Genomic DNA, 288,358 nt, shown 5'->3' on the forward strand with positions numbered 1-288,358 from the left:
CAATTTGTGATCTTTTTTTAAACTAGATGTTCACAGGTATGTTAACAAATCGAGTTGTCTTTTTAATTCTTTTTTTATATCATCAGTTCATTAAATTGTAAAGCAAATTTTATAGAACTGAATAATGAACTCTAAATAGTACGTTGCAGACTTTTAATTCGTAAACTCTTGTAAACTCAGCGTGTAAGGGTACTGCACTCTTCCGTTTACCAATAACATTTCTGCATGAGACGTTATCCTAGTTCAGCCACGTCGCGCATGACCTCGTGGGCGTTTGTGGCATACATAGTCACGTCTGTTAATAAACAATCCGAATGCTATCGATCCCATTCGACGGGTGATAGCTGGCTACTCGTGTCACGCGTTCGGTGTAAACTGGGCCGTAGTTTGAAAACTATTTAGACTATCACAGCGGTCACTGCTGGCGTTGCTTAAACAGGAAACGGCTGCTGTCGGCGACGACGACGACGACGAGCAGCTTTTCCTGCCCGGCTGCACTCAACATGTATCTAGCCTCAAGCTAACTTCCACAGCGGCACGTTCGACAGTGTCGCAAATATTTGGCCCGAGCTGGACAAGGCCAGACTTCCAGACGACTACGTCCTATACCAAAGACTTTTCGCCCCCAGCCCCCTCACGTTTGATTTGGATTTTGGGCGGTGTTATTTTTTTAGTCCTAGATTCTTAGACTCCACATTCAAAAGTTGTTTATCTGTCGGGAATAGGAGCTCGAATTACATGATGTCACGATTTGGTTTGGGAGTACTTTGATGGGAAATTCATACTCAGTTGCATCTTAAATAGGAAAGAAACAAATCAGGCAGGTACCTGTACGGTTTAAATAATTGAATCAACGCAAAAAAAAAATCGTAACTGGTTGCCGACTAGCTGGCAACGCTGTTCCGCGCTCTGTGTCCTCAAAATGATAAAGTGCAGTTGTCGCGCGCGAGCGTGGAGAGGAAGTACTGTGTGTTGTAGCCGAGAATCTTTTGTTTACAGTCGGGATGTCGAGTACAGATTCAAGCTAAGAGGAAGATGTGATTATTATTATTATACACGAATAAGAAAATGAAGAAAATTCTGGATTCATCCATACATCCTAAGAAATATAAACTGCAGTTGTATGTAGCAGGCACGGAGCTGTAAAACAGACAGAACCGAAATTCATAGCTTTTTATAGAACGACTAAACACCGCTACAGTGATATGCCGCAGCTGATTTGTTCCTCCATAACACAAAGCTACTTTTATTTTGAAAACCCAAATACCACATCTTGAGATTTATATACACGGAAATACAGCGGTGGTGGTTTCTTCTCGTTAAATCATTTGAATGTGAACATCACTCTATTTAGACTTACCAGAAGTTTGTGGCTTTTCACTGTTCGCTTCCGCTTGACAATGTAATCTTGCGGAACAATAAAGGCTGCTAGCCACACAAAAGAATGCTATTGGTATGATTTATGGTTTTTTTATATTTCCTTCCATTGATGTACTGGTAATTTTATTTTAAACGATAGATTTACAGTAGACTACACCTGTAATATGAAATTCTTTTCATACTTCACTGTCTCTGGTAAACCTCTCCTCAGTAGCCAGGGAGCTTGTAGTTGTATGAAATGAGATGGTTTTTTTTTTTACTTCCCATACAAAGCTAATGTTCACAACCCACTTATTCATATTCAAATTAAACCAATACAGAGCTCAGAGCTGTGTTTGGGAACACGGCGCAACTCAGATCGTTTGGCAACGTGGGCATCGAGTTGCTGACAACTGGTTGCAATGCGTTGCAAGCGATTGATGGTGAGACTGCAGTAGCGCCGTGTGAGGAGCCTTCTTTATCCACATAGGAAATGATTCGCTACCGACGCTTTACCAACTCACGTCAGCAACATATTGCATTTGAGTCGTCCCATGTGCACAGTATGTTACTACTAATTGCACGGTTAAAATTTGCATTTTCACTCGAAAATATTTTTCAAATCCTCTAGTTTTGACAGCACTTATTCTTTTCGTTCAACAAGTTTTTTTTTCATTAGAGTTGGGTACACTACTTAAAAAATAAAAAAAAGTAAGAAAACTAACTTGAGTAATCATGACAAGCAAAGAATGACAACTCATATATGAATCAACACTCGCTCTCCAAGTGAACGCAACAATGACACGTTATCGAAAGTTCTGCTGGCTTGTCTTCCATGTTTTCAAATTACATGTAATTCATTTTTCTATGTGTGTGTTACAACACCTATGCAAAACATAAGTGGCGATCAAGCCCCCTTTCTGCTTGGCGTGCTGAGTGACTATAGATACATTCAATATGTCCTGTGTCAGTGAATTCCTAAGAGATGAAACTGCTGAGGTCATTGGTCTCAAGATGTCTTGGACAAAATTTCTAGTTGGTGTGATGAATGACAGCTTACTCTAAACATTGACCTATAAAACATAAGTTAACCATCCAATGGTCACACCATTGTATTTTGTACACCACCTGGATTATTTTAAATGCCCATTGCTTGCAGTCAGCTTCTACAAATATTGGCGCCAGAATTTCCTCACGACAATCCTCTTCTTGGCGCCTGCCCCACACCATCCCTTTGCTGTGGCTACTATTCAGTCCACAAAAATTTAGTCAGTATGTGCCTACACTTGTACGGAATATAACTCGTGACGTCTCTTGTTCTGTTTTCAGTCACATTTATTCTTCACCACGCTGTTTTTTACATAACTTAAGTACAATGTCTTTTGTTTTTTTTATTTTTAATGTTTTCAGTGTAAATATGATTGATGCAATTCTAAGACACACTAATTCATAAATCGAAAAATTATGTCCAATGTATGCATGGCCCTGAAATTGTGGATGGACTATTGGCCTCTGTCAATATCTGTATTCAAATTGGCTTGAAAAATGGGGTTTGGTACATGTGGAAGAGTTATGGGGAAAGCATGGGGCAGGAATAATACTTAACAGAGAGGCCATGAGTTATCGTAGATTTCTACTAATTTTGAGGTGGCATAGATTTCATGACAGCACAATCCATCAGGAAAGAAAGTAGTTTGGTAAATCTGTTGCCATGAGGTGTACATTTGAATTTTGTTTAAAACATGAGAAAATCTTACAGCATCAATGAACATGTTACTGTTTTTGAAATATTGCATCCATTTCATCGACTCTGTTCAGGGATTCAATGTATGCCATCTGAACCTGCCAAATATGGCATCAAAATGTATGCAATGGCAGATTCACATTTATTTTATTGTGGAAATTGAGGTTTATGTCAGTAAACATCCACTAGGCCCATACTCTGTTTCAAACTAGACAGAAGTTGTAAAGCACCTTCTCAAGGACATAGTCACTACAAACAGAAATTTGACTACCAATAATTGGTATACCTCTATACCCCTAGCCACATACTTGTATCAAAAAATATTACACCTTTAGGAATTGTGCGAGGAAAGAAAAGGACTCCAGAATTTTTGCCCAATAAGACAAGAGCTGTAGGTTCTTCAATATTTGGTTACCAAAAAGATCAGACCCTTATGTTATACATAAAAAAGTTATTTTGAAGTAAGCAGTTAGCTATGGTGGAGACAAAGATCTGAAAGCAGAAAGCCAGACATAATTCTGAATTAGAATAGGTCCAGAGGTGGAGTGAGCATGCTCAACAAGTCATGTGCTATATACAGTGTATCCAGAATAACAAGATGGTCTCTCTCTCTCTCTTTCTCTCTCCCTTTTAATAAATATAGCTGGAATGAATATCTAGGAAATGTATGTGGTGCTGAAAGGAAATGAAAGGCCCATTTGATGCAGAAATTTGCCTCCCAGTAGATCTTGAAGTGTTTCTCAGGCTCCAATATCCACATCCCTCAACTTCAGCATCATTGAATCCTCAAGAAAACAATATGCATGGGACATAGATACCCTCTGTGGGAGTTCAAAAAAGAGCACTGCAACAATGATGTGTATTTTGTGTGGACACTGCGTGTACAATTCTATTCAAAAAATTGTTTGCAATAATTGTCAATAACAACAATTTGTATTGTAAATAATTACATTCAGATGTAATACAAAGAACAATAAATGTTTATTGTTTTAAAATCTTTAAAGCAACATCACAAAAGAATTTAATACAATGTTGACCCAAAAACAAATTCTATTTTGAACACACGATGGTTAAAATATGTCATTCAATATATTTAATCTAAATTAAGTCCAGAGTAGTACCTCCAAATTTTTTATGTGAAAACCCTTCAAGCTCTTTAAATAAAACAACTGTTATTAGGGTTCTACGTCTTTATTCGTCATGTCTACATATTTACAGCCCTCTATCACTAGAAGCCTGCGAATTGTAACATGTAATGTACCAGTTGTAATATAACTGTGTCAGTGCATTAGAAAAGCGTATTGTAATCAAGTTTCAAATTCGAAGAGTTTGTCCACACATGGAGCACCATCTCTGTGAGTATGACAATGCCAGACCATAGACCATATATGCGTACTGCAACATCTGCAACAATACAAAGCCTTGGGTTCACTGTCACTGATTAGCCTCTATACTAAACACACACACACACACACACACACACACACACACACACACACACACACAGAGAGAGAGAGAGAGAGAGAGAGAGAGAGAGAGAGAGAGAGAGAGAGAAATTGCCATCTGTACTTTGGTAGTCATTGTTGCTGCCACAATTGCATCATGGTCCCTGATACCAATTTCGACATGGTCCTCCTCAAAGAGTCAGGTCTCTTTGTTGCCATTAGATCCAATACATTTCCATAGAACACATTTTGTAATGTTTCATAGGATTTCTTGGCACACTTACAAAACTACAATTTTCCCAGTTGATTGTTGGTTGTTTCGGGGTGAGGGCACCAAACAGTGAGGTAATCGGTCCCATCGGATTAGGGAAGGAAGTTGGCTGTGCCCTTTCAAAGGAACCATCCCGGCATTTGCCTGAAGCAATTTAGGGAAATCACAGAAAACCTAATTCGGGATGGCTGGAGGCAGGTCTGAACAGTTTTCCTCCCGAATGCGAGCCAGCTTATAGTTGGATGACCAAAGTTACCAGAAATGATTACAATATGATTGGGGAACTAACATATAAGTGAAGTGAGCTTTTCTCTAAAGTTTTCATTATGTCAGGAGATGACTCTGGTATATGATAGAAGGATCCACTTACCATTTTAAGCCCTTCCCTGATACCAAGTCTTGTCCAAACAATCCCTCTGGGTGTGGATTATATAGGTAATACTTACTATATAAATTTTGATTATACAGGCAATATTTACAATACAAATTTCAATGCCTCCATGAACTACATACGTTGCCAAAATGGGATGGTTAGAAAGCTTAAACGATACAGAAAGTAATACCTTAGCGCAACCACAATGCATGTGTATCTATGGAGAAGCCAGAAGGACGTGTGGTTTCGGAAGAGGAGCAGCAGTCTTTTTAGTAACTGCGCAAGTAACTATATGGATAATTGACTGACCTGGCTTTCTAACATCAGCCAGATGGCCTTGTTGTGCTGGATACCTCAAACAGCAGAAAGCGAGGGCAAACTACAGCCAGAATGTGCATAAACTACTACAAACAGCACAGTGAACACATTATCATAGTCATAGATGCCTTAATAGGTTCCACAACGAAACATTGTCTCGAAATTTGGTAGAAAATCTGAAGAAATTCTGGTCGTATGTAAAGTACACAAGCGGCAAGATGCAGTCAATACCTTCGCTGCACAGTGCCGATGGTATTGTTACCGACGACTGTGTCGCTAAAGCGGAGTTATTGAATGCAGTTTTCCGAAATTCCTTCACCAGGGAAGACGAATGGAATATTCCAGAATTTGAAACACGAACAGCTGCTAGCATGAGTTTCTTAGAAGTAGATACCTTAGGGGTTGCGAAGCAACTCAAATCGCTTGATACAGGCAAGTCTTCAGGTCCAGATTGTATACCGATTAGGTTCCTTTCAGATTACGCTGATACAATAGCTCCCTACTTAACAATCATATACAACCGCTCGCTCACCGATAGATCTGTACCTACAGATTGGAAAACTGCGCAGGTCGCACCAATCTTTAAGAAGGGTAGTAGGAGTAATCCATCGAACTACAGACCTATATCATTGACGTCCGTTTGCAGTAGGGTTTTGGAGCATATACTGTATTCAAACATTATGAATCACCTCGAAGGGAACGGTCTATTGATACACAATCAGCATGGTTTCAGAAAACATCGTTCTTGTGCAACGCAGCTAGCTCTTTATTCGCACAAAGTAATGGCCGCTATCGACAGGGGATCTCCGGTTGATTCCGTATTTCTGGATTTCCAGAAAGCTTTTGACACCATTCCTCACAAGCGACTTCTAATCAAGCTCCGGGCCTATGGGGTATCATCTCAGTTGTGCGACTGGATTCGTGATTTCCTGTCAGGAAGGTCGCAGTTCGTAGTAATAGACGGCAAATCATCGAGTAAAACTGAAGTGATATCAGGTGTTCCCCAGGGAAGCGTCCTGGGACCTCTGCTGTTCCTGATCTATATAAATGACCTGGGTGACAATCTGAGCAGTTCTCTTAGGTTGTTCGCAGATGATGCTGTAATTTACCATCTAGTAAGGTCATCCGAAGACCAGTATCAGTTGCAAATCGATTCAGAAAAGATTACTGTATGGTGTGGCAGGTGGCAGTTGACGCTAAATAAAGAAAAGTGTGAGGTGATCCACATGAGTTCCAAAAGAAATCCGGTGGAATTCGATTACTCAATAAATAGTACAATTCTCAAGGCTGTCAATTCAACTAAGTACCTGGGTGTTAAAATTACGAACAACTTCAGTTGCAAAGACCACATAGGTAATATTGTGGGGAAGGCGAGCCAAAGGTTGCGTTTCATTGGCAGGACACTTAGAAGATGCAACAAGTCCACTAAAGAGACAGCTTACACTACACTCGTTCGTCCTCTGTTAGAATATTGCTGCGCGGTGTGGGATCCTTACCATGTGGGATTGACGGAGGACACCGAAAGGGTGCAAAAAAGGGCAGCTCGTTTTGTATTATCACGTAATAGGGGAGAGAGTGTGGCAGATATGATACGCGAGTTGGGATGGATGTCATTAAAGCAAAGACGTTTTTCGTTGCGGCGAGATCTATTTACGAAATTTCAGTCAGCAACTTTATCTTCCGAATGCGAAAATATTTTGTTGAGCCCAACCTACATAGGTAGGAATGATCATCAAAATAAAATAATAGAAATCAGAGCTCGAACAGAAAGGTTTAGGTGTTCGTTTTTCCTGCGCGCTGTTCGGGAGTGGAATGGTAGAGAGATAGTATGATTGTGGTTCGCTGAACCCTCTGCCAAGCACTTAAATGTGAATTGCAGAGTAATCATGTAGATGTAGATGTAGAAGATAGACATGAAGCCAACCCCCACAACAATAGTACAAGTTCATATGCCAATTAGCTCTACAATTAGAGACTGAAAGAATGTGTCTGCATCTACATCTATACCCTGCAAAACCACTGTGAGGAACATGGCAGAGGGTATGCACCATTGTACCAGTTAGGGTTTCGTCCCTTTCCATTCATGTACTGAGCAAGGGAAGAATTTGTTTGAATGTCTCTGCAAGTGCAGCAATTATTCTAATCTTATCCTAATGATTCCTATGTGAGCAATATACATAGGGAACTGAAGTATATTCTTAAACCAAAGCCTCCAGATGCCAGACACTGAGATCTGTAACACACGTTTTATGGCGATAGAGTATCAATCAAAATTCTGATTTACTTCGTACTTTGTGCTGTCGTGCAGCAGAATGGGCATAAACGTTAATTAAAAGTAGCACCAAAACTACCAGAGCTCCATAAAGGCATATCTATGAATGTATAATACGAATGGCAAGCATGGGTGAGTTGGTACAGTATTAGATCATATGAATGGCTATGGTTCAAATCCCAGAATAACAGTTTTTTTTAATACTGTTTACACGTGAAACTGTTACACGGGGAACATTTTCCTGACATGAATAAAGACTTTTCGGAGTTTGTAGATATGTTCTTTTCGCAGTCTGCTTTTATTTCATTTTTTGAAAGTTGTAAATCTAGTGAGTACATCTGTATAGATAGTTGTGGTGTTCTCTCAGACATGGGCAACAGAACAGACACTATTCGCGATCAAGCAGCTAGTACATTTGTAGTTTCACAGAATAAACATAAACAATGGGACAACAGAATCAAGAAACAACTGCATCACACATGCGGAGGTATTAGTAGTAGTAGTAGTAGTAGTAGTAGTAGTAAATAATAATAATAATAACTGACTGCAGATGGCAATGCCACGTACATGAGATATGCTTGTTGTGGCTAAAATCTTGTGTTGAGTACACATACTGCTGTTGTGCGAAATGAATCGATGGAACGTTATTGACATTCTCGTCAAACTGTTACATAGCAACTCTTGTGTATGTACAATGAAAATAACTGATGATGAGAAAAAGTGTGCTGCATTCCTGATGGACATAACTGATCAATGGAATGTATCAAACATCACAGAAGGGGAAACTTTAGACACCGATGAGCACAGGTCAAGCAGAATTGTTTGTTTGTGAACAAGTGAATGACTAAAAGTCGACGACTTTGACATCATCACCAGAAGGGTCCTCAAGCGATGTACTCTATAGATCTACTACATCCAAAGAAACAAAGTGAAAGCAGACTGCCCTGAAAAGTCTTTTTCCATGGCAGGAAAATGTTCTCCCATGAAACAGTTTCAAAAAACTGTCATGCCTGGGTTTAGAACTCAGGACCCTTCGGTTAGTGATTTAATACTCCACCAACTCACCCACAGATGCCATTTCTATTATTCCCTCACATGCCTTTACTGAGCTCTGGTAGATGTGGTGCTACTTTTAACTGATATTTACACCCATTCTGCCATAGTAAGAACTAAATCGGAGGTTTGGTTGTTACTCTATCAATGTACAACGTTTGGCACAGATCTGACTGTCTGACATCTGGAGGTTCGGGTGTTAGAGTCATCATTTAAAGCCAATTTTTGAAACTCCTTTAATAGACTTTCTCAGAATAGTTTATGTCTATCTTCAAGAGTCTTCCAATTCACTTCCTTCAGTATCTCTGTGACACTCTCCCACGGATTAAACACTATCAATAAGCTAAAATCTACCACCTGCTTTACCCACGACTGCGCCTATGTGATCATTCCTTTTCATATCCCTACAAAATGTTACACCCAGGTCTTTGTATGAGTTGACCAATTCCAGCAGTGACTCATTGATATTACAGTCCTAGGATACTGCTATTTTTTGTTTTGTGAAGTGCACAATTTTACATTTCTGAACATTTAAAGCAAGCCGACAGTCTTTGCACCACTTTGAGATCTTAACAAGATCTGACAGAATATTGATGTAGCTTCTTTCAGACAGTACTTCATCATAGATAACTGCATCATCTGCAAAAAGTCTGAGGTTACTATTAATATTGCCTGCAAGGTAATTAATGAACAACATGGACAGCAAGGGTCTCAACACACTTCTCTGTGGCACACCTAAAGTTAATTCTACATCTGTCAATGATTCCCCATGTGAGATAACATGTTTCTTCCTCCCTACCAAGAAGTCCTCAATCCAGTCAACAAATATCACTTAATATTATTTATGATCATACTTTTGACAGTAAGCGTAGGTGTGGCACTGAATCAGATGATGATTTCGGAATCCATGCTGGTTAGCATTGAGGAAGTCATTCTGTTCAAGATACCTTCCTATGTTTGAGCTCAGAAAATGTTCTAAGATTCTACAACAAATCGATTTCAAGGGTATTGGATGGTAGTTTTGTGGATCACATCTACTACCTTTCTTGTCAACATGTGTGACCAAGAACTGAACACGGTTTTTTTTAAAGGGATCTACGATAGATTATTGTTAGAAGAAGGCTAACTCGGCTGTTAGTGCAGAATCCGACAGGAATTCCATTAGGCCCTGGAGCTTTGTTCAATAATAACGATTTCTCAACACCAGTGGCACTAATACTTTCAAGTGTTTTATATTCCAGTGTTGGATCACAATATGAATTCTTTAGACGATGACTGGTTTCAGTCCGCGATGACCATTCTCAGATCTTTTTTACACCATGTCCTAAAGTGATAAGGCCATAATGGCATCGTCAAAACATATAAATGTAATCAGCATAGCATCGTCATATAGACGATGCTGATTATCCAGAATGAGATTTTCACTCTGCAGCAGAGTGTGCACTGATATGAAACTTCCTGGCAGATTAAAACAGTGTGCAGGACCGAGACTCGAAATCGGGACCTTTGCCTTTCGCGGGCAAGTGCTCTACCAACTGAGCTACCCAAGCACGACTCAGGAGAGCTTCTGTAAAGTTTGGAAGGTAGCAGGTGAGGTACTGGTGGAAGTAAAGCTGTGAGGACAGGGCGTGAGTCGTGCTTGGGTAGCTCAGTTGGTAGAGCACGACAAAGGTCCCGAGTTCGAGTCTCGATGCTGATTATATTTATATGTTTTGATGATGCCATTATCGCCTTATCACTTTAGGACATGCTGTAAAGAAGATCTGAGGATGGTCATTACGGACTGAAACCGGTCATCATCTAAAGAATTCATATTGTGACCAAAGACGGGAATAAAAAACATTTGACAACAGTGGATCACTGTTTGTATACGCGACCATGTCGCAGTTGGTGGCACTAATACTTACTTCATTCATCTTTTCCATGGTATGAGGATTAAATTGGAGCAATTTTCCTACTCCTGGGTGTGCCATGTGTCAAAACCTTCCGCAAAGTTTTGGTATTGTTTGACACTGTACCTCTCTGATGGAATTGCTGGTTGTGTAGAATCTCTTTATTAGGAAGGCTTGTGGTGCAAATGTCGTCCACGAGACAGCATGGCTTGGGCAGCAAACGAGTCTTGAGTTAGCAGTGGCATGAGAAAAACTGGTGTGCATGAAACTTATGATAAGGGGTTTCACTGCAATTTGTTGTGTATTTTAAGTGCTTTTGCTACAAAGGCTACCCTTTAAAGCAAAGAAAAAAGGTGGTAGGGCAATATGTCTTTTAATAACTATTATGTAAGAATTGTTTGTTAATAAATTTGTTTTAAAGGATGTTTGAATTAATGTTAGACAAGCACCTTACCACTCCATAGCTCCTACCACACTAATGGTAGTGGAGTGCAATAAGAAGGTGGTAGGATTTTGAGCCTGTCATGTGGTAGGACTTGTCTCCATTTTAAGTGCTTGGCACCAGTTGTGATTGCCTTAATATAGTCATTCTTACATTGCAGGTTACATTCCGAAGTACTGTGGAAGCTAGAAACGTGGTAGGGATATCACATTTAACAAAAATTCACCTTGAATCTGAGCTAACGATTTGTCAAGAAAAAGGTGATGGTAGTGTAACGGAATTAATGCAACAGCTGCGCGGAGTGCTGGGACGCTGCCTTGTTGTCAACGCAGAAATTGTGGGTCAAGCGAGTGGCGTCTGTGTGTGTTGTAAAGTATTTTGCTAACATAGCAACAAACAGGGGGAGGGAAGGCATGGGTTGATAGAGTGGGAAATGGTATTTGGAAGGGGGGGTGGGGGGTGTATAGTAAACTACCCACTCCATTTTCTGACCTGTTTGCAACTGCATTAGAGTTTGCAGTAGATAAAAATGAACAACTTGAGGGAAGATTTGCAAGCGCCTGACGTAGTAGAGTTACAGATGATGATTCCTTGCACTGTAGGGAAACATAAAAGAATGATTATTGAAGTCATTAATGAAAATTTATCTTTAAGTAATTTCAGGAGAAACATTTTGTACACACTTACTATGTTCGTGCCACTGCAAACTCAAGACTCCTTCACTGACCAACCCACATAGCCTCGCGGACTACATTCGCACCACAAGCCTCTCTGGTAGAAAGATTCTGCACAACCACCAGAGAGGCACGAAGTCGAACAATACCGAAACTTTGCAGGTTTCGACACACGGCGCTTTGGCTTTTCCTTCGTAAGAAAACATTTGAAAACAGAGTTAAGCATTTCAGTTTCTGTCTCATTCACAACTTTGCTGCCATTAACAGCTTTTACATACGACCAGAATTGCTTTCAGTTTTGTGCAATATCATTTGACAATATTCTGCTTTGGTAGTCAAGGTATCACACATTGCTCTCTTGACAGCCAAATGCTTTTCATTCAGCAACTATCTATTGTCCTGCACTTTGTTTTACACCTATTATGCAGTAATCTCTGTTTCTTTACAAGTTTTCTTACAGTGACTGTATAACTTGGAGGTTCCTTCCCATTATGAACTGTTCTACTGGATACATATTGATCCAGCACAAGGTCAACTATTCTTTTAAACATGAGCCATAGTTCCTCTACATGCTCCTGCCCTGTGCTGAAAGTATCAAGTTCCTCACTAAGGTATGACTGACTTTTTATTTAGTTTACAGAACATGTATATCTTTCTGCTTGTTTTACTTGTCCTTTGTACTTTGGTTATCTTTGTTGCCACAACAACATCATGGTCATTGATACCAGTTTTGATGTGGACAGCCTCAATGAAGCCAGGTCTATTTGTTGCCATTAGATCCAATATATTTCCATAACGAGTGGGGTTGATAACTATCTGTTCCACATAGCTTTCAGAGACAGCATTTAGTAATGTTTCACAGGATGTCTTATCATGGCCACCACCAACAAAAAAGGAATTTTCCTGATTAATTGTTGGATGTTTAAAATCTCCACCAACGATCACCGTTAAAATGTGAACTTATGTACAAAAGAACTGAGGTTCTCTCTAAAGTTTTCAGTTACATCAAGAGATGAGTCTGGTGGACGATAGAAGGACCTAATCATCAATTTATGGCCAGGATCTGACTTTCTTGTCTGCTGTGACATACACTACCTCCATTCCCCATTTGCCTACCCTTTCGATATACACTTAAATTTTCCCCAAAAATCTCATGGTTATCCATTCAAGGTTTCAACAAACTTTCTGTACCTAGCATTATGCAAGTTTCACTGCTTTTCATGAGCACTTCACACTCTGGCTCTTTGTTGGGAATGTTTCGCCAATTAACCATTAGGTTTTTAATATTTCCACCTGTGTGAGACATTTCTTTCAGCATTACACTGATACTTCAAGGTTTCCTACAGCTATCGCTATCTGGATTAGGTGGAGAGTTGCCTAATCTAAAAAAAACCTTGTGTGCACCCCTCATAGTCAGCTACCTGAATTGCAGCCTCTGTTGTGTAGTGTACAATTTACCCATTTAGGGGGACCCTACAGTTCTCAAACCTATAGCCAAGGTCCAGGAAGCCGCAACCTGCCTCGTCATAGCACATAAAGAGTCTCTCCTTCAGTCCTTCCATTTGATTAAGAATCAAACGTTCCGGAGACAATGCTGCAAATTATGGGCTTTGTTGAAACTCCACACACAAGGCTGGTCTTCCCAACCTTCCCTGCCAGTCACTGGAATGACCCAAGTATGATCTCGTATCTCAGACGACAGGCATGATTTATTCCAATATGTGTCACAATCTGCAGTTTCTTCCACCCTGTTCCCTCAATGGCTATGGCTGCCAGAACAGCCTCTTCAACATGATGAATGACACCCCATGCATACACACTGAGTGCACCTGGTCTCCTTTCCTGCCCCTTGCTGCCATTTCCCTAAGGGGTACTGTCATTCATCCTATGTTTGAACTGTCGATGATTAGTAAGACCCCTGCCTTTCTGCGTTTGCCTCCTCTTGACACTGGACAAAACAGGTTACCTTGAAACAGGTGAAGTGAGTCTCATGAGCTCAGTTTCAGTTAAAGACAGCACCTAAAACTTGTTGGTAAGAGGGCCAGTACAAAACCCCGAGTTCTCCTTGGTCCCCATCCATCCTCTACCCTGTACAGGACGCCTAGCTCTACCACTGACACACCACTTGTAGTCAAGTGGATGAGTAAGGACAGATCCTGTACTTTCTGCAGAGGACACAGGATGTACAGGAGAGGGTACTTCGGGTACACCTCAGGGACCGGTATCATAGGTACATGACTCTTGAAAGCTCTTCCAGTACACTGATTCACAGCAGCTGCCAATCATTTGACACTAGTCAGTGCAATTTCCAGCAGCTTGCAAACTTAACCAACTCATCCCGTGTCTGAGAATGTATGATGAGATAAGGGAAATTATTCAGAGTGTTACAGGACATGATAATTTAATAGTGATTGGTGACTGGAATTAGGTAGTAAGAAAAGCGAAAGTAGCAGGCGAACATGGACTGGAATGTGGAAATGAAAGAGGAACCTTCCTGGTAGAATTTTGCACAGAGCGTAAGTTATTTTTCACTTGATTTAAGAATCATGAGAGAAGGTTGTAAATATGGAGAAACTAAACCAGAACACACTGGAATGTTTCAGAATGATTAGATAACAGTAAGACTGAGATTTTGGGACCAGATCTGAAACTGTACGGCATTGCCAGGGGCAGATGTAGACTCTGACGATAATTATTGGTTATGAATTGTAGATTAAAATTTACAGCATTGCAGAACGGTAGGAAATTACGGAGATGAATTTCAGAGGGAGCGTTAGACAACCACTGATTGCAGCAGGAGAAAGGAATACAGTAGAAGACAGATGGGCAGCTTTGAGATATGAAATAATGAAGGAAGCAGAGGATCAAAGCGGTAAAAACCAAGACCTAGCAGAAACCCTTCTATATCAAAAAAGATATATAATTTAATTGCTGAGAAGAGAAAATATAAAAAGCAGCACATGAAACAGGTGAAAGGGAATACAGATGTCTAACAAAATAAAGTTGACAGGAAGTTCATGGCTATGTAGGAATGGCTAGAGAACAAATGCGAGGCTGTTGAAGCATGTATAACCAGAAGAAAGACAGATACTGCCTGTAGCAAAATTATAGAGAACTTGGGACAAAACAGAAACAGCTGTAGGAATACGTATTATAGAAAGGGAAGAGGATGAAAATGAGATGGGAGATAAGGGTCAGAGTGTACATACAGACAAGCGAGGGGGGGTGGGGGGGGGGGGGGAGAATAATAATAAAAATAATAAACCCCGTGGAGGCCCGGGAAAAGAATAGGCCTCCGGTATGTTCTGCCAGTCATAAAAGGCGATGAAAAGAACAAACCACTAATAGGGCTAACCCCCCTTTTAGTGTGATTAGTTGGTTCAGGACAGAACTAATGAAGCCTCGGACAAACGCTGTCATGGTAGGGGACCACACTTGAACCCTATGCCCGTCCACAATGGTAACGACACTGCTAGCCACATGAAAAATGATTTAAATCCAAATAGAGGTGTTTTGCAGGATATGCTTCCTGCAACCATTCTAGAAGGAAAACAAAGACAGAGGATGAGATGGTCAGATGAAGTTAACCGACACCTCATGTTCTGTTATTACCAAGCAACAAACTTAGGAACCAACACAACTGGATACAGATCACAAGTATACACAACATTTATTACCAGATACCCAGAATTAAAATTTTTAACAGAACAACGACTAGCTAATCAGATCCATGTAATAATCAAAAATAACAGGATACCCCAGTCAGAATTAGAAAACATCAAACAACAAGTACAACAAATACTGGAACAAAATAATGTGTAATCAGAAGAAGAAGAAGAAGAAGAAAATACAGTAATGGACTCAAACATCCCAGAGCAAACAAACAAAGAACAAAACACATCAATTAAACAATCAGAGGAAAACGAATCTTAAGACAGCCACCAGAACAAGCACAAATAGAACACAAAGTGACACACAATTTAGATATAGAAGAAAAATTTCAGCTGGCATATATACACTCCTGGAAATGGAAAAAAGAACACATTGACACCGGTGTGTCAGACCCACCATACTTGCTCCGGACACTGCGAGAGGGCTGTACAAGCAATGATCACACGCACGGCACAGCGGACACACCAGGAACCGCGGTGTTGGCCGTCGAATGGCGCTAGCTGCGCAGCATTTGTGCACCGCCGCCGTCAGTGTCAGCCAGTTTGCCGTGGCATACGGAGCTCCATCGCAGTCTTTAACACTGGTAGCATGCCGCGACAGCGTGGACGTGAACCGTATGTGCAGTTGACGGACTTTGAGAGAGGGCGTATAGTGGGCATGCGGGAGGCCGGGTGGACGTACCGCCGAATTGCTCAACACGTGGGGCGTGAGGTCTCCACAGTACATCGATGTTGTCGCCAGTGGTCGGCGGAAGGTGCACGTGCCCGTCGACCTGGGACCGGGCCGCAGCGACGCACGGATGCACGCCAAGACTGTAGGATCCTACGCAGTGCCGTAGGGGACCGCACCGCCACTTCCCAGCAAATTAGGGACACTGTTGCTCCTGGGGTATCGGCGAGGACCATTCGCAACCGTCTCCATGAAGCTGGGCTACGGTCCCGCACACCGTTAGGCCGTCTTCCGCTCACGCCCCAACATCGTGCAGCCCGCCTCCAGTGGTGTCGCGACAGGCGTGAATGGAGGGACGAATGGAGACGTGTCGTCTTCAGCGATGAGAGTCGCTTCTGCCTTGGTGCCAATGATGGTCGTATGCGTGTTTGGCGCCATGCAGGTGAGCGCCACAATCAGGACTGCATACGACCGAGGCACACAGGGCCAACACCCGGCATCATGGTGTGGGGAGCGATCTCCTACACTGGCCGTACACCACTGGTGATCGTCGAGGGGACACTGAATAGTGCACGGTACATCCAAACCGTCATCGAACCCATCGTTCTACCATTCCTAGACCGGCAAGGGAACTTGCTGTTCCAACAAGACAATGCACGTCCGCATGTATCCCGTGCCTCCCAACGTGCTCTAGAAGGTGTACGTCAACTACCCTGGCCAACAAGATCTCCGGATCTGTCCCCCATTGAGCATGTTTGGGACTGGATGAAGCGTCGTCTCACGCGGTCTGCACGTCCAGCACGAACGCTGGTCCAACTGAGGCGCCAGGTGGAAATGGCATGGCAAGCCGTTCCACAGGACTACATCCAGCATCTCTACGATCGTCTCCATGGGAGAATAGCAGCCTGCATTGCTGCGAAAGGTGGATATACACTGTACTAGTGCCGACATTGTGCATGCTCTGTTGCCTGTGTCTATGTGCCTGTGGTTCTGTCAGTGTGATCATGTGATGTATCTGACCCCAGGAATGTGTCAATAAAGTTTCCCCTTCCTGGGACAATGAATTCACGGTGTTCTTATTTCAATTTCCAGGAGTGTAGAATACAAAGACACAAATACAGACATTAGACCATTCTTACATAGACCTCCAAATAACCCACAAGTCGAAACAACAATAACAACTATCAACACAATCATACACAACAAAATAAATGAAAATACAACTAGGGAAGAGTTGCAACTACTGGTTTATATAGGAGCACTCACTACACTAAATATACACACTAGGCAGAGATCAGAACCAACCAACACACAGAAGAAGCCCACAAAACCAGCATGGCAACACAGGCTACAGATCAGAATAGAGAAACTGAGAAAAGACATCAGACAGCTAACACAATTTATAAGAAATGAAATATCAGACAAAAAATGAAAAGGTTAGGTAAAATCTCACAACAAGAAGCGATAGAGCAATTAGATGAAAAGAATCAGAAATTACAAGCATTGGCCAAACGACTTAGAAGATACAAAAAAAGTGAAAATAGAAGGAAACAAAACCAAACATTCAACACAAACCAAAAGAAATTTTACCAGACAATAGATAACACACACACATTAAAATAGACAATCCACCAAACATAACAGACATGGAACACTTTTGGAGCAACATATGGTCAAACCCGGTACAACATAACAGACATGCACGGTGGATACAAGCAGAAACAGACACATACAAGATGATACCACAAATGCCTAAAGTGATAATTTTGCAACATGAAGTCACCCGAGCAATTAATTCTACACACAATTGGAAAGCCCCTGGAAATGATAAAATAGCAAATTTCTGGCTACAGAAGTTCACCTCAACACATTCACATCTAACTAAACTATTTAACAAAGATGATGTGACTTACCATACGATAGCGCTGGCAGGTCGATAGACAGTGTGCCTATCGACCTGCCAGCGGTTTCGTATGGTAAGTCACATCATCTTTGTTTTTAGATATATTTTTCCTGCGTGGAATGTTTCCCTCTATTATAAACTATTTAACAGTTACATTGCAGACCCATACACAGTCCCCGATACACTTACAGAAGGAATAGCTTATCTGAAACCTAAAGATCAAGCAGACACAGCAAACCCAGCAAAATATCACTCCATAACATGCCTACCAACAATATACAAAATATTAACTTCAGTCATTACACAGAAATTAATGACACATACAATACAGAACAAAATTATAAATGAAGAACAAAAAGCCTGCTGCAAAGGAGCACGAGGAAGTAAAGAGCAACTGGTAATAGATGCAGAGGTGACATATCGAGCTAAAACTAAACAAAAGTCACTACACTATGCATACATTGATTATCAAAAAGCTTTTGATAGTGTACCCCACTCATGGTTACTACAAATATTGGAAATATACAAAGTAGATCCTAAATTGATAGTTCCTAAACATAGTAATGAAACAATGGAAAACCCCACTTAATATCCAAACAAATTCAAATAATATCACATCACAGCCAATACAGATTAAGCGTGGAATATACCAAGGAGACTCATTAAGTCCTTTGTGGTTCTGCCTTGCTCTGAACCCACTATCCAACACGCTAAATAATACAAATTATGGATATAATATTACTGGAACATACCAACACAAAATCACACATTTGCTATACATGGATGATCTAAAACTACTGGCAGCAACAAACCAACAACTCAACCAATTACTAAAGATAACAGAAGTATTCAGCAACGATATAAATATGGCTTTCGGAACAGACAAATGTAAAAAAAAATAGCATAGTCAAGGGAAAACACACTAAACAAGAAGATTACTTACTGGATAACCACAGCGACTGCATAGAAGCGATGGAAAAGACAGATGCCTATAAATATCTAGGATACAGACAAAAAATAGGAATAGATGATACAAATATTAAAGAAGAACTAAAAGAAAAATATAGACAAAGACTAACAAAAATACTGAAAACAGAATTGACAGCAAGAAACAAGACAAGAGCTATAAATACTTATGCTATACCAATATTGACCGTTTCATACGGAATAGTGAAATGGAGTAACACAGAACTAGAAGCACTCAATACACTTACACGATCACAATGCCACAAATATAGAATACATCACATACATTCAGCAACAGAAAGATTCACATTAAGCAGAAAGGAAGGGGATTTATCGACATAAAAAACCTACATTATGGACAGGTATACAATTTAAGAAAATTCTTTATAGAATGAGCAGAAACTAGCAAAATACACAAAGCAACCACTCATATAAATACATCGGCTACACCACTGCAATTTCATAACCACTTCTACAACCCTTTAGATCACATAACATCAACAGATACGAAGAAAGTAAATTGGAAAAAGAAAACACTGCATGGCAAGCACCCGTATCATCAAACACAACCACACATCGATCAAGACGCATCCAACACATGGCTAAGAAAAGGCAAGATATACAGTGAGACGGAAGGATTCATGATTGCAATACAGAATCAAACAATAAACACCAGATATTACAGCAAGCATATTATTAAAGATCCCAATACCACAACAGATAAATGCAGACTTTGCAAACAACAAATAGAAACAGTAGATCACATCACAAGCGAATGTACACTACTAGCAAATACAGAATACACCATAAGACATGACAATGTAGCAAAAATAATACATCAACAACTTGCCATACAACATAAACTAATAAAACAACACGTTCCCACATACAAGTATGCACCACAAAATGTACTGGAGAATGATGAATACAAATTATACTGGAACAGAACCATTATAACAGATAAAACAGCACCACATAACAAACCTGACATCATACTCACCAATAAAATGAAGAAATTAACACAACTAATCGAAACATCCATACCCAATACAGCAAATATACAGAAGAAAACAGGTAAAAAAAAATTGAAAAATACACCCAACTGGCTGAGGAAGTCAAGGAGATGTGGCATCAGGATAAAGTTGACATTATACCAATTATACTATCAACTGCAGGAGTCATACCACGCAATATTCACCAGTACATCAACGCAATACAGCTACATCCGAACTTATATATACAACTACAGAAATCTCTAATTATTGATACATGTTCAATTACCCGAAAGTTCCTAAATGCAATGTAACATATACCGTACAGTTAAAAGGAAGTCACACTTGATCAAGGTCCATGTCACTTTCCATTTTTAACCAGACATGATGTCTGAGAAAGGAAAGAAATAATAATAATAATAATAATAATAATAATAATAATAATCCCCAAATTTGATGGTTAAAAATACACTTTTTCATGTGAAGTGACAATATACTTTCCTTCAGAACTGTAAAACTTATTAATCTTTTGAGTGGTTACGGTTTTATACACCGGCATAGAACTTCCCAGCACATTAGAAAATAAAACCCAGGAGAGAGGAAACAGCATGTGTTCAAAGATCTTTGATGTGCAGCATGCTAGTTTCTGGTGCATTGAAATTGAGATTGCCATGCACTTTTGTAAGCCAGTCATAGGTCATGTCACGTTATCTCGCCAGCTGATGGTGGTGGATGTTCAGAGCACATGCCACATGATGTTATCACAGCCAATAGCGACATCACTGTTAAATAGTGTAAACACACAAATAGGAAAAGTTAATGCTTTAAATCAATATACATTGTGTAGCTACAAGAAAAGAAAAGCTTTTGCTTGTAATATTGGTCTCTAGAATTAATAAGCTGCAAAAGAAACTAAGCTTTCACGTATAATATTGGCCTTTTTTTGCAGGTATTACACTTAAAGATACAACACAACTGTGCCTATAAAATTTTAAATAATGACAGAAACGTCTGCTCTGGGCAAGAAATTCTACTAAATGGCTCATCCTCAAATTGTTGATTTTTTAAATCAGAATCGAATGCTTCATGATTTAAGAAATTCATTGCACGTTCTCGCACTTATCATAAGTCATCTTGTGTAAAAGAAAATTTATGTTGAAAGTAATGCTTTTCAAACCACCATTCACAAGATTTTTCCTGTGGCTGTGTGTGAAATACGTTTGTTTCAGCAGTTCCCAGAGAGTGCCAGAAAACAGTGTTATTACGAATGTGCAACTAGATGATGTAGGAAGCCCATATGTCTGTATGTGTAAAACATTAAGAGACCTTACATTATGTCATAAAAGAAAGAAGACATCCAAGAGCATCAGAATTTCGTAAACCATACTAAAATGCATAATTTGGCCTAAAGTGCACATTTGTATGTCTATATTCACAATGAAGTGGGCCTCAACCTGATATTAAGCTCCTCATTGTAGTTTTTGGCATCTAAATTTTCTTGGAGTACCAGTACTGTATTATTTCATGTTTGGTGCTTTATTATGGCATAATACCATACGTACCAGAAGATGAAAACATGCAACTTGAAATTTAGCAAACTGTTGAAACTAGTCAATAGTGTGGAATGAAACACTTCATTTCAAATCAACTGACTGCCTCAGCAGAAATGATTAATAAAAGCCACATTTCTTTAGCAAACCAACAAAAGAAACTTCATTGTTGTGCAAGGCAATTATTGCTCAGTTGTTAAAAAGGTGGAAATAAAATAACATCTGAAACTAATAATACATTTTAGTCCTCTGTAATTATGTAAATGAATTTTAATTAACTGGGTAGCTCCTGGCCAAAGAAATCCATTTCATTTTCATTTGATGTGAGAGCTGTCAATGAAGAGGAAACGGCAAAATCACTAAATGTAAACACAGGTCACATGGAGACTACCACCCTCCTCATTACTACTCAGACTGGACAGCTTGGACACAACAGAAAAAAATTACAGGTGGCATCTGGCTACTTGCTGCTACTGCCGAAACAGTTCATGAAGCCAGAAGTGGGAGAAGGTACTGCTCATATGCGATTCAACTGCACATGCGTTTGAGTTTGCTGGCAACTGCTGAAACGAGTCCAATGAAATAGTTGTGACATTACACTCACCGGAAACTGTTTGTTATTACTAAGCATTGCATAGTCTTCATCCTAAAGCTTCTGACACATTTTGCTGTTGGCAGATGCTTGTGTTGTATATGGTACATTTCCAATGCAACCTGAGTTCTACGTTCATTTTTTTTCTCTTGTTTATGTTTATTGCTGCAGTATCATTCTGCAATGGCGGTATATAGTAATATTCTTTTTCAGCGTATTGGTTCTTACCAATGACAATTCCAAAAATTTAACTGAAAGCTAAAACAATGACAGATTCCTGGAATTCTAAGAAAATCCTGGGTTTTCCTGATTTTCTCCAGGATGAAAAAATTCCCGGGTTTCCCAGGGTGTATACATTCTGCGAGTCGAAACAAGGCCACTGGAGTAGACAACATTCTGTCAGAAGTACTGATAGCCTTGGGAAAGCTAGCCATGACAAACTATTCCATCTGGTGTGCAAGGTTTATGTGACAAGCGAAATACCATAAGATTTCAAGAAAAGTGTACTAATACAAATCCAAAGAGAGCTGGTGCCGACAGGCGTGAGTTTTTAACTATCAGTTAATAGTGACACCAATTATTTAGAGAAGAATGGAAAAAAGTGTACAAGAGAATCTTGGGGAAGATCAGTTTGGTTCCTGGAAAATGTAGTAACACACAGAGTAGTACTGACTGTATAACTTATCCTAAAAGATAGAACAGAGAGAGGCAAACCTACGTTTATAGTGTTTGTAAACTTATAAAGGCTTGTGGCAATGTTAACTGGAATACTCTCTTTAAAATTCTGAAGGTAGCAGGGATAAAATACAAGGAGCAAAAGGTTATTCACAACTTATACAGAAACCAGGTTGTAGTCACAAGAGTCAAAGGGTGTGAAAAGGAAGCAGTAATTGAGAAGAGAGTAAGATAGGGTTGTAGCCCATTCCCAATGTTTTTCAATATGTACTCTGAGCAAGCAGTAAAGGAAACAAAATAAGAATTTAGAGTGGGAATTAAAGTTCATGCAGAAGAACTAAAAAAATCAAAACAGGGGTAGTGGAATATAGCCAAATTAAATCAGGTGATGCTGAGGGAATTAGTTTAAGAAACAAGACATAAAAAATAGTAGATGAGTTTTGTTATTTGGGCAGCAAAGTAACTGATGATGGCAGAAGTAGAGAGGATATAAAATGTGTGCTAGCATTTCTGAAACAGAACACCATGGAAAACACAGGACGGAATATGAAAATATTATGAAAAGGATAAACACATGCAAATGAAACACACATACAGGGACCACAGTCTCTGTGGCTCCTGAGACGTGGCCTCAGCAGGTGGAGACTGTGCTTGTGTGTGTGTGTGTGTGTGTGTGTGTGTGTGTGTTGTCTACTTCCGATGAAGGCCTAGTTGGCTGAAAGCTTCCTTTCCGACAATCTTCTTGTTGTGCCTATCCGTGACTCAGCATCTCCACTATATTGTGAGTATCAACTACCCTTACAGTTACATGTCTGCAGTCTTCGTAAATACTGAAATATTGACATATTTTTGAAAACTAGGAATTTGTTAACACCTAATATAAATTTAAGTGTTAGGAAATCTTTTCTAAATGCATTTTTCTTGAGTATGGCCTTCTAAAAAAGTGAAATGTGGACAATAAGCAGTGCAGACAGGAAGAGAATAGAAGCTTTTGAAATGTAGTGCTACAGAAGAATGCTGGACATTAGCTGGGTAGATCATGTAACTATTAATGAGGTAATGAATAGAATTGAAGAGAAAAGAAATTTGTGGTGCAACTTGACTTGATTAGTCCATAGGATACATTACATTCTGTGACGCCAAAGAATCATGAACTTAGTATTGGAAGGAAGTACGGAGGGTAAAAATTGTAGAGGGAGACCAATATATGAATACAGAAAGCAGGTTCCAATGGATGTAGGCTACAGTAGTTATTTGGAGATGAAAAGGCTTGCATAGGATAGACTCATGCTCCTCTAGCCACTTGCTATGGTGCTGAAATTTCAGTATTTACGAAGACTGCAGACATGTAACTGTAAACAAACCAAAATTAATTATGTAATAATTATTAACTAAAACTTTATGGCTATCCTTCATACAATGTGGCTCAATTAAATTTGCCAATGAGGAATTGAAACTTGTTTAAGGAAGTGCAGGACCTTTTGTTGTGAAACAGAGAAGTCTATCAACAACTTACTCCCCTCCACACCCACCCCTACCTCCCTCTCAGCCAGTCCATCCTGAACGGAGGTGGCCCTCAATGTCTACTGATCTGTATTGTAGACAGGTGCTGACTCTTTATGCCTTATTTACCTTCTTCGACATCTACATCCAAATTTACATTATAACTCTACTAGTCACAATTAAGTGCCTGGTAGAGGGTTCATCGAACCTCCTTCAATCTATTTCTCTACCATTCCACCCTCGAACAGCACACAGGAAAAAACAAATACTTAAAACTTTCTGGCATTTGGAGGAGGAAGTTGGTGACTGAAATTTCACAAGAAAATACTGCAGAAACAAAAAATGCCTTTGTTTTAATGACTGGCCCCCCTAATTCACAAATTATATCCGTGGCACTCTCTCCCCTATCTCACAATAATATAAAACAAGCTGCCTTTCTTTGAACTTTTCTGCTGTCCTCTGCCAGTGGACCCTGCACCATGCAGCAGTACTCCAAAAGAGGACAAGCATAGTGTAGGCAGTCTATTTAGTAGACCTGTTGCATTTTCTAAGTTTTCTGCCAATAAATCACAGTATTTTGTTCATTTACCCCACAACATTACCTAAGTGAAAGTTCCAATTTAATTTATTCATAATTGTAATAACTATGTGTTTATTTGAATGTATAGCCTTTAGATTTGTGTGATTTATCGTGTAATTAAAATTTAGTAGAGTCCTTTAGTACTTATGCGGATGACTTTATACTTTTCATTACATAAGAGTCAATTGCCACTTTTCACATCATATAGATATTGTGTCTAACTCATCTTGCAGTTGGTTTTCAGCATCTGACAACTTTACTATATGGTAAATGACAGCGTCGTCTTCCAACAATCTAAGAGGGCTGCTCAGATTGTTTCTAAATTGTTTATGTACACCAGGCACAGCAGAGGGCCTATAAGATTTAATTGGGGAATGCCAGATATTATTTCTGTTTTACTCGATGACTTTCCATCAATTACCACAAATCTTTCACACAGGAAATCTCATCACTCAACTGAGATGATACTCGTAGGCACATAATTTGAGCAAAAATTGCGTGCTAGGAGCGGTGTCAAAAGCCTTCTGGAGATCTGAAAATATGGAATCAGTTTGACAACCCTGTCAATAATACCCATTACTTCATGAGAATAATGAGCTAGTGGTGTTTCACAAGAATGGTATTTTCTGAATCTGTGCCAGCTGTTTGTCAACAAGTTGTTTTCTTTGAGGTAATTCATAATGTCTGAACACAGTATTCGCTCCATAATCCTACTGCATCTCAACATTAGTAATGTGTGTCTGTAATTCGGTAGTTTACTCCTATTTCCTTTCTTGAGTACTTGTGTGACCTGTGCAACTTTCTACTATTTAGATATGGATCTTTCAATGACTGAGCGATTGTATATGAGTGCTGAGCATGGAGCTATTGTATCAGAATACTCTGAGAGGAACCTAACTGGTCTGATCTGGACAAGAGGCTTTGCCTTTATCAAGTGATTTAAGCTGCTTCGCTACACTGAGGACAGCAATGTCTAAATTATTCATGTTGGCAGTTGTTCTTGATTCAAATTCTGCAATATTTAATTCATCTTCTTTGGTGAAGAAATTTTGGGAAACCATGTTCAGTAACTCTGCTTTAGTGGCACTGTGATCAGTAACATTTCAATTGCTGTCATGCAGTTAAGGTACTGATTGCCTCTTGCCACTGGTGTACTTTGCATACGACCAGAATCCCTTTAAGTTTTCTGCCAGATTTCGAGACTTCTTCTTCTCAATTGCCCAGTTGATTTTTAATTGGTGCTCTAAATGAACTTTAAATAATTTTAGAGATCACCACTAAAGTAGATTTCACTCTTATGCATATTTATCCAACTCAGTTGTGATCAGCTTTTCAATATTAAACATCTTACTCGTAATAACACAGGTTAATAAGTTATGAAGACTATTATGAGTGAGTCTAAATTCCATGAACAAATAGCAGTAATACATTTAACATTTATTTATTGTCTTTTTTTGCATATAGTCACCAACTGGCGACTTTTGCAAATGTCATAGCATTTTTATACAATTTTTGTACGAACAGTACGAATTTGCAATTCATATTTACAAGAAGTCGCTTAAGGGTGACACTCTTGGCAATATATGGTACAGTACTTCATAATGAAACATACAGTTGTTACATAGTATAGGTATCTGAATTTACAGCATGTTGTTGCAAAAATAATATATATTACAATCACCTCAGAATAGTACATCAATAGATAGAAAAGTTAGGCCTACATTTAAGGATAGCTACATTTTAATATCAGTATTCATTCAGTGAGTACAAACATTTGAGTGTTAAGAATGATTTTAATTCCCTTTTGAATACTTTACCTCTGTGGCATCTTATAGCATTTGGCAGTTTGTTAAAACATATCTGGCCATTTATCCAAGGACTATGATCGGTTGTCTTTAGTTTAGTTCCGTTTCTGAAAAAGAAATCTTTTTGTCTTGTGTTATGGGTATGCACATCAGAGCACTTAGCTTCATTATTTTTACGGTCCACAAAGAATGTTATTAATTTGTACAGATACAAGGAGTATACTGTTAGATATTTATGTTGTACAAAGGTTTCCCTAAATCAATCTCTGTATCCTAGTCGACGCATGGACCTGATTGCTCTTTTCTGCAGTGTTAGGATTCTGTTCATGTGTCTATCAGTAGCACATCCCCATACCTCTATTCCACAATTAATATATGTAAATATTGTCCCATAATAAGCAGTTTTTAATGTTTGTTCAGAGACTAATTGTGATAGTTTGCTAATTAAGTGCAGTGAACTGCTGATTTTATTGCATACAACATTGATATGTTCTACCTATCTAAGATTTTCATCTAGGTATATCCCCAAAAATTTACATTTGCCAGTGTCTACTTTTTTGATGCCACTTATACTATCAAAACAGGTTTGGCATGAATTACCACATTTAAATGGTAATAACTGGGATTTGCTAATATTGACTTTTAGACCTTGATCATGGAAGTAAGTAGTTATTTGACTTAAGCCATCAGTTGCGGCCAATGTCAAGTCATGAGTTTATTTGCAAAAGAACAAAAGTGAGGTATCATCTGCATAACTTACTAGTTGGGAGTACAGAGGTGCCTCTAAATCATTAATGTAGACCAGGAAAAGAAAAGGGCCCAATACAGAGCTCTGAGGTACACCTTGTTTCACTGTTTCATAGCTGGATTGGAAATGTTTGATCTGACCATTAATTTCATAACTCAGCTTTGTACACTGCTTACGATTGGTTAGATAAGTGATCAGTAGTTGTATGGATGTGGCATTTATACTGGAAGTTTCCAGTTTACTTAGTAGTAGCTCATGGTTCACTGAGCCAAATGCTTTAGTAAGGTCTAGAAATATCCCTGCTGTCTGCATTCCCTCATCCAGGGCATCATACACCCTGTGGAGAAATTTGGTAATTGCCATAATGGTACTGTGGTGCTTTCTCAAGCCATGCTGTGTTTCTGCTAGTAAATTATTCTTTGTGAAATAATCAACAAGTTGTGTCAACAAAACAAGTTCAAATATTTAACTGAAAATTGGTATTAGTGATATGGGCCTGAAGTTTGATAGCTCTTCTTTCGATCCTTTTTTATGCAAAGGTTTAACTGTACTTCTCTTCAATATATTTCGAAATGTGTGCTCCCTGACACTACTGTTGATCATATGGGTAATTATTCCAACTAATTACTTATTGCATTTTTTAATTATAATACTACTCAGTCCATCCCAATTAATAATTGTTCAATACATATTACTGTATATTTTATATTATCAATAAATTCAACATACAAATAGGAGAGAATGATGTAAACAAACTCTGATGTCTTGCAAGAAAAATAACAAATAACAGATGAAGCAAGGAGGACATAAAGAGCAGATTAGCACAGGCAAAGAGGATTTTTTTTTTTTTTTGCTTTTTTTTTTTTTTTTTTTTTTTTTTTGCCAAAAGAAGTCTACTAACAAATACTGGTCTTAATCTGAGGAAGAAATTTCTAAGAATGTACATTTTGAGGGAATCATTGTATGAAAGTGAGTCATGAACTGAAGTAAAATCAGAAAAGAATTGAAGCATTCAATATGTGTTGCTATAAAAGAAAGTTGAAAATTTGGTGGACACAAAATAAGAAACAAAAAGGTTCTCCACAGAGTTGACAAGTAACATCTGGAAAATATTGACAAGAAGGGGGAGGGGGGGGGGGGGGAATAATAGGACATGTGCTAAATACATTAGGGAGTAACTTCCATAGTATTTGGGGAAGATGCAGGGCATTAAAGCTGTACAAGAAGACAGAGGTTTGAATATACAGTATCCAAGAAACTGAGGACATCAAGTACAAGTGCTAATCTGGGGTAAAAAGGTTACCACAAAGGAGGAACTTATGGTTGGATACATAAAATCAGTTAGAAAACTGATGATTTAAAAAAAAACTGAGAGGATGTTAATTACTACATTTCACCTGCTGCTCTAAACAGTACCAGACATGTTCTATCAGATTAAGATCAGATGACCTTGATGGCCAGTTTATATGAAAAGGGTGCTTGAATACTCATAAAAAATTATGTATGCATGCGACCCTGATGTCACCATGGATAATGGAGTATCCACAGCAAAATCATGGAGACGTAGGTGAAAGTTCATATAACCTGAACGAATGGACCCAAGTACAATAAAGACCATCACAGAACCATGTCCAACCTTAAATACACCTGCCCTATACGGTGAGCTAGAAGACTGAGCCATTGGTGAACTTTATTTGCATCATTTGCAATGAAGTGATATCTTGACTCATCAAACCATACTACATAACCCCAGCAGTTACTGTCCAGTTTCTGTGTTATTTGTCTCACTGAAGACGTGCTGCTTTATTTGCCATTTTGAACTATGGCCTCTTACAAAGTACAAGATTCTATACACCCACTGTATCCATTTCCCTCTGGAATGTTTCCTCAGAAACTCTTTGAGATGGACCTACAGTCATTGACAACATATTGCCAGGAACATAGATTATCAAAGTATTTATTGCATGATAATTACAAGAGATACTGAAGACAAAAACTACTCACTACTACTAAGAAAGAAAACACGGTTGCTTCCAACAGGTTAAAATATTGTTGGCAGTTAGATGTCGGCTACACTCTGCACATACAATCTCAACATGCATTTATTTATTTACACGTCTAGTTCCATAGGGCCAAATCAAGAAGGAAATCTCCAAGGTCATGGAATGTGTCAGTACATGAAATTACAACATAAAAGTAGTAACAGATAAAATAAAATGTTTATGAACCCAAAAAAAGTCAAGCCCTAAGTTTAAGTAAACGCAATCAACAATATAACATGGGAATCAGCTTAATTTTTCAAGAAACTCCTTGACAAAATAGATGGAGTGACCCATGAGGAAAAACTTCAGTTTCAATTTGAAAATGAGTGGATTACTGTTAAGATTTTTCAGTTCTTGTGGTAGCTTATTGAAAATGGATGCAGCAGTATACTGCATACCTTTTTGCATTAGAGTTAATGAAGTGTGATCCACAAGCAGATTGGATTTCTACCTAGTATTAACTGAGTGAAAGCTGCTAATTCTTGGGAATAAGCTGATATTGTTAACAAGAAACAACAGTAAAGAATATACAGGGTGTTACAAAAAGGTACGGCCAAACTTTCAGGAAACATTCCTCACACACAAAGAAAGAAAATACGTTATGTGGACATGTGTCCGGAAACACTTACTTTCCATGTTACAGCTCATTTTATTACTTCTCTTCAAATCACATTAATCATGGAATGGAAACACACAGCAACAGAAAGTACCAGTGTGACTTCAAACACTTTGTTACAGGAAATGTTCAAAATGTCCTCCATTAGTGAGGATACATGCATCCACCCTCCGTCGCACGGAATCCCTCCTGATGCGCTGATGCAGCCCTGGAGAATGGCGTATTGTATCACAGCCGTCCACAATACGAGCACGAAGAGTCTCTACATTTGGTACCGGGGTTGCGTCGACAAGAGCTTTCAAATGCCCCCATAAATGAAAATCAAGAGGGTCGAGGTCAGGAGAGTGTGGAAAGTCAAGAGGGTTGAGGTCAGGAGAGCGTGGAAAGTCAAGAGGGTTGAGGTCAGGAGAGCGTGGAGGCCATGGAATTGGTCCGCCTCTACCAATCCATCGGTCACCGAATCTGTTGTTGAGAAGCGTACAAACACTTCGACTGAAATGCGCAGGAGCTCCATCGTGCATGAACCACACGTTGTGTCGTACTTGTAAAGGCACAAGTTCTAGCAGCACAGGTAGAGTATCCCGTATGAAATCATGATAGCGTGCTCCATTGAGTGTAGGTGGAAGAACATGGGGCCCAATCAAGACATCACCAACAATGCCTGCCCAAACGTTCACAGAAAATCTCTGTTGATGACGTGATTGTACAATAGCATGCAGATTCTTGTTAGCCCACACATGTTGATTGTGAAAATTTACAATTTGATCACGTTGGAATGAAGCCTCATCTGTAAAGAGAACATTTGCACTGAAATGAGGATTGACACATTGTTGGATGAACCATTCGCAGAAGTGTACCCGTGGAGGCCAATCAGCTGCTGATAGTGCCTGAATACGCTGTACATGGTACGGAAACAACTGGTTCTCCCGTAGCACTCTCCACACAGTGACGTGGTCAACGTTACCTTGTACAGCAGCAACTTCTCTGACGCTGACATTAGCGTTATCATCAACTGCACAAAGAATTGCCTCGTCCATTGCAGGTGTCCTCGTCGTTCTAGGTCTTCCCCAGTCGCGAGTCATAGGATGGAATGTTCCGTGCTCCCTAAGACGCCGATCAATTGCTTCGAACGTCTTCCTGTCGGGGCACCTTCGTTCTGGAAATCTGTCTCGATACAAACGTACCACGCCACGGCTATTGCCCCGTGCTAATCCATACATCAAATGGGCATCTGCCAACTCCGCATTTGTAAACATTGCACTGACTGAAAAACCACATTCGTGATGAACACTAACCTGTTGATGCTACGTACTGATGTGCTTGATGCTAGTACTGTAGAGCAATGAGTCGCATGTCAACACAGGCACAGAAGTCAACATTACCTTCCTTCAATTGGGCCAACTGGCTGTGAATCGAGGAAGTACAGTACATACTGACAAAACTAAAATGAGCTCTAACATGGAAATTAAGCGTTTCCGGACACATGTCCACATAACATCTGTTCTTTATTTGTGTGTGAGGAATGTTTCCTGAAAGTTTGTCCGTACCTTTGTAGTGGCCAATGCCAGAATGCCCAAACTAATGAACAGGAGTTGACAAGAGGTTCATGAACTTACACCACTTATAGCCCGAACTGCCCATTTCTGAACCAAAAATATCCTTTGAGAGTTGGAAGAGTTACCCCATATTACACAGTTTTTTTAACCTTACTTAGAAATGATACACCGCTATACACACGACTTAAAGGAGATTGCTCAGAGAGATCTGTATTATTTTGTGAAAACTTTGAGGGATATTTGTAGCATTTTTGTTGTGATTAGAAATGTGATCCCAACATTTATCTGACCTTCATGGTGTAATACAGTGGAAATCTGATTTTTGAATAAAATAAATGAGACAACAGATATCCATACTGAGACTGTAAAATGAGTGTGATGAGACATCAGTATAATGAAAGGAATATCCTCCTTGTACTGCAACATCAAAAGTGGAGCACCCACAATGCTTAATGAAATATTTATAAAAGGCTTTGGAGGGCATATAACAAGGCTTTGGAGTGCATAAAATATGGAGAAAGGTTAGGATTTAATGTTCCATTGACACTCAGGTCATTAGAGATGAAACACAGTTTTCATCTCTTTTCAAAGAAACCTATAATTTGTGATTTGGCTACCAGGGATGTGAACAGCCATCCTCCTAAAGGTGTGCTTGGTACTGCACCCTCCTGCTCAGTCCAAGTGCATGCAATATAAAAACAAATAATGTGATGAAACTTTTCTTATTTATCAAACTTTTATGAGCTGAATTACACAATCTTATAATACTGGCACATCCCCAATTATGAACCTCTTAATTTGTTCATAAAATTACTTAAAGAGTAAATGAAACATGAAAGTACCTCATAAAACATGATTATGCGGATTTTACAACAATATGGAAGCAAGAAAAATTACACAAAAAAGTCTGACACAAAGATATTTAATTTTTTTAGGTAACTGAGAGTGATTGTTATGGAAATCTCATAGGCACACAGATTTTTGGAATTGAGATGAGAGTAATTCCGACTGAGGTAACAGATAACCTGCTATTGATTATATGCATGGTTATTAAACATCTATATATTGCCTGGGCAGGACACAGTAAGGCCACTGACCAACAGCTAGGTTATATATTACAACAAAAAGTGGGCTTTTCTTCAAGTATAGTTACATAAGCATTAAATACAAAATTTTTAATTGTGTGTTTTTTAAAGTATTTTAGGGTGGACTGTTTCCATTGTCATTTCACTCAAATTGTTTTTAACTGAACCACTTTCATCATCAAAATCATTTTCACTCTCAGTTTTGCTTAGACAGTCCTCTAACAACCCTCTAAAAGCTCTATAATCTCTTCCTCAGAAATTATTATGCATGAAGAACTAGCCATATTAACCTACTAACTTGTACATTATAATTACAATCTTTCTCTCAACACAACTTCTGCAGTTCAACACATAGTTAATACAGGATTCCCTAGACAATAGTACTGTGCAGCATTGATGCCAAGCACAGTCAGTTTTGAAAATGGAGTACGTGGGGACAACGAAAAATCATATTGAATGAGACTTAGCATTAGAGTGGAAAGCAAAATTCACAATGTCGAGTACCACTCTCCATTGGAGTGGAAAGCATTAATATTATCTGCCAGGTCATTAACATACGACAAGAAAACCAACAGCCCTGCATACTACCTTCAGAACACATGAAGTTTCTTCTATGTCTGTTGATGACTCTCGGTCCAAGATAACATGCTGCATACTGCATAACAAGATCTCCTCAAACCAATCACAAATTTTGCTTGACACCCCCTAAAATCATACTTTTGTTAATAATCACTGATATGGAAATGAGTCAAGAAATAGTGCATCTACCTGATGGTCTTGATTCATAAGAGGGAAGTACAAGATGACTGATGTTTTTGGAATCCACATTTGTTGGCATGGAGGTAGTAACTGTGTTAGAGACACCTCATTGTTTGAGCTCACAGTATGTTCTAAAAGTCTACAACAGGTGTATAGTCAATGGGTTTGGCTATTACATTTTTGTGGATCACTTCTGCTACACTTCTTGTGGACCGATAATCCCCTTGTTGCTGGGCACAGTTTCTTGTTTGAGTGATACACAGAACATTATGATTAAAAGAGAACTAACTCAGTTGCTAATTCTTAGTCTGAAAGGAATTCACTTTCAGTGACAGCAGATGGTTCTCAATGCCAGTGACACAAACATCTGTTATCATTCATTTTTATATTGGTGTGAGAATTACTGTTTGTACACGAACATTTGAAAACAGAGTTCAGCATTTCTGTTTCTGCTTTTCTTCCCTCAGTTTCAGTTTCTGTGTATTATGTGAGTATGTGGACATTAACATCGGTGCCTCTGACAGCCTCAGATGACCAGAGTATTGCATGGTTTTCAGTCAGGTTCTGCTAAAGTAGTCATCAAAATTATATTATTTGTCATTAAAAATATATCACTTTTTCAAACCAACAGCTCAATTCATGGAATCAATACTAGAAATAAGAATAATCTTCACAAGGATTTAAAGTCACTTAGTCTTGTACAAAAAGGTGTGCATTATTCAGGAACACACATTTTCAATAACTTGCCAGCAGCCATAAAAAGCTTAACAACCAATGAAATTCAGTTTAAGAGAAGCCTAAAGGATTTATTGGTGGCCAACTCCTTCTACTCCATTGATGAATTTCTGAGGAAAACCAACTGATTTGTATATAAGTACAACATAACTTCTGCACAATTTCAGTGCAGTAATGTGTTCACTGAAAATTTGTGTGTGTGTGTGTGTGTGTGTGTGTGTGTGTGTGTGTGTGTGAGTATAATCTAACTTCTGCACCATTTCAGTGCAGTAATGTGTTCATTGTAAATAAGTATTACAGTAGTTGTATTACATGTTTCTTACCTTATAAATAAATATAAAACTTTTTTATTTTAAATTCAGTGCAATAGTATTTGTAAAATGACTCTTAGTGTTCATTAAAAAATGACTCTTAGTGTTCATTAAAAAATGACGATCATTCCACTTGGGACCTGTGGAATGGTACATTAGCTTATTTGTTTTAGTTTAAATATTTGTCATGTATTGTTGTTTTTCTGACATGTTCCACATCCTGGAGGACCTCCTCACTACGGATCAATTGGAATGAAAGTAAATCTAATCTAAAAAAAAAGCCTCATGTACTGTCATTTTTGTAGGAAAATGTCTTTCCTTTAGTCTACACCCTATTCTGTGTTTTACACCACTGTTTCTTTAGAAGTTTCTCTACAGAAAACATATAAAATGGAGGGCTCCTCCCTTAAGGAAGTGTTCTGCTAGGTCCACATCTATCCAGTGCTTGGTCAAATATTTACGCTTGTGCTACATTTCCTCTACATGCCCCTGTGCAGAACAATACATTTCAAGCCTCTTTGAAATAGAACATTATTTCCTTGTTATCTAGTTTAATAAACACATAAATCTTCCTATAGATTTTAGTTGCCCTTTGTACTACTGGGTCTCTATTCATCCAGTCAAAAATGACTGACCATCCTGGCATACTATGTGTTGATCGGATGAAAGGATCACTGGTAGGGACATCAAATGCTTATTCCTAGGAATATTCAGTGTTAATTGCTATTGATCTCCACACTGATGTTTATAGTGCACAGTGAGGCAGCTCAACAAGCATAGTAGGCTTGTTGATCTGTAATAACTGCAACAAAGATGGCAAGACCCTGTAGCCCTCCAAGTAATTCATGTCAGTTGGTTGCTTTGCTGTCTCAAAAACCTCCCAGATTTTTCTCATAACAATAAGTGGCTGCCTGGGCTGTTTAAATGCAGTTGACCTTTGATTTAGATCTTGTCCCTTGCCCCCACAGCTTTCTTTGTGGTACCCACACTTTATCCACTTGCCCTGAAAATGGTTCGTAGCTTGCAAAGTTTGGCTGCGAGGATGGCAATATGTCTGACTTGATGTGCTCTCGTGGTTAGTGTATAACTCCCAGGGTTGTTTTGCTTTTCGATCATGATGGGATTTGGCATTAAAATATGTGTCTGTGTTTGTTGGCTTCCTGAAAACACCACGTCCAAGTTTCCCGTCACATGTCCAATAGACTGCAGTAAAGGTAACGAACTGAACTTTTCAATTTGCACTGTAAAGTGCATTTTGGGATGCTGTTGGGTTAAATGCTGATCGAAACTGAGATACCTTGGTAGTGTGGTCACTCTTGAGTTCTCATTCTTGATCTATATCTGATATGCACCTTCTCAAACGGAATTGTTGTCATAAAATTTATATTCTTGTATCTGCTCCCATTAGGCTTGTCTTATGTACACAATGATAATTGTCTTCTCCAGATTTATCAATGGTAAAATCTACTTCAAAGAGAGAATCCCTATAAGTTTATCTGTGTTACATATTATCTTATGTGCAACTACTGTGTAGCTTTCTATTTCAGAATGACTATAGGAAGCTCTCAGCAGGAACAAATGGAAAAAAGGCACACAATATTTAGCTGCTGTAACACATATTACTCTTTAGCATGTATCTGTACATCAGCTTCTGCTGTAATTGGGGACCTGTTTACTTAGCATCAGTAGCTCATAACACTGAAGGTGGAAAATTGTTCTACAACATCTGCTTGGCACCCACTGCATACCTAGTTTTCCCTTCCCAGATGTTCAAATTTCTATCTTGTCCAATATTCCTATGTCCATGAAACAGTTAGAATTTACTTGTTTAATATACTGTGAAGTTTTGATTTTTCACATCCATTCTTCTTTCTGTTCGGAGACAGAAGACAAATTAGGGAAACTAACGAAGTCTTTTCCTCTGTTATGTATTCCTTTCCAAGTCTTCCATGTATTAAGAACCATGTATGCTAAAGATGAGGCTCTATGATATCTTAGAAACAGAGTAAAACATAGATATTGACTCAGAATGTTATCTGACTCTCAGACATCATAACGTACTTAAGGAAATGTTAATCTTAGATTGTCTTTTGAGATTTAGGTTTCATAAAATTATATTAATAAGGCACTGAACCAACACCAATTAGGTTTTCATGTATGTGTTAATAAACGTGCAAGTTATAGTGTAACTGAATAATGAGAACACAAATTGACGAAAACTTTAAAAAAAGCAGATTTTGTACTGCCAATCACTGGCACAATATTGGACATTTAAGATCTAATCGCTTGTCTGACATACTCTCATGGTATAAAATTGTGTCATTTTTGGACTATGACGTATTGCAAGCAGTACAAAAGTAATATGTTGATCACCTTTGTCAACTGATGAACTGATGGCTTCACTTCAACCAGGGATTGGGCACGATATTGCCTGAAACAATTGAAATCAAATTTAATTTCATAAATACATCATAATTTATCTCTCGTAGATCAACATAAAGAAAATTGCACTGATTATTGTTGTTGTTGTTATCAATCAGAAGACTGGTTTGATGGAATGTATTCTGGTTTCTGCACAAGTTGTAGATAATCTTTTATGTCAGCCTTTAAAAAAAAAAAATCCCGGATAACTTCACAATTCCAAACAGTGTATTCCAGTCAATATTCATTAAAACTTTTTCTAAATCTAAAATACTGTAATGTGGCTTTCTTCAACCTATTATTTAAAATAAATCATATGATCAGTAGAGTGTCTCATCTTCTTATATACCTCTAAAATCTAAACTTATCTTATCCAGGATGGCTTCTACAAGCTATGCTATCTTTTTGTAGATAATTCCTGTTATCATTTTCCAACTATGACTCAGTAAAATGATGGTTTAGTAATACACTAGTTGGTACCTGTCTGTCTTGGTGTTAATATTATCATATTCTGCTTGAAGTCTGAGGGTATTTTACCAGTATAGCACATATTTTAAGGTAATATGAAATATGTCAAAATACTACAAGCAGTGTCAATATCAAGGGAAGTGAATAAATGAGGCTAACTTAATAAACAGTTCAGAAGAATCTCATAAATGTAAATCTCAGCTTTTTCAACATAAAACCTTGTCCATAAGAGTTATTTCAATAGCTCACAACTGAGAAAAGAGGCGATCTTTTGTACTGTCTGTGGATAGTATTAAGACTATTACACACGGGGAGGATGTGTGGGGAGAACACTATATCATGGAATATAGGACCACAGTTATGCTCGACTGAATATGAGATGGAAAATATGCAGTCCAAAGACTGCATTAAGTACATACATAAATCTGTAAGAAATAGGCAAGTACAAATTCTTTGGCATAAAGGATTTTCATGTTTCATAAATATGGTAATGGATCCTTGCAACAATAATTTGTAACTACACTTCACGGCTGCAGCTATGAATGCGTGTAATTTGCAACAGCATGGCACAGAGCTAGTTATTGCAGACTAAATATTTTCAATATTAAACTGATCATAACTCAAATATTAAATAAAAATCCCTAACTGTCTCACAATTGAACTTTTCTTTTCCTCTCTTTGTGTCAGCAGCTTTTGCACCTTTTTTTTTTTTTTTCTGCTGCTGTTTAACAGAAAGTCAGATACGATGCAACATGCAATTTGTGTAGTGCTGGAATGGAAACAGGGAAGGAGCGGGATGGGTGAGGACAGTGAATAACAAGGTTGAGGCCAGGGGGTTTTTGGGAACATAGGATTTATTACAGGGAAAGTTCCCATCTGTGCAGTTCAGAAGAGCTGATTGTGGGAAGGATCCATCTGACACAGGATGTGAAGCAGTTATTGAAATGAAGGATATCATGCTTGGCAGCATGTTCAGCAACAGGATGGGCCACTTGTTTCTTCGCTACAGTTTGTTGGTGACCATTCATGTGGACAGACAGTTTGTTGGTTGTCACGCCTACATAGAATGCAGCACACTGGTTGCAGCTAAGCTTGTACACCACATAACTGGTTTCACAGGTGGCCCTGCCTTTCATGGGATAGGTGATATTAGTGATCAGACTGGAGTAGGTGGCAGTGGGAGGATTTATGGGACAGGTTTTCCATCTGGGTCTATTACAGGGGTATGAGCCATGAGGTAAGGGATTGGGAGCAGGGGCTATGTAAGGATGGATGAGTATATTGCTGTGGGAGGGGTGGAAAGGATCGTGGGCAGGACATTTCTCATTTCGGGGCACGACGAGAGAGATAATCTAAACTCTGGCAGAGAATGTAATTCAGTTGTTCTTTTTTGAGTCCTGGGTGGTACTGAATTATGAGGGGAATGTTCCTCTGTAACCAGATGGTGGAACATGGGGAGGTGGTGGGAGACTGGAAAGATAAGGCATGGGAGATTTGTTTTTGTACAAGGTCAAGAGGATAATTACAGTCAGTGAAGGCTTCAGTGAGACTCTTGGTATATTTTGAGGGGGACTGCTCATCACTGCAGATGTGATGACCATAGGTGGCTTGACTGTAAGGAAGGGATTTCTTGGTATGGAATGGGTGGCAGCTGTCAACGTGGAGGTATTGCTGGTGGTTAGCAAGTTTGATATGGACGGAGGTACTGATGTAGCCATCTTCAAGGTAGAGACCAACATCTAGGAAGGTGGCTTGCAAGGATGAGTAGGACCAGGTGAAGCAAATGGGGGAGAAATTATTGAGGTTCTGGAGGAATGTGGATAGGAGTCCTCAATTTCAATCCAGATAGCAAAGATGTCATCATTGAATATAAACCAGGTGAGGGGTTTGGGATTCTGGGTTTTTAGGAAGGATTCCTCTAGATGGCCCATGAATAGGTTGGCATAGGATGGTGCCATGTGGGTGCCAATAGCTGTACCCTGGATCTGATTGTAAGTTATGCCTTCAAAGGAGAAGTAATTGTGGGTGAAGATATAGTCGGTCATGGTCCCAAATTACTGGAATCTGTAACACACATTGAAACTTTTGCCCTGCTGGAACTTGAGCAACATGCACAACACCACATCAAAAAGCTCTCCATCCTGCTCCCATCTTGGAGTATCACTGTCCACCACCCCCAAAACAACTTCCAAACCTCCCCCTTCCCCCTCATGGCTGACAAACCCTGTCTTGCAGGCCTACTACAATTACCCCACCCTCCAAAACTCCCTCTTCACCATCACACAGAATCCAGTACCTAAACAGACCCACAACGCAGTAATGAACCTTTCCTCTAGAAGTCTTAGCCCCACAGAAATATCAGTCCTTTCCAAAGGCCTCATCTTTTGCCCCACTCCCAAATTCAATCATGCAGGGCTTGTTGAAGACCTTCTCTCCTTCCCCAGGTCTCTACTGTGGAAACACTGTTTTGCCACCCAATCAGACTCAATGAAAGACCAATATTGAGCCTTGCCTAACTCAGTTCACTCTTCCATCCAACCGTGATCCATCCCCTTTGCCACCTGTTAACTTTCCAGAATTTCTTAACCTCAAACCTTGCTTCACCATCATTCCCCAAATCCCTCAACATGCAGACCAACCTTACATTAACAGTAATAAGTGCAGTCCACCATCTAAAACTGATCCTGAACTTATTATCCTACATGTGGACAAAGGCTCCACCACTGTTGTTCGGACCCACAAGGAATACCTGGCAGAAGGACAAGCCAGCCGTCAGATACTTCCACCTACAAACATTGCCACAGTGACCCCATTCCAGTAATCCAGCATGATCTCCAGTCACTACTCAAATCCTTAGGCTCATCCCAGAACCTCACCCCGGAGCCCATCTCTCTACTCATTCCTACCACTCCCCACACTTGTACCTTCTACATACTTCCTAAAGTCCATAAACCTGACCACCCAGGACACCCCATTGTGGCTGGATATGGTGGCACCACTGATAGAATCTCTGCTCTCGTAGACCAACACCTTCAACCTATTACCTGGAACCTACCCTCCTATATAAAATATACCAACCATTTCCTCCACCGACTCTCCACAGTTCCTGTCCCTTTACCACACGGTGCCCTGCTCCTCAGTATTGATGCCACCTCCCTGTACACTAACATTCCTAATGCCCATGGCCTCTGTGCTATTGAACACTACCTTTCCCAATGCCTGGAAGATTCCAAATCAACAACCTCCTTCCTAGTCACAATGACCAACTATGTCCTCACCCACAATTACTTTCCTTTAAAGGTATTACTTACAAACTTGCCCCCCTTCTTGCAGCGGAGTACCATAGGTCTCTAGAAGAGCGTAGCGCTCCAAAGGATTGGAAAAGGGCACAGGTCATCCCCGTTTTCAAGAAGGGACGTCGAACAGATATGCAGAACTACAGACCTATATCTCTAACGTCGATCAGTTGTAGAATTTTGGAACACGTATTATGTTCGAGTATAATGACTTTTCTGGAGTCTAGAAATCTACTCTGTAGGAATCAGCATGGGTTTAGAAAAAGACGGTCGTGTGAAACCCAGCTCGCGCTATTCGTCCACGAGACTCAGAGGGCCATAGACATGGGTTCACAGGTAGATGCCGTGTTCTTGACTTCTGCAAGGCGTTCGATACAGTTCCCCACAGTCGTTTAATGAACAAAGTAAGAGCATATGGACTATCAGACCAATTGTGTGATTGGATTGAAGAGTTCCTAGATAACAGAACGCAGCATGTCATTCTGAATGGAGAGAAGTCTTCCGAAGTAAGAGTGACTTCAGGTGTGCCGCAGGGGAGTGTTGTACGACCATTGCTATTCACAATATACATAAATGACCTAGTGGATGACATCGGAAGTTCACTGAGGCTTTTTGCGGATGATGCTGTGATATATCGAGAAGTTGTAACATTGGAAAATTGTACTGAAATGCAGGAGGATCTGCAGTGAATTGACGCATGGTGCAGGGAATGGCAATTGAATCTCAATGTAGACAAATGTAAGGTGCTGCGAATACATAGAAAGAAAGATCCCTTATCATTTAGCTACAATATAGCAGGTCAGCAACTGGAAGCAGTTAATTCCATAAATTATCTGGGAGTATGCATTAGGAGTGATTTAAAATGGAATGATCATATAAAGTTGATCGTTGGTAAAGCAGATGCCAGACTGAGATTCATTGGAAGAATCCTAAGGAAATGCAATCTGAAAACAAAGGAAGTAGGCTACAGTGCGCTTGTTCGCCCACTGCTTGAATACTGCTCAGCAGTGTGGGATCCGTACCAGATACGGTTGATAGAAGAGATAGAGAAGATCCAATGGAGAGCAGCGCACTTCGTTACAGGATCATTTAGTAATCGCGAAAGTGTTACGGAGATGATAGATAAACTCCAGTGGAAGACTCTGCAGGAGAGATGCTCAGTAGCTTGGTACGGGCTTTTGTTGAAGTTTCGAGAATATACCTTCACCAAAGAGTCAAGCAGTATATTGCTCCCTCCTACGTATATCTCGCGAAGAGACCATGAGGATAAAATCAGAGACATTAGAGCCCACACAGAAGCATACCAACAATCCTTCTTTCCACGAACAATACGAGACTGGAATAGAGGGGAGAACCGATAGAGGTACTCAAGGTACCCTTCGCCACACACCGTCAGGTGGCTTGCGGAGTATGGATGTAGATGTAGATCCAGGGTACTGGCACCCACATGGCACCATCCTATAGCAATCTATTCATGTGCCATCTAGAGGAATCCTTCCTAAAAACCCAGAATCCTAAACCCCTCACCTGGTTTATATTTAATGATGACATCTTTGCTATCTGGATTGAAGTTGAGGACTCCTATCCACATTCCTCCAGAACATCAATAATTTCTCCCCCATTTGCTTCACCTGGTCCTACTCATCCCTGCAAGCCACCTTCCTAGATGTTGGTCTCTACCTTGAAGATGGCTACATCAGTACCTCCGTCCATATCAAACTTGCTAACCACCAGCAATACCTCCACTTTAACAGCTGCCACCCATTCCATACCAAGAAATCCCTTCCTTACAGTCAAGCCACCTATGGTCATCACATCTGCAGTGATGAGCAGTCCCTCTCAAAATATACCAAGGGTCTCACTGAAGCCTTCACTGACTGTAATTATCCTCTTGACCTTGTACAAAAACAAATCTCCCATGCCTTATCTTTCCAGTCTCCCACCACCTCCCCATGTCCCACCATCTGACTACAGAGGAGCATTCCCCTCGTAATTCAGTACCACCCAGGACTCGAACAACTGAACTACATTCTCTGCCAGGGTTTCGATTACCTCTCGTTGTGCCCCGAAATGAGAAATGTCCTGCCCATGATCCTTCCTACCCCTCCCACAGCAATATACTCGTCCATCCTTACATAACCCCTGATCCCAATCCCTTACTTCATGGCTCATACCCCTGTAATAGACCTAGATGGAAGACCTGTCCCATACATCCTCCAACCCATACCTACTCCAGTCCGGTCACTAACATCACCTATCCCACCAAAGGCAGGGCTAACTGTGAAACCAGTCATGTAGTCTACAAGCTAAGCTGCAACCAATGTGCTGCATTGTATGTAGGCATGACAACCAACAAGCGATAAACTGTGGCCGAGAAACAAGTGGAACATCCTGTTGCTGAACATGCTGCCAAACATGATATTCTTCATTTCAATGACTGCTTTACAGCCTGTGCCATATGGATCCCTCCCACCAACACCAGCTTTTCTGAATTGCGGAGGTGGGAACTTTCCCTGCAATATATCCTACGTTCTCGTAACCCCTGTAACCCTCCTGGCCTCAACCTTCATTGGTCACTGTCCTCATCCACCCAGCCCCTCCCTGCTCCCATTCCAGCACTACACAGCCATCATTCCACCACCACACCCAGTCTTTTTATTTATTTCTCTCCCTTCCTACTACTCCCCCCCCCCCCCCCCGCCCACCCTTCCCCTGCCCTCCGTTTAACCTGCTGCACTTCACTGTCCACCATCGCCACAATACAGTCCCTCCCCCTCCCCGTCCCAGCCTCCTCCTTACCTCCACCCAGTCACTGGTGCTGCTGCTTACAGTGTGGTTTCAGTTGCCTGAGACTACAGTCGTGTGTGTTTCAGCAGCATGTGCAAATGGAATAAGGTAGTAGCTTATTGGTGAGGCATTGGCATCTTCGAGCCCTTTAATGCCACACTGAGGGCACACATTGTGCCTCTCTCTATGCTCAACAGCCCCACCGTGCAATTGTACCTGGAGTGGGTAGAGGGCAACAAGAGTAAGGAAACAGAACAACAAGCCATTTAGTTATAAGAGAGACTCTATGTGACTGACAAAATACTTATAAGAGGTTTTGTAATAACTTTATTTTTAATGTGCAAGAAACCTTGATATGTAGTTGGTATTACTTCTACTGAATTACAAGCCCTGTTTCCCTTCTTATGAGTACAGCACTTGGGGAGGTAACTTCAGAGGCCCTGCATATACAGAAAGAACTCACAGCTTTTTACTTTCATGCCACATAATAGCCATCCACACATCTCTTAAGTCAAACTGCTGCCTGATAAGTACACATCTGAATAAAATAATCTAACAAAAGAAGTAAAAATAAAGCTAAATATTGTCACTGTAATTAAGTTGGTGAAAGAGTACGTATTGTACTGTAAAGAATTCTGTAGTACTCTGTATGCGACTGAAGACACAGGGTGTATTTGGATCAAAGGTATAGGACAATTTCTAATCACTGTGGAATGAGGTGCAAATTTGAACCATGGATGAGACGAACTAGATTAATAAAGAAAAAACAGAGATTTCTTTATAGTCATAAATGAGAAATTATGGAATAACATTGTAAAAGATAGAAAGTTAATACTTTAGTACCCTGGCTGAACATTTCAGTCTCTGAGAGCATGCTACAAGCAATAAACATTCCTGATTCTGAAGGTGTACCTATACCACTGGTGGCACCAAAGTCATCGACAATGTGCAGGAACTCTAACCTGGCAAATCACTTCATTGCTACTTTCAATGCGGCACCAATGTCTGTGTCGATAAACAGTTCACATGTTTACTGATGACTTGAACTTTGATTGAATGCTTACTGAAATTGTAACTGCTGTGCAAGTGATGGCCTCTACAGATGTTAGTCACTGTACATGCGCGCAATATTTCTTGTCATATATGTTTGAAATTTAATTATGTTCAGCTGAGAAAGCCAGAAAAGTGGTAATCAGTCAATAAGCAAATTCATTTGCAATCATGCACTCTGAATTGTTGAATTTCAAGTATAAGAAAAATACCAACACTGAGAGGAGCAGCAACATAAAAAAATAAGCCAAACAACATTGGTACCGCACAGACCAACAGGATGAATATCATCAACAGAAGTAGAAATCTGATGAACTAGCAAAGCAGCAAATGGAATTAGCCCATTTACAGCTTAACTCAGTACTGTATTTACTCGAATCTAAGCCGCACTTTTTTTCTGGATTTTGTAATCCAAAAAACCGCCTGTGGCTTAGAATCGAGTGCAAAGTAAGCGGAAGTTCTGAAAATGTTGGTAGGTACCGCCACAACTAACTTCTGCCGTCGAATATATGTAGCGCTACACAGGCATGCTTTGCAGCCACAAAGATAAATACTGGTGCCAAACCCTCTGCGTCTGTAAATAAAATTTAAAAAAAAAAAGGGTGGAAGACGAGCTTTTTTCTCTACCTTGAGTTTCGACCACTGCATTTTCATACATTATCTAACGAAGTAAATACAAATTCCGTATTGTCCATCTTCGAATGTAGCAGCATTTCAATGTACTACGAAAATCCGACTGGCAAGACTGTTTGGGATGTTTGTCAATATGGCCAACTCTACATTCTGAATTTTTTCCTACCGGTGAGAAGAGATGGTCCCTTATAGGAACTTTTATGAATTGTGAATCACATGCAGTATTCTCTTCACCATAAGACTAATACGAATGTAAACATTTTGCCATGTTTTCTTTCGTGTTTGCTACTAACTCATTTAACTCCTGTCTGCCTAATAAACTAAGAAACTAGAGTGAGACAACAGCAAATGCAGAAGAATATACATATCATGTCATGTTTATATTCATATTATTCTTATGCCTAATAGTGATACAGTCAGAAATGAAGCACGGCAATTGACTAGATTTTTAAATCTAAGATGACTCTAATTTCAGTGAAGAATATAATGTACTAAAGAGGAGTCTTCAAAGATTTTCAAACGGAGAAAAATTTTCGCTAAACTCTCGTTCAGAACACCTTCTATCATACGCTGTCTATTATTTGGTTCTTGTTGATCATAATCAAAGAAAGCAGCAGTGTAAATAACAACAAATAGCAGCCTCATGCCGCAAGCGGCGACAGGTCGTAAACACTCATTATCAGAATGCGACATACAATGCACGACACAGTACAGTAATGCATTTTCAGCTTAGAGTGACGTAAACACCTATAACAAAGAGAACGGCACTTATCAGATCAAAGCAAAATAAGCAATCAATTCAAACCAGACAAAATACACGAAAAAGGAAGGATACCCGTATAAATACAGACGGAGCACCTGACGCACAGCAATGGCTACCTGGTAAAGCTTAACTGCTAAGCTTACAACTCGAACCAAAGTAGTGTAGCTGTATCATCATTCATTCGACCTAAATTGTGTCTCATATTACAATTGACCAACTTTGTTTCGATTTGGAGGTGCGGCCTAAAACTTCTCTCTCCCCTTGAATTTCGAGTCTCAAATTTCAGGTGTGGCTTAGATTCGGGAAATTTTTTTTCCTTCACTTCGAGTCTCATTTTTCAGGTGCGGCTTAGAATCGAGTGCGGCTTAGATTCGAGTAAATACGGTACTCTCAGGCAATGGCATCACAACAATGGAAGGAGGCCAGCCTAACCCTGCTGGTGTGCTGGTGCTCTCATTCTCTAGCGCAAGGAGGATAGGAGCTTGCAGTTATTTGTTACACCAGCACATTATGGTATTCCACCCTTATTATATTAGTTGCACCCTGAATTCATTCAACTCCTTTGGAAGATCCTGTAGGCTTGCTAGTCTCCAAAATATGTAGCCTGCTGGGGTGTTATGTGGTGTCACCAAGCCTCCAGTTTCACAACCATCAGAAATTAAATGGGGACCTGAATTTAATTTGGGCAACTGACTTACAAGAGCCTGAATTGTTTAACTGTGATTTCACTTACTCACATATTCAGTGTGTTGTTATCTTTATTCCTCAAATTATTTATATTCTACCAAGCACTTTCATAGTATATTTACGTCACCAGTCTAGGAAGACAATTATTTTTTACCTAAATGATTTATAGTATACTGGATAATGAGATCTGGGCTTGAGTAATTCAACAGTAGGTTCATAGCAGAAGTCACTACAGCAGACAGTTATTATTTTGAAATCGTATAAAATAAAAATTCATTCAACGAGTACTAGCCATTTGGCTCCTGCAGAAATACATCAAAAACTCTACTAGTTAACCAAATTCCCAATAATTCATACTGCACGCAGTTCCCACATTACATATTCCGTATCTTATTCTTTGTCTAAACTGAACAAGTATGCAAATGTTAAGTACTGTGCACTATGTTATTTTCAATTATGTATTTCACATATTTTTTCTCAATAATGTACTGCACTGTAATTTTGCAACAATAGACTGATTGTATGCTCTCTGCCCACATGTCACTTCCAGAGCCCAGAGCATAAGACACAAGGGCAGGGGGAAGAGAGAGGTTGGTCAACACATCACAAACAGCATGTGATACGCAACAGTCTCTGTTGGTTTGTGAACAGTAAATTTTTTTTTTTTTTTTTTGCCCCCCCCCCCCCCCCATTCCACTCTGTCATTTGTAAAATGCCGCTGAAACAGAAATGTCCTAATGCTCTGGCACTAAAACAAAAGGAGCAAATGCTACATATGGTCGACACTGAAGAGAAGACTAAAATACAGGTTGCAGAACATTTTCTGTTCCCGAAGTCTAGTTTCTTGTCAATAATAAGTTCAACCCCCCATGAACCATGGACCTTGCCATTGGTGGGGAGGCTTGCATGCCTCAGCGATACAGATGGCCGTACCGTAGGTGCAACCACAACGGAGGGGTATCTGTTGATAGGCCAGACAAATGTGTGGTTCCTGAAGGCAGGCAGCTGCCTTTTCAGTAGTTGCAGGGGCAACAGTCTGGATGATTGACTGATCTGGCCTTGTAACACTAACCAAAACGGCCTTGCTGTGCTGGTACTGCGAACGGCTGAAAGCAAGGGGAAACTACAACCGTAATTTTTCCCGAGGGCATGCAGCTTTGCTGTATGGGTAAATGATAATGGTGTCCTCTTGGGTAAAATATTTCAGAGGTAAAATAGTCCCCCATTCGGATCTCCGGGCGGGGACAACTCAAGAGGACGTCATTATCAGGAAAAAGAAAACTGGCGTTTGACGAGGGCCAGTAGAAATCCTTGGGTGACAGAAGAAATATTGAATTTAATTGATGAAAGGAGAAAATATAAAAATGCAGTAAATGAATCAGGCAAAAAGGAATACAAACGTCTCAAAAATGAGATTGACAGGAAGTGCAAAATGGCTAAGCAGGGATGGCTAGAGGACAAATGTAAGGATGTAGAGGCTTATCTCACGAGGGGTCAGATAGATACTGCCTACAGGAAAATTAGAGAGACCTTTGGAGAAAAGATAACCACTTGTATGAATATCAAGAGCTCAGAGGGAAATCTAGTTGTAAGCAAAGAAGGGAAAGCAGGAAGGTGGAAGGAGTATTAGGAGGGTCTATACAAGGGCGATGTACTTGAGGACAATATTATGGAAATGGAAGAGGATGTAGATGAAGATGAAATGGGAGATAGGATACTGCATGAAGAGTTTGACAGAGCACTAAAAGACCTGAGTCGAAACAAGGCCCCGGGAGTAGACAACGGCCTTGGGAGATCCAGTCCTGACAAAACTCTACCATCTGGTGAGCAAGATGTATGAGACAGGCGAAATACCAATCCCAAAGAAAGCAGGTGTTGACAAATGTGAAAATTACCGAACTATCAGTTTCATAAGTCACAGCTGCAAAAAACTAACACGAATTCTTTACAGATAAATGGAGAAAATGGTAGATGCCGACCTCAGGGAAGATCAGTTTGAATCCCGTAGAAATATTGGAACACGTGAGGCAATACTGACCTTACGACTTATCTTAGAAGAAAGATTAATGAAAGGCAAACCTACGTTTCTAGCATTTGTAGATTTAGAGAAAGCTTTTGACAAAGTTGACTGGAATACTCTCTTTCAAATTCTGAATGTGGCGGGGGTAAAATACGGGGAGCGAAAGCTATTTACAATTTGTACAGAAACCAGATGGCAGTTATAAGAGTCGAGGGGCATGAAAGGGAAGCGGTGGTTGGGAAGGGATTGAGACAGGGTTGCAGCCTCTCCCCGATGTTATTCAGTCTGTATATTGAGCAAGCAGTAAAGGAAACAAAAGAAAAATTCGGAGTAGGTATTAAAATCCATGGAGAAGAAATAAAACCTTTGAGGTTCGCCGATGACAATGTAATGTAATGACAAAGGACTTGGAAGAGCAGCTGAACGAAATGGACAGTGTTTTGAAAGGAGGGTATAAGATGAACTACAACAAAAGTAAAACGAGGATAATGGAATGTAGTCGAATTAAGTCGGGTGATGCTGAGGGAATTACATTAGGAAATGAGACACTTAAAGTAGTAAAGGAGTTTTGCTATTTGGGGAGCAAAATAACTGATGATGGTCAAAGTAGAGAAGATATAAAATGTAAATGGGCAATGGCAAGGAAAGCGTTAATGAAGAAGAGAAATTTGTTGACATAGAGTATAGATTTAAGTGTCAGGAAGTCGTTTCTGAAAGTATTTGTATGGAGTGTAGCCGTGTATGGAAGTGAAACATGGACGATAAATAGATTGGACAAGAAGAGAATAGAAGCTTTCAAAATGTGGTGCTACAGAAGAATGCTGAAGATTAGATGGGTAGATCACGTAATTAATGAGGAGGTATTGAATAGAATTGGGGAGAAGAGGAGTTTGTGGCACAACTTGACAAAAAGAAGGGACCAGTTAGTAGGACATGTTCTGAGGCATCAAGGGATCACAAATTTAGCATTGGAGGGCAGCGTGGAGGGTAAAAATCGTAGAGGGAGACCAAGAGATGAATACACTAAGCAGATTCAGAAGGATGTAGGTTGCAGTAAGTTCTGGGCGATGAAGAAGCTTGCACTGGATAGGGTAGCATGGAGAGCTGCATCAAACCAGTCTCAGGTCTGAAGACGACGACGACAACAACAACAACAACAACAACAAGTTCAAGGCAAAAAATACAGGCAAATCAGGTAAGCTGTTCATTTGGCAGCAATAGCAAGCATGTAAGGACAGTCAAACATGAATTAGTGAGAATTTGCTGTTTTCGTAGTCCCAACACATCTGATCACAGCAAATTCCTTGTTTCAGTGCCATGGTTCAAGAAAAGGCTCATAAAATCACCCAGAAAAGGGGAACTTTTAGGTTTGTGCGTTCTGAGAACTGGATATGGCGCTTTCAGAAGTGACATAAAATCAGGGCTGTCAATTCTGTAGGGAGTAGTATAGAGCAAATGAGGAAAATGCCAATGAATGGGCATGAGAATTTCAATCCAATTATCTCATTTTTATCACCCAAGAGATATGTTTAATGCAAATGAAGCTGTTGTTTTCTACAATTTGTTGACTAAAAAACCACTACTTGTTAATGGTGAAAAATGTCATAAGGGGAAACGCAGTTAGGAGAGACTGACAGTGGTCTTGTGTTGTAATGCAAATAGTTATCAGAAGCTTAAGCCATTAGAGATTGGAAAATAGAAAAATCTGCATTCTTTTAAAAATGTCAATCCATCGAACCTGCCTTGCCACTACAAGAATAACTTGGATGAGCAAATCTGTCTTGCATAGCTGGCTCTTGAAGGTTCAACACAAATACATGTGAGGAAGAGAAATATTTGCTAACTTTTGATTACTGCTTGGCCCATCAGTTTGATGACGTGGAACTTCCGAATATAGAAATTGTCTTCTTCCCAGCTAACACAGCTAGCAACCTACAACCGCTGAATCAAGGAATAGTCGCTTCACTGAAGTGCATTTACAGACACTGACTTGTTAAGACTGCCATTGGTGCAACTGAACTACAAGAAACAGTTCCAAATTGGAATTTACTGCAAGTTATCCACAACATATCTGCTGCTTGGAATGAAGTTACAATAGACATCATAAGTAACTGTTTTAAGAAGGCCTGGACAGCTACTGAAACTGCTACTAAAACTGAAGAGGAAACCAATGATCCAACATCTGAACTTACTCATAATGGGGACACAGCTTTGGATTCTGATGCTGCTCTTCTACAGTCTTACACCGAGTTGGCACCCTCTTCTACTGTCAGTATTGGAGAATGGATGCAGGCAGATGACAACATCTGTAGTGCTGAAGAACCTGTTGTCAGTTCTGCTGCTCATGCAGAAGAGAATGATAATGCTATGCTGTCACCTTCTGAGGAGGAACATGAAGATACGACACTGCCACCCCCACACAGAAGAGGCAGCTGCATTTGCTGTTTTGGAGAGATCTGCTGCCACCTCTGATGTCTCCATGGTATTGCAGACTGCTCTGGATATGGTATCTTCAGAAAGTACCGTAATATTAGAACCAACAGCCTGAAAACAACTACTGCTTTTTTAAAAATAAAAGTATAGAAGCTGAATGTGTAATGGATAATAACGGCTGCAAACTAAAACATGTGTTCTGATTAAAACTTAAGCATGTTAAAGAACAGTACAATAAAGTGTTCCTTAAGATTATAGTCTGTTATATTATATACACACTAATTCAATGGTTACAATACTGTCTGAGTAAATTAGTGTGACATTCGGCAGTGGCTGATGGGAGTGACTTAAAGGCATTTCCAATTTTTGATCACTGCCATCAGCCACTGTGACAAGTATCAACTTTGTTTGCACAGACAGTATTGTTTCGTAATATATAAGTAACTGTTGTGAATACACACTGAAGTGTAACTGTTGTGAATACACAGTGAAGTTATTTCTATTTGTTATCAGAGATCATGCAAATAGAACCCCTCATTCCTTGATACCTATAGCAAGAGAAAAAGTGAACTTGACAGTCGAATATTTCTACAAAAAATCTGTTAATTCAGACTCCACCAATGCAATGTAAGTTCTTGAAAAACCGCTTCATTCAGTGGTCACCAACCTCTTTCCATCTGTAGAGTGTATTGTCTAGCTAGGATGGCAGTATGCTGAAGTGAGGTTGAATGTCTCATGAAGATGTTCTTGGCTTTACTGGATAATGTGCCCAAATGCGCAGAGTTTACACATTCCTCAGATACCCAGTCCTTAATGCATGATGGACGTTATTCGATGCAATTTTGTAAAGTGCACAGTCCTAGAACGTGTGTTCTGGAGTGCCCATACTAGTGCAAGTACAACTATCATTCATCTGTCTTTTATAAAGATACATAGCATAACGGTGCTGATTGGTTAGGTATATCAATCCATTTGATGGGTTAACAGATTTCATTTTTAGTCTCTCCCTGGTGTTAGGGAGAAATTCATGTGTTGTTCCGCCTATTCTAAGGTATTCATTTTGCCACAGTCGTAATACATAATTTTGTATTAACTTTTTTGTATTGGCCTTAGTTCCAAGTATCCCTCGTACTTCCATTTGGCTGCCTTTCTTTAAACAATAAAGTGCTCCCTTTTTCCTGATTTCCAAATCCAATAAGCGTAGGTCTACAACTATTAACAATGCCTCATTTGGGGTAATACAGTAGTACTATTTGTGATGGTTATAATTTTTGTTCATTATATTTGTACCCTCCCTGCATGCCTACTCTACATGACGAGCAAAATTAACAAGATTTATCTAGGAATACCCTAGATACCTCGTTATTGCACTACTTCTTATTGTTACATTATTAAATTTTATTTTATTTTAGTATTTCTTGTTAGATTCCATTTCAGCAGGAGGAACATAGTTTTGTCAGGCGCTAGTGACAATTTGATACTCCAACATAATCCTTCAATTTAAATAGAGTGCTGCATTACATTTGTTTTCAATTTTTCTTCTCAAGTCACTGATTACAGTAAAAAACATATCTGCAAATGCTACGAGTCCACTAATGTTACAACTGTTGTGTAACTTCTGTAGCATGCTCTATTTAATATCTACATCACCCAATGATGGACTTCCCAGACACTGAAACAACTTTGTCAGTTCTTCCCAGTTATGCTTCTTGTTCTTGTATTTAGGCATTATGCACAGGCTTTCACTTTCAGTGACTGAATAGTGGTCGATATTGTGACCACTTGATGTCATTCCACTCCCAACCCTGCAGGTTTCATAAGGCGCACCGCTGCAACATACATTTTTATGTTGCTCTGACCCTCCTTTCATGGGTTGACAGACCGCAAGGCATATTCAATACCTGTAAGGTTGAGTTCCATAATGGCTTCTTCTACTTGTCTTCCATGGTCATCAGTCGGCGACTATGCCACAACACTAACCTCGCATTTGCATCAATGGCTTACACAAGAGGCTTAATTTGTCGTATGTGACTAATATCCGTAATCCTTAGCAGATACTCACTGAACTCGTCACTAAATCGAAAATATATGAAAACCAGAATTATAATGACTCTGCTTGCTGGTTAACATTTCCATACACATTGTGTGTTCCAACCACTAGTGCAATTTTTTTGTCACTGTAATGGCCTTGTTAAATACTGTTCTGTCCTTGGGTGACAAACTGGGCAGTTATTGGCATACTGCAGACCTTTCCCACCCTAATACACATTTCTTGGAAGCACAATACATCTAACTTTAACTCTTCTGACAATGTTATGAAAAATATATATTGCTACTTGCCATATAGCGAAGAGGCTGAGTCACAGTTTGGCACAATGAAACGACTGTCAAATAAGTAAGCCTTCAGCCAAAAAGGCCTTCATTGGAATCAGACTACATATGCGTATTCACTCACATAAATGCAACTCTCACGAACATGACCACAGTCTCTAGCAGCCTCTTATAATACATTAGCACTTCTTATGGCACTAAGTTGTCCTGTTTCTATCTTCATTAGGGATGACTGGCATATATAAAAGGTAGTAGTAGTTTTATCCAATTTTAAAAACGTCCGATCACCAGTACTGGAATTTTGCCACTTGAATGTAAGTACTGGTCAGTCATTTCGGCTCCTTCTAATTCGACAATTTTCTCAAGTGAATTCTGTTTGATGCAAAATATGCCCTTTCTGTGTCATCAAAAATGTCAAAACAAGATCCATCATATTTGACACTATCAATATGGCATTTTCTAACGTTCTCATTTTCAAGGCTTGCAACAAGTGTCAGTCACAACAAACAATGGTCGATAACAAACAGCAAAAGCTTTTGAAGATTTTTGCATATGCAATAAAATCATCACAACTTCGTTCTTCCCAAATCCAATGAGCAAACAAAATGCATATAGTAAACTTTTGAAAAACACACGATAAAAATATTTACAGATAAGAAAAATGGCACTCTGACTCATACTGTTTCTCAGTGAATACTGTATGTATAATGACCTCAAGGGTGATGAGATTTTGTTAGTCTTACCTTTCCTTCTTTCTTTCTCAGCATGTATTTAACTATATCATTTATGGAGAAGAGCTTTGGAGAAATAATCCAGTGTTATCAGCATCATCATCACACACACGCACACAAACACACACACACACACACACAAACACACACACACTTCCACCACATACAGCTGGCCAGACGTATCCACAGCAGAGGCCACTGTCCACATTACAATCACCACATCAAATGCCCACTATGGGTACCGTTAACCAAAGAACACGAACATTTGGTGTTATTGCTACCAATGGAGGAGCCACAATGGTTGATGTACCAACGTTGCTTGACACTATTATCCTTCACCAGAAACAGGTTCCACCTCATCACTACATGGTTGCCAACATTGAAAACCAACTAACTAGCAACTGCAACAGTCTATGTGCCACAGGACAGAACAGACAATAATTTGTTGTCATTATATTGCTGCACATCATCCCAGGGAATCTTGACACCATAATTACATTGAACAATAAGAGTAAGACTGCTCTATATCACAAAAGATCTTTAGGTAAGGATGAAGAATTAACTGAGAAATAATGCTATACGAAAAAAGAGTCTAAGTGACACAGTTACACGTGAAAGTTAGGCAGCACTTAAGACAAAACAAATAACAGGAAAGAATTACAGTTAAAACACATGGACAAAACCAGAATATCCAGAAGGTTGGTTAATTGTATAAAATGAAAAATTCAACTGAGAAAATCATTAAAATTACAAAAAATCGGATAGGCTTCTTTTAGGGGAAAAAAATAAGGAAGGAAGATTATAGTTTAACATCCCATCGAATGCACTGACAGAGACAGAGCACAAGCTTGGATTACAAAAGGATGGTGCAGGAAAGAGGCCATGCCCATTTCACAGGGCCCATCCCAGTATCTGCACAGAGAAATTTAGGGAAATCATGGAAAACTTAAATCTGGATGGCCAAAAAGGTATTTTAACTGATATCCTCATGAACACAAGTCCAGTGTTCTAACCAGTACACCACCTCACTCAATTTATCTTCAGGAGGCACAATTCCTAGTGTTGCAAATGGAAAGTTTATAATTATATGTTTCTTCTTTAGATAACACATAGCTATGAAAACTAGGAGTATTCCTAGCAAGTGTAGTGTCTCCTGTGAATGTGGTAGCATCTACATAGGTCAAACTATTCACACGGTTGCTGAGTATTGCGCAGAGTATTCACAATATATCAAACAAAGGGAACTATAATGCTAGGATTCTGTTATCAAAGAAGCATCCAAGATTAGAACAAACAGCAACAAAAATTCAACTGAGAAAATCACTAAAATTACAAAAAGTCGGATAGGCTTCTTTTAGGGGAAAAAAATAAGGAAGGAAGATTATAGTTTATAGTTTAGGGCATATGGATGGGCGACGGATACTGAACAAAAGCATGATGCTTGTAGGAGATATGTAGATGGAAATTAACATTAATCATTCAAGTGGCATTGCAATAGGTGGGTACCACATTGTACTATCAGCTTTTCTAGCCAATTTAACTATCTCATTAATTACTGTCACAATCAGTGTACTTAGAACAAAATATTTAGTGAACAAATATTTAAACACATAGAAAAAGAAAAATGAAGTGTGATAAAATACTCACAGCACCACAGCTGGGACACTCCCCACTAATTCTATTGAAGCTACGGTGGCTGGTGGGAAGTGACATCAGCAACTATAAAGAAAGTGGCTATTAGTTTTTCTCATGCTTGAATTACGACAATACTGTTGTAGTTTTTGGGTATTCTAGGACATTGCCATAGCTTATGGAAACGAAGGAATTTTCTTCAATATTGTTACACTACATGGTTTAACAGGGTGTATTCGCCCTGGGACAACTGTGAAATCCAGGAAAAGCACAGGAACTTTTTTCATTTTGGAGAAAACTGGGAAAAACCCGGAAATTTTTTACAATTCCAGAATTTTTTTTTATTGCTTTAGTGTTGAGTTAAATATGTAATTTTAACTGGTTAGAACTGATACTCTAAAATGAATTTTTCTTCAGGCCACTGCTGCAGAGTAATACTGCACCAATAAAATGTAAATCAGAAAAAAAACACCAAATTAAAATAAAGTTGCAAAGATAATGCGGCATTTACAACAACAAAACACAGTGCACACACAAGTGTCCGTGATCATTCCACACTATTAGCTAGTTTCAATTGTTTGCTGAATTTCAAGTGCACTGTTTCATGTTCTGGCATGTATGGCATTATGCTATAATAAAGAGCTGAACATGAGATAATACAGTAATGACATTCCCAGAAAACTTGCTTCCCGAAAAATCACAAAGAAAAGCTTTAGCAGAATTTTTCATATACAATGTTTTTGGATCATGACACGTTTCAATACCCTTCTGGTGCCTCCTGTAGGTTTGATGTTATTTCTTTTTGCAGTGCTGTGTGGATGTAAACTTGATTGGAAATGCTACATAAGAGTATTGCTGTGAACGACTTAAAAAAAAAAATAAAATAAAAAAAAAATAAAAATAAAAATGAAAATAAAAAATTAAAAAAAAAAAATCTGAAGTCACCACGTAGCAAAGTATTTGCTTACTTTCAGTTGAAGAGTCCAGTTTTGAAACAGACATTGTGCCAATGACTGCTATGTAATTTTGCATTCCTTAGCTGGAGATGATATGGTAAAACAATTGCACTACGTACACTAGCTCCGTATGTCCCCTCCGATCAACTTGCCATACTGCGAACATGGCCACATGATGCTCCACTAAAAACGAAATTCCGAACAAAAATGCAACATAGGGTGTATGAGCAGAGCAAACACCAAGCAAGGGCTTCCTACATCATCATAGCTGTGCATGTACAGTAATGCCTGTCTTCTGGCACTATCTGGCAACTGCTCAAACAAACCTATTCCTAGCATGTCGCAGGGTAATATTGCGAATGGTGTTTTGAGATACGTTACTTTCAACATAAATTACCTTTTATGCAAGGTGAATTATGTTATGTGTGAGTATGTTTGATGAATTTCTTGCATCACAGAGTGTTTGACTTTCGTTCAAAATTTAACAAATTGAGGGACAGCAACTTTGAAAAATTTTGGGCTCAGAAGACCAGACTTTTATATCATCACTTAAAATTTTACTGGCGCATTTGTGTTTGACAGTCCTTACAGTGCAACATGAGGGGAAAAAAAACAATATTATATGTGAAAGCTTAGCTCTTCTTGTAGCTATACGAGGTGCATTCAAGTTCTAAGGCCTCCGATTTTTTTTCTAATTAACTACTCACCCGAAATCGATGAAACTGGCGTTACTTCTCGACGTAATCGCCCTGCAGACGTACACATTTTTCACAAAGCTGACGCCATGATTCCATGGCAGCGGCGAAGGCTTCTTTAGGAGTCTGTTTTGACCACTGGAAAATCGCTGAGACAATAGCAGCACGGCTGGTGAATGTGCAGCCACGGAGAGTGTCTTTCATTGTTGGAAAAAGCCAAAAGTCACTAGGAGCCAGGTCAGGTGAGTAGGGAGCATGAGGAATCATTTCAAAGTTATTATCACCAAGAAACTGTTGCGTAACGTTAGCTTGATGTGCAGGTGCGTTGTCTTGGTGAAACAGCACACACGCAGCCCTTCCCGGACGTTTTTGTTGCAGTGCAGGAAGGAATTTGTTCTTCAAAACATTTTCGTAGGATGCACCTGTTACCGTAGTGCCCTTTGGAACGCAATGGGTAAGGATTACGCCCTCGCTGTCCCAGAACATGGACACCATCATTTTTTCAGCACTGGCGGTTACCCGAAATTTTTTTGGTGGCGGTGAATCTGTGTGCTTCCATTGAGCTGACTGGCGCTTTGTTTCTGGATTGAAAAATGGCATCCATGTCTCGTCCATTGTCACAACCGACGAAAAGAAAGTCCCATTCATGCTGTCGTTGCGCATCAATATTGCTTGGCAACATGCCTCACGGGCAGCCATGTGGTCGCCCGTCAGCATTCGTGGCACCCACCTGGATGACACTTTTAGCATTTTCAGGTCGTCATGCAGGATTGTGTGCACAGAACCCACAGAAATGCCAACTCTGGAGGCAATCTGTTCAACAGTCATTCGGCGATCCCCCAAAACAATTCTCTCCACTTTCTCGATCATGTCGTCAGACCGGCTTGTGTGAGCCCGAGGTTGTTTCGGTTTGTTGTCACACGATGTTCTGCCTTCATTAAACTGTCACATGCACGAACGCACTTTCGACACATCCATAACTCCATCACCACATGTCTCCTTCAACTGTCGATGAATTTCAATTGGTTTCACACCACGCAAATTCAGAAAACGAATGATTGCACGCTGTTCAAGTAAGGGAAACGTTGCCATTTTAAGTATTTAAAACAGTTCACATTCTCGCCGCTGGCGGTAAAATTCCATCTGCTGTATGGTGCTGCCATCTCTGGGACGTATTGACAATGAACGCGGCCTCATTTTAAAACAATGCGCATGCTTCTATCTCTTTCCAGTCCGGAGAAAAAAAATCGGAGGCCTTAGAACTTGAATGCACCTCGTGCTGTATGTACATTAATTTAAGCTATGAACTTTTTCTATTTGTGTGTTCATGCTCTTACTTAACAGTGATGTTGTTATTGGCAGACTAGCTCACAGATGCTGTTATTGGCTGCCTACATCACATGTCCTACACTCTGAATATCCACTGTCATTTGCTGGTGAGATAACATGATGTGAGCTATGACTGGGTGACAAAAGCGCATCACACTCTTGATTTCAGTGCTTCAGAAACTAACATCTGTGGTTGATGGAATTTGTATTTAATACAAAAATACGCAGTGTGCATGTTGCCGCTCATCGAAGATTTTTCCAAAATGCATTATTGTGTTTTTGCTGGGTTATGTTTCCTGAAGTTTGGGGAGTTCTACACCATTGCATAAAACCTTTTACCATTCAAAGAATTGATAAGTTTTACAATCTTGAGCAAACGTATACCATCACTTAACATGGAGAAAATGTATTTTTCTCAAGGAAAATGCGTATTTTCCCCCAGGAAAAAATGTAGTTTTGGCTGGGAAATCTGGAAAAATCAGGGATTTTTTTTTCTTGTCCACATATACATTCTGTTTAAACTTGTTCTTATATACGAAACAAAATTCCGTAAGGATCAAAAAAGAATTTTATTTTATTTTTTATTACAGAAAATATAACTTACTGATTTCTTTGTCTCTAAATTTAGGTAATTCCTGTGGCAAAAGTAACAAAAACTAAATGGTTTGGATATAATACATAGTTTTTCCAGCTCTGAACTCCTTCATCAAGAAGTTACAAATTTTATACTAATTTTTAGTTTCTTGTTGGTACACTGTATTTATTGGATGTGAAACATTTTTGAAAGTTTTGTGTTTTTTCAAGCTTTGAAGCTTGCCTATTTGTGTAACACCACTAGCTAACTTTAACAAAAACATAATGTACTATTCCTTCTGTTGACCTTTTTTAGTCAGCTTGGCAATGGTAGTTGTAACTAGCAAAAACACTACAGTATTACCCAACTTCTACATTCCTGGAATTAACGTTTCCCCACCAACTTCGACACTTTTATCGTTCCCATCAAATTTTGTGTCAACATATTTATAATTTTCTCATGTTTACACTTTATGAAAAAATGTTCTTGGGGAAAAAACAACCACTAGCCATCAAGTAGTGTTTACAAAAGTTATATGGTTAAGTTTCTTGTCACCAGGGTGCTCTACTTAGTAGGATAGGAGTAACTAGGTTCATATGTCCAAATGTATCATGACCAGTCACACCATTTCCATACTGTTTCTACAGTGCATGCACAGTTGTGTGATTTTTGTAATAGTCGTCACACGTCTGTCGAACCATATTTAGTGTCTGTTATTATAAGTTATCTGTCTTGAGATGACCACAATGTAATTAATGTAAATTTTAGTTACACTGCAGTCAGCTCAAGACAGATAACCTATAATGACAGATATTAACAGCTGCTGCAGAAGATGGCCACACAACTATACATATTCAATGTGTTTCGTCTTTTGGCCACTTGAAGCAGTGGTTGACACCTTCATTCTGTTTGCACTGATCAAATGTTTTTGGTTTAAACACAGCGCGAATTACGCATATTCTCGCACTGAGTAAAACATGTTTCAAGGATTTATTCTCGTTGTTAAGAGCAATATTTACATACGTATTTTTGGTGATAGATTACGTTTATGTGGTTTTCTACGTAACTGAGGAAACATAGTACCGAATAACCTCAAAAAGGCAGTTACAGTTCAAGAGACGCAGAGCAACAAATCAACAAATATGCAAACACCACACACAATACTTAGGTAAATATTTGCACTTGATATCAAGAAAAAATTCTTGAAACACACTGTGCTAAGCATGAAATAATAGTAACTGATGCAGTGCCTCATTATTTAAATATCGAATGACAGTGCAGGCATTCCAAAAACATCGATAATGATGTATGAAATTGAGTCCAACATTTCTGCTTCCCAATTATCAGTTCCCATTCATATCAGTGGTTTTTAGTAGATAGCAAACCATTTTTAGCTAATAAAAAGTCCCTAACATGAACATTTTGATGCCTATTATGTACACATACACGAAGTGCGAAAATGCAAGGGGGTATCCAATACATAACTTTAACAGCTTAAAACGTTATTTCCAAAATTTTACTTTTTCCCACATTTTACACCATTTTTTGAAGTCGCTTGAAAAGTGTAAAAGCAGGGTTTCACTGTAATTTTGCTTTCTGATTCAAATAGAAGCATACTGTAGATAATTAAAGAAGAGCAATAATAGTAATGATCCCATGATCAGGCCTTACAAAACATCAACTGCAGTTTTTCCCCATGGAGAAGTCAGGTTAGAGACAGAGTAAAATAGTTTTAACAGATACGTGTGAATCAATGTTTCTGGTATTATCTGTCAATTATGTCCTATGCTTTCTCATAGTCTTGTGGCACTAATATGAGTGCGCAGTTATTAACTTGGACTAAAAAAAAAAAAACATTTTGTCTATGGATATTACGAGTCTACACAGTATCACTTTGTATTTTTATGCAACAGACACACACCTGATAAAGACAGTCCATGTGAAATATGCTGCCACATCTTTCAGATGGACAAGCCTCTGATGGCAAGCTACCCTCCAAGCGAACTGAAAAGCAAACAAAACATTCTCCTGGTCGTATCAAAAGGTTTGCCTCATCCTCACCAGTACCTTCTGGTTTCTCAGGAAAGCTTTCGAAACCCAAAACTGATTTAAGGTTGTCTGGAAGGCTGCTCTCAGAATCCCATTCCTGGAAATGAGGATAAACAACATGAGAAATTGAAATGAAATATTTTTGTACTAGGAGAACACAAGAGTTAAAACTATCTGCACATTACAAGTAAAACAATAAAAACAGTCTCAAAATTCTGAACATTTACCTCAAATCTGTAAATGAGTCTCTCACGGAACTCTGACACAGTTTTTTCTGGCCCTAGAAATTTGATATCAGGACGAGAACAAGGATCCCATGGATTCACCTGCAGTTGCAAAGAGACATTTTCACCTATAAATGAGAGATTGGTTAGTTAGGAAGTTACCTTATACTTGTATCACAGAGACCAGATTTATAAAATATCATGACATTAATAATTTTGGATGAAAACATTATGAATTTTATCTACGAGTGCTGGACAGCCTAAGTCTTAGTCTTGCTCACACACAGTTTTCATCTTTGATGTTGCAATGGTTGGCTGGATATCAACAAAGAATCTACATTTATGAAAATTAAAGTGGTTCATTTACCGTATTTACTTGAATCTAAACAGCACTTTTTTTCCGGATTTTGTAACCCAAAAAACCGCCTGTGGCTTAGAATCAAGTGCAAAATAAGTGGAAGCTCTGAAAAATGTTGGTAGGTGCCGCCACAACCAACTTCTGCCGACGAAAGCGTTGGTACGTTGATGGAACACATATACAGACACAAGCAGACATGTAAAGGCATAGAGTTTGGGCAGAGATGTCAGTCGAGGCGGAAGTACAGAGGCAAAGATGTTGAGTGACAAGTGATGTACGTGGGGCGGCAACTTGAAATTAGCGGAGGTTGAGGCCAGGTGGGTAACGGGAAGAGAGGATATATTGAAGGGCAAGTTCCCATCTCCAGAGTTCTGATAGGTTGGTGTCAGTGGGAAGAATCCAGATAACCGTGACAGTGTAACTCTGTGCCAAGATGTGCTGGCCGTGCTCCAAGGCATGTTTTGCCACAGGGAAATCCTCATTACCAACAAACACGGTGTGCCTGTGACCATTCATGCGATCAAAGGCAGAGCCACGTGTGAATGCAACCACGTGATTTACCAACTGACATGCCTACACTGTGAAGCCTTCTATGTGACCCCAAAAGTGCCCCACTTGTGACAGGATACTTTCCGGGACTGGATCAGACTCTGAATGTGGCTCTCCAGCAGGGATACGACTTCCTCAAATCCCACCCTGAAATGAGATCCATCCTTCATTAAATCCTCCCCACCCCACCAAGAGTGTCTTTCCGCCGTCCACCTAACCTGCGTAACATCTTGGTTCATCCCTATGAAATCCCCAAACCACCTTCCCTACCCTCTGGCTCCTACCCCTGTAACTGCCCCCAGTGTAAAACCTGTCCCATGCACCCTCCCACCACCACCTAATCCAGTCCTGTAACCTGGAAGGTGTACAGGATCAAAGGCAGAGCCACGTGTGAAAGCACCCACGTGATTTACCAACTGCCCTGCCTACACTGTGAAGCCTTCTATTTGGGAATGACCAGCAACAAACCGTCCATTCACATGAATGGACACAGGCACACAGTGTTTGTTGGTAATGAGGACCACCCTGTGGCTAAATATGCCTTGGTGCACGGCCAGCACATCTTGGCACAGTGTTACACCGTCCGGGTTATCTGGATACTTCCCACTGACACCAACTTATCAGAACTCCGGAGATGGGAACTTGCCCTTCAATATATCCTCTCTTCCCGTTACCTACCATGCCTCAACCTCTGCTAATTTCAAGTTGCTGCCCCTTGTATATCACTTGTCACTCAACAACTCTTTGCCTCTGTACTTCCGCCTCGACTGACATCTCTGCCCAAACTCTTTGCCTTTACATATGTCTGCTTGTGTCTGTATATGTGTGGGCGGATATGTGTGTGTGTGTGTGTGCGAGTGTATACCTGTCCCTTTTTCCCCCTAAGGTAAGTCTTTCCGCGCTCCCAGGATTGGAATGACTCCTTACCCTCTCCCTTAAAACCCACATCCTTTCGTCTTTCCCTCTCCTTTCCTCTTTCCTGATGAAGCAACCGTGGGTTGCGAAAGCTTGATATTTGTGTGTGTTTTTATTGTGCCTATCTAGCAGTGCTTTCCCATTTGGTAAGTCACAGCATCTTTTTTAATATATTTTTCCCATGTGGAATGTTTCTTTCTATTATATTCATATCATTAACTTGAACCCAACTATTACGTTTTTTATTGTCACTGTTGCATTTAGAAATCTTTTCTGTCATCTTACTTTCTCTTTTTCTTTGTGCAAGTAGTTTCACTTTGTATTCACCTTCCCTTTTCTCCATAATCCACCATACAATTTATCCAGCCTGTATATACTCAATAATACATAATTTACTTCCAAACCATAACAAAAATTTTTTTAACCCTTTCAACACTACCACTGCTATAAAATCCACCGTTCCCAGTTTATATACAATTCTTGTGTAACCTTTCACCTATTAAACAACCATTTCAGATAGTTCTAACAACTTTCGTTTTATTTCCATTCCCGTTTTTCCCACATAACCGATCATTTTTTAGCAGCTTCCCACAGGCTTTAACGTTATTACTTCTTCATCAGACAATTGTTAGCCTCATTTTCATAATCTGCCACCACATAATCAGTCCTTTTAATACATTTACACACAGTTTTTTCGATATTTTCCCGTATTTCTCCACCCTTTAACGTGTTTTGGAGGCAACACAACTACCTAACATTTGTACACATCGTTGTTTACCAACCCAAGTTCACAAAGGATCAACATAGCTCTGCTTAAACCAACACTTTTTCGACTTTTTTCACACCAGAACTCCAGTTAATTTCTACTTCACCTTTATCTCTCCCCATATGTTTTTATTGTCACTTAATCTTCATGTTACACTTTCCACCTTCTAATACCATGTCACCCTTACAACATCCCCACAATGACCCCATTAAGTTTTATTTACATTCCCTCCGCAAACATGCCTTCGCCCTAGTCAGATTACGCTCCAATATTTTATTCACTCAGGCTTGTCTGACATTTGGCATTACCCCCAAAGGCCTCACACTTAAAGTTCCCATCTCTGGCTGTAACCCTTCTTTCCATCAGTCCCTATACGAGTTCCAAACTGAACAATCCATAGCCCTCACCCGCCTATTCCTTCACCTACACATCAACTCAGCCAATGAACACACCCATCAACTCCTATCCCTAGTCAAAGTCCTCAATCTTTCCTCTCCCACATCCACACCGGCTGTTCAGAGCATCCTCCTACAGGCCAACCGCAAATTAGAACAGCATGCCACCCTCCACCTCAAAAAACTATCCAATCTCCTGGTTTCCCACCTCCGGAAAGGCAACTCACTCACCCTCCACAACCTTTCCAACAAACCTCAACCTCCTCTCATTGCTCACAGACCCAGTCTCTTCCATCTGCTCAATCTCCCACTTCCAGCTTCACTCCGCCCAAAACCTCTAAATTCTAGTCAACACAATCAGGAACCACAACACCCCAATTCAGTAGTTAACCTTCCCTCCAAACCTCTCTCCCAATCCGAAACCTCTGTCTTATCCAAAGGCCTCACCTTCAGCCCCACTCCCAGATTCAACCAAACAGCCCTCGTGAAAGATTTATTGTCCTACACTCATAGTCTCTGCTGGAAATATCACTTTGCCACGAAGAAAAATAATCCTAATCCTACTCCCAATGATCCAACTCCCCAAGACACTATCCAAATTGAACCCTGCCTGGAACAGTTCACTCCTCCATCACAGCGGGACCCACCTCGTCTTCCTCAAAATCACCCCCTCCAAACCTTCCAGGAATTTCTCACTTCCAGCCTTGCCTCTCAATCTTTCTTAAAAAACCTTAATCCTACTCCCAACATCACCACAGCTGAAGCCCAGGCTATCTGTGATCTGAAAGCTGACCGATCCATCGTCATTCTTTCGGCTGACAAGGGTTCCACGACCGTGGTACTTGATTGTCGGGAGTATGTGGCTGAGGGACTGCGTCAGCTTTCAGACAACACTACATACAAAGTTTGCCAAGGTAATCCCATTCCTGATGTCCAGGCGGAGCTTCAAGGAATCCTCAGAACCTTAGGCCCCCTACAAAACATTTCACCTGACTCCATCAACCTCCTGACCCCACCGACACCCCGCACCCCCTACCTTCTACCTACTTCCTAAAATTCACAAACCCAAACATCCCGGACGCACCATCATAGCTGGTTACCAAGCCCCCACAGAATGTATCTCTGCCTACGTAGATCAACACCTTCAACCCATTACATGCAGTCTCCCATCCTTCATCAAAGACACCAGCCACTTTCTCGAACGCCTGGAATCCTTACCCAATTATGTTACCCCCGGAAATCATCCTTGTAACCATTGATGCCACTTCCCTATACACAAATATCCCGCACGTCCAGGGCCTCGCTGCGATGGAGCACTTCCTTTAACGCCGATCACCTGCCACCCTACCTAAAACCTCTTTCCTCATTACCTTAGCCAGCTTCATCCTGACCCACAACTTCTTCACTTTTGAAGGTCAGACATACCAACAATTAAAGGGAACAGCTGTGGGTACCAGGATGGCCCCCTCGTATGCCAACCTATTTATGGGTTGCTTAGAGGAAGCCTTCTTGGTTACCCAGGCCTGCCAACCCAAAGTTTGGTACAGATTTATTGATGACATCTTCATGATCTGGACTCACAGTGAAGAAGTAGTCCAGAATTTCCTCTCCAACCTCAACTCCTTTGGTTCCATCAGATTCACCTGGTCCTACTCTAAATCCCATGCCACATTCCTTGACGTTGACCTCCATCTGTCCAATGGCCAGCTTCACACATCCGTTCACATCAAACCCACCAACAAGCAATAGTACCTCCATTATGACAGCTGCCACCCATTCCATATCAAACGGTGACTTCCCTACAGCTTAGGTCTTCATGGCAAATGAATCTGCTCCAATCCCAAATCCCTGAACCATTACACCAACAACCTGAAAACAGCTTTCGCATCCCGCAACTACCCTCCCGACCTGGTACAGAAGCAAATAACCAGAGCCACTTCCTCAAACCCAGAACCTCCCAAAGAAGAACCCCAAAAGTGCCCCACTTGTGACAGGATACTTTCCAGGACTGGATCAGACTCTGAATGTGGCTTTCCAGCAGGGATACAAGTTCCTCAAATCCTGCCCTGAAATGACATCCATCCTTCACGAAATCCTCCCCACTCCACCAAGAGTGTCTTTCCGCCGTCCACCTAACCTTCGTAACCTCTTGGTTCATCCCTATGAAATCCCCAAACCACCTTCCCTACCCTCTGGCTCCTACCCCTGTAACCGCCCCTGGTGTAAAACCTGTCCCATGCACCCTCCCACCACCACCTACTCCAGTCCTGTAATCCGGAAGATGTACACGATCAAAGGCAGAGCCACGTGTGAAAGCACCTACGTGATTTACCAACTCACCTGCCTACACTGTGAAGCCTTCTATGTGGGAGTGACCAGCAACAAACTGTCCATTCGCATGAACGGACACAGGCACACGGTGTTTGTTGGTAATGAGGATCACCCTGTGGCTAAACATGCCTTGGTGCATGGCCAGCACATCTTGGCACAGTGTTACACCGTCCAGGTTATCTGGATACTTCCCACTGACAACCAACTTATCAGAACTCCGGAGATGGGAACTTGCCCTTCAATATGTCCTCTCTTCCCGTTACCCACCAGGCCCCAACCTCCGCTAATTTCAAGTTGCCGCCCCTCGTACATCACTTGTCACTCAACAACATCTTTGCCTCTGTACTTCTGCCTCGACTGACATTTCTGCCCAAACTCTTCGCCTTTACACATGTCTGCTTGTGTCTGTATATATGCGGATGGATATGTGTGTGTGTGCGTGCGAGTGTATAACTGTCCCTTTTCCCCCATAAGGTAAGTCTTTCTGCTCCCGGGATTGGATTGACTCCTTACCCTCTCCCTTAAAACCCACATCCTTTCGTGTTTCCCTCTCCTTACCTCTTTCCTGATGAAGCAACCTTGGGTTGCGAAAGCTATATAAAGGTGGTAGAAGACGAGCTCTTTTCTCTGCCCCGAGTTTCAACCACTGCATTTTCATATATTATCCAACGAAGTAAATAGAAATTCCATATCTTCAAATGTAGCAGCCTTTCAAATATTCGTAGCAACAAAAATAAATTTCTTTACACAAAAATACCAACAATGCCCAAGGCTTCAGGATTGTTGCACAAGTTGCTACGCTGGGGCTCATTAAGATTTCACGTAGTGGCACCTATTGCTTTGTGGAATTTTGTGAAGTGCTTGTTGGTGTTCGTGAACCATAATGTAGCGCTTTCATTATAGTGCCAAATTCAAGAGGGGAGTTATTTCTTTTGCGGAACAATGTTCTAATTGTGCTGCAGGTCTGCGATACGGGATTGATGAGAGAAACGTCAGGCGATGACGACTGCTGAATGTTCAAGCAGAGGGAAAGCATTTAGTGGGCCAAAGTGTGGCCGATATCATGCACTATAAATGATTTTAAATGAATTTGTTAAGGAACAGCGTCAGAAATTCCTGCCTGTGAATGCCGAAATTTTAAAAATTAAGGCACATGAAATTGCTAGAGAGCAAAAAATCTTAAGGAAACCCGGAACCTAAAAATGATGAACTTTTGGGTTTTCAGTTTATTGTGAAATAAAATACTACAGATCTTCCTCTTTAAAATGACATATTAATCTTACCTGTAGCTCAACTCCAAGTATTGAAAATACAATTTTCAATAATGTGCTGTAGAGGGCATGTCGCGACATTGAATTTCCGTGGATACATGTTCATTGAAAACATCGTTTTTCAAAACTTCCAGTCTTTCCAAAGACTTTATATTATGTTTGCAACACGATTTGATAGGCAATTGTTTTGTCTGCGTATTGTAGTCTTTGGATACTGTTGTTTACATTGAGCATTTGATGCTTATTGCACGATTTGTGTTGTATTTCTGTTGTGTAACTGTAACTTATCAAATATGCCTCCATTTAGTAACAGAGTTTACAAGAGGAAGAAGCCTCCTCTGAGGTGCACTAGTGGAACTGTGACAATTTTTCTGACCTTGGGAAATGATTCTGAAAATAGTGAGGTTATTCATGAAGTGAAATCTACTCCTGTCTCTAGCACAAGCAAGAAGTTGCATGGATCAACTGAAAAATACTGCAGTTTACTGGAGAAGTGTAGTGAGGATAATGTGAATGAAATAATTAACATTTCATTGCTCTCAAAGGTGATTCAGAGTTCAGTACTGTGTAAGGAATGTTGCAAATTGAGTATGTCAGTAAATGTCAAGCGACATATAGGACTTGCAGCAGAAATCTGTCTCCATTGTACTAGTTGTCATTACAGTGTTTCATTTTGGAACTCAGAATATGTCGAAATAGGCCAAGGTGAAACTGATAGTACTATGGTGCAAATATTAGATGTGTTTATCCTCTAAGGTCAATCGGTAAGGGATACTCTGCTGGTCAAATGTTTTGTGGTGTAATGAATCTACCACCACCACCAACGAAATTCTCAAAATATAACTCTGTTGTTGGATCCTGTGTTGAAGATATTGCACAAGAATCCATGAAAGAAGCTGTGGAGGAGGCTGTGGCGGTGAATGAAGAAATTCCAGATGTTCAGAATCCTCGGGACCTTATTGTCGGACTAGATGGTACGTGGCAGAAGTGTGGGCACACTTCACATAATGGGGTAATAACGGCAACAAGTGCTGATACTACAGAAGTTATAGATGTTGTAATTAAATCCAAGCACTGTAGGTGTCCTAAAAGAGTGAAGGATGAGCATGCAGAAAACTGTCAAAGGAATTACAGTGGGTCTAGTGGGTCCATGGAAGTTTCCGGTGTGAAAGACATTTTCAGTCGCTCTCTTCTGTGTTACAAGGTCAGATACCTACAGTTCCTGGGGGATGGTGATTCGAAGTTTTTTGCTGCTGTATCTTAACTGAAACCTTATGGAAATGATGTTACCATTACTAAACAGGAGTGTATAGGTCATGTTCAGAAACGTATGGGAACAAGGCTGCGTCGACTGAAGACCACAATGAAAGGCCAAGTACTCAGTGATGGAAAATCTTTGGGTGGAGCTAAAAGATTGACAGATGAGGTAATCAACAGATTGCAGAGAGATTATGGACTGGCAATAAGACAAAATACTCACAGTGTTGATGCAATGGAAAAGGCTGTAATGGCACTTTACTACCACACCTTATCGACTGACGAGGAACCACTACATGGAACTACGCCCACAGGGACCCAATTGCTGGTGCAAGTACAATCATAATCACAGTCTACCAGAAACTGTCATGAAGGCTATAAAACCAATTTTCAGAGATCTTTCTGCAACTCAACTTGTGAAGAAATGTCTCCATGGACGTACACAAAATCAAAATGAGAGTGTGAATAATGTATTGTATTTACTCAAATCTAAGCCGCACTTTTTTTCTGGTTTTTGTAATCCAAAAAACCGCCTGCGGCTTAGAATCGAGTGCAAAATAAGCGGAAGTTCTGAAAAATGTTGGTAGGTGCCGCCATAACTAAATACTGGCGCCAAAACCACTGCGTCAGTAAATAAATTTAAAAAAAAAAAAAAGTGGAAAACGAGCTTTTTTCTCCGCCCAGAGTTTCGACCACTGCATTTTCATACATTATCCAACGAAGTTAATACAAATTCCGTATTGTTCATCTTCGAATGTAGCAGCATTTCAATGGACTACGAAAATCCGACTGGCAAGACTGTTTGGGATCTATGGCAATATGGCCAACTCTACATTCTGAATTTTTTCCTACCTGTGAGAAGAGATGGTCCCTTATAGGAACTTTTATGAATTGTGAATCACATGCAGTAGTCTGTTCACCATAAGACTAATACGAATATAAACATTTTGCCATGTATTCTTTCGTGTTTCCTGCTAACTCATTTAAATCCTGTCTGCCTAATAAACTACGAAACTAGAGTGAGACAACAGCAAATGCGGAAGAATAATACATATCATGTCATGTTCATATTTGTATTATTCTTATGCCTAATAGTGATACAGTCAGAAATGAAGTACTGCAATTGACTAGATTTTTAAATCTACGATGACTAATTCCTGTGCAGAATGTAATGTACTAAAGAGGCATCTGCAAAGAGTTTCAAACGGAGAAAAATTTTCACTAAACTCTCATTCAAAGCATCTGTCATACGCAGTCTATTATTTGGTTCTTGCTGATCATTATCAAAGAAAGCAGCAGCGTAAGTAACAACAAATAGCAGTCTCTTGCTATTGTTTTATTAATGAGACGATTCCTTTTTTTCTTTTTTTTTTAAATTGTAAGCATCGGTAGTGTGCACAAAAGCAAGCCATGCCGCGAGCGGCGACAGGCCGCAAACACTCATTATCAGAATGCTACAAATCACGCATGACACAGTACAATAATGCATTTTCAGCTTAGAGTGACGTAAACACCTATAAGAAAGAGAATGACACTTATCAGATCAAAGAAAAATAAGCAATCAATTCAAACCAGACGAAGCACGTGAAAAAGGATGGGTACCCGTATAAACACGGGTGGAACGCCTGACGCATAGCAATGGCTACCTGGTAAAGCTTAACTGCTAAGCTTACGACTCGAACCAAACTATTGTAGCTGTATCGTCATTCATTCAACATAAATTGTGTCTCATATTACAATGGACCACGTTGTTTCGATTTGGAGGTGCGGCCTAAAGCTTTTCTCTCCCCTTGAATTTCGAGTCTCAAATTTCAGGTGCGGCTTAGATTTGGAAAAAATTTTTTTCCTTGATTTCAAGTCTCATTTTTCAGGTGCGGCTTAGATTCGAGTAAATACGGTAATTTGGAGCAGAATCCCAAAAAATGTGTTTGTGGAAATTCATTCTCTTCATTTTGGAGTATATGATGCCATTGCTACGTACAACAAAGGTAACATTATAAAGTGCAATGTGCTGCAGAAGTTGGATGTGATGCCCGGAAAGTACATGGTGAGTGCAATGATGTCAATAGACAATGAAAGGGAATGGTATGCTGAAAGGAAAGAAAAGGAGTGTGAGAGGCAAGCCAGACAAAGAATGAAAGGTGTGAAAAGAAGGCTAGATGGGGGGATGTCTAGTGACAGTGAAAACCCCTCTTATGGTGCTGGACTCCACTAAAATTTTAGCGAAACTTTGAAACTCGTTTTCCAGAAGTTCACTTTTTTTGCCATATAAGGAACATTTTCTGCTAAACTATTAGAGATAAAGACAAAATTTTCAAGGAATGTAAACAGTGCCAATATACACCTTGTATCATAGCCTTTTTGTGATACATAATTGATAACAGATTTTATTTCAAAGATACTATGCCAAAAAATGTGTTAATTATTTTCAGTAACAAAATAATTAATATCTTCCCAAAAAACACCAATAAATTAAAATCCATATGGTACATGGTATTAAATATAAGTAATATTATACTGTGAAAGTGTCATCATTCTGGTGTTAATTGTTCATAAGAAAATGTTCCTTACATTTAACATTGGAGGTATAGGACGTTCAGAGTCCCCTTAAATTTTAAGGCTAGTCACAGCTGGATTGATCTGTTTATGAAGGGCTGGCGTTTTTTCACTTCGGAGGCAAACTTAGTTGCACAGAAGCTGCCGAAAAATAATGAAGAAAAACTAGTGTAATTTCAGCGTTTCTTAATTAGACGGCGCACAGAAAAGCAATACCTTCTTGGTCAGATAGGAAATGCTGACCAAACTCCCATATATTTTGACATGCCGTCAAATTATACGGTCGACAACAAAGGAAAGAAAGACATAAGTGTTCTTACATCAGGGGGTGAAAAACAGCAGATGTCCGTCATGCTTGCTCACACAGCAGATGGACATGTGTTACCCCCATTCATAGTTTTCAAGCAAAAGACTTCACCGAAAATGGAAGTGTTTCCAAAAACTGTAATTGTACAAGCAAACGAAGCTGGGTGGTTTTCGGAGGACATGGTGCTGGAATGGATTAGGTATGTGTGGAATAATCGTCCTGGTGCAATGCTTGGTTTACGCAGTCTGTTGGTATTACATGTGTACGCAGGCCATAAAACACCTGCAGTAAAACGAAAGAGGAAATCAAAATGGACTTTGCAATAATTCCACGCAGGATGACGTCAATTCTGCAACTACTTGATGTCTGTTTGAATAAACCATTTAAGGACAACCTTAAACGCATGTACACAGACTGGCTTTCGAAAAGCGACAGACAACTGACACCAGCAGGACGTGTAAAACATGCAAGTTTGTCGCAAGTGTGGCAATGGATTTATGATACATGGAAGTGTGTTCCAAATCAGACTGTGCAACAAGCATTTAAAAAATGTTCGATATACAATGCACTAGATGGTACGGAGGACGATGCTCTGTATGAAGAAATGAGAAACAAAGAATCAAGTGATAGTGATTCAGTATCATGACTGATATTTTAAACATTTCGTATAAGATGTATTACAAACCTTATAAAATTTTGTTTTAAATTTCAGTGTTTAATTTCTAAGTTATTTACATTGTTATTTTATAAGTGTTGCTACTCTGCACTGCACAGGATAGTAAAGCGTAGAGAGCTGCATCAAACCAGTCTACGGACTGAAGACAACAACAACACACTCTTCACCATAAGAATAATACGAATGTAAACATTATGCCATGTATTCTTTCGGCTTGCCGCTATCTCATTTAAATCCTGACTGCCTAATAACTACGAAACTAGAGTGAGACAACAGCAAATGTGGAAGAATATACATACCATGTCATGTTTATAATCGTATTATTCTTATGGTGAATAGTGATACAGTCAAAAATGAAGCACGGCAACTGACTAGATTTTTAAATCTAAGATGACTAATTTCAGTGCAGAATGTAATGCACTAAAGAGGTGTCTGCAAAGATTTTCAAACAGAGAAAATTTTCCACTAAACTCTCGCTCAGAACATTTTCTATCATAGGCAGTCTATTATTTGGTTCTTGTTCATCATTATCAAAGAAAGCGGCAGTGTAAGTAACAACAAATAACAGTCTCTTGCCATTGTTTTGCTAATGATACAATTCCTCTCTTTTTTTTAATTTTTAAACAGTGGTAGCGCGCAAAAAGCAAGCCATGCCGCGAGTGGCGACAGGTCGTAAACACTCATTATCGGAATGCGACAAACAATGCATGACACAATACAATAATGCATTTTCAGCTTAGAGTGACATAAACACCTATAACAAAGAGAACGGCACTTATCAGATCAAAGCAAAATGAGCAATCGATTCAAACCAGACGAAGCACTTAAAAAAGGACGGGTACCCGTATAAATATGGACGGAGCGCCTGACACATAGCAATGGCTACCTGGTAAAGCATAACTGCTAAGTTTGTGACTCGAACCAAACTATTGTAGCTGTATCTTCATCCATTCGACCTAATTGTGTCTCATGTTACAATGGATCAACTTTATTTCGATTTGGAAGTGTGGTCTAAAACTTTTCTCTCCCCTTGAATTTCGAGTCTCAAATTTCAGGTGCGGTTTAGATTCGGGAAAACTTTTTTCCCTTGATTTTGAGTCTCATTTTTCAGGTGTGGCTTGGATTCGAGTATACGGTACTTTGTACAGTGGCACCAAGCTTTCCTCTCTCTTCCTCTTTCTTGCGTGGGAAAATTAAAGGTTGGATACTGTTTAGAGAGACCTCGTATATTGAGCTTGAGCTACCTTAAATTTTCTAACTTACTTTTTAAGAGATAATAGCATTAAAAATATGGTTCTAGTCACATAATCATAATTGGTATCAAAGCACAACAAGAGTGGTGGGAAAACCTACTCCAGACCACAATCAACTTATCAGGATGTTGATGTTTCAATGTGAAGGGCTTCTTTCAACAGCACAAATAATATTTAACTTTGACAGGAACTACCTGTTACTGATCTGTCATTATAATAATAATAATAATAATAATAATAATAATAATAATAATAATAATTTCCTGTGACTCAATGGCCTGGTACAAGTCTTTTCATTGGAAATCAATTCGGTGACATACATGTCAGAATCCAATATCAATATAGTTGTCTAAACAAAAATTTGTTTCTGCTGAAGTGCCTGTTAGGAGTATTAACACTTTAAAAGATTTGATACTGACTCAAGGCAGAGCCCTTCATGTGTGAGCAAGTGTAATATAACTGGGGTGAGATAAATGTCCCACAAGTAGTTTGCCAATCTGTATTGTGCTTAGCTGTACCCAGTAGCATGTGTAGCTTTTGAAACGGTATGGATGCAGTAAGCATTGTCCCTCCTGAGCAAGCTCTAATCTGGGTAATGTTGAGTGCTTAACACTTACAAGGCTATTACAAATGACTGAAGCGATTTCATAAATTCACTGTAGCTCCATTCATTGACATATGGTCACGACACACTACAGATACGTAGAAAAACTCATAAAGTTTTGTTCGGCTGAAGCCGCACTTCAGGTTTCTGCCGCCAGAGCGCTCTAGAGCGCAGTGAGACAAAATGGCGACAGGAGCCGAGAAAGCATATGTCGTGCTTGAAATGCACTCACATCAGTCAGTCATAACAGTGCAACGACACTTCAGGACGAAGTTCAACAAAGATCCACCAACTGCTAACTCCATTCGGCGATGGTATGCGCAGTTTAAAGCTTCTGGATGCCTCTGTAAGGGGAAATCAATGGGTCAGCCTGCAGTGGGCGAAGAAACGGTTGAACGCGTGCGGGCCAGTTTAGCACGTAGCCCACGGAAGTCGACGAATAAAGCAAGCAGGGAGCTAAACGTACCACAGGATGGTGCTCCACCGCACTTTCATCATGATGTTCGGCATTTCTTAAACAGGAGATTAGAAAACCGATGGATCGGTCGTGGTGGAGATCATGATCAGCAATTCGTGTCATGGCCTCCACGCTCTCCTGACTTAACCCCATGCAATTTCTTTCTGTGGGGTTATGTGAAAGATTCAGTGTTTAAACCTCCTCTACCAAGAAACATGCCAGAACTGCGAGCTCGCATCAACGATGCTTTCGAACTCATTGATGGGGACATGCTGTGCCGAGTGTGGGAGGAACTTGACTATCGGCTTGATGTCTGCTGAATCACTAAAGGGGCACATACTGAACATTTGTGAATGCCTAAAAAAACTTTTTGAGTTTTTGTATGTGTGTGCAAAGCATTGTGAAAATATCTCAAATAATAAAGTTATTGTAGAGCTGTGAAATCGCTTCAATCATTTGTAATAACCCTGTATACAAGCAGTAAATGTCCTTTTCATTAATCTGATTGCTTTCCAAAACCTTTCTCTAACCTCTAGATTCTGTTTTGTTTTGTCTGTGGAACAACTAGTGGCTTTATTCTGATTTGTCCACTTTTTATCCACATGTCCATATTTTTGATTAATGGCAAATATGTACTCTTATTCTGTCCTAACTTGTTCATAAATGTGTATCAAAAAGGCCATGAAGCATTTGTACATGCCAATACATAGTGTTTATTTTGTTGAATGACATTTCTTAAAAATTGAGCACTGGAACAAAAAGTTGTTATCAGAATATTCTGTTGTTAATTTAAAAAGTCTCTCTATTCATGACATCTATACCAGTCAATGAATTCACTACACCCATAGTTTTCTGGGATGGGATTATGAATATTGTAGTATATATTCTTCATCAATGAAATAAGTATGATGAATGTCCAGCTGACATGAGACAAAGTGTCCCTTTCCTCATCATGGACAAAGTGAAAGGACTCTCTCTCTCTCTCTCTCTCTCTTTCTCTTTCTTTCTTATTTTCTGCCCTTCATATCCTTCTCTTCCACTGCAGATAATCTCATTCCAGTGTATGACAAATCACAGTAATTCAGAGTATAGATGCAGATGAAATCAGATTCCTGCAGAAGTAACAAAAGAAATCTGGGGGACGGGACGGGGGGAGGTAGAAAGGAAGAAGGCGACAGCTGCAGAGTTCATTTCGCTCCATGATGTTGAAAGAGGTATCTTGCCTCTTTCCTGCTGGACTTTCAACTATGTGAACATATTAATGTACATAAACGAAACATTACCAATGATGATCCTCCGAGCAGTATCACGTAGGTTTGGTTCTTCAGGATCTATGACCCAACAAGAAGAATCAACCTCTTGCATGACTGTCCAGAACCTTTGCAAGGAAGCCACTTGTTGACAAAATACTCTGTACATTGATCCCACAGATGGACCCTGCAACAAGTGCAAAAAAAACTTCCAGCAAAGTTAGTTGTTAGTCAGTCAGTTTGCTGCTTGTTCCATGGATGCATTCCTGATAAACATGATGTTGTGGAATAACAAAGACAGAAAAACACACACACACACACACAGTGTTTCAAAGTATTTGCATCAAACATCTAGGGCTGATAGATCACATTATGGGGAAGAACATTTCTTCGAGACAAAATGTTCCCTGACACTGCCCAACAGTGCTAGACACCCTTTTGTACTGGTTTTGCTCCTGTGAGCTCACAAGGTATTGGCAATCTAAAGTGTGTGTATGCTTTGAGTGTTGCCTATAGTTCAGTCAACTGTTCCATATGAGAGTGGGTAGGCACAGCAAAATTGAAGTACGTGATTCACTTCAAAGATCTCTTTCCCTGCTTTGAGACACTTATTCTTAAGGTTTTCTTGCTGAAAATTACTCCATCACTTTACTGGAGTACATAGTATGCAGCACAACTGATTAATAGACTCTGCTAGTTCAGTGAAATATCAACATCATAAAGCTGGTGAATACTAAAGGAAGCACAGCATCTCTGGGAAGTGTAAGTGAACTTTTTGTCTCTAATGAAAATTGTTCTTCATGATGTGGTCTATCACCACAAGGCGTTTGATGCAAAAACTTTGAAACATGTTGTGTGTGTGTGTGTGTGTGTGTGTGTGTGTGTGTGTGATGAAAAATATATATATATATATAATGGAAGGAAACATTCCACGTGGGAAAAATTATATATAAAAACAAAGATGAGGTGACTTACCGAACAAAAGCGCTGGCAGGTCGATAGACACACAAACAAACACAAACATACACACAAAATTCAAGCTTTCGCAACAAACTGTTGCCTCATCAGGAAAGAGGGAAGGAGAGGGGAAGACGAAAGGAAGTGGGTTTTAAGGGAGAGGTGCTTGTGTCTGTATGTGTGGATGGATATGTGCGTGTGTGCGAGTGTATACCTGTCCTTTTTTCCCCCTAAGGTAAGTCTTTCCGCTCCCGGGATTGGAATGACTCCTTACCCTCTCCCTTAAAACCCACTTCCTTTCGTCTTCCACCCTCTCCCTTAAAACCCACTTCCTTTCGTCTTCCCCTCTCCTTCCCTCTTTCCTGATGAGGCAACAGTTTGTTGCGAAAGCTTGAATTTTGTGTGTATGTTTGTGTTTGTTTGTGTGTCTATCGACCTGCCAGCGCTTTTGTTCGGTAAGTCACCTCATCTTTGTTTTTATATATAATTTTTCCCACGTGGAATGTATATATATATACACACACACATACTACCCATTTACAGTTTTTTTTCAGTAATAATGGCTAATTATTTCTATCCAAGATTTTCTCAGTGGCATAGGAGTTTTTATGGAGAAACCTCCTTAACCTACATTTGAGAACGCTACTTCTAATATGACAGACATTTTATTTCCACTAGTGGATTGTTAAAGATTTTGTAGCTGCATATCTCACCCCTTTCTGTGTCAAAGTTAGATCCATTCAACAATAATGCAGATAATTTTTCCTTCTAGCGTTGCACCTGTGAATACCTCTGTCAGTCACAAACTTAGATGGATTATTGACGACAAATTTCATAAATGAATAAATGTACTGCGAGGCAGTGATTAACATTCACAGCTGCTTATAGAGATGCCAAAAAGTAATACACGAGTGAACCCCACACATACTTCTAATTATTTTCTTTTTTGCAATGGAAACTTTTAGACTCGGTGAGAAGTTACCCCACAATACTATCCCACAAGGCATCAGTAAATGAAAACATGCAAACTATGTGACTGTCTTCTATATCCCCAAAGTTGACATTTATTCTTAAAGCAAAAACAGGCAAACCTGAACATTTTACAAGTATACTCTATGGTTTGTCCAGTTAAGTTTTTATCAATATGCACACTTAAGAACTTATAATTTTCTGCCCCGTTAATCATTTTTTGTTGATTTACAAGGTTAATAGGAGGTGGGATATTTTTCACTGTACAACAATGGGTAAGCTACTTTTCTTTTTCTTTCTTTTAACATTTAATGCTAGCCATTAGTGCAAAATCAGTCAGTAACTTTCACAAAAACATTACTTACTATTTTATCTTTTGATGTTTCTTTGGTCAGTTTAACAACAATGCTTGTACAGTCTGCATAAAACAGAACTAATTGTGCATCCTGAGTCAAATGAAATTAATATGAAGCAATAACAGTAGCGGCCCAATGATCAAACTTTGTGAGACTCCCTTGTAATTTCTCCCCTTCTGATTATGTGGCGTCCCTCTCTGTGGGGGAATGCCCATTGTAATTTCTCCCCTTGCAGATGATGTGGCATCCCTCTTTCTATTGCTCTAACAGCCTAAGGTAACTTTCTTCAGTCTGTTTCTTGAATAAGAACTAAACAAGGTATCTGCTGAACTGTGTATCCTGTAAAAACTTCATTTCTCTAATAGAATATTACAACTGACACATTCAAATGCCTTCAATAAGTTCAGAAATTCCCAGATGGTGATCTTTTACCACTTAATGATTTTATCATGTGCTTAGTAAATGCATAAATAGCTGTCTCGGTAGCCTTTGAAATTCCAAACTACAGTTGGATAAGTATCGGATTACTACACAGGTGGATGACACTGGACAGTAGTTACTGACTTCTGTGGAGACACCCTTTTTATAGAGCAGCCTAGCAATGGTGTATTTTTAATCTGCCGTGGAAGCATTACATAAGTGACTAAGAACATTACATATTGTAGACCCACAACCTTTTAGTGTCTTGTTGGAAATATTATCCACCACATATGAGCTTTCACCTTTTGAGAGTCATGATGATCTACCTTATTTCAAATGGGGGTGTGAGATTAATTTTTATTTTACTATATATCCTCTAAATTGCTTTTATGCTGTTTTGCTTTCTCTTCTGAATTACAGTATTTGCACCAATTTTGTTGTCTACTTTTTAAAAGTAATTATTAAAAATACCTACTATATATGAACTATCTTTCACAATGCTCTTGTTCTCTTTAATAGAAATACTATAATCTACCATCCTCCTCCCCCCCACCCCCCCTGTCTTTTTCATAAGCTGATCTGTCAACTTTAGACAAGGTGTGGACACTCATGGATTTTTTACATCTTTCCTTAATACGTTACAGTACAGTTCATTATAGAAAAGTATTTCTCGATCATTACTTGTTCTGGCTATTTTATACAAGTTCTTTTATCTGATACCTGCAGTGATCCAAGGTTTTTTAATGACTTCCTACTATTACATTTAATTATATTTTTAGGAATAATACTTTCAAAAGTGAAGAAAAGTTCATTAAGAAATACATTAAATTTACAGTTAGCATTAGACTCATTGTAAAGTACAACCCAGAAATGTTTTTCAAGCCTTCTTTAAAATCTTCAGAAGTTTTGCCATTAATCAATCACATTGTTTTCTTAAAAGTGTTTCTAAACCATACTTGGAGCTTAGATACATAATGTGGCTAACTGTGCATCATGATCTGACAATCTATTTACCTCAGGACAGGCATGCATCTTTTTCACTTCTGCTTGTTGTATGAGTACATTATCTTGAGCAACTCTGGTGGAGAAATCTATGAATGATATTAAATTATAGTGGCAAACAGCACCTCTAGATCACTTTCTCTGCCAGGTTTCTTCACAAATTAACATTATACCTGTGGTGCAGTTGCCCACTACAGCAGACAGTCATTAATGTCACTTCTTTGGCATTCTTAATCAATTCTGAGGCTGTAAATGCACACCGTCCACTCCAGTGGATATTCTCCGCTGGTGCTGTGCCATGTGTGCATTTGCAGCCTCAGGGGACTGATTAAAAATGCTAATGAAGCAACATTAACAGTTGTCCACAGCAGCAGACAACTGCATCACATGGTTAAAATGACCACAAATTAATAACGCCTTCCTTTTGTCTGACAGGCAGCACAATAATTGCCTGTTGGCTCCTGTCTCAGGTTCTTCAGTTGACATTTGTTTGATGATTTTTGTGACATTTCTCCAGCCTGAAATGGCTGGAATTGTCAAAGCTTCACCCTGCATTGCTGGTGGTAGACTGAAGTGAAGCCCGTAGCTGCAGATTATATGTACCTGGCACGTCAATGTCCAAGGGCTTTTTTGTGGTCATTCCCAGTGCAGTTCTCCTCTTCCTACCTTCGATGGTCGTTCACTGCAGCACGGGAATACAGGATCCGTTCACCTTGAGGCTTTCTTCTTTCTTGGTGAAGCTATTCTCATATTTGTGTATTTCTATAGCTTCTCTAAACAGGTGGGTGTGACAGCTCTTCTCTATAGACAAAATTACCATTTCAGTGTATTTTACAATGTGGTCAGCCTCACACAGTGCTTATTCTGCCACTACTGATTTCTCCATGTGCTCCAACCTTCAATGCTGCTTATGCTCTATGATAATGGATTCCCATGCTGCAGTGAACAACCGCTGCAGGTAGCAAGAGGAGAACTGCACCGAACATGGCCACGAAAAAGCCCTTGGGCATTGGTGCACCAGGTGCATTAGTGGCCACAAGCTCACTTCAGTCCACCAGCAGCAATGGTGGTTGAAGTTTTGACAATGCCAGCCACTCATGCTGGTGAAACATCGAAAATTCATCAAACAAACATCGGCCGAAGAACCTGAGACACAACGTTTTGACAAACTGACCGCTAAGTGACCATGAAAGCGTTAACAATTTTGTAACACAATAATCCATCACAATATGCCATGAAAACTTCCAAGTTACCCAGTGGAGACATTGAGAAATGTACTGCTTGTGACTGGTACTACATTCACAAGCAGTATATTTCTCAATTTTAACCTGCAAACATATGATGTATATTTTGATCCATACAGACTTTACTTATTTCTACATTTTTGTGTTTATATTCCTTTTTTATGGATGTGACAACTCCTTCTTTATCCATACTAGATCTACACAAATATGCAGCTAATTTAGAACCACTTGCTTTAAAATTTCATACCTCTGTGGCTATATGGCATTCAGACAGAAAAATGACATGAATTTCTTTCCACCACGAAGATGGAGAAACAAATTAACAACTCCTTTATTTTTTACCTCCATAGTATTCTGATGACACCACTTAATTTAATTTTTCACTCTGTTGTTATAAGATGAACTGGGACCCTCTATTAGTATAATTTCCTCTAATACTGTCTGTCTGAATTTGACTTAAGTGTCTTGCCTGATGCCATTATCCTCAGGGATTTGCCTTTGTGTGCTGATGGACTCCCCCCCCCCCCCCCTTTTTTTTTTTGCTGATAGATTTGTTAACTTATCTTTATCCTTCCTATTCAGGAGTAGGCTTTGAGACGTATACACCACCTTCCAATAGTACCTACTGGAACAGCACCAATACAAGATTTTGTATTCATCTGAAGGAACCCCTTAGCTCCATAATTACTCTCTTTAACAACAGAGTTAATTCAGGGTGGCTCATGATGCCAGGGAACCTCCCCAAAACCCACATTTGTGCGCTCAGTACCTGCCCCCTATTTTGTTCAGATCACCCCTAATGCTATACTTTTCATTTTTAGCCAGGCCTTTTCCAGCTCTCACATCTGATCTTCGTTGTTAAAATTATTACACATTTGTTCTATGTTTTCTGTTACCCCTCCAATGACTGCTACCTATCAGCAGAATTCTCCTTTTTTGCTTTTTTGTTTTTCATCTGATTTAGCTGTAAATTTCCTATTGTTCTTCTGCGCCCTACATACATTCCTCGGCATCTGTATGAGGCTCTTCCTTCCCTAATTCTGGTAGCAAGTGAAATCTATTGCTTAACCGAATTTTAAAATTTCTAACCATTTCCCCTGCTCATCCTGTGCTTGCCAGCTTCTCCCAGCACCGTTTTTCTTTTACCCCCTCCTCCAACTGTCGTAGTTCAGCTTTTGCATTTTCTGACTCTGTCTCATTTTCTGGCCTTTCTGGCACAATCTACAATTCTATGGAAGAGCTTCACTGAGCATCTCATTCTCTTCATCACCGTAATCACCCCTGTGAAATCATAACCCACAATTTAAGCAAAACACTCCATGTTTAACTAATCTGCAGTAACATCCACACTTATCACATATGGCTGATCAATTTTATAAAGCTTCAACATTAGATATAATGAAAGAAAAACAAGGCTGTAATGATATACAAATGTACGTTGCTCTTTTCAAAAGAGTCTCATGCATTTGTCAGACAGTTAAGACAGTAGCTGTTAACATCCAGAATAAGAAATATTTTTCTATCTCTCTTACTTAAAGTCTACTCACACCAAACACTTGAAATTGCTATTGCCTCAGCTTATGAAATATTAGAAAATTTCAATTGATAATGCATATTTAGGCACAACAACTTTCTGTAACTTAAATTTAGAACCCCACTTACATGAACACAATAGTCAAACTTCAACAACAAAATATACTGACCAGATAGATACCCATCTTAGAAGAAAAGTACTAAATCACAAATCATAAACAAGGACTGTATTATGATGCTGAGAAATAAATTATGGGAATAACACTGACAAGAGATTTATAAAGCAGACAGTGTAGAAGGAAAATTTACTTAAAACATGACTGCTTCACAACCTGTGCAATCTAAATCCTGCCCCCAACACCATCTTCTCTGAATTATGTAGATGGGAATTGTCCTCATAACACATTCTTCACACCCTTTATACTCCTGGCCTCAGTCTCATCTTGAACCCTGCCCCATACCAGTCTAGACTCCTAGCCCAGAACCTAACTTCACTCATCCTGCTTCCAAAGTGTCTTCTTCACAGTCCCTCCCGCCTCTGTTCTGTCTTTTCCTCCCAGTCCACATTGTCATACACTCCACTTAACTCCCCATGACTGCAAACAGAATGAGCTCACCTGTGCCAATGCCACAACCTATCCTGTTCCCCTCTTGTGTCTGCCTTCCGCATTCCTATATAGCACACTTGCTGTCTCTCCCTCCCAGTTGTCAGCCACTTTTCTCCAACTCTCACCCAAACTCCATTCATCTACTCTCATCGCCACCTGGCACAGTCCCTCACTCCACTCAAACTGCAGAGCAGGAGTGCTGGCACAATTTAGTCATACAGTACACTGTAGCCACAGAGATTTTGTGTGTGTGTGTGTGTGTGTGTGTGTGTGTGTGTGTGTGTGTGTTATGGGCCTTCTGATGACTCAGCATCTAGGCTATACAGTAATTTGTTACCTTCAACCCTTAAATTATATAACCCAAATGAATTTGACATACAACATCGGATGTAGTGTGTGCCATTGTCTATTTCTAGTATCAGAGGGTCACTTTCGATTGTTGCCATAGGGATCCTCTGATTTATGTTGTGGAAGGGGTGGGGAGAGAGAAAAGAAAAGGAGATGCTCCATCAGGACTTCATTTGTGAGGTTCTATGTGACTTTCTCAGTACAGAATCCTTAAAAAGACAGACTCAGAGGCAGTGAACAACTTATGTTCAGAAAAATGAATCAGAATCCTACTGTAGGCCATGTCCTTAAAAATTTTATAAAACACTGGAAAGAATGAAATGTGCGCATGATTAGAGGTGATTTGCTTACCTCCATTTTTATAAGTAGACATACCTACTACATATTTAAGTCTGTTGTGAAATAAGTATAGAGTCAATGGTCAATTACCAAAGATAACTAATTGTAACAGCACAACTTATAGATACAGAAGATTTTACAGCATGCTGCCTATTGGATTTGTGGATGGCCAGTGGTCAAAATCGGGCAGCTGTGAACAGGTAACAGTCACTGTGTCTGGGAATAAAATTATTAAAAGGATCAATGTGTTTTGGTGACACAATGACTTTTGTAATCTCTTTATGTACCGTGAAATTAAAACTATTGTATAGGTCGGTTATAAAGCTTCTGCTGGGATAACATAATGCATCTATATTTTGATGTATATTAGCAGGTGCAATATTTGCTGCAATTGTAAGAAGTAATTATTGAATTTAGTACCAATGATTTAAATGGGTCATCACGTCTGCCACAGCTATTGCCTTTGATATCAATTTCACCTTTCTAGCTGTTTTCATCTGACTGTTGTAAAATAATGGCCCAGACTATTTTTGCTTCATTTTTTTTTCTTTTTCTTTGTGTGTGTGTGTGTGCAGTAGATGTATATTGGCTTTTTGGTAATATTTTGAGTACTTTGTAATATTGCTGGAAAAGGAGTGTCGATACCTTATTATGGCCTCTTTCCTGATTCAGCTAGAACTTTCTCTCTTCCTGGCACAAGGTACTTTAATCCCTAAGGTTACCCATCCTTTGTCCTTACTTCTGTTTAATTTTAATCCTCATTTTCTCTAGAGAAAAATAGAGCTCAAAATTCTGTAGGAACATATTTAAGAAAGAGCTAAATTTTTCATGCACACTGTCTTCTAAGATCTCTTCCCAGTGTTCTGTCTAAACATTTAGACTGAGTCACTGTTTCTGAATACAATTTGTGTCTTTCATGAACCAATCCAAACAAGTGTGTTTTATTTTTAATATATGATCATCATTGTTGCATAAACCATCTATTGTTGACTTTGGTTTTAATCACCAAACATAGTAAGCCTAAAAACAAGCTGTCAATATTTTGCACTATGACTCACAATCCTTTTAAGTTTGTTTTTTTTTTTTTTTTTTTTTTTCAGTGGGAAATACGTCAACATCTGGTGTCTTTGATAATTACTACTTGGCATAGAATTAACTTTGAAGACCCACAAATAATGAGTTTCCAGACATATCTAAGTGGCTCACTATCATCCCAAATGTTTCGTGGGAATGTAACATGTTTTCTGCTGACAGCCTGTAAACTATCAGTATAACAAGCTGGTGTGATTCAAAATCCATTTTTGTGGCACAGTATTCAAGAAATTGTTGAATAAAATTTTCTCCAAGATGCTTGGCCTTGGTCTTAACACCAATTACTGCATATAATGCTGCCTTCCTCTTTTTTTACTTTTCCTTTTTTCTGATCTATAACAATGTGTCTATTGCTTGTATCTACCTAAATGTACATGTTCGATTCCATTGACTTCCAAATAATGATATGATAAGCATAATATATCTACTGATTCTCCATTTTCCACTTTCTTTTTCTGTGTTGATTCTAAAATTGAACTATTTTTGTTTATAAGGCTTCTTATGTTTCAATGGAAAGCGCAAAATGAGTGTACTTTTAGATACATAGTCCTACACAATCACTTTAGATCCAAAATTAACTCTGTACTATTTTGTTAATCCAGTTACCTTAGCACGAACAACAGCCAGGGCCTGCTGAGGTAGATCTGCAGAAACTCGGGGACTTGGTTCTCCAATTCCTGACAACGATAGATAATGTTTCCTCCCAGCAGAATCAATTTTCTGGAGAACAACCTGCTGTTGTGCTACAGACAAATGTGATATGTAAGCTGGGTTCACTGATGCCAGTTCTTCCATGATGTTAATGTATGTTCTTGTAGTTACATTGGCTGTACCTTGGCTGTCACTCATCTGTTCAGCCTGTAGGGAGAAAAAAAAGAAACATGGAAGATTTTCCTCTTACAAGCTGTGGTATCTACCATACGCATGCACTGAAGGCCTACACTGGAGACAAATTACAGACAAAATACTGAAAAAGAGCAGGATAGCATCAAGTACTGCAGCTATCCACAGATGATGAAGATGATTTAGAGGGACTTAACTACAAGACTAGTAGTCCCTCTGTCCACTTGTAGTCTGTGGAAAACAGTATAAATAAGTTGTTGGATTGCTGATGTTACTAACCTTCTCGTTTTGATTAATATCTGCCATGTTTAACTCCACACAACCATCCAGGTAATACATATAAGAGGAATACACAATGGTAAGAAAAGTGTTCCTGAATGAGAGAAATTTGTTATCACTGAATATAGATTTAAGTGTCAGGAAGTCTCTTCTGAAGGTTTTTGTCCGTGGTATAGCCATGTATGGAAGTGAATCATGGACGATAAACAGTTTAGACAAGAAGAGAACAGAGTCTTTTGACAAATGCTGCTGCAGAACAGCGCTGAAGATTAGATGTGTAGATTAGAGATGGGCAAACTCGTTCATCCTTGGGAACTAGTTCACTGCTGATCGTTCTTTTTTGTGAACCGTTCATATTTACTCGTTCACCGTTCATTTGTGCTTGGTATATGGATTGTTCTTATGAAAAACTGAAAACTAGTAGTGTAGGTGATTGAAGGTGGAGGGTGCCAAGAGAATTCTTACACTCTTTTAGAAGTAATTTCTGTGATACTGAAGAACCTCTTGCTTAGCCAACCGTAGCTTTGTGTGGCTGATCGCAGAGAAATAATATAGGGTGGCACACGGAACACCGGCTGCGAGTACAGACTGCTCGGCAATTACGGACAATGTGTTGCCGTTATGAGCAGATACAACAAACAGACAACAGGTAGTGAAGAAATAACAAGCTAATACAAGAAACAATTGCGAAACAATCGATGACGATGTGTAGAGAGCTGGAGAAGAGAACATGAAAATCTCACGCAACACGTAGTCTTGTAAACTTGTTGGAGGCTGTTTCCCAACTTAATAGACCACAACTGTCTTGTATAAAATTCTTTGTTTCGACATCCACTACATAGCTATGCTACGTTGTAAACAATAATCGTTTACACCCTATGTATACTTCACGATGTCTCTGAGTTCATAGGCGAAGTAGAGACTTTATGGAAGCATAAAATAAAATGTGGTTTTCTCATACTTGCGTCACATGCTTAGTAAAAATTAGTTTTTATGTTGCGTTATTAAAGTTAATGCAGCAATAATAGTAATAATAATAATAATAATAATAATAATAATAATTAAGTTCGCAGTAATAAAGTTTTTGGTTTGAAAGCTCCTTCCGAACAAATGTTTTTGAGATAATAAGTAAATACGATTTTATGGCAATCTATGTCTTTTCAAATGGAGAGGCACCGCTTTTCCTACTGAGCCAAAATGACCCACAACCCACTTCTTTTTTTCAAAGAAACCAAACTAGCAGGTAACGCAAATTGGAAACAACCAAACTTAAAAATAATTAGAGCCTTCCTAAATGTAATGTTTTGTATATGAAAGATACACGAAAATCGTTTTATATGACTTTTCTTACACTAAAAATTAAGCAAATCATTGAAAGTTAGCTGCTAAATCAAGTCGATGAAACCAAAAAATATATGAATAACAAAAAAAACTTGCCTTGTTATACGTATGTCTTCTGCTGTTCATCGATATAATGAAGTGAGCTGATATGCCCTTTCGTTACCTGAAAAGACGTACCTATTACATACAACATAATTTTTATGTAATTTACGTAACTATAAAATACTTTTTGACTACCGGTCGTGGACGCTGAATAGCCAGAACCAGGTGCAAGAGCAGTTTGAAATACATGTAAAATGAGCGAGCGCAGTGAATGAAACGAACGACTGGATACTGAACTAACTAGGAGCAGTCGGCAGGAGACAGGTGGTCATGCGAAGAACGCCGAGTGCGGCCGAGACCGAGACTGAGATGAGCACGCGACCGAGGCTGGAACGAGAACTGCCGAAGAGACCGCCGCAACCGAAGTGAACTAGTGAACTATGAACTGATCTTTCCTCGTTCCCAGGAACTATAAGTAGACCGCCGCGACTGAAGTGAACTATGAACCGATCGTTCCTCGTTCCCGGGAACTATAAGTAGACCGCCGCGACTGAAGTGAACTATGAACCGTTCGTTCTTTGGAATTCGTTCCTCGGTCCTTTCGTTCATTATGGTGAACCGTTCCTTTGCACCCGTTCGTTCCCGAACTACCCATCTCTAGTGTAGATTGCATAACTAGTCGTGAGGTACTGAGTAAAACTGAGGAGAAAGGAAATTTGTGCACAACTTGACAAAAGAAGAGATCAGTTGATAGTACGCATTGAGAGGCATCAAGGTACATCAATTTAGAATTGGAGGGAAGAATGGAAGTTAAAAATCTTAGAGGGAAACCAAGAAATGAATACAACAAGCAGATTCAGAAGGATGTTGGTTGCAGCAGTTATTGGGGGATGATGAAGATCGTACAGGATAGAGTAGCATGGATAGTTGCATCAAACAAGTCTTCAGATTGCAACAACATGCATCAGACAGTATGTTAAAAGGGTGGAAACAATATGTTGAAGGGACAGAATTAGATTGTAGATTCAAGGAATAAAAGACAGTAATAGACATTGATTTGGGGTCGCACTGAAGTTGAAGGCCTATCAGAGTTAGGGTAGCAGCAAATAATACCACTTTCATGCACGCTCCTTAAGCTGGTGCAATGTAAAGGCTTCAGAATTTACTTTAATATTTACTCTCTACTGAAAACTCTAAAATGGGGTCAGCAGTTGTTGCATCATAAACTAGCAATTAAGGAAAAGGTACACCCAATTTCAGTTTCTTGCTGTGTATGTTCACTTTGCTTCACACTTTAGGAAGCAAGCTTGTAGTTTAATATTTATTTAATTCATTAGACTCATAGTACCCACATATTTAGTGTGGGATAGGGGTCAGAAGTGGATATCGTGGATATCTGATTATCATCCCCACATTCAACCAAAATGATTTAAGGACACTACAGAAAGCCTAAAGAAGGTCAACAGGCCAGATGTTTGAAATCTACTGTTGGTACAGTGCTCTAACCGATGTACCATCTTGCTCGATTCTTCCAAAAGCACAGTAAAAATGGTATAATCACAGTCATTTACTTCTGCAACATCCATCTTTTTTGTCAAAGTGCAGCCACTATTACCTAATTACATAATGAGATGGGTGTTAACTAAAATGGGGATAAGAGTGTTGAATTTTCAGCTGGCATTACAAATACTCATCAGAAATGTAGAAGTAAAATAGGGCCACATAACCATTAAATACTTAACTCAAGCTATTAATAAAAGTGTCATGATACACAACTGAAAACAAATTGAACTTGGGATGACGTCATGGTGACCACATATTCTGCAATCAAAGTGAGAAGCTCCTTATTTCAAAGGCAAGAAAGTTTTATTTGAACCCATAAATGAGACATTGAGAACATCATCTTTAGGTTACACAGAATCTTTGTAGAGATAGTCCTTTTCTCTGAACCATTTGAAATATAACATTTCAGTAGATTTGTTTCATTGAAGAATCTGCTATCACTTATATGTCCTTGGCAACAAACTACTTTACAAATTAAAATACACTGAAATTAACTAACTGTGGAAATACTCTAAATACAGGCAAACTGAAAAATGGCCAAAGCTCAAGGCAATTAAAACAACTAGATTATGAAACAAAGCACACTACTCCAGTCTTCTTTGATGAAGCATGGAAAGAATACACTGAAGAAAAGTATTGAAATAATATTTAACACTTTGAACTAAGTACAACAAAAGACAAATGAGATTCGAAAGTATTTTTTACCTTCCAACTATTTCCGTATGCAAGATGGTGTATAGCATTTAATTTCTTCGAACGATCCAAAAAGCATAATTATAAACTATTGCTTGTAGACAGAAAAGGCTTTTCGCTTACCGTCAATGTACATAGTGCTTCCAAAAATTCATGAAGTGTATGGCAGGTTTCTTGAATCTGTAAAGAAACATTTTAATAAGTCAGAGAAAAAATTAAAACAAGTGGGTTGTGCAGTAAAAAAAATCACACAAACATATTGAATCATGTGGTAAATTCATTCTGTGATATGTATTTGCTAGAAATGCATCAACCAGTCTCAAAAAGGTTTCAACAATTTAAGACCAGTCACGAAAAGTGGGACCTAATCATAGCAATTCTGCTACACAAGCACAGGAAGCTAGGGTGAATAAGTCGCCCAGTTATCAAAAAATGTACTCTTCTTTCTCTTGTGCTTGTGGAAATTAGAGGGGAAGAGAAAAAACTAATAAATTAGAGTATGACTCGTGCGTCCTACACAATTCACAACAACCTTGCCTCAGATACCCTTTTATGTTTATCTTAGCTCATTATAATTTTTTGATGCAAAAGTTATGACCTGTATGGGTAAGTTACATGAAAAACTGTCACAAAAGCAAAATAGAGGGAAAGAAGTACGTGTCGAATGTGAATTTTAAAATTTTCCCTTCAAGTTGAATGTTCAGACAAATTTCAGGCTTCCAGCTGGTCCTTGTTTAATACATCCCATGGTATTTCAAGTGGGTACCTACCAGTCATCTTCAGTTGAGCCATCAAAGACTTGCTCTGTTCCGTGATTTTGAAATTTGTAAAAAGTGATAGCACTCAGCAAATCAAGTTGACAGATGTACCACACTTACCAGCACCCTCACTGGTGGAACCACTGATCTCAGATGCCCTCTTCATTATAACTCGCTGTGGCCATTGGCGCACTCTGTTGTCTTCAATTAGAACAAATCGTGGAAATGACAGGGTTCCAACTGTACAACTGGTAGCCACTGTCAAGGTTTACTGGCTTTTCTACCAGGTGTATTTTCACAGATTCTGTAATAATGGAGTCCCAGAAAGATGTTGCTATGGGCAGAATCATAGTTTCATCATACTCCACTGAATATCCTATGGAAATGCAGTGTTCAGCAATAGCAAACTTCCCTGGTTGCAAAAGGCAAGTAAATATTGACGTTAAGTGCAGTGTTCATTCACAGTGCATGTGGCCTGTCCTATATATGCCATACACACTGACAAGTATTTTGTAGATTCCAGCTTTTCTCAATAACATCAACCTTCACTGATCCCAAAAGATCTGCAGGCTAGATGGTGGATGGAAAATCACTGTCAGCTGAAATTTACCAAGGATTCTTGCTATTTTAAATGGAATGTTGCCTACAAAAGATAGAAGAACTAAAGATTTTGGCAGTAAGTTCTTCTCTTTATCCATTTCCTGATTATTGGTTTTAAATGACAGTGCCCTGTTAATCTGCCAGGTGGAGTACCCATTTGTTTTTCTGAATACTTTCTTTATGTGGGTGAGCTATTTAGGCACACTATCTACATCTGAGAGAGTATGAGCTCTGTGTATGAGTGCTTTAAGCACACTCATAGATTGTAACAGGTTATGATAACTTGATATTTGCAAAGACAACTCAGTAAGAGTGGACTTATGAAAGCTGAATTTGCCAGAGAGCTATCATTCTTTCGAATAACCAAGACATCCAAGAAAGGCAACAACCACCCTTATTTATTTACGTAGTGAGTCTAACGTTGTTATGAATGGAGTTAAGGTGGTGAAGAAATTCCATCAATTTATCTTTTCCGTGAGTACACACTATGAAAGTAGTCTACATACCCCCAAATTCACTTGGTTTAAGAGCAGCTGATTCAAGAGCTCTCTGCTTGAAATCCTCCATAAAAAGATTGGAGATTGCGACGGACAGAGGGCTATCAGTTTGAAATATTCTCGGTTGAAAATAAAATAGGTTGAGGACAGAGTATGCCGAAGTGATGTCCACCTGAAACTTTTTGCCAGTTAGTGTCAAAGAATCTGTGAGAGTTACATTTTTAAAAAGTGATACCACATCAATGCTAGGTAAAATTGCTTAGGTGGAGAGCCCCCAGTCGATAAAGCCAGATGAGTTACGGATGTGATGTGGGTATTTGCCTACCAATAGTCTCAGCAAAGAAGCATGATGTTTGCTAAATCATATGTAGCACCTGCAATGTTGCTCACTATTGGACACAAAAGAACACTTTCCTATGAATTTTTGGAAGGTCATACAGTCGTGGTGGTACACAACCATCTAGTCATAACCTGTTGAGGTAAGGAGGAGGAATTCAGTAGTGCAGAAGTTTTACATTGCACATTGCCTGTACGATTGTAATCAATCCTCCTATAGGTATAATCACTTAGCAGACCATACATCTTATCATCATGCACACTACAAGGTAACAAAATAGTCGCATTACCTTTGTCAGTCTGTAGTACCAGTACATCAGGGTCCTCTGGTAGATACTGTAGTGCAGCTCTTTCCATGGAGGTTAAGTTACTACACTGAGGAGAAGCTTTCAAAAGAGTGTGGTACGGCTTACATAGGACAGACCAGATACAATGAGAAAGATACAGATACAATGCCTTTTGCAACCAAGCAAGTCCGCAACTGCTGATCACTGTATTTCCACTGGACATTCAATGGTGTACAATAAAATTACAATGCTGACCACAGCAACATTTTTTTGGGACTCCATTATTAAAGAATCTACGGAGATACATCTAGCACTTAAGCTAATGAATCACGATAGCAGCTACCAGTTGGACAGCACGTGAAACCCCATCATCTCCAAGATTTGTTCTAACTGAAAATGACAGAGTGTGCCAATGGCTGCAGCGAATGGTAATCCAGAGGACAGCTGAGTTTCGTGGGCCACCAGTGAGGGTGCTGCCACTGGGAAGTCAACTTGATTTGTCAGCTTGATTTGATACATGCAGAATACTCGCAGCACGCTGTATATTGAGGAATGGAGCAAGTCTTTGTCAGTCTTTGATGGCTCACTTGAAGATAACTGATACGGACCCAGTTGAAATATTGTGGCAAGTATAAAATGATGACCTGCTGCAAGCCTGAAATTTGTCTGAACAGAGGTAGGTGTCAGTTAACCTCACTAATTTTATAGGCCATTTGGAATTTGGAAAAAGACAGGATACAACAGGTGATTTTGTGTCACATCTGGAAAGCAACTGGAAAACAACAAAATAAAAATGTTTTATGCCAGACGCGGGAACCAATGCAGTTGTGAAGAGGAACATCAAAATTACAGCTCTGTTAGCTCTTGAAAGCTGTTTGTAGTTGACACAATGCTAAAACAAATAAAATGTGTGCAGAAACAGGACCCCATAGGAAACTTGGAAACAACAGTCAGCGTGTTTTTCTTAATGAGTTATATCCATTCATTGCATTTTTCGATGCCTATGGGTTTTTTTTGTGGCAAGGGTATAGAAACAATAGCGTGTGGTCTAAAAGACTGAGACCAGAGTTATTTTGCAGTAAAATGGCAAGAGAGATATTTTGAGACATTATGAAACTTCGGCACTTTGATATTGGGGAACAAACATCAATAAGACTCCAAGTAGACAAGTTTGCTTTGGTCTCAGACATTTGAAACTGTTTAATTGAAAAGTGTTCCGTTCTGTCCAGTCTAGGGCAAAACATCACAACTGTAATAAAGGGGTTGTAAGTCCGATATCTTTAGCATCAAATTTTGCTTAGTGGGTAATGTCGTCACCAAATATCTTTTGAACAGACTTCCATACCTGGGAACTGGGTAAGGGTGAATATCGACCAGGGAATTAAACACTTCTGAACATATTGTTATAAAGTCTGTGGCACCATTTCAAAGAAGCAGAAGTAATGTGACAATAGATAATTGTCACATTTTTCCACCTATCCAACACATTAGAGACTAATATGTACAAGCTTAGGAGGTCTACTGAAATAATCAAGAAGAGAGATACCAGTATCAAAGATGTGGTATCGATAGCTACGATGCCACGGAGTAGGTGCAAGTTCTTAGGTTGGCACTACGACACGAACAACGATGACAGCGCACTCTAGCTGGCGCTGTGCAGCTCTACAAGCGCCGCTCCAGATTCTGCTCTTTTGATCCCGAGTAGACGACCAAGCAACATTGTTTCTATTTCATAGTGGGCGAGCCACCACAGATTTTGCCTTTGTAACTTGATGTACAGCTTCGCATCTACGTGCTCATCTCAGCCAAAGTTAAGTACAACTGATGTATTCCAGTTATTGTGTGGTAATATAGTAAAGCCACTTTTAATTGCAGTACCACGTGTACTACCTCACCTGCTCCTCCTAGCTTCCTACATTCGGCCTACCCTTCAGTTTTCAGGGGCAGACCCACACACTGCCTTCCAGGCGGGATACACAAAAAAAAAAAAAAAACAAAGAATGTAAAAAATATGACTATTTGAAACTATAGTAATGAAGCATGGAGACACAATACCTCTGTTTATTTAGTCAAGAACAAATAAGACTGTTCTTGTTCTTAATATGCTTCACTCAAAAGTAGAAATAGGGAATGATCGCAAACTTCCTGCAGCATCTGTATAATTTTATAATACACCAAAATATTATGCAGCTGTACTGGCCAAGAGAGCTAAAAAAATGTAAAGGGTGTTCAACAAATAATGATAATTATATAATTTTGCATATTGTATTAGCCCAATTCATGCATTTTCTCATGGTTGTGTATGTAAACATGTCTGAAAAGTACGTGTACAGTGATATTAGTATGTTAGCAGTTGTCCAAGATGTTACATATGTTTTGTTAGTATCAGCGGTTTTTTATTTTGTATAAAAATGGAATCAGACTATTTTACTGTCACCAACCTACATAAGAAGAAATGATCATATAATAAAATAAGAGATATCAAAGCTCATACAGAAGATGTAAGTGTTCAAGTGTTCATTTTTCCCACATGGTGTTACAGAATGAACCAACAGAGAAATAGTCTGAAGGTGTTTAGAAGAAACCTCTAACAGGCACATTGCCAAGTAGTGATGTAGATAGATTGTATTAAACATTGCTATAAGAATAAAAATGATGCAGTAAAGGTTTAGAAATGTTAAATATTGTTTTTGGTGAGTCTGCTGTGAGAAAAACAAGGAAGTCGCTGATGATGTTGACACGGCAATTGGCTCATGCCATAAAATTGTTTCTGATGTTTTGGTATGAAACATGAGACAGCAAAATTTTTTTCCAGATCTGTTGAATTCTGAATAAAAACAGTGGCAAATGCAAGTTGGTCATGAGTTGCCAAATTAAGTCAACAATGCAGCAGAACTAATGAAATATGACATAATAGGTGGTGCAACATTGTTGTCCGGAGATGATGCTGAAGCTAACTTTCAATTGTTAAAGTGGAAGTATTTTGTGAAGTGTATCTCATGTAGACAGAGGGAAAACAGTGACCAAGTTTCAATAAGTTAATTGACAGCAAAAATACATCTGGTTTGACAGCAACAACAAAAAGCACAAAATACAGCTTTTCACTTGGTACTGGTACAGAGTCCTTAAAAAGAGCTGCTATCTTAACGTCGCTTGACTGTTTCTAGTACATAGCAACACCACTATGAGCTTTGTAAAAAAAATACACTTGCAGTAAAAATACCCAAGTTCCGAGAATGTTGTCCTGGTGGAATGTGTTAGATCAAACACAGGCACAGAAAAGTCTGTCCTTAGTACAGTTTAAAGTCCACAAGGGAAACAATGATGAAAGCTTGAATAACAGAGTTGGTTCCTATGATGGGCTTTGAGAGTGTCGTGAGATGATGAGGTGAGTAGCACTCACCCAGAGGCCACAAGAGGCTCTCGAAGCTGGAAGAACTGGCTCATGTAGTCCATGCACCAGCCTTTATAGCTGTTTGTGGTGGAATACGCACGATACTGTTCTCTTGTCACATGTTGTGCAAACACAAATAGGTCCCTCGGAAGTGGTAGTGGTAAGTTCCCATGGGATCAAACTGCTGAGGTTTGTCCCTAGGCTTACACACTACTTAATCTAACTTAACGTAACATACACTAAGGACAACACACACACACCCATGGCCCAGGGAGGACTCGAACCTCTGGTCAGGGGAACTGGGCGAACCATGGCAAGGCGCCTTAGACTGTGCAGCTACCCCACGCACAGCCCCTCAGAAGTGGTGGCCTCTGTCAGGGCTGGTACCACTGCCTTGTGTCCGGTCATGATCATGACAGTGACATGGAGAACTTGTGACGCTGAGGCGTGATGCAGAGGCATGCAGGGACCATGTACGCAGCCACCCCCTTTTCCGTAGGTACCCAGTATAGCACTCAGTATCACAAAGACCAAAAAAATGACAAATACTCGCTGTGTTCTTCATATTTAATGGTATAGGGCACCACAAATCCTTACCTGAAGGTTGAACTTGACCTGGTGTGAACCACAGATTTGCAGATTTATATTTCCTTGTGACCAGATGCAGTAGCCTGTTTTTGCCGAGCACAGCTCTTTTAAGTCTGTTTGTGGGCAACCATTAAGCACGAACTCCATTTCCATGAGCTTGGGGTGATTGAAGCACTTAAAACAAGCCCTCGGTCCATGCCCTTGGTAGTAATCAAGAAGTCCAATGGCTCCCTCTGACTATGTAGCAATTTTGAACCAGTAATCAGTGTCCAGGCACAAGTAGAAACCTATTCTATACCGCACCCATAGAAACTCATCGTAAACATTGTAGATGGAAAATATTTTTCTAAGTTGACGCATATTTGCAAAACACTGCAGTTATCAACACTCCCTATGATTTACACAGATACAAGTGCTTGCCTTTAGGGGTCTCTTTCACTCCTGCAGTCTTCCAGAGAGGCCTGGAACAGCTAATCATGTTCACACCTACTTGAACTTAATTGTCATGGGCACTACCCTTCAGGTAAACCTGCAGAATCTTTGCACACTATTTACTACAATAAAATATGCAAAACGAGAATGCCACTTCCTGAAATGCCAGCTTTTCCAGAAGCAAGTAGAATACCTCCGGCACTTGCTAAACAAAGAAGGAATCAAGCCCTCTGAGCACAACATAACAGCTACCAACTCTGTTTCACCCATGAGACATTATTATTATTATTATTATTATTGTTGTTGTTGTTATTCGAAGTTCCTCCAGAAGTGACCCATGTCATGCAATCACTGGAAGGAAGGTGTTCGCTAGTGGTGGACAGCCACTTGTGAGAATGCCTCCACACAATTAAAAGAAGTTGAAGCTCACACAAAAGAAGTAGTAGAATACCTCAAGCAGATATAAAAGGAGGCATTAGCAACAGTATTTGCAATTAAAATGTTCTATGTGTACCAATTCAGGAGCAAGTTCACTTTATATTATGGACCACAAACCCAAAAAATCAAGAAATCCAAGATCTACTCCTCTATCTACCACTATTTGTCAGTCAACGATGTCCTCCTAACAGAACCTGAAGCAGATACAAACTGCATTGTCAACCCAGCCATAGGTTTTACAACCGCTTCATCGCAGGCACTGTGGAACGATGTGAGTAAAAGCCTAAGTGTGACGGTATACTTACTACTCCAGCTTAAACAGGGATGTGGAACCCATGGTACATAGCTGTTAAGTGTGAGCCCTGCTTCAGGCATATCCACTCCAATCTTTCACACCCCTGGCACCCCCTCCGCCAACATCAGTGCTCCATTCCTTTGGTCTTTGTGGCTGTACTTCTGGGCTCTGTGTGGCTGATAGTCATGGATGCCTACTTTAAATATCCACAGACAGTAAGCATGGTGTGCATCACAACAGACGCCACAATATAAGCCCTAGTCACTCACATAGCAATGGATTTCAAACAATTCTGCACATCATAAAATGTCATGTATTCAGTTACCTTACCATACCACAGCACCATCACCAAACAATGGCAGATTGCTGCCAACTCTGTCCACCAAGTCATTTATGTATATAGAAAACAACAGTGATACTATCACACTTCCCTGGGACACTCCTTACAATACTCTTGTCTCTGATGAACACCTGGCATTGAGGACAACATACTGGGTTCTATTACTTAAGAAGCCCTCAAGCCAGTCACAAATCTGTGAACTTATTCTATATGCTCGTAACTTCATTAACAAACTGCCATGGGCACCATGCAAATGCTTTCCAGAAATCTAGATATGAAATCTGCCTATTGCCCTTCATCCATAATTCGCAGAAATCATGTGGGGAAAAGGGCAAGCCGACTTTTGTATGAGTGATGAATTCTAAAACTACGCCGATTCGTGGATATAAGCTTCTCAGTCTCAAGAAAATTTATTATATTCGAACAGAAAATATGTTCTTCAGCAGCAAACCAAAGTTAGGGATATTGGTCTGTAGTTTTGTTGGTCCATTCTTTTACCCTCCTTATATACAGGGGTCACATGTGCTGTTTTTCAGTCACTTGGGACTTTGTGCTGGGTTAGAGACACACTATAAATGCAAGATAGGTGGGTGGCCAATGCCATGGAGTATTCTTTGTAAAACTGAATTGGGATTCCATCCAGACCTGTGACTTACTTGCTTCAAATCTTTTGATTGTTTTTATATATGAGGTTTGCTCATTACTATGTCTTCCATACAGGAGTCTGTCTGTGCAATTATCCTGCATGAATGATTTCTTGAATGCAAAATTTAAAAATTTGGCTTTCCTTTTGCTCTCTTCAACTGCCACAGCAGACTGGTCAACAAGGGACTGAATGGAAGCCTTAGACCACTTAGCAATTTTGGTTGGTTGGTTTGTGGGATTAAAGGGACCAGACTGCTATGGTCATCGGTCCCTTTTTCCAAATACTAATAACACCCACAGAGAATAAAAACGATTAACAGAATAGATCACAGACGACACAGAACAAGAGAAACTTAGACAAAGACCAGACAAAACGAACTAAAATCACACAGAGTGTGACGGTGGTTGGCCGACCATAGAAAGAAAAAAGGAAAAGCCAACCACTTAGAAATACATTAAAAAATCAGTTTAAAATCGTAGGCCAAAGGCCAGAATCAACACAAAACAATAAAATAAAACAGAAACACTCAGATTAAATGATAAAAACCCCCTGCCCGAATAAAACGTAAAATTAAGTCAGCCATAGCAGAGTCATCTGTTAAAAGGGCAGGGAGCGTGTCAGGCAGTGCGAACGACTACCTGAGCACAGCTAAAACTGGACAGTCAATAAAATGTGGACCACTGTCAAAACGGAGCCGCAGCGACATAAAGGTGGGTCCTCACGTCACAATAGGTGGCCGTGTGTCATCCATGTGTGCCCAATGCGCAGCCGGCAGAGGACAACAGACTCCTTGCGAGAGACCTGCAAGGAGGAGGTCCACACACCGGTAGCCTCCTTGATGGCCCGAAGTTTGTTTCGTGAAGGTAGGGCGCGCCATTCAGTGTCCCAAAGGTCCAGAATTTTGCTGCGTAGGAACACCCGCAAATCTGTCTCCGGGAGGCCAATGTCCAGAGATGGTGTACTGGTCGCCTCTTTCGCCAGGCGGTCAACATTCTCATTGCCGGGTATCCCAACATGGCCTGGGGTCCACACGAAGACCACAGACTGGCCGCAACGTGCAAGAGTATGCAGGGACTCATGGATAGCCATCACCAGACGACAACGAGGAAAACACTGGTCGAGAGCTCATAAACCGCTCAGGGAATTGCTACAGTTAACAAAGGACTCACCTGAGCAGGAGCGGATATACTCTAGGGATCGAAAGATGGTGACCAGATCAGCAGTGTAAACGCTGCAGCCAGCCGGAAAGGAACGTTGTTCGGAATGTTCCCCTAGAGTTAGCGCATAACCGACACGACCAGCAGCCATCGAACCGTCAGTGTAAACAATGCCAGAGCCAAGATACTTTGCGAGGTTTGAAAGAAAGCAGCGGCGGAAGGCCTCTGGAGGGACTGAGTCCTTCGGGTCCCGTGCCACGTCGAGCCGAAGGCAAGGGCGAGGAACACACCATGGGGGTGTACGCAAAGTGGTCCGAAAAGGAGGTGGAACAGTGAAAACCTTAAGCCCGGAGAGAAGCTCTTTGACGCGGACCGCGATCGTACAACCTGACCGGGGCCGACGTTCTGGCAGATGGACGACCGATTGCGGGAACAGGAGACGGTAGTGCGGATGCCCAGGCGTGCTAAAAACATGGGCAGCATAAGCGGCCAGCACACGTTGGTGCCGTAACCGCAGTGGAGGGACACCTGCCTCCACTAGTATGTTGTCCACATGGCTGGTACGGAAGGCACCAGTGGCAAGGGGTATCCCACTGTGGAGGATTGGGTCCAGCACCTGTAACGCAGATGGGGATGCTGAGCCATAAGCCAGCCTCCCATAATCCAGATGGGACTGGATTTACGCCTGGTAGAGCCGTAACAGGGTAGATCGGTCGGCGCCCCAGCGGGTGTGGCTCAAGCATCTCAGAGCATTTAGATGCCGCCAACACGCCTGTTTAAGCTGCCGAATATGAGGCAGCCAAGTCAGCCGGGCATCGAAAACTACACCCAAAAACCTGTGGGTCTCCACCACAGCAAGGAGTTCGTCGGCAAGATAAAGCCGCGGCTCAGGATGGACTGTTTGGTGCCGGCAGAAATGCATAATGCGGGTCTTGGCAGACGAAAACTGAAAACCATGCACTACAGCCCAAGACTGCGCCTTGCGGATAGCGCCCTGTAGCTGACGTTCAACAGCTGCAATGCCAGTAGAGCTGTAGTACAGGCAGAAGTCGTCAGCATACAGGGAAGCGAAGACAGAATTTCCCACCGCTGCAGCGAGCCCGTTTATGGCGATTAAAAACAGACACTGAGGACAGATCCCTGTGGTACCCCGTTCTCATGGACTTGGAAGGAACTATGAGGGGCCGCGACTTGCACGCGGAAGGTACGATACGACAGAAAATTGCGGATAAAGATCGGCAGAGGGCCCCGAAGACCCCATCCATGAAGGGTAGAAAGTATGTGATGACGCCATGTCGTATCGTACGCCTTCCGCGTGTCGAAAAAGACAGCGACCAGGTGCTGACGGCGGGCAAAGGCAGTACGGATGGCCGACTCCAGACTCACCAGATTGTCGGTGGCGGAGCGGCCTTTACAGAACCCACCCTGAGACGGAGCCAGAAGACCCTGAGACTCCAGTACCCAATTCAAGCGCCGGCTCACCATCCGTTCTAGAAGCTTGCAAAGAACGTTGGTGAGGCTAATGGGGCGGTAACTGTCCACCTCCAAAGGGCTCTTTCCCAGTTTCAAAACGGGAATGACAATGCTTTCCCGCCATTGTGACGGAAACTCACCCTCGACCCAGAGACGGTTGTAAAGGGCGAGGAGGCGTCGCTTGCAGTCCACACTTAGCAATTTTACATAGGACCAGAATTGTCTTGAGTTCTCTGCCAGATCTTTTGCTAGGGTATGACAGTGGTAGTTGTATGCTTCACGTATATATCTTTTCACAAATGCACAAATCTGTATTAATCTTCACTTGTCATCATTTGTGCATTCTCTTTTGAACTGAGAGTGCAACAGCCTCTGCTTCCTCAGCATCTTATGAATTTTGTTATTAAACCACAGTGGGTATTTTTTACACTTTATAGACTTACTAGGCACATAACTCTCCAGACCACGATTTACAATCTGCTTGAACTGTGCCCGTAATCCCTCTATGTCCATCTTACTGGAACTAAGTGATGTCAGTTCACTCTCACAGTGAGATGCTAACAACTGCTTATCTGCTCTATCTAGCAGAAACTCTCTCCTAGCCTTCAAGACTGATTTATTAACTTTTGTAATCATAGTTGCTATAATGACATTATGATTGCTAGCCCCATTTCTATACTGATAGTGTCAATAAGATCCAGCCTATTTGTAGCTATAAGGTGTAAGATACTTCCAATGCATGTGGGCTGCCAAGCTAGCTGCTCAAGACAGTTTTCAGAAAACATGTTCAAAAGTATTTTGCAGAACTGTCTGTCTGTACCCCATGCAATGAACCCATAGACATCCCAGTCTATACTTGGTAGGTTAAAGTCGCTTCCAACTAGTGTCGCATGATCTGGATATTGACACATTACTGACCGTAGACTTTCTTTGAATGACTCTTAGAACTGTCACAGAAGAATCGGGTAGCTGGTAAAAACACCTAACAATTAACTTGATTTCACCTACAGCTGTTAAACATAACCAGGTAATTTCACTGTCACACTTCACTTCAACCTCAATAGAGATATTTTTGTCAACTGTAATGAACACTCTCCCTCCTATGGTCTCCAATCTGTCCTTCCGATAGAAGTTCCACAACTCACGAAATATCTCAGAGCTTCCCACTTCAAGTTTCAGCCAGCTCTTGGTCCCAAGAATAATTTGAGTGCGAGGGCTTTCCTCGAGCGTGGTAAATTCAGGAAATTTGTTCCAAATACTTCGATAGTTTACTGCTAAAATTTTGACAGTTGAAGTGTCTTTACTCTGAACGTGGTCTGACTTCCCTTGCTGCCTATCATTTGGCAAGTGTTCATCAGAGTACCTCAAACTACCGCTTAGCCTAAAATATCCTCATGTGCACTCCACAAATACTCTGATACCTGAGTAGCTGTTTCCTTTGTGTAGTGCACCCCTGCCCTATCAAGGGGACTCCTACAAACCCCCACCTGATAACACAGGTTAAGAAATCTGCAGCCAAGACCATCACAGAGTAAACAAAGCCTTTGGTTGAGACTCTCCACTCAGCTCCAAGCCAACGGACTCTGGTCAACTCTGGCAACAATACTACAAATTGCGAGTTCTGCTTGTACCCCACTTGTAAGACCAGAGTCTTCACCATCTCCTCCAGCCGTCTCTATGAACTGAGGATGGCCTCAGAACCCATGCGACAGGCATCGTTGATGCCGATGTGAGAGACAACTTGCAGACGACTGCACCCTGCATGCTCAATAGTCGCAATCAGGGCCGCCTCCACGTCTCGAATGAGCCCCCCTGGCAGATGTACTGAGTGCTCATTAGCTTTCTTTCCAGTCCTGAATGCTATCTGCCTAAGGAACTTCACAACACACCTAACACTGGAGCTCCCGAGAACTAAAAAACCCCTCCCACATTTACAAATGTCTGCTTGTGTCTGTGTATGTGCGGATGGATATGAGTGTGTGTGCTATTGTATACCTGTCCTTTTTTCCCCCTAAGGTAAGTCTTTCCGCTCCCGGGATTGGAATGACTCCTTACCCTCTCCCTTAAAACCCACATCCTTTCGTCTTTCCCTCTCCTTCCCTCTTTCCTGATGAGGCAACAGTTTGTTGCGAAAGCTTGAATTTTGTGTGTATGTTTGTGTATGTTTGTGTGTCTATCGACGTGCCAGCGCTTTCGTTTGGTAAGTCACATCATCTTTGTTTTTAGGTATATTTAGCCTAATGATATCACACACATCCATGCCCGAGGCAGCATTCGAACCTGCGACCATAGCAGCAGCGTGGTTCCAGACTGAAGCGCCTACAACCACTCGGCCACAGTGGCCGGCTCAAAACTTGTACAATATGGAAAATATTTTAATTAGATTCCATTTTGAGCAAATTTTACTTTATTGGACTGTTAACAGAGTCCGGAATTGGAAGTGTTAGTGGCTCCATCTTGGGCTGCCTATGTTTATTATGTCATATCTCTTAGAGTCCCCACAAACAGCCAATCACATTTGTACTACCCATACAGAGAATATGCTTCACTATCACTCATTCTTACAATTACTACTGCAAATGTTTCCTTAGAGAGAGAGAGAGAGAGAGAGAGAGAGAGAGAGAGAGAGAGATATGGAGGTGGGGCCTTGTTCATTGCACAAGCCTCATAGTGTTTGTTGCAGAGTGGAGCTAAATTGTTTTCTCATAAGAACAAAAACTAATGATACTCTACAATATTGGGAATCTACTGGTAATCTGATTGACAAGCAATAATAACAATTCATTTTTATACCTGTGTTATTGCGTTCTCCTTTCCGCGCAGAAGGGCACTTATATCCCATGAACATTCCAGATGCATATCTTTCAGTGCTGGATAATGTGGGACATTGAGTGATATTCTGAATTCAGCACCCTGTAATGAAAGAACACAGTCTACCATTTAAAAGATGCACTTCAGATGTTTCCTGCTTTCAAACACACACACACACACACACACACACACACACACACACACACACACACACACAAAACCCTAAGCACAATTAAGAAAGTTTTTTGCTAGCAGAATGAACATCAAAAGTGCTAGACTAGTGTGGCTACTCGAACGAGTACATAAATTAAATGCTAAAGCTTTTTCTTTGTTCATTCAACACATGTTTTACTTCAAGACAAATTTGACTGTCACACATTATATAATTCACTTGGAGTGATTATTTCTTGTGGATTCTTATGGGTCAGTTTTATTTTGTGTTGGTAATTGAAATGCCTGTCCTGTCAGATGGGCAGTAGCCGGTGGTGGCTATCTGGAAAGATGTGTGTTTTGCACCCTATAGATTGTAACTCATCAATACACTTGAACCAGGAAAGAGGTTCAGACAGTGACTTTCAGATGCTGCATTGATAACAGGAATAAACAACATACCAACTGCAAGGATCAACTGACTTCTTAATTTATATCCCTATATGCTGCACGTCATCTACCACAATGTAGCGTTTATAGTTGTTGATACGACATGAAGCTCATCAGTTTTGATTCTTGCCTTCTGCAATTATTTATGAGTTAATGTTTCTGATTTCTGTACAGTTCTGGAACTAACTTACTTATTTTTTTTATTTTACACATCTAGTTCCACAGGACCAAATTGAGAAGCAAATCTGCAAGGTCACAGCATGTGTCTGTACATGAAATTACACCGTAAAAGTAATAACAGACAAAACAGAATGTTTATGAACCCAAAAAAGGACAAGCCATAAGTTTATGTAATTGCAGTCAACAATATAACACAGGAATCAGCTTAACTTTTCACGGAACTTCTCGGCAGAATAGAAGGAGTGACCCATGAGGACACTCTTCAGTTTCAATCTGAAAGCACATGGATTACTGACAAGATTTTTGAATTCTTGTGGCAGCTTACTGAAAATGGATGCAACAATATGCTGCACACATTTTTGTTATTGGTAAGAGATGGAACTGATCCCCCATGGTACACAAAACAGGTCCGAACACTGTTGTAGAGGCAACGGAAAAAGCATGTGAAGTTCAGAAGAACGCGAAATCCCGAAGATTGGCTAAAATTTACAGACGCGTGAAATTGGCACGGACTTCAATTCGAGATGCCCTTAATAGGTTCCACAACGAAACATTGTCTCAAAATTTGGTAGAAAATCTGAAGAAATTCTGGTCGTATGTAAAGTACACAAGCAGCAAGACGCAGTTAATACCTTCGCTGCGCAGTGCCGATGGTACTGTTACCAACGACTGTGAGGCTAAAGCGGAGTTATTGAACGCAGTTTTCCGAAATTCCTTCACCAGGGAAGATGAATGGAATATTCCAGAATTTGAAACACGAACAGCTGCTAGCATGAGTTTCTTAGAAGTAGATACCTTAGGGGTTGCGAAACCATGGGTTTGTAAGAGTCGTTACTGGAACTAAAGTGTAGTTGCCTCCTTAGCAGTAGCTCCGTGGAATGCTGGATCTTGTCTGACTGCACCGTAAGCTTCGGTGTAATCTTCTGCTATTCTAACTAGGTGTCTCAGTTCTGCATGGAAACCTGTATTCTTCATTACGCCAGTAACTGGGCACTTTACAGTCTGCTTCTGATCTCCCGTAGAATTGTGGATTTAAGGGCATTACTTAGAATTTAATAATTCGGCAATATTCTGTCATTATACTTTAAAGACTAGTATGCAAGCAGTGGTATTTAACCTTTCAACGTACCACAATTTGGCCACTTGCACAGTGTTAATTTCTCACTTCACAATGGAACAAGCATATATCACATGCATAATGAATCATGTTCATAATGAGTTATAAGCACATATCACATGCGTAATGAATCATGTTCACAATGAGTTACAAGCATATATCACATGCATAACAAATCATGTTCATAATGAGTTACACCAACTCCTAGATACTGCCTCAAAAATTAACTACTGCCAATTGGCTATATGAAATTCAGTTCATTTTGCTAAGAACCCATTATTAAACTTCCTTTTTGAGTTATGTTCTGTTTGATAGATGTATTCAGTACAAAAAGTTGTCACTGGAGTGCAACCTCACCACTATGCAGTGTTATGCCTAGTTACAGACTATGCACTTTCAGAGAAATCACATAGATCTAAATAACTTGTGCATGTTAAGCTATGTACCAATTTGAGAAGGTACTTTGTTGATGGAGCACTGTTACCTTTTGTTCTGAAGTTTCAAAGATCTCAGACAGAGCATTTCCTGCTCAAAATAGGACATTTACAAGTACCGTCAACTGATCTCAGGAAACAAGGACAATGTTCCCACGTTGTGGCAGTCTTTCTGTACTTGTCACATGCTGCTAAACCCTTACATGCGCTGCCCATGTTATATGACTAAAATGCTGGTCCATTTGATAGGCAACAGTAGAACGACATAAAAGACCACACAGCAAGGCAAATGAAAACTGCCATGATTAATTCCATTATAACTGTTGCATTAAGTGTCAAAAGAAATGTTGGCTTTTTTATAAAATGACCATGAACTTTTCTCAATATATTCATGACATCTTTACTAACAGCCTTCCATTCTTGCTAAGTTCTTTAGTCTTTACATCCCTGGTGTCAATAGTAACACTGTCATTTGCTTCAATTGGTTTGAGAAATACCCACTAGAATTTTGAATTAAAAAGTAGGGTCACCAGCCAGGAAATAATGGTCTCTATTATTTTTGTCTTCCCACTTTTCTAAGCACTCTTCTCACTCCATAAAAGATTTTTGCACACGAAAAGGCAAAGCTTCCACATTAAAAACACTGTTCTCATTAAAAAATGTGTGTTTTGTCTTCAATATTATGCACTGCTTTAAGCATATTATCAACATGGGGCATACATCTTAAGATTGTTTGCTGAGTGTCAGTACCACCTAATGGTTGAACAGTTTTTTATATAATCAGTAGGTGCCATATTGGAAATACAAAACACTACAAAAATAGACAGACTCAGACAACACCCCAAATGTGCATACATTTATACGCTCCTCCAGAGGTAGCACAGTGAAACTGAACTCCGCACCCTAAGTGAGTGATGGAAGTGGGGCTTAAAACAGGGTACAAATTAGCCAGACTACTCATCCTGTGTTTGATAATGAGAGCACTTAGTGACTTCCAACACATCATAATGTCAAATCTTTTCTAAACTTTTTCTCACTTGCATGCTTAATGTCAAATATTTAACACATTTGCTAATTTCTAAAGTAATCAGACGTCTACGGCTGCTTCAAACATTTGAGTTTGGTTCTTAAAGACTGCCATAAGATTTAACAGCAAGGAAGTTATTGCACTGCATAACTAATTTTCCATACAATAATGACTTACACCAATTTTAAACAGCCATTTCCTGATGCACGTATGCAAACCACATACCCTTGCCCAGTTGACATACCTACAAGGAGCTGATACCCACATCATACTAGCGCATCACATAAAATTTGTCTTGCCAAACAACAAAAATATTTATTAAGATATGCTAAAATACCTACTAACCATACCCCATCACCATACTATTGAACAGATATAAATCTGTCGTGATACTTCCCTGCCTCAAGTTTCGCAATTAGACACTCTTCTGATATCAAAATATATGCATAATCTTTCAACATAGTGCACAAAAATGTCAGAACCCCATTTGCAAAATCTTTCATGACATTGTCTGTTGCATAGGCAACAGCGACAATACTCAAATAATTTGGCATTTAAACATCACTCACTCACTGACTGAAGGAGAAGAAATGCTTACATAGGACACCAATTTACGGCTGCTGATGAAGCTGCCAAGTCAACATACACAATTTCTGTGTCCATCGCTATCCCACTCCTGCTCTCAACCACCTTCCTCAAGGTTCACATTCCAGTAATAGACATAGATGCTAGACTTGTCCCATACATCCTCCCACTACCACTTATTCCAGTCCTGTCATAAGCATCTCCTACCTCATCAAAGACAGCGCCACCTGTGAAAGCAGGCAGCCATGGTGTATACTGCAACTTGGCTGAAATCACTGTGGAAATCACTGTGCGGCATTTTATGTGGACATGGCCACTAACAAGCTGTCTCTCTGGATGAATGGACACTGCCAAACTGTGGTCAAGAAACAGAGGGATCACACAGTAGCTGAAAACGCTGCCCAACATTATGTGCTTCACTTTAACGACTGCTTTACAGCTTGCGCTATCATGATTCTTCTCACCAAAACATACAACACATCCTTCGACCCCTCCCCCCGCTCCCCTTCCAAGTCTTTGCCAGTCACTGTTCCCATATGCATCCATCCCCTTCCTTGCTTTTAATCCAATCTTACTCACACCTTCTGTCACCCCAGTACACATTCTCTCCTCTCATTTACCCACGTCCTCCCAGGCCCACTCCAGTTTTTCTCGCACTTTGTGCCCCTAGTGAACCTGCGTAGTCCTTTCCAATCCCCTGCTTCTGTCCTCATCCACTTCGACCCCCACCCCTCCCAGTACAGCTTTCTGATGCTGCACCTACAAAGCAGCCCACCATCCTGCCCTTAATACGTCCATGAACACTCCCACAGACAGCACTATAGCATCTTCTCCATCAGCACCCCAGCTGTGACTGCTGCTCACTGCAACCAGGCCATAGCATCTGCAGATGACAGGATTGTGCCTGTGCGAATGTGTGTTTTCTGTATCTGAAGGAGAACTATATCAAATAGCTTACTCTATTTTAAACATCCGTGTCTGCTGCTCAACACCACTGCATTGTACCAGTTCATCCCATTTTATATTATTGTTATTGTCTTTCATATTTTTCATTGTTTCATTATTATTTTGATTTCCCTTGGCAGCAGGCCAAGAAGGCTAACCATTAGCTGATTGAATGTAGTAGCTTTATTCACCCATGTATCAGTTTTACAAGGATATTGGACATATTGCAGTATTAAAGTTGAACAAAAATCTAATTCATATATGAGGTACGAGAATAAAGTAATGAGACTGACGTGGAAAAAAATGTTGCTTACCATTTTAGTCAAGTTTAGTGTTGTCTCCTTCAAAGTAGTTCCCTTATGACTGCAAACACTTGTTCCAGCGCTTCTACCATTGAAGGTAACATTTCTGGAACTCATTTTCTGTAATATTCTCCAAGACTCTCGTCACAGATTTTTGGACATCTTGTGTTGTTTGAAAATGGTCTCCCTTGACCACCGTTTTGACTCTTGGAAATAGAAAAAAGTCGCACAGAGTGATATCTGGTGAATAAGGTGGCTGTGGTAGTACTGAAATTTGTTTTGAGGTTAAAAATTGCTGTACTGACAGAGCAATATGGGATGGTGCATTATCATGATGCAGAATCAAAATCTTTCTCATACCAGGATCTTCAGTTATTATTAGACGAACCGTTTCTCAATTGAGCTTCAGTTCTTCTGCAATCATTTTCACGGATAATCTTCGATCAGATCGTACAAGTTCATGCACCCTGGCCACATTGACACCCGTCCGTGAGGTTGATGGTTGTCCACTGCAGTCTTCATCTACAACATTCGTTCTGTCTTCACTAAACATTTTATGCCAACGAAAAACTTGAGCTTTTGACATAACATCTTCTCCAAAAGCCTTTTGAAGCTTACTGTAAGTTGTCGTCGCGTTTTCACACAATTTAACGCAAAAAGAAATGGCATACCATTGTGCAATATTATGCGGTTCCATTTCCGTGACAAGAGACACAAACACATGTTAACTTGTTACAGCACAACTCACGGCTGAGCAGTTGCATCAATGTGCCACTTTGACTAGAAGCAGCTTATAGACCAAGGTCAAAGATATTTTGCCTACGCAAGCCTGCAGGGTTGGCACATCTTGCAAAGAAAATCAGTGTCATTACTTTACTGTCACACCTTGTATATAAGCAGTTACGCAAGTACTGATGATCTAGTTTGACAACGTAATCAGCCATGACCTCACAGTAGGAACTATTCTGACATTTGTCAGATATAATTCATGGAAACCAAAGAAAACCCAAATTAGAATGGCTAAATGGAGATTAGAGCCTCTATTCTACCAAATGCAATACCAGTTTATTTACAACAGTGTGTGGTGGAACTGGATAGTAAGTGACAGGAAGCCAGCAGTTCACTACCCTTGGCAGGGTAGCAGTGGAGTGGCGTGTAGTTGTCTGGTTGCAGCACAATTTATCATGGAAACATCATTGATAAAACATCCCAGCGATGCTTGGTGATGGTAATGCCTCTCCCCAGCGAGCGTGCTGTAGAGCGGTGTGTGCAGAGGTAAGTAAGTGGCCTGCAGTATCTGGCAACTTGCAGTATCACATCGCCAGAGAAAAAAATGATGTCGGCAACTCAGCGTGTGCACTGAAGCAAGGAGCACGCTGCAGTCTGGACTGCGGGTGCAATGACTGGACTCAGTTTCACAACTCGGGCCAGGACATGCCAGAATGCATGGAACCCCACCATGGACCCCGTATGAGAAGAAAGCTCCCAGAAGTAATGCCTGTGCTTGCAAGCTGAGGCGGACAGCAACAGTATGTCCGCACAAGTGAGGATGGTTGATTGATTGCTTGGTCCTGGTCTTGAGCAGTAGCCCTCCAGTGTAGGAAGCTGGCAGTGAGTGGAAGTAGGTTCAGGGGTGCCCCACTGACAGGAAGACGACCACAACACTGGACTCAGATCCAACAACAAGCCTGCAACTCTGAAGCTATAGATGGCCAAATCTCATTGTGCCAGCTTGTAGATTCATGTCAACTTGTATACCTGCTTAGACATCCCTTCTAAGTTGCAGCTGTCAGACAGCATCCATTGGTATAAAAATGAGGGGTATTTATATGGGCTTGGTGCATACCTGTTTTGCCGAGGTACTGATTACCATCATGTACGTCCCAACACAGCCCATGGCTTGGACATGAAGAAATTACTTTTTGATATTGCTGTGGCTCTGCTTTTCTGCATCCTCAGTGATATACAGGGTGTCCCATTTGTCTTGACCACCCTAAATAAATGTTTGTCCAATGCAAATTACTAAATGGTTAAAGCAAATGTTCTTTAAGGCCGGTATTACACTATCAAATTTCTTTGTCAAATATCTTTGTCCAAAATCTTTGTCAAAGATATTTGATGGTGTAATAGGAACTTTGTCAAATGTCGTCCAATATTTGATCAAATCTAGGGCCTCGCTGTAGATTTGATCAAAGAAATCGCTTGTCTTCTGTTCACTGCAATGTGACATGTTACCACATGGAGCGCTAGCATCGCTGCAGCGTTCTGTCGTCTGTAGTGTTTTTATAAACATTGCCGGTAAATACAACTGGTGTGTGCCGACAACTACAAAATTAATAGAGATGTATGAAGCTGATGAGGCGCTTTACAACGTGAGGCGCCCTGAATACAAAAATAAAATAAGAAGATTGGAGACGAGACCTGACCTGACCTGACCTAACATAACATAACCCTCTCCTGTAGCAAGGAATCAGAGTGTTACAATGAGCCTGTCTTCTGAAGATGTAGCAGTTCTTAAGTGAATATTGTGCTTTGTGATATGAGGATACACTTCACTGAGCGCATACAGGAATGTATGCTCACCCATTCTTAAGTAATTTTTTTAAGCTGAAATAACAATACTAATAGTATGAATAAATACAATACATCATTTGTTTCTATTAAAAATTTCGTCAATGGAGTAGGAGTTGGCCACTAGTAAATCTTTCAGGCTGCTTTTAAACTGATCTTTATTTGTAACTAAATTTTTAATGTTTTCTGGCAAATTATTGAAGATGAGTGTTTCTGAGTAGTGGACCTCTTTTTGAACTAAAGTAAGTGCTTTTAAGTCCTTGTGTAGATCATTTTTGTTCCTGGTATTGTATATATGAACTGAGTTGTTTGTTGGATAAAGAGATATATTATTTATGACAAATTTCATTAAGGAGTAAATATACTGAGAGGCAGCGGTTAGTATACCCAGTTCTTTGAAGATGTTTCTACAGGACGTTCGTGAATTTACTCCACAAATAGTACGTATTACACGCTTTTGGACTCTGAAAACTTTTGTTTGACTTGAAGATTTACCCCAAAATATTATCCCATATGACATTATGGAATGAAAGTATGCAAGCTTTTTCATTTTTATGTTGCCTATGTCTGCTAACACTCGAATTGCAAATACATATTTGTTAAGGCGTTTCTGCAGTTCTGGGATGTGCTCCTCCCAACTGAATTTATTATCAAGTTGTAATCCCAGGACTTTTAAGACTGTTAACCTCGTATGTATGGTTCCATTTTTCCCCCCACTTCTTATCAACATGCGCACACAATGCAATTGAGGTACGTACAACTGCTGCGGTTAATAACAAGTTGTTGCCAGCCATCTTTAACTTTGACGAAAAATTTGATGACAGTGTAATACCCCTTCTAGCGCTACGTCAAAGATCTTTGTCAAATATATTTGACGGAATATTTTATCACATCTTTGATCAAATCTTTAACAAAGAAATTTGATATTGTAATACCAGCCTTAGCCATAAGGGGGACATCAATCAGCATGATTGCCTTCGTTGTAGCTTTGTTTTTCACAAAAATATGAACAGCGATATGACTTTTTTAAATGGTACCCTGTATTTTTTTTTTTTTTTTTCCAGTAATTCATTTCCTCTCCGAAAGACTTATTCAGAAATGTATCACAGTGCACCATTCACTGAAAAGCAATGTCATTAATTACATAACACTACATTGACTTTGAGCCTGGGATCACAAACTCTTCCACTTGCTGGAGCTGTCAGAAAACAAATGAAAACCAAGTAAAAACATAATACAACATTGATGTTGACTCTCCTGTACCATTGCCCAGGAGTAGAACATCCAAAGGTGCTCAAAGCGGTGACCCTGGACACCAATACACTGAAGCACTCATCGAATGAAAGAATAATTGGCTGCTTCCAGTATAGCCTGCTGAAGAGAATTACAAGCAAGCACGATATGTTCCTGCATCTTCTCTGGAGTTGTTGGAATATTGCAATAGACAACGTCTTTAATGCATACCCAAAGATAAAAGTCCAGAGGATTTAAATCATGAGACCTGGCAGGTGAAGTAACTGTTCCTCCTTACCAATCCATCTGGCAGGATGCCTTTGGTTCAGAACACGACATGCACGAAAGGCATTATGTGCTGGACATGCATCGTGTTGATACCATATAAGCATCCTGTTTCTTAGCCGCACTTCATCCAGAAGAGGAGGAAGAATTCGTGTGAGGAAGTTGGCATATGCTGTGCCATCTCGGCTACCACAGATGAAATAAGGGCCAATAATTGTAGTGCCAAGTATCCCACACCAGATGTTAACTCCCCGATGACGCTGATGTTCCATTGTTGTCGTTGGACCAATAATGCATGTTCCTTGTATTTACCTGTCCTGTGAATGAGAAGGAACATTCATTGGTAAATTCAACATTGGGTAAGAAGTTCTGGTTGGCAAGGATTTGCTGCTGTGCCCACTGATAGAACTGTACATGATTCTGGAAATCATTTCCATGCAATTCTTGATGTAGGTGTAAGTATGGAAACGATGTCATGTAAGAATACGATGTAGGCTACACTGGTTTCAGCAATGCCAATCTCATGTTCAAGCTGTCGTGTGCTCGCATGTGGATTCATAGCAACATAAGTGTGAACAGTAACTTTGGCAGCTTTGTCTGTGTGAGTGCTATGACAACTGCGGATTGCAGGGTCGTTGTGGGTTGAAACTTCCCGTTTCCTGAATTATCACAACAAGACGAGAAAACAACTGTTGGAAGGGTAGGTTCTTGTCAGGATACTGTTCTCTGTACAGTTCAGCTGCCTGCATAGCATTTTGCCTACTTTCAACAACAGCAATAACAGAAACATTATGTCGATGCACTTTGTAGGAAGACCAGCCTTTCCTGTATGCCTACTCTACACAGTAGCAATTAAAAGGACTAAACTACTGTACTAAATGTACCTGTACATAAGAAAACAGTATTGCGATTACTGTTCTGCTAATTTACATTCCCCATAGATGAGTAGCATTTCTACCTTCTCTTCGTTGGTGTACATTCTACTCACACAACTCTTCATCTGATGATGGTTGAAGGAATGACAGGTGTGCATTCTACTTATGTTTACATTTGTCCTCTGTCAACGTCAGCACGTGGATGTGTTCCATTACCCTGAGTACCTGCACTAAGCACGGGAGCGTCAACGTCAATGGTGTGTTATGTAATTAATAATGTTGTGTTTCAGTGAATGGTACACTCTGATACATTTTTGAATACATCTTTCGGAGAGGAATGAAAAATACAGTGTGCAATTTAAAAAAGTCATTCTGCTGTTCGTATCTTTGTAAAAAAACAAAGCTACAGAGAAGACAAACATGCTGATTGATGTCCCCCTGATGGCTAAAGAACATTTGCTTTAAACATTTTGTAATTTGCATCTGGACAAACAGTTATTTAGAGTGGCCAAAATAAATGGGACACCCTGTATAGCAGCTCTAGTCTCTCAGCTGGCCCATAAATGTAGTTATTACCCAGTGTTGTTGTCAGTTCTTGTTGTATTGGCAGGTGCCCATGATGTAACAGCATCCGGTCAGCCCCACTCTCACGTGCTTGCCCAGCCTCTTGCATTGGCTGCGGCAGTGTCACTACTTTATTCAGCCACGTCAAAAGATAGTGTATATAATTGTTTTGTTGACTACAGTTACTTAGTGGACACGCCTTCCCACTGAATTCGCAAGCTAGAGCTACACTGTTCACTCACGTGAAGTGCCAATAACTGTGCACACAATCAGCTGACAACAAGAGCAGGACAGTGATATTTACTTTACATTTTGGATACTGCAACTTCCCATTTGCGTACTTGAAAATTTGAATAATATACCTCCAGTGGTATTGGTTCAAGCGTGAAGTCAGTTGGTTTTTCTTTGGTTAAAACTGTAGCATATTTAAGAACTAATGATTCAAAGTGTTGATTACATGTTCTGATACCTGTCATTGGTAATTTTCTGTTATAAGAGAATCACCCAGCTTCTTTATGAAACCGTCCAATTTAGTGCTCAATAAGTGTCTCACTCAGTCGTTCTAGAGTAGAAATTACGTTTGTAAACGAAGCCATAAATGTATTTTGTCATTACAACTTTAAGCAAGATAAATGGAGGTAAACACATTCAGACGCCAGTCTGAATGATCATTCAGACGCCAGTCTGAATGATCATTCAGACGCCAGTCTGAATGATCATGTTCACATTTCACGTCAAAACAATCATTCAGTGCGTATTTATATATTTTTAGTGACATATATAAACAAAGGATGAACATGACATTTCATGCTGTATATTATTTAGCCAGAAAAAATGTATAATAAGAAGTACCGCTACATAAATTTACTCCCAAGAGACTTTGATGCTTTCTTCACTTACCTTAACACATATAAACCCATCGTAAAACGTAAATTCTCTATTGTGGGGTACCAGCAGCGGAAAGTTTTTGAGAATTAATAGTTGATCATCCATTACACGTATTTTTTACCCACAATGTTCCTGCTGCTTGTCGATGGAAACTGAATTTTTGCCTTGTACTACTTAGAGGAATAGCTATTTTCTTCTTTGGATATCACAGATCATGCTACCCAGAATGTAAATATATTTTAAATTACACGCACCGTACAACAAATGCCACTCGCGACTTGCTTAGTTGTTGAAGCACTCGCTAGGTGGAAGGCAATCGTATGTCACGTGACTTTATCCTTCTGTCGTAGGAGCAGAAAAGTTCATCCATTTTGGATTCGAACATGGCGTCGTCTGATATAATAACAGAGGTAGAAATACATCCTGATATACAGGAAGTGGAAATAGAAACAATTCCTGTGGAAATACCGTGTGAAACTGTAGAAACTACAATAGAAAGTGTTGATGGACAGCCTATGATAGCGTTGCAGCCGCTCCCTGAACCTGGACGTGAGGAAGTGATACTTCAAACACAAGAAGAAATTGTAGGCAGTGGCGATCCATTATCTGTTTACGACCAGATTCCTGTTCCTTCGGAAGGTGATATATACGTCGAGTCTAGTCCAGGACCGTCAAGAAGAGGGTCTCGAAAGGGAAAAAGAGGCGTGAAGTTACGAGGAAATGAACACATCATTGGTGAAATATCGGAGACAAAGTCCCGCAAGTGGGAACAAAAACAAGTTCAAATTAAGACATTGGAAGGAGAATTTTCCGTGACAATGTGGGCTTCGGGCACCGACGACGGTAAGTTACAGCTGTAGACTGCGCTTGGTATTGTAAGAGAAGTTCCTTTCATTGTATCGTAATAATATTGCACTTTGTTCAAATTTGGAAGAATTGATGATGCTAACGTCATCATCTTAGCTCGTGGAGTGGCGATCGATACTGAAGTTCCAGCTGTTGTGTCTGTATAAGATCCTAATGAAATGGTGATTTCTGTCAGAAATGTAAACAATCTTTATTTTGTTTGTTTTGATACTTTGCCGGCCATGAATGAAGTAAGGGCGCAGCCATATTTTACAAATGGCTTCTTTTGTGGTATGGCGGATGGTAGCCATTTTCGTGAACAGTAGCTGTATCGTGCTTATAGGCACACTGGGTGATATTGTCATGTCAATATCTACTATTAAAATTATATTCTGCGAACAACGAGAAACGTTGATAGTTTTGTAAACATCTCCAAGACATTTTCAACGTTGTTGAAAGCCCAGAGATCGTAAAATTTGAAATTGATTTTGGCGCTAGTGTCACTAGAAAAAGTTCGTTATTACCGTACGTTATTGAATACCTACAATTTTTAATCGTGTTCATCGTTTGAACAATTGCCGTTGCATAGTTTAGAATTATTATACCAACAGTTTCTGTTTTCATCCAGCTTACTGAACTGAGAGTAATTCGAAGCTCGCCTGCCATAAGCTTAAGCCTTTGTAATATTTTGACAGTAGAGTGCGGTGGTGTTAGAAAGCTGATATAAAATCGTGTCTTTGCTATTAGATCACAGATTGTAGAAATTTATTTATTTTTTTTTTGAGAAAAGAATATTGTCCAAAATTTTTTACCTACTTATAATTGGTACGAACTACAGTTTCATCAGTTGTAGTTGGATCGGCGAGAGAACATCTCGATTCTTGACCAAATGTAGTAGTTTCTTATGCCGGCACTATTCTCGAATTGGAATGTAGCAGCTGATATAATGAACAACCTCCCTATACACCCACAACTCTTGTGTTGGAGTTGCAGACTGTGATTACGAGAGGCTGCGTGTGACCAGGCTTTGAATTTTCATTTCGGATGATGTATCAGATAACGAATTAATAAAGAATTTGTAGGTACGATAGCGCAAGCTTATGTATAATAGCGGAATATGTAACCACGCATTGTTATGAACTTGACAGCCAATTATTTTTGTATTGCAGAAAAGTTAAGGATTCAAAGGAGGCGACGGTTTTCATACTACTCATGTATATTTACCTCAAGACAAGAAAAATGTAAGTTTAGGTTAGCCGGGCGTGACTTTCAGACAAAAAAATGTTGTTTTTGCCATAGACTGACTACTATTGTTTCTTTTAATACTTTCTTTGTATGATATCCTCGCATTACTAATTATGCGGTTTATTTATAAGGCAGTTATGAATACCAATTTTGGTAAGCGCAACAAATTGTATAGTGCTGAAACACTAATTGCGGTAGTATATTAATTGGACGATTTCGAAACTATGAGCATTAAAAGATTAACTTTCAAAACAGGCACAGTATTTTTCAGTCACTATTGTTCCTAAACTTTAAAAATCTCGTTCTCATAATTATTAACGTTACTGTAATATTGTTTAACCTATTGAATGAAAACTTTATTAACAAAAAGTCAGGGGTTGGAAATACTTTTAGTAATCATTTTTTAAAATTTCGTGGAGGAAATAGTATCCAGATCTTCATTAGGAAAGGCAAAGCTATACGTGGAAGAGGCAATTCCAATGCACTTTGATGATATTGATGTTTTGCCCACTTCCCCTTCTGAAGTTAGGAAAAATAATAAACATACTCAGAAGCAAAGCGTCGCATGAAACTGATTGCATTTGCATCAAAGAACTGTAAGCTTGTTTCCAACAGATAAGTAGCATTCTCAGCCACATATGTAACAGTTCACCAAAACAGGGCATTTTTCTCTAGATTGAAATACACTATTGTTAAACCATTGCATAAGAAGGGAAATAGGTCTGGTGCCAACAACTACCACCCAATCTCACTTCTGACAGCTTTGTCCAAAATTATTGAAAAAGTAGTGTATTAAAGAGTAGCTTCACAAATTTCTGAAAATAAAGTGCTAAAAAAATGTCAATTTGGTTTCCAGAGAGGCTTTTCAAGATCAAATATTAAATGTTCTGAATAACTGAACATTACCAATTGGGGTTTTCTGTGATCCCTCAACATCTCTTGATTGTGTGAGTTGTGGAATTCTTCTAACTAAGCTTAAGTATTGTGGCAAGAGTGAGACAGTGCACAAATGATTTAATTTGTATTTAACTGGAAGAGTACTGGAAATTGAAATAAACAGTTCAGAAAACGTGCAAAAATAAGCAGATTCCTTAGACTGGGGAGTTGCCAAGAATGAGATCCCACAAGATTCAGTCTTGGCTCTCTTATTGTAATTAATGTGTATTAATGACTTGCCACTCCATATTCATGAAGATACAAAGCTAGTAGTTCTTTTTGCTGATGGCACAGGTGTAGTAATCACACTCAGCAAACAAGAATTAGCTGAGGTAATGTCCTTAAGAAATTATTAAGTGGTTTTCAGCAACTGTACTCTCATTAAATTCTGATAAAACACCATATATACAGTTCAGTCTAGTAAATGGCACAACACAATTACTAAATATGGAGTTTGAACAGAAGTCTGTAGCTAAGGCAGAATATTCCAAATTTTTGAGTGTCTGCGTTGATGAGACATTGAATTGGAAGAAACACATTTGTGACCTACTAAAATGTTTTGAGTTGAGCTACTTGTGCTATTAGGTTTACTGCAAATTTTGGTAATAAACATATAAGTAAATTAGCTTACTGTGCCTATTTTCATTCACTGCTTTCATATTGCATCATATTTAGGGGTAATTCATCACCACAGAAAAAAATATTCTTTGCACTTTAGTGTGTAATCAGAATTACAGTTAGAGACCAGCCAAGATCATCTTGCAGACATTTATTTAAGGGAAAAAATATATATGCCGCCATAGAAAACTGTGGTCAAGAGTCTTGACAGATAGCCAACCAACATTTAAAAACAAATTAAAAGAATTTATAAATGGCAATTTCTTTTACTCATCAGAAGCATTTTTAAATATGTATTAGTAATATATCATAGCTAACACTTGGTTCAAGAATCATAAAAGAAGGTTGTATACATGGAAGAATCCTGGAGATACTAAAAGGTATCAGATAGATTATATAATGGTAAGACAGAGATTTAGGAACCAGGTCTTCAATTGTAAGACATTTACAGGGGCAGATGTGGACTCTGACCACAATCTATTGGTTATGAACTGTAGATTAAAACTGAAGACACTACAAAAAGGTGCTAATTTAAGGAGATGGGACCTGGATAAACTGACTAAACCAGAGGTTGTAGAGTGTTTCAGGGAGAGCATAAGGGAACAATTGACAGGAATGGGGGAAAGAAATACAGTAGAAGAAGAATGGGTAGATCTGAGGGATGAAGTAGTGAAGGCAGCAGACGATCAAGTAGGTAAAAAGACGAGGGCTAATAGAAATCCTTGGGTAACAGAAGAAATATTGAATTTAATTGATGAAAGGAGACAATATAAAAATGCAGTAAATGAAGCAGGCAAAAAGGAATACAAACGTCTCAAAAATGAGATCGACAGGAAGTGCAAAATGGCTAAGCAGGGATGGCTAGAAGGGTAAAATAGATACTGCCTACAGGAAAATTAAAGGGACCTTTGGAGAGAAGAGAACCACTTGTACGAATATCAAGAGCTCAGATGGAAACCCAGTTGTAAGCAAAGAAGGGAAGGCAGAAAGGTGGAAGGAGTATATAGAGGATTTATACAAGGGCAATGTACTTGAGGACAATATTATGGAAATGGGAGAGGGTGTAGATGAAGACGAAATGGGAGATAAGATACTGCGTGAAGAGTTTGACAGAGCACTGAAAGACCTGAGTCGAAACAAGGCCCCGGGAGTAGACAACATTCCAGTAGAACTACTGACAGCCTTGGGAGAGCCAGTCATGACAAAACTCTACCATCTGGTGAGCAAGATGTATGAGACAGGCGAAATACCCTCAGACTTAAAGAAGAATATAATAATTCCAATCCCAAAGAAAGCAGGTGTTGACAGATGTGAAAATTACCGAACTATCAGTTTAATAAGTCACAGCTGCAAAGTACTAACGCGAATTCTTTACAGACGAATTGAAAAACTGGTAGAAGCGGACCTCGGGGAAGATCAGTTTGGATTCCGTAGAAATGTTGGAACACGTGAGGCAATACTAACCTTACGACTTATCTTAGAAGAAAGATTAAGAAAAGGCAAACCTACGTTTCTAGCATTTGTAGACTTAGAGAAAGCTTTTGACAATGTTGACTGGAATACTCTCTTTCAAATTCTCAAGGTGACAGGGGTAAAATACAGGGAGCGAAAGGCTATTTACAATTTGTACAGAAACCAGACTGGAGGGGCATGAAAGGGAAGCAGTGGTTGGGAAGGGAGTGAGACAAGGTTGTAGCCTCTCCCCGATGTTATTCAATCTGTATATTGAGCAAGCAGTAAAGGAAACAAAAGAAAAATTCGGAGTAGGTATTAAAATTCGTGGAGAAGAAATAAAAACTTTGAGGTTCGCCGATGACATTGTAATTCTGTCAGAGACAGCAAAGGACTTGGAAGAGCAGCTGAACGGAATGGACAGTGTCTTGAAAGGAGGATATAAGATGAACATCAACAAAAGCAAAACGAGGATAATGGAATGTAGTCAAATTAAATCGGGTGATGCTGAGGGAATTAGATTAGGAAATGAGACACTTAAAGTAGTAAAAGAGTTTTGCTATTTAGGGAGTAAGATAACTGATGATGGTCGAAGTAGAGAGGATATAAAATGTAGACTGGCAATGGGAAGGAAACCGTTTCTGAAGAAGAGAAATTTGTTAATATTGAGTATAGATTTAAGTGTCAGGAAGTCGTTTCTGAAAGTATTTGTATGGAGTGTAGCCGTGTATGGAAGTGAAACATGGACGATAAATAGTTTGGACAAGAAGAGAATAGAAGTTTTCGAAATGTGGTGCTACAGAAGAATGCTGAAGATTAGATGGGTAGATCACGTAATTAATGAGGAGGTATTGAATAGAATTGGGGAGAAGAGGAGTTTGTGGCACAACTTGACCGGAAGAAGGGACCGGTTGGTAGGACATGTTTTGAGGCATCAAGGGATCACAAATTTAACATTGGAGGGTAAAAATCGTAGAGGGAGACAAAGAGATGAATACACTAAGTAGATTCAGAAGGATGTAGGTTGCAGTAAGTACTGGGAGATGAAGAAGCTTGCACAGGGTTGAGTAGCATGGAGAGCTGCACCAAACCAGTCTCAGGACTGAAGCCAAAACCACATTAGTAATATTAAGACTAGAAACAAACAAACTTGAATTATATCATGAAGAAACCTTAGTTAGACCGACATGTTCTACATGGGCATGAAGTGCCGTATCTATGATTTATAAAACAATTTTTAATCTGATCTATTCGCCAATGGCTTTAACATGATAGGTTTCAATCAATCGTCTTGATTGGACTGAAAAGAAATGAGAATTTCGAAATAACACAATAGGAAAGTAATTGGATTCCGAATACATGTAACTCTATGAGAAATGGGATTAGAATAGAAAAGTTGACAAAAATTCGGATCCTATTGCTGCAATTTACTACATTTTACATTCATTGTGACAATTGCAACTTCTTTTCTAGTCCATAATGGCTCCAAGAACCAGGCATGCATATTTTTTTGAAAATGTCAGCACAGTTCATATTCAGTGGAGAATCATGACACAAAGGGCAGCTGCAGTTCCATATATGTGCTCAGAGGAAACCCTTTTGGAGTAAGGGGGTTTCTCTCCTTTTCATCTTTTTCATTTCCCTGGAAGGAATATCTGCTTCCTTTTGATAGAGTGTAACTCCTGCTGATAGTTTCTATAACTGGTTGTGATGTTGCATTTTACAGAAGTTGTTGCGATGTTAGGGTTTGTTCCTGAAGTTGTTGCGATGTTAGGGTTTGTTCCATTCACTGTCTTGTAACTCAAAAATTAGACAAGGTAACCCCTTACCAGCAGATGATTGATGTATGGGTCATAGATTCACATTACACACAAGAAAGTGCTTCATAAGAAGTGACAACTCAAATGCTGATGCAATTTTCTGTTCTGTTGTATGGGTGTATGCCCCAGTCATCATCTATGCGTGAGTTGTTCTCACCCTCCTCTGTTTCCTCCCTCCCTTCCCCCCCCCCCCCCCCCCCCCCCCAAAATCCTGGAATTTCCACTGTCCTTAAATAACCTAGTATGGCCACTGACGTGTTTGAAACTACCCAAAATTGTTCTTGAATAGAGGTGAAACTACCCAAAATTGTTCTTGAATAGAGGAAGATAGCCAGTTGTTATCTTTCTAGATAAAGTGATCATCAACCTGAAGGTTTGTTTGGAGACCACAGTGTTTTACTTGGCATGATCCTATTAGAAGAGGTATGCTGGTGCTATCCTCCAACCTTTGAAATGACTTAATACAGCTGATTAACTTCTCATGGTTGGAGTTCGCAATCATGTATAATTTTTTAAAGAACTTAGTATTCACCATTGACTGACTGTAGAAATTATTCATTTCATAGTTGTAATTTTGGCCTTTTGGCCATTTTCAAGTGGTACTTCAAAAACTTTTTCTGCATCATCAAAGTGAGCTAATATACTCAATGGTGAATAAGATGTCCTTAAAGAAAAAAAGACTTAATGCAGTTACAGGGGGTAGTACAATTAAACATAGATTCCAAACCAAAATTAAGCTCGGAGTTTTTCACATTAATCCTTTTGTGACTGAATTAATCAAAATTTCGCATATTACTGTAAAAATTGGTCTCCTGCTTTGGGCTGAGTAATGATTGAGGCCATGTTTCTAAATTTAGATTGTTTACAGTTTTATAATTATTTTAAGTGGAACACACATGTTCCACTGGTCTTGGAAGAGGAAAAAATACTTCCCTAAATTTCTTCCTCGTCGTGCCCAGCAGGACACACATGTCCCAGTTAAAATAATTATGTCAAATTTATTCACAACTGAACATTTACATTAAATTTTTCAAAAAATAGTTGAATTCATAGTGATAGTTGAAGTGGCTTCATATGAAATTAGTCCTTATCTCTTACTGCCATGTGCTGCGTTATCTACATCACCTCCTTGTGTTCCTTGCTGGTCTCTCTCTCTCTCTCTCTCTCCCCCCCCCCCCCCCCCCCCCTTTCCCTCGCCCAACTGTGCATAAGCACACATCATCGTTCATACAAAAGGGTGTGCATCTGCAGTAAAAGGGTAAGATAATAAACCAGTTACTGTTTTGTCGACTGCCCAACACTCAAAAGATACAATTCATCACAAGAAAAATTAAAGATTCTAAACCCCAGCCATATCATGACCTGCATCCATAGCAGAGCACACAGCTTTCTGGGAGCTGTAGACCAGTTCAGCCAGGAGAGAGATAGATGTGCTATTGGCAGTAGGTCACTCAAATGGTGGCATCATCTTTTTTTCTTTTCTTTTGGGCATTGTAGTAAACAGTTTCGTCATGCAGAACTGTAACAATGGAGGAAAATGTGACCAGCGTTTTTAACCTTGATCCTCTAAAGCAGCTTTCATCTGGGAGGAATATAAAGAGAAGGCAAGCATTAATCACAAAAAACAAATGAGGAGTTTGTGGAGTCTCCTGCTCCATATAAAACGAAGAGAGTAAACTAATATTACAGCACTGAATAAAATACAAAAAAAAATCACAACACCAAAAAATAATTATTGTAGGGTAATGAAATTTCTGGACTACATTTGTGTAGGTAACATATTTAAGTGATTAATATAGTGGGATGACTGGCTAATGTATGCATGAGATAAGCCATTACAGTGGTGAAGTGCTGGTACACCAATAACCGTGCAACCACCAGAATGTTGAATGGAAACATGCATGCACTGTGTTGTACAGGTGCAGGCATCAATTTGTGGGATGAAGTTTCTTGCCTGTAGCATTTTGCTGCCAGTACAGGGATGGTTAATGTTGTTTGTGGATGCCACTGGAATTGTTGTCCACCATGTCCCATGTACTCAATTGGATACTGATTGATGATAAAGCGGTCAAGGCAACATGTCGACACTCTGTAGAGCATGTTGGGTTACAACAGCGGTATGTGGGCGTTATCTCATTGAAAATCACCTGGAATTCTGTCCATAAATGGCAGCACTACAGATCGAGTCACCCGATTGATGCCTGGGTGCGTGGGATAACCATAAGAGGGCTCCTGCTGTTGTACGAAGTCGCACGCCGTACCGTAATGCCAGGTGTAGTTCCAGTATGTCTAGATTATGAACAGGTTTGTTGTGGGCCCTTGCCAGGTGTAGTTCCAGTATGTCTAGATTATGGATAGGTTTGTTGCGGGCCCTTAACTAGCCTCCTCCTAACCAACACACGGCTGTCACTGGCACTGAGGCAGAATCAGCTTTCATCAGACCTTCACCATGTTCTCCAATGAGCTCTCAGTTGATACCACTGAAGTCACAAATGAGAGTGGTTTGAGGTCAGTGGAATCCACACTGCAGGGCTTCTGGCTTGGAGCAGCCCTGGAAGTAATTTGTAATAGTTCATTGTCTCACTGTGGTGCCAACTGCTGCTCAGATTGCTGCTGCAGGTGCAGTACAATGCGACAGTCACCATACACCAAGCACAATCGTCTTCCCTCTCGGTAGTGACACTTGGCTGTCTGGAACCCAGGCTTTTTGCCACCATACTTTCCTGTTACCACCGCTGCCAGCAATCATGTACAGTGGCTGTATTGCTGCCAAGTCTTACTGTAACATCGGAGAAGGAACACCCAGCTTCCTGTAGCCTTATTACAGGACCTCATTCAAACTCTGTGAGGTGTTGATAATGGCATCTTTCTTGCCGTAAAGGCATTTTGACTAACATCAACTCAGCACGTCCACTCTCAAAGATAACTAATCCTCCTTTCCATTACAGTGTATATGTAAAGCAAATCTGATTTGCATTCTCATAGTGGTGCTACTGGTGCTACTCTTATGCGACTGGTGCAAAATTTGAATAGACATAATATTTCAGATGTAGAAACCTGCCTACAAACTTTCCTTTATGTCGCCCAACTCCTTGATGTTCAGATTTTTGTTTCCATCGGTGTATATACATGTAAAAAAATTTAGACACAAACATGAACAAAAGGCACAAATAGAAATTCTCTACACACACTGGCCATAAGACAGAATCATTAAACAGATTTAAAACTGTTTTATCAATAAATATGTACACAAATTAGTATATTTCTAGCAAACAATGTAAAAAAGACAAAGATCTTTACTGAGCTTATCACAGGCACGGAGAAAAAGTTACATAAAACCACCAAGACACACAGTTAAAACAATTAAATGATGAAAATAAATTTGTATGTGGGATATGTATGCTCCCCTGGTCATGGAAGGGTTAAAATATTGCCAGATATGAAAGAAATGCAAAGTTAAAGATAAAGCTCCAGTGCCGACTGTGATCGAACCTGATACCCTTCAGTCCGAGTTTGGCACTTTACAACTAAGCCAGTGTGCTTTCTAGCTAAGACTTGTTTGGGCTCCTGAATTCGCAGATGTGATTAGTTCAGCTAGCAATGAATGTGTAGGAGATACTTTTCATTAAAAAATTAATTCAAAGCAAATAATCCTCTTGTAAACTTTGGTACTGCTCGCACACTGCCCTTTGGATATATTCAACAAGTTTATAGTGTCACTTTTTATTGAAGACAGATTAACATCATCAGCAGGAAATTGCTTCAGTTTTCTGTTATCGCACCCAGATGCTGACAAAAAGAGAGGAAGGGAAGACAGACTGTTTTATAGGTACCTTAAAGTTTTAGACATTTGGCTGTAACATCCTCCCATTTGGTATAATTCATTCCAACACATTACACTAACATCATTAGAGAAATAGCGGGTGGTTATAATCAAACTTTCCCTATTTAACACATTGTGACACACAAACTAATTACGATATGAGTATCAGATGTGGTTCCAATAATGTCCAGAGTACGGGGAGCATGATTTCCATATGTCACAGCACCACCGTCCAGTTCCAGCTATGGCCACCAGGTACCGTGATTCATAGTCTCTCACACCTGACTAGTCGTAGTGCACTTGTCGATGTGTCAACATGAGTTTGGACAAAAGGAGCAGTCCATTATACGTGAGGTTCTATTATCAAAACAACAGTAATGCTGCAGAGAATATTGACAGCTGAAATGATTATGGAAGGGTCTTCTTTCTCCATCTGCTGTGCAGAGCATGATGAAGCAGCTCGAATCAACTGGAGAAATGGACGTCGCTCTGGGAAGACCGGTTGCACCATAGGTGGTTGATGAAATCGCCGTTGCTTTGGCAGACAGTGCTATGCACAATTCCCAATCGTCAGGCAGTGTGTGTACTGTGCCATGACACTCGAATATTCTGTAATCCACTGTACAGAAGGTGCTTCTAACCATTCTCAAAGGTAACCGTACAGCAGCTTGCACCACAGGATGCACGACGACATGTTGACATTGCTCTCCACTTTCTCGCAAGTAATAAAGTTGATGAGGGCTGGCCATGGACCATCCTATGGACAGACGAAGCTCATTTTTCCCTGACAGGTGAGGTGAACACACAGAATTGCCAAGTGTGAGGATCTTCATCGCCGCTACTGTGCATGAAGTTCCTCTGCATGGTGAACATATCACTGTATGGTGTGGCTTCATAGCTACACTCATCATTTGCCCATTCTTGTTTGAAGAGGTTGGCGGTTAAGAACCAAAGAAGTGCAGTGTGACTGGCCAGCATTACTGTGATATGCTTCGCCAGCATCTCATACCCACTATCCAGGAGAAACGCATTGAACTCGTTTACATGCAAGATGGGGCCCCATCGCACATTGTCTGTGAAATTCACCTGGCTTTCCAAAACACATTTGGAGATGATCAAATTATAAGCCAATCGTTTCCAAATACTTGGCCAACATGGTCACCTGATCTCACTCCCTGTGATTTTTGGTTCTGGGGCTACCTGCAAGATGGGGTTTACCGGGGCAGCATTCATACAGGTGCTCATCTGAAGTGTAGCATATCAAGAGAGGTAGGCAGCGTACCTACAGGCATGCTTTCTTTTGCTGCACATTCAGACTCATCTGGACACTGGGTACCATATTGAGCCCCTTTTGTAGCAAGTAACGGTACCAGTATGTAATGGTATGATGCATTCATTGTAGCAGCACATTAAAAGTGTTTCAGTTGAACTGATTTTGCATTATCTGTGCTCTGTGAACCACTGTAGAATGCACGGGAGGGGGTACATCCCATGTTACCAGTTAAGAGGGCTTTTTCAGATTCCATTCACGTATGGAGCGTTAAAAGAAAGACACATACGGAGTGCGGAAAGAATGATCATTTAGATGCGCCTTTGCATACTGTAATTAATCTAATCTTGTCCTCATAATCCCTATGGGGTGTTATGTAGGGGATTGTAGTATATTCCTAGAGTCATCATTTAAAGCTGATTCTTGAAAATGTGTTAAGACTTTCTCGGTATAGTTTTGTCTATCTCAGATGTCTTTCAGTTATTACAATATCTGTGTCACACTCCTCAATGGGTCAAACAAATCTGTGGTAATTCATACTGCTCATGTCTGTATGCATTCAATATCTCCTGCCAGTGCTATTTGGTACAGGTCCCACACACATGAGCAATATTCTAGGATGGGTCACATAAGTGACTTTTAAACAGTCTTCTTTGTAGAATGATTGCATTTCAGTAGTATTCTATCAATAAACCGAAGACTGTTACTAGCTTTACCCATCAGTCAGCCTATGTGCTACAACCAAGTATTTGTATGTGTTTACCGATTCGAACTGTGACTCACTGATATTATATTCATAGGATACTATGCCAGTGTTTTATCACCTCAGCTGTGTGAAATCGTCACATATCTACTATTGTTTTAAATATGGTGTAAGGGCAAGTAAAACTGCCACTACCAGTTAATAGGATGTTTCAAAGAAAATCTTTGAAGCATCATACTCAGAACATATTAAGAACCTGGAATTGTTACACTAATCACTTTCACTGACCTCTCCTTGTGACGTAACCATATACAACTTCCATGTGATCTTCCTAAGGATAAATAACAGCCAGATTCTGATTATGCAGCCGAGAAACTTCCAACCAGCAACATCTACCAAGTAATAAGGCAAATCTTAGCATTACTTTCATACTGTAATGACAAAAGAATTTTTTAATGATTTTTGGGTATTGTGTCACAACATTGTGAACTCCTAAAACAACCAAATTGCTATGTTTTGGCCAATTTGCTGTGGCCGTCTTCAGGGTAGTTTACTTCAGTGAACTGGTCCACCGGATTCAGGACTGCCTACGCTTGCTCCACTTGGGGGGCGTCTCGGTGGCGTTCCTCTGGATCCCAGGACACGTTGGTATCTGTGGAAATGAGGCAGCCGATATAGCGGCCAAGGCTGCAGTCTCTCTTCTTCGGCCAGCTATTTGGACGATTCCCTTCCCCGGAGTGTTTTATGTCGTCGTGTGGTTCTTTTATGGCACGCACATTGGTCGACACTTCCCCATAATAAATTGTGGGACGTGAAAGCTCTTTCCTGTGCTTGGACCTCTTCCTCCCGAACGCATCGTCGGGAGGAGGTAATTTTAACTAGACTCCCGATAGGGCACTGTCTTTTTAGCCATCGACATCTTTTAAGCGGCGATCCTCCCCCACTCTGTCCCCACTGCTCTCAGCTGTGGACGGTAAGACACCTTTTACTTGAGTGCCCCTATTTTACTCCGTTACGCGCCCGTCTACAGCTGTCGCCTGATATATCGTCCATTTTAGCAGATGACACACGCTCAGCCGATCGCGTTCTCGAGTTTATTAGTGCCAGTGAGATGACGTCAGTCATTTGAAGCTCTTTTTGGGGACAACCAACCCCTTTCTGTAGTGGTTTTTTAAGCTTTCCTTCTGCTTTTAGTTTCTCCAATTTTTTTAGTTTTGTTCCCATTGCTGCTGGTTTCCATTTTCGTCTTTTACCATTTCCTAAGTCACAGACCGGGCACTAATGACCATAGCGGTTTTGAGCCAAAATGACACCAGCCTTGGAAGCCTATGAACTTATAAAGAAATGATATTCCAAATCTTAATCTAGCTAGCATTTTTGTCACCCTACCAGTAATAAATATTAATATCCAAATACACAAATTTGGCAATACTTCCTATTGCATTTACGCAATTGAACTTAGAGGCACAGTTGTCAGGGATACTCATTGGACCGTAGCTGAAACAGTAGTTAAACTCGAATTACCATAAATTAGTAAATTGATGAGGCAGGTACATTAACATAAAGAATAGTATAATATTCACAGTAGAATAGCATTGATGGTACAAATGAAGGGAAACATGTTTGGTGTCAATAAAGAAAAAAAAATGATGCATTTACAAGTATACAGTTTTCTTTACCTCACAAAATGGTGTGTGGAGGGGAATTAACATAGTTTTCTTTGCCTCATGAAATGTGTGTGTGGAGTTGGGGAATTAACAATTATGAGATCACTTCTGAAAAAAGTAGATGAAATGAATGTGAAAAAATAAAAAAACTTTTCTCCCTATTGTTAATTAACGATATGTTTCTGCAGGTTCAGCTAAGTTGTTGTTGTCCATTTTATGCACAGTATTTTGACAGCTGAGCCAGCTGTATTCTTTCAGTGCTATTGTTGTCACACTGCTTTTTATAGTTCAGTCTGGTTGGTATTGAGGCAGGAAGTACACACAACAGTGTAACTCAGTGCACCTGAAGATGATGGCTGGGTCTATTGTCAAAATATTGTGCATAAAATGCAAACTACTACTCTGGTGAACACCTAGAAACATGCCATTAATCAATCACGCCATTAATCAGTCATACTGTTCTTAATTCTGTTTTTCACCTTTCCCTGTAATGTTCTGCATGTAATGCTGTCAGTCAAGTAAAAGCCCCTGCCAGTACTATTAATTCTACCCTGTTCAGTGGAAGATAAGTGGCTGGGTCAAATTGCTGAAGGGCAAAGACAATTTGTGGTAACTCGTATACCAAGAGTGCCATCTCTTCAAATAAAAATTTGAATTATGCCTGCTTTAATTGTGTTTTACAGGTGCCTGTTATCAATTACTCAAGAAGCAATTTGTATTGACACACTCCTCTTTGCCAACTTTATACACTGCAAATGTGTTTTGCACAGGAAGTTTGTCTGATAATTACTCCAACTATGTACATTGTTTATATGCCTGGACTAATAACCATCTTACAGTATGGTATGGTAGACAAAACTTTATTTCTACTCACTGGAGAAAGACTGTTCACAGTATGTTGTAGGTGATGTGACAATGTAATCGACTTTGCCCGACCTGCTTGCTGGCCCCAGTCATTGGATGTTTACCTCGCTTTTGTTATCTTACTCTGATATTTGCTATGATCTTAGCTTTTTACCCCCTTTACTCGCTCTGACTGGCCCATTGGTTTACATAGATGATGTTTGTTATACACTACTGGCCATTAAAATTGCTGCACTACGAAGTTGACATGCTACAGGCGCGAATTTTAACCGTCAGGAAGAAGATGCTGTGGTATTCAAATGATAAGCTTTTCAGAGCATTCACACAAGGTTGGCACCGGTGGCGACACCTACAATGTGCTGACATGAGGAAAGTTTCCAACCGATTTCTCGTACACAAACAGCAGTTGACTGGCGTTGGCTGGTGAAACGTTGTTGTGATGCCTCGTATAACGAGGAGAAATGCATACCATCACGTTTCCGACTTTGATAAAAGTCGTATTGTAGCCTATGGCAATTGCGGTTTATCGTATCGCGATATTGCTGCTCGCGTTGATCGAGATCCAGTGACTGTTAGCAGAATATGGAATCAGGTGGGTAATACGGAACGCCGTGCTGAACCCAATGGCCTCGTATCACTAGCAGTCAAGATGACAGGCATCTTATCCGCGAGGCTGTAACAAATCTTGCAGCCACGTCTCGATCCCTGAGTCAACAGAGGGGGACGTTTGCAAGACAACAACCATCTGCACGAACAGTTCGGAGACCAGGCTGCGGTTACCCTTGACGCTGCATCACAGACAGGAGCACCTATGATGGTGTACTCAACGACGAACCTGGGCGTACGAATGGCAAAATGTCATTTTTTCGGAAGAATCCAGGTTCTGTTTACAGCATCATGATGGTCGCATCCGTGTTTGGCGACATTGCAGTGAACGCACATTGGAAGCGTGTATTCATCATTGCCATACTGATGTATCGCCCGGCACAATGGTATGGGGTGACATTGGTTACACGTCTCGGTCACCTCTTGTTCGCGTTGACGGCACTTTGAACAGTGGACGTTACATTTCAGATGTGTTACGACCTGTGGCTCTACCCTTCATTCGATCCCTGAGAAACCCTACATTTCAGCAGGATAATGAATGACTGCATGTTGCAGGTCCTGTACAGGCCTTTCTTGATACAGAAAATGTTCGGCTGCTGCCCTGACCAGCACATTTTCCAGATCTCTCACCAATTGAAAACGTCTGGTCAATGGTGGCCGGGCAACTGGCCCATCACAATACGCCAGTCATTACTCGTGATGAACTGTGGTATCGTGTTGAAGCTGCATGGGAAGCCACACGGTACATTTGGTGACACAGGCTTTTCACTTTAATCATCTGCTCAGACTCTCTGTGCCCTTCAAAGCCTCTGTGCACTGTACACTGCCCATCCGTTAATGCAATGGGTCCAGGAAAGCTGTCAGTTGCTCACTCTTGAGGGAGTCACTGTGCTGCTTATTGGAAATGAGGCTGCTGATGCTGCTGCCAAGGCTGCAGTCCTCATATCTCAGCCCACTAGTTCATATATTCCCTCCAATGATCTCCATGTTGCTGTCTGTCAGGAGGTGGTGTCGCTTTGGCATCGCTATTGGTCCTCCATTCATGGGGAATTAGCTCCAGATTATGAAGCCTCTCTCTCAGCAGCTTGGACGAGCTCCTCTCGGCCCTCTTGCCATGAAGAGATCATTTTAGCTAGATTGCATGTTGGACACTGTCATTTTAGCCATCGCCATTCGCTAAGTGGTTCTCCTCCACCACTTCATGCTCATTGCCCTTAACCTCTGACAGTTCATTTCCTGGCGGAAAGCCCTTTTTTTAACCATCTAAGTTCCAATTTATGTTTATCGTCTGAGTTACTGGTCGTTTTAGCGATGCCCAGGTGTATCAAGGCCGTCATTACGGCCACAGGTGGTGGTTGTTCTGGGTACTGATTTCCCAGGATCTATGCTCCCAAATTGTGTGAAAATGTAATCACATGTCAGTTCTAGTATAATATATTTGTCCAATGAATACCCGTTTATCATTTGCATTTCTTCTTGGTGTAGCAATTTTAATGGCCAGTAGTGTATTTTGATTTATTCGTATCTCAGGTCTGCTTATGGTTGGGTGTTTGGGGTTTGCATACCATTGCAGATGAGTCATGAGAGTCCTCTATCTGCATCTGACCTATGTGCTGCCCTGATTTTGCACTTCTTTTAAATATTTCCAATAATTTCTTTGATATCTTAGCATTATCAGTGTTATATACACTTTATGTTCTACTATTTTTTTCATGCAACTTGGTAACACACTTAGGCAGCTTTTACTTCTCAGCAGAACTGTTCTGTATAGACTTGTTTCGTGAATGAGGGAGCGATATCACCCTAGTTTCGTCCCTCAATTCACTATACAACAAATGAACCAATTATGTGCCATGATAGGTGGTTGCTTAATTTTGGAAGAATTGTGTATTGCCTGGTATTTAATGGTAAATGAAAACTTTTAAGGGACTATTGATCTTACAGATAGTCAGGATTAGTCTCAGTGTTAAAGAACTAGCATTGGTACTATTTGCTTTTATGAAGAGCCAAAGACATATTCTTAATTGATGCTCTTGACATTGTATGGAAAGTTCTACACAATACTTACTCGCAAAAGAACTAATTTGTAAATATTCCTTCCACAGATCCTAGGTGAAATGGTCTTTATGTCTGTGGAATATGTCAAAAATTTAAACTTATGTTCATTTACAAATTGATACAATGATAATTTGCACAGATTGCATTATTGTGCTGAAGGTATTGCTGTAGAATCTTTGGGCACAAATGTTAATAGATAAAAACATTATTTTCCTCCGTAATCGGGATCACTAATGTATGCCTGTGTGGTGGTGCCTGACTGTGAAGTTAACTAGTTTGAATCCTGCTGGTAGTTGAAATTTTCACTGTCAGTATTTTTGCCAAGATGTTCCAGATCACGAGTCTTTGTGCTGATGTTTTGGATCAAATTCCAAATCTCTTCACGGTGTGCCATGAAGTGAGGGAATGTGACATGGTTGATGGTGATCTGTGCATCGGATAGTGATGTTAAAGGTGGCGGCCCCATTTAGAGAGGCATAGGCTATGTGCCGGCACTTGCTTTAACTGTTTTTCCTACTCTCATCACTATTCTACTACAGTACACACTACACACAACATTACACTCATCTACACTGTACTTGTATATATAAGACAACTCTCACATATCCATGTGAAAAGTGGTCACTGTGCACAGAGGATGAACACCATTTGCTGAATATACCTTGTCGGGTATCCTAGCCATCAGTTCCATACGACATTCACATTTTTTTGACATTGACATTTATTTCTTCCAGAAAATATGCATGATTGAAAAAAAATATTAATGAGGTAATACTGTGATCTTGAGCTTTTTTTAATTCCAATAAATCATAAAATTGATTCACATATCATCTACAGTGGTGAGCATTAGCAATTTTTGTTAAAATATTTTTCAGAAACTTTTTTGTTCAGATTGCATCTGTTGTACACTTCCTTGCAATTCATGTATTCTATAATATAAATATTACATTTGTACATAAGTTTATAGTGTTTTTGTTTTGCATGGTGGTATTCCAGGTGCTATCGGTTTATTTATCGATTGTCATTTTTTGTTTGTAGTTCACTACTATTATTTGAGTTTACATTTTGTGATTTGGAGATAGTGAGTGGAGCTATGGACACTAGTAGATGGAGTGCCAAGTGGAGAGTTGGCAACATTTCCAACATTCTTCTGTTTGAATTCAATAGAGGGATAATGACAGCGGCGGCTGCCAGAATCATTTACACTGTGTATGGGGATTATGCCATTGGACTGGCAAGAAAATGGTTTTCTCATTTTAAGGAGGATCATTTTAGCTTCACTGGCACTCCACATTCAGGATGACCTTCAGGGTTTGATGGTGGTCATTTAAATGCATTAATCGACAACGATCCATGTCATTAGAGTCGAGAATTGGCCAATGTGCTGAACTGTGGTCATTCTACCATAGTGTGACATTTTTGTGCAAAAATCAGATGCATGGGTACCTTATGCTTGAAGCCAGAATTTAAAAAAAAGAAATCAGTGGGTGGCTGTATGTGCATCTCTTCTTGCTCGTCATCAATTGTCTCTTGAACAACACCAATGATCCCTATCCTGTATCATTAGTGGTGATGAGAAATAGTGTCTCTATGCCAACATAAGGGGGAAAAAAGAATGTTTGAGCCCAAAGTAGCAACTTTCCTTACAAAGGCCTGCACGCTTCCACAAAAGATAATGTTACGCATCTGGTGGAATAGCGGTGGTGTAGACGCAATCCATGACCAATGACAGAAAAACACTATTTGCACTATATACAGGGGTTGGAATGGGAAGTCATTTGCACCCATCTTATTCACCTGAACATTTATGCTCAGATTTTCACCTTTTCCGCTGTATCAAACAACCCTCAAGGAACTACCTTTCTGGTGGAAAATGTGCTCCAGACATGGCTCAACAAGTTCTTCGTCTCAAAACCATGTGAGTTTTATAGTCGTGGAATTGAGAAGTTACTCTAGCATTGGCAGACTTTTATAAATAATGAAGTAGAATATATTACTGATGACTAAAGTCTCTTTTATGTATATCTCTTATGTTTATTAAACTTGTGCAGAAATGCTACAAACTTAGGTGCCAGCCCAATAATATTTAAGTTTGTCATTGTATAAGTTATGGCAGAATATTGGTAGGAAATGGAATGCCAACAACAGCTATCTGCCATGAGAAAAAGCAAGCGATAAAATAGAAATTGATATGCAAAAAACCTTAGAAGCCTGTAATCAGTTAATATAAGATTGATGAGAACAAGTTGATATCAGATTAGTCCTACTGATTAGAGATATTCTCAATTGGACATCATTTGACTTAACTATTCAAAATTTTTTAGTTTGGATTCAGTGTTAACCTTTTGGTCTCTCCCTAACTACTGTTAAACTTGACTCCCTGATTGGTGGCAGGCAGACAGAAACATCCATTAAGTGTGTCCTATAAATCCACTGTAATGTTGAAACTAAAATGTAATTTGATACACCTTTTTTATATGGAGAGGAACAACGTGAAGAAAAACAATTGATTTTTGTTTAATACGTTTGCTTGAACGTGGGAGTACCTGTTATACTATGAAGCATCCCAATAATTAAGTAATACAGTGAAAAGTTGTCATCCTGCTGATCATCTTTCTGAGATCTCACAAAATTTCCATTCACATTTACATGAATATATCTGGGATAATTTTGGGCATATCTGAAAATATGCCAAAATGAAATCTTGTAGAGAAAAACATGCTGTTTTGCAGGTGTGTTATATGAACTGGACTAGAGATTCTGTGGTATAAGACATCAGCATTGCCTAAATGTTAAGGAAAAACTTTATAGAGCAAACTTTATCTTATTATGTCAAAAGTTACCCACTGCTGTAAACTAAATTTCACAAATCACATTAAGAAACCAACAGAGAACAAAGGCACAGCTTTCTATAAATTTAACTTCCATAAATAATTCCACCTGAACTATGAAAGTTTTTCGTTGCAGTAAAACTTTTGGACGAATTTGAATGCCCCTGGTAAAGTGAATGCTATATCAAAACTTTTGTAATGTTTACAGTGCTCACATTGGAGCACTAGATCGCTTATCCTTAGAGTGTACTTTAGATTTCACAATTTTTAATTTCTGTCTTCGATGTGTATGAATTTTGATGGTTTCTTCTTGTTGTTCTTTCAAGCCATCAAATGATTTAAATTGCCAAGTTAAAGCATGATATTCACTGGGGTCTCATTAGAACAAATTTGTAAATCATTTTCAGGAATCGAATATAATAAATCTGTGGACTCTGTAGTTTTCACGCATCTGATAATAAATAACTTTCTCTCATCTTACACCTGTGTGTTGTACCACTAACAATTTTTTCACATTGTCTAGAAGCTCAATAGCTCTGCTTGAAATATTTGTGATACCGGTGCATACTGTGAAACTAATCAAGAGGAAAAACATCTTCAGTGTATTCTTTGTGTGGTATGCTGTTGCACCAAATTGACAATGATTAGAATTAATGTATGGCTGGGTAATAGACCCGATAGTGTCCACTTGTCGTCAGTATGACTGGAGTTGAACCAAAAATGTGTTACAGGCGGCACAGCAAATACCCCTTTTATTGCATACTTCACTGTTATTCGTATGGTCTTCAGTCTGAATAGTTTGCTGCAGCTCTCTGTGATAGTCCACCCCATGGAAGTCTCATTATTTGTGCATGAATACTGTAAACTACACCCATCCGTACATGCTTACAACAGTGAAGCATAGGTCTCCATCTACAAGCCACCTGCCCCCCCCCCCCTCCCTCCCCCAACACAAACAAAATCTAATCTTAAGCATTCTCTCCTAACACCATATTTCAAAAGCTTCTCTTTTTCTGTACTGTTTATCATCCACATTTCACTTCCATATACCGGGTGATCAAAAAGTCAGTATAAATTTGAAAACTTAATAAACCACGGAATAATGTAGATAGAGAGGTAAAAATTGACACACATGTTTGGAATGACATGGGGTTTTATTAGAACCAAAAAAAAACAGAGTTCACAAAATGTCTGACACATGGCACTGGACAGCGAAATGTCAGTGACTGCGCATGACAATTGTGTATAAAAGGAGCTGTAATGAGAGAGAGAATCAGATGCGCCAGCAGTCGCAGCATGTTGTCATTACCTGAAAAGGATCATTTAGTGAAGCTGTATTATCAGAATGAGGAATGTGCTAGTTCAGTGTTATGATACTATCACCATAGGAAGGGGATTCGAATGGGTAAAGGTCCGTTGACAAATGCAGCTGTGGCGAGACTGATTTCGAAGTTCAAAGCCACAGGTTGTTCGGACGATAGACCCCGTAGTGACCAACCGAGCACAAGGCGTAATGCTGCTGAGACAGTTCAGGAAGAAATGGAGACTGTAGCGGGTTCGTCTATGCACGGGGAAGTCAGTGCTCGTGCAGTCGCACGTCGCACCGGCATTCCATACGCTACTGTTTGGTTGGCACTTAGGCGTACCCTCCGATGCTATCCATATAAAATCTGGTTGGCACTTAGGCGTACCCTCCGATGCTATCCGTATAAAATCTATCGGCATCATGAACTGTTACCTGGCGATTTAGTGAAGCGGAGGGCATTTGCGGTGTGGGCGCTCCAAAAGATGGCGGAAGATAACGATTGGTTGAGTAACATGTTGTGGAACAACGAAGCTCAATTCACGCTCCAAGGGTCTGTCAATGCCCACAACTGCAGAATTTGGGCTACCGAAAATCCTAGAACTGTCATGGAAACGCCATTGCACGACGAGAAAGTGACGGTATGGGTTGGATTTACCACATCTACCGTTATCGGGCTTTTTTTTTCCTTCGAGGAAATGCGTGATTCTTTCTGTAACTGCTACCGTGACAGGTGAGAGGTACGCCGATACGTTACAGAATCGCATCATCTCCAGCCTGGCTGATAAACACCCGTTGGAATGTACGATGTTTATGCAGGATGGCGCTCCACCCCATATTGCTAGACACACGCAAGATCTCTTGCGCACATAGTTTGGTGATGATCGTGTGCTCAGCCGCCACTTTCGTCATGCTGGGCTTCCCAGGTCCCCAGACCTCAGTCCGTGCGATTATTGGCTTTGGGGTTACCTGACGTCGCAAGTGTATCATGATTGACTGACATCTCTAGGGATGCTGAAAGACAACATCCGACGCCAATGCCTCACCATAACTCCGGACATGCTTTACAGTGCTGTTCACAACATTATTCCTCGACTACAGCTATTGTTGAGGAATTAGGTGGACATATTGATCATTTCCTGTAAAGAATATCATCTTTGCTTTGTCTTGTGCTAATTAATATGCTATGCTAATTATTGCTATTCCGATCAGATGATCTGTCGGACATTTTTTGAACTTTTGTATTTTTTTGGTTCTAATAAAACCCCATGCCATTCCAAGCATGTGTGTCAATGTGTACCTCTCTATCTACATTATTCCGTGATTTATTCAGTTTTCAAATTTATACTGGTTTTTTGGTCACCCGGTATATATTTCTGTTTGTCATAAATGGTTTTCTTGGTGTTGCCAGTCTGCATTTTATATCCTCTTTACTTGACCCGCTGAGAGGTATTTCACTGTCCAAGCAGCTGAACTTATCTACTGCTTTTGATATCTTATTTTCTTGAATGAAACAATAAGTTTACTGTTACAAGTCACTGTTTATATCCACACATTGTTTTGAAGCTTTAAACCTCCATCAAGTGGAAGTAAAAGCCTCATAGTGGTTGCAGACACCATTTTTGTTTACAAAATATGACAGTTTATGTAGGATGTGTTACAATGGAGAAAGGCGCCTGTGACCAGTGGGGAGACTGTGCTACAAGTTACCCCAAAATTGTAACATAACACACGTCATACTAACACTTGTAAATCCATCTGATGGAGGTTTAAACCATAGATTAGATACAATATCATAGATTAGATATAAAGAAACGGTGACTGGGAACGTAAACTTTTTTTAAAATTCAATATCAATAACAAAGTAAAGCCTCACCTAAAATGTTTGCATTTAATCTTATTTTCTAATCTAATTACCCCAGGCAGCACCTGATTTAATTCAACTACACCCCATTACCTTTGTTTTACTTTTGCTGTTTCATTAAGTCTTCCCACATTGACAGAACAGGAATGCCAGTTACAAATCTCCAATTTGTTACGTTATTGTGAAGTTTCAATTATTTTTCGAATTTCTCCTTCATGTCCTCCGGTGTTTCCTCTGTGTACAAATTGAAAAGCAAGGGGAATATACTGAAACTCACTCCGCCCCACACCATTCTCAGTAACCACCTCCCATTCATATCCACCAGTTTTTATAATTGCTGTCTGGTTTCTGTACAAATTGAAAACAGTGTTGTCTCCTCTTGTCGTCACAACAGATTGGTCCCTCTCATTCTTGAGCTGTGACTTTGTTGTTTTTCCTTTTTAACTTTCTCCACCCTATCCTCCTTCATCCCCAAGGAAGGAACTAATAGTTCCAAAAGCTAGGATAGTTCTTGTGCTTTCACATGTGTCTGTCGGTGGCACTATCGTTGGCACTAAGAATTTTTCGGTGTCTTTAAATAATTTGTATTCGTATTTGTATTTTGAAACTGTGACTTTTGAAACTGATTGTTATGTAATACTACTACCTGTAAGCACTTACCTTCTTTAGTATTGAGATTATTGTAGTCTTCCTCAAATCTGAGGATATTTTGCCTGTTATCCATTGAAGATTTCTACTTAGACTTCTGTTATAGTGGGAAGGCGGTATTATTTGTCTGGTCACCCAGTCATATTTGGACCCAGAGGAATGAACTCGCAGATCAGTTCATTGAGGTGCTTACAAAAAGGAAGCTCTGGAAATAACGATACCAGGATCTAACTTGTGGACAACATCGCATCACCAACTCGTAGTCTCATTGAACAGAGAACGTTGTATCATAACAACCAGCAAGTTATGGATTGTGTAAGAGATTCTGTATGTGTTGTGGTCTTCTCTTTCATCTTCTCTCTGTTGTGAAACCACAGTCCTCTGCTGCCTCCATATTGGTCACACCAATCTGATCCATGAAACTGTCTTATGGCAAGCTGTACCACCCAATTTTAGTACTCTCCTAATGTCACTCATATCATTTTTCAGTGTCCCACCGTCACTTCTATGCCGCGAACTTTGCAGCTTACAGAGTACCCCACCGCCCCCCCAGCCCCAACCCCAAATCTTAATTGGGAAAGTCCAAATGCTGAATCGGGTTTTCAGTTTTATCCATCAGAGTTGATTGTATACTTCAACTGAAGCCATCGTTACGGTCCTGCCAGCTGTCCCTACCTTCTCCATTTTATCTCTAAAAGCTACCCATCACTCTTGTATTCTATTTCTTTCTCCTGTTTCAATCAATTGTTGCCTAATGCTCACTATGTAACACTCATCAACCTCTGGTTACTTTAGTTTAGCCAGGCCCCATCTCCTCAATTTCTTATCTTTCTACAATTTCTTAATTATTTTATCTGCAGTTCATAACCAATAAATTATGATCATAGTTTCATGGAAATGTATTACAGTTTAAAATGTGATTTCTAAAACTTTGTCTTACCGTTACATGAACTCCTTTACATTGTGGGGACGTAAATTGCTGATGTCTGCCTAAGCTGTTGCGTTAGTTTGAAACTATACAGGGTGTTACAAAAAGGTACGGCCAAACTTTCAGGAAACATTCCTCACACACAAAGAAAGAAAATATGTTATGTGGACATGTGTCTGGAAACGCTTACTTTCCATGTTAGAGCTCATTTTATGACTTCTCTTCCAATCACATTAATCATGGAATGGAAACACACAGCAACAGAACGTACCAGTGTGACTTCAAACACTTTGTTACTGGAATTGTTCAAAATGTCCTCCATTAGCGAGGGTACATGCATCCACCCTCCGTCACGTGGAATCCCTGATGCAGCCCTGGAGAATGGCGTATTGTACCACAGCTATCCACAATACGAGCACGAAGAGTCTCTACATTTGGTGCCGGGGTTGCATAGACAAGAGCTTTCAAATGCCCCCATAAATGAAAGTCAAGAGGGTTGAGGTCAGGAGAGTGTGGAGGCCATGGAATTGGTCCGCCTCTACCAATCCATCGGTCACCGAATCTGTTGTTGAGAAGCGTACGAACACTTCGACTGAAATGTGCAGGAGCTCCATCGTGCATGAACCACATGTTGTGTCGTACTTGTAAAGGCACATGTTCTAGCACCACAGGTAGAGTATTCTGTATGAAATCATGATAACGTGCTCCATTGAGTGTATGTGGAAGAACATGGGGCCCAATCAAAACATCACCAACAATGCCTGCCCAAAAGCTCACAGAAAATCTGTGTTGATGACGTGATACCACAATTGCGTGTGGATTCTCGTTAGCCCACACATGTTGATTGTGAAAATTTACAATTTGATCACGTTGGAATGAAGCCTCATCCGTAAAGAGAACATTTGCACTGAAATGAGGATTGACACATTGTTGGATGAACCATTCACAGAAGTGTACCAGTGGAGGCCAATCAGCAGCTGATAGTGCCTGCTCACGCTGTACATGGTACGGAAACAACTGGTTCTCCCGTAGCACTCTCCATACAGTGACGTGGTCAACGTTACCTTGTGCAACAGCAACTTCTCTGACACTGACATTAGGGTTATAATCAACTGCACGAAGAATTGCCTCGTCCATTGCAGGTGTCCTCGTCGTTCTAGGTCTTCCCCAGTCGCGAGTCATAGGCTGGAATGTTCCGTGTTCCCTAAGAGGTCGATCAATTGCTTCGAACGTCTTCCTGTCGGGACACCGTCGTTCTGGAAATCTGTCTCGATACAAACGTACCGCGCCACGGCTATTGCCCCGTGCTAGTCCATACATCAAATGGGCATCTGCCAACTCCGCATTTGTAAACATTGCACTGACTGCAAAACCACGTTCGTGATGAACACTAACCTGTTGATGCTACGTACTGATGTGCTTGATGCTAGTACTGTAGAGCAATGAGTCACATGTTAACACAAGCACCGAAGTCAACATTACCTTCCTTCAATTGGGCCAACTGGCGGTGAATCGAGGAAGTACAGTACATACTGACGAAACTAAAATGAGCTCTAACATGGAAATTAAGCGTTTCCGGATACATGTCCACATAACATCTTTTCTTTATTTGTGTGTGAGGAATGTTTCCTGAAAGTTTGGCCGTACCTTTTTGTAACACCCTGTATAATTGTTAGTGCAACACATTACTCATCTGTGGCATAAATTTTCTATTGTAATTATTGCTCATGGTGATACAATTTTTAGAAGCAGTTACCTATCAACTTCCATGGTAATTTACTACTGGATGCTGCACTGGTACTTGATGTGAGGTTTCTTGTCTGTTGGGGCTCATAGCACTATGCCAACCCATCATATGGAGCAGCTTGCCATTGTTTTGATCTCTCATTTGCCAGTATGTAGTACCAGTCAGAAACTTGATCAAGATCCATTTGAGTATTAATTGAAATGTGAATAACATTTTGTTTTAGTTAACAGTGTGTAGTACACTTTGTAGTAAATAACCACAGAGTTGTCTCATTTCACATTTTATTATATTATTTATGCATTTTGTTCAAGAAAGATCACATCTTTGGTCACGGAATACATTCTTGAACTATACGACCACTTCAGTCCGACATATTGGGGAAGTCAAACACTTTTAAATGTCTTGATGACATATTTATTCACTTATAATGCCTTACATATTTCAGCTTTCCATTTTGAAAGGCTACAAAAATATATAAACTGATATCAGTGAAAGAGCAATATAGTAATACCCTCAAGATGTACATTACACATTGAAATAAAGCACTCACCAGAAACACACTGCCGGAAAAGAGAGAAAGAGATTAGTACCTTCTTTTAGAGGTGGGGTCATTGTGTCTTGGAAGAATGCAGTGTATGAGACAACACTGTCATACACGCAAATGACCATTGCTTGTGCATAAGCAGAATCTGCTTTCATCGCTGAAGACCACAGCACCCCAATCCATCTTCCAAGTGGTCTTCTGATGGCACCAGTCAAACCCTCAACGTGAGTGCTGTGGCATGAGTAGAAGATGGGCCAGAGGTGTGCATGTGCATAGTTCCACTGCTAGTAACCAGTTTGCAACAGTTCGTGTTGACACATTTGGGCTCATAGGTCCTCTTATCTGAGCTATGGTAGCTGTATGATCTGCACTGCTGCCTTAACAATATGACAACTTTGTTTGGGGGAAGGGGGGGGGGGAGGCTCTGCTGCATGGACATCCAGAACCTCATCTAGGGATGTGAAAATGTTCATGTTACCAGTGATATCAGTATTGTTGTACAAAAGGACAATCCCACCATTCGGAAAGTGACAATTTGACCACTTTTCATACTTGCTCAGTTGGCTGTAGGAAGCAAGAGTGCATCTCCATGACATGGTTGTCTGCTTGCTTCACACATTTGCACCACACTGAGCTTTCTGAGTGTGAACATACTCTATTAAAGGATAGACGTAGATGGTGCTCCAGTAGCTATGTCACTACGCTATCTGTTGGCAGACAGCATTGAAACTATTATCAGAACATCTACTATCCCTCAGGTGGCATATGCTATCATCGGATCAAAATCAGTGTCACCTTTCCAGGTGTACAAGTTGTGTTCAAAAAGGAAGATGACTTTATATTTTTATGAAAAAAATATTTATTTATTCATCAATATTCATGTTGTCCCCTTCAAAATAATCCCTCTCAGATACAATACACTTGTGCCAACACTCCTTCCAATCCTTGAAGCACTTCTTGTAAGCAGTTATTGGTACAGCCATGAGTACCTCCAGCAATGCAGTTTTTATTTCCTCAGTTGTTGTAAATCTTTGTCCTTTCATAAGTCTTCAGATTTGGGAGCAGCAAAAAATCGCAGGGAGCCAAATCTGGTGAATATGGTGACTGAGGCATGATTGTCATGTTGTTTTTGGCCAAAAAAACTCTCACAGGCAAGGATGAATGAGCAGGCGTATTGTTGTGATGCAAAAGCCATGAATTGTTTCTCCACAATTCCACACGTTTTTTGCATATTGCTTCTCAGAAATGACGTATAACGTCAAGGTAATACTCCTTATTGACAATATGACTTTGAGGCAAAAGTTCATAATGCATTACGCCACAGTAATTGGAAAAAACCAGTGAGCAAAACTTCGACATTTGCTCGAACTTGGTGATCTTGGATCTCTGGGATACTTCCATTGGTACAATTAGGTCTTGGTTTTGATGTCATAACCGTATACGCATGTTCCATCACCTTTTATGACCCTTTTGAGTATCACTGACGTGTTTCAAGAGCTCCTGAACGATGCTCATGCGACAGTGCTTCTGATCAAAATTGAGAAGTTTTGAAACAAACTTCGCTGACACTCATCTCATTCCAAAACATCTGAAAAAATTGCTTGACATGAGCCAGCTGATAGGCCAACGTCCTCAGCAGCTTCTCGTATGGTATTCTGACAATTTTACAAAACAATTTTCTTAACAGCTTTGATGTTACCATCTGTTGTTGATGTGCCAGGGCGTACAGAGAGGTTCATCATTGGCATCTTCTTGGCCATCTTGGAAGAGCTTGTATCACTTGTAAACATATTTTTTTTTTTTTTTTTAGGGGCAGACTCGCTGTATACCACTGTCAACATTTCAAGTGTTTTAGAGCACTTGATTCTATTTTTCAAACAAAATTTGATGCAAATTCTTTGCTCAATTTTTTATCATAATCGAAAATTGCCGAGCACACTAAGACATGTCTAACTTTTCTATCTGTCAAAAACAAATGAAGTATGCTGTACACTTAAAAAAGTTTGATAGTCAAATGTACATTGCCCGCACAATTTGAAAAGTCACCTTACTTTCTGAACAGCCCTTGTACATCTTTCTTTTTTTCTTTTTTGCAGTGCACATATCATTTGGGCATAATAACCCAAATTGGCTTGAGCAGTATGGATACAGAGTATCTAGTCAATCTTCAGTGACAACAAGCAGGTTCAAACTGATGTCACAGTACAGTTGATAGTGTAAAGTGAAGAAAGCTACTAGGTGCCAATAAGATGGCGATTATGATATATCATAATTTTTTGTATACAGATACAATGTACATTTAATGAAAATACTAAGCATTAACAGACAATAATTTTCCTTTCATTCATCTATTACATAATGTAGTTAATTTTATATTATATAAGCCAACTGTAAGATTTTGGTGCATATAATGAGAGGTAGGTGACACTAGTGTATGAAAAAGCATGGCATAATGGACAACTGCTAAATCATTATAAATAGTGTATGATGTGAAACCCAGCATCTAGGAAAGCAGGTACATGAAGGCCAGAATCAATGTTGAGAAAATATAAATAAATAGAGAACAAATTACAGTGTTAAACACAAATCATAATGCCTACAAATTTAAAAAAAATATCTTCTTCTCCGTAGTGTGTTCCTATTGCTGCAGGCTCCAGTTTTTGTGTTGTGTCCTACCTACTCATCGAATATGTGGTGCCTAGGAAACTTGCTTTCTCAGATTGGTAGACGATTCAAGCAAACTGCATTAATGAATTTTTATTACAGTAAGATAAATGACAATACTTAACTTTGAGAATTTACAACGGTGTGTCGCAAGCAATGGGTGACAGACAAAATAAGAAAATCTCGTCAGTATACACAACTCCCCATACAAATGAAACAGTATAGTTCGTAAGCTGCCGTCATAGAACTGGTAGCCTCAGCTAGGTTGCGGGGCGCCTATGTCCTCTTCACCTGGAGGGCGCTGCTGTCTTGGTGTCATCCCAGAGAGGGGTCAGTCAGCATACTATTGGCTGACGTTTTTTTCACAGTCCTCTCTTGTCTACCGTTCCTGGCCGTCGTGCCGGTGCTTGACTTTTACACGGGAGCATTTTGGATCAATGCAAGCCATTTATTATGGTCTAACACTTCCTGTAGATTTAGACTTATTGATTTTAAATCTGCATTTATAGTGCCTACCCACTGTCATTTGTGTCTTCCATGGTGCATCTGGTCTTGGTCAATGAGATGATAGACTGAGCTCATGACTGAAGTAGATAGTGCCCATACATTGTATCCATACCCCCAAAGACTCCATGCTTGCATCATCTCATTGAGCGGAGACACTCCAGGTCGGGGAGTCATTTTATTGTTGATGTGGTTGAGCAGGAAAATGCCCAATGATCTTCTCAATACCTGCATTTCCATGACATGTAGTGTGTGTTCAGATGTAATAAAAAATAGACAGGGTACCCAGAAAAAGTCTGAAAAGCTTGTAAGGGTGTTTCAGGGTAGGTTGCACTGATAAATTATTGTTAAGAAAAAAAATTGTACATATTGTGCTGTTTCCAAGTTAATTAGCATGATAGTTGGTCAATCATATCGTTATGTGCATAAATTCAAGTGGCCCACCAGATTCAGTTACTGTCAGCTGTTCTCACAGCATAGATGATATCGCACAAGAATACTCCGCCTATGGCTCAGGTTCGGTCATTACTCTGTCTCTTGTACAATTTTCGTATCACACTCTTGTTTGGTTTTAAGAATCCAAATGAAGAACACATTTCACAATGCTATTTCTGACAGTTTCCTTGAATTTGCACATACATTGCCATGATTGGCTAACTTTCCAGAAACTGTGCACTGTATCAAATTATTTTCTTAACAATGATTTCTCAGCACAACCTACCCTGCAACATTCCTACAATATTCTCATACTCTCTCTGGCCATCCTACATAAAATATGAAAAATGTTGTACAATGATCTATGGAATAAAACCTAATGAGCAATGTAACTTAAAACAATGACAAAGTAACAGAAAAACAAAATGACTGGGATTTAAAATTCGTGGAAATGTACATAATCAAACAATGGAAAATTCAGGATGTAATAATGACAATGTTATGTTATTGGAAGTATACATAATTACTTACTTCTAATTTGATGTCAACATCTGAGTTTATTTCTGGGGTGCGGTGTGTGACATTGTATTGGTAGAATTCTCTCTCTCTCTTTCTCTCTCTCTCTGTGCTTGCGTGCGTGCGCGGGTACGCGCACGCGCGCCTCATATTCTGATACCTCATATCGTACATTAAACTTTCTGTCAAATTTTAAAACAGCAACCATTGCAGGAGTTAAAATGGCATCTTAATTGCGTAATATTAAAACATACAACATTAGTCTTTTTGATTTTGTGTTTTTTTAATTCTAACATTAGCAGCAAACTCAATAACTAGTGATCACATGCTTTAGATGACTTGGCTTGATGGCCATCTGGCTAAGTATGAAACCACAAATCCATAAATTTGCAGTCTAACCCCCATTTGGGGTGGCTCTCTATTACCTAACATAACCCTCACCTCTGGCAGTGTGGTTCTTGTATGTGAAATTGCACCATGGTTCAGACTCCCAGGTTAAATTGTATGCGGCTGGCACAAATTGTTTAGCAGTTGAAGAAAGACAAATGCTTATTACCCCCCAATATAACATACCTTTTACAGGTTCCTTTGGCACTCAATCTGCCATCAGTAGAAGGCTGATTGACTGGCTTAGCACATGAAGAAATGACATGTTATGTGACATATTGAAAAATATTTTGCATTCATAGCACTCTTAAGGAACCTTGCATGCATTTTATTGTACAGCAATAGTTCCAATCTTACTATGTGGATGAAAAACAGTTTGTGGGAAGAACTGGCAGAGATAATTGCAGGTTCCCAAAACCCAGTTTCTGGGTGCAATTAAATGCTATAGAAGTTAAGACTCCATTATTTAGCAATATTTTATATGTATTGCAGAGGAAGTGGAAAATTTACAATAAATGAAGAGAGTATTCTTTGTTAATTTGACTGTACATTCAGAAATAGTGTGGTTTTATGTTAATATAAGGAATGGGTAATTTTACACAACAGGTTCCTTTTGTCTGTAGATTTGCAGCAGTAAAATCCTTAATTTGAATAACTAGTCTTGCTTGTGCACAAACTATTCTGTATTTTTTAAAAAAAAAAATCTTTCTCTTTTTACATTGACAGACAATGTGTCTTTTGGCCAAGTTATTATGGACATGGATGTTTCGAAGTGTTAAGAGTATCTGTAAATTATAATTCTGAAAACCTGTGCAAGAGACAGGAGCGATAATTACGTGTAATAAATGTAGCAGGTAGCCTACAACGTATTTTGTGAATGGGTATTGAGATATTTGTGTGAGATGTGTTAAAGTAGCAAGTTAAAGCACAGCCTATTTAAAGTGCAGAAAATGGCAGAAGCCCAAATAAACCTAATGTAACTGACAACAGTTTCTTCAAGTAGTCTTGCAGTGTAATTAAAAGGCGTCATATATTATTTTAGAACAAATAATGATGAGTTCTAATGTCCCTTGGCTAGGTAACATAGAGTGCTTCTAAGTAAAAGATTGAAGAAAAGAAAAGTTTTCAGCTCTCACCAAGTTTGTAAGCCTTGGTTGAAGAAATAAAAGTTATATTACTGTTGCTTTAAAATACAGTTTTGTGTTACTTTCACCAATGAAGAAGACTTCTATGTTATTACAGTACAGTAATAACATCTGTATCTTCAGTTATATGAATGTTAATGACAAATTAAATTTGTGTCCTTATTACCCCAAACTTTCCTACAGACAAAAATGGAAGAGCCTTTTTAACTGAGTGGAAGACAGGAGGATCTCGAAATCAGCCAGGGGGTACCAGCCAAGAGGTAGAAGAAATGTCATCAACCCAAAGGTTGGTTTGCCCACCAGTGCTTTAAAAGGCACAACTTTAAAGGAAGTGAATATATTCACTTTTATCCATCAGTTACAATCATGTTTTTTTATTATTATTATTATTATCATTATCATCATCATCATCATCATCATCATGAATGCTGACACTACCAGCTTCCATAATTACTGTCATCATCGTATGGCCTTTCCTATGCCACTGTTATCCAATGACCAACCAGAAAACACCATTTCGCAAGTGACACACACAAAGTAGGCAAACAGCTGCACATCAATTCATGACAAGAACCTATCTGGCTGCTCTGTGAACTAATGTGAGGCAGTGACTTTAGACTGATCATGCTGTAGCGATGGTGGAGAAAAGGTTATTTGATGATGACAGTAATGTTAGAACAGGTAGTGTAACTTTTAATAAAAAAATGTGATTGTGACAGGAAAGTGAATATAGTTAGCAACAGATAATCACTGGAGCTCTGGTCATTCAGTGATAAATATAAATAAAATTTAAAGAAAGTGCTATGCATTTGTCTTTCTTCAGACAGTGAACTAGTATATCCAAGAATTAATAAGGGCATTGTACCTTTTTTTAAAATCTGAACCATGGCATAACTTAATGCTTTTTCATGTTCACAGTAAGTCCACTGCCTGGAGGGGGGGAGTCACATTAAAGGTCAAAACAGCTGGCACAGAATGTGATTTCTGTTCCATTGTTAGTGCATCTGACCCAACGGGCCAGATTAGAATATGTGACTGAAGTTGACAGTCATGAATTTTTTTGGATAGAACACAGTGTTTTTTCACCACGGTTTATTCCTGAGCCACACCGTGTTCTGATAGAAGTCACATATATTGGGTTGGAACCAATGAGTTGCAGTACATATTGATATGCACTTATGTTGGGGTATGACTGTACCAAACATGTGGCCATTGTTTTGTTGGAGAATGTTTGTGTAGTATGGAATGACATTTTGTCATTCACCACCGAACAATCCATGAGCTAGCTGCAAATTATATATAGCCTTTTGATTAAATGGCTCTGGAATGATGTACATTCGTTAAGGCAATCTACTGCATGACTACTTCTGATTTGTGTTAGTGTATTTGGATCAACTATATGCACATCTGCTTTGTGCTTTCATATTATTCCATCAGAATGAACAAATCTCAGTTACTGTTAAGAGGGATGTGCCTACAATTGAGATTTTTCAAATCTCCAAAATCTGGGGACAGTTGTTGAACAGTCATATACTAGCATTACTTTTCATTGCCTGTGATGTGTAAGAATTGCCACCATTGTCAGGCAAAAGGGAATGCTGTGTGCTGCTGTGGAGGTTTATTCAATTGTTCATCAATTCGTGTAAGTAAATTTATTATTTGATTTTGCTATCAAGGTATTTCTTTTAAAAAATATGATGAAGAAAAGAAGAAGAAAAAAAGAAAGAAAAAAGGAACACCAGACTGAATTTGATTTTTTTTCTTTTTTTCTGTTACCTTTTGTTACAATATCTGTAAATTCACAGTTTCACCTACAAATCCTTTGTAGAGTCCATATTTATCTGTTGGAGTACATCAATACAGTTGAATGCATGGCAAGTATCTGTGATGTGTGGAGAGATATAGTAGACGGGTTAGGCATGTCACTCTTACATAGAGCAGTTTATTCTCTGTGTTGAATGATGAAGCTGGGCCCATTTTACCATGTATAAAATTTTAAATACACAGCACAATTACTTTCATTATGTTACGGAAATAAAAATGTTCCCGAGACGAATAGTGATCTAATTGTATTACCAAAACTTAGGGGTCTATCACCCATTGCGCCATAGCTCTTGCTTATTGAGCTGCCATACGAGTGTCCCCCCCTTCAGTGTCACCACTCAGTGGAGTGTCCTCACATCTTTTTATTGTCAACAGGGAAGTTTCCTGTGGAGTGTGAATTATTGAGGGTTGTCTGTTTTCGGACGTTCCAATACAGTTAATTAGAGGTGACAAATTATCTGTTGGAAGTAGTTATTCCACAAAAAATGTGTTTTGTTCTCATTGTCGTTTAGACTTCAGACAGACATCTCAGATGGGTATAAGGGTGTTTCACATTTGACACAAGTGTTGCCAGGCATTATATGGGGACCAATACTCATTTAGCAGCCTTTGATATTGCTACCTCTGGCCCTTTCCTCAGTGTGGAAGGTAACATACAAGGTCTGTTCAAAAAGTTATAGAGCATTCGTTATTTCTCACCAACGGTGTGTTGGAGTGAAATGTGGTTGACATCACTGCACACGCTTGTATTTAATGTGTAACTGCTTTAAATTTCATTGTTGCATGTCTGTTAGTTATTGTTGAGTGCTGAATTGAGTAGAACATTGTGTCACACAGTTTGTGAATTTCGAAATGGCTGAGTTAGAGGAACAAAGTGTCTGCATTAAATTTTCCGTGAAATTCAAGAAAACCTTCACTGAGACGTACCAAACGATGCAAGAAACCTACGATGATGAGTGCTGAAGCTGTACTTGGTGTTACGAATGGTTCACGCTCTTTACCAACGGCGTACATGTCCAAAACTTCAATGAAATTGTGCATGCCAATCAAAGACTGACTGTCCGAGAGAATGCAGAAGAATATAATATTTCAGTTGGATCGTGTAATGAAATCCTGATGCAGTGTCTCAGAATACATTCTGTTGCCTCCAAGTTTGTCGCACTGCTCATGAGTCAAGACCAGAAAGATCTTTGCCTCACAATCTGTGAAGAGCTTTTGGATCACGCAAATGAAAATTTGATGTGTTAAGGGAATCATCATTGGTGATGAGACATGAGTCTACGATTATGATGTTGAGACCAAGGTTCGACCCTCACAGTGGGTCAGGAAGGGTTATCCAAGACCGAAAAAAGCTCATCAGGTCAGATCAAATGTCAAACCATGCTGATAAGTCTCTTTGCCTTCGAAGAATTAGTTTATCGTGAATTAATGCCACATGGACAAACTGTTAATCGATGGTACGTTTCGCAACACCTGTGAGAAAATATGTGAAAGATAACAGCCTGAAATGTGGCTCTTCATCATGATAGCACACTCACACATTCATCCCTGCTGGCCCATGACAGTTGCACAAAAAACAGAATCACTGTACTGCCTCATCCTCCATTTCTCCAGACCTGACCCCTGCAGACTTGTTTTTATTTCCAAAGTTGAAAGCCTCGTTGAAAGGATGAAGATTTGCAATGATAGAAGAGATAAATATAAATCCACAAACAGCACTTTACGCGATCCAGCAAGAGGCATACAAAAACTGCTTCTGGAAATGGAAACGGCATTTGGAGTGGGGTATCAATTGTGGTGGAGAGTATTTCAAAGAAGACCATGCACAATAAGTAAAAAGTAACCGAGAAAAATTTTGTGGACAAAGTTCTGGAATTTTTTAAATAGACCTCATATGGGTTTCAGCTAAGAATAAATTAGAGACTTTAAGAGGATCTTGGAAAGAAGGCCAAAAAAATTGTTTCCTCATGTAGCACTTCAGATTGGTGTTTCACTACTTGTGCTCACAAAAATGCGCACTAACTCTTACTGGAACCTTACAAAGTAATTCAATTACTGTTCTGCAGCTGGCTACTGTAGTTTGTGTCTGATGAAGAGCCAGATCATGAAATACTCCTTTTCACCTGGTGAGGCATGGTTGCATTTATTGAGATGCATGAACTTACAGAAAATCAACATCCGCTTCATCAAGAACTTCTGCCCAAGTGTGGTGTAGATTTAATGCAACACAGATTATGGGATTGATCTTTTTCCATCAAACCAAAACTTCTGATAGGTGTATAACTTTTTCAGCCTTTCAGAGCTGAGGGGGGGGGGGGGGGGGGATGTGAAGGGAAAGGACTGAAGAGCTTCAGAGGAGACTTACCGAACAGGATGAAGAAGTCCTTTCATGACTCCCTCCTGTTTGTTGTTGTTGTGTTGTTTTTTAACCAATTATTTTTTTGGATCATATAGACCGCTCTTATTGCAAGAAGTTCTTGCCCATTCATTGCCTCTTGCTAACCATTGTCTCTCCTCATGATTTTTGTATGAATTTTTCTGATTTTTCCGAATTTTTTCCCCAGCTTCTCTTCCGTTTTTCTATCTTTATCACCCTCTGCTTCTCGTTTTAGCATTCCCACCATTTCTAACACTCCAAACTGCCCTCTCGTGCCATGATGAACCCATCACATATTACATTCGCTCTTTTTGAAAATATTTTCCTTTGCACTATCAAAATTAATGCCCCACATTTTGTTTCTTGAAATCTGCTTGTCCTTTGGAGTTGCTCCCAAAGGCCTAACATTGAAAGTCTCTGTTTCTGCACCAGCCTCTTTTACAGTTTCAAATAGAGCATTTTCTTGCACTTATCCGACTAATCTGTGACCTATGTGCCTCATCTGCCAGTTTCCACTCCACCAAACTTATCTCCTTCTACAAAATCCTGCAGTTATCTGCCCCTCATGCTCCCTTGGGTGGTACCATCCATGAATCTAACTTCAGACTGCAACAACATGCCAGACTTTACCTCAGAAAGCTATCACACCTTCTCCTAAACTACATCAACAGCAGTGTTTCCCTTCCTGTCCCTCTGCAGCTCCCCAAACAGCCACACCATCAACCACCACTCCTCTCCTACAAATCGAATTTGGCCAACCTCCTTAACACGCCACAGCCTTCACCCCTGCCTCCCAGACCAGTAATAACTCATAATCACAAGAACCAGTCACAACAGTACCGTGTTCTCAACCTCACACCCAAAACACTCCCCCACCCCCTGAATTATCCGTATTATTCAAGCATCTCACTTCCAGATCTAAATCTGCATTTAATCATGCTGCTTTGGTGAAGGACCTACTATCCTTCACACTTAAGGTCAACTGGAAATATCACTTTGCAACCCACTGCCAAAAACTATCCGACGGCAAACGTGTCATTGAACCCTGCCTTGAATAGTTTTGACCACAATCCCAACTTGATCCATCACCACTACCTCAAAATCATCCCTGACAAGCCTTCCAAGAATTGCTCATGTCCAGCATTGCTTCCGAACCTTTCCTCAGGTCCCTAAAATATGACCTTAACGTATCCTCTACAGAACTCCAAACTCTAAGTTCCCTAAAAGCTGATGACACCATCATTATCCTCCCAGGAGACAAAGGATCTACACTTGTGGTACTTCACCCATAGGAGTATGTTAGTGCAGGTCTATGTCAGCTGTCTGACACCACTACATACAGCATCTGCCATCAAGATCCCATCCCTGTGATTCAAATTGGCCTGCAGGCCACCCTAAAAACCTTAGGATGCCTACAAGGGTTAACACCTCAGTCAATAGAACTTCCTACTCCACCCAAACCAAGTACCCCCTCCTTTTACCATCTTACCTAAGATCCACAAATCCAGTCATTCTAACTGCCCTATAGTTGCTGGCTTCACAGCACCCACCGAACATAGTTGACCCAACACCTGCAATCCATAGTACAAAGACTTCCATAATATATTAAAGATACCAATATTTCCTAGATTATCTGAAATCTGTGCCAATTCCACTCCCACCACACGCCTTGCTTGTTACCATTGATGTCCCCTCCCTCTATACCAGCACCCTCGATGTACATGGTTCGTCTGCTGTTGAACATTTCCTCAGTCAATGCCCACCTGATTCCAAAATTTGATTATTTAATGTCTCCATGTTGCCTGCAACTGTTAATTTTTAGTTTATTGTCGTATTTTAGTACAGTTTCGATCACTGGTCATTTTGAAGAACGCTTTTAATGTTGTTAATAAAACAATATTAGATCTGTAGCACATCATTTTTATTTATAATTAATTCAGTAACTGAACAGAATATTAATTTATGCTAGATTTAATAACATACTAGATAAATTAGTTAGCTGTTTGATCATCAGTACTGAAGGCATAAATATCTGCAACAATTTATACAGGAATGATGACTGGAATCTAAAATTGTCATTTCTGATGTAAATTAGTTAGTTTTGAGATATGCAATGTCACAGAAAGTAAATTTTATAGATGAAATAAAAAGTTTGTCGTTTACCAGATAATTGATGCCTATCCAGTCAGTATTTGTTCTTTGTAGATCACAATTGAAATCTGACAAGTACTGAGAATGGATGATCCAATGTTGTTTTATCAAAAACCTTTTGACAGGATATTTGAAAGTTGCTTAAGCCAAGACTGTACAGTAGTATGAAAAAGCTATCCAGGAAGCATGGAGTCGTCGTCAAATTCATAGCAACTGTTCAAATTCATAGCAACTGTAGACTCAGGTTCCGAATAAATCATTGTTAATTTTTGTTGTGACACTAATGATGTTAGAAGTTGATTATTGATATCAGTATACAGGAAATTTTTTTAGTGTCTCATGTTCCTACAGGAGGTGGTATTGGTCAGAACTTGAAGAAAACTTCCTATAATGATTTATCTGGAAAGCAACATCTGTTGAGATATGTAGCAATATGTCCCCTCATTCTCATCTATGTGTTAGAAGGATACACTGTAAGTAGTGCTGCATGTGGTTAACACACATCATGACACATTCCTCCAGCTCGTCTTATCAGTGAATCGCACATTCTTTTAAATAAATCTGCCTCCATTCAGATTGTGTCACATGCATTTGTCACACACTCCTGTAACGCCTGCACATTGTCAGTGGGTTGGGCATACAGCAGTGCCTTTAAATGTCCCCATAGTCAGAAATCCAATGGCTTCAGATCCAGTGAAAAGGGAGCCCATGAAACGTTTCAGTGTGGTACTGCCCCACAATTCATAGAAAATAAGGTGGTGCCCTGTCGTGCATAAACCAGTCCTCGTCTTGCACAGAGAATGTTTTCCATTAGTGCAGGTAATTCGTTGTGCTTAAATCAGTAACACACAGCACCAGTTGATCTGTTCGATAAAGTGTGTGGCCCTAAGAATCTGTCACTGACAGTTCATGCCCATATGTTGATGCTGAAGCAGTGCCGATGCCTCTACTCCCTGATTGGTTTAGCACTTGCATTTGCCCACATGTGTGTATTGTGGTAGTTTACTGTGCCATCTCTTTTCAATCCTTCCTCAACTGTAAATAAAATGCAGAGTGTGAACTGCATGTCTTCAATATCTTGTATCTCAGCATATAGTGGTTTCCGGACATGTAATTTTAGGAATTTTCCTTCTAGGTTCGATCAATATTACCTGCTGTTGGAATACATGACACTTGTTTTCAACATATACAAAAATGTTTCAAGAGAGAAATGAAATTGGGCGTAGTGAATATGCAAGTATAAAAATAAATATTCATTATATTGTCTGTGGTAAAAATGTTGGAAATAGCTTTAGTTGTCTGAAAAATGAGCATTATTTAATGATGAGTTTATTTGTTCCTTTGTCTGAAAGAGTATGGAAGAAAAGTAATAAGCAGCATTTCTTCTCTCATTTGTCGCAGATGAAGGCAGTAACCCAGAACCAGATCCTGATTATGAAGAATACATGACTGGTAAAAGGATACCACCAGAAGGTATTCCTGGTCTGGATTTGAGTGATCCGAAGCAGCTAGCAGAGTTTGCTAGGTATGCTTCCATATATTGCATGTATAAAATTTGCCTTTTTAATACTGTATGGAATACAGATTTTCATTGAAAGTGATAAAACTATGCCACCATAGGTAGTTCTATTATGAAGCTGTTAGGCTCAGGGTATTTTATGCAGTTCCATTTAATGCATGATTGTAGGATGAATTTCTGCAGTGCACTGAATTAATTTAATTTATGATCATAATATATGTTGAGATTGTGGATTTTGTAGATTATTTCACACTAGATATCTTTCCTGATGATGCGGATGGATATGTGTGTGTGCGCGCGCGAGTGTATACCTGTCCTTTTTTCCCCCTAAGGTAAGTCTTTCCGCTCCCGGGACTGGAATGACTCCTTACCCTCTCCCTTAAAACCCACATCCTTTCGTCTTTCCCTCTCCTTCCCTCTTTTCTGATGAGGCAACCGTTTGTCGCGAAAGCTTGAATTTTGTGTATATATTTGTGTTTGTTTGTGTGTCTATCGACCTGCCAGCGCTTTTGTTTGGCAAGTCACATCATCTTTGTTTTTAGATATAGATATGTAATTTGTACCATAAACCCAAAATAAGGAGATCCTAATGAATGTGAAATATGTCGGAACACACATGTGCAATACGTATTTTACACTAGAAATAACGCGCTATGTGTAATGTTCATTCCACAGACTTTCGGTGAAGTGGTTCCCAAGGACAGCCCACAAATCAAAAGTATGAAATATTATTCTCATTTAAAGAACAATATAATAGTTGTCATTGAAACAATACAGAAAGGGGTAGATTGCTGATCACCATAAAGATAACACAGGCGGAACGGAAAAAAAAGTTACACATTTAGTTTTTGGCCAAAGGCATATTTAGTAGTGGGACTTTAGCCAAAACTTGAGGGTGTAACGGTCTTTTTGTTGTGCCTGTTAGCAACTCAACATGTAATCTTTATGGTGAGTAGCATACTGTTGATATTCCAACCTGGAATTGCCATTGTTGACATGTCACAGAGAAGTAGAGATATATGTATTAGAGCTCATAAAATAATCTCTGTTGTATCTTGCCAAAATTCAGTAGAAATCAGTGTTTAACTATGTGATCATATTACTACACACAAGGACTGTAAAAGTAAGCTGTTACACTGTATTCATTTTCTGTTGTTATTGATAAAACAACAACTAGCTTCACTAGAAACTTGTTGATAGACTGGGTGTTGTCCCCTAGCATGTCCTTCAGACTTGCTTTTCTGAAATTTATCTTATTAGTGGCTAACTTTCTATGATTTTGTGAGATGTTACTGAACTACATGTTCCTAAATAATGGACACATTTTGAACCAAGTTCATCCTGAACAGCAAATAACACATTTTTATATAGATAGGAAATGAGGGTTCCTATACTGTAAAGCCACAAGGCTTTATTCCTAGAATTAAATTTGTGAACTGAACTGTTAGTTGAAAATAGTGGGATATTAACTTCAACAAACGTGATTAAAAAATAAGAATACTGAGTAGCCATAGTAAGCATACACAGTTCATTGGACAAGTTTCTGCAGGATGTTTATGAATTGCTATCACAAGTAATCATATTAAATGCTTTCTGTTGTGGAAAACTTAACTTACAGAGTTACACCAAAATATGATACCATATGACATATGGAATGGCGGTAAACAAAGTTAGCTCCTTTGTAATTTTTTTGTCAGCATGTGCATTTAAAATAATGATTTGTTGGGTATTTCAGCCGTTCACTGGTAATTACAACCAAATGATTTTGTTATTGTTGTAGTCTTCAGTTCAAAGACTGTCTTAAGCAGTTCTCCATACTAGTCCATTCTGTGGAAGCCTCTTCATCTCTGTATAATGACTGCCAACTGCATCCACTCAAACTTGCCTCCTGTAGCCAACCTTGGTCTTCCACTACAATTGTTATGCCCACATCCCTGTTCCCATACGCTGTTCTTATCGTCCAGCTTACTGTACCTTGATGCCTCAGGATGTGTCCTGCAACTGATCTATTCCTTTAATATTGTTTCTCCCTAATTCAATTTAGTGGCTCTTCAGTAGTCATCTGATTTACACATCTATTCTTTTGCAGCACCATATTTCTGAAGCTTCTATTTTCATATCAGTACTGTTTATCGCCCATGTTTCACTTGCATACAAGGCTATGTTCCAGACACACTTTCAGAAAATACTTCCTGACACACAAATTTACATTTAATAGTTAACAGATGTGTCTGATCTTATTACCAAGCTGTATGAGAATTTAATGCCACCAACCTTTTCTATTTTGTCCATATGGTGGGTTGAAATCTTTTACAGGTTCTGAACTGTGTATAATTAGTCTTTTCAAAGTTTAATGACTTTAAAGTGGTTACAGACCATTTGTAACCTTTCAGAAATTTTCTTTATTAGCTTTTTCCACACCTGTTATCGAGTTGCTATTTTCAGCAGTATTTATTTCCTCTGCTAAAAAAGCAAACTTTGAATCTGGTAGTGTAATTATTGACGAAGGGTCAATAATATACGCAAGTAATGGTTCTCTAACAAAACCTCCAGGGACAGTGTGTGTAATTACTTTTCAATCAAATGTTCACTGATAGGCTAATTAATTTTGTTTAATATTGACAGTGTTTGACTATTTTTAAAGATAAGACATGAAGCAGTTATTTGGCACTGTCAGTATGATTTGTAAATATCCTAATTTACTTTAAAGGATCTTTTGATTCAGTCAGCCAGACACTTTTAAAAAGTCACTGAAAATTCATATACATTTTGTAAAGGCCTGCGTTTTACTTTAAAATCAAATGGTGTTTTTTTTGCGTGATACTTCAGAAAACATCTTGCACTGAGAGAGCTAAGAAGCCCCTTCTACATAATATTTTCAAAAATTTTGTGAATGCTGGCAAAAATGTTATTGGGTGGAAGTTAACTGTATTCTTTACCCCATTTCTTTGGCAGGAACTTGCCTTCAACACATTTTAGTCAGTCAATCGTGAAATGTTCCCATGGCAAATGATTGGTTGTATAAAGAATTTAGGGTATTACTTAACTCGTAAGGTTCCACTAGAAGGGTAAAAAATTCCTCATTCTCTAGATACCATTTTCTGTATGTCTGAATGTCGTTTTTTATGTTCTGCAGTAGTAATAAGCTACATCATCAGTATTATTCCTTGTGACAGTTTCAATTACCAATAAAATTCTTCAGTTTTAACTGCCCTCATCTTCAGGAGTTAAGATTATTGATTCATAGGAATGATAAGGTATCCTCATATATTTGAAGCAGCAGTCCAGGATCTTGTAGAGATGGGCTGAAGTTACACATGCAGTGAAAGAACAACTCAGCACCTTGCAGTGGGTATAACACCCTACAGGGATGTGTGGTATTTTCTTGAGCTTGAGGGCTGAGTGTTCTTTGAAAGTGCCACTTCCTCCTCCTTTGTCAGTCATTGTTTTTGCCTGTCCAAAGCTCACTCCCATGTCCTACCAGCTGTGTAGCCCTCATCTTATTTAAATTATTGTGTCATTATCGAAACTCGTGTGTGTGTGTGTGTGTGTGTGTGTGTGTGTGTGTGTGTGTTTTGTATAATTGTATCCCAATAAGTTAACACTTTTGTGTTGTCTATTCTCCTGCAATGTGCCATTTCAGCAAATGTATTTAGTACTCTTTGTTTTGTATGATGCATGTTCAACACTCATTTGGTAATAGAACTTCTGTGAGCTTTGGGAGGTAGAAGATAAGGTACTGGTGGAAGTAAAGCTATGGGATCAGGTTGTGATTCATGCTCAGATAGCTCGGTTGGGAGAGCACTTGCTCCTGAAAGACAAAGGTTCCAGGGTTTAGTCCCAACCTGGCACATGCTATATACCTGCCAGGAAGTGTAATATCAGTGCTCTCTCTGCTGCAGAGTGAAAATTCCTTGTGGCAAGAAGGCTGTACTTTTAAAATGAACAGTTGGTGATATTTTGGCACCAGTTTTCAAAGATAATAGGCTTTCTAGCCATAAAAGATTATATAGGGACAGCACAAAACATTTATTTTTTACAAATTTTGGAGTAATTGAGTACCATTTTAGTTTTTTTTCCACTACCAGTTTGGGAGGATTTTTTGTGCTGGTTTTGGTGTTCTTTTTTTCCTGGCAGTTTTGGTGGGCTTTAAGAAATCATTTACATTAAACCTGTCCAATGTAATCAATTAAAGAAAAAATAAATTTGTAACCATGCGATATTGAAAGATTATTTCAAAAGAACACCTGGTTCTTTTTTCAAATGCTATGCCCCAATACATAGATACCTCACTCTACTCTAATGTGAAAAGAGCCATATGAAGTCTATAACTGTACACAGAAGAGAAACTAACCTCAGCATTCCCATCCCTTCAGAATATTGATACAGCTGACACCTGACATTCCAGTTTCACACAATAGTGTTCATCATTACCCTCCTGTGGTTGAAATAAGGAGATTTTTTGGTGCTCTTTGCAACTCAGTGTTTTTTTATTATTTCCTTCCCCTCTGTTCGAAGTATGTATCTATCTATTTTTCTGAAAAACTAGCTGGTTTTATAATGAAATTTCTCACGATAACAAAGCTGTCTTTAATCACTTTTAACTTGGAATAAAAGTAATAATTCTATTAGATGCCAAGTTTCCTGATATTTTTGCTCAGCAGGTCATACTGAAAATCAGACAGATTGGAGAGATGTTCATTGCTGTACGTCAGTCAGATTTCATATTTTTAGAGTAAGGAAAAATAAATAAGAAAACCAGCACACTTTAGCTTCACAGACCCATAAAGCAGTGATACGTCCACTCGGTTTGTTTCTGGTGTGTGTATGTGTTTGTGTGAGGGAGGCAACTGTGAATATTCCTTTCAATATTTATTCATTTTTATTTTTATTCTTTTGTGGATAGAGTTCGTAGTGATAGTCAGATTGATTCCACAGCCCGAGGTCTAGGGTGCACTGAAATATGATAATTTGGCTGTGAGGGAAATGAACATGATTCCATACATAAGGAGCCACCCACCATCAACACTTGTGCAGTAGTAATTAAATTCTTCTGCCCACCTGAATGAATGACCATATTTATACCATATGCCATTGAAATACATACAAAAGGACAATGCATGGAAGGTTTTTGAACAAAAATATAGTGCATCAAAGCTATTCTGAACCTTTGATAGTTTTAACATCGTAGTGCTTTGTTGCAGATAGCCTTATCGAAGGTAGTATTTCCTCATTTATTTTACATGGTGCACCAGAAGTAGTTAAGGCAATCATAAATGCGTGCCAAGCACAGTTTCCAATAGTAGTGTGCTAATTCAAGTTGTACACAGTAGTTCATAGTCTTCAGTAGCCATGGAATGTTGGTGGACCAAGCATTGGCCTTCACAGTTGAAGTTTTCTTCAAAAGCAGTGATGCAGTGGTATAACATATTTTCTGACACTGATTCAACATTAGAAGAAACAGAGGAGTCTTGTTATGGCAGATCATTTTGAGTTGCATGAAAGACTTGAAAGAAACGGCTCCAGTCCCAGCCAAGTGATTTACAGCTCATTGATGATTTATTCAAACTTCTTGACATTGTAGAGACTGTAGAGTCCAAAGCATTCTGCTATTCAGGAAGCTAGATTCTATACAGGATGGTCAGAAAAGCTTATAATTGTATTGTAGGCCAGATTGTGCTGATAAATAATTGTTAAGAAAAAAAATTGATACATTTCACTGTTTTGGGTTTAATTAGTATTGACATTAGCCAATCAGGTCATTGCACGTGCAAATTCAAGCAGTTGCACGCCTTGATCAAAGGCAGAGCCACGTGTGAAAGCACCCACGTGATCTACCAACTGACCTGCCTACACTGTGACGCATTCTATGTGGGAATGACCAGCAACAAACTGTCCATTCGCATGAATGGACACAGGTAGACAGTGTTTGTTGGTAATGAGGATCACCCTGTGGCTAAACGTGCCTTGGTGCACGGCCAGCACATCTTGGCACAGTGTTACACCGTCCAGGTTATCTGGATACTTCCCACTAACACCAACCTATCCGAACTCCGGAGATGGGAACTTGCTCTTCAATACATCCTCTCTTCCCGTTATCCACCTGTCCTCAATCTCCGCTAATTTCAAGTTGCCGCCACTCATACCTCACCTGTCATTCAACAACATCTTTGCCTCTGTACATCTGCCCCGACTGACATCTCTGCCCAAACTCTTTGCCTTTACAAATGTCTGCTTGTGTCTGTGTATGTGTGGATGGATATGTGTGTGTGTGTGCGAGTGTATACCTGTCCTTTTTTCCCCCTAAGGTAAGTCTTTCCGCTCCCGGGATTGGAATGACTCCTTACCCTCTCCCTTAAAACCCATATCCTTTTGTCTTTCCTTCTCCTTCCCTCTTTCCTGACGAGGCAACCATTGGTTGCGAAAGCTAGAATTTTGTGTGTATGTTTGTGTTTGTTTGTGTGTCTATCGACCTGCCAGCGCTTTTGTTTGGTAAGTTTCATCATCTTTCTTTTTTTTTATATATATATATATATATAAAAATATAAAAAAATAGAGGGAAACCATTTACGATTAAAACAGGGTTGAGACAGGGAGATTGTTTATCACCATTGCTATTCAATTGTGCTCTTGAATATGTAATGAGAGAATGGTACAAGGAAAATCCTATGAATATTAAAATTGGAACTAAGAAAGATAAAATAAACCTAAATTGCTTGGGATTTGCTGATGACCTAGCATTACTAGCTAATAATATTCAGGAAGCCACGAAACAAATAACAAGCTTACAAAATATGGCACAAAAATTAGGACTCCAGATATCATTTGAAAAGACTGAAATAATGGTAACGGATCCACCTGTAATAGATCACATCACAGTGAACAATAGGGAAATTAAAATAGTGAAACAATTTAAATACCTGGGTGAAATTATAACACATAAATTGGACGAGAAACCTGCATGGCAAGCAAGAACTAATAAAATGATAAAAGCTCAAAAACTAACATGGTCTACGTACAATAAAAAATGTCTATCAATTAAAACATTACAAGACGGTGGTTCAACCAGAGGTTACATACGGAAGTGAAACTCTTTTTAAAGTCACCCAGAAAAACAGAATTGACAAAATTTTAAAAGTAAAGAGAAGAATTGCTAGAACATGCATAAATAAGAAATATTAAAAAGCTGGGCAATGGCGGATAGTTCCAAATGAAGTGGTATACAGAGAACTGGAGCCCATCACTGATACTATACGAAAGAAAAGGATTTCTTTTTGTGGTCACATTCTGAGGACACCAGAAACCAGATTATCAAGGAAAATTATTGAGAAACTCTGGAATTTGAAACAACAAGGAGGATGGCTTAAGGAAATAAGAGAGGATATGGAAGAACTGGAAATAACTCTGGATGATTTGCAGAACAAAACGCCAAATTTAAAGAAGTTGAGGGACACAGAAATAAGATTTAAACCAAAAATTGACAAACGACATACAATGAAAAGGGTATTTACAGATAAGGAACGACGAAAAGCATCGGAACGAATGAAGAGATACTGGGCCACTCGGAAGGGGAAAATACCAAAGAAGAGGACCAGAAATGATTGACTGAAGTGGTCCAATGAGGCCGTAAAAGCAGAAGAAGAAGAAGAAGAATAGAGGGAAACATTCCACGTAGGAAAAATATATCTAAAAACAAAGATGATGTGACTTACCAAATGAAAGTGCTGGCAGGTCGACAGACACACAAACAAACACAAACATACACACAAAATTCAAGCTTTCGCAACAAACTGTTGCCTCATCAGGAAAGAGGGAAGGAGAGGGAAAGACGAAAGGATGTGGGTTTTAAGGGAGAGGGTAAGGAGTCATTCCAATCCCGGGAGTGGAAAGACTTACCTTAGGGGGAAAAAAGGACGGGTATACACTTGCATTCTCAAAGTGTCACAACTATTTACAGCATACTGTTGCATTAAGTGCGTTTAAAATTGTAACTTTTGATGTTTGGGTTACCGGAGGAGACATGATACCATTATCCAGGTAACACAGTGGCAATCCAGCTTTCCCTGCCACGCCAACAGTGGCTCAGTTGGTAAAGTGCCTCTGTTGCCACACCATGGATAAGCATTACTATGTGGTGTCGCACAATAGATGTGTTTCCATTCATCAGCTCTCATTGTAGAGTGGTATTTTCTAGCACTGAACTGTTCTGCCTTTGTCAAGTATTGCGAACAAGTGTTTTGTGTTGGCACTGCATTAACAACAACAGTGCAGCACACCTGAGCACATAAGATTCACAATAAAAGTGGATGTTCAGCAACACCTTCACTGCCTGTGAAGATAATGTTCTGCTGCAAAATATTCCCCAGAGTTCAACAGTAATAATGGACAATGCACTGTACCTCTCTATTGTATTGGCTAAAGCTACAACAATTCAGTGGATGAAAGCAGATATTTTGCTCTGGATAAACAGAAATGTTTCACTGGATAAAGTTGAACATAGCATGTATGAGGCAGAGTTACTGGAACTTGGGCTGTACAAGCCAAAACTCCACAAGACCACAATACTGGGTTAACAAACTAGCTGGCAGTAAAGGACATAGTTTACTTGGGCTTCCTCCGTATCATGCTCATTTAAATCTGACTGAGAATATGCACAGGCTGATCTGAAGCTATTGGAAGCACTACACCACAGGGCATGTTTTGAGATGTTCAGCCATACTAAGAAGGTAGTGGAGAGATGGATTCATGAAGGACTATGACGAGTTTTGAGTAATAAGTAACTTCTCTTATTACCATGTTAAAATCTGTTCCTTTTGCCACAGCAAAGTTAACAAATATTCATCTCGCTAACATTCTAATGCAGTTGAAATTTTGATGGAATCCTGAAATAGTGTGTCATTAAACTAGTAGCTGAGGGCAAGGCAGGTCAATTGTTTATGAAAAAGCCCATTCTCAGAATAAAATGAAAGCATAATTTCTTCACTTATGTTATCACAAAATCCACAGCAATTGTTGTTTCAACAGCTATCGATTACATTATTTTAATGGGGGGTGGGAGACCCTGTAGTTACTAGATTATCACGTTGAGTATGGAAGTTTTGCATATATTCATCATATGGCATCATTTTCTGCTCTTTGTGTACTATAATTTGCCAAAATGTTGTTTTGATAACTTGAATGAGATATGTGTCATTTATGAATATTTCTTTCTGGCTTTTTCACTGGTGCGTGCATTTGTGACGTAGCGGTTTACATACATTCCATTTTTTCGAGACTGGTGACAGATTGTGATATTCCTCTAGGTTTAAAGAATAATTTTTTCAACATTTCCTGTGAACCGATGTATGACCTAACATGGATGAAATGCAAATTCATAGGGACCCTTATTTTTCACTGCAAATTTTAAGAATTTCATGTAGTAGTTCACCTAATATTGAAATATTATAATATCTATGAGCATTAACGAAGTTATAGGCAGTTCATTATGGAACTGAATTAACCTGTGGGGTTTGTGAGAATCAGATGTCATTAGCTGATCGGTCAGCTTGTGCAACCGTGTTTGTGCAGTCAAGTTGGTGTGGCTTTATCGACACCTACTGGCGCACCACACTCACGCTGACAACTATGCTTCCCTCCCCTTGCTCCATACTGAACTGTCAAAAGTCACAACTAATTTAAATGCACTGTAATTCTCAATTCTTCACCATAAACTAAATATCTTCATTATCAGTGCCTCACACTCTTTGAATTAGTACTGAGGACATGAGTGGATTAATGATACTGTATTATCACACATATGTTTTTAGTCCTATTGTTGTGAGTGTTTTGTGACTGTAGAAATTCCTTGTATAATATTTCTAATAAACTTTTATTGTTGTATTTATTACAAATAGGCCTGGACACAAAATGAAAACCAAGAAGCAGGTGAGTGATGGAGTTGACCGGACAATTGCTTGCCCTCACAAAGGCTGCACAAAAATGTTTCGGGACAACTCTGCAATGCGCAAACACCTACATACTCATGGTCCGAGAGTACATGTGTGTGCAGAGTGTGGAAAAGCATTTGTTGAGAGCTCTAAACTCAAGAGGCACCAGCTTGTCCATACTGGGGAGAAACCATTCCAGGTAAGCTTAAACTTCCATTTCAAGTCAGTAGCTGTATTTGCAATTTTCTTTGTTGTAAAGATTTTTGTTTTGCTTTACCATGTAACTGTCTTTGAACTTTCATCATAAGTCAAACAAACTGCAGACATAAATTTTAATCTGATATTGCAGTGCCTCTGTTCCGAATTATGATGTAAAGTTCCTTCGAAGAAGTTTGTGTGTCTGAAGGAACTTTGCTTTATCATTTGGAATAACACAGGCACTAAAATAAAAGTTTATCCACTGACATCGGGAAGTGACTTTCAAGTAAAATGTTTCACCTGTACATACAGAAATATACATAATGGATGTACAAGAGCAGATTGTAGGCACATGGTTCAAAACATATATAAGTTTGGGTCAGGCCATGAGTCATGCTCGAATAGCCAAACGATAAGCGACTGCTCACGATAAGTGGGAAATCTGGGTTCGTGTCCCAGTCCAACACAAATTATTGTCATTCCTATTCGCAATTGCAAATGCATTTCATGTAAATTTTATTTGGCTAGAGCATCATTCTTAGAATGAGAGTGGAGAGAGCTTAAACAGAGTGCATGTACGTGCTGTATTATATAGCTGGTCAGTATTAGTTCGAAACAGAAGGGAACTTTCTTAATGATGCTGGTTGGAGTCTAGTCAGCCAATACAGGCATGCAAGATACTGAAATAATCAGATGTTGGATAGGTTATTGGATTTTGATACATGATTCCTCTTCTGGCAGGATGTTTTGTCAGAATATTAAGTTTATCCATATTTTTGGCAGTGGCCAGAAAAAACTTAAGCACCTTCAGAATTTCTTTTTAAAGACAGGTAAGGCAGTGATCAACTGCAAACAGTTTGAAAAAGTAGAAATACGAGAGACAAATTTTTGTGTGATGATATAGAGGGTAGAGGTATAGTAATAGTAATGATTGATAAACACGTCATTCGGAGCAAATTTTATGTACTCTTCATGGCACTACACCAGAAGAGATGTGGTGATGTGCAAAAAGATCAACTATCCCAGTGCTCTAAATGCATTTGCATTCAGCGTAAAAATAAATTCAAAATGTTCAGGGTACCATTTTATTTTTGGAAAAATGCAAAGTAGTGGAAATGAGGATAAAATGGCATGCAGATGTTGTCATCAAAGAGGAATACTATTTGTGCATCCACAAGAGTTCCCACCCCATGGTGCTCGATGTAGGGCATGCCTCCAAATTGGAATTGGACTCTATTTTTTCCCCTCTGCATGAAAATGTCTATGTCTAAGCCTTTTCTGGTTGTATACTGGCATGTTAAAACACCATCTAAGGCTAAGGGACCTAATTAAAGGTTTCTTAAAGGTACTAAGTATCTTTAAATCTGGAACTGGTTGAACCTTGAGGCCTAGGGTCCAGACAGAGTATTCCTGCTCCAGTTTTTCAAGTAATTTGCACAACCTGCATTGGATTACAGGTGGCAGCTTTGCAGATAAGCATTGCCTACACAATCTTTTCATCATGACAGGATAAGGTACCTTCAGGACCCGCACCTTATCCAGCTTCTTTGTGGAGGCTAGGGAGCTGCTGTTTTCCAAGAGAAGTAGCTCCTCACATTGTGTTGGGCATTAACATCTTTATGTGATACACATTTATGAACATTTCAACTAATTAACCACTTGCGCATGGAACAGCTATACATAAATTGCCATCAGCAACAAAGTTATTTGGAATTGGCACAAACGGAAATGTAGTGGTTCTTGGTGTAGGCTATCTTTACCTGAGAGGGAAGATTTGTTATGTTTGGGGATAAAGAGATGACTGTTAAAGTAGTGTGATACAAGTGGGAGGTCTTTCTTAAATTATATTTTCACAATATCATGCAACAATATCTTATGCGAGCACAACAAACATATGCCTAGTTACACCCTATCTATTATACTGGTGAGTCAAAAAGGGGACTACTATAACTGCTCTGGGCAGTTTTAATTTTTTCCCCCCCAAAAATGATTTGGATGACACAGAAGTGATGTGAGGTATTCGGATGGACGAGATGTTTTCAAGCAACAAAATTCCTAATTTGCTCATAATTTGTAGTGTGTGCTGCAAGCAGTCAGGTGTATATGCCCAGCAGACATACCAGTCACTTCCAACCAAGAAATCCTGTTTCTCTCTAAAAAAACTTGAGGAGTCAGTAATATTTTGCAATGTACAAAGGCACTTACAGAAGTAATAGTTCACGCAGCAGGTGAAGAGTCCTGCTCAGTGCCTGCTGTTGCACAGTGTAAAGTCCCACCCCCCATCCCCCTGTATCCATGTAACCATCAGGCTCACTGTTGGAACTGAAAGCTGTGTGTCATTGGAAGAAGAAAGTGAGGGATACAAACTGCATTAGGTAAAACCTTCTTTGGCAGCTGTGCTACAGCTCCTGACAGCCACAGAGGCATAGCAGGGTCCTGCTCAATTGCTTCCAGATGGTACATGGATTTCTACTCTGGTGAGAGAGCCGTCCCTTCTATGGTGTTCACAACTATTTGTAAGGCAGCTTTGGAAGAGTACTTTCAATTTGCTAATGACAGGGAAGTCCATAATCTTGTGTGAACTTGCACTCTCCAGTGTCTCGGAGCAAATCCGTTCTTGTGATATGTTTGATTGCTAGGGAAACGTGTAACAACTTCTTCTCTAGTTTTTGACTTAAAATTCCCGTTTTCTCGGGTCCTTTCACACAGGTCGCCACGTTCTAACATTTTTGATGCCGATTTAAAGTGTGAAGTAGACGTACAGACTTCCCACTTCTTTTATACGAGGTGACTTACTTGAGATTCGCAGCTGATCTTCTTTGCTGGCTACTGGAAAACTCTCTTGACTGTATCCGTAGAATGATGCTAGGTACAGGAATATATAAGCCTCTCTCTCTACTTGTGAAATAAGTAGATATGTGAACTATACATTTCGTAACCAACGGTATATTTGAACTCCATACAGAATAAAATTCTTACTTTCCATGCACATATGACTTCCAGTAAGTCACTTGCTCCATCCAATGTCAGAAACAAATTTAATTACATTTATAAAAGAGCTGATTTAATAACCATGACCCTACTTCACAGGTCTTGCCTCTACCAAGGCTGGATTAAGAGTCTCCAAGATTACTTTTTCAACTGTTCTTCTTTCACATAACAATAGTCAATGACAGAATAGGCACAGAGCTGCATAAAAACTCCATGGTTCTTCCTCTAAAACATCAATGGATTGCCCAACAAGTACTTGTCGGTGCCGTTCAACTGCCACATCTACTTTGTTCCCGCGACTGATTTTAAACCTGCACACACAAACATGTGACGTGCAGTAGGTAGGATTTGACCATCCCACACTAGTATTTAGAATATCGAGTGTTCGAGGTGGTAGAAGGCTGAGTGGTTCTAGAATTTACACAGAAATTCTCGAATCGCTACAAGATGGAGGCAAGTGTTGGAGTCACCACAGGGCCAATGCTGCCATTTGTCTCTCCAAGTACCCTCCTGCAGTAACTGGTAACTGAATGATGACACCTTCCCATACACCACAGCATCATCAGCAAACAGCCACAGTGGTTCTCAGACTTTTCTATAACGTGGGTCCCTTGTTTATTTGGAAAGTGATCTTTGAACCCCCTTGCATTGCTGTCTGAAATTTCGCATATTAGTAAAAAAAGTGACTAAGAAGGATTACCAGTGGCAAGACAAATATCAAGAACAATAATGCAATAAGTAATTTATTTTAGACATACATGATTGTTTGTTGCCTAGTGACTGAAATTACCATTGAAAATGCAATGACTTACTGTAATACGGTAACAGTGCAGTAATACAGTGCTGTAAGTACCTTAAGTGAAAATCAATGTGTGCTTTTTCCCTAATTTAATTTGTTTATTTTTTAAAATAGGAAATCCGCATGTGAAACTGTTCTCAAACGTGGAGCCACTAATGTGAGGCATGAAATTTTTTGTGTTTTTCCGTAATTTCAATGAAATCTGGAATAACCGTAAGTTCAGGTTCACATTAAGATGATCTTGCTTTAAGGTTTTAATACTGCACAGAGCAGAAAAGAACAAGCTACAAAGTTCATTTTCAATGAAAACATTTTTCCATGAAGTATTGCATGATAGTTCCAATAGCTGATGTTCTGTATCGGAGAGATTCATATCTTGTATGTCATAGATTTCTACATCAGCCAAAGGACTTTCAATCCAACTATTACCAGGTTGTGAGACAGGGAAATGTTCTTGAGAACTTGCAGCTAATGCTCTCAAGTGCCGTACAAGTGTTTTGTGCATTTCAGCAGAAAGTTTTTCACCCGAAGAATCAATGAAGAAGTCCTTGAGCACTGGAAATGATGAATAGTTATTGTTTTATACTCATGCTGTCCACAGGTGCAGTTTCATAAGTGAAGCTTCAACATTACTCTCAGTCTACAAGATATTAAAATTTCTTCCTTCCAGGCCTAAATTAAGTTTGTTGAGAAAGAAGAAAATATCCAACAAGTAGGCCACTTTACACAATGAATCTAAAGCACACAATTTCATGCCTGAAAAAGAATGTTGCTTGTGTAAAAGAAAGAAGCATACTTCATCACACAGCACAAAAAAATGACAGAGGACTTCCCCTCTTTGATAACCACTCTTCAGTATGTAAGAATGTGTTGACTGCCAATTTCTTCACATAAAACTGTGAAAAGACCGGAATTTAGAGGACATGATTTAATGACATTAACAAGTTTTGTAATTTCATCCAGATCACATTTCAAATCCTCAGGTATTTTTCTCACTGCTAAAGCTTCTCTGTGTGTGAAGCTACACTTTACTTCTGGTGCTAAAGGTTTCGCTCAAGCCATTAAGCATGACATCAAACCTTTAAAAGCACATGTGCCATCCATAGTAATAGTTACACATTTATCGTACCCGATATCACTGTTTATCATGAACTCATTAAGTACACAAAACACATCTTCTGCCTTGTTGTAAGTGCCACTGTACAGAACAAAAGCTCCTCACAAATAGTCTCTTTACACTCATAACAATGAAAACCAACAGATATGCTTTTCCGTTCGGACGTCTGTACTTACATCGGGTTTGAGATAACCTTGAAGTTTTAAAATTAATTGTTCTTTCACATTGAAAGACATGTTGTCAGTTATCCTGTTAATTGTACCGTTGAAAAGGGCAATTGAGTTTATTTCCTTAGGAATTAAGTCACTTACCGTAATCTCACATATAACTTTTGCAGCTGGTAGGATTAAATTTTCCACAACTGTGTGGGGTTTTCCAGATTTAGCAACTAGGAATGACAAATGCTATGATGCTGAAGTAGCTTTTCCATTAGTATTAGCAACCACTGCAGTATTTGACATTGCACTTTTACTGCATTTCGTCTGCTTGAGTTTGTTAATAAAAAAGTGTATTGACTTACCAACGTGCCCCTCACATTTCTTCTCCATATGTCTTCGAAGATTAACAGTTTTCTTGCTTTACTTGCTCAATACTTCATAACACAAGACACATTAAGACTGCTGGCTGTCGTCACTGCCTATGCATGTAAATCCGTAACCAAGGTTGTCATCACAGTGTCTTCTCTTCTTTCCTTCACTTTCGCTTGTATTAGCTTGTGAACTTGAAGGCTCACTTTCAAACCCATTGTTCGACTTATCACGAAGAGTCTTGAGTTTCACTGCAGATGATTGCTACCATCGGTCCATTGCGAACTTGAGAAATGTCGCAACACAAAAAAAACATTGAGCACCTCAGAAAAATAATGGATGATGACAAATCAATCTGTAAACATCTGCTGTTTATTACTCTCCACTCCCATGTCATGTGCCATGCCATGAACACATGGCATCTGTGACTGTCTCTAATACCCGTTTTCTCCAGTAATACTTTTTTCCTCTTCCATTGTTTGATGAAACGATGAAGGGGAAAAACATGACTAATGCCATTCATTGAGCCTAGACGTATGTATGGTGGTGTCGTACTTACATCCCACTCGAGTTAAACCTACAGAGAAAATGCATGTCATAAAGCTTATTACTGTATCTAGCTTCGAAAACACAAGGGGTTAACACTCTAAAGTGACCATAGAAACTTGTAAAGGTGTGAGGCAGTTAAACCTTGTTTTCCTTATCTAATCACATGATCTTGCCACTGAAGAAAAAAGGACAATATCGAGTGCAGTTTCACTTTGTTGATTAAGTAAGGAGCAAGTCCCAAACTTTGTTGTTTTTCTTTTTCCTTGTTTTAATTATTCATTCCTGGAAAATTAAAGAAGCAGGAAATTTTTGCTTCAACAGTAATAAGATCACATTGCAATATTATTGTTTCAGAGTTTTTCTTACATTTGTTAGAAAGGAAGCAGTTTAAGACCAATGTTGTGGTTGTATGTCATTTTGATCTTTTCTCAAATTGATTGAATCAAAGAAACATATTGTGATCTATCTTCAAAGACAATTTTACATTAACCACACCTAATTTGAGTCAAGAGTTACTTGCAGTGATGGATCTAGAAACATATTTTGTGAGGGGTTTGTCATTTGTCATCTCTCTCTCTCTCTCTCTCTCTATCTCTCTCTCTCTCTCTCTCTCTCTCTCTCTCTCTCTCTCTCTCTCTCTCTCTCTCTCTTTTTTTTATTTTTATTTTTTTTTTTTTTTAAAGAAATCCCAGAATTGGGGGGGGGGGGGGGGGGGGGGGAGAATCTTGGCATTTATAAACATAGGAATGACTAATATTTACTTCCTCTTCTCCTTCGTCTTTTTAACTGTAATTGGTGGTAGTGGTTGGAGCTTTCTGTCATGTGAAGATGAAACCCACGAAATTCCAAGGCATTGTGAAATTAATGTACAATAGGTTTAGTGCCATCACAAACACGGGATTTCTCTCACTTGAAGTGGTCCTATATAATAGTTGACAGACTTCAGGGCAGAAATTTAGCAAAGTCGGAAAACATTTAAATTTACAAATGTAGGTATAATTTCTAATTGCTTTCTGTTTAGCAACTGAAAAAGATCCTTCTCGGACAACAGCTGTGAGTTTCATTTTATTGCAACACATTTCAATTTTCAGGTTTCACAGAGCCCCAGGGCTCCATGGACTCCTGTTCAGAAATACTGCCACACTGTAAAACTGAATTGGGGTTCCATCCATACCTGGTGACTTCTTTGCTTTCAGTTGTTTCTTTACACTGGGAATGTCCTTCATACAGAAGTCTGTGCAGTGGTCGAATAATGATAAGTTTGTACGATTCTCCTGCGTGAACAATTTCTTATTGTGAAATTTAAAACTTCGGCTTTCCTTTTGCTATCTTCTACTACCACACTAAACTGGTCAGCAAGAGCGTGGATAAAACCCTTAGACCTTCTTAGCGATTTTAAGTAGGACCTGAATTTTCTCAGCAAGGTGGTTTGCTGAGGTAGGATGGTAATGGTTATTGTATGCTTTGTACTTCAATCTTTTAGCAGCTGCACGAATTTTTACGAACTTTTACCAGTTGTCATTTGCGCACTCCCTTTTGAACTGAGGGTGCAATAGCCTTTGCTTCCCAGGATTTTTCGAATTTTGTTGTTAAACCACAATGGGTCTTTTCTGTACATAATGCATTTAGTCGGCACATACACCTTCAGAGAACAATTTACAATTCATTAAAACTTGGCCTATAATTGCTCTCCATCCATGATACTGAAACTGAATGATGTCAATTTGTTGTCTTTAAGTGGGATGCTTAGAACAACTTACCTGCTGTTTCTAGCAGATATACTCCCTAGCCTTCTTGATTGACTATTAACTTTAGAAACATCAGATAATATGTTACCATATTCACTAATCGCGGTCTCTGTACTGGCAGTGTCGATAAGATCATGCCTGTTTGTAGCTACTATTTCTCAAATATTTCTATTGCATGTGGGCTGTCTAACTAGCTGCTCAAGACAGTTTTCAGAAAAAAATTACGAAAGTCTTACATAAGACAGTCTGTAACTGCCTCCCCCTTCACCCTGCAATGAATCCGTAGACATCCTAGTCTATACTTGGTAGGTTAAAGTCACCACAACTAATATCGCGTGATCTAGGTATTTCTGCACTACTGACCATAGACTTTATTCAAATGACTCTAAAATTGTCTTGGAATTGGTGGCTGCTGCTTCATTTTTTATCCATCCAGTTACGTTATATTTTCAAAAAAATAATTATTTTCACAGTTTTTTGAGATGTCATGCATCATCACTGGTTGGGTGCAGCTGAGCACATGCGCCGTTTCTCTACTCCGTCATTACTATTGCTCCCCCCTACCTACCACTCCCATCAGCTTGCAGTCAGTGCTGCCACCACTTCTCGCCACTAGCTTAGCAGCTGCTGACGAGAGGCAGGGAGACGTGGAGTGGTTTGTTTGGATCTGATTCTCAGAGACTGGTAGATGCAGTGACCAGAGACGGTGGCTATGTGAGCATGAGTTTGGTCTAGTGATTGTGTGAACGAGTTTGTGCGCTCGTTTTCTGACAAAGGCTATGGCCGAAAATTTAGTTGTGAGAGTGTGATTGTCTTTTCTCCATGTCTGTATGTGGCTCAGCGATCATCTTTACAGTGAGTTGCTACCTATCCTCATTATTATTGATTATCAGAGTATTTGTGCAAGTTATCAGTTGCATGATTGTTCACTGTGGTCCCATTTCATCAACATGCTGTCTGTGACTCCTGACTAGCTGCCCACATGAGTGGATGTCAGCGGCAGGCCAAAATCACGGACATTTCTGAGGGAATCTCTAACGGTTCAGGCCTGCTGATCTGAAGTGCTTTGTTTCCCACTAATGAGTAGGTCCTGCCCATCAGATCCAATCTCACCGAACTGCCCGCTGCCTGCAGGCCGGGTGTGTGTGTGTGTGTGTGTGTGTGTGTGTGTGTGTGTGTGTGTGTGTGTGCGGCATTATGAAGCACATTTTTGTGTTTTATGCATGGACCCAGGACTGCAGTGCTCTTCGGCTGGCCAGAGGCTGTGTATGATGGATTTCAGAAACTGTGGCTGTCTCGCCACAAATATGTTATAGAGTGCAGCATGTTATAGACATTTTATTGATTCTGGTACACTTTGGCACTTCAAAAGTAGTTTATTATTAGAAAATATGGATGATAAGAAGAAGAAGAAGAAAGTTGCTGGCAGTTTGTACTGACAATAATGACCATAGCAGAAGAAACATTTTACTGGTGGTCACTTATATTGTTGGTTTACACAACTCTTCCCTGTCTTATACATTTCTTTCAAGATACCTATTTCTTTGTGAGGTTATTTCTGAAATCCATGAAGGCATTTCAAATCTATCTTGTGACTCCAAGGAAATGCGTATTTTTGTCACCAAATGTGTGTCATTTTATTGAAATAAAATATCAGTTGTCTTAATGAAACACAGATACCATTTGGCTTGCTTTTTCCATCGAAAAACAGTCCATTACAAAAGATGTTGATGTTAGCACTTAATAGTTTTGCTCACTTTAGGAAATGCCATCTGCTTGCAGGTTTTATTTAGATATTTTCTCATTTGGTACTATTGTTTCTTGTACTGTAGCTGCAAGGATGGATTGTCAACTTACATCTTTACTTACCCTTGAGATCTCAAAATTTGGCTGGGAAAAATGCTAAATCTTGTCTGGAAATCACGGAACTATCAGGGAATTTCACTTGGGGAAACGTGGGCAACCCTGGTCACATTCAGATTCAACCTCAATAGACGCAATATTTTTGTCAATTGCAGTATAATCTCTTACCTTCCTGATCCCAACTCGTCACTGTAGATGCAACCTCATTATACACCAACAACCCTCATGCCCATGGCCTTGCCGTGATTGAACACTAACTCACCCAACGCCCTACAGATTCCAGACCCTCCACTTCATTCCTCGTACACGTAACCAACTACATCCTAACCCATAACTGCTTCATCTTTGTAGGGAAGGTATACAAGCCATGGGCACCCATCTAGAACCCTTGTATGCCCTCTTCTTGGCCACCTAGAGGAAACATTTCTATCTTCTCAAAACCCCAAACCCATGGTCTGGTTCAGGTTCATTGATGGCAACTTTATGAACAGGACCCAAGGCCAGGACACATTATCCTCATTCCTTCACAATCTCAACCCCTAATCTCCCATCCATTCCATCTGGTCCTCCTCCACCCATCGTGCCACCTTCCTGGATGTCGATCTCCTCCTCTCAGATGGCTCCATCCGCATTTCAGTGCACATCAGTCCCACCAGTCACCAATAGTACCTGCACTTTGACAGCTGCCACCCCTTCCACATCAAAAAATCCCTCCCATATGGCCTGGCTACCCATGGCAACCACATCAGCAGTGATGAGAACTCCCTCACCCAGTACGCTGAAGGCCTCACGAAGGCCTTCACAGACAGTTAATACCCCCCAGACCTAAAACACAAACAGATCTCCCGTACCTTATCCCCACAGACACCTGATCCTCACAGCCATCCAAAGAACCAACCACAAAGAAGTGCCTCCTTGCCCCGCAACACTACCCGGGACTGGAATGACTGAACCACGTTCTTTGTGAGGGCTTTGAAGTGAGGGACACCCTACCCAAGGTACTTCCATCCCCTCCCAACGTGATGTTCTTCTGCCCACGCAATGTCAACAGCGTCTTAGTCCATCCATATGCCACTCCCTCCCCCAATTCCCTGCCATAGGGATCATACCCTTGTGGAAGGGAAGACCCAGATGCAAGACCTGCCCTATCCATCCACCCAGCACCTCCTAATCCAGTACCGTTACAAGCTTATCCTACCCCATCATAGGCCGGGCCACCTGTGAAAGCAGCCATGTTATACATGAGCTCTGCTGCAACCACTGCACAGCGTTTTACATTGGTATGACAACCAACCAGCTGTAAACCAGAATGAATGTCCACCACCAAACTGTTGCCAGAAACGAGATGGACCACCTAGTGGCACAACACTCAGCAGAGCACAACATGAGAGATTTCAGTGGCTATTCACAGCCTGTGCCATCTGGATCCTCCCCGCCACCACCATCTTTTCTGAGCTTGCAGATGGAAGTTGTCCTTAAATAACATCCTTGGTTCCCATAATCTCCCTGGCCTAAACCTAAAGTAACTCACTGCTCACTGTCTCCCCCCTCCCCTCCTCACCCACTTATTTTGTGTGTGTATGTGGGGGGGGGGCACGTGTTTCTTGAGAAAGGAATTTCATTCCAAAAGCTAGCAAAGCAAAGCTCTGTACCTTTTGTTCATGTACTTGTCAATGACACAGTGCTGCTGCCTTTCAGTGAGTTATTGCCTTTATTCCTGCATAATTCATTAATCTGTGTTTCTGTGTTTTCCGTATATGCTCCATGAATCAATAAGTATCTCAGAACTTTCTACTTTGGGTTTCAGCCAGCTGTCTATCCCGAGAATAATTTGAGTACAGGACTTTTCTTGGAGGCCAGTAAATTCAGAAACTTTGTGATGAATACTTAAACAATTTACTGACAAAGCTCTGACAGTTGAAGTGCCATTACTCTGAACGTGGTCTGGTTTCACTATCTGTGTGTCGTTGGTGAATGTTCATCTGAGAACCTTAAACTACTGCCTATCCTAAAAAAAGAACGTGTGCACTTCACAAGTACTCTGCTAGCCAAGTAGCTGTTCCCTTTATCTATTGCACACCTGACCTATCAAGGGGAGACTACTACTACATTAATCCACTGGTAGTTTTGAATCCTTTTCTGCAACCCGTCTCTCTCCTAATTTACAGTTTATTTTGAAGGACTAAGTTTCTACTCCCCTCTGGCCATTCAAAATTAGGTTTTCCATGTCTCCCATTAATCATTTAAAGGCAAATTGTAGACTGGTTCCTTCAGAAAGTTTTTTAATTCACCCTTCATCCTTGTCCCCAAGATTTGATGTTTCTAATCAACTCTGTTTAACTGGATGTTGAACCGTAACCTGCTTTCTTCATTTGATTCATAATAGAGCAGCTTTTACTTCTCTCCAGTGACTTTTCGTGCTACAATATTCTGTTTTTAATGTAACCTCTGGTTCAGAATATATAGCTGCAGTTCAATTTCCAGCAAATAATTATTTTTCTTTCCTTCTGAAGAGAAAGTACTCCATATGGCATGTTTTCTCATGATGTAAGCTTGTATTATTGCTTGTTCCATGTTGAATAAGAAATAGCCCTAATTTTTCAGATTCACTTACCCCATATGTATCACTAAGCACCATCATTATTCTATAACCTGATGCTGCGGTCCTCAGACAACTTTGAATTGGTCATCATGTTGAGATCAGGTGTTCTGCCGCTAGTTCACATCTTCCCAACGCCATGTTTCGATACCATAACTTGGCATTTTCAACAGGTGTTCCTCGAGCCTGGGTGACTGGGTCCTATATTTGTACCTTTGTGGTGCCTGGAGTTCAGTCTGCTATCTGCTCTGGGTTGGATGTCCCCTCTGAAAACACCCAATGTGGAGTACATGGCAGACAGAGCTCCAGGCACCACTGGCTGAACATCTGATCTTAACAAGATGACAAATCACCAGGAAAGTCTAAGAGATTACAAGTTTGAAATGCTTTTATGGGACATTAAAGTGCCCTAGGGAAGTGTGATAGGTCCATTGCTATTTTCCATATACATAAATGGTTTGACAGGGAGGGTGGGCAGAAATCTGCTGCTGCTGTTCGCAGATGATGCTATGGTGTAAAAGGAAGGTGTTAGAGAAAATTACCTAGACAAAATTTCTAATTGGTGTAATGAATGGCTGCTGGCTCTTAATATAAAAAAAGGTATGTTAATGGGGATGAGTAAGAAAAACAAACCCGTAATGTTTGGATACAGGATTTTTAGTGTCCTGCTTGACACAGTCAGGTCGTTTAAATATCTGGTCATAACACTGTGAAGTGCTGTGGAATGAGCATTTGAGGATTGTGGTATGGAAGATGAATGGTCAACTTCGGTTTATTGGGAGAATTTTAGGAAAGAGGAGTTCATCTGTAAAGAAATGCATACATAGGACGCTAGTACAACCTATTCTGAGTATTGCTCAAGTGTTTGGGATCGGCATCAGGTCGGATTGAAAGAAGACATCTAAGTAATTCATAGGCAAGTTGCTAGATTTGTTACCAGTAGGTTCGATCATTGTGCAAGTGTTACAGATATGCTTCGGGAGTTCAAGGGGGGATCCATGGATAGAAGAAGATATTAATTTCGAAGTTTCAGTTGAAGAACATCTGACCTGTGTATTACTGAAAGAATCAAATCTATGGGGGAGGGGGGGGGGGAGAAAGGAAACTTCAAACATAAAGCTATTATGCTGGTGTTATAAACATTCTATGTGGTTTTATTAAAATTTCACAGAGTTAAAAGGAAACTGCTATATTGGAAGAGATTGTGCCCAGAGAATAGTATAAAGTTCTCATTGACAAATAAGTATGAAGTAAGTAAGTAAGTGTAGAGATGATGTGATACTTGGTCTTCTTCTTTGTTGATTTTGTAACTTCTTTCATTTTCCATGAAATGATTGATGTATGGGTATTGTTTATATGATGGTATTATGTCTTTAAATTTCAGTATGACTGTGTAACTGAAACGATATACATTATTTGTTGTTTTTAAACAGAGTACCTAAAACAAAACAAAAAATTATGTTTTTTCTGCTTTACATAAAGTTTGTCTTCATTTATGCTTTTTCCCTTGCCTTGTACCAGTTTCAGAGTATCACTGTACTTCATTTTTAACTGTATTTATAACTGCTGTATTACCAAAGATGTGCCTTGATCATCACTGGTATGTCTGTTTATGTTTGTTTAGTCAAATATGTTAAATGACATAGTATGCTTGGTGTTAAGGCAACTTGCAGCAGTGTGAAGTGCTCTATATCCATTTTTAATAACATTGAATTTTAAGATTTATTTTTCTAGTGTTTAGAAAATTTAAAGAAAGGGAACTTTTGAATAGCTAATCAGAAGCTAATGTGGTGGTGAGTTTGAATGTTATTCACATAAACTATAAAATAAATTATTACAGTTAGCATGCACTGTGGTTCATACATTGTAAATGAAAGCCTAGAGAGATGAATGATTATAGAACTCCAGAGACATTTGTTATTAGGCAGTTTGTGATAAAATTCAATGATTGCCTGAACATGGCACCCTCATACTAACTTGACTTTTTCTGTGCACCCCTTCTCTTAGGTTATTCATGTTTGATTGCATAGTCAGTGATCTTGATTATGAAACAAAGACCGTTACCTTAATTTACCCAAGTTTCAATGGAGTACAACAGGAACCTAACTGCTCTATAGTAATCTAAAAATAAACATTAGATTGTGAGTTAAGTTATTACTATGTTTCTCATAAAGGTAATGATGTCCTCTGCTTTGCAATATCTTTTCACAGTGTACGTTTGAAGGTTGTGGTAAACGATTCTCACTTGACTTCAACCTAAGGACACACGTGCGCATCCACACTGGTGATCGCCCCTACGTCTGTCCTTTTGATGGTTGCAATAAAAAGTTTGCACAGTCTACAAATCTTAAAAGTCACATTCTGACGCATGCAAAAGCAAAGTAAGTTATCTTAAACGTGTATTTAGTAGATATTGCTGCCTTTATTTCCATCTGTTGCAGTGGGTGATCAAAGCCTCATATGTTTCCCCTTGTAAACATCGAAAGGCACTGAAAGACGACTGTACTACGCATTGTGATCTCTATACTTAAATGAAATTAACAAAAGCCAGTAAGGATAGGATCCACCCATTGTCATGTTATCTTCCTCCTCCATTATCAGTGACTGGGTATTAATTGTTTTTTCATTTTATGTCCAATTAGAAGATAGTTAACTAACCTCTGCTTCGTCTGTTTAATAACTTATAATTAGTCAGCACATTACGTGGTTTACATTTGTATATACATATAGTAGGAAAGTTCTGACAGAACGTAAACACTTCAGGCGTAAAAGAGACTCTCACCGAAAATCAGAAGCGTTGAGTCAGTGACTGGCAAAAAAAGACAGAAAAAGTGCTAGCTTTAGTAGTACATCCTTTCTCGAGCTGAAGTAGGAACATACACATGCCTGTACCCCTTCATGGTGCTGGGTGGGCAGACAATTTCAGTGGTGTGGTTTGGAATGTGGACAAGGTTTTTGGTGGACATTATATTGGTTGGAATGGATGGAGGTGGGGGGAAGGGGGGGGGGAGGCATGAAGCAGGAAGATGGATTGGGGTTGAGTAGCTAGCAGCTTGGAGGGATGCAGCAGATTTGCTGGCTAGGAATGCGAGGGGGGGGGGGGGCGAAATTGGCAGCTGCTAGAGCTAGATATGTGATGCATAGTTGCCAGAGCCATTGGAAGCAATGCACAGGGAAGGTGATATGGAGATGCAAAGTGAGCAGGAATGATAGGATAGAGGAAGGGGAAGCTCTTGGGGAGGGGGGGGGGGGGACAGTCAGTTAACAGAGATTGAGGACAGGATGATGCTGGGAGTGAAGGGTGTGTTGCAAGGATAACTGCCTTCTGGATAGTTCAGAAAAGCTGGTGGTGAAGAGGAGGATTCATATGGTCCAGGGCGTGAAACAGTCCATTGAAATCGAATATGTTGTGCTCAGCTGCACATTATGCCACCTATTGTTCTTGGTTGCAGTTTGGCAGTGGCCATTCATTTTGGTGGACAAGCAGCTTCATTGCCATGCTGAAATTAAAAAAAACTGTGCAGTGATTGTAGCAGAGTTGGTATGTGGACATGGCTACTTTTTGCAGGTGGCCTGGCCTCTGATGGATTAGGTTAAGCCTGTGACAGAATGGGAGTAGATGGTGCTGGCTGGGTGGATTGGGTTGGTCTTACACCCAGTTCGTCTACAGGGATATGATCCTTGCGGCAAAAGGTTGGGTGTGGGAGTAATCATAGGGATGGAGTGGGATATTGCGTAAGTTGGGTGGACAGTGGAAACACCACTTGAGGTGGGAGGGATCTTGGTTACTATGTCCCCTTATTTCAGGGCATGATGATATATAATTTAAGCCCTGATGAAGGATGTGCCTCAGTTGTTCCAGGGTGATAATGGGTGACAAGGGGCTTGCTCCTTCGTGTTTGTTCATGGACTAGGTTTTGGTAAGACAGTGACTGTCTATGAAGGTGCTTGTGAGATCAGCAGCATGCTGGACAAGGGAGTTCTCATCACTGCAATAAACCATTCACAGGTGGCCAGACCTTACGGGAAGGATTTTTTTCATGTGGAAGTGAAGGCAGCTGCCGAAAAACGGTTACTCTTGATGGTTAGTTGGTTTAAATTGGCATTTCAACAGCTGTTGTCATTTCCACACCAAAAAACCCTCCCATACAGATGGCCATACATGGACGGTGTATCTTCAGTGACAAGAACTCGCATGCCCAGTATGCTAAATATTTCATGAGGGCCTTCACAGACAGGCACTACAGCTCCTCCCACCACCCACCCCTCACCCCCACCCACCCCTACCCCTCACCACCACCCACCCAAACTTAGGCTGCAAACAGATTTCCTGTGTCATATCTTAACATACTCTCAATCCTCCCTTCTCGCCGCCAAGAATCAGCTACAAAGGAGCGTCCCCTCGTCACCCAGTATCACCCTGGCCTGGAACATCTGACCACCACCAGGACATTGACTATTTATCTTCATGCCCTGAAATGCGGAACATCCTACCCAAGATTCATTCCATCCTTCCTTATGTGGTGTTCCATCCCCCCATCCAACCTACACAATATCCTAGTCCATTCACATCCCACTCTCACTCCCACTCCTTTGCCGCAGGGAACATATCGCTGTGGAAGACCCGGATGCAAGACCTGGCCAGTCCACCCACCCAGTGCCTCCTGCTTCAGTTCTATCACAGGCTGGGCTATCCGTGAAAGCAGCTGTGTCATATTCCAACTCTGCTGCAATCACTGCACAGGTTTCTATGTCAGTATGTCAACCAATCACTTGTGCACTAGAATAAATTGCCACCACCAGACTGCGGCCAAGACCAAAATAGACCACCGAGTGGCACAACATGCAGCTGAGCCCAACATGTCCCCTCATGCTCCGCCCAATGTCTTCCCCCTCCTCTGTCCTATTACTCCCTCCTAACTCACCTCTCATTGTCACCAACACCGTGCACTGCTTCCTACTGGCTCAGACATCCATGCATCACATATGTCTCATGGAATGACATAGCCCAAAACCTAGCAAGTTTCCAGTCTCTCTCGTGTGTAGCTGTTGATGACTCAACACTTCTGCTTTTTGGAAAGTGGTCTCCCTTACTCGTAAAGTATTTACATTTGTGTGTGTTTATGTGCCGGGGGATGGATTGTGCTCTGATGTAACTGTGGAGAGGACTTCTATAGCCTTTTTCCTGTTATGTGTTCTTCCATTGCTTGTTTTTGGATATGTAAAGAGGTGGTGGGGGGCAAAAGTACTTCACTTAACAGGCTGCTTCATCCTCTCAACACCCTACTATTTAACTGCACCCGTTGTTGATTATAGTCTGTGTAAATCCGATTTCTTGTTGCATTTGCTATTATTGGATCTCTCCCTTAATCAGATAGGTACTAGTTTCATTATCTTCCTGCTGTCTCGGGTATTGTTTTCCTATTTTGTGTATTTATTGTATGCTGTGTAGCCATTGCACTGTTACTTTCATTGTGTACTGTATTTGATTTAGTGTGTTATTTGTGAATATAAGCTGGGCAATAAAAGTTGTTGGCATTAAACCTACAGTATTTACTCTTGGTAATTAAATTTGTGATACTTTATCTTAATTTCACTCCATTATTTATATGTTGTCACTGTGTATCACACTCGATTTCACATACTGTTTTTAGCAGTAAATGTATATATACTAATAATAACAAAATATTATCCAAAAATTAGATTGCTACTTGCTGGAAAGATGATGCATTGAGTTGCAGATGCGCAGCAAAAAGGATGTTACACATTAAGCTGAAAGCCAAAGCCTTCTTCAGAAAAGAAATGAAACACACACACACACACACACACACACACACACACACACACACACACACACACAGAAGCAGGCAGTGTCGGGTGAGGAGCAGACAGGTGGGTGCATTGGCAGAGAGGGGAAGAGATGGATGGGTGCACTGGCAGAGAGGGGAAACGACCACTGTGTGTGTTGGCAGAGAGAGGTGCATAATGAGGGTGAGGGGACATTAATTGTGAAGAGGTGATACAAAGGACAGGGTGGTAACCTGGGTGGAGGGTGTGGGGCTGCAGGTTATCGTAGGTTGATGCTGGGATAATTTTGGGAGTGGACAGTGTGTAGTAAAGATAACTCACATCTGCGCAGTCCAGAAAAGCTGATGGTGAAGAGGATGATCCAGATGGTCAGATTGTGATGCAGCCATTGAAATCAAGCTTGTTATGTTCAGCTGTATGTTGTGGTACAAAATGGTCCACTTGGCTCTCTACCACAGCTTGGTGATAGCCTTTCATCCTGGTGAACAGTTGGTCGGTAGTCATACCAATATAAAAAGCTGTGCAATGATTACAGCTGAGCTAGTATACGACCCTGTTGCTTTCACAAGTAACCCAGCCTCTGGTGGTGTGGGACAAGCCTGTGGCAGGTGATGCACTAGGATGTTGTGTAGTTCGGGTGGGTGACAGAACTCCACTTTAGAGGTAGGGTGGTGGTTCTTCTGGAGAACCTAGAATCCTCAGGGAATTACATTTTACCTTGAAAAATTAGGGAAATTTCAGGAATTTCATGAAATCTCAGGGAATACTGTGTTTTTAACCTAACATTGAAATTTAATTTTATTTACTTTTATACATCATAAATTTTAAAATATCTGTGTGTTAATTATATGAATATTATTTTGTATGACTTACAAATTTCATAAAAACTGTGATTAAACTACTTCTTTGGCTGATATATAGCTCAGCTGAGAGGAAAGAAAAGTAATTATTGTGGTATGCTAACCCCACCCCCACATATGCCCCTTGTTGCTCACCATTATTTTATCAGGAGAATCTTGGCGTTATCTTCCTCCTGATGCCTGGAATTCTCAGGGATTTTCTTCTCCAAGTTTGAGTAGCCATTTTGGGAGGGATGGTGGTACATGAAGGATGTGGTTCAGTTATTCCAGTCTGGGGAGGTATTGGGTGATTAAACGATGGTCATTTATAACTGGTTCTTGGGGGTGTTGGGGGGAGGGGCGGGGGGAATATGGCATGGGAAATTTGTTTGCAGACTTGATCTGAAAACAGTAAAAACGTCATGTTTCTCTGTCTGTCCGTCTGTCTGTTTGAACACCCTAATCCAAAACTGCTAAACTAATTTTTGTGAGGTTTTCACAGGTCACTGGAGCATAGCTTGGGGCAGAATATAGACTTGATTTAATAAAACACAGAAAAAGAGATATCATAATCTAAAACTGTCAGCTCAGCTTAGTAGTTCGAATATGTAATCATCACAGTGTAGTACACCAAAGAAACAATGGATTGTGCTGTTGTTTTGTAGTACAGGAAAGATCAAATAGATGATGTGGTTATTGTTTTTATCTCAGTTTTTGGAAGTTTGTCAGTGACAGGATTAAGTAACACAGTCATATCGTTACAAATACAATCTAACAGTAAATTTACTTTTCCAGGTTATACAGATTTACTGATTTCACTCTTTGTATTAAAAACTTAACATTGTTTTGCTTCTTTTTTACTTATATTCTTTGCCAGGAAAAAAATTATTAAGTTCGCTTTGTGATTTGGATGCCTATTCATTACATTTTGATTTTGTTTTATGTATGGATAAGAACTGTCTAGACAATGGTTGAGTCTTTATGAATACAGTGGAACAGCTAAAAGACTGGGGGCTATGTTGTCTGAAGAATCCAGTTACGATCGTGGGGTGAGGCCTGCTGTAGCTTGAGAACATTAGGCTTGAACTCACTCTTTGAAAGTTCCTTCCAGAAGTGAGACATGACATAACTCTGATCGAGAGCATTGTGCATTACCGTATTTACTTGAATCTAAGCCGCATCTAAAAAATGAGACTCGAAAGCAAGGAAAAAAAATTTTCCCGAATCTAAGCCACACCTGAAATTCGAGACTCGAAATTCAAGGGGAGAGAAAAGTTTTAGATCGCACCTCCAAATCAAAGCAAAGTTGGTCCATTGTAACATGAGACACAATTTCGGTCGAATGGATGAAGATACAGCTACAGTAGGTTGGTTCGAGTCATAAGCTTAACAGTTAAGCTTTACCAAGTAGCCATTGCTATGTGTCAGGCGCTTCGTCCTTATTTGTACGGGTACCCTTCCTTTTTCACGTGCTTCGTCTGGTTTGAATCAATTGCTTATTTTGCTTTGATCTGATAACTGCAGTTCTCTTTGTTATAGGTGTTTACGTCACTCTAAGCTGAAACTGCATTATTTTAATGTGTCATGCATTGTTTGTTGTATTCTGATAATGAGTGTTTACGATATGTTGCCACTTGCGGCATGGCTTGATTTTGTTCAGTGCTGCCGCCACTTACAATAAAAAAAAGAGAGAGGAATTTTCTCATAAGCGAAACAATGGCAAGAGACTACTATTTGTTGTTACTTACACTGCTGCTTTCTTTGATAATGATCAACAAGAACCAAGTAATAATGATAGAAGATGTTCTGAACAAGAGTTTAGCAAAAATTTCTCTCCGTTTGAAAATCTTTGCAGGCGCCTCTTTAGTACATTACATTCTGCACAGAAATTAGTCATCTTAGATTTAAAAATCTAGTCAGTTGCCGTGCTTCATTTCTGACTGTATCACTATTCAGCATAAGAATAATACAAATATAAACATGACATGATACGTACATTCTTCCGCATTTGCTGTTGTCTCACTCTAGTTTCGTAGTTTATTAGGCAGACAGGATTTAAGTGAGATAGCAGCAAACACGAAAGAATACATGGCATAATGTTTACATTCATCTACCTTGTCTTTTAGTTTGTTTACTGGCGCAAAGGTTTTGGCACCAGTATTTATCTTTGTGCCTGCAAAGCATGCCTGTGTAGCGCTACATATATTCAATGACAGAAATTAGTTGTGGTGGCACCTACCAACATTTTTCAGAACTTCACTTACTTTGCACTCGATTCTAAGCCGCAAGCAGTTTTTTGGATTACAAAGACCGGGAAAAAGTGCGGCTTAGATTCGAATAAATTCGGTATCTTGCTCCTCGAAATCCTTTGCTCATAGTGGCTTAAAGTTATTTCTCTCCAATGTAACGTCATAGAAGCAAAAATATTGATGAGAAGTGGCACAGGCAAGTAAGTTTTATACCCCAAATTCTACTTATTTCTAAATATTTACAATTTCGCTTTATAAGTGTATAATTTCCAATGAGCTGCTGATGTACCATAACCATAAACAAAGCACACAGCCAGACTGCTTTTTGCAGGTATGTCAGTTGCTTTTTCCATTGCCAGTTCCATGGGTCTCTCCCATGTTAGAGAAGCAAACAAGCATTTCGTTCCTGTCCTCAATCATACTACTTCAAACATTGTATGCAAAGAATCTTAATAAGTCAAAAATATATTCCGGCAACAATGGATTTCCCTGCTAGTTGGTTCATAATTGCTTTTATGTGCCATAGCTATATTCATGGACTAATGTATATTTATTGTTGTTTTAATTCCCCGCTCCCACAGACATGTGAAAATACAACTACTTTCATGGAAAGGGGAGGAGGTGAATGTAATTGATACAAAGTGATGCTCACAAGTTGATGATTTACTAGTAGAATTTGAAGATGTAACTTCATAGGCTTTCCTAGTGTAATAAGTCTTGAAAGTCTCTTCAGGTTTGCTCCTGAATTGTAAAATCAACTCGATTTAGTATTTTTACAATCCATCTGTCCGTCATCTTCAGGAGAAAGCTGCTGCCGCCGTGGCTGCTGCTGCTGCTGCTGCCGCCACCACCACAGAGTCCCACTGAGCATTGATGCCAAGGCTGCAAATCGATGTCCTATATAGACCTCCATATTGTATACATTGCATGTGCCACCCAATGCAGTTGCTGCTCTCAAAGGCTGGGAAGGTAGCAATGCCCTTAGTAGAACACCGGCGGCAATGATATATCAAACTCAGGGATTATTTTCGAACACTCGGGACTGACCGCATCAAAGAACATTCTGTTTTGATGCGTAATATTGCAGGATTGTCTCTATTAATCAAATTATCTTCCAACTAACACTCAGCTGCTTCTTTATAAACACTTCCAAAAACCGGAAGTGTTGGCAACTATCACAGTTTCGTCACAATTTATGCCGTGTACCTCATTTAAGCAATTTTCTGCTATGATGATTTTTCTGGTTGCTGTAGCCTCATATGTTCCATGCACCTATCCTGAACTGTGCGAATTGAGCAGCTGATGTAAGTCTTCCCACATTGACATGGAATTTTGTATATTTCAGGATTTCTAGGCCCCAAATATTCTTTCACAGAGCCAAGTACTGCCCCAATCTTGGGAGCTGGACGGAACAGTGTTAATCTTAAAACACCTTAAAATTCTTACAATTTTAAATGATATGCTTCCAGCATAAGGAATAGAGGCCACAGATCTATGCTCCTCTTGGTCCATACTCCATAGCCCAATGAATCTGCTTCTCACAGTATCCATTTTCCTAAAAAAAACAGCTGTCAAATGTGCCTGTTCTTGGATTAAACTATCTGCGTCAGAAATGGCATATGCTCTGCGTACCAGATTCCTGTGTTGGTATGGTGGATGGCAACACTTAGCATGCTGATACTGTTCAGTGTGTGTGTGTGTGTGTGTGTGTGTGTGTGTGTGTGTGTGTGTGTGTGTCAGCTTTCGATGAACCAGAATACCGTCTGGTGCCCAAGAATGGAAATATCCCATCACTTTCAATGACCGTAGTAAAATGCTGCCATTAAGACAGTGGAAGTGGTCCAAAAAATAAATTTGCAACTATGGGTGATAAGGTACTACCCATAGCCACTCTGTCATTTTGTTAAATAATGTTGCCATTAAATGAAAAATGCATGGATGTCAATACATGACGACACAAACCTTCACCAACTCTTCATCCAGTTTTTCACTGATCAAACTCGGGCTCTTCCAGAGTGAATAAAGATACCGCATCAAAACTCACTAATAAATCTGAAGGAACCAGCTTCGAAGATTTCAAGTGTTGAATAAAATCAGCCAAATTGGAGATAAGGTGTTCACACTTGCCAACATAAGGACTGAGAACAGGTGTTAAATACTTCACCATGCTATAAGTGGGTGAACCCAAATTACTAACAGTATTGTGTAGAGGAACCCCTTCCTTATGTGGCTTAGGCACATAAGGAATAGATAGAATGGCAGCACCAGGATAAAATTTCTTATGTAAATCTGCAGACAACGAGCTCTCTTTAAAAGCTAAAAGTGTCTTGCACTTAATCCTTTACGTGGGACCACTAGTTTGTCTTCTTTAAGCCGGGTTGTTGAGTAGTAAATCCATTTTAAGAATGTAATCATCCCGAGTCATTACAACCTTGATATTTCCCTTGTTGGCTGGTAAAACTACTACATCATAATTGTCATGCCTAAGGGAATGAATGGCTGCTCTCTCTTTGGAAGAGATGTTATCCCGTGGTGGCTGAGCCTGACGTAATGTGTGGGACACTTTGTGCCTTATTTCTTCCGCCTGGTCTTCAGGGAGGCTGTGTACTGCTTGTTAAACTGAGCAGATAAATCTTGTGACAGGAAATCTCTTTGGAGTGGGAGCAAAATTTAACCTTTGTCCAACACCACCTCTGTGGACCCATCCAACACTTTACTTGAAAGACTAACCACAGTGCGTCGAAGTTTATCTCCTTCTGAAGTTGTAGAATGAGAAAGAAGCCTTTCAAGCCTGTCTGGCAACCACACTCCTATGTGTCCAATTCGATAGTGCCCCTGTTGAACCATCAGTCCACTCCCAAACATCTCTTGGAAATTGTGATGACAAGTCCAAATGTAAGTAAAATAAATCATAGGAAACAATATACAGCTGTCTATGGGTAAAAACAAATGTGTTCTCTTGTGTGTGTGTGTGTGTGTGTGTGTGTGTGTGTGTGTGTTTGTGTGTGTGTGTGTGTGTGTAATTCTGATGAAGGCCTTTATGGCCAAAAGCTTACTTGTCTGACAGACTTTTTGTTGTGCATATCCGCAACTCAGCATCTCCACTACATTTCGAGTAGCAACTATCCTTTTCATAATATTATTATTCTTTTTCCATCCTGGATTTTCCAATTTTCCATTTTTTAATCTGTCAAATATTTGATGTTATGCATGTAAGTGAGAAAAAGGCTTGAAATTATGTGTAAAGTTTGTTGAAAGTGCTCTCTCTCTCTCTCTCTCTCTCTCTCTCTCTCTCTCTCAAATAATGGATGAATGTAGTCTGGGTATTTACACAGTTTTAACTCTTAATACTTGCTTCAGTGTGTTAATCCTTGAACATAAGATTATAACTCATAGAGAGCAGATTATGACAGTATTTTAAAATTATTCATTAATTATATGAAATATTGAAAATGAAATTTTGCTGCCCCTGGAAGCTGTTACATTGGAAACCTGGCTTGGGACAATGTACTGGGTGTGCCATTAAGTAATGCATATGGTGAATAGTTTTGTTACATGGTCTGTTTGTTTAGGCATCTACTATGATATTTTGTTTTTGCTTATTCTTTTACTGTTATACAGTGATAATTTATTGTTTTGTGATAAAGCGTGTACGAAGCTAATTTTCCAATACACGGACCTTTTTTTTTTTTTTCTCAGTTATGCAGTTCTAAATATGTACATGTTTTTCATTGTGAAGGCTTTATGAAGTAGGGATTATTTTGCCCAGTGTGTACTTTAATGAGTTAACATTACTCATATATTTGTTTGAAACTTGCACTCACAAAATATACGTCTCAAATTGATGTTTGTACACAAGCACTTTGTGAAGCTGTCAAGTGAATCTAAAGCCATTTCTATCAGTTCAGTCAATTATATTGTAACTTCCTGGTTTCCTGCTGAAGCTGGGGAAGGACAAGGCAATAGAATAGCAGGGTACGGAGATTTGCTCTGCTGATCTGTTAATATTGAGGTGACTGCTCTTGAAGTTTCGGACTATCAGACATTGCAGTCTAGATCTGTAGTACAATGTTTCTTATATTCTTCCAGTACATAAATTTTTCCTTGCATAAATTCCCTAACTCATAATAGGCTACTCTCACTGTATATGCTTCATTGAAGGCCAGTTTCAAACATTAGTCTTCACTGATATCTACGTTTACATGTATTCTCTGCAAAGCACTGTGAAGTGCATGCCAGAGGGTACTTACCACTCAGTGGGATTGGGGTTTCTTCCCACTCCATTTGCATATAAAGTGTGGGACAGATACCGATAACTGCATAAATGTCTTCATGTGTGGTGTAATTAGTCTAACCTTGTCTTAATTGTTGCTACAGCAGCATTTCGTAGGGGTCCATACAGGGTTCCGGGCTTCCTCAGTTAATAAAGGTTCTTGAAATGTTTTAAGTAGGTTTTTGCAGGACACTTGGCTTCTAACTCCAAAAGGCTATGCCAGTTCAAGTTTCTCAGCATCTCCATGGGTCTGCCTCATAGTTCTTACAAACCTGTGACCATTTGTGCTGACTTACAGTCAATATCACCTGTTAATATTTCATATGGGCCCTACACAACTGTGCAATATTCTAAGATGGGACACAAATGTGCTTTGCAATCAGTCTCCTTAATAGACTGAAGTACCCTATTACTGAACAGAAATTTGTCACATGCTTTACATACAACTTAGCTATGTTATATGATCCCAGTTCATACACCTGCAAAGCTACATCCAGGTATTTGAATTAGTTTACTTAGTCTACTTGTGATTCGTCGATATTGTTGTTATAGGACACTAATAACACTAATATTTAAGCATACTCTCATCTTTTGCCACAGTATAGTGTCTTATATATGCAGATATCGTACAGAAAACATCAGTAAAAACACAGTGGACCACATCTTTATCTTTTGCGCCTTGCAGCATACATGTTGCGTGAATTTCTCACAGAAACTTGCATCACTGCATTTCAGTGCAGCTGTTAGAGCATATTGCTTAATACTCAATATAGTTCTAATTTGAGACTTCTGTGCCATTTCAAGCTGTCTTATTTCAAAATACAATAAAAGAAAGCACATTTGCAGTCAAAGCTGTTCTGTTGTAATGCGCACAATTATCTTTTAATAATAAGTTGGTGTCATCTTTGTAAGATCATACAAGATGAACATCAGAGTCTGCAGACCTTAATTGTGCAAAATGAACAAAATAAGCTGCTGCTATTCACTGTTATACCATTTATTTAGATGGTCAATAAATATGTATAGGTTTCAATCATTCTTAACTCATGTTCAGTGGCCCGACACACAGATAATATAGAAACATTGCTAAATTTATGCTGTTTTATCACATTTACATGTTTGTGTCCAGTGATTGTTTTCACCCAACATTCACAAGTTCTTGGAATTTTTTTTCATTGAAGTTTCCAGGAAACCATATGAAACATTGTTAAAGGATTGCCAAGCTGTATTTTTCTTGCTATTTAGGACTATTTAAAACTGAAAGTAGGTGTCTTGCAAACTCTTATCTATGGACTGATAAACACAAACACTTTCACTTTTTCAAAACTGAACTTTTGGTGACTTTGAATTGAGCAAATGCAGAGCCATTTGTGTTTAAAATTTTTACAAAGTTTTTCATAAGCCATAATCTTGCATGTAATACCAAGGCTCATAAGTGGTCATGTACAGTATTTTTTATTTCCAGTGTTAACAAATGTCGCTTTGGCCATCTTTTCCGTGAATAGTATTTTATCCCAGTTGCACAGGAAAGAACAGTACTTGGTGTAGACAGAGCACAGCACTAATAATATGACCACTACTTTAAAATTCCCTTAAACTTCCCAGTGATATTTTGCATAGTGTACTAGTATCTGGTTGTTTCACGTATTTGGATATGTTTTCAGTGTTTTTGTGTTGGTAGTATATTCTCCATTGTGTAAAAGTACTGTTGTAAGTGTCAGAAAATGGTTGCTGCTGATCAGGATTGGGCATCATATACATAGTTCATTAGACTATGTCTTTTCATGGACAATGGAAACTGTACAGGAATAAGTCATTAGTATGGTTGGTGTATGTATTTGTATGGAGTGTAGCCATGTATGGAAGTGAAACATGGACAATAAATAGTTTGGACAAGAAGAGAATAGAAGCTTTTGAAATGTGGTGCTACAGAAGAATGTTGAAGATTAGGTGGGTAGATCACATAACTAATGAGGAGGTATTGAATATGATTGAGGAGAAGAGAAGTTTGTGGCACAACTTTACTAGAAGAAGGGTAGGACATATCCTGAGGCATCAAGGGATCACAAATTTAGCATTGAGTTGATGCCACTTCGGCAACATCCGTGTTGAGAGGATAACGTGATGATGAAGACAACACAACATCTAGACCCTGAGCGGAGAAAATCTCCAACCCAGCCAGGAATCGAACCAAGGCTCCTTCGCACAGCATTCGGGCACGCTGACCACTCAACTATCGAGGCGGACTTTTACTGGATGAATAATGATGCTTGTATCATCAGCAAACAGTGTCAATTTAGCTTCTTGTTTTAGATAAGAAGGGAGGTCATTCACATATATCAAGAACAGAAGGGGACCCATCATTGAACCCTGTGGGACACCTAATGTACTTTCACCCCAGTTAGATGATCTGGGAAAGTTCCTTAAATCACTTATTCCATATAAAGAAACTTTCTGCTTTCTGTTCTGTAGATATGACTTAAACCATTAATATGCTGTTCCATTTCTACTGTAGAATTATAATTCCTGTAACATAATGTCATGGTTCACACAATCAAATGCTTTGGATAAGTTACAGAAAATTCCTAGTGGTGACATTTTATCATTTAAAGACTCTATTACGTGGCCAGTGAAATTGTATAGTGCTGTTTCAGTAGAACAGCATTTTTGAAATCCAAACTGTGATTTACTAAGTACCCCATTACTGTTGAGCTGACTAACCACTCTTGAGTGCCTTACTGTCTCAATAATTTTTGAAAATGCTGTAAGCAAGGATAATGGCTGGTAATTATTGATGTGTCCCCTTTTTTGTAGAGAGGCTTGCCCTTTTTTTTCCCCATCAGTCTACTGACTGGTTTGATGCGGCCCACCACGAATTCCTTTCCTGTGCTAACCTCTTCATCTCAGAGTAGCACTTGCAACCTACGTCCTCAATTATTTGCTTGACGTATTCCAATCTCTGTCTTCCTTTACAGTTTTTGCCCTCTACAGCTCCCTCTAGTACCATGGAAGTCATTCCCTCATGTCTTAGCAGATGTCCTATCATCTTGTCCCTTCTCCTCATCAGTGTTTTCCACATATTCCTTTTCGATTCTGCATAGAACCTCCTCATTCCTTACCTTATCAGTCCACCTAATTTTCAACATTCGTCTATAGCACCACATCTCAAATGCTTAGATTCTCTTCTGTTCCGGTTTTCCCACAGTCCATGTTTCACTACCATACAATGCTGTATTCCAGACATACATCCTCAGAAATTTCTTCCTCAAATTACGGCCGGTATTTGATATTAGTAGACTTCTCTTGACCAGAAATGCCTTTTTTGCCATAGCGAGTCTGCTTTTGATGTCCTCCTTGCTCCGTCCGTCATTGGTTATTTTACTGCCTAGGTAGCAGAATTCCTTAACTTCATTGACTTTGTGACCATCAATCCTGATGTTAAGTTTCTCGCTGTTCTCATTTCTACTACTTCTCATTACCTTCGTCTTTCTCCGATTTACTCTCAAACCATACTGTGTACTCATTAGACTGTTCATTCCGTTCAGCAGATCATTTAATTCTTCTTCACTTTCACTCAGGATAGCATTGTCATCAGCGAATCGTATCATTGATATCCTTTCCCCTTGTACTTTAATTCCACTCCTGAACCTTTCTTTTATTTCCATCATCGCTTCCTCGATGTACAGATTGAAGAGTAGGGGTGAAAGGCTACAGCCTTGTCTTACACCCTTCTTAATACGAGCACTTCGTTCTTGATCATCCACTCTTATTATTCCCTCTTGGTTGTTGTACATATTGTATATGACCCGTCTCTCCCTATAGCTTACCCCTACTTTTTTCAGAATCTCGAACAGCTTGCACCATTTTATATTGTTGAACACTTTTTCCAGGTCGACAAATCCTATGAAAGTGTCTTGATTTTTCTTTAGCCTTGCTTCCATTATTAGCCGTAACATCAGAATTGCCTCTCTCGTCCCTTTACTTTTCCTAAAGCCAAACTGATCGTCACCTAGCGCATTCTCAATTTTCTTTTCCATTCTTCTGTATATTATTCTTGTAAGCAGCTTCGATGCATGAGCTGTTAAGCTGATTGTGCGATAATTCTCGCACTTCTCGTCAGCTCTTGCCGTCTTCGGAAATGTGTGGATGATGCTTTTCCGAAAGTCGGATGGTATGTCGCCAGACTCATATATTCTGCACACTAACGTGAATAGTCGTTTTGTTGCCACTTCCCCCAATGATTTTAGAAATTCTGATGGAATGTTATCTATCCTTTCTGCCTTATTTGACCGTAAGTCCTCCAAAGCTCTTTTAAATTCCGATTCTAATACTGGATCCCCTACCTCTTCTAAATCGACTCCTGTTTCTTCTTCTATCACATCAGACAAATCTTCACCCTCATAGAGGCTTTCAATGTATTCTTTCCACCTATCTGCTCTCTCCTCTGCATTTAAGAGTGGAATTCCCGTTGCACTCGTAATGTTACCACCGTTGCTTTTAATGTCACCAAAGGTTGTTTTGACTTTCCTGTATGCTGAGTCTGTCCTTCCGACAATCATATCTTTCTCGATGTCTTCACATTTTTCCTGCAGCCATTTCGTCTTAGCTTCCCTGCACTTCCTATTTATTTCATTCCTCAGCGACTTGTATTTCTGTATTGCTGATTTTCCCGGAACATGTTTGTACTTCCTCCTTTCATCAATCAACTGAAGTATTTCTTCTGTTACCCATGGTTTCTTCGCAGCTACCTTCTTTGTACCTATGTTTTCCTTCCCAACTTCTGTGATGGCCCTTTTTAGAGATGTCCATTCCTCTTCAACTGTACTGCCTACTGCGCTATTCCTTATTGCTGTATCTATAGCATTAGAGAACTTCAAACGTATCTCGTCATTCCTTAGTACTTCCGTATCCCACTTCTTTGCGTAATGATTCTTCCTGACTAATGTGTTGAACTTCAACCTACTCTTCATCACTACTTTATTGTGATCTGAGTCTATATCTGCTCCTGGGTACACCGTACAGTCCAGTATCTGATTTCGGAATCTCTGTCTGACCATGATGTAATCTAATTGAAATCTTCCCGTATCTCCCGGCCTTTTCCAAGTATACCTCCTCCTCTTGTGATTCTTGAACAGGGTATTCGCTATTACTAGCTGAAACTTGTTACAGAACTCAATTAGTCTTTCTTCTCTTTCATTCCTCGTCCCAAGCCCATATTCTCCTGTAACCTTTTCTTCTACTCCTTCCCCTACAACTGCATTCCAGTCGCCCATGACTATTAGATATTTGTCCCCCTTTACATACTGCATTACCCTTTCAATATCCTCATACACTTTCTCTATCTGTTCATCTTCAACTTGCGACGTCGGCATGTATACCTGAACTATCGTTGTCGGTGTTGGTCTGCTGTCGATTCTGATTAGAACAACCCGGTCACTGAACTGTTCACAGTAACACACCCTCTGCCCTACCTTCCTATTCATAACGAATCCTACACCTGTTATACCATTTTCTGCTGCTGTTGATATTACCCGATACTCATCTGACCAGAAATCCTTGCCTTCCTTCCACTTCACTTCACTGACCCCTACTATATCTAGATTGAGCCTTTGCATTTCCCTTTTCAGATTTTCTAGTTTCCCTACCACGTTCAAGCTTCTGACATTCCACGCCCCGACTCGTAGAAAGTTATCCTTTCGTTGATTATTCAATCTTTTTCTCATGGTAACCTCCCCCTTGGCAGTCCCCTCCCGGAGATCTGAATGGGGGAGTATTCCGTAATCTTTTGCCAATGGAGAGATCATCATGACACTTCTTCAATTACAGGCCACATGTCCTGTGGATACACGTTACGTGTCTTTAATGCAGTGGTTTCCATTGCCTTCTGCATCCTCATGTCGTTGATCATTGCTGATTCTTCCGCCTTTAGGGGCAATTTCCCACCCCTAGGACAAGAGAGTGCCCTGAACCTCCATCCGCTCCTCCGCCCTCTTTGACAAGGCCGTTGGCAGAATGAGGCTGACTTCTTATGCCGGAAGTCTTCAGCTGCCAATGCTGATTATTTATCAAAATTTAGGCAGTGGCGGGGATCGAACCCGGGACCGAAGACGTTTTGATTATGAATCAAAGACGCTACCCCTAGACCACGGGTCAATGGTATATTTTAACCTGTTTGGGAAAAAATACCTTGAGTTAGTGATGCATTACAGATGTGACAGAACATCAGCTGTAACTGCTCCACATTGTTTTAATATCTTGTTAAGATGTCATCTACTCCAACAGAACATTTCTTTTTCAAGGATATAATGATTTCCCTTATTTCGCAAGAAGTTGTTAGATTAAAATTAATCTGACAAGGACTTCTCAAAACTGACTCTTCCGTGTACCTCTTGGCTTTTTCTTTTGAACTATTCTCACCAATTTTTTCGCCTACCCTTAAGAAATGGTTGTTTAAAACATTAGCTACTTGTTTACTGTTGGTTAAGATGGTCTCATTCTCTTTAATAGTAATACTATCTACCCCAGCGATTACTTTTCCTCTCTTCTAACAACATTCCATGTTGATTTGACTTTATTGCCCGAGTTGTTAATTTCATCTCTAATATACATATTTTTTATTTTCTGGCAACTTTTCTCAGTGTGCTACAATAATTTTTATAGTGTAATATACTTCTGGGTCTTTACTAATTCTTGCTGTCTCATACAATTTTTTCTTTCTTTCTGAAGACACTTTAATACCTGTGGTAATCCAAGATGTCTTTGAAAATTGTTTGGTGTTAACGTTTAGTAATTTTTTGGGGGCAACAATGTTTAAAAAAGGGATACAAATTTATCAAGAAATATGCTGCATTTATCATGAGTAGCCTTACACTTTTACTCAGTGGTTTCTGAACTGTACATCCTGATAGGTTTTGTAAGTTAATCAATTGTGCGTCCTGGTCTGATAATCCATTTATCACAAGGAAAGCATGTGTTAGTTTTACATTCTTTTGTTGTACAAATATATTATTTATTAGAGTGCTACCATCTTGAGCTATACATGTAGGGAAGTTGATCACTGATTCTTTAAGTTATGTCATTAATAACACTTCTAGTTCACTTTTCCTATCAGAATTGCTTTAAAGTTAACATTGGAATCACCACAGATTAATAACTTCTTTTTGTCTGACAGACAGCATAGTATGTAGTCAAACATTTTTATGAATAGCTCCGAGTCTCCTTATGGGGACGTGTACACTGTTGGTAATATCAGCACTAGATTGTGTAGCTGCAAAAATGTACAGAACAGTACAGAATGAAAATTCCATTTCAAACTACAGATCGGGAGATACATAATGTATGCAATATACAAGAAGTATTATAATTTTATTTCATTAATTTGTCATTAATCATAATTTAAGTGTGTATTGCAGCCAAGTAATTTGTTAGTGAAATGCAAATCATCTTATTTTACTGGAGATAATATCATATTAACCTTCTGTGACAGAAATTAACCTGTGTGATTTTTTTACACAGGTCCCGCAATGCCATGAGCCGCTCTGTACCAACAATCCATGCACAACCATTGCAGCCTCCACAATTTGTTCAGGTGGAGGTTGCTGATGTCGACAACTCGCAGTTCATTGTGTATGCTGATTAGCATGGAAGCTTTACCTTCTGTGCATGTTGTCTCTCTTGGAACATAAGATGCTACAGCAGCATGCTGAAACTTCGGATAGAGTGCTGGTGTTTTCGAAAGAGAAAGGAATGTTATACATCTGTGACGGTGAAAGTCAGAATTATGTAAATACCAGTATTGCCAGTTTCTTGCACCAGAAATATCTGGGCAATGTAGTTTGCTGATGTGTGTTGACCAGGTGCGTAGAATTGCATTTCTTTTTCTGGTAAGGCCTTTGGTCTTCAGTAGAAATGACAGAAGAAAATAAGAAGCCAATGGACATGGAATTGTGACATTCCAACTGCCACTCTGCAATACTGTTAGAAAGAACTTTTTTAGCAGTGCTGGAATGTTGCTGTACGGAATTTTAGGCCAGAACATCCAGCTGCCCAAAACTTAACTTGTTGTTTTGAATTGATTCTGCAATAAGTATCATGAGAACTAGAACACATGGAATGTTAACAAATGAACTGTACATACTTAATATCATTTCATGTGGTTTTCTATTTATGATCTGTCAGGATTTGGGAGTTAGCAGTCCGGCATTAAAAAACAATGCATGTTGCGAGATCTTTTCATTTGGATGTTTATTGACCAAGTGTTGTGAAGTTGGTGAATCCGGCTAATGACTGAGAGTAGTGCCTTTCGACTGTAATACTGGTAATTTTATTGTAAGTTGAAAGGCACATAAACATACACCACACCATCCTGGACATAATCTCCTTGAAATGTGAGTGCACGTGTATGAGAAAAATGTGATATTTTGAACTGATCATTATCTGTTTCCATTTATCAGACAAAACTCATTTAAAATGCAAATTATATTTTTTTTAGCACAGTAAGTCGAGAAACTCATGTGATTAATTCATACCTGTCTATCATGCCTTACTGACAAGTGACTGTAGCAGGCAGTTTGAAAATGAACTATGTGGTAGAAGGATGTTTGTTTGTGCAATAAACTGCACAAGTAAAATAAGGTATCTTATGCAGGAATACCAAATGAGAAGATATTATTTTTGGTTTCATGTGAAGTATTAGATCTCGCTGTAAACATGTTAAAGTTTAAATATGTTTCCTCCCTCTCTGTAAACTTGTGTACAAAAATTTTACTTTTGTATTGTGTAAAATGTGCTATGTATACCATTTATGTCTCACATTTTCAATGAAAAATCATACTCCATTACCTTTTCATATGTGCTAATTGCATTGGAATAAAGGACTTGAAGAAGCACAATGTTGAATTGAGATTTTTGTCTTCTGTGCTCTTTTGTGTGTTGTTATTGATTTCATAAAATTCATCTGATTACCTTAATGGTCATAAAGGCCGTGACTGTTCTCACAAATGTTATGCATTGTGCGGAGGGAATACTGTAGTGCCAGTCCAAACTCTGCAATTTGTGTAAACATTGCCATGGAATTGCTGCTGTACTTATCAGTGGCTGCTAGGCTTTTGTTGCGGATCACGAGTTACTGATTCGATTTGTGTTAAAGGTGCAGTGTAAAGTGTCTTACGGGTAATTTCAAGTGGATGAAATATGGTCTCTCTCTCTCAAGCTGTTACCTTAAAGAGCCAATCATCTTTGCTCTTATAATGTATGATACTATTTTGAGGATGAAAGAGATAATGACTGGCCTCTTACACCTTTGTTGAAAGCCCTCGTACGAGTAGCTGCAGCTGTAAAAGAACTCTGTGAGAAATTGAAGAAGTGTGGTGGAGATCTGCAGGAACCAACCGCTGCTCTTTAGGCTCAGAAAAACCAGAGTACCTACCACTAAAATGACAGAACTGGATAGTTTTTAGAAGACACAGTTCGGCGGTATATATGTGACTATTACGTGCACAAAGAATATCCCACCCAGAAGAAACTTCTCTCACTACGGAAAGTGAGTTATTTTCCAAAATAGAATTTCAATGGAAAACTTTTCTAGATGTCAAGTTCAGCTGGAAAGGGAAGATACTGTTGCCTGGAGGTGCCATTCTTTTTTCTTTTTTTAAGTGAAATGGCTAAGTGCAAACCTCACAAAGTTGTATGGTTGGGCGAAGCATTGATTAATGCTTGTCATTTCAGACGACTGCATGGACTGAAGACACTGCTCGAGGAACAATGAAAGCTTTTCGAAACTACATGGAATACAGATATGAGTTACTGCTAATATTAAGACGGGATACAGATATGGACACATTGTATTCTCTGCACGCTGTTCTATACTTTTGAAGAGAAAATTAATTGTTAATGATCCTGTTCAGCAGTTGTAGCATTGTTCTGGAATAGGTGACTTCTCATTTTATGGATGCTGCTCACTTTTATGTTTGAATAGACTTTAACCTCCACAGCATTTCCTGTCTAGTTCCCTTATGTCAGCAGACAAAATAACGTCAGTTATTTTCAGTTTACTGAGTATTTATCTGCAATTGTTAAACGAGCTTTTAAATAAAATACTTTCCTGTAAAGAATGGCTAAGAAGTGTTTAATTTACATGTATGATAATGTCAGTGGCCTATGTAGTGTTGGTGTATAGTGTTTGGATTGGCAAACATGTCGCCTTTGTGCTATCGCTGACAGCATATTATAAAGCCGTGTAACCACGATGTAGACACTTGTTGGTGAATTAAGGAATGACCAGAAATTTACACACCTCTCTCACATTGACTGTGCTACTGGTAGACTGCTTAAATCTCCTCCATATAGAAATTGCACTCGTAGAGTAGGCTGCACTGGGTGGACCCACTTACCATACTTCCAAAGTATATCTTACAAGGTGAGTGAGAATATGTGTGATCGAATAGACTGGTCAGGTTCAAGTCTATAAAAGTAAACTATTGTAATGCATTGCTTGGCTGACATTGAAATATCTGAAGTTCCCTAACACCTAAGTGTTGTAGGAAGAGTCTCTTCATATATTGGCGGAGCTGGGGCTGGGGTGATTCATTTGACACCCCTCATACTGTGAAAACTGTTTTAGCAGAGACATTGTTGATTAAGTACTGCCTGCTGCTTAGGTCTGGGACAGGCTGTTCAGTATGGTAGACAGTTGACAGCTCCAGCTGTTGGAATTTTTTTTACCTACATAGAAGTTCACTTAACAACTGAAAATAAGTACTAACTCAATAAACTGAAGAACTCCAATATGCAAATAAAAGTTCAGAGAAGTTTTTTGTCTACTCACATAAGACAACTGGACACGAAATGCTGGGGACATGTAGTCTGTCTGTAAATTGTGCAGTGCTTGTGGTTTTGGAAACTCCTTTTCTGGAAGAATGTTGCAGCTGGTGTACAGGATGAGTAAGAATGAGTTTCCACCTCTAGTAGCATAGAATGTATGCAGAGATTTAAGTAGCTTCCTCCGTATGCATTTCTTGCATTAGTACTATTAATAACTCATATCTGTATTCCATGTAGTGTCGATACACTTTGTAAACAATGAACATCCCTGAGCACTGCAGTGCCAGTGATTTCCTTTCTCACTGTGAAAGGGTTAGTGTAACTTTGTGATATGTACTGTAGCTGCTTCTTGTGGTGTCATGAAGTAGAGAGAATCATAAATCGCCTGCTCGGACTTAAATTTCCAGACCTAGAGTGATAGTTCAAGACCACAATTCGGCAACCTGTCTTCCTCAACCTTCTATTGTTCACCCCCACCCTCCTACCCTGTTACACCCACAGAACACAACTTATCTCTCAATACGGTTGTGCTGCACCTAGATGTGATACATACATTTAATATTTATTCTTATCCCACTTGAGTTAACAATAAACATTAATTTTATATCAATAAAACACTATTCTTTAATAATCTACAATTTTTCCATTCTCTGCAATGCAGGAGCTATTAGTCCTGGAGGGAAAAAAAATCAATAGGAGATTTTTTTGTTGGAAATTTAGTGCAGCTTAATTTTGTACTTTGCAACTGCATGAATTTTTCCCCTAATTTTCCTTTGTTGTCTGGGCTACTGATTGGGAAATGATAAGGGCTGAACTGCTGGAAATTGTGAAACGGCTTAAATCGTGTAATATCATTTAAGACATTGACAAAATTGCAGAAGAAAATGATCATATGGCATTGTGCCTTTCAGCATATAGTTGCAATTTTACTGCAGTAGAACTCGTGTGGTCTCAAGTGAAATCATATGTTGCAAACAGAAATTAAAGTTTTAAATTAGAAGTAGTTCCGTATTTGATATGTGAGGCATTGGGCGTAATTATTCCCACAAAATGAATGGAACAATATTGTCGCACATCTTGGAAAGTGCATAATAACGAGAAGGTGCAGTGGAACAAAGAGTAGAAGAGTTAATAATACAACTAGGGGAACATTGAAGCAGCAGTGAAGCCAATGGCAAGGACATGGTATCAGTCACTCTTTTTGAAGACTGAGGAGTCTATCCATTTTCTTCAGGTGTTGGTAAAAGAGGCATTCATGCATTAAAATGCTGAGATGGCATAACAACGATCAGCCACCTAGTAGTATTGGCATCATAGCTGTGAGCTACCAAAGACATTCTTTTAGTGACACAGCTATAATTACTTCCCTCATCTCAAACTCTTTTTGAGTCAAATACTTGGGCACAATATTGGGGATGAGTACAGAGTACCAAAGTCTCTTGTAGATTAATTAATCATAATATCTTTATCAGTTCAAGTTTAATAATTGTATGTTCAGATGCACAAAACTTGATTCTAAAGTTTTCACTTTTAATCAGATTAGTAGTTGCTTCTATGGAGTACCCTTTCTCCTTTCCTGAAATCATTCCTCACTTTTCTTACAGAAGATTACTTTCAGGGCTGCAACTCTTCTGGAATTTCCTGGGAACTACATTTTATCTGGAAAAATCAGGAGAATCTCAGGAAATTCCATAAAATCCCAGGGAATTTTAAGTTTTTAATCTAACACTGAAACTGAATTTTGCACTGAAGAGCTAAAGAAACTAGTACTCCTGCCTAATAATGTGTAGAGCCCCCACGAGCACGCAGAAGTGTCGCAACATGAAATGGCCTGGATTTGACTAATGTCTGAAGTAGTGCTGGAGGGAATTGACACCATGAATCTTGCGGGGCAGTCCAATAAATCTGTAAGAGTATGAGGGGGTAAAGACCTATTCTGAACAGCACATTGCAAGGTATTCCAGACATGCTGAATAATGTTCATGTCTGGGGAGTCTGGTGGCCAGCGGAAGTGTTTAAACACGGAAGAGTGTTCCTAGAGCCACTCTGTAGCAATTCTGGACATGTGGGGTATTGCATTGTCCGACTGGAATTTCCCAAGTCTGTCAGTATGCACAATGGACATGAACAGATGCAGGTGATCAGACAGGATGCTTAAGTACATGTCACTTATCAAGTCATATCTAGACGTATAAGGGGCCCCATATCACTCCAACTGCACATGCCCTACACCATTAAAGAGCCTCCGCTAGCTTGAACAGTCCCATGCTGACGTGAAGGTCCATGGATTCACGAGGTTGTCCCCGTACCCGTATATGTCCATCCGCTCGATAGAATTTGAAACAAGACTTGTCCAACCAGGCATCATGCTTCCAGTCATCAACAATTTAAAGTTGGTGTTGATGGGCCAAGGTGAGGCGTGCTGTGCAGTCATCAAGGGTACACTAGTGGTCCTTTGAAAGCCCATATTGATTTGCAGAAGTGTTGCACTTCTGTCACATTGAATGATTCTCTTCTGTTGCTGTTAGTCCTGTTCTTGCAGGATCTTTTTCCAGCCAGAGCGATGTCAGAGATTTGATGTTTAGATGTTGGAGATTTGATGTTTTACCGGATTCCTAATACTCATGGTACACTCATGAAATGGTCGTATGGGAAAGTCCCCATTTCAACGCTGCCTCAGAGAGGCTGTGTCCCATCGCTTGTGCACCAACTATAACACCATGTTTAAACTCATTTAAATCTCATTGTAGCAGCAGTAACCAATCAACAACTGCGCCAGACACTTAGTTCTGCTGGCTTGTATATAGTATAGCTCAGCTGAGAGGAAAGAAAAGTCATTATACAATTACCATCTACATAATATCTTGGTCCTTCCTTATGCCACACCCGTTCACCACCTGCCACGTGGGTCATATACCTATAGAAGAGCCAGTTGCAGGGGCTGTCCTCTGCATCTACCCAGCACCACATAACACGTCATATCACAGGAATGTCCTACCGAATCAGTGGTAGGGCCATCTCCTAAAGCTGGAATTCCAGATGCCAACTATGCTCTTTAAGTTCTGCACAACCTGCTATATGGCATGGTAACCAACAAGTTATGAATGGTCACTGCCAAACTGTGACATAGAGGTAAGTTGACCACCCAGTGGCAGAACATGATGTTCAACTTCAAAAGGTACTTCACAACCAACTTTATCTGTACCCTTCCCACTATCATCCAGATAAAACATTCTCCTTGGAAAATAATGGAGATGGTCAGGATCTAGAAGAACTGGGTAATTGAAAAAGTGCTTATTACTACCTAGCGGTTAACAAACGAAAACATGGAATGTACATCCAGAAGAAAATCACTTTAGTGAGAGTAATAAATCCATTGTGTAAATATTACTGGTAGATAGCCATGATGATTAAGAGACCTTTGGAGAAAAGAGAGCCACTTGTATGAATATCAAGAGTTCAGATGGAAACCCAGTTCTAAGCAAAGAAGGGAAAGCAGAAAGGTGGAAGGAGTATATAGTGTGTCTATACAAGGGCGATGTACTTGAGGACAATATTATGGCAATGGGAGAGGATGTAGATGAAGATGAAATGGGAGATATGATACTGCGTAAAGAGTTTGACAGAGCACTGAAAGACCTGAGTCGAAACAAGACCCCGGGAGTAACATTCCATTGGAACTACTAACGGCCTTGGGAGAGACAGTCCTGACAAAACTACCATCTGGTGAGCAAGATGTATGAGACAGGCAAAATACCCTCAGACTTCAAGAAGAATATAATAAGTCCAATCCCAAAGAAAGCAGGTGTTGACAGATGTGAAAATTACAAAACTATCAGTTTAATAAGTCACAGCTGCAAAATACTAATGCGAATTCTTTACAGACGAATGGAAAAACTGGTAGAAGCCGACCTCGGGGAGGATCAGTTTGGATTCCGTAGAAATGTTGGAACACGTGAGGCGATACTGACCCTACGCCTTATCTTAGAAAATAGATTAAGGAAAGGCAAACATACATTACTAGCATTTGTAGACTTAGAGAAAGCTTTTGACAATGTTGACTGGAATACTCTCTTTCAAATTCTCAAGGTGGCAGGGGTAAAATAAACGGAGCGAAAGGCTATTTACAATTTGTACCAGATGGCAGTTATAAGAGTCGAGGGGCACGAAAGGGAAGCAGTGGTTGGGAAGGGAGTGAGCCAGTATCTGTATATTGAGCAAGCAGTACAGGAAACAAAAGAAAAATTCGGAGTAGGTATTAAAATTCATGGAGAAGAAATAAAAACTTCGAGGTTCGCCGATGACATTGTAATTCTGTCAGCGACAGCAAAGGACTTGAAAGAGCAGTTGGAACAGGATGGACAGTGTCTTGAAAGGAGGATGTAAGATTAACATCAACAAAAGCGAAACAAAGATAATGAAATGTTGTCAAATTAAGTCGGGTGATGCTGAGGGAATAAGATTAGGAAATGAGACACTTAAAGTAGTAAAGGAGTTTTGCTATTTGGGGAGCAAAATAACTGATGATTGTCGAAGTAGAGAGGGTATAAAGTGTAGACTGGCAATGGCAAGGAAAGCATTTCTGAAGAAGAGAAATTTGTTAACATCGAGTATAGATTTAAGTGTCAGGAAGTCGTTTCTGAAAGTATTTGTATGGAGCGTAGCCATGTATGGAACTGAAATGTGGACTATAAATAGTTTGGACAAGAAGAGAATAGAAGCTTTCGAAATGTGGTGCTACAGAAGAATGCTGAAGATTAGATGGGTAGATCACATAACTAATGAGGAGGTATTGAATAGAATTGGGGAGAAGAGAAGTTTGTGGCACAACTTGACAAGAAGGGATTGGTTGGTAGGACATGTTCTGAGGCATCAAGGGATCGCAAATTTAGCATTGGAGGGCAGTGTGGAGGGTAAAAATCGTAGAGGGAGACCAAGAGATGAATACACTAAGCAGATTCAGAAGGATGTAGGTTGCAGTAAGTACTGGGAGATGAAGAAGCTTGCACAGGATAGAGTAGCATGGAAAGCTGCATCAAACCAGTCTCAGGACTGAAGACCACAACAACAACAATTGACTGCATTATTGGAAACATAGTTGATTGCACGGTTTTAGATATTTCAAGAATGTGAGCTTTCTGTGTCAATCCACAAGAGACAGAAGGCAGCATGAAGGCAAATATTGGTTGTTACAGAAATTCTAATTTTGAGAGGGGCTCTGAACCTGCGCTCACTTTCTTGTGAATACTAAACAACAGACAGGTCTGGTTCAGAAATATTTGGAGAATACATTGGATGTTGGCAGTTTATTTTTTGTGTGGTGTGATTAGATTTTATGACATGACTACTAGGTATGACAAAAAAAAAAATGGCCAACATGCAGCATATTAATTTAGTGTTGAACATTTTTGAGTGAATTATGAAAAAAAAAACTTCTGTCCAAGAGAGTAAATAATACAAAATTGATGAGATGCCGATATTATTCATGGAAAACTGTAATTTCATTCAGTGTTCCTGTATGAAACGAACCAAATTTTACTGAAGGTGTTCGTGGTTTCTCACTCCAAAACCTTTTATCTTATAGAGTTATTGGTTACTGTGCTTTCAAGCCAGCAGCATAATTCAAAATGCAAAATACGTTAGTAGGTATACATTAAATCAGGGGAGTTATTTTATATAGTTTTGGGGATTCAGAAAGATGTCATTCTGGTGACGTATTTATTTTATTAGAAAAAAACAGGATTGCAAGTTTGCTTTATACTTCAAGGACCACCTTTTTTAACTTTGTGCAAAAACAAGAAAAGTAACATTTCTTGTTTTTTCAAAATAGTCACCTACTACACTTATATGCTTCTGCACCTGTTTGAACAGATTCTGAAGACATTTTTTCCACTCTGATGTTTCTGCAGTATAGACATGGTGTTGGAAGGTTTCAGCAGCTTCTTGAGGTGAAGGAAGTCACTGTCAGCAAATATTGTTGCTTGATGTAAAGGAACCAAAAAGAAGTTGTTATACAATAAATCAGCTGACTATGTGAAATTGGACAGTAATTAAATATTTTTCTGTCAATTTATTGTTTGCTGTGTTATGGTGAAGAATGACTTGACATTTCTGATTGTATTTACCAATTTTGTCAATGACCTGTGACAAACAAAGTATTGTACACCATAGAACACTAACTGTTCTCTGATCTCCTAAACCAATGGTTGCAGTGTGGTCAGTGTAACATAAGAAACAGGTAGTTCTTTTATTGGGAGCGCTTTGTGAACAAACCACTTTTGCTGGTTTTGGTTCATGTTGGATTACCTTATTTTCTGGCTTTGCTAACAGCACAACATAGCCTGGAGTGTCTCTCCTGGGCTCATAAGCTTATCAGCGGGACCCTAGACAATGGGAAAACCATGACCTGGTTAGATGAGTCCCAATTTCAGTCGGTAAGAGCTAATGGTAGGCTTAGAGTGTGGTGTCGTGGACCTAGGTTGTCAACAAGGCACTATGCAAGCTGATGTGGGCCGTGTTTACATGGAATGAACTGCGTCAGTGACTGGAAATGGTTATGTTCGGCTACTTGGAGACCTTTTGCAGACTTCATGTTCCCAAACATTGATGGAATTTTTATGGACGACAATGCACCATTTCACCAGGCCACAATTGTTTGCGACTGGTGTGAAGAACATTCTAGACAGTTCAAGTCAATTATTTGGCCATCCACATCATCCAACATGTATCCCATCAAATGTTTATGGGACACAATTGAGAGGTCAGTTCATGTACAAAATCCTGCACCAGCAACACTTTTGTAATTATGGATGGCTACAGATGCAGATTGGCTCAATATTTCTGCAGGGGTCTTCCAACAAATTGTTGAGTCCATGCCATGTTGAGTTGTTGCATTATGTCAGGCAAAAGGCGGTCCAACACAATATTAGCAGGTATCCCATGACTTTTGTCACCTCACTGAAAAGCAGCAGCGATGCTGTCTGAATGACTCAGTGAGTCACAGTGTTCTTTTGGTGAAGAGGGCTGTATTTTTTTCCAAATGTCTGTGGGGCTTGCACCTCCGTTGTCAAGTTTTAAGGTAGTTATGCCAACTGCTGCTCTAAAAATACCGTACTGCCAGACATATTTACAGATTGTGCTCATGCTGCTTTTGCTGTTTCTTTGGTTACAGGTACGAGGGTAAGTCAATTATTATCCGCAATTTAGTTATATTTTTGTTTATTTTAGTCGTACTGTCATTTTACGTTGATCACGTATGCTTTGTATATTTATTGTTATATCTTTACAATTTTCAAGCTGCTTGGTTAGTTTTGTTATCACTGCCATGCTGTTAATCATGGCTGCTCCCGCTGTTTATTTGCACCAAAGAAGAGCAACGTTCAGTGATCCATTTTTTGTGGTCGTAAGGCATATCGGGGGGCCAAAATTCATCGAAGACTTTTGGTACAGTATGAGAACAGTGTTTTGCAACAATGGAATGTCTACGAATGGATTGAAAAATTCCGAAATATTCACAATAGTGTTACGCACGGTGAAGGAGCTGGACAACCATTTACAGCCACAAATGAAGAATCCATTGAGTGTTCATGTGAAATGATTCTCTTCGACAGATAGTTAACTATTGACAAAGTGGGACATCATCTGCAACTTAGTCGAGGTTCTGCCTGCGAAATAATCCACAACAGACTTGGGTTTATAAAGTTAGTGAAAGATGGGTCCCGAAACAATTCACACAGTTGCGCTTGGACATCTGCAAAAAAACATTTGGATTGCTATGGTAATGAAGCTAACAGCTTCTTAGACACGATTATTACTGGTGATGAAACATGGGTCCATCATTACAAGCCGGAGAGTATGGAATGGAAACTTCCAAATTCGCCATGCAAGAAAAAATTGAAGACCCAACCGTCCGCAGGAAAACTGATGCTTACAGTTTTTTGGAACACACAAGGTCCAGTACTGGAACATTATGGGGAAAATGGCACCACAATAAACAGTGTACGTTACAGTGAGATGCTTACTGCCGGGCTAAAGCCTACAATTCGAAGCAAACGCCGAGGATTGCTGTCAAAAGGTGTTGTGTTGATGCACGAAAATGCCCATCCGCATACTGCTACCCACACTAATGAAATGCTCCAGAAACTCAAATTTGAAAGACTGTATCATCCTCCATATAATCTCAATCTTGCCCCTTCTGACTATCACTTGTTTGGTCCACTCAAACAGGCATTAAGGGCCATCGATTTGCCTCAGATGAAGCGGTGCATTCCTGACTCAGAGCTCAACCTAGAACCTTATTTTGTGAGGGCATCAGGAACCTTGTACAGCAGTGAACCAAGTGCATTGAAATGCAAGGAGACTATGTCGAAAAATGATGCTCTTGTAGGTTTCCTATTTGATTACAATAAAATTTTATAACTACTTTGCGGGTAATAATTGACTTACCCTTGTAATATCTCACATACATATGTAGCATTTGAAAGAATCGCACAGTCTGTGAGTTTTATTCTTCGGTTGACATTCAGATCTCAGGTTTGGTTTAATATCAGGGTGCACCTGATTATGTCTAGTACCTGTCTGCAATGGGAGGCTACTGTGTTTTGTGACCTACTGTAGAACATTGCACCAAGGCAGTGTGACGACCCATCCATTTGCCCGTGGTAGCGGCACTTTATGGGACCCATCAGATTTAAAAATGAACTTGTAGTGTCATTTATTTTCGTCCCTATTGTGTTATGATATGGCAGTAATTTTTCCATTAGCTGGACAATGTCTTTATTGCTTCTTACTATGACTCCAACATTGTCAGTGTATGTATTTGTTGCTTTTTGCATTCCACTCTGTAACGTGGCATTCAGATTTTGTAAGAGAGGGTCTGGGAAATCTAATAAAGTATCATTGACAAAGAACTCTCCTGTTAGATTGCACTTCAGTTTGTAATATCCTTTTTTTTTTTTTTTTTTGTTCCACTTACGATGTTTATTGAAACAGTCAAGTTGTTCCCTTTAAAACCTACATTTTTCTAAGTTTTGAAAAGATATCTGTGGTTATCCTTATCAAATACCTCAGCAAAATCTATCAAGGCAAGGCCTCTGTTTGTTGACAATGAGAAAAGCAACAGCTTTACAAAATCTACAAAGGCAAGGTCTCCATTTGTTGACAATGTCCCTGTATTTGCATACTGTCTTAAATATCTTACATCTAAGTAGAAAAGTCAGGTGGCATCTTGTTATATTTTCTAGAATGGGTATCATTCTTTCTTTAATTACCAGTGCAATTGTTTTGTAATCTGTGTTCATGAAACTGATTAGTCTCATTTTTCTAAGCTCTTTTATTTCTGTGTTCCTTTCTTTTGGAAGTAATACTATTACACTCTCCTTGAAAGCAGCAGGCCATGCCCGGGTTCGATTCCCGGCAGGGTCGGGGATTTTCTCTGCCTCGTGATGACTGGGTGTTGTGTGATGTCCTTAGGTTAGTTAGGTTTAAGTAGTTGTAAGTTCTAGGGGACTGATGACCATAGATGTTAAGTCCCGTAGTGCTCAGAGCCATTAAAAAAAAAAAAAAGGCAGTAGGAAGAAACTCTCCTCTCATTATGTCATTAAAAACTTCTGTTAATGTGTTGCCTATTATGTCTCAAAAGGTTCTATAAAATTCTTGGGGCAGTCATGGCAGCTTTACTTAGGTATAAACTGCTAGGATTCACTTTTTCTTCAGTCAATAAAATTAAAATTTTGAAGCATGATGCAATTATTTTTATGTAAATATCATCAACTTCACTGCATTTATTAACTTTCACTGTATATATACAGTATGCCCATGAAGGCCCCATACCCCTACGTCAAAACAGGAATTTGCATTTTGGATAGTTACATGTAAAAACTGTGTCTCAGCAGATTTGTATATACATCATCGTATCTTTCATGTAGGTATGTGTGTGCCCATATCCTCATCAGTATCCTTCGAAGTATTTTGGGGGCTAGCCTTTAAAAGACCTCCTCAGTAGTTCTACACAGTTCATCACTAATTTTCTATCAATACTGAGCCAAATGAGACTTGATTAGTGCTCATAATGAGTTGCCTGGCATGGTAACTTCAGGTTTCTTTGTGGCCAATTTCAAATAGGTAAGAGATGTTGCTAAACCACATCTTATTGACCAGTCTTGAAATTGTTCATCAAAGAAGTAGTATGCCTGAATAGCAAAGTGAGCGGAAATGGAACTTGAACTCAGTCCTGCCGTGACCACTCATTACCCACAATTAATTTGTCTTTGGGCTGAGATATTAACTGTGTTTGCAACATATCATAATAAGAATTGCCATTCATGAACTGTTAAAAAAAATATAGTCCAAACAGGAATCATGATCCATTGCTTTGTCAACAATACAGAATTGTTGACAACGCAATGAAAACTGATTGCAGCATGTGCCGTTAGACTGGAGATGACCTCTGGCTGGTCAAAATCAGTGACAGCATTGTGAAATACTGGTGAATCATGATGATATTCCGGCTTTTACGCCTCATTTACAGTGGAAGTGAATGTGCAGTTGCAGACAATTAATCAGTGTTAATTATCAGTTGATCATATCTGTAGAACAAGCAATTATACTGGTGGGAACACACGAGAACATGAGAATATGAGCACTGCATGAAAAACATGGAGCTAGTACTTTTGACAATGAATTGCAACTCCAGTCTTCCTTAGCATTATTCCAGAATTTTGCACGTATGTCAAAAACCTTTTCATTTGCTTCTCATTGCAATCAATGGGAAATTTAAAAGTGGAACACTATTTCCTGAATTTTCACTCTGGTTTTTAACTGCTGGAGACAGTTACATTAGTAATAGTTTCACATTTCAAAAGCTGCTATATCAAATATAGTCATGTCTGCAATGACATATTCGAAGTACTTCCAGGATTTTATTAAATCGCATATAAGGAAGATAATGTCAATGAAATATAAATATACATCCAATGTGCCACATAGGTTACTTGATAAAAACTACTACACAGTTTGTTAGAAGACAGATAACTTGAGCGCTTGAAATTTTTTTATCTCTTTGGTTATTACATCAATCAACTTTTAAAATAGCATTAATTATAGCTGCTGTGAACATAAGCAATTCAGAATGATAAGGTGTTTCATCTGTTTTTAGTTTAATTTTAATCAGCATAATAGATTCATATTGGACTTGTTTACTTTCAAGGAAAATTGTTGTTCTGTTCTTTTTCAATAAAAAGAAATACAAAACTTGCCTTATTCACTCTGTTTCGATGTGATGGAACAATTTAATGAATTTATCATCTTTTTCATGTTCACAGTTGGACCTTATAGTGCTTTGGCAATATTCTACCAACCATATTCCTTTTACTTTGGAATTTGTGCTGTGGACTTCTTGGACCCTACAAGCATCAATATCAAGTTACCTCCTGTTAGGAATGTGGAATGCATTCAATGACGATGATATGACTTTCAAAATGATAGAGCACAGCAATCAATTGCCCTTTCCTTTCAGGCTTTGTTAAGGCAAATCTAGATTTCGACTAGTGCTCTTAGCCCTTATCAGTGCACTATTTCATAGTTTCAATACGTGTCCTAGTATGTCAGTCCTTGTTGTTTTGGCTTCTGTCACAGTTCATACATGACTACCTTGAATGAACTGTGACAGAACAACAGGAGACTGAAATACTAGAACATATATTGAAACTATAAAATGGAGCATTAATAATGGCTAGGCACAAGTCAAAATCTAGATTTGCTTTAATAAAGCCTGAAAGGAAAGGACAACTGATTGCTATGCTCCCTCATTTTGAAAATCTATGATATTCTTCTATCATCAACATTACATTCTCTCCATAGTACACCATCGCTCATGCAATTCCGTCAAGCTATCAACAGCAAAAGTGTAGTTTGTTCACAATCTCCTGAACTAATTCTTAGGGAGATGCAGGACGCGGAGTTCCACCCTGTGACCCTCAACACATTAGCAGCCAAGAAGGAAAAGGCAATGTAGGGAGAACAGGCTGCACTTTCATAACACAGTGCTGGCAGTACGCATCCCCTACTGATTTGGCATGGTAAGGTGTGACAATCACTTTCTAATGGCTACAGTACACATGGATACTGTATCGACCAATGGGGGCAGCACATTGACATAAACCATTAGTGGACCAAAGTCAACTGTCTTCAGCCCTGGTTCAGGGTGATACAGAAAAAGTAAAAAATGAATACTGATTATAAATTGTTTGTTTTAGTTCATGAACCCCCACATGTGACTACATTAATTATTAATCGAAATACAGCAGTTCACGGGCTTTGGAATGCATGGTTTGATTTTTTATTGATATGGTTACACTCTTGTCTATGGGACAACCTAACACAGATGTCACATTTACCCTGAAAATCTTGTAGAAGACTTCGAAAGTATATGCAGGCAGGAGTATATGGTAAAAAATTAATGTATCCTTGTACTGATGAGTGATCAAAGACAGTTTAAAAGAATAACTTGATTAACGAAATGAAACTCAATTATAATGTCCTTGGACGAATATCCATATAACTACATACAACAGCAGCATCTCTCCTGTGATGATGTATGTGGCATACCTATACAACAAACCCCAGTGTCAGGGCAGGCGGCGGCATGAAGACCTGGGATGTTACAGGGGCCAGTCTGCTGGTGTGGAGCGCTAAGGCAAAACTGCGGGTACTGCCAACTGGTACTGCTGGAACTGAACTGCTGATGTGCCCAGACAGAACTGCTGGTGTTGCTGATTGAGGCATGGGGCGTAACCTACTTTACACAATCCAGTGGTGACCAAAATAGTCGGTGCAGATGAGAATCCGTGTGGCGCTGCGAGGGCAGGCTGTCGTAGTGAAGTAGTGCTCTGACGACAGTGCTCTCTGCTGTAATAGGCACACTGTCTTTTTGCAAGGTTGGTGCCCCCTGACACTGTGGAAGCAATGTAGAATTCTGTGGCAGACAGTGCAGGCTATACAAGTAAAATATATGGTGTTTATGACAGCCATTTACGCATGTTCTCCTGGTGGGGTGGCTGCCCGCCTGGGCCTGCCTGATGTACAGAGGATTCGACTACCAGGCAGATACCACATCCCTCACCCCCCTTAAAATGAGTTGTTACTGCCATCTCAAAGACTAGCCGCATACTCGGAGGGAAGCAGGCCACCGCCAATTCTGACTGTCCAGCAAACTGGAACGATTAACAATGCAGTCAGCAAAAGGAAAACGTGTGCCCAGGAATTGATTAGAAAAATTCAATAAAAATACCTTACATTCCATACAAATTGAACTGAACAAAAACCCCATTCATGTATAAGAACACTGGAAAGCATAAACCACTGAGTAAAAATGCAAGAGAAAACTAACAAGATTGCTGAGCATGGAGTGTAGGAACTGTGACTTATGATACACAAGAATAGTAGTGAAATTCTGCAAAAGCTTGGTGCCAATGCACTTTGAAAATACTGGGGAATGGTGACGCCTCCATCAGAGACAGTGATAAGGATGGGCCAGGCATCAGCAGGGCTTGCAGTGAAACTTCCAAGAAGGTGCAACCCATGGTCTGGCAGAACACACGACAGGATCAGTGCAAACTCTGAAAGGATGATGGCAGCAGTGAGAGGACCAGCTGCGGAAGTGCCAGCAGTGAACATACTGACAAGACAGCTGACATTGGCAGCAATGTCAGGAGGGCCTGTCAGAACAGCGGCAGTGGCTAGAAGACTGATAGATGGGTGGATGATCTTGCAGATGGGCCTGGTGATGACTTGAGGGATGGTGACAGTAGGAGAGGCAGGTGGACAGGGCCAGCAGTAGACGGCTGAACAACAGTCATCACAAACTGTGTGATGACTGTGTTGCCAGCACAGCTGAGATGGCTGGCAGTGGTGTCAACAGGATGGCAATGACACAATGTGATAATGAGACCAATGTTGTCACAGACAGACTTGGCAACAACAGGAGGGCTGACCAGGACAGGTCAGCGACGTCTGAACTGACACATCACAGACAGACTTGGTGATGACACTAGGGCTGCCCATTACATGGATGGTGCCAACAGTAGTGATACCGAGAGAAGGACCAGCCATAACAGGGCTGACACTGATGACAGGAGAGATGGTGTCACAGGCAAGGACTGGACCAAGGGTGGTGGTGTTGCCACTGTAGAACTCTAAAGCAAGACACGGAGTGCAGTATCACATGATAATGACATTGTAAACAACTTGACACAAGATGTCCCAGCTTGCTACACACAAGACTCATGGATGCCCTGTGTGAATTCTGTTCATGAACAAGCTCACTCAAACACTGCGAAAGAGGTGTCTAAGGATGGGGCAAGCGGATTGCTCAGCCAGAGGCGACTGACACAACAAAAATGTATATTTAACTGTTGCACCAACAAATCAGTCTTTAATTCTCCAAGCCCGAGTCCGGAAAATAATTGACAACACAAATGAAAAATTTCTGCACCCACAATGGCAAGAAAATGGGCACTGTGTTGCATACCCTGTCTGCTGTAGGCCTTAAAGTGCAACTGTAATTGCTAATGGTACAGGTCCCAGTCCTCTTTCTGACCATCAAACAAACAAAAAAGCACTGCAGATACAAGAGTGGTGTGCTGAGCTGTGGCTGTAGCAGCCAAAACCTTAGTGAGGTGAGTTATTGCCTGTAACAACTTCAGAATTTGCTGCCCCTGCAGGCAAATGAGTTTAGACAAAATGAGACAGATATTATGATACACTTGGGCATGTAAACTGCATGGGAAAACACTGCCAGCAAATGATAAACTTGAATCTTGCAACACAAAACTTAGACCATCAGCATTAATGATGTATCACACTGGTACACACTGTAGCAACCATGCAGAAAAGACAACTACCAAGAAACTTGCAACGTAGGTGGAAAACAGGCTACCCTCTGAATGGGGGAACAGGACAAGTTGGAAAACATTACCCCAACAAAACTATTATAAGAAACTAGCACATGAGCAATATGGAAACTGGCTCAGGCAAACTAATACATTACGTAGATAAACTCTAAAACCACACTGAATCATGAAGCCTGTGAGACACCATGTTGTCAAAATCCACTTGTCGCACCAGGAGAGAGAACTCTTTTCTAATGAACTTTGGCGGATACAGAACAACACTCAAAAATTATTTATCTCCTCGCCAACAGTGTATGGCAGACAAGAGGAAAGAAGATGACAACAACAACAGTGCACTTCAGCACATGTGGACATTGACTCACCACCAATAATGTATTCCAATACCGAGGAATGATTGACGACACTTTAAAAGAATAACTCTATTAAGAAAACAAAATTCAATTGTAATGTCCTTAGATGAATGTCCTTACAGTAGAAATGTCACTCCTGTGACTTTCACTGCGATGTGCCTACACAATGAACCTCGAGAGTCAAGGTAAGTGGCGGGATGAAGACCTGGTATGATACTGGGCCAGGTCTGCTGGCATGGAGCACTGAGATGAAACTGCGGGTGCTGGAAATGAACTGCTGATGCAGCCAGACAGAACTGCTGGTACTGCCAACTTGAGGCATGGGGCTTAACTCACTCCAAACGCTCTGGCGGTGACCAAAATACTCGGCGCGGATGGATATCCGTGTGGCACTGTGAGGGCACATGACCTGACATAGCCAAGTAGTCATGTTAACTACATGGCAAACATCCCAAGTTATACAAGTAAACTATCTTGCTGTTTATAAGAGCCATTTATGCACATCCTCCTAGTGGAGCGGCTGTCCGCATCACCTGGCTGGTGTACAGGAATCGACTACCAGACAGATGCAACAAAAGTGATGATCATAACTCTCCGTATTTTATGGTTTAACAACAACTGAGTTTATTCACTGTTTCTTTAACACAGTAGCAGCTTAATAACTGGGTATTACTAAGTTAAAGTATGACAGTGCGAGAACTTAAAGCAAACCAGAGCAGTATCTCACATTAAGTATCGCGTAAACCTCCAGTAAAACCTCAGAAATAAATCAAAGTTCATTCGGCATAAGTTTTTAAGCTAGAGTTCCACAATACCAAAATGGTTCAAAATCACAAGTTCAGATCACTTGCACATACTTGTGGTGAAGTTCCAGATTTCAGACTAGTTCACCTAACACAAATTATCCTGAGTGTAAAAGCTGAAATATTTAAAAGTATTCACTGTTGACACACACGAATATCAAAAATCCCATTTCTACACAAAAAAATTTCTGGCACTATTGAGACATGTCTTATTCATTGTACACATATATATGTGTTGTCTTCTCTAGTTGTCATAGCCAAATGATTATGCAAAAGATGGCTGCTGGTTATTTAAGCACTCGTTTTACCACGAGTGAAGTTCATACACTTCATTCTTCCTAAACATATTTAAAAAGTATTAATTTTATACTATATATAGGTTCATAAATTAATTTACATGCAAATTTTCTCAGTTTTTCATTGCAGTTTTTGGTTTCTTTCCTCAGTTATTTTGTTTAATAGTAGCGGCTTTGCGATCATAAATGCTACATTGGGCTATTTTGCTATTAATAAATATTAACAAAATTCTTTTATACACTCATGCTCATAAATTAAGGGTAATGCTGACACATGGTGAAACAATGCTTTGGTGGGCAGTTTGCGGGTTCAAATTACCTTGGGTTACGACCATGCGGTGCATTTGACCTGCGATCGTTGCACGGTGGTGCTGGCAGCCGTCCACATACGCAGAGGAGTTCCGGTGCATGTCAGAGTAAGGTGCAGCAAGTAAGTGTGCAGCCATTTTCAGACATGCTGATGGTAACTGTGTGTTGAAAGTGGCTCAAAGAACACATAATGATGAAGTTATGAGGGGTAGAATACTAGGGTGACTGGAGGCTAGTCAAACACAGCAGCTCATAGCACGGGCCCTCCATGGGCCGCAAAGTGTGGTCTCAAGATTATGTCAATGATTCCAGCAGACAGGAAACGTGTCCAGCCACTACAGTATGGGATGTCCACAGTGTACTACACCACAAGAAGACCGATATCTCACCATCAGTGTCCGCAGACGGCCACGAAGTACTGCAGGTAGCCTTGCTCGGAACCTTACCACAGCCACTGGAACAGTTGTCTCCAGACATACAGTCTACCGATGACTGAACAGACATGGTTTATTTGCCCGGAGACCTGCAAGGTCACAGGTCACAGGAGAGCCCGTAAAGCCTGGTGTCAGGAACACAGTGTATGGTCATTGAAACAGTGGTCCCATGTTATGTTCACAGACGAGTCCAGGTATAGTCTGAACAGTGATTCTCACCAGGTTTTCATCTAGCATGAACCAGGAACCAGATACCAACCTTCCTCCTGATGGATGATAACGCATGGCGCCACCGAGCTGCCATTGTGGAGAAGTACCATGAAACAGAAGATATCAGGTGAATGGAGTGGCCTGCCTGTTCTTGAGACCTAAACCCCATCGAGCACATCAGGGATGCTCTCAGTTGATGTATCGTTGCACGTATTCAAACCTCTATGACACTTCAGGAGCTCCAACAGACACTGGTGCAAGAATGGGAGGCTACACCCAGCAGCTGCTCGACCACCTGATCCGTAGTATTTCAACCCATTGTGCGGCCTGTGTACGTGTGCATGGTGATCATATCCCATATTGATGTTGGGGTACATGTGCAGGAAACAATGGAATTTTGTAGCACTTGTGTTTTGGGACAGTTTTCTCAAGTTATCACCAATACTGCAGACTTACAGATCTGTGTCGTGTGTGTTCTCTATGTGCCTATGCTATTAATGCAAGTTTTGTGTAGTGCAACGTTGTGTGGCACCACATTCTGCATTTATCCTTAATTTATGGACATGAGTGTATATAAATATCTACGCTTATTTCATAAAGCTGCCATTCCTTATATAATATTTGATTTATTATTTTGGTGAAAATTTACATTTTTATCTACAGAATGCATATTCTGAACTTTATTTTAACATGTGTAATGTTTACTACAATTCTGCTATTATGTTCTGATAACACTATTCTAAATTTTTTCTTTTTTTAAATGATGCACTTTGAAGTAATAATATGAACAGGACATAAATCTGTAAATGTGACGGACATGTTCAGACAAACAAATGATTACAATTTCAGAAAAAAATGTATGATTTAATCTAGAGAAAGAGTTTCACAAATTGAGCTAGTCAGTAACACGTTGGTCCACCTCTGACCTGTACGGATGTAGTTATTTGGCTTGACATTGATTGACAGAGTTGTCTGATGTCCTCTTGAGGGATATCATGCCAAATTCTGTACAATTGTTGTGTTATATCATCAAAATCCCAAGATGGGTAGATACTGCTCACAATGCTCCAAATGCTCTCAGTGAGGAGAGATCCGGCAACCTGGCTGGCCAAGGTAGTTTGGCAAGCACAAAGACAAGCAACCGAAACTCTTGCTGAAATATAACTCAGGGTGACTTGCCATGAAGGGCAACAAAAAGGGATGTAGAATATCAACAACATACGGCTGTGCCATATGGGTGGCACAGATAACAACCAAAGGGCCCCTGCTGTGTAGGTCAATAAAATGGGGAGCAGAATATTGTCAATGTACTGCTGTGCTGTAAGGGTGCTGTGGATGACAACTGAAGGGACCCAGACACCTCTTCAGTCTGGAATCTCATTAACTGGAGTAGAATTGCCTCCAGTGATGAGTCCCACTTCACATTGAGACTCGATAACCAGCAAAGACATATCTGGAGATGACCCGGACAGTGCTTTCCTGCCGTACTGTCCAACAACCAGGAATGATAGACTTGGGGGCCATTTCTTTTAGTAGCAGGACCCCCTTTTTTTTGTTATCCGGTCACTGGATTTCCGCCAATTGAGAATGTTTGGAGCATTCTGGTTAGGGCCCTCCAACCAGCTTGGGATTCTGATGATGTAACACACCAATTGTACAGAATTTGGCACGACATCCCGCAAGTGGACATTCAACAACTCTGCCAATCAATGCCAAGCTGAATAACTGCTTGCATAAGGGCCAGAGGCATACCAATGCATTACTCAGTTTCTCATTTTATAAAACTCTTTCTCTTGAATAAACCATTTCTCAAATTGTAATCATCTGTTTGTCTGTGCATTTACAACACATCTACTAATATCTGTCCAGTTTGGATGATTTCTTTGTGGGGCATCACTGCTTGTTTGTGTGTATGTATGTTTATTTGTTTATTGTCTTACTCAATGAGAGCTATCCATAGACACTTAGGTCGTGAAAATTGCACAAGGCATTGTCAAGATATTAATTTTTCAAGTTCATCATAGATACAAAGCCACTGACATTAACACTAGATGTACCATGTGGGTCATTTTTGAGCCACGATGATTTTTTGAGGCCCATAGCCCCCTCCATAATCATTGCAGGTCCAAACGCTCCAGTAACTTTTCATCATTTATGGGGTTGTATGACTCACCAAAATTTCATCCCCCTAGCTCACCTAGAAGTATGAAAAAATTACCTGTTATACCAGTAGTGCCATGTGGGTCATTTTTTACCCATACGTATTTTAATGCGATCTGATATCAGTAACACTGGTTTCCAGACACTAAATAGTTTCTGGGCATGCCTCAATGTTATTCACGAGATGTTAGAGTATATTATGATACTTTGGGCAAAAAAGAATGTGAAATATGAAATATTCGGAGGTCAGATGATACTTTATATCAGTGCGGCTTTCTGTTTTCTATGAACTGGCAACATGCAGACCTACGGAGTGACACTAGGAATTCCCCCTGTCCCCTTCTACACTGCTCTCTGGATCACTGCTGACAGTTTTCTTACACAACAACAGATGTTAGGCGTGTCACCCTTACGGAACATCACGACTGACAACTTCTTCACCTCCGTGAAAGTGGCAGATGAGCTGAAACAAAACCGAACAAGTCTAGTGGGCACTCTTTGGATATCACTCAAGGTGGTCCTTACTGCAGCGCGAAGTGGAGACAACACATTGTGCACAACACACTTACAAGTCAGGTGACAATCTTCTCACAGCATACCAAATGAAAAAGAAAAAAAAATCTGTATCCTGAGTAACATGCATGCTGGATGTCAGATGAATGAGAATACTGAGAAAAAACTTCCAGAAATTGTGAAGTTTTATAATGAAACTACGGATGGAGTCGATATAGTTGGCCAAATGGCTAGACACTTCCGGGTCCGAGCTGGCACCCATCGATGGCCTGTGCATGTCTTTTACAGTATTCTTGACCATGCCATGACCAATGCTCACATAGTTTTTGAGCTACTTACCTCTAAGACAATTTCACTTTGAGACTTTACCTTCAGAGTAGCAGATGAGCTTGCTACCCTCTACAAACTGCAGACAGGAGCCAGTCTCACCTTGCAGGCACTCGATATCGGCGCTGGCCAATATGGAAGAGGCATTGTCAAATTTAGAACTTAATCCTCAGAAAGCTTGCTGCCTCTTACAAACTGTAGAGAGAAACAATTTCTCCTTTGAGGCCCTCTATACTGGCACTGGCCAATATGGAAGTAGAAGGTCTTGTCAAATTCAGGTTTCCTGCAAACAACAAAGGGAAATAAAACACTGAGTGTATGCTTCAAGTGCAAAAAGTATGTGTGCAAAAGTTGCTAAGCAGAAACTCTTGTTGAATGTCTGAACCCCAGCTTAGGCAATTCAGTCAAGTCCTTGTTCTTAAATATTTCCAAATGTTTGTAAGTATAGGCTGAAGTTATTTGTTCTTCTGTTTTAGTTCCTTGATTGCAATAAGCAAGAAAACACACAGAGCAGTTTAGTCACCTACCACATGTTAGAATCTTTCACAAATATTTGGTAATTACCTTATTTTTCTATAAACATAAAAATACTATTAATATTCACATAAACAATATGTTTTGATTCTGTTTCAATCTTTTTATAAAGAAAAACATTATGAAATTATTTTACTTACTTGTTTTATTGACGATTGATGACAGACAGTGCAATTTCTTCTGTAAAATTCAAAATAAAAAAGTTTACTTCTGAAAATTTATCTTTGACAGTGTACTATTCATCTTAGAGACGTATTGTCAACATGAAGACACTCAAAACACCACCCAAATACAAATAAAATGGTGGTTTTCTTCTATGGGTCAAAAATGACCATCATGGACCTACTAGGGGTACAGTGAAGTCCAGTATTTCTAGTGTTAAATAAGTTGAGAAATACTTTTGCAATCAAGAGCACATTTTCACCAATACACTTTTCTTATTTTTTTCTTTATAAAAATGTTACTGGCTTTTCTGTAACCAGATTGTGTTCAGTTTCTATTTAATTTTGTCTTACTTATTATTTATGCTGATCGCTCAGTTCATGGCAGTTTCTCTTTCCAGGTTTTCCGTTGTAGACTCGAGCACCTGGGTTTTCCAGATTGTGCAAGAACATATGCTTATCTGATTTCTGTTTTGCCACCATGGTATTTCTCCTACTCACAGTGTCCACCAGTCACTGAACTCATAGGTGCTGCTATCTACTGGTGACACCACATCACTCACGTGGGGTACTCTGAACTCAGTCCAGTGTAGCCTATGGACACCTTGTTAAGTGTCAAAACTTGCTCTAACCCAGCCCTGCCTGCTTCTCATGCCCCAAAAAGACTCGTGCACATATTGTGTCTGTTATTTACAGTTCTCAGTCATCCCTGTAAGTTTCTACCCTCACAAGTCCAAGCTCGGCATGGTGGCTGATGTGAGTGCCCTTAAATGGAAATATTTGGTTTAAAGCTGTGGACATCAAATTTTTTTGCTCAAGAGCCAACACTGATATTGTGGGGCAACACCTCGGGTCATATATGTATTGATCTTATTATTAATTGGTAACTTTCATAAATTAGTATGTTATGGGACCCCAATAGACTAGCTATGTTCTTGGTTTCAGATTGCTGCTATGTTCTTGGTTTCAGATTGCTGACATCCTCAATGACACCTAGTTGTGACTCTGCCAGCTGCAGGTGGTGGCACATGTTGGCACTAATGACGTGTGTCGCTTTGGATCTGAGGAAATTCTCTCTGGATTCCAGCAGCTATCTGATTTGGTGAAGGCTGCCGGTCTCACTTACGAGATGAAAGCAGAGCTCACCATCTGCAGCATCGTTGACAGAACCGACTATGGACCCTTGGTGCAGAGCCGGGTGGACGGTCTGAATCAGGGGCTCAGACAGTTTTGCGACCGTATTGGCTGCAGATTCCTTGACTTGCGCCATAGGGTGGTGGGGTTTCGGGTTCCGCTGAATAGGTCAGGAGTTCACTACACTCAGCTGGCGGCTACACAGGTAGTGGAGGCTGTGTGGCGTGGACTGGGCGGTTTTTTAGGTTAGAAGGCCTCGGGGAAAGTACGGGGTGGGCTGGAATCTCAAAGGGTGCATGGCAAATACAGGATGTGCTTGGATCAAGGAACAGTCGGAATTGTGGTTGTAAATTGTTGTAGTTGTGCTGGGAAAGTCCATGAGCTTCAAGCGCTAATAGAAAGCACAGAAGCTGAAATCGTTATAGGTACAGAAAGCTGGCTAAAGCCTGAAATAAGTTCTGCAGAAATTTTTACGAAGTCTCAGACTGTGTTCAGGAAAGATAGATTAGGCAGAATTGGTGGTGGAGTGTTTGTGTCTGTCAGTAGTGGTTTATCTTGTAGTGAAGTCGAAGTAGATACTCCGTGCGAATTGGCATGGGCGGAGGTTATACTTAACAGCCGAACTAAGTTAATAACTGGCTCCTTCTACCGACTCCCAGACTCCGATGATACAGTTGCTGAACAGTTCAGAGAAAATTTGAGTCTTGTAACAAATAAATACCCCACTCATATGGGTATAGTTGGTGGGGACTTCAACCTTCCCTCGATATGTTGGCAAAAATACTTGTTCAAAACCGGTGGAAGGCAGAAAACATCTTCCGAGATTGTTCTAAATGCTTTCTCCGAAAATTATTTCGAGCAGTTAGTCTACAAACCCACGCGAATTGTAAATGGTTGCGAAAACACACTTGACCTCTAAGCCACAAACAACCCAGAGCTGATAGAGAGCATCATGACTGATACGGGGATTAGTGATCACAAGGTCATTGTAGCTAGGCTCAATACTGTTTCTTCCAAATTCACCAGAAACAAACGCAAAATAATTTTATATAAAAAAGTGGATAAAATGTCACTAGAAGCCTTCATAAGAGACAATCTTCATTCCGTCCGAATTGACTAAGCAAATGTGGATGAGATGTGGCTCAAATTCAAAGATATAGTAGCAACAGCAATTGAGAGATTCGTACCTCATAAATTGGTAAGAGATGGAACTGATCCCCCATGGTACACAAAACAGGTCCGAATGCTGTTGCAGAGGTAACGGAAAAAGCATGCGAAGTTCAGAAGAATGCGAAATCCCGAAGATTGGCTAAAATTTACAGATGCGCAAAATTTGGCATGAACTTCAATGCGAGATGCCTTTAATAGGTTCCACAATGAAACATTGTCTCAAAATTTGGTAGAAAATCCGAAGAAATTCTGATCGTATGTAAAGTACACAAGTGGCAAGACGCAGTCAATACCTTCGCTGCACACTGCCGATGGTACTGTTGCCGACGAATGTGCCACTAAAGCGGAGTTATTGAACGCAGTTTTCCGAAATTCCTTCACCAGCGAAGACGAATGGAATATTCCAGAATTTGAAACATGAACAGCTGCTAGCATGAGTTTCTTAGAAGTAGATACCTTAGGGGTTGCGAAGCAACTCAAATCGCTTGATACGGGCAAGTCTTCAGGTCCAGATTGTATACCGATTAGGTTCCTTTCAGATTACGCTGATACAATAGCTCCCTACTTAGCAATCATATACAACCGCTCGCTCATCGATAGATCTGTACCTACAGATTGGAAAATTGCGCAGGTCGCACCAGTGGTTAAGAAGGGTGGTAGGAGTAATCCATCGAACTACAGACCTATATCATTGACGTCAGTTTGCAGTAGGGTTTTGCAGCATATACTGTATTCAAACATTATGAATCACCTCGAAGGGAACGATCTATTGATACGTAATCAGCATGGTTTCAGAAAACATCGTTCTTGTGCAACGCAGCTAGCTCTTTATTCGCACAAAGTAATGGCCGTTATCGACAGGGGCTCTCAAGTTGATTCCGTATTTCTAGATTTCCGGAAAGCTTTTGACACCGTTCCTCACAAGCGACTTCTAATCAAGCTGCGGGCCTATGGGGTATCGTCTCAGTTGTGCGACTGGATTCGTGATTTCCTGTCAGGAAGGTCACAGTTCGTAGTAATAGACGGCAAATCATCGAGTAAAACTGAAGTGATATCAGGTGTTCCCCAGGGAAGCATCCTGGGACCTCTGCTGTTCCTGATCTATATAAATGACCTGGGTGACAATCTGAGCAGTTCTCTTAGGTTGTTCGCAGATGATGTTGTAATTTACCGTCGTAAGGTCATCCGAAGACCAGTATCAGTTGCAAAGCGATTTAGAAAAGACTGCTGTATGGTGTGGCAGGTGGCAGTTGATGCTAAATAACGAAAAGTGTGAGGTGATCCACATGAGTTCCAAAAGAAATCCGTTGGAATTCGATTACTCGATAAATAGTACAATTCTCAAGGCTGTCAATTCAACCACGTACCTGGGTGTTAAAATTACGAACAACTTCAGTTGGACAGACCACATAGATAATATTGTGGGGAAGGCGAGCCAAAGGTTGCATTTCATTGGCAGGACACTTAGAAGATGCAACAAGTCCACTAAAGAGGCAGCTTACACTACACTTGTTCATCCTCTGTTAGGATATTGCTGCACGGTGTGGGATCATTACCAGGTGGGATTGATGGAGGACATCAAAAGGGTGCAAAAAAGGGCAGCTCGTTTTGTATTATCACGTAATAGGGGAGAAAGTGTGGCAGATATGATACGCGAGTTGGGATGGAAGTCATTAAAGCAAAGACGTTTTTCGTCGCGGCGAGATCTATTTACGAAATTTCAGTCACCAACTTTCTCTTCTGAATGCGAAAATATTTTGTTGAGCCCAACCTACATAGGTAGGAATGATCATCAAAATAAAATAATAGAAATCAGAGCTCGAACAGAAAGATTTAGGAGTTTGTTTCTCCCGTGCGCTGTTTGGGAGTGGAATGGTAGAGAGATAGTATAATTGTGGTTCAATGAGCCCTCTGCCAAGCACTTAAATGTGAATTGCAGAGTAGTCATGTAGATGTAGATGTAATTGTCTGACAATGTTTTGTTGTGTTGTCTGTGTGAGCACACAATTAATTGATAAATAACAGTAATTGTTCTTACATTCAAATGCCTTATGCAATATGAGATACTGTCATAAAAGTTTACCAAATGTTTTGAATGTTGTTTTTCTTCAACACATTGAATAATACGAGGGCTATCCACAAAGTACATTACGTTTTGGAATTAAAAAGAAATAAAGTGTTGGAATTTTTTTTTATTATATACAGATGAAAGCCACACTTAAATACTACTTTTCTACATAGTTGCCATTTAAATTAAGGCACTTATCGTAGTGATGGACGAGCTTGGAAATTCCTTCGTTGTAAAATTCGGCCGCCTGCGCCTTCAACCACGTGGTTAATCAGTAACCCGGTAGAAATATGATTTTTGTGGATTTCCTGGAAAGAGGCACGACAATAATCTCTAAAAGGTATTGCCAAACTCTGCACAACCTCAGAAGAGCAATACAAAACAAGCACAGGGGAAAGTTGGGTTCAAAGATCTTGCTGATTCACGACAACGCCCGGGCCCACACGGCAAATGCCACTCGTGAAGTTCTCGAATCTTTTAAGTGGGAGTTGTTTCCTCAGCCGCCGTACAGTCCCGACCTGGCACCGAGCGACTTCCACTTATTCCCAGCAATGAAGAAGTGGTTGGCTATGCAGCGTTTTGATGACGACGCACAGCTTCAAGAAGAGGTAACCACGTGGTTGAAGGCGCAGGCGGCCGAATTTTACGATGAAGGAATTTCCAAGCGCGTCCATCACTACGATAAGTGCCTTAATTTAAATGGCAACTGCGTAGAAAAGTAGTATTGAATTGTGGCTTTCATCTGTATATAATAAAAAAAATTTCCAATACTTTATTTATTTTTAATTCCAAAATGTAATGTACTTTGTGGATAGCCCTCGTATTACAACAGCCATTATTTAATTTCATATACCTTGCTAAAAATAGAGCAGTTGGACAAAAATATGGAATCACCATGAGAAATACATGCTTGAACATAAATTCAGATGCTAGCCCAGCTTGCAAGATGCGCTGTTGTATTTAAACACAAACAGCACGTGTGCAATATCCTGAATATGCTGCAAGTGTCAATCGTGGCCATAACAGTAGTCTGTGTGGTTGTGACTGCATTATATTGGAACTAAGTGAATTCAAATGAGGGTAACTTGTTGGTGCTCGTATGGCGGGTGCTGTTATAACCACGGTACCTGAAGTGTTCGGTGCTTCAGGAGGCACTATTATCACACACACAGGGAGATCAGAAAACATCATCCACTAAGTCACAACACAGACAAAACTAGGTGTTAATGGACAATTATTGAAGAGGATTGTGTTGAAAAATAAGAAGATGGCAGCTCCAAAATTCTCTAGAGATCTTAATGTTACACTCATAAACCCGGTCAGCACCAAAACAGCACAAACGGACCTCAATCAGCAGGGAATTGCAGGGTGAGCTGGCATTGCCCATAAAAGGAAAACATGGTGCTGAAGCCTTAAAATCTGGGTTAAGGAGCAATGGAAGATTGTCATTTGGTCAGATGACCTTCACTTCACACTGTTTATTACTTCTGACTGAGACAGCACCTAAAGAGTGAAAAATGGTGAGAGTTTTGTGATGATTTGGGCAGCTATATCAGGGTATTCTGTGGGCCCTTTGGATACTCTGCAAGGTTGTTTACTGCCAAGATTATGAGGCCATTTTTGGTGATCAGGTCTGTCCCACGATACAACGTTTGTTCCTCAAGGTGATTCTGTGTTCCAAGATGATCTTGTTCACACAGCTCACATTGTCCAGGACTGGTTTTGTGAGCCTGAGGATGAATTGTTATATTTCCCTTGCCACCACAGTCACCAGATCTTGGGATGGCCCTGCCATACATGATAAATGTTTAGTGGGGGACTTCATGAATGGCTCCAATGCCAAAGTGTATGGATCAGAAAGTACTGTCTTGGTTACCTGGAGTATATTCCCCTCTCAGTATCTTTTTTTTTTCCTTACATAGACTTTGTGTCCTGTGCAGTTTGGTCTGTGTGGGAGAAGGAAATAATGGTTACCTATGCCTAACAAGCTACCAAATAACAGAAGATGTACACCTTTTGTTTCAACTTATCACCTTTAAAACAATTCATATAACATTTGCAATTTCAGTTTTGCCTTTTACATTGAGTATTACAAATTTGTAGACAGTTCAGCATAAGCTCTCTATCAGAGTTTGGAGCAGACTGACTGACACTTCTACCTCAGGATACAGTTAACTGTCATGGTGTGCACTATTCCATGAAGTTCAGCACTGCTCTGAGGCAGGGGCACAGCTGCATGGAGAAATCACCAAACCAATATGTGCTGCAAATTGTGACCAAACCTCCAACAATGCACCTTTCTCCAGAAATGCTGTGTCCATTACGCTCATTAACATGCACAAATAATACAAATTCCACACATAATATGTCTATCCAAATTAACAAAACCTACTAACAAAATTTAGCTGTATATTTGACAGTCATTATTCATTGGTAAAATAAACACTGTCCAACATATCACTTGACTGAAGTGGCATAACACACCTCATATCCCTCTCCTTAGATGAATTATATGATCCTAAACATAACATACTCAAAATACTATTGCTGCAAACTTCTGTAGAATCACGCATCGAACATTAATCCCTTATTTCTATCACATATTTCTTTCTTTCAATTGCAAATAAATATTGCAAACTGTATTTTAAGTAACAAATTGAAGTAATGCAAAAAACATAAACTTTTGATAAAAGTACGAATTCCAGTTGTAATGAAAGTGTTTCATGATCTTACGACAAATGAATTATGTTCAGGATTTAAAGTTATATTTATTTGATATTGAAGGATATAAATATACCTTTGAATCCCGAACATAATTAATTTGCTGTAAGATCATTGAACACTTTTATTACAACTGGAATTCTTACTTTTATCAAAAGTTTATGTTTTTGATATTACACCAGTTTGTTACTTAAATCAATTTGTAGCAATGATTCCAGCATTCATCTGTTTCATGCTATTCCTATATTTTCATACATGTTTGCTTCTCTAACTTCGTAAATCCATCATGAACTTTCAAGTTAAGTCAACCTTTTCATGGTAACAAAGGGCATTTGTACAACATCGTAATCACTAAACTAAACAGTTAAGCTAAACCAATTAGATGGACTAAATCAACCAAACTTCCCCTACAAAATGCTAATAAACCTAACCATGTACAGGGTGGGGCAGATAAAAGTGGCAAAAAGAAACACAGCAGAGGAAAGGAAATCGTAGCTGGATTGCTGGAATTGCTGTAGTCTCATCCAAAATGTTCTGTTGCAGTTCTTGAAGACCATGAAGGTTGTTGTGGTACACCTCAGACCTGAGGGCTTCGCACACAAAGTAATCGTGCTCTGGCAGATCAGGCAACCTGGGAGGCCAGCTAGGGCTTCAACCAGACTGACCTCTGCTAACGACTCTGTCAGCTGTGAAGAATGTGTAAATGTGCTCCAAGGTTCGGTTGGCTGTACAAGCAGTTGCTGCATTCTGTTAAAAATAACTTTAGGTCTTTTCCTCCTCCATTAATGCTGCTACAAATGGTTTCAAAACGTTGCCAATGTAATGTGGCAAAGTCAGGATCTGATGAAAGAAGATAGGACCAAACATGTGGCGTGCAGACACTGCACACCAAACCCCCAATCTTCCGATCGTGCAATGGTGTTTGATGGAAGTTATGCAAATTCTCTGCTGCCTAAAACCTGTGATTCTGTGAGTCGGCACCAGGCTTCATCAGATATAAAAGACAGTTCCATGTCCAAGCCATTCACTGTTATCTCAGCGAACAGCCACTCACAAAAATGGAGACACTACATAGAGATACATGTGCAGATCTAGGTGGAGTATCCGTGCCACGATTGACGTGATGTGCTGGTCCCTTGCAACAGGCATCAGGTTGATTTGGTAGGACTCTCAAGCATTTTCTAGTGAACTGCAGCTACATTTTCTGATGTGTGGGTATGTTTTGGAATGTTTTTGGATTTGTTCAAAACAGATCCTGTCAGATGCCATTTTTACATGGCATTATCTACTGTCAGTTTGACCCCAGTAAACTTCTCAGCAAACAACTGACCTCACCATTTCCACAACCTTGTTGTCATGTAACTTTCCACAACGAATACCTGCTGCTCCACGGTGAGTACTATTGTCCCCTTTGCACTGCTTCACTCATACTGACACAGCCCCCACTATGCTCTGAACTGGTATGGATCACATGTTGGGCATACACATGGTATGTGCATCACAAGATATGCTGTATGCATACATTCACATCCAATTGTACCCATTCATCGGGGCCACTTTATTTGCCTCACCCTGCAGTTCCACATATTCATAAAAACTATCAACTTTCCCTGTCTCAAATACTTAACATACAGACTTATTATTAATTATACAAAAACCACACTAAGCACTAAAAATTTTCAAGGGAACCTTTCTCAGCTGTGCTCAAAGACCTGGTCACTCTCTCACTCTCAAAACCAAATTTTTCAGGTTATTTCCATGTACATGACAGCACATAAAGGTAAGTATATAATATGGTTCAACCACTAACTAGAGATTAGTGGTTGAACAACTTGCAACATTTTTGTTATTGTGAGACATTTCATTATTCACTTTATGTTTCTTGCAACATGATTTACTCACAACTCTCAGATACTTCTCATTATTCAACCATCAAAATTGTTTACAGTTTGAACTATAAATTAAATAAGTTTATAAATTTGGAATAAGTTTCAAATTCGATGGTATCCTTCTCCTGTAGGCACCGTCCAATATACCATGCACCACAGAAAGACAGTTCCCCAATAATAAATCATTTTTACTGCAACAGTGTCCCACCATACATATTCATCTCTATCTTTTGTACAGGTCATTCTTTTATTGGTACACCCATGGGGATAAATAGCTTGTAAATATTTTTCCCAACTGTGACTGAGTGGACTGTTGTAGTTTGATAAAATGCTCCATTAGAATAGCATCATATTTTGATAACAGTATAATCAGCTGCAGAAAATTTGCTTTGTTTCCTGGCAGCATATGCTCTCTGTGGCCACAGAATAGAAGAGTCTGTTCAGCCAAAAATATAGTGACATCTAGGAGCCTTCTTAAAATATCTCCCCATTATCTTTTTCTGTTTTGACTGCTGTCTGATTAACACGACCACTTGTTCTATTTACAGTTAGACTTTTACAAGGTTTTTCCATTTTTCAAAACAAGTCTGATATTTCTCTGAGATTTCATGGTTGTAAGCTTTTGGACTAAGTTTCCAAGGTTGAAAATAGTAAGACATTTAGATGTGTTGTTCAAACTTGTGTCTGTGCTAAAGAGCCTACAAAAATAACAATATAAACTTTGGTTTTTAGTTGATATGCCATCTACATTCTCAGAACTTCCTCGCCAATTTGGCTGATGGATATAGAAGTAATCAGAAGTCAACTTTCAATTAGTGCCTTACATCTTATCCTTATCACCTTGTTTGTTAATGGAAACAAATGGTTTATCTTTGTTTTGAAACCCTTCTCCCTACTCTAATGATGTCAATGTTTAAATGTTCTGGGCTGGGGAAAGGCCATTGAGAGATATCATAAAACAATAAATGACTGTTACTTTCTTTTCATTCACAGCATCTTCATCTGGTGCACTGTTGTCCAATCTATTTTCATTTACATTACAATTATCTACAAAATTTTCTACATTTTATTTCTTCTATTTCTTCATGAATGTCCTCTCCATCTGGTTCTTCACTTTTGTTACTTCTGTCAGTTTTACCTTATCTACAAATTCAGCCTTGAATTGAGATGATTTGACATCTTCTTCCATGTCTTTTTGACCTGGTGCTTTTTGAATACTTGACACTGCCGTGGAAGGTTTAACAAATTGCAGCTTTGAGCTGATCAGTAACTGCTCTTCCAAAACTTTTCCCCTCTATTTTTTTTCTTTGCTGTGCTCCACTTGGAAGATGTTCTTTCAAGTCTGTGTGTATTTTTTAAATTACATTGAAATAAATTTTATTTAAAAATAAGAACAACTGCTCATTGACAAAAATAAAATAATTATAAAAACTGTTAATTCCATAAATACAAACAGCATTTATTTGGCAACACTTAACAACACTGAAATTATTATGTGCAAAATGAAGGAAATCTAATGTAATATGCAAAGCAGTTTTTCAGAATTATAGCACAAAACGTTTTGTAACAATAAAATACTTCAGTATGGTGAACACTTCATACAAGCAACATAGTAAAGCATTTTACACACACTTCCTTTGCAATTAGCACACTATTGTGAACACTAGTTAACATTTCTGCCAGCAGGTGCGACCGCTTTTCATTTTCTGGGATGTTTGCCCAGTTCTGCTTGTGTTTTTGTTGCTCCTCCTACTGCTGCTGAGTTGGTGCTTCTATTCCCCTACCCATCAGAAACAACTTCATTCTCTTTGACATTGTGTAATATATGGCTATTACACATATCTTGGAAACATTTTCCATAAGATGTTACTTTTAAATTCTTTGAGAAATATTCCTCTTTCTCATTTTTACTGGTGTTCATTGTGTAAATGAGACTGGAGTTTGATGCACAGACATTTAAAAATTAGAATACAACAAGGGACAACCTATATATTTTGCACCCAAGACTATACTTGTTGCATAGGCATTTGCATGTACCTAATCCTCCCTGGAGTGCAGTTTTTGAAAGGTACACTTTTTTACAAACACCTGTATTTCATGTATGTTGTCATCACTTTGCATTGCTAAACAGTGATCCTTCCCAGAATGTAAAACATCATGCGCTCTTGTCTCATAAAACCAAGCATCTTGAAAATCAACTCAATATCTGTGTGTTTCTTTCACAGGAACCCAGCAATAATTCTACATTTATTGTCTTTAATATTCCCACTAAAGTCAGCTACTGGTTGACAAAGATTCTGGCAAGTGGAACATTGTTATACCAGTGATCAGTGATTATGTTTCTCCCCAAGTCTTTTATGTAAGAAGCTGTTTAGTACCTGAAAGATGATTACACTGCCTCAGTGAAGCGTCAGACTGTTTCCTGCATACACATCAAATGTGTGCAAATAGAAATTTCTACTTTCTACTATAGCAACTACCTTCTGTTCTAATTTTTTCTTCTTTTTTCTTTTTCCTGCTCAAACGAGCAGTGCTGCCAAAATGGAATGAGATACTTTTTACTCTTTTGTGACTGGTGTGAATTCGAAATTCAGATGTAGAAACACATACACCAACTTTCATTTATGTAGCGCAACTCCTTCTTGCTGTTTGCTTTCCTATCCCTTGGTCACTTACATCAGTATCAGTCATTTTTTCGTTCATGTGACAATTTATTGGAGGAGCCAAAGTGCAGTCTTTGTATGTATTTTGGCCTTTTCTGTGTCATTATCGGTTTCAGTGCCATTATGGTCACAGAGGTGTGGACTGATGGCTTCAATCTGTTCACTGATTCAGGTTGTATACGCATTCAAGCAAAAACAAAATCTCAGATTTTCCTGGATTTCTTGGTTAAAAAGATACTTTTCCCTGGGTGAAAATACACGTTTTCCATGTTAAGTGACGTGTACTTTTCCTCAGAACTGTAAAACTTATCAATACTTTGAGTGGTTAAGGTTTTTGTATACTATGATCTGATCATAAACCATAACATTGGTAAATCCAAAGTGACAAACGATAATCTTATCATAAAAAAGGAAGGAAAAGTTGTAGAAGACCCTCGATGTGTTGCCAATATGTCTAGTGACTACTACATTAGCAGTGCTCAAAATCTTATCAAGAACCTGGGGAACTCAAAAGGTAAAATCAAAAGTTCCAGCAAATGAAAAGACAATGTTTTTGTAACCAGTTACGCATACAGAAGTAAGAAATTCAATTAATAAGCTGAAAAATAAAATTTCCTGTGGATGTGATGGTATTCCTGATAAGGTCATAAAATATAGTGCAAACAAAATAATATTTGAACTAGTTGATATTATTAATACATCATTTAAAACTGGTGAATTCCCTTCTGCACTTAAAAAACCAATAGTAAAGCCACTTTATGAAAAAGAATGTCCATATACCATACAAAATTACAGACCATTGTCACAACTTTCAGGTTTTGCTACAGTAATTGAGAGGATTATGTATGAGAGACAGTTGAGTTTCCTAAACAAATTCAAAATTCTAACCAATACACAGAATGGTCTACAGAAACAGCTGTATATCAATTCTTGGAACAGGTTTTAACTGTAATGGATAATGAGGACTTCAACTGTGAAATATTTTTAGATCTATCCATGGAATTTGACCTCATTCATTTTGTTCATCAGTCTACTGACTGGTTTGATGCGGCCCGCCACAAATTCCTTTCCTGTGCTAACCTCTTCATCTCAGAGTAGCACTTGCAACCTACGTCCTCAATTATTTGCTTGACATATTCCAATCTCTGTCTTCCTCTACAGTTTTTGCCCTCTACAGCTCCCTCTAGTACCATGGAAGCCATTCCCTCATGCCTTAGCAGATGTCCTATCATCCTGTCCCTTCTCCTTATCAGTGTTTTCCACATATTCCTTTCCTCTCTGATTCTGCGTAGAACCTCCTCATTCCTTACCTTATCAGTCCACCTAATTTTCAACATTCGTCTATAGCACCACATCTCAAATGCTTCGATTCTCTTCTGTTCCAGTTTTCCCACAATCCATGTTTCACTACCATACAATGCTGTACTCCAGACATACATCCTCAGAAATTTCTTCCTCAAATTAAGGCCGGTATTTGATATTAGTAGACTTCTCTTGGCCAGAAATGCCTTTTTTGCCATAGCGAGTCTCCTTTTGATGTCCACCGTGCTCCGTCCGTCATTTGTAATTTTACTGCCTAGGTAGCAGAATTCCTTAACTTCATTGACTTCGTAGCCATCAATCCTGATGTTAAGTTTCTCGCTGTTCTCATTTCTACTACTTCTCATTACCTTCGTCTTTCTCCGATTCACTCTCAAACCATACTGTGTACTCATTAGACTGTTCATTCCGTTCAGCAGATCATTTAATTCTTCTTCACTTTCACTCAGGATAGCATTGTCATCAGCGAATCGTATCATTGATATCCTTTCCCCTTGTACTTTAATTCCACTCCTGAACCTTTCTTTTATTTCCATCATTGCTTCCTTGATGTACAGATTGAAGAGTAGGGGCGAAAGGCTACAGCCTTGTCTTACACCCTTCTTAATACGAGCACTTCGTTCTTGATCGTCCACTCTTATTATTCCCTCTTGGTTGTTGTACATATTGTATATGACCTGTCTCTCCCTATAGCTTACCCCTACTTTTTTCAGAATTTCGAACAGCTTGTACCATTTTATATTGTCGAACGCTTTTTCCAGGTCGACAAATCCTATGAAAGTGTCTTGATTTTTCTTTAGCCTTGCTTCCATTATTAGCCGTAACGTCAGAATTGCCTCTCCCGACCCTTTACTTTTCCGAAAGCCAAACTGATTGTCACCTAGCGCATTCTCAATTTTCTTTTCCATTCTTCTGTATATTATTCTTGTAAGCAGCTTCGATGCATTAGCTGTTAAGCTGATTGTGCCATAATTCTCGCACTTGTCAGCTCTTGCCATCTTCGGAATTGTGTGGAAGATGCTTTTCCGAAAGTCAGATGGTATGTCGCCAGACTCATATATTCTACACACCAACGTGAATAGTCATTTTGTTGCCACTTCCCCCAATGATTTTAGAAATTCTGATGGAATGTTATCTATCCCTTCTGCCTTATTTGACCGTAAGTCCTCCAAAGCTCTTTTAAATTCCGATTCTAATACTGGATCCCCTATCTCTTCTAAATCGACTCCTGTTTCTTCTTCTATCACATCAGACAAATCTTCACCCTCATAGAGGCTTTCAATGTATTCTTTCCACCTATCTGCTCTCTCCTCTGCATTTAAGAGTGGAATTCCCATTACACTCTTAATGTTACCACCGTTGCTTTTAATGTCACCAAAGGTTGTTTTGACTTTCCTGTATGCTGAGTCTGTCCTTCCGACAATCATATCTTTCTCGATGTCTTCACATTTTTCCTGCAGCCATTTCGTCTTAGCTTCCCTGCACTTCCTATTTATTTCATTCCTCAGCGACTTGTATTTCTGTATTGCTGATTTTCCCGGAACATGTTTGTACTTCCTCCTTTCATCAATCAACTGAAGTATTTCTTCTGTTACCCATGGTTTCTTCGCAGCTACCTTCTTTGTACCTATGTTTTCCTTCCCAACTTCTGTGATGGCCCTTTTTAGAGATGTCCATTCCTCTTCAACTGTACTGCCTACTGCGCTATTCCTTATTGCTGTATCTATAGCATTAGAGAACTTCAAACGTATCTCGTCATTCCTTAGTACTTCCGTATCCCACTTCTTTGCGTATTGATTCTTCCTGACTAATGTCTTGAACTTCAGCCTACTCTTCATCACTACTATATTGTGGTCTGAGTCTATATCTGCTCCTGGGTACACCGTACAGTCCAGTATCTGATTTCGGAATCTCTGTCTGACCATGATGTAATCTAATTGAAATCTTCCCGTATCTCCCGGCCTTTTCCAAGTATACCTCCTCCTCTTGTGATTCTTGAACAGGGTATTCGCTATTACTAGCTAAAACTTGTTACAGAACTCAATTAGTCTTTCTCCTCTTTCATTCATCGTCCCAAGCCCATATTCTCCTGTAACCTTTTCTTCTACTCCTTCCCCTACAACTGCATTCCAGTCACCCATGACTATTAGATTTTCGTCCCCCTTTACATACTGCATTACCCTTTCAATATCCTCATACACTTTCTCTATCTGTTCATCTTCAACTTGCGACGTCGGCATGTATACCTGAGCTATCATTGTCGGTGTTGGTCTGCTGTCGATTCTGATTAGAACAACCTGGTCACTGAACTGTTCACAGTAACACACCCTCTGCCCTACCTTCCTATTCATAACGAATCCTACACCTGTTATACCATTTTCTGCTGCTGTTGATATTACCCGATACTCATCTGACCAGAAATCCTTGCCTTCCTTCCACTTCACTTCACTGACCCCTACTATATCTAGATTGAGCCTTTGCATTTCCCTTTTCCGATTTTCTAGTTTCCCTAGCACATTCAAGCTTTTGACGTTCCACGCCCCGACTCGTAGAATGTTATCCTTACGTAGATTATTCAATCTTTTTCTCATGGTAACCTCCCCCTTGGCAGTCCCCTCCCGGTGATCCGAATGGGGGACTATTCCGGAATCTTTTGCCAATGGAGAGATCATCATGACACTTCTTCAATTACAGGCCACGTGTCCTGTGGATACACGTTACGTGTCTTTAATGCAGTGGTTTCCATTGCCTTCTGCATCCTCATGTCGTTGATCATTGCTGATTCTTCCGCCTTTAGGAGCAATTTCCCACCCCTAGGACAAGAGAGTGCCCTGAACCTCCATCCGCTCTTCCGCCATCTTTGACAAGGCCGTTAGCAGAATGAGGCTGACTTCTTATGCCGGAAGTCTTCGGCCGCCAATGCTGATTGTTTATCAAAATTTAGGTAGTGGCAGGGATCGAACCCAGGACCGAAGACCTTTTTCATTGTGAATCAAAGACGCTACCCCTAGACCATGGATCCTCATCAGCCATGATATTTTGCTAGAGAAACTGTACTGCTATGGAGTACGTGGAAAAGCATACAGCTTGTTTCAATCGTATCTGTGCAACAGATATCAAAGTGTTGAAATAATACATAATGGCACAAAATATTACTCAGCATACCTGAAAGTCAACTGTGGTGTACCCCAGGGTTCTGTTCTAGGCCCTCTGCTCTTCTTAGTTTTTATTAACGATTTTCCTAACCATCTAACAAAAGTAGAATCAGTACTTTTCACAGATGATACGAGCCTTTTTATGAAGGGAGTTAGTGAAGCTGAAAAAATAGCTTGAACAATGAATGAGTCAGATGAATGGTTCAAGGACAATTACTTAATTATAAATGACAAAAAAACCACTTGGATGAACTTTAGGCACATAAGGAACAAAGAAAAAAATAACATAAGAGTAGAGATTGGGAAATGTCTGATAGAACAAACTTCTTTTACAAAAAATTTTGGTGTATGGCTGGGCAATAACTTGAGATGGGAAAAACATGTTGAACTATTGAATAAAAAACTTAGTAAATACTGTTATGTATTAACAAAACTTAAAGAAAACTGCAATTTTGAAACAGTACTGTGTGCCTACTACTCTTACATTCATAGTAATCTAAGATATGGTATTATATTTTGGGGGAATACAGGTTTCACAAAAAGTTGTTTTAAGCTCCAAAAGAGAGCTATTTGTATTATGAAGGGCGTTGCCTACAGAGATCCATGTAGAGGACTCTTTAAGGAGTTGAAAATTTTGACCCTCCCTAGTTTGTTCATCTATGAATCAGTATGTTTCCTAAAGTCAAATAAAGAATTCTCTTCTCTAAACAGTGAAGTACACGACTATCAGACCGGAAACAGGCATGATTTCCGTAGAAACATACACTCAAAATCTCTGTACCAAAATAGTGTGATGTATCTACCCAAAATAATGTTCAATGCCTTACCAAAAGAAATAAAGAGCATACAAAACTTGCGTACATTTAAAAAAAGAATTAAAGAGGCTCCTATTAGGTCAGAGTTTCTATAATGTTGATGAATTTCCAGAATGAGATTTTCACTCTGCAGCGGAGTGTGCGCTGATATGAAACTTCCTGGCAGATTAAAACTGTGTGCCCGACCGAGACTCGAACTCGGGACCTTTGCCTTTCGCGGGCAAGCGCTCTACCAACTGAGCTACCGAAGCACGACTCATGGCCGATACTCACAGCTTTATTTCCGCCAGTATCTCGTCTCCTACCTTCCAAACTTTACAGAAGCTCTCCTGCGAACCTAGCAGAACTAGCACTCCTGAAAGAAAGGATATAGCGGAGACATGGCTTAGCCACAGCCTGGGGGATGTTTCCAGAATGAGATTTTCACTCTGCAGCGGAGTGTGCACTGATATGAAACTTCCTGGGAGATTAAGCTAAGCCATGTCTCCGCTATATCCTTTCTTTCAGGGGTGCTAGTTCTGCTAGTGTAATTAAGAAAATGTTATTCCCCTTAATGGATTTTTCTTTGTATAAACCTTGTAAATTTTTTTCTCATCTTTCTGTAAAAAGAAGACAAAGTATTTAAAGTGTAACTAACAAAATGTTATTTCCCTTAATTGTTAATAATATAAATCATTCTCTCTCTCTCTCTCTCTCTCTCTCTCTCTCTCTTTCTATCTATATGACAATTGCTATATCATGTATATGATAAAATGGATGATAATAAATTGAATTGAGTTTAATTGAATCAACGAACGATGGTGTTTTACCTATGTCAAGGCACGGGTGTATACTGCATTCTGTCGGTGGCAAGCGACAATTGTGGTACGTGCATGCACATGCTTTCCTCATGAAGTAATCATATAATCCTGCAAATTATGTCTCCTGCTACTTTAGGCAGAATCTGTCACAAACTACCACCATCGGTGATGGAAACTCGCAACAAATGGAATAGAAATTTTCTAAACAAATCACTACAATCACATTTTATCCTCCCATTAGCTACGGCATTCACAGCAGAGTGCTCAGAACATTACTTGACACTCATTGGCTGTTGGAGAATGCATGACGTAGGTGCACAGAACACCCCTAAACTCGACCGCCATCATTCATGACTTGAACTGGCATAGAACTTCCTGGCTCTTTAGAAAACGAAACCAGAAAAAAAATCGCATTTCCGAATTATCATTGACATGGAGTAACATGCACTCTGCATATTCTCGTATTATGAAAGTATAAATTTGAATTACACCAAACATAGCACGTTGGTTTACGAAACACAGAAATCGAGATTGTGATGCATCTTTGTAAGCCAACCATAGCTCATGTCACATAATCTCACCAGCTGATAGCAGATATTCAGAGCATAGGACACGTGATGTGCGAGTAGTCATCCAGTCATCCAATAGCAACATGCACTGTTAAGTAGCACAAACAGACAAATAGGATAAGTTAATGGTTTAAATAGCACACGCAGTGTAGCTACAAGAAAAGCTAAGCTTTTGCGTATAATATTGGTCTTTTTTTGCATGCATTTTAGCTTCAGATACATATATATATATATATATATATATATGTGTGTGTGTGTGTGTGTGTGTGTGTGTAAGTAATATATATATATATATATATATATATATATATATATATATATATATATATATATATATATATATATAATTTCTTTATTGGTCCTGTAAATCGTGTTTAGGTACATATTTTGCACAAACGATGTAGGACAAGTCAGGTTTGTACAGTATATACAAAATCATACACATTGTTATTTTGAAAGGATAAATAATTAAAAATTATTCAATAAATGTTGAATAATGATGACAAATTTAATATAATAAAATAAAATGATAGACTTATTAAGAATATTTGAGCAATTACACTACACTTTTCTGGTACTCTAAAAACTCGGAAACAGAATAGAAGCAGTGGTCAAGCAAGTACTCTTTCAGTTCCACTTTAAACTTTTGTAAATTTTGCATCTGTTTCAAATAGGATGGCATGTGATTGTACAGCATTATGCCAGTATGATACACTCCTCTCTTACAAATGTTTGTACTTACTGTATTGACATGTAAGTAATGCTTCTGCCTAGTATCATGAGGGTGGTAATCACAGTTATATTTGAAGATATTTCCATCTTTTAAAATACTTCTTTTTGTGAAATTTAATATTTCATACATATATAAGCAAGGAAGAGGCAGTATACTGAGATTTTTAAATATTGCTCTACAGGAGTCTCTGTACTTAGCATGGTTTATTATTCTAACCATCTTTTTCTGTAGCCTAAATATTTTGTTTATACCTACGGAGTTCCTCCAAAAGATAATGCCGTACATCAGCAGTGACTGAATACTGCCATGGTACATTGTGATCACAGACGCATGGCTTGTATTTTGTGCGAGGATTCTTACTGCGTACGTAAGTGTGTTAAGCTTTTTATTTACATGGTTAAGATGTGTCTCCCATTTTAGGTTCTGCTGAATATGTATACCTAAGAATTTTGTGTCGCTCACGGATGAGACAGTTTTTCCATCAATTTTAAAAATTGGTCTTGCAGGATGTAGTTTCTGTGAATTGTGGAAATTGACTGTCACTGTTTTTTCATTATTTATTATTAGCTTGTTTGTTCTGAACCATTGTGTCAAATTTTGTATTATACCTGTAGCTGTTTTTTGTTGGCTTTCCTCATCACGTGATTTGATTAGGATATTTTTGTCATCTGCAAAAAGTACTGTTGTCCCTTTAGTTATTTTTTCTGACAGATCATTAACATAAAGAATGAAAAGAATTGGCCCCAGGACTGACCCTTGAGGAACTCCATATGTAATGTTTCGTGCATTACTGTAAAAATTACAAATTTTTGGGGTTTTTATGTCTTTGTATTTTATTTGAGTGATCTGTTGACGGTCATGAAGGTAGGAATGTATCCACTTGTTTGGCAGGTCTCGTATTCCATAATTACCTAGCTTCTGCAACAGAGTATTTTGATCAATTACATCGAAGGCTTTACTAAGGTCAAGAAATATGCCAGACACATGTTGCTTATTATCTACTGCAATTAGAATTTCATTTAAGAAGGTATAAATAGCTGACTGTGTTGATCTGCCAGTTCTGGATCCGTATTGCGCATCACTTATTATGTTTTCTTTATTTAGAAAGGCTGTCAGCCTTCTAAGAAATAGTTTTTCAAGAATTTTACCAAAGCCTGACAATACTGATACAGGTCTATAGTTTGCTGCTTCTGTTTGTCCCCTTTCTTGTACAGTGGTGTCACTTTTGCCATTTTCAGATTTTTTGGGAATATACAACTCACGAATGATGAATTGAAAATATCCGTTAATGGTTCTACGATATATGGTACACTTCCTCTGATGATCATATCTGGTATTTCATCAGTACCTGCTGAATACTTATTGGGTAACCTTTTTATAATGACAGATAATTCCTCAGGTGTTGTAAGAAGTTTTGTATCAGACTGTAGTGTATTGCTGTCTGGTTGTGAGTTGTAATGTTTGGTAATCAGGTGGTGTGCTACATTAGAAAAGTATTTGTTAAATTTATTAGCCACTACTGTGGGGCTGATTATTTTATTGTTGTTTTCATGAAGTTCTATATTTTTGTGGGCTAATGATGTAGTACCTGCTTCTCTTTTTATGATACTCCAGGTTGCTTTAGTCTTATTCCTGGAATTTTTTATTTGTTTGTCATTTTCCATTTTCTTTGCTTTTGTTATAACTTGTCTAAGTATTTGTTTATATTGTTTAAAGTAGTTGATAAATACAGGATTTGTGGTTTGCTTTGAGTATTCATATAAGTTCCTTTTATTCTGACATGATATTTTTATTCCTGTTGTGATCCATTTATTTGGTTTGTGCACAGAATTTATAAGTGACATTTGTTTAGGAAAGGCTATTTCAAAAAAATGTTTGTATGTGGCCATAAATTTATCAAACTTGTCATCTGTGCTGTTTGAACTGTAAACATCAGTCCAGATTTCTCTTCTCAAGAGAGAACAAAAGTAATCTATTTTCATTTTTAAACTTCCTCACAATAGTTCTAGTTTTCTGAGCTCTCGTGTTTCCTGGAATAGCGATTGTTAGTATTTGGGCATTGTGATCACTAAAACCAGTGTTTGCAGTCTGTGTGTTGCAGATATATTTATCTGTGTTTACAAACACCAGATCTATGGTTGTTGCAGAAGTAGTGGTTATACGAGTTGGGTTGGTTATAGTTGGTTTTAGGTTAAAGGACTTCAGTAAGTCTTTGATTTCATCTTTAAATTTACTGGGTTTGGAGAAATCAACATTGAAATAACCGCATATGATAATATTTTTTTTAAGGGTGTTGAAGTCCTCTAACAGCTCTTCCATATGATTATAAAAAGCTTTTTTATCGCCATCTGGTGACCTGTATACACAGATGATTATAGAATTGCTAGTTGGCAGTTCTACTATTGAGAGTTCTATGTCTCTTTCTTTAGATAAACTGTCAAATTTGGTTATGTTAGTGAAGTCTATATCTTCTCGAACATATATGCAGCTACCACCATGCCTGAGTACTTCTCTACAAAATGTGGCAGCTAATTTAAACTGAGGTAGATATGCTAGTTCTATCATGTCTTTATTTAGCCAGTGCTCAGTAAAGCATAAAACAGAAATATCACTTTCTTCTGAGCTCAAAATTCCTCTAAGTGGCTGGTCGTCAAAGTGTTAAGTTTTAAATGAGAATCAAATGCTTTGTGATTTAAGAAATTCATCGCACATTCTCAAATGTAATATAATTCATCTTGCATAAAAGTAAATTTCTTTCACTTTTCGAACAACTAATCACAATTTCTCCCATGACATGTTAGAAATAGATTTTTTGTAGCAGTTGCCAGAGAGTGCCAGAAAACAGGTGTTACTGTATGTGCTCATCTGTGATAACATAGGAAGCCCATATGTTCGTACCTATAAAGCATTAAGAGATCTTATATTACTTCATAGAAGAAACAGTACAATAGAGATTACCCCATGAGCATTTGAATTTCGTAAACCATACTAAAATGCATAATTTGGTTTGAACTGTATATTTGTATGTCCAGATTCACAATGAAGTAGTCCCAAACTTGACATTAAGCTTTTCAGTGCAGTTTTCAGGATGTAAATCTTTTTGGTGTACCAGTACTGTATTATCTCATGTTTGGTTCTTTATTGTGACAGAAGATGAAAATGTGCACTTGAAATTCAGCGAGCACTTGAAACTAGTCAATAGTGTGAACTGAAACATTTCATTTCAAATAAATTGACTGCCTCTGCGGAAAAGATTAATAAAAGCCAAATTTCTTCAGCAAACTGATAAAAATGCCTTCATTTTTCTGCAAGACGATTAATACTTGATTGCCAAAAAGTGGAAATAAAATAAGATCAGGAAATTGAGACTAATAACATATTTTAGCCCTTCATGTATTTTAATTCATCAGATAGTTCACGGCCACAGAAATTCATTTTGTTTTCATTTGACGAGAGAACTATAAACAAAGAGGAAACAGCAACATCGATGAACATAAACATGAGTCACATGGAGATTACCTCTCTCCACTACAATTCAGTGCAAATCTGACAGCATGGGTGAGCCAGAAAAATTTTTCCGGCTAGGATCCAGCTGCTTGTTGCTACTGCTGATACAGCTAACAGTCAGAAGCGGGACAAGGTACTGCTAATATGTGACTCAACTGTGCGTGTGCATCAGCCCACTGGCAAGTGCTCAAATGAACCTAATGTAACAGTTGTGATGTCACGCTCATCAGATTCAGTTTGTTGGATGTGGTGAGTTGATGTTAGCAAGAATGCCTTTAAAGCAACAAAGATGCCATTATCAGCATCTCATTGAGTTTGAACAAGGGCTATAAGAAAATGGATGTTCCTTATGTGATATTGCTGAAAGGCTTGGCAGGAATGTACTTCTGTACACTACTGCTGGCAGTGGTGGTCAGAAGAATGTACAGTTACAAGAAGACTGTGATTTGGATGGTCACGCGGCATTACCAAGAGGAAAGACCATCGTGCTCAGTGTATGGCTCTGGCACATTGTACTGCATCTACAGCAGCAATCCGAGCAGCAGTTGGCACCACAGTGATATAATGAACTATTACAAATCAGTTACTTGAAGGACATCTCTGAGCCAGATACCCACTGACACGAAACCATAACCATTTGTGACTTCAATAGTGTCAAGAGAAAGCTCACTGGAGGACAAGGTGGAGGTCTGTTGTGTTTTCTGATGAAAGCTGGTTCTGCCTCGGTGCCAGTAATGGCCATGTGTTGGTTAGAGGAGGCCAGATAAGTGCATGCAACCAACCTGTCTGCATGCTAGAGGCACTTTACCTACAATGGAGTTATGGTCTGGGTGCAATTTCTACAATCCCACCCACCCTGATGGCAAATTTTGTACATCAGTCTAGTGCTTTGACCTGTTGTGCTGCCATTCATGGAGCATCCCAGGGGTGTTTTCCAACAGGATAGTGCTTGCCTCCATACTGCTATTGTAACCCAACATGCTCTACAGATGTCAACATGTTGCCTTGTCCTGTTCGATCAACAGATTTGTCTCCAATTGAGCATGTATGGGCCATCATCGGATTACAACTTCAATGTCATCCACAAACAGCATTAACTGTCCTTGTAGTGATCAACCAAGCGCAACAGGCATGGAACTCTATCCCCACAAACTGACATCTGGCACCTGTGAAACATGTTTGGAGCCAATATTCTGGCAGTTACACTGGTTATTAATACACCAATATTTCACATTTGCAATGGCATATCTTGCACTTACATTAATTTGAGACCATGCAATGTTAATATGTTACCTAGATAAATGCATTCCTGGAATATAATTACTCTACATTAATTATTTTTTGGTGTTGCAATTTTTTTCTGTCAGTGCACTCTCAATATGTATAATACATAAATATATGAGTAAAATATATAATAGTGAAATGTTATTAGCAAACAGGAAAGTTATATTTATGACTTATGAGCTTATGATTTGAATACTACTATAGGATCTGAATTTGAAATAACTATAAACAAGGCTCAAGATCAGTGAGAGGGGTGAAGAGGAGCTGGAGAGAGGGGTGAAAGAAAGTGGAAACAGAAAGCAGAAAGGAAGAGTTGAACAGAGAGAGGGGACAGCAGGAGATGGAGAAACAGGGGGAGCAGAAGATGGGCTGAGGAAGGGAGAGAGAGAGAGAGGCAAGAGGAAATAGGGAGAGAGGAGGAAGAGAAGATAGTGAATGTAAGAGGAGGTAATAGACAGAGAAAGAGGGCAGGAGAAGGTTGGCAGGTGGTGGTCGACAGTGAGAGGGGGAGGAGGAGATGGACAGAGAAAGGGAAGAGGAGGAGACAGAGACACATATATACAATTCCCATTCATATCAGAAATCTATTTTTCTCTTTCCTTTCTTTTCCATTCAACCCGACTGAACCACAGTAATGCATGGCGACTTCCTAATAAAATTAACAACTAGTATTTTGAAATTATCCCAGTGAAACTACCCAACTTATTCTGGGTCTGTCCACTAGAATGTACACAGAAGTGCCAAAGAAACTGATATAGGTATGCATATTCAAATACAGAGATATGTAAAAAGGTAGAATATGACGCTGTGGTCAGCCAGAATATGACACTGTGGTCGGCAACGCCTATATAAGACAACAAGTATCTGACACAGTTGTTAGATCAGTTACTGCTGCTACAATTGCAGGTTATCAAGATTTAAGTGAGTTTGAACATGGTGTTATAGTCAGCACATGAGAGAGAGATGTGTGGGCTAGCCACATGGTCAGAGGCATCTTGCCACGGTGGTTCACGTGGCTCTCCCAGTTGTAGGTTCAAGTCCTCCCTTGGGCATGGGTGTTTGTGTTGTCCTTAGCGTAGGTTAGCTGAAGTTAGATTACATAGTGTGTAAGCCTAGTGATCGATGACTTCAGCAGTTAGGTCCCATAGGAACTCGTCAGAAATTTCCAAAAAATTTCTGAGAGAGTGAGGCAAGATGAGATTGTGAGAGAGGGGGAGTATCCCATGAAATACTAATAAATAAACTAGAGTGCTATGGTGTGAAAAATAACGAACTGGCATTAATCAGATCATACCTGACTAACAGAACTCAGGTAGTTAAAGTAAATAGCCAGCAATCAAATGCCCTACCAGTTGTAAGAGGCGTGCCACAAGGCTCAGTGCTTGGACCTTTTCTCTTCCTGGTATACATGAATGACTTGCCTACTTTCATGCTTCACAAGTCAATAATATATGCTGACGACACAACCCTGATTACCTCAGATAACAAATTGGAGGAAGTGAAGAAACAAACAAAAGTAATGCTTGAAAAGTCTGCCATATGGCTCCACAGTAACAAGCTGATGCTCAACAGTAGCAAGACGGAAACTATGTATTTCTTCTTGCACAATCTACAGGAAAAATTAAATGAGTCTGACTCTGTAAGGCTTCTAGGAATCCACCTGGACCCAAAATTAACATGGAACACCCACACAGAACTGTTATGTACCAGACTATCTAGAGTAGTCCTTTTGTTAAGGAAACTAAAAACATTAGTTAGCAGAAAACATCTTTTATCTTCTTATTATGCCTTCTTTGAATCTCACTTACAGTATGGAATAAAATTATGGGGCAACTCAACTGGTGCTCAGACAGTGTTCATGTGGCAGAAGAAAGCAATTAGAGCAATTACAGGTATTAAAAGCCAAGAATCATGTCGAAAGCACTTTAAGGAGCTTAACATCTTAACATTACCTTCTCTGTATATAAAAACCTGTCTTCTTTCCATAAAAAAACAAATACATACCTTACTGTCCAGAACAGATGTTCATTCACATGATACCAGATATAAAAACAATCTTGATGTAGACTTTACTAGGCTATCTAAGGTCCAAAGTAGCTTTAAGCAAACAGGATTAAAATTATATAACAAGTTACCACAATCACTGCAAGACCTACAAGGTGATGCCTTCAAGAAGCAACTGCACAAATTGTTAGCTGGTAAGTGTATCTATGATGTAAATGAATTAGAATGTAGTAGAGAGTGAGAGTAGTTATGATGTAAAGGAATTGGAATGTAGTAGAGAGTAACTATGATGTTAAGGAATTGGAATGTAGTAGAGAGTAACTATGATGTTAAGGAATTATAATGTAGAGAATAACTCTTTATCCTCATGTAATGTAATCTGAATGTACATAGTTTCCCAATTTTAGATTCACTATCAAATGTAATGTCAAAACTGTCTATTTCAACAAATGATGGCTAATGACAAGTAATAAATAAATAAATAAAATAAATAGAAGATAAACATTGAAATGGGGGAGGAAGTGATCGACTGAGAGAGGGGACAGGAGAAGATGGGCAGGTGTTGTCGATAGAGAGAGCAGGAGGAGGAGGAGATGGACAGAGAAAGGGGAAAGGAGACTAAGACACATACATACAATTCCCATTCATATTAGAAACGTGTGCTTCTATTTCCTTTCTTTTCCATTCAGCCCGACTGAGCCACAGCAATGCATGGCTACTTCCTAATACAATTTAATAACTAGTAGTTTGAAATGATCCCAGTGGAACTACCCTGGCTTATTCTGGGTCTATCCACTAGACTGTACACAGAAGTGCCAAAGAAACTGGTATAGGTATACATATTTAAATACAGAGATATGTAAACAAGCAGAATACGGTGCTGCGGCCAGCAATGCCTATATAAGACGGCAAGCGTCTGACACAGTTGTTAGATCAGTTACTGCTGCTACAATGACAGGTTATCAAGATTTAAGAGAGTCTGAACATGGTGTTACAGTCAGTGCATGAGAAATTGCACACAGCATCTTATAATCTAATAAAAAAATAATAAATATTTAGATATATGGAAATAAAGAGATTAATTTTTCAGCATGTCGGACAAGCACAATAAGCTGAGCTATGCCTGTAAATGGGTAAATAATCTTTTCATATTAGTTCCACATAAACAAAATGTCCTTTCTCTTGTTGCATATTTATGCTTACTAATCAATAATACTATGTCTGATCGCCATATCCTCCTACAAAATCTTGACCATGTCCATCATTTCTTTTCTAATTAGATCTTCATAATAACTTCAAAGTTGGATTTTATTATATTTTATGAATAACAACTCAGTTTTTCATTGGTGAAATACCCCATTATTATTTCTTCTACATACATCAAAAATACAGACATTTTACTTATTCTCACAACCAAAATGGCTACCGCTGATTTTGCTCTAAAATTAATGTGCATCTACCTTTGTTCATTAACAGAGAGTGAGTCTTTCATCTTACCAAAGGACAGGAAAAAATCATATGTTTTTTTAACAATTGAAAATCAAAAATACATGAGGGAAGGCGCAGCCTCTATGTTGAACTACCACTTCACCTTTTATCTTTGCCTTTGAAGAAAATGAAAACATAAAAGCAAGAAATACAAAGGTAGTGATGAAGTGGGGATTTTCCCATATGACCATTTCATGAGTGTACCGTGAATATCAGGAAACTGGTAAAACATCAAATCTCCAACATTGCTGCGGTTGGAAAAAGGTTCTGCAAGAATGGGACCAATGACGAATGAAGAGAATTGTTCAACTTGACAAAAGTACAATTTTTCCGCAAATTGATGCAGATTTTAGAACTGGGCCATTAACAAGTGTCAGAGTGTGAACCATTCAACGAAACATCATCAGTATGGGCTTTCAGAGCCAAAGACCCACTCGTGTACCCTTGATGATTGCATGACACAAAAGCTTTACGAATCTCCTGGGACCATCAACACCGACATTGGACTGTTGATGACTGGAAACATGTTGCCTGGTTGGATGAGTCTCGTTTTAAATTGTATCGAGTGGGTGGATGTGTACGGGTATGGAGACAACCTCATGAATCCATTTGTGCCACATGTCAGCAGGGTACTGTTCAAGCTGGTGGAGGCTCTGTAATGTTGTAGGGCGTGTGCAGTTGGAGTGGTTTGGGACCCCTGATATGTCTAGATATTACTCCAACAGGTGACATGTACATCCTGTCTGATCACCTGCATCCATTCATGTCCATTGCACATTCGGGCAGACTCAGGCAATTCCAGCAGGATAATGCGACACCCCACAGGTCCAGAATTGCTACAGAGTGACTTCAGGAACACTTTTCCTAGTTTAAACACTTCCGGTGCCCACCAAACTCCACAGACATGAATATAATTGAGCATATCTGGGATGCCTTGAAAGGTGCAATTCAGAAGAGATCTCCACCCCCTTGTACTCTTGCGGATTTATGGACAGCCCCGGGGGATTCGTGGTGTCAACTCCCTCCAGCACTACTTATGACATTAGTCGAGTTCATGCCACATCGTGTTGCGGCACTGTGTCCTCGCGAGAGTCCTACATGATATTAGGCAGGTTTACCAGTTTTTTTGGCTCTTCATTGCATGTAGCTTGTGTTAACTTTTGTAGAATGTCTGCCTTCATCGCCATAGCACTGTTACAAATGACAATCAAATGTCAGAGTCTCACGAGTCTTACTGGGTGTTTGGTGAAGGAGTCACTGACTTCAAATTAAATACCTCAAAAACTAAGATAGATGAGTGCAACAAAATTTATTTTGTTGTCTAATCTATAAGAATTTTATACAGAAGTTTCAAAATAGTTCATAAAACTGCTAACAGATGACACTGTCAGTATGTGCAATTAAAGTCAAGGAGGTTAAAATTGTAACCTCCTCGATTAAACTCATCCTCTGCAAGCAGTCTTTCCAATCTCTTCACAATCTTCTCCAAATGTTCACCACTCGTAGTACATAGGTGGCACAAACAAACAATGAAATTGCCTTCATCTCCTGTTGTGTCTCAATGGAAATGGAATCAGAAGCCTCACAGATCAATGAGTCGAAATTGCCCAGCATGGTGGGATGGTTCCAGTAGACAGTGTCTTTCAATGTGCCACACAAAAGGTAGTGACAGGGAGTTAGATCAATCCAATTCACCCCTGAATCACTAAATTTGCAATAATCCAACGTAATGACACTATTCCTGAAGTATTCAACAAGAAAGTGAAATACCTATTTGGCACAATGTGGGCTGGCCCCATCTTGTCTAAAACACATGATACCTATTTGATTGGCAACAAATTGTTCCCGAATTGCAATGTAATGTCACTAGTGGTTGTTTCTCACATGGGAAAGGAACCAATAATGCATCTGCTGCATAATGCAGCGAAAACAATAACTTTAGGAGAATACAGAGGTTTCACATCACACAAATGGATATATTTGGAATCCCAAAATTGCCAGTTTTGTTTGTTGATGACTCCTTTCAGATGGAAGTGTGCTTTATCTCTGAACTAGATGCAGCCAACATCAAATCCTTCACTGTCAATCATTGTGAGAATCTGGTTCACAAAGTCAGCCTTCTTGTCACACAGGTATGGATATTGAATGGAAAGATGTGTAAGCTATGTTTAGTATTTTGTGCATGCTTGAAAGTTTCAAACCAGTCTCTGCTGCACCTGTTTGGACGAATTTCCTTGTATTTTGCTGAATAATTGCAGAAACTATGGTGACATTTTCAGGAGTAACAACAGTCTGCCTGGTGCTAATATTCCCTACTAAATCATCAGCCACACTGCCTGTTGATTGGGATTTAGTGGAGAGTCTGCAAATGGATTTCACATCAGGTCCTTTTTGAACATTAAATCATGTTTGAAAACTGTGTCTTGTTGCTGTAGGACTGTGTTCTAAGCCATGGGATTCCAGTACCACATGTTGTTCAATGGATACATGATTTCAAACTCTTTTCATGTTTCAGTGCTGGAACTGACTGCTCTGAGCTGCAGAACACTATTCATAGGCATTACATATTGCGATTCCAGTGCCATCTGTTAGCAGCTTTCGAGAAATTTTGAAGGTACTGTATAACTAACTTCTGTATAAAATTCTTACAGCTTTCACAATAAACATACCATTTGTTGCACTCATTCGTTCATCTTAGGTTTAGAGATATTTAATTTTGAAATCAGGAACACCTTTGCAGGACAATCTCCCTGTATTTGTGTTGTGGGAACTCACAGGTCACCCCACCCAGAGGTAAATCAACATTTCTCATTCCACTGCATCTTGTGGCTGTGAATATATGACATTGGCGAGTGAGTCTGATATGATCATTTCTACGCCACATCCTCCAACAAATCTCCATCGCGGCGTGGTCTGTATTCCACCTAAACACCTGAGCCACCTGTTCCCTGCACAAAGTCCACTTTGCTTTCAACCACCTCAACACCCTAGTCCAGGTTTGTCCAACACTGCCCTATAGGGTGCAGGCACTCCCACATCCATCATGCTCCCCAGGCATCTATCCCTTCTATCAGATTTAATGCTTCCGTCCCTATCTCTTTCCAATTTCTGGGTTTCTCACCTTCCCCATTCCTCATTTTTCTTTCCTCATCTTGGCTTTGGCCTGGCCTTTGTGCTAACTTACTATCTGTATCCCAAATCCCATGTTTTTCCTACCTATGATCCTGCTATACTTATCCTCACAATCCAACCAACCTGAAACCATTACCCCTACACACAGTTTAGCTACCCCAAAGGATTTTCTGTCTCTCCATTACACCTCATCAGTGCAAGTCCCTCTCATCAAGTGGCAAGCAGTTTAGTGTTTTAAATGTCCTACAATTTTTTCCTGTGTGCTTCAGTACTGTAAATGTCATGAATGAAAAGCGTCTTTGTATATATATTAAAACACACGTGTATACTTCATTGTGTTAAAAAAAATGTATCCCATCATTGTATTTTTAAACTTTTCGGTCTGAAGAGAGGAGTCTTGTTACAATGAGAGCCCACACTCGCCCCTCTGAGACAAGGGAGCTAAATTCCAATACAGAAAAAAAGGTTTACATGTTTTATAAATACAGGTAACTGAATATCACCAATTGGAGCCAACCATATCATGACTGTTACTATGAATCATATGAATTTCTGCTGTACAACACAGGATTCAAAATCCTAATTACTGCAAAATTAAAGATGACAATGTTTTTGCATTTGTTTTCTTCCTTAATATAAGTATCACCTCCAGATTCAACTTAACTTTTGAGAGTGATTTCTGCTCCCAAAATAATTATAAGTCCGAAAGTAATGTTCTTGTTCCACATGGGCATAGTCAAAACATGTTTATGGTTCAATAAATGTATCAAATCTTCTGAAGATATTTCTTTATTTTTATGTTCATTATTTACAGGTATGTAACTATAGGCAAACTCTGCAAAATCACTGTGATTATCATGACAGAGAGGGATTAGCTTGGCACCTTATGTTTGGGTTTCTTCCCATTCCAGTTGTGAATGGGGAGTGGGAAGACTGGCTGCTTAAATGCTTCTGTACATGCTGTGATGAATTTACTGGTAATCTTCTTGCACGTCCCAGCGAGTTAGTTTTTGGTATTCAGACCTGTGATGCTGAAGGTTAACAAATGATAAATGTGACAAGTTTCAGCCACTGCATCTTATGGAGCACTGCACAAAAGAATTTTCACTACCTGAAACTATGGTCGACTTTACTGGAAGAGAAGCTGATGCAGGAACAAATTCATTTCTCACCAAGATTATGAAACTTGCTCCAACAACAAGCACACTTTCAAAACAAGAGATCATCTGTGCATCTGTGTGATAGAACAGGCTATCAATGGAATTTTACCAAATGCATCTGAACAAAGCCGTTGATCAACATGCCATGTCCTCACTACTGCTAGACCTCCAAAACCTAACATTGCAGCAGCAGAGAGGGCAGCCATGAAGGAGCTGCAATAGGGTAAGGTCATAATCATTCTTCCAGTTGATGATGACTGTGCCATGGTGCTTCTCTGATAAGCTGACTACATGGAAAAGAAAGCAGCTGTTTTAAATGATGCAGCTTACAGGAAAATTGACAAGGTCCAACATCTGCTTGTCTAAGGAAGATAACAACAATCCTGGGTGCCTCAGGGCTACCGAAAAACATTGCAAATTGGGTGAAACCCTGGGCTTAGGCTCCACTTCGTCTATACTGTCTCTGTAAAGTGCTAAGGAGAGTGTATTATTAGAGCACATAGTACCATTAGGTCATCGATGCATGCTCCGACAAAACAACAGGCTACGGCACTAGATGCCCACCTGGGACACTGCAGTCACCACATCAAAAATTCGGCTCAATTTGTGAACATCCTAAAGACAATCAAACTGGACCTAGAGGATATATTAGCGAATTTTGATGCCATTTCATTACTCATGAGGGTTCCTCTCCAAGAGACACTAGTTATACAGGAACAATGTTTTGAACCTTGTCTATTAAACTTGTTATGCCTGTTTCACAACAAACTTCCTGCATGATGGAAACTGCTATGAAGAAGTTGATGGGATTATCTCTATTCTGACGGACTTTTACGTTGAATAATTGGAAGAGATTCCACAAAGGACAGTGCCTTGCCCACCAAACCACTTCTGATGGCACTTAAAGACATGGTGTATACAGAAAACACATCCACATAGACCTGTATCTTCCAACGACTGGCTGCTACCATCCAGGTCAACAATACTTCGCCAGCCTTTGTAGCCGAGCAGTTCTAGGCGCTTAAGTCTGGAACCGCGCTGCTGTGACGGTCGCAGGTTCGAATCCTCCCTCGGGCATGGATGTGTGTGATGTCCTTAGGTTAGTTAGGTTTAAGTAGTTCTAAGTTCTAGGGGACTGATGACCACAGCAGTTAAGTCCCATAGTGCTCAGAGCCATTTGAACAATACTTCTGTCTGATGACGCTGTTGCACAGAGCAAAGACCACAATCATGTGGTTATGCTGGACTACCTAGAAAGTAGTTTATTTCCAATGCCTACGGAAATGAAGAAGACATTGGGAACACACAGACACAATGTCAAGGGCAAAGAAAGAGGGCAGGATATTGCGTTCCTGCTACACATGGATGCATCTTCCACGAGAATAGACCGAGCTCTGTCTAAGAATGATATCAAGCCCACGTGTAGACCACCTGAAAAAAAATGAGAAACGTTTTGGGCAACATGAAATATGACCACAGACTTCACACATCGACGGTCTATCACATTCTGTGCAAGTGTGGAAAATCTTCATGCTGAACACACACAGTGCTGTCTCTCCCTACATTGCACGAAACCTATGAGTACTACTCAAAAAGTGTCTAACTGTTATTTATAAAGTCAATCTTTACTCAGATGCGATTGTTTGACCACTAGTCACTTTCAGAGTAATCCCCTTTAGATTCTACACGCCTCTCCCAACGCAGCTGCCACTGCTACAACCATTGCTGGAAAGCCTCTTTCAGGGATAGTGTGCAGTGCTCCATCGAATTCTGTATGTCTTCCCTCTTCCGAAACCTGGTGTCTTCCGGAGTCTCTTTCAGTATACAAAAAAGCCAGAAGTCAATCAGTTCTAGGTCAAAGGAATAGGGACGCTGACAAATCACAGCCACGTTGTGTTTGGCCAAAAAAACTCTGGATTAATTTAGAACAACGAGAAGGCGCGTTATTATGATGAAGGAGCCAACTGTCCGCTGTTCACAAGTATGGCTGTATGTGTCTCACTGCTTCACAAAGGCAATGTAGAACCTCTTAGTAGTCCTCTTTATAGCTTCCTTTTCTTCCCTGTCAGCAACGTGCTCTGACCTCCAGCTCTTCTCAGTACCTTCTCATTCCTTACCTTATCAGATCAGCTGATCTTTTTTATTCTGCGCCGGGTCCATAACTTACAAGCTCACTGTTGTGTGGCGGCCATTGCGAGACAATGAAAATCCCTCCCGCCGATAGGAGGCCCTTTATGACACATCCGTGCTTCGACAGAAGGAGAGCGGTTCTAGGCGCTACAGTCTGGAACCGCGCGACCGCTACGTCGCAGGTTCGAATCCTGCCTCGGGCATGGACGTGTGTGATGTCCTTACGTTAGTTAGGTTTAAGTAGTTCTAAGTTCTAGGGGACTGATGACCTCAGAAATTAAGTCCCATAGTGCTCTGAGCCATTTGAACAGGAGAGAGCAGCCTTTTTGAAACGTCGCGCTCGCACTGCAATCTTACGCGGCAAGAAAAACGCCAAGATTTTGTTGCAAATAACCTCGTCACCGATGCAACATCAACCCTGAATTCAAACATTGAAACTGAACTTGTCGCATTCGATACAAAATCTAATAACAAGAGTTACTACTTTCTAAACGTCGAATCACAGGAGAGCAAGAAGACGCGCTACTTTGACTGACGCAGGTGACTAAAGCAGTTTGTAATAGTATGCGGTTTCCCACCAAAGTACGAAGTAATAATGCAGGATCAACAATGCTGCAGAACCTGCTGCTATGCCAAAATTTTGACGTTGTTGATACTGTTCATTGCCTGAGTCTTCCGACTTCAATCCATTGACGTGTGGGAACCTGTGCATCAAAGAAAATGTATGTGAGTAGCACCTGTATGGACTTTGTTTATCACATTTGTAGTTTTACTAGTCTCGAAACAATAGTCGCTCCAGTCTGACAACCGTTGCTTCATCCTGTTGCCATTTCCAGATGCTACTCGTTAATAAAATAGTCTATGTTGCTCTGTTTGTGCGATGTGTTATTCCCCATTTGAAATGAAATCTATATACATTCGTACTATCTGGGGCCCTGTCAATATCACTTAGATAATTCGATGTAATGTAAGACTTCATGCATTACGGTACCAATATGTCCAATTCGTGCTTTGTAAGGTTTTCTTATCTCTGTTTATAGATTCAGCAACTGGAATACTGAAACTTTGCGTGCGACAGCCATTACAGTTACATTAATAAAATTATTACACCAGAATATTTGCAATATTTGACTTATTAGCTTTGTTCTAATTAACCAACGTAATTTACCTACTTTCATTGGAATATCATTCCTTGAAGCAACACAGACTCTAAATTAGACGCCGCAATGTGTAACACCTATTTTCTGTCGGCGTAGGGAAAAGTTTCTCAGGAATGTAGTTACAATATTAGTTCTTTTGTTTTAAAGTCAAATCTAAAGTATTGTTAGATAATGTAACATCAGACACATAACGCGGTAAGTATCAAATTTCTGTTATTTTGTTAATCGGTTTTCGAAATATTTTCGAATCGGTAAAAGTATGGAGTCAGTGTCAGATATTTGTTGATTTTTGCTTATGTGATAGATGTGTCCATCATTGTCTTAGTGATGTAAGGATGTCATGGACTTACTTTTCCTGACAGTATCCACAGTAGTACACTTGCAGGATGAAAACTTATGCAGTTATCTTCTCGATCACTGAAGAATCTGTGCCCAGTGTAAGAAAAGTTTTGAATTCTTACATCACGGAGACAGTGTAGCAGAACTGAAGAGATCAGGAATAAATGTGGGCATGCCAATCACAATGTTTCAGTAATCGTTCAAACTGTCATAAAAATAACTACGTACTGGAATTTGTACATTTCTAGATGTAAGTTTCCCATTTTTATAAATTATCCGTATTGCTCACATAAAATTAAATGCGCTATTACATGTTCGGCTGTGCTCTCATTGTTACACATATCTCGTCTTTCACTGCAGTGCCTGTTACGTGCCACGTTTTATCTGCAAATAACGGCGATGTTGTAGCTTTTCTTTGATCCTATCCTTTGCGCGCTATCATAATAATAAACTTCTCGGTTCGAAGCATTGGCTAACTTTCTGACAGTTTTGAATTAATATAGCCTACATAAATTCCTCATGTTACAGCGCATGAATAACCAGCTCTAGGCTCTCAAGTTTTGCTGTAGAAGTTTGGCTTCTCCTCTGCTGTAATTTCTGCTTTACCAAGATCAGAACTGTGACCTCATGAGTAGTTCTGGTATGCGATTTCAGCAACTATGTTTCCTGATATAGTTTTTAATTACTTGTACTCATAAATGGTTTGAGTAACTCGTACTTCGTGCTTCACTTCAAGGGTTTTTCCCTGTGAAGTGGCCTTAGGATCCGCATTTGACCCAGTACATGTACTGCTATACGTTGCTAACCAATATGAAGTGCATGGCAGAGGGTGCATACCACTGTATGAGTTATGAGGCAGGATTGCCACAAGTGCTGGAAACCAGGGAATTTCAAACGTATCAGGCTAATTTGAAAAAAAAAAAAAGTGTTGGGAAAATCTCGTTTTTGCCTCAGTAGATGAAATCGTTTTTTTACTGAGATATCATGCATCGTTGCTGGCTGGGTGCAGCTGACAAGGGAACTTCCCCATCGCACCCCCCTCAGATTTAGTTATAAGTTGGCACAGTGGATAGGCCTTGAAAAACTGAACACAGATCAATCGAGAAAACAGGAAGAAGTTGTGTGGAACTATGAAAAAATAAGCAAAATATACAAACTGAGTAGTCCATGCACAACAGAGGTAACATCAAGGATAGTGTGAGCTCAGGAGCGCCGTGGTCCCGTGGTTAGCGAGAGCAGCTGCGGAGTGAGAGGTCCTTGGTTCAAGTCTTTCCTAGAGAGAAAAATTTATTTTTTTATTTTCACACAATTATTATCTGTCCGTTCGTCAGGCCGTTGCGAGGAAACTGTGCCGTAGTATGGGGATGCTTCACCTAAACAAACATCGAAACACACTTTTTTGGGAGTGATTATCACATCCACAAGAAAACCTAAATCGGTCAAGGTAGGAGAATCTTTTTGCCCATTCGCCAAGTGTACAAGTTAGATGGGTCGACAACATATTCCTGTCATGTGACGCACATGCCGTCACCAGTGTCGTATAGAATATATCAGACGTGTTTTCCTGTGGAGGAATCTGTTGACCTATGACCTCGAGATCAATTGTTTTCGGTTCCCATTGGAGAGTCACGTCCTTTCGTCTGTCTACTAATCCCACGGTTTTGCGGTGCAGTCGCAAAACACAGACACTAAACTTATTACAGTGAACAGAGACGTCAGTGAACGAACGGACAGATCATAACTTTGCGAGAATAAACTTTTCGCTTCGAGGGAAGACTTGAACCAAGGACCTCTCGTTCCGCAGTTGCTAACGCTAACCATGGGACCACGGCGCACCTGAGCTCACATTAGCCATGATGTTGCATATCTTTCGCATGGACTACTCAATTTGTATATTTTGCTTATTTTTTTCATAGTTCCACACAACTTCTTCCTGTTTTCTCGATTGATCTGTGTTCAGTTTTTCAAGGCCTATCCACTGTGCCAACTTATAACTAATTCTGAGGCGGGTGCGATGGGGAGGTTCCCTTGTGAGTACATGAGCTGCTACCTTACTCCCTTATTCTTACGGCTTCTTCCCTTTCTACCATTCCCCTCAGCTTGCAGACAGTGCTGCCACTACTTTGTGCCGCTAGCCTAGCAGCTGCCAATGAGAGGCAGGGAGACATAAGGAGTGTTTGTTTGGATCTGATTATCAAGACTGTTGACACAGCAATCAGAGGTGGAGGTCACGTGTGCGTGAGTTGTGTCTGAGTGATTGTTTGAATGTATGTGTGTGCTGTCATTTTCTGACAAAGGCTGTGGCCAAAAATTTAGTTGTGAGAGCGTGATTGTCTTCTCTATGTGCCTGTCTGTGGCTCAGAAATCATCTTTACAGGGAATTGCCACCTATCCTTATTATTATTGATTCTCAGAATATTCGCACAAGTTATCTGTTGCCTGGATTGATCACCACAGTCTCATTTCATCAACATGATGTCTGTGATATGTGAATAGCTGGCCACATGAGTGGACTTCTATAACAGGCTAAAACTGCAGGCCATTTCTGTGGGTATCCCTAACGGATTGGGCCTGCCAATCTGAAGCCCATGGTTTCCCACTAACGTACAGGCACCACCCATCGGATGTAGTCTGACTGATCTGCCCACAGGCCATGTCTGTTTGTGTGTGTCATAATACAGCTCAGATTTTTGTGGTTTATCCATGGACCCAGGACTCCAGTGCTCCTGAGCAGGCCAGAGGCCACGGGCCATGGATTTCAGGAATTGTAACTGTCTCACGACATGTACATTGTGCAGTGTGGTTTTTATAGACATTTTGTTTATTCTAATACATTTTGGCACTTCAAAAGAAGTTCATATATTAGAAAGTATGGACGATAAGGAGAAGAAAATTGTGGCAGTAGTTGGCAGTGTGTACGCTACATACTCACGTATTTCTTGAAAGAAAAACCACACAATATCTGTAAAATAATAGACATAACACAATGGATAATAACTGACAATAATGAACATAGTAAAATGAGCATTTTATTGGTGGTAATCTATAGTGTTGGCTTACACAACTCTTCCATGCCATATACACTTCTTTTGAGAGCCCTACTTTTTTCTGAGGTTATTTTTGAAATCAGTGACAGTATTTTAGACATAATCCATATCACTTCAGGCAGAGGGAGGTACCTTCATAGTCTCGGATGTTATTGACTCTAGCATATGTTAAAACTGTATGCTTTCTCAAAAAAAAAAAAAAAAAAAAAAAAAAAAAAAAAAAAAAAAAAAAATGATAATAATAATATTAATAATAATAATCCTGCCCCGAGATACAGGCCTCCAAAGACACTGCGAACATCATTTTGAAGATTTGAATTTTAGAAATTTTTTTAAAATGCTGTTCCTCTTTAACAGTTCTAGATATTTTGTTAGAGTTTTTTTTTTTATTTGAATGATAATTGCATTATGATTACTATCCCCCCATGAACCGTGGACCTTGCCATTGGTGGGGAGGCTTACGTGCCTCAGTGATACAGATGGCCGTACCGTAGGTGCAACCACAACAGAGGCGTATCTGTTGAGAGGCCAGACAAACGTGTGGTTCCTGAAGAGGGGCAGCAGCCTTTTCTGTAGTTGCAGGGGCAACAGTCTGGATGATTGACTGATCTGGCCTTACAGCACTAACCAAAACGGCCTTGCTGTGCTGGTACAGCGAACCGTTGAAAGCAAGGGGAAACTACAGCCGTAATACAGCTTTACTGTATGGTTAAATGATGATGGCGTCCTCTTGGGTAAAATATTCCGGAGGTAAAATAGTCCCCCATTCGGATCTCCGGGCGGGGACTACTCAAAAGGACGTCATTATAAGCAAAAAGAAAACTGGCTTTCCACGGATCGGAGTGTGGAATGTCAGATCCCTTAATCGGGCAGGTGGGTTAGAAAATTTAAAAAGGGAAATGGATAGGTTGAAGTTAGATATAGTGGGAATTAGTGAAGTTTGGTGGCAGGAGGAACAAGACTTTTGGCCAGGTGAATACAGGGTTATAAATACAAAATCAAATAGGGATAATCCAGGAGTAGGTTTAATAATAAATTAAAAAATAGGAGTGCGGGTAAGCTACTACCAACAGCATAGTGAACCCATTATTGTGGCCAAGATAGACACGAAGCCCATGCCTATTACAGTAGTACAAGTTTATATGCCAACTAGCTCTGCAGATGATGAAGAAATTGATGAAATGTATGATGACATAAAAGAAATTATTCAGGTAGTGAAGGGAGACGAAAATTTAATAGTCATGGTTGACTGGAATTCGAGAGTAGGAAAAGGGAGAGAAAGAAACATAGTGAGTGAATATGGATTGGGGGAGAGAAATGAAAGAGGGAGCCGTCTGGTAGAATTTTGCACAGAGCATAACTTAATCATAGCTAACACTTGGTTCAAGAATCATAAAAGAAGGTTGTATACCTGGAAGAATCCTAGAGATACTAGAAGGTATCAGATAGATTATATAATGGTAAGACAGAGATTTAGGAACCACGTTTTAAATTGTAAGACATTTCCAGGGGCAGATGTGGACTCTGACCACAATCTATTGGTTATGAACTGTAGATTAAAACTGAATAGACTGCAAAAAGGTGGGAATTTAAGGCCGGCCGAAGTGGCTGTGCGGTTAAAGGCCCTGCAGTCTGAAACCGCAAGACCGCTACGGTCGCAGGTTCAACTCCTGCCTCGGGCATGGATGTTTGTGATGTCCTTAGTTTAGTTAGGTTTAACTAGTTCTAAGTTCTAGGGGACTAATGACCTCAGCAGTTGAGTCCCATAGTGCTCAGAGCCATTTGAACCACTTTTTTTGGGGAAATTTAAGGAGATGGGACCTGGATAAACTGACTAAATCAGAGGTTATACAGACTTTCAGGGAGAGCATAAGGTAACAATTGACAGGAATGGGGGAAAGAAATACAGTAGAAGAAGAATGGGTAGCTCTGAGGGATGAAGTAGTGAAGGCAGCAGAGGATCGAGTAGGTATAAAGACGAGGGCTAGTAGAAATCTTTGGGTAACAGAAGAGATATTGAATTTAATTGATGAAAAGAGAAAATATAAAATCACAGTAAATGAAGCAGGCAAAAGGGAATACAAACATCTCAAAAATGAGATCGACAGGAAGTGCAAAATGGCTAAGCATGGATGGCTAGAAGACAAATGTGAGGGTGTAGAGGCTTATCTCGCTAGGGGTAAGATAGATACTACCTACAGGAAAATTAAAGAGACCTTTGGAGAAAAGGGAGCCACTTGCATGATCATCAAGAGCTCAGATGGAAACCCAGTTCTAAGCAGAAAGGTGGAAGGAGTATATAGAGGGTCTATACAAGGGCGGTGTACTTGAGGACAATGTTACGGAAATGGAAGAGGCTGTAGATGAAGATGAAATGGGAGATACTATACTGCGTGAAGAGTTTGACAGAGCACTGAAAGACCTGAGTCGAAACAAGGCCCGGGAGTAGACAACATTCCATTAGAACTACTGACAACCTTGGGAGAGCCAGTTCTGAAAAAACTCTACCATCTGGTGAGCAAGATGTATGAGACAGGTGAAATACCCTCAGACTTCAAGAAGAATATAATAATTCCAATCCCAAAGAAAGCTGGTGTTGACAGATGTGAAAATTACCAAACTATCAGTTTAATAAGTCACAGCTGCAAAATATTAACACGAATTCTTTACTGACGAATGGAAAAACTGGTAGAAGCCGAACTCGGTGAAGATCAGTTTGGATTCCGTAGAAATGTTGGAACACACGAGGCAATACTGACCCTTCAACTTACCTTAGAAGCAACATTAAGGAAAGGCATACCTACGTTTCTAGCATTTGTAGACTTAGAGAAAGCTTTTGGCAATGTTGACTGGAATACACTCTTTCAAATTCTAAAGGTGGCAGGGGTAAAATACAGGGAGCAAAATGCTATTTTCAATTTGTACGGAAACCAGATGGCAGTTATAAGAGCTGAGGGGCATGAAAGGGAAGCAGCAGTTGGGAAGGGAGTGATACAGGGTTGTAGCCTGTCCCCGATGTTATTCAATCTGTATATTGAGCAAGCAATAAAGGAAACAAAAGAAAAATTTGGAGTAGGTATTAAAGTCCATGGAGAAGAAATAAAAACATTGAGGTTCGCCGATGACATTGTAATTATGTCAGAGACAGCAAAGGACTTGGAAGAGCAGTTGAACAGAATGGACAGTGTCTTGAAAGGAGGATATAAGATGAACATCAACAAAAGCAAAATGAGGATAATGGAATGTAGTCGAATTAAGTTGGGTGATGCTGAGGGAATTAGATTATTAAATGAGACACTTAAAGTAGTAAAGGAGTTTTGCTATTTGGGGAGCAAAGTAACTGATGATTGTCGAAGTAGAGAGACTGGCAATGGCAATGGCAATGGCAATGGCAAGGAAAGCGTTTCTGAAGAAGATAAATTTGTTAACATCGAGTATAGATTTAAGTATCAGGAAGTCGTTTCTGAAAGTATTTGTATGGAGTGTAGCCATGTATGGAAGTGAAACATGGACGATAAATGGTTTGGACAAGAAGAGAACAGAAGCTTTCGAAATGTGGTGCTACGGAAGAATGCTGAAGATTAGATGGGTAGATCACATAACTAATGAGGAGGTATTGAATAGAATTGGGGAGAAGAGGAGTTTGTGGCACAACTTGACAAGAAGAAGGGACCGGTTGGTAGGACATGTTCTGAGGCATCAAGGGATCACAAATTTAGCATTGGAGGGCAGCGTGGAGGTAAAAATCGTAGAGGGAGACCAAGAGATGAATACACTAAGCAGATTCAGAAGGATGTAGGTTGCAGTAAGTACTGGGAGATGAAGAAGCTTGCACAAGATAGAGTAGCATGGAGAGCTGCATCAAACCAGTCTCAGGACTGAAGACAACAACAACATGATTACTATGGTATCCTCAGTTTGGACATAGGCCTATGTGTCAAAGTTGTTGTACTATCGCCTTTTGAATTTTTTTATAATTTAAAAATAAATGTTTTTTTTTTTAAAAAATGCCAACCCAGAAAAATTAGATTTTTTTCTGTTAATTAATACCATGTAGGCTAGTACTATATTCTTTGTAAAGGCGAGCTTTCACTTTTAAGTTGGACAGGTTTTATTTTTAAAAAATCAGTTTTTTTAACTTTCAAGGGTAATGTGGGTCTTCACTGAAGTTGTTTCTTACTACCTTCTTTGTTACAATGTTTATTTGTATGATTTTGTTGCAGTTATTTCTTATCACCTTCTTTGTTGCAGTTATTTATTTTCACTTTCATTGTTGTGGATATTTCTTACACTTTGTTGTATTTCCTGTCAGTTTCTTTGTTGTGATTGTTCATTTCAGATTTCTGTATTGTAGCTGATCAGTGCTAATTTGTTTACTTAAGAGGCTTCTAGGAAATATGAGTCCATCCAGTGAGTTCAGTGTTTTCTTGAGGAATTTGCCAGTTGACGCAGTTGCACTTTGTTTTGTGAAAAGGACTGTTAGTTCAACTATCTTCTGACTGGGGCCACAGGACTGAGCGAGGTGGCGCCATGGCTAGCACCATTGGACTCACATTCGGGTGGACGACGGTTCAATCCCGTGTCCGGCCATCCTGATTTAGGTTTTCCATGATTTCCCCAAATTGCTCCAGGCAAATGCCGGGATGTTTCCTTCCCCGTCCTTCCCTAATCCAATGAGACCGATGACCTTGCTGTCTGGTGCCCTCCCCCAAACAACCCAACCCAACTGGGGCCGCAGGAGAGTGAAGTGTGCTGACTGTTTGCATATCCATAAAAGAGTGATATTCAGAATGATGATTTTTAGTGTTCTAAATGTTTTGACAGAATAACAACAGTGATAGTATCTGAACAAGTGGAGCATCCCATGGTGCAGATTATGCAGATTTTGCATCAATAGAAGAAGAATTAAATACCCTGAATCAGTCAACTACAGAGTCATAAGCTCTACACATCAAGAAAGCGCAGAGATTACTAAAGCTTTGGGTGGATACACTACAGCAAAACTCACTACACTCTTCAAATTAGAAATTCCAACTTCAGAAGAAAATGAACCAAAGCACTCTTGCACTTCTTGCCAGGAATTTTGAACCATGTTCCGTCATTATCAAAGTACATGGTAGACAAATCAAGAAATGTGAGGTCTGTAAAAGGAGTCATTGGAAGACCAGATTCCTGTTATGGTCACCCTGTAGAAGCAGCTCAAGTTGAAATAGTGCAGTAATTTTATCTGGAAGATAAATGGGACTGTTCTCGCCATAGTGCCAATAAAAAAAGACACTATAACTCTAACAGTTGAAGGTCAAAAAGTTGTGACAATGAAGAGGTACATGACTCACAGTGTTAAAGAAACTTTTTCAGTTTATAAGAACAGCTATACAACTTCACATATTGGAAGATGAAAATTTTATGCACTACGACCTAAATGGGTAGTTCCACACCCACCAAGAGATGTCTGTTTATGTGTGTACTGTGCGAATTTTGAACTTTGTATGGTGACTTTGAAGAACTTACTGTAGCACGTGACATATGACACCTTGGTTGGTCATGTGAAGTCATTAGTAGTCTGTGACGTAAAGCGAGAGACGTGTTTGTTTCAAGAATGTAGTGACTGTCGTGGAAAGGGAGGACTGTCTTTACAGATACATGACCTGGAAGACGTAGCGGATAACTCTGCAGAAATTACATATGCGATGTGGGAGGAAAACAAACTAATTAAGAAAACTATTGCCTTTGACAGTTTGATTGATGGGCTTGGTAAGTGGTCAGTGAAGGCAGTAACACACCAGAATCTGAAGAAATTGCAACAACAACACATTGCAGACTTGAAAGGGTGTATGTAGGTTGAAGAACTATGTTTAGTGCTTCACTGCTGAGAACTGGTTTGTAATTATCCCACAAGAAGTACAAGGGTATCATTGGAGTAATGACCAGCTTTCAGTTTTTACAGGAATGACATATTTGCAAAACAAGACCACAAGTGTTGCAGTTATAAGTGATGACACAGGACATGATGCAGCACATGCTTTGCTAGCAATCTACAAAATTCTTCAACTGCAAACAGGGGCAGAGAAGATGATCATTATTTCTGATGGTGCTCCTAGTCATTTTAAAAATCGTTACCAGCTGTTTGAATTGAATAAGTCGCTTATGCCAACTAACTGAGTATACAGTGCTACTGGTCATGGGAAGGGGCCTTGTGATGGTGTAGGAGGCCTGCTGAAGCACTGTGCTACAAAACATAATCTTTCCAGAGCAAATACAGCTATGAGTCAGAATGCTGAGAATTTTACGAGAGCTGTGATATCTTACACATCCACAGCCCTCATTCTTTTGTTCAAAGAGGAAGTTGAAGAATTCTGTCAGCAGAAAAAAGAAGAATGGTCCAAACAAACTACGCCTGTGAAAGGAATTCAGAAGACACATTTTTAGACTCAACTAGTGCATTGCAGAGATTATAGACACCAGTTATGAGTAATACGAACTTGTAGTGAACTTTACGCTACAACATGGATCACCTACTGGGTATAGGTTTCCAGCTGAAGGACAACAACAATGCCATCAGTGGTCACTTCCTGTTCACAATGTTTTGAAGATTGTAAGTTCTCCAGTTCCTATTGGTTCAACAGGAAGGTATCACTATATCAAAGAAAGATACTGAAGCAGTGGAACACATTTTTAGTTCATTGACTGCCTAATTTCAGCACAAAATAGAGTGTACAGAAGTTGTATAAACTGAAACCTATAAGTCTTTGGACCTTTCACTTACATTTTGTAACCATTTAAAATGCTTGAAAAATGGATCTCTTACTCATCTTTCAAAATTAAAATTATGTTAAATAAGGCTAGGTTTTGATTTTTATGAGCTTGTTATGTGATTTTGTGGTAATAAAACAGGTTTTATGTATGGCAAAAATTTCAATTGCCTGTTCAACGTAAAAGTGAAAGCCCTCCTTTTCAGGGAATGTAGAACTATATGGTACTAATCAACAGAAAAAAAAAATAAAAAAATTATGGATTGGAATTTTTGAAAAAAAAATAAATCCATAAATTATAAAAAAAGTTCAGACTGCCATAGTAAAAGAACTTTGACAGATAAGTCCAAATGGAGGATTTCTTTGTAATCATAAAGCAATTATCTTTCAAATAAAAAAGACCCCAACAACTTACTGGTATGAGTTGGCCGATCCCAATAGTGACTCACTGATATTGTAGTAATAGGATATTACATTTTCTCATTTTGAGCAGTGCAAAATTTTACATTTCTAACATTTAAAGCAATTTGCCAATCTCTGTACCACTTTGAAATCTTATCAAGCTCTGGCTGAATGCTTATGCAGCTTCTTTCAGATATACTTTATTATAGATAGCTGCATCATCCTCAAAAAGGCTGAGGGTACTATTAACATTATCTGCAAGGTCATTAATATGTAACATGAACAGCAAGGGTCCCAAAACACATCCTTGGGGCACACTTGAAGTTATTTGTACATTGGACATTAACTCTCCATCCTAGATAACATACTGCATCCTCCCTAGCTAAAAGTCCTCAGTCCAGTCACAAATTTCAGTTGATTCCCCATATGATCATACTTTTGACAGTAACCATAGTCATGGTACTGAGTCAAATACTTTTTGTAAATCAAGAAATACAGTGTGTACCTAATTGCCTTGATCCAAAGCTTTCAGTATGTCATATGAAAAAATGCAAGTTGAGTTTCACATGGTCAATGTTCTCGAAGTCCTTGCTGGTTCGCATTGAGGAGATCCTTCTGTTCAAGATACCTCATTATGTTTGAGCTCAGAATATGTTGTCAGATTCTACAACAAATCAATGTCGAGGATACTGGATGGTAGTTTTGTGGATCACTTCTACTACTCTTCTTGTATGTGTTGTGACCTGTGCCTTTTTTGGAGAACTGCACTCGGTGCTTTGTTCGAGGGTTCTATGATAGATGGTAGAAGAGGGACTAACTCAGCTGCAAATTCAGTATGGAATAACAGGGATTCCATTGGGCCCTGGAGCTTTGTTCATTGTTTTGAGCTGTTTCTCAACACCACTGACATTGATACTTATTTTACTCATTTTTTCAGTGATATGAGGATTAAATTGGTGCAATTCTCCTGGGTTTTCCTTCCTTTGTAAAGGAATGTTTGAAAATGGAGTTAAGCATTTCAGCTTTTACTTTGCTGCCTTCAGTTTCAGTTCCTTCCTCATTCACTAATGACTGGACACTAAATTTGGTGTCACTAGCAGCCTTTACGACCAGAATTTCTTTTGGTTCTGTGAAAGATCACTAGAAAATATTCTGCTATGGTAGTCATAGAAGGCATCATGCGTTTGCTCTCTTGACAGAAAAATACGTTTCATTCAGCATCTCTCTATCTACAGCTCTATGTTTTGTTTTACACCTATCATGTAATAATCTATGTTTCTTTAGAAGTCTCTTTACAGTGACTGTACACCATGGAAGTTCCCTCACATTAGGAACTGTTCTACTGGGTACATATCTATCAGTGCAGGGTCAACTATTCTTGTAAACTTGAGCCAGAGTTCCTCTACATGCTCCTGACCTGTGCTGAAAGTTTCAAGTTCCTCATTGAGATATAACACTACTGATTTTTTGTCTAGTTTACTGATCATATATATCTTTCTGCTTGTTTTAGTTGTCTTTTGTACTTCGGTAATCATTGTTGCCACAACTGTGTCATGGTCACTGATACCAGTTACGATGTGGACATCCTTGCAAAGAGATCAGACCTATTTGTTGCCATTAGATCCAATGTATTTCCATCCTGAGTGGGGTTCCTAACTATCTGTTCTAGGTAGTTTTCAGAGAAGGCATTTATTTAAGTTTCACTTGATGCCTTATCATGCCCACCAGTAACAAAACTTTAATTTTCCCAGTTAATTGTTGAATGATTAAAGTCTCCACCAGTGGTTACATTATGACTAGGGAACATACATACAAGTGAACTGAGGTTTTCTGTAAAGCTTTCAGTTACATCAGGAGATGAGTCTGCTGGTCGATAGAAGGATCCAATTATCATTTTATGCCCTCCTGTTACTGAGTCTTGCCCAAACAGTCTCACAAGCAGCTTCAGCTTCTCCCTTGGTGATTCTGAGTTGCTTGTCTACTGCGATAAATAAACTACCTCCATTTCCCATTTGCCCATCCTTTCGACATACACACAAATTCTCTCCAAAAATCTCACAGCTATCGATTTCAGGTTTCAACTACCTTTCTGTACCTAGTATTATGTGAGCTTCACTGCTTTTCTTGAGTGCTTCAAACTCTGGCACTTTGTTGCGAATGCTTGAGCAGTTTATCATTAAGATCTTAATACTCTGACCTACGAGAGGCACTTCTTTCTTTCTTACACACTGTGCTTGCTGGGTCATTCCATATCAAATCACCCAATAAAAAATAAATTTTACACCCACCTCCGTAGATTTTCATGAAATTTGGCTCACGTCGATAGACACACAAACAAACACAAATATACACACAAAATTCTAGCTTTCGCAACCAACGGTTGCTTCGTGAGGAAAGAGGGAAGTAGAGGGAAACACGAAAGGATGTGGGTTTTAAAGGAGAGGGTAAGGAGTCATTCCAATCCCGGGAGTGGAAAGACTTACCTTAGGGGGAAAAAAGGACAGGTATACACTCGCACACACACACACACATATCCATCCACACATATACAGACACAAGCAGACATATTAAAAGGCAAAGAGTTTGGGCAGAGATGTCAGTCGAGGCGGAAGTGCAGAGGCAAAGATGTTGTTGAATGACAGGTGAGGTATGAGTGGCGGCAACTTGAAATTAGCGGAGATTGAGGCCTGGTGGATAACGGGAAGAGAGGATATATTGAAGAGCAAGTTCCCATCTCCGGAGTTCGGATAGGTTGGTGTTAGTGGGAAGTATCCAGATAACCCGGACGGTGTAACACTGTGCCAAGATGTGCTGGCTGTGCACCAAGGCATGTTTAGCCACAGGGTGATCCTCATTACCAACAAACACTGTCTGCCTGTGTCCATTCATGCAAATGGACAGTTTGTTGCTGGTCATTCCCACATAGAATGCGTCACAGCGTAGGCAGGTCAGTTGGTAAATCCCGTGGGTGCTTTCACACGTGGCTCTGCCTTTGATCGTGTACACCTTCCGGGTTACAGGACTGGAGTAGGTGGTGGTGGGAGGGTGCATGGGACAGGTTTTACACCGGGGCGGTTACAAGGGTAGGAGCCAGAGGGTAGGGAAGAAGGTTTGGGGATTTCATAGGGATGAACTAAGAGGTTCCAAAGGTTAGGTGGATGGCGGAAAGACACTCTTGGTGGAGTGGGGAGGATTTCATGAAGGATCACCCTGTGGCTAAACATGCCTTGGTGCACGGCCAGCACATCTTGGCACAGTGTTACACCGTCCGGGTTATCTGGATACCTCCCACTAACACCAACCTATCCGAACTCCGGAGATGGGAACTTGCTCTTCAATATATCCTCTCTTCCCGTTATCCACCAGGCCTCAATCTCTGCTAATTTCAAGTTGCCACCACTCATACCTCACCTGTCATTCAACAACATCTTTGCCTCTGCAATTCTGCCTCGACTGACATCTCTGCCCAAACTCTTTGCCTTTTAATATGTCTGCTTGTGTCTGTATATGTGTGGATGGATATGTGTGTTTGTGTGAGTGTATACCCGTTCTTTTTTCCCCCTAAGGTAAGTCTTTCCGCTCCCGGGATTGGAATGACTCCTTACCCTCTCCTTTAAAACCCACATCCTTTCGTCTTTCCCTCTACTTCCCTCTTTCCTGACGAAGCAACCGTTGGTTGCGAAAGCTATAATTTTGTGTGTATATTTGTGTTTGTTTGTGTGTCTATCGACGTGCCAGCGCTTTCGTTTGGTAAGTCACATCATCTTTGTTTTTATATATATTAATATATTTTAATAGTATCATTTTTATCTTCAAATATGTATAATAAATAAACTTGCTGCAAAAATTCATGATGTTATCTAAAAGAGTTTTTTATATATATATATATATATATATATATATATATATATATATATATATATATATATACACACAAAATTCAAGCTTTCGCAACAAACTGTTGCCTCATCAGGAAAGAGGGAAGGAGAGGGAAAGACGAAAGGATGTGGGTTTTAAGGGAGAGGGTAAGGTGTCATTCCAATCCCGGGAGCGGAAAGACTTACCTTAGGGGAAAAAAAGGACAGGTATACACATCCAAAGGCCTCACCTTCAGCCCCACTCCCAGATTCAACCAAACAGCCCTCGTCAAAGATTTACTGTCCTACACTCGTACTCTTTGCTGGAAATATCACTTTGCCACGAAGAAAAATGATCCTAATCCTACTCCTAATGATCCAACTCCCCAAGACACTATCCAAATTGAACCCTGCCTGGAACAGTTCCGTCCTCCGTCACAGCGGGACCCACCTCCTCTTCCTCAAAATCACCCTCTCCAAACCTTCCAGGAATTTCTGACTTCCAGCCTTGCTTCTCAATCCTTCTTAAAAAACCTTAATCCTACTCCCAACATCACCACTACTGAAGCCCAAGCTATCCGTGATCTGAAGGCTGACCGATCCATCGTCATTCTTCCGGCGGACAAGAGTTCCACGACCGTGGTACTTGATCGTCGGGAGTATGTGGCTGAGGGACTGCGTCAGCTTTCCGGTAACACCACATACAAAGTTTGCCAAGGTAATCCCATTCCTGATGTCCAGGCGGAGCTTCAAGGAATCCTCAGAATCTTAGGCCCCCTACAAAACCTTTCACCTGACTCCATCAACCTCCTGACCCCACCGACACCCCGCTCCCCTACCTTCTACCTTCTTCCTAAAATTCACAAACCCAATCATCCCGGCCACCCCATTGTAGCTGGTTACCACGCCCCCACAGAACGTGTCTCTGCCTACGTAGATCAACACCTTCAACCCATTACATGCAGTCTCCCATCCTTCATCAAAGACACCAACCACTTTCTCGAACGCCTGGAATCCTTACCCAATCTATTACCCCCAGAAACCATCCTTGTAACCATTGATGCCACTTCCTTATACACAAATATTCCGCACGTCCAGGGCCTCGCTGCGATGGAGCACTTCCTTTCACGCCGATCACCTGCCACCATACCTAAAACCTATTTCCTCATTACCTTAGCCAGATTCATCCACTGGACTCGCATTCGGGAGGACGACGGTTCAATCCCGTCTCCGGCCATCCTGATTTAGGTTTTCCATGATTTCCCTAAATCGTTTCAGGCAAATACCGGGATGGTTCCTTTGAAAGGGCACAGCCGATTTCCTTCCCAATCCTTACCTAACCCGAGCTTGCGCTCCGTCTCTAATGACCTCGTTGTCGACGGGACGTTAAGCACTAACCACCACCACCACCACCAGCTTCATCCTGACCCACATCTTCTTCACTTTTGAAGGCCAGACATACCAACAATTAAAGGGAACAGCCATGGGTACCAGGATGGCCCCCTCGTACGCCAACCTATTCATAGGTCGCTTAGAGGAAGCCTTCTTGGTTACCGAGGCCTGCCAACCCAAAGTTTGGTACAGATTTATTGATGACATCTTCATGATCTGGACTCACAGTGAAGAAGAACTCCAGAATTTCCTCTCCAACCTCAACTCCTTTGGTTCCATCAGATTCACCTGGTCCTACTCCAAATCCCATGCCACTTTCCTTGACGTTGACCTCCATCTGTCCAATGGCCAGCTTCACACGTCCGTCCACATCAAACCCACCAACAAGCAACAGTACCTCCATTATGACAGCTGCCACCCATTCCACATCAAACGGTCCCTTCCCTACAGCCTAGGTCTTCGTGGCAAATGAATCTGCTCCAGTCCGGAATCCCTGAACCATTACACCAACAACCTGAAAACAGCTTTCGCATTCCGCAACTACCCTCCCGACCTGGTACAGAAGCAAATTACCAGAGCCACTTCCTCATCCCCTCAAACCCAGAACTCCCACTGAAGAACCACAAAAGTGCCCCACTTGTGACAGGATACTTTCCGGGACTGGATCAGACTCTGAATGTGGCTCTCCAGCAGGGATACGACTTCCTCAAATCCTGCCCTGAAATGAGATCCATCCTTCATGAAATCCTCCCCACTCCATCAAGAGTGTCTTTCCGCCGTCCACCTAAACTTCGTAACCTCTTAGTTCATCCCCATGAAATCCCCAAACCACCTTCCTTACCCTCTGGTTCCTACCCTTGTAACCGCCCCCGGTGTAAAACCTGTCCGATGCACCCTCCCACCACCACCTACTCCAGTCCTGTAACCCGGGAGGTGTACACGATCAAAGGCAGAGCCACGTGTGAAAGCACCCACGTGATTTACCAACTGACCTGCCTACACTGTGAAGCTTTCTGTGTGGGAATGACCAGCAACAAACTGTCCATTCACATGAATGGACACAGGCAGACAGTGTTTGTTGGTAATGAGGATCACCCTGTGACTAAACATGCCTTGGTGCACAGCCAGCACATCTTGGAACAGTGTTACACCTTCCGGGTTATCTGGATACTTCCAACTAACACCAACCTGTCAGAACTCTGGAGATGGGTACTTGCCCTTCAGTATATCCTCTCTTCTCGTTATCCGCCAGGCCTCAACCTCCGCTAATTTCAAGTTGCCGCTGCTCATACCTCACCTGTCATTCAACAACATCTTTGCCTCTTTACTTCCGCCTCGACTGACGTCTCTGCCCAAACTCTTTGCCTTTACAAATGTCTGCTTGTGTCTGTGTATGTGCGGATGGATATGTGTGTGTGTGTGCGAGTGTATACCTGTCCTTTTTCCCCCTAAGGTAAGTCTTTCCGCTCCCGGGATTGGAATGACTCCTTACCCTCTCCCTTAAAACCAACATCCTTTTGTCTTTCCCTCTCCTTCCCTCTTTCCTGATAAAGCAACCGTTTGTTGTGAAAGCTTGAATTTTGTGTGTATGTTTGTGTTTGTTTGTATGTCTATCGACCTGCCAGCACTTTTGTTTGGTAAGTCTCATCATATATTTTACGGATGTTTTGTTTTATAAGAATTGCAATATCTAGAGTCTCAGACCTGATAGAATGCTCAAATTTGTTTTAATTTACTCTTAAACGTATAGGCCACTTGATAAAACAAAAATAATGATGGGTTTTTAACATGTTTATTAATTATAGTAGATTACAGGGTGTTTCAAAAATGACCGGTATATTTGAAACGGCAATAAAAACTAAACGAGCAGCGATAGAAATACACCGTTTGTTGCAATATGCTTGGGACAACAGTACATTTTCAGGCGGACAAACTTTCGAAATTACAGTAGTTACAATTTTCAACAACAGATGGCGCTGCGGTCTGGGAAACTCTATAGTACAATATTTTCCACATATCCACCATGCATAGCAATAATATGGCGTAGTCTCTGAATGAAATTACCCGAATCCTTTGACAACGTGTCTGGCGGAATGGCTTCACATGCAGATGAGATGTACTGCTTCAGCTGTTCGATTGTTTCTGGATTCTGGTGGTACACCTGGTCTTTCAAGTGTCCCCACAGAAAAAAGTCACAGGGGTTCATGTCTGGCGAATAGGGAGGCCAATCCACGCCGCCTCCTGTATGTTTCGAATAGCCCAAAGCAATCACACGATCATCGAAATATTCATTCAGGAAATTAAAGACGTCAGCCGTGCGATGTGGCCGGGCACCATCATGCATAAACCACGAGGTGTTCGCAGTGTCGTCTAAGGCAGTTTGTACCGCCACAAATTCACGAAGAATGTCCAGATAGCGTGATGCAGTAATCGTTTCGGATCTGAAAAATGGGCCAATGATTCCTTTGGAAGAAATGGCGGCCCAGACCAGTACTTTTTGAGGATGCAGGGACGATGGGACTGCAACATGGGGCTTTTCGGTTCCCCATATGCGCCAGTTCTGTTTATTGACGAAGCCGTCCAGGTAAAAATAAGCTTCGTCAGTAAACCAAATGCTGCCCACATGCATATCGCCGTCATCAATCCTGTGCACTATATCATTAGCGAATGTCTCTCGTGCAGCAATGGTAGTGGCGCTGAGGGGTTGCCGCGTTTGAATTTTGTAGGGATAGAGGTGTAAACTCTGGCGCATGAGACGATACGTGGACGTTGGCGTCATTTGGACCGCAGCTGCAACACGGCGAATGGAAACCCGAGGCCGCTGTTGGATCACCTGCTGCACTAGCTGCGCGTTGCCCTCTGTGGTTGCCGTACGCGGTCCCCCTACCTTTCCAGCACGTTCGTCCGTCACGTTCCCAGTCCGTTGAAATTTTTCAAACAGGTTCTTTATTGTATCGCTTTTCGGTCCTTTGGTTACATTAAACCTCTGTTGAAAACTTCGTCTTGTTGCAACAACACTGTGTTCTAGGCGGTGGAATTCCAACACCAGAAAAATCCTCTGTTCTAAGGAATAAACCATGTTGTCTACAGCACACTTGCACGTTGTGAACAGCACATGTTTACAGCAGAAAGACGACGTACAGAATGGCGCACCCACAGACTGCATTGTCTTCTATATCTTTCACATCACTTGCAGCGCCATCTGTTATTGAAAATTGTAACTACTGTAATTTCGAAAGTTGTCCGCCTGAAAATGTACTGTTGTCCCAAGCATATTGCAACAAACGGTGTATTTCTATCGCTGCTCGTTTAGTTTTTATTGCTGTTTCAAATATACCGGTCATTTTTGAAACACCCTGTACATTAGAATTATGTACAATGATAGTGTACTTACCACACTTATGTATAACCCAACTGATTGCTTGAAACATTGAATTTTTTGAATAATTTTGTCTTTTTAATAAACATTAATGCTGATTCAAACTGTTTTTCCACTTCATCCAAGAGCTGTCAGTTCTTTTGATACAGTCTTTTTTGAAGTAATACATTCTTCCAGTGCCGCTTGATTGAGGTGTGTCTACTACACAGGCTGTTGTTGTTGTGGTCTTCAGTCCTGAGACTGGTTTGATGCAGCTCTCCATGCTACTCTATCCTGTGCAAGCTTCTTCATCTCCCAGTACTTACTGCAACCTACATCCTTCTGAATCTGCTTAGTGTATTCATCTCTTGGTCTCCCTCTACGATTTTTACCTCCACGCTGCCCTCCAATGCTAAATTTGTGATTCCTTGATGCCTCAAAACATGTCCTACCAACCGATCCCTTCTTCTACTCAAGTTGTGCCACAAACTTCTCTTCTCCCCAATCCTATTCAATACCTCCTCATTAGTTACGTGATCTACCCATCTAATCTTCAGCATTCTTCTGTAGCACCACATTTCGAAAGCTTCTATTCTCTTCTTGTCTAAACTATTTATCGTAAATGTTTCACTTCCATACATGGCTACACTACATACAAATACTTTCAGAAACGACTTCCTGACCCTTACATCTATACTCGATGTTAACAAATTTCTCTTCTTCAGAAACGCTTTCCTTCCCATTGCCAGTCTACATTTTATATCCTCTCTACTTCGACCATGATCAGTTATTTTACTCCCTAAATAGCAGAACTCCTTTACTACTTTAAGTGTCTCATTTCCTAATGTAATTCCCTCAGCATCACCCGATTTAATTTGACTACATTCCATTATCCTCGTTTTGCTTTTGTTGATGTTCATCTTATATCCTCCTTTCAAGACACTGTCCATTCCGTTCAACAGCTCTTCCAAGTCCTTTGCTGTCTCTGTCAGAATTACAATGTCATCGGCGAACCTCAAAGTTTTTACTTCTTCTCCATGAATTTTAATACCTACTCCGAATTTTTCTTTTGTTTCCTTTACTGCCTGCTCTATATACAGATTGAATAACATCGGGGAGAGGCTACGACCCTGTCTCACTCCTTTCCCAACCACTGCTTCCCTTTCATGCCCCTCGACTCTTATAACTGCCATCTGGTTTCTGTACAAATTGTAAATAGCCTTTCGCTCCCTGTATTTTACCCCTGTCACCTTGAGAATTTGAAAGAGAGTATTCCAGTCAACATTGTCAAAAGCTTTCTCTAAGTCTACAAATGCTAGAAACGTAGGTTTGCCTTTTCTTAATCTTTCTTCTAAGATAAGTCGTAAGGTTAGTATTGCCTCACGTGTTCCAACATTTCTACGGAATCCAAACTGATCTTCCCCGAGGTCCGCTTCTACCAGTTTTTCCGTTCTAATGTAAAGAATTCGCGTTAGTATTTTACAGCTGTGACTTATTAAACTGATAGTTCGGTAATTTTCACATCTGTCAACACCTGCTTTCTTTGGGATTGGAATTATTATATTCTTCTTGAAGTCTGAGGGTATTTCGCCTGTCTCATACATCTTGCTCACCAGATGGTAGAGTTTTGTCATGACTGGCTCTCCCAAGGCCATCAGTAGTTCTAATGGAATGTTGTCTACTCCTGGCCGGGGCCTTGTTTCGACTCAGGTCTTTCATTGCTCTGTCAAACTCTTCACGCAGTATCTTATCTCCCATTTCGTCTTCATCTACATCCTCTTCCATTTCCATAATATTGTCCTCAAGTACATTGCCCTTGTATAAACCCTTTATATACTCCTTCCGCCTTTCTGCCTTCCCTTCTTTGCTTAGAACTGGGTTGCCATCTGAGCTCTTGATATTCATACAAGTGGTTCTCTTCTCTCCAAAGGTCTCTTTAATTTTCCTGTAGGCAGTATCTATCTTACCCCTAGTGAGACAAGCCTCTACATCCTTACATTTGTCCTCTAGCCATCCCTGCTTAGCCATTTTACACTTCCTGTCGATCTCATTTTTGAGACGTTTGTATTCTTTTTTGCCTGCTTCATTTACTGCATTTTTATATTTTCTCCTTTCATCAATTAAATTCAATATTTCTTCTGTTACCCAAGGATTTCTATTAGCCCTTGTCTTTTTGCCTACTTGATCCTCTGCTGCCTTCACTACTTTATCCCTCAAAGCTACCCATTCTTCTTCTACTGTATTTCTTTCCCCCATTCCTGTCAATTGTTCCCTTATGCTCTCCCTGAAACTCTGTACAACCTCTGGTTCTTTCAGTTTATCCAGGTCCCATCTCCTTAAATTCCCACCTTTTTGCAGTTTCTTCAGTTTCAATCTACAGGTCATAACCAATAGATTGTGGTCAGAGTCCACATCTGCCCCTGGAAATGTCTTACAATTTAAAACCTGGTTCCTAAATCTCTGTCTTACCATTATATAATCTATCTGATACCTTTTAGTATCTCCAGGATTCTTCCAGGTATACAACCTTCTTTTATGATTCTTGAACCAAGTGTTAGTTATGATTAAGTTATGCTCTGTGCAAAATTCTACAAGGCGGCTTCCTCTTTCCTTTCTTCCTCCCAATCCATATTCACCTACTATGTTTCCTTCTCTCCCTTTTCCTACTGACGAATTCCAGTCACCCATGACTATTAAATTTTCGTCTCCCTTCACTACCTGAATAATTTCTTTTATCTCGTCATACATTTCATCTAATTCTTCATCATCTGCAGAGCTAGTTGGCATATAAACTTGTACTACTGTAGTAGGCATGGGCTTTGTGTCTATCTTGACCACAATAATGCGTTCACTATGCTGTTTGTAGTAGCTAACCCGCACTCCTATTTTTTTATTCATTATTAATCCTACTCCTGCATTACCCCTATTTGATTTTGTGTTTATAACCCTGTAATCATCAGACCAAAAGTCTTGTTCCTCCTGCCACCGAACTTCACTAATTCCCACTATATCTAACTTTAACCTATCCATTTCCCTTTTTAAATTTTCTAACCTACCTGCCCGATTAAGGGATCTGACATTCCAAGCTCCGATCCGTAGAACACCAGTTTTCTTTCTCCTGATAACGCCGTCCTCCTGAGTAGTCCCCGCCCGGAGATTCGAATGGGGGACTATTTTACCTTCGGAATATTTTACCCAAGAGGACGCCATCATCATTTAATCATACAGTAAAGCTGCATGTCCTCGGGAAAAATTACGGCTGTAGTTTCCCCTTGCTTTCAGCCGTTCGCAGTACCAGCACAGCAAGGCCGTTTTGGTTAATGTTACAAGGCCAGATCAGTCAATCATCCAGACTGTTGCCCCTGCAACTACTGAAAAGGCTGCTGCCCCTCTTCAGGAACCACATGTTTGTCTGGCCTCTCAACAGATACCCCTCCGTTGTGGTTGCACCTACGGTACAGCCATCTGTATCGCTGAGGCACGCAAGCCTCCCCACCAACGGCAAGGTCCATGGTTCATGGGGGGGACTACACAGACTATATGCTCCAAAGGCACTATGCAAGAATCTTCTCTTTCAGGCCAATAAAATGATGCAGCTGGTCCTGAAGGATGTAGAAATAGAATTTCTGCATCTTCTTCATCATTGAATTTTTTTTTTACCAGTCCAAAGTACCAGTTACCATCATAATTTGCAGCCACATACCTATTTATGGATGGTTCAACGCGAGCCCAATCAGAAGAAGAATGGAAAGAAAAGACTAAGGAGGGTTTTACACTATCTGTAGTCCTTCTAATTTCAAGGTTGTTTGTTGGAAATGATTTGAAGTTATGAAAACTTCTTGTTCCCGGAATGGTTCGGGTTGCTGAAAAACGTTTTTATAGTTTTAACCATAGCAAATCAGCTTTGCTTGTCGCAAAAAAAGAGTGTTGGGCCTTCAAATTAAAGTCTCTCAAGTGATCAGTCAAATTTTTAAAACTGTTTCTATTTTTGTACTGCCCAGCACAACCATCTGTAAAGTAGTGAACTGAGTCAATGTCAGTATGATGCAATGACAGCCACTTTGTAGTTTCTTTTTGTACAAAGTTAACAAAACAAGTGTCATGTTCTTGGTCATCACTAATAAAACAGTGGTTGGAAACAAAAACATTGTTTTCCTCATTTCTTAGAAAAACTCCAACTGGGTGTAGAGTACAACCACTTCTATTCCAGTGGTAACTTTGGATCTCATTTTGTATAACAAAGGAATAATTTTCACCGAAATCCATCACAATAATTGCTGTTTTGGGTGGTGGCTCTTCTTTCAATCTTTTAATGGCTGCTGATTGGGATTTTGCTATAAACGAGTGCGGGGTGAGCTTTTCCAATGACCTAACCAATAAAGAAATGTAGTCTTCATCACTGATAGACTGTTTGATCATTTCTGCCCTGTCTGTGTTAACCCACTGACTGGTTACAATTTCTTCTTCTAAATCATAATCTTCACTTAGTTTTTCAGTTAAGTACTCAGTTAGTGCAGTATTTGCAGGACAGCTGTCGCAATGATGTAGCACGCAGTTTTGGCTTTCCGTGTTGCACACAAGCATCTTAATTAGGTCTTTATAAGATTCTTCAATTTTCACAGCATCCAGTAATAGTTTAACATTCTGGTGGATACTGCATACACATACAGTGTGTGTGCCTGCAGCACCAGCAAGGATACACCATTTAGGTTTCAAGAAACAAAATTTTGAAAATCCTACTTCTACCTCGGGATTCTCCTATTTGAAAGAATAATGGAGTTCTCTCAAGTTACACAAAATGAGTCTTTTTTGCATGTACACATTTTTTTGAACACTTACTTTGTCTTTTGTTCCAGGTAGCACTCTGGAACTTTCATCCTTTTCATAAAAATCTGTTACAAGTCTTACTGTATTTTCAGAAAGAGTTTTACCTTTTTTTGGACCAGGAGTTCCCAAAATACCCTTTTCAGATTTTAGCTTTCTAGCTTGTTGCACCATGTACTCACATTAAATTCTTTCATCACTTTATTTTGACTCCAAGAATCTGGAGCCAAGGTCAGAATCTGGATTTTTCTAGACCTCCCAACAGATGAAATCTTCTCTTTCATAAGAGAAATCATTACATCAAAATCTTTTGCTTTCTCAACCACACTTGTATCTTCTTCGTCATCATCAGAACTTGGTGCATCATATTTTAATTCTTTTGAAACCACCTTTTTTTCAGTCTTTTCAATACTGCTAACCTTCCTTTTAAAATAAGACCCTTTACTTTGTTCTGACAAGCCATGAAGCTTTATCGGTGTTAAACCTAAATTATCAAGAGCAATGTTTGTTTGTACGAGGGATTCATTTCTGGATTCCAATGATTCTAATTCAATCATGACTTCATCATCTGTTTCACTTTCATTGACTTCAACTCTTAATTTTTCCTCACAAAAGTTACGGCATGTTGAGCAAAGCTTTTGTCCAGGTTTTATGCTAATATTTTTTGTCAGTAATTGTTTAGAAAGATCCAAGCCTACACTTCTAAACGATTTTTTGATGGGCTTTTTGTGTTTTTTTTAGTGGGTCTACACATGTTGTTTGATACTTTTCAAAAACATTTAAAAAGTAGTAGCTCTGGTGTGAACATATATTCTTAAATTCACACAGATTAATTCCAGATCGTAAGTGGATCAAATCTTTTTATTCCTCACTCAATTCAGATACCAGTTGTAACTTTTTTGAAGGTGTGTACGTTGTTTGGAAACAGTCAGACTTTTTAAATAACCCTACGCTACAGGTTTGAATATCTGACATACTGATTTCACTTTTGGTCTGATTACTGTTCTGGTTACTTTTATAGGATATTGGAAAAGAATCTCTGTAAACTAAGTAACAGTACTTACTGAAAGTTTGAATAAACTTAATAAAATACTATCCAAGCACTATTTAACACTGTAATAATTTTTTACTTCAAAACACAGGAGTAACAAAACAAAATCCAAGCATACATTGTCACTCCAAGAAGACAAAAACTTATTTTCGGTGTGTAAGTCACTTGGTACTTTTTATTTTTAAAATATAATTAATTTTAAAAATTAGATAACTATTAAACAGGTTAAAAAGCCAACATAATTTTTCTTTTATCTAATAGCCTATACAATTAAGAGTATTTTAAAACAAATTTGAGCTTCCCATCAGGTCTGAGACTCTAGATATTGCAGTTTTTGTAAAACTAACTAAAAAAAAAAAAAAACCTTTTTATTTTTTTTCCATTTGGAAGATTTTAATATATCTTTGTGGTAATTTTTTTTAACATTTAGATATAACACACAAACTTTTCCAAAATTTCATACTGCTATCTTGAGTATTCTTTAATATACAAATTTTTTTAGTTGTGAGGACACGTTTAAGTTACGATTTCCGACTGCTGAAACAACGTCAAATCTAAAGACTTTAAAAATTTATAAAAAAAACTGTAAGAGATACAGCAAAAAAATTTTACAAGTGCTTTCAGGATGATAAAAGAAGTAATTGTACAAAGTTTCATCAAAATCTGGCATGGTTGGTGTCAAGGCCTGGGTGACTTGATGTGGAATGCTGTGTCTCCTACATACAATTACTATTTGCAGAACACAAGCTAAGTATCGTCTTCCTAACACTCAATACTAATGCTCTTGAAGTCTGCGACTGAACTGGGCTGACCAGCAGTGGGTGGCTGGTTAAATCGGCATTGACAGGGAGTGCTGAACTCTGTCTTCCTGGAGGTGTGATGCTGCTCGCTGTTCCCATAGGTGCGTGGATCAGCGTCGTCTTGATGGCATTGCTCTGGTTGGTGTGCAGTCGATGTTGAAGATGATAAAATCCTGAAACAGTGTAGTTCAGTGTAGAAGGAGCAATCATGGCCGAAGCAGTGAATGTAAGATTTGTAACAAAACATCATATCAGGAGTGCCCTCTGTCTCTTAGGGCCACATGGTCACAAGGAGCTGAGCTCCAAGGTGTACTAGCCTACTGCATAATTAATGTAAAACAAAGCTATGGGCTATAGAGAGAGAGAGAGAGAGATGCTGAATAAAATGTTTTGGCTGTCAGGAGGCTGATGCCTGAAGCCTCGATGGCTACAGTAGCAGACTCTTATCGAAAGATATGTCACAGGACACCTGGGTGTGTATTGTGGAGATCAGATAGATTTTGTGTTTCTGAACTCCAAAAAGCATTTGACTTGGTACTCCACCAACATTTAATAATGAAATTATGGTTATATGGGACATCAGACAAAAATTTTTACTGGGTTGAGGATTTATTCATAGACAGGAGGCAGCACATTATCTCAGACTGAGAATCATCGATGAAAGTAGAAGTAACTTTGGGCGTGCTCCAGGGATATGTGTTTGGAGTCTTGTTCATGTTTCTAAAATAAAAGAAAGGCAATCATTGACCTATAGCTGATTGATGTGTGGTGCACAGAAAAACACAACAGAAAACTATTAAGCTTTCGAGCGTTTGCTGTTTCTCTACAAGAAGAACACACAGCCACCCAGATGCCCATGCCTGTGGCCACAGTGAGACTGACTTTTGGTTATCAATTGCAGTTGTATGGGAAGATTGTGGAATGGTGCAAGGGGGGAGGGGGGGGGTTAGGAAGGATACGTGAGGTAAGGAAAGGATAGTGGGATGGTGTAAAGCAGGTCTTTCCACAGATGACCCAGAAAATGCACAGCAAGATGTAAGGATTATCTTCTTATTGTGAAGCCATTGAGTCATCTGTGGAAAGACCTGCCTCCTGCTTTCCCACTACCCCTTCTTGCCTCATGCATCCTTACCTGTGCCCTTCCCACCTCCGTACCTGCACAACTGCTATCGATAATCAACAGTCAGTCTCGCTGTGACCACCTGTGTGTGCATTTGGGTTGTGTGTGTGAATATGTGTACTTCCACTAGAGAAAGAGTGAAGGCTTGAAAGCTAATATAAATTGTTTTCTGTTGCATATTTGTATGCGCCACACATTAGTCAGCTGTAGGGGTGTTGTTTACCTTTCCTTTATTTTATGTATTATTCCACCGAGGTATTTTCGTTGTTATTGTTCATTTATTTATTTACTTATTTAGCACCTTTGAATGTACATATATGGATCAAATGTAAGTGAAGTGGAGACATGTGGTATCACTGCTTACAGTAATTAATGTTCAGTGAACTGACTATATTGCCGTGCCCACACACTATGTTCAAGGAGAGGCTTGGTGACGGAAACGACTAGAGCAGTTTTGGTCGTGACACATTTATTCTTCACAAGTCTTACACTGAGTTACAGATACAATTCAGCACTAATTCCTGTCTGTAACAGGCACGTTGCACTAGCAGTACAGCTCGATCACCGAAACCGGAGGGTATACACTCCAGTGATGAGCCATGGCGTGACTGTGTGGATCAAGTGAGGCAAAAGCCGTGTCACCGAATGTTCAGCTCCTGGCACGACCAGAGGCACCATGATGTCCACGAAAGAGAGAAAGGCACTGCCAAATGGATGGGTGCACACCGCGAAATGGCGACTGCATTTAAAACTGCACATACGCGTTTGCGGGGCAGTCGCGTTAACTCGACACACGTGGTCAGCAGCAGGAGAAGTCGGAAACGGGTGTTGCGTCGTGTTGACCAGCTCGCACTGTCTGCCTGCTTTGTCCCATGCGGTCCGGTGCGCAATGCATTGTTGCCAAAATTCGGCGTAACGGTGTAGCTGCACTTGTGAATGCTGGGTGTCAATTACTTGTGTCGGCTTTGCCGTCGTTCAGCCCTTCGCACATTTGACCGGTGTGGCCACCGCGTAAGTACATATTTGCGGGGCTTGTCTTACAAAATAATAATGATAAGTACTATTTAATTGTCATAGGTAAATTACTTTTAAATACAACAGCACCACACATAATGACATATGTTGTATCTATTATACAATCTATTTGAGGAGTAGTAGTATATCATATTGTCATTATGTTGTATAACCATGTGCCAAACTATCTGAAACATATACAAAATTTACTTAAGTTTAAAGTGAAACTAAAAGAGAACTTGATTGACCTCTGCCTCTGTTCTGTTTCTGAGTTTTTGGAACACCAAGAAAATATAATATAATTTATCACATAATTATTCTTAACCATACTTTTTCTTAAATCATGTAATTGTTTTTATAGTCATGTTAACAATATTTAACATGTATCAAATATTGTTTTCTAGAACACAGTATGTATAAATTTGTATGTACTATATCAAACATGACTTATCCTACACTGAAGAGCAGGAGAAACAGGTACTTCTGCCTAGTATCGTGTAGTGCTCCTGCGAGCATGCAGAAGTGCCGCAACATGACGTGGCATTGACTCGACGAATGTCTGAAGTAGTGCTGGAGGGAATTGACAGCAGGGCTGTCCATCAATCCAAAAGAGTATGAGGGGCTGGAGATCTCTTCTAAACAGCACGTTGCAAGGCATCCCAGCTATGATCAGTAATGTTCATGTGTGTGGAGTTTTGTGGTCAACAGAAGTGTTTAATCTCAGTAGAGTTCCCGGAGCCACTCTGTAGCAATTCTGGACATGTGGGGTGTCGTATTGTCCTTCTGGAATTGCCCAAGTCCATTGGAATGTACAGTGGGCATGAATGGATGCAGCTGATCAGACAGGATGCTTACATATGTGTCACCTGTCACAGTCATATCTAGATATATCAAGGGTCCCATATCAGTCCAACTTCATACACCTCCACCAGCTTGAAAAGTCCCCTGCTGCCATGAAGGTCCATGGATTCATGAAGTT

The 288,358-nt window shown here is 39.8% G+C and overlaps 2 protein-coding genes and 1 non-coding gene across 4 annotated transcripts; 1 reads left to right on the forward strand and 2 right to left on the reverse strand.

Moving 5' to 3' along the window:
- Positions 1–4,146: 4,146 nt before the first annotated feature.
- Positions 4,147–116,217, reverse strand: LOC126418590 (E3 ubiquitin-protein ligase FANCL). 2 transcript variants are annotated; one of them, XM_050085421.1, is made up of 11 exons: positions 115,926–116,217; positions 109,510–109,703; positions 104,290–104,409; positions 90,379–90,435; positions 86,101–86,352; positions 76,660–76,813; positions 61,685–61,809; positions 61,330–61,554; positions 55,870–55,941; positions 36,976–37,033; positions 4,147–4,507 (listed from the first exon to the last, which is right to left on the reverse strand). In XM_050085421.1, the coding sequence occupies exons 2-10, from the start codon at positions 109,612–109,614 to the stop codon at positions 37,007–37,009; spliced, it is 1,137 nt and encodes a 378-aa protein (XP_049941378.1). In that variant the 5' UTR covers positions 109,615–109,703; positions 115,926–116,217; the 3' UTR covers positions 4,147–4,507; positions 36,976–37,006. The 2 variants fall into 2 exon arrangements, with proteins under 2 accessions (XP_049941378.1, XP_049941379.1); XM_050085422.1 differs by lacking the exon at positions 109,510–109,703 and having other exon boundaries at positions 4,149–4,507; positions 115,926–116,215.
- A 50-nt stretch (positions 116,218–116,267) lies between these two features.
- On the forward strand, positions 116,268–201,577 carry LOC126418591 (transcriptional repressor protein YY1-like). Its single transcript, XM_050085423.1, has 5 exons — positions 116,268–116,756; positions 157,091–157,214; positions 167,102–167,333; positions 181,737–181,906; positions 200,210–201,577. The coding sequence occupies exons 1-5, from the start codon at positions 116,297–116,299 to the stop codon at positions 200,331–200,333; spliced, it is 1,110 nt and encodes a 369-aa protein (XP_049941380.1). The 5' UTR covers positions 116,268–116,296; the 3' UTR covers positions 200,334–201,577.
- Positions 201,578–241,633: 40,056 nt separating this feature from the next.
- On the reverse strand, positions 241,634–241,708 carry Trnas-cga (transfer RNA serine (anticodon CGA)). The gene has a single exon. It is a non-coding gene; the product is annotated as a tRNA-Ser (tRNA).
- Between the last annotated feature and the right edge of the window lie 46,650 nt (positions 241,709–288,358).

Source organism: Schistocerca serialis, chromosome 9, assembly GCF_023864345.2.
Source record: "Schistocerca serialis cubense isolate TAMUIC-IGC-003099 chromosome 9, iqSchSeri2.2, whole genome shotgun sequence".
Classification (NCBI taxonomy): domain Eukaryota; kingdom Metazoa; phylum Arthropoda; class Insecta; order Orthoptera; family Acrididae; genus Schistocerca; species Schistocerca serialis.

Bases quoted from the DNA above. Each gene is read 5' to 3' on its own strand.
- LOC126418590 (XM_050085421.1), bottom strand. From the start codon at position 109,614: ATGAGTTCCAGAAATGTTACCTTCAATGGTAGAAGCGCTGGAACAAGT. The intron at 86,353-90,378 runs GTAAGCGAAAAG...TTCTCCCTACAG, and splicing joins AAGCACTATGTACATTGACG to GCTGAACAGATGAGTGACAG. The intron at 55,942-61,329 runs GTGTGTGTCTGT...CTTTCTTTATAG, and splicing joins ACATGGACTGTCTTTATCAG to TTGCTGATGTCACTTCCCAC.
- LOC126418591 (XM_050085423.1), top strand. From the start codon at position 116,297: ATGGCGTCGTCTGATATAATAACAGAGGTAGAAATACATCCTGATATA. The intron at 116,757-157,090 runs GTAAGTTACAGC...CATTTGTCGCAG, and splicing joins GGCTTCGGGCACCGACGACG to ATGAAGGCAGTAACCCAGAA. The intron at 167,334-181,736 runs GTAAGCTTAAAC...ATCTTTTCACAG, and splicing joins CTGGGGAGAAACCATTCCAG to TGTACGTTTGAAGGTTGTGG.